Source organism: Bos indicus x Bos taurus, chromosome 19, assembly GCF_003369695.1.
Source record: "Bos indicus x Bos taurus breed Angus x Brahman F1 hybrid chromosome 19, Bos_hybrid_MaternalHap_v2.0, whole genome shotgun sequence".
Classification (NCBI taxonomy): Eukaryota; Metazoa; Chordata; class Mammalia; order Artiodactyla; family Bovidae; genus Bos; species Bos indicus x Bos taurus.
The window spans coordinates 62,332,161-62,619,653 of record NC_040094.1 but is presented as its reverse complement, the minus strand read 5'-3'; the positions used below and the strand labels follow the sequence as shown (position 1 = coordinate 62,619,653).

The window sequence follows — 287,493 nt, the reverse complement described above, 5'->3', positions numbered from 1 at the left end:
CATACTGGTGACACAGGTCTTCTTCGAAGTCGTTTGTCATATTGACTGATGAGCCCGAGGTCACGTGCTTCTGCTCATGTGTTCGCTGCCGCAAAAATTTGCACTGATGCCCGGGAGAAGCCACACAGAGTTCGCTATTGCTTCCAGGTGAACTCTGACCTGGGAAGCAGTCTGTCTGTTTATGGTGTGCTGTTTTTGTCCAGCCACAAGCTTGTTTTGTTGGTGCATAAAGTATCAACCGCTGGTGGAGAGCGGGAGGTGTGCATGAGAAAGCTTACTATTGTTATTGCTTTTTCAACATGCACAGCGGTGGGGGAAGTTGTTCCTAACAAGTACGAACGTTCTGTGACTTTCTCTGCCCCCATTTATGTGCGTGTTTATCAAGAGATTGATCAGAGAGACAGAGAGGAAGAGACGGAGGGAGAGGGGAAGACAGAGAGGAAAGCCAGGGCCAGAGCCACGGAAGGGGTTGTGAGTTCGGCTTCACCTCTGCTGTAAATCCTCTGCGGTGAGGCAGGGCCAGGTTGCTGTACCGTTTCAGGGTTAAAGTTAACAGCCTCTGTCAACAGAGAGGCTGACCTTTTGCAGGAGTCTAGAAGAGATGCTCTGATTGGACCAGCCTGGGCATCCACCCCTTTCTCACCCTGTGGCCAGGGACTGACCACGCCCAGAATGAGTCCCAGGCATTCATGGCTTTGCAGAGGGACCCAAGGACATGTCCTGGGTTTCCGGACCCACCCTGTTCAAGTACCCAGCACACGAAGTCAGGAGGTGATGCGAAGATTAGATGTATGTCAGAACCCCAGCTTGAGATGGAAACAAAGTGACAAGGGCTCGTTTCCTGAAGCTTAGTCCTGGTTCCTGAGAGCTCAGGGGGGGGTTGTCTTTTCTGCTCACTCTTGGCGCTGCTGACACACAGGTGCCAGGGACGGGGTAAACCGTCGCTGCTGTTTCTAAGAATTAGGAGAAACCATTTCCTGAGAGGAGGCAGTTAGCTGTCAGGCACGTCTTTCAGTTTTCACTTTATTGCCCAAGAGACTCAGCCCTGATAATACTCCAGGTCTCTGTAGAGCTCGATCTCCTAGTTCGTGTCATGAATCCTCACAAGAATCCTTCAGAAGGATGGGTGTTATTATCGTCATTCTGCAAACGTGTTCGTCGGAGGTCAGGGAGGTGAAATAGCTTGCTTAAGGTGACTTGGAAATGGAGGAGGAGATGGCAACCCGCCCCAGTGTTCTTGCCTGAGAAATCCCATGGGTGGGGCAGCCTGGGGGCTGCAGTCCATGGAGTCACAGAAGAGCCGGGTACGACTTAGGGGCTAAACAGCAAGGGGATCTGACTCAGGTCATCTCGTCCTCCAGTTGCTAGTTTAATTTCATCTTCATTAGACAAAGCCTGGTCCTTCTTGGAGGCTCACGTCGTTGTTCCTTCCCTAAGTCGTGTCCGACTCTTTGTGACCCCATGGACTGCCAGGCTTCCCTGTCCTTCCCTATCTGCTGGAGCCTGCTCAAACCCATGTCCCCTGAGTCAGTGGTGCCATCCAACCATCTCATCCTCCTGCCCTCAATCTTTCCCAGCATCAGGGTCTTTTCCAGTGAGTCAACTCTTTGTATCAGGTGGCCAAAGTTTTGGAGTTTCAGCTTCAGCAACAGTCCTTCCAGTGAATATTCAGAGTTGACTTCCCTTTGGATTAAGTCTCATACTCTCATAAATAGCTGAAGTTATTTCTTTCATTAGAATTTGGTGTTTGATCAAGGCTGGGAAAGTTTCGCTTATTCCGTAATGACCATCAGGCCCAGGCTGGGCGTGGCTTACAGAACACAGCAGAACTCTAATATAGCGGAATGAACAGTTATAGGGTAGGGTAAGTATTTTTATCCTGAGTCCTGTGTGGAACATGTACAGAGTATTTTTTGAAATAGGCCAGTTTAAAATAGAGGACTTAAAAATCTTCCTACCCTTTGACCAAGAATTCTGCCTTTGGATGTTTCTAATTTTTTAAAATTATTTTTTCATTTTAATTTTTTATGCAATTTTTAAAGACTATACTTCATTTAGTTATTTCACAATGTTGATCGTATCCCCCATGTTGAACAGTGCAGCCTTGAGCCCGTCTTACACCGATCGTTTGTGCCCTCTCCCCATCCCTGCATTGCCCCTCCCCCAATCCACTGGTAATTACTAGTCTGCTTTCTGTATCTGTGAATCCGCTTCTTTTCTGTTATATGTGCTGGTTTGTTGTTTTTATTATACTCCACATAAGGGATACCATACAGTACTTGTCTTTCTCGGCCTGACTTGTTTCACTTAGCACAACGCCCTTTAAGTCCATCCACGTAAGGGATACCATGCAGTACTTGTCTTTCTCGACCTGACTTGTTTCACTTAGCACAATGCCCTTTAAGTCCGTCCATGTTGCTGCAAATGGAAAAAAAATTGTTCTTTTTTGTAGCTGAGTAGTATTCTGTTGCCTGTGTATGTACGTGTGTGTGTGTATGCTAAGGCACTTCAGTTGTGTCTGACTCTTTGTGACCCTGTGGACTACATAGCCCGCCAGGCTCCTCTGTCCATGGGAGTCTCCAGGCAAGAATACCAGAGTGGGTTTCCATGCCCTCCTCCATGGGATCTTCCCAACCCAGGGCTCGAACCCTCATCTCTTACCTCTCCTGCATTGGCGGACAGGTTCTTGACCGCTAGCGCCCCCTGGGAAGCCCATGTGTAACCACATCTTCTCTATTTGCTCATCTGTTGATGGACACTTAGGTTTCTTCCGTATCGTGGCAACGGGCAACTGCATAATTTTTTTTTAAATGACTTTTCTTGGTAGTACTGATATTTTTGGAGGATAGACTCTTAGAAATGGAATTTCTGATTCCAGAGATGTGGGCGTTAATGAGTTAATATTTATGGGGTTACAATCGTATCAACAGTGTGTGGCAGGGTCTTTGATCTTGCCTTCTTGCTAACAGTGGATATTATCAATATTATGAAAATACTTGCTGTAACCATTTTTGTCCTTCTAGAGTTTAGACAGAGTTTAGCCTATTTTCGTGTGTGCTTGTGATTTGGGTTCCTTTCCTGCTGCCGGGTCTTGCCCTTCAGCTGGTCTCATTGTCTGCTAGTTTTCTGTGCCATGTTCACCCATTTCTTGTCAATTTGTAATAAACACAGCATTCTGGATATCGCTTCTTTCTCTTTGCTGGAGACATTTCTTTCCAGGCTGTTATCGGTTTGTTGGGTTCTGACTGTGCTGGCGTCTCTGACTCTGACGCCCTCCGTGTGCGGGTGTCCCGTGCTGGGGTCTGACTCTCTGGCGTCTCTGACTCTGGACGCCCTCCATCTGCGGGTGTCCCGTGCTGGGGTCTGACTCTCTGGCGTCTTTGACTCTGGACGCCCTCCGTGTGCGGGTGTCCCGTGCTGGGGTCTGACTCTCTGGCGTCTTTGACTCTGGACGCCCTCCGTGTGCGGGTGTCCCGTGCTGGGGTCTGACTCTCTGGCGTCTTTGACTCTGGACGCCCTCCGTGTGCGGGTGTCCCGTGCTGGGGTCTGACTCTCTGGCGTCTTTGACTCTGGACGCCCTCCGTGTGCGGGTGTCCCGTGCTGGGGTCTGACTCTCTGGCGTCTCTGACTCTGGACGCCCTCCATCTGCGGGTCTCCCATCCCGGTGCTGTCAGGTCAGTCAGAGTCTCTCATTTTGACCTTCTCAGTTTTATGTCTTCATTGTGAAGTCTTCCTTATCCTTAAAGCTACAAAAATATTTTGTCTATTTTTCTAATTCTTTTGTAGCTTGTGGTTTGTCTCTGATTATTTAATCCAGCTGGGATTCATTTTTTATATGTGGCAGAGATCTCACTCATTTCACAAAATGGAAAATCTCAACACAAGTGTTAAATACGGTGCTTTCCCCTTCACTTTGACAATGCTACATCCTACGTTATATGCCCACACATTCATGCTTTTGTTTCTGGGCTGAAACTAATTAATTTTAATACATGTATGTGTGTGTTCAGTCACGTCCGACTCTTCGAACCCATGGACTGTAGCCCGCCAGACTCCTCAGCCCATGGGACTGGGCAGGCAAGAATACTGGAGTGGGTTGCCATTTCCTTCTCCAGGGGATCTTCCCAACCCAGGGATCGAACCCACATCTCCTGCGTGCATCTCTTGCATTGGCAGGTGGGTTCTTTACCACTGAGCTGTTGGTGAAACCCTAATTTTTTAAATATATAACTGTCACCAAGTCAATATTGCTAATGAAGATGTGGGGTTCCCTGATATAAAAACACTTTTTTTTTTTTTTGCAAGAAACAGTCCCCTTCCAATTCTGATTATTCTTTCACCACTTGTACCTTTGGCGTTTATGGCTGGTCTCCTTTCTCCCATCGGCATGTTACTCGGTGTTCTTTCTGTAACATTTCACCATGTGAAAAGACTTGATTTCCCCAATAAATGGCAGCAAGTCTGGTAGCTTTTTTTGTTTTTTGGCCTCACTCCACAGCACGTGGGATCTTAGTTCCCCACCAGGGATGGAACCTGAGTCCCCTGCACTGGTAGCTCAAAGCCTTAACCACGGGACCACTTGGGAAGTCCTGGTGGCTTTTTATCTTGCATATTCCCCAGTAGTGTGTGGTTCTCTATGGAGCTCTGCTTTTAGCCACTTTCAGCAGACTTTGCTTCTGGATTATTCTTTTGACCTTGTCTTACTTGCTTCCAGGAGAAACCACAATACCCTGGACTCTGAGGAGTGAGGAGGAGTCATAGATGATCAGAACTGCATTCAGGTTCCTAGGTCTACCCCCACACTTGACTGGTTTGCGGCTTTGCCCTAGAATCTGCACCTTTGAAAAGCTAGGGCTTTGCTCTTCCTGGGCTTCCCTGGTAGCTCAGCTGGTAAAGAATCTGCCGGCAATGCAGGAGACCCCGGTTCAATTCCTGGGTCTGGAAGATCCGCTGGAGAAGGGATAGGCTACCCACTCCAGTATTCTGGCCTAGAGAATTCCATGGACTGTTTAGTCCATGGGGTTTCGAAGAGTCAGACACGACTGGGTGACTTTCACTGTCACTTCACTTTGCTCTTCCTAATGGCTAATCTCTCATTTGTAAATAAAACAATTGGGCAACCAGACCTGTGAGAAGAAAACATCTGGGGCAGTGAATGATCCTCCAGGACCGCTTTTCCTGGTTTCCCAACAAGAGATGGTACAGATATACTTCTGAGTCTTGTTATTCCAAAGGCCATGCTGACATTCACTTCAGTGGAACAAGCTGGGGTACCTTCCTAACAAGATTAAACAGCAAAGCCACAGAAGAAAGAAAGGAAAATCCAAAGCGCTGGATTGTAAGTGTCTCTGTGGAGTGTCGCATCCTTTCGGGATAAGGGGATTACTCGTTACACGCCCACACGCCTTTCCCTTCTGAAGATGTCTTTGAAGAACGATTCTGACGCTAGCATCAGTCAGTTGCTTGGAAGCTGACCCCGGGTGAACCGCTGCTTCTTGTTTCCACCGCCTCTTCTGGAAATCATTAAGAGATAGACGACAGAGACCAAAATTTGAGAAAGTGCCAGGGGTTTGTTTATTCTGATCTGGTTCCTTAGAGATGCAAATGCATGAATTATGAACATGATGGATGGAATCGTAATGTTTCAACCTGCCAGCCCTGCATCGGGGCCTACTTGAGTCTTGCTAAAATAAGTGCTCATGTTTGTCAAGAGAAGAGAAGAGACTTCTTAGAATTTTTACTTCAGACAACTCAAATCCAGACTCAACCAACTAGTTCCTTTATAAAGGAATCCATTTCTTAATGCCGTGTATATGCATATAAGCACCCATGTCTTGATGGCTCAGCGTAAAGAATCTGCCTGCAATGCAGGAGATACAGGAGATGAGGGTTTGACCCCTGGGGTCAGGAAGATCCCGAGGAGGAGGAAATGGCAACCCACTCCAGTATTCTTGCCTGGAAATATCCCATGGACAGAGGAGCCTGGTGGGCTACAGTCTGTGGGGTCGCAAAGAATTGGACACAGCTGAATAGCTAAATAATAACAACAACAAAGTGCTTTGAAGACGCCCTTATCTTCCAAGACCAGGCTAGGAAAGTCTTGCAAGGCTGTTGCCCATCCACTCAGAGTGAGCAATTTCGTGTTCAGCCTCTGACACTGGAACATTTCCAGTGGCCTGGGTCCAGCGGAGAGAGCTGAATCCTGCTTCTAGAGTTGTGTCTGTCTTAACCAAACCTTTCTAATAAATGAACTGTTCATCACGTCCAAGAGATACAGGGCTGGGACTTTATTTGTGTCTACAGAACTGATTGCATGAACTATTTTGTGTCTGCTTGCCAAGAAACATTTGTCGAGTAAATGTGCGTGTGATGGGAAGAATTCGGTCTGAGGCTCTTTTTCCTTACACCCTGACAGGGAGCTTATGAGAGAGTAGCTAGACCTTCCCCACCCTCAGCTTCTTCAGCAGCTGTCATGGTCTCCCTAAACAACTTCCAAGTTGTGCCTGAGCCCCAGACCAGTTCACAACATAAGTAGATTTAGAAATAAGAGGCCAATTCATGCATCAATTTATGAATTGAAAAATTAGACAGTGCATGTGGGCTAAGTTGCTCGGTTGTGTCTGACTCTTTGGGACCCTATGGGCTGCAGCCTGCCAGGCTCCTCTCTCTATGGACAATGGACAAGTATGCAATCCTTTCTCTGGACAATTGGGAGTTGTTTCTCTAAAGGGAAACTTCTCTTGTTTTTTATTTATTGTTTAAACTTTTTATTTTATATTGAATTCTAGCCAACTGGGCTTCCCTGGTGGCTCAGAAGGTAAAGAATCCACCTGCAATGTGGGAGACCTAGGTTCAGCCCCTGGGTTGGGACGATCCCCTGGAGAAGGAAATGACAACCCAGTCCAGTGTTCTTGGCTGAAGAATCCCATGGACAGAGGCTGCAGTCCGTGCAGTTGCAAAGGGTCAGGCAGGACTGAGCCCGACTAACACTTTGGCTTTCACGTAGCTGATTGACACCGCATGGATGGTCTCAGGTGCAAGGCAGAGCTACTCAGCCCTGCCGTACACGGGTCCTTTCTCCGCCAAACTCCCCTCCCACCCAGGCTGCCACATAACCCTGAGCAGAGTTAAGGGAAACTTCTTTAAGCCCGGGAACTCTGTAGCAGGAGGTGGAGGAGCAGGAAATCAAAGTCTAGCCGATGGCCGCATTGAAAGCCACGAGGCCCAGGGCCCGGACGCCCGCTCTGGGGGGTGACGTCCAGTGCCGATGAGGAGCAGACTCGGAGTAGGAAAAACATGGCCCATGGCAATTATCTTTGCCCATAAAGATTTGTGACTTATTTCCTCCTCTTAAATCAAGACCAGACCAGGCCCACATGCCAGTGAGTCCACAGGAGCAGAGACCTAGCAATCAGTAGGACGGTGGGAGTGAGGACAGGCCCATCCAGCCCGGGGACCGCCGCTGAGGTCTGAGCTCGGCTTTGCCTGTGACCTGTTGGCCCTCATTTCCTTTGGTCTGAGAGTCGAGGTCAGCAGGCAGGGGAGTGACGGGCGAGCAGAAAACCACTCACGAGAGATTTTGTTTTGGGTGAACGCTGTCCTGACTAAACAAACCTTTAACTGTGAAGACGTGGCGTTTGCAGCTTCAGTGGAGACAGGGAGACGTAAAGAGAGACTGGCCAGAGGGAAGGGTGGAGGTGATGTGATTTTGACAAGCTGCAAACAACGGCTGGCAGACTTTCCTGAAGGCCCTGGCTGTTCACTCTCCAGATGCTAAATTCTCCGTTTTAAGCAGACGCTCAGAGAAGTCAGACCTGAGAGTGGATCCAGGTTGGAGGGGGATGGATTAGAAGGCCGGTGGATTGCCATGAGGGCAGGGTTGGCTCTGAGTTGGAGATGCGTGTGACCAGGTCCCTTGGTGTGTGCTATTAGGGGCTCACTTGTGGAGGAGGTGGGGACGTGGGGCGGGAATGAGAGGGCTGAGCTTCGATGCAGCTGCGAGTCCAATGAGCTACCACCTGACACTGGTCAGAATGGCCATCATTAAAAAGTCCAGAAATAACAGTTGCTGGGCAGGGTGTCGAGAAAAGGGAACCCTTCTACACTGCTGGTGGGAATGTAAATCGGTGCAGTCACTACGGAGAACAGCATAAAGCTGAAGAGAGAGCTACCATATGACCCAGCAATCTCATTCCTCAGCAGGTATCTGGAGAAAACTATAATTTGAAAAGATACTCGCACCCCAGTGTTCATTGCAACACTATTTACAATAGCCAAGACACGGCAACAACCTAAATGTCCATCAGCAGAGGACTGGATAAAGAAGATGTGGTCCGTATATATTCCTCAGCCATAAGAAGCATGAAATAATGCCCCTTGCAGGAACATAGATGGACCTAGAAGTTGTCACGTAAGTGAAGTCAGTGCGATAAAGACAAACATCATACGGTACCACTTGTGTGTGGGATCTACAAAAAGGCTGCAAACGAACTCATCGATGAAACAGAAAAAGACTCACAAGCATAGAGAACAAACTTACGGTTACCAACAGGGAAAGCGCAGGGAGGGCCAGGATAAAACTGGAATCTGGGATTAGCTGGTGCACACTGCTGTATATAACATAGATGAACACCGAGGACCCACCGCACAGCACAGGGAACTCTGCTCAGGGTCCTGTAATAAACCATAGTGAAAAAGACTGCATACATATGCATGTGTGAGTGTATACAGTGAGTCACTTTGCTGTGCATCAGGTACTAACACAGCACAGTGACTCCACTCTACTCCAATACAATAAAAAGAGTTAAAAAACAAAGCAACTTGGTCCTCAACTAGACAAACTGATGGTCATATTTTGACTCCTGTGAATATGAAGAAGGACGTGTCTCCAATTTGTCTATTCGTGTTCAACTGTGATGCTGTTCTTACGAGAGGACCAGACGGGCAGCTCCAAGCAGAAAGACACGTCAGTGCCTGGGCCGTGAGGAAAAGGGAGAGAACCAAGCTGAGTGCTCCTCAGGGGCAGGGGAAGTTCAGCGCCAGCGGGGACCGGGCCCGGCTCAGTCAGGACCGCTTCACGGCAGACAGCTCAAATTATACCTCTTGGACGAAGCTCCTCATTAAGGACCTGCACCTCAGAGACGTTCTGGCCTCCCAAGGTGCGTCATTAAGGAAGCCAGCATGATGATAGTAATTTAAATGGAGCTGAAAGAGCGGTCTAACTTAGAACGGGTATTCACAGTTCAGCCGTTCTCAAGAAGAGGCTCCCCGGGATAAAGAACCTTCCTGAAGGAATTGTGGGCAAAGTCATCTTTTGAAGGCAAACCTTATCCAGCCCGGTGAGCGAGAAGCAGGGAACGCAGCCAGTGGCTCTCAGGGCCGATCGCTTCCTTCCAAATCATCTCATCACAGGATAATTTCCAGCAGCAACTTGTTCTGCCTTGGGACTCAGTTGAGTCCTGGATGGGGTGTTTCATCAAATGCTACCTTGTCCCCAGAGCCACGGCCAGGAGCCCCAGCATCCCTGGGAGGGCCAGCTGCTCAGTGACTCTCTTGAGGGATCAGGGCTGGGGGATGGAGACTTTCCCTGAGCTGTCTCAGCTGCGCTCCCCTGCTTCCCCTCACAGACGCTACCCAGCAGAGAGACGGCCTCTTGGGAGAGACGGAGGAGGCAAGTGTCACTTTCTTGCTGCCCTTTATGACGCCCAACAGAGGAAATGCACAGCACAGGTGTGGGAGTTTGGCTGACTTGTAGTAAAAAATAAACGTGGTTTCCTGTTTGCCACTTATTTTCATTCCTAAGTGGTGAGGAGCCACTGGTACTTCCTGCCAGGACTAGTATTTTATGCAGGCAGAGTCGGTGTCATTCGGGACCAAAAAATGTCAATGCCTGCAACCTTCTGAAAACTCTCACATCTCACTCATGAGTGTCATTCCTTAAAGCAATATTGAGGATTTGGGCTGAATCATTGTGTTACTTGGAGTGTTGAAATATTGGCACCTTGAAGCATTATAATTTTCTCATGTATCTGATTAACTTAAAGCAATTCTGGGTCCTGAGAATATTCAGTGGTCCATCCATCTACCCATCCATCCATACCCATCCATATATCCATCCACCCATCCATCCATCCATCTGTCCACCCACCCATCCATTCACCCACCCACCCATCCATCCACCCATCCATCCATTCACCCATCCATCCATCCATCCACCCATCCACCCACCCATCCATTCATCCATCCATTCATCTACCCACCCACCCACCCACCCATCCATTCATCTACCCACCCACCCACCCACCCATCCATCCACCCACCCACCCATCCATCCACCGTCTATCCATCCACCCACCCATTCATCCATCCATCAACCCACCCATCCATCCACCCACCCTTCCACCCCTCCACCCACCCCTCTATGTGTTGAGATATCAAGCAGTGGGCTTGTGTTGGTGCACTGAGGAGAGAAGCCTGTCTGCAGACAGTTACTCCCATGACACGGAGCTCTGAAAAGACCATTCCAAACACTGAAGTGGGTTCTGCACAGATCTAGCTTTTCCCGTTTCCAACCAAAACAAACCAACCAACCCAGAAAATCACCCTGGGAAACTCTCCCAGGCTGGATTCCCTGGGCTCCTGAGGCCCTGTTTCCTCACCTTCATCACTCCTGGAAGAAGGCTGCAGATTCCAGGATTGGAGCCCTGAGAACCAACTCGCGTGCTCCCTTTCTGGGCATTCCAGAAAAAAAATTAGAAAAAACCCCCAAAGACTACTGTCCACACAGCAGCCCGCAGCCGTGACTGCAATCGCTCAATTACATGGTTATTCACGAAGTACAGATTATAGGCTTCCTTAGCCAACGGCTCCGTGACTCGACCAGATAAAACTAAACAAGAGAAAAAACCCAACATGCAAGCGCTGGATGTTTTCTCAGCATATGGCAGCATTTAGTCCCAGTCAGCAAAAAATAGGAACAAAACAAAACTGTGAGCAAGTCTTGGTTTTGTTTTTTTTTTTTCCTGCTTTGTTTGGCTTCACAAGGATGTGGATAATGTGAGACCCAGGCCTGCTTATGAGGAGCAAGACTTGTTTGAAAATTCTTGATATAACAAAATCATAAAGAAATGGGATAGGCTATTTGTTGTTTTTGTTCTTCGGTTCACTTTTTAAATTGAAGTATAGTTAATTTGGGCTTCCCTGGTGACTCAGGTGGTAAAGAATCCGCCTGCAATGCGGGAGACGTGGGTTCGATTCCTGGGTTGGGAAGATCCTCTGGAGGAGGGAAAGGCTACCCACTCCAGTATTCTGGCCTGGAGAATCCCCATGGACAGAGGAGCTTGGTGGGCTACGGTCCACGGGGTCCCAAAAAGTTAGACACAACTGAGTGAGTGAGCGCAGCACAGCACAGCGTAGGTAATCTGCAGTGTTGTGTTAGTGACAGGTGTTAGCAAAACGATTCAGTTACAGACACGTATGTATGTGTATATACATACACATATTCTTATAATATATGTATATTCTTATTATATCCATATATATTCTCTTTCAGATTCTTTCCCACTATAGCTTATTGAGTTTAGTCCCCTGTGTTATAGGGTAGATCTTTGTCATTAGCTATTTTTGTAGGAAAAATAGAGCTCTGTGATAGCAGTTTGTTTCTAGATCTGTGTCCTGGAGCTTGGGGCTCAGTTTTGCAGAGATGGTGGTATGTGGTTCCCCAGGCCGGCCTTGTCTGCCAGACGGGGGCTCCGCCCTTTGGGCAGGAGAATTTCTCCACTTTGGGGAGAAAAGTGAGCGTCAGAGAGAAAGGTGGGGTTCTCCGGGGGGTGGGGAGGGGGTGTGTCACAGACTGAGGGCTGCAGTCAGCTTTTCCCTGAATTCATGGTGCACACACACAGTCACATACACGTACATGCACATACACGTGTGCGCGCACACACTCACACACGTGTGCACACGCACCCACACTCACATACACGTGTGCACACACACATGTGCACACACTCACACACGTGCGCACACACACACTCACATACACGTACGTGCACATACACGTGTGCGTGCGCACACACACACTCACACACGTGTGCACACACACCCACACTCACATACATGTGCGCGCACACACACACAGACACACGTGTGCACACACACACTCACATACACGTACATGCACATACACATGTGCGCACACACACACACGTGCGCACACACACACTCACATACACGTACATGCACATACACGTGTGCGTGCGCACACACACTCACACACGTGCGCACACACACCCACACTCACATACACGTGCACACACACACACTCACACACGTGTGCACACACACTCACACATACATGCACATACACACGTGCGCACACACACTCACACACGTGTGCACACACATGCACACTCGCACACGTGTGCACACACACCCACACTCACATACACGTGTGCACACACAAACACATTCACAAACACACGCACACACATGTGCACACACACAACACACATACACGCGCACACACGTACACACACTCACATACACATGTACACACACTCACACATGTGCACAGAGGTCTGGATGTGAGGCTTAGAATCAAGCCTTGGAAAAGGAGAGGAAAAAGCCATGGTAGCAACTGTCCTGCGCTGGATGCCTTCAGGCTCCCCGTCACCCCTCCTCACTGGAGAAGGGCTGCTGGCGCGTCTGCCTGGAGCTCAAGGAACTGGACACCGACGCTGAGCCGCCGATCCGGGGCAGGAGCTGAGAATGAGGGAGTGAAGCCTTCAGACACGACTGCGACGGGCCCAGAAACAGAAACCGAAGGAAAGGCTGACCCCCCGTCCCATCTTCCTCCCTGCAGCAGTGACCGCCAGTTTGGATCAGAGCGGGCCAGGGGTCGTGCCTCTGCGAGGGGACCCCGAGGCTGGCTCAGGGACGGCCAGGGGAGGGGAAGGCGGGGAGTGGGCGGTGTCCTGGGTCAGGGTGGGGCGGGGTCTCAAGGTCCCCTCGGCTTCTGTCCGGTGAGGAAGCCTATCTCCTGAAGAAGCCTGTCCCTACCCAAGGCTGCGGAGAGAGACACCAGGAAAGGAAGCGCCAAGGTTGGGACTGCCAGCACCGTGGGCCCTTCGTGTCTGCGTATCCCTCATCCTTGCATTCAACTCACTGTGGGAAAAGGCTCCAGAAAATTCCAAAAAGCGAAACTTGAATTTGCAACCTCCCTCCCCACTGGCAACCGTTCCCATAGTGTCAACAGTATATTAGGTGCTGTAATTAACCTGGAGATGATTGAAGTGTACAGGAGGGTATGTGAAGGTCACAAGCAGAGAGTTTTGAGTAAGGGGCTTGAGCATCCTATAATTTTAGCATCCGCAGGGGGTCCTGGAGCCGATCCTCCCCCTCCAGACACTGAGAGACAAGGGAGTAAAATGCCAGCAGGCCAGGGGGACCCTGCAGAGTCTGTGGTTCGTGACTGCCAGCAGGCCTGGCCTGGGACCTGCCAGGAAAAGCCTTGCAACTGCGGACGGCCAGGCCTAAAAAATCACACCGAGGTTGTTCACCAGGAGCTGGCCTCCTCAACATTGCACAGGCATCACGCCCAAGGCTGTCCTGTCCTGAGTGGCAAAGCTCTCCCTGAACAAGCTCGAAGCTGCTGGCAGTACCCAGAGCTCCCTCCTCTCTGCCCGTCCATCCCGGGCCCTGTCCCTGGGGACCCTGCACATAAAGAGCCCAGTGTCTCCCTTCCGGGTCCGCACCCCCTCTGAGGCCAGGAGGGGAGGCGCTCACATTGAGGCATCAGGTCTAGGAGGCAGCAGCGAAAACTGAAAGACGTTATCTACCAGCAGTGACAGATGACTCCATTAACATTTGTCGCGTATGCATGGGTTATTTTATCAAGAGAGTGCAGGAAAGAGCAGAGGACAAATAAACCACAGGGCAGGAGGGGGTAAGGACATGTGCTGCGGTTTCTAAACAAGTTTGTGAGATAAACGATGTTAATGTGGCTGTTGTCCTGGGGCAAGCCTGGGGGACGCGTCTGGGCTGTCAAGGCTGCCGGCCCAGTGCCTGCCTGATGCCATTATAATCTCTTTAAAGGTCAGTTTTCTCATCCTTAATGATGGTGGATTAATTTAGGGGAATAACAGTGTAGATTCAACTGTATATAATTGTATTATTTTGGCTGTGCTGGGTCCTCATTGCTGTGCGGGTTTTTCCTTAGCCGCAGCGAGTGGGAGCTCCTCTCTAGTTGGGGTGCTCGGGTTTCTCATGGCGGTGGCTTCTCCTGTCACAGAGCACACACTCTCTAGGCAAACAGGCTTCAGAAGCTGCAGTTCGAGCTTCAGAGCACAGGCTCAATCGTTGTGGCACAGGGGCTCAGTTGCCTCCGTTGCATGTGGGATCTACCCGGATCAGGGATCAAACCCCGTGTCATCTGCATTGGCAGGCAGATTCTTTACCACCGAGCCACGGGAGATGTGCTGCGCGCTGTGCTTAGTCGCTCAGTCGTGTCTGACTCTTTGAGACCCCATGGACTGCAGCCCCCTAGGCTCCTCTGTCCATGGGATTCTCCAGGCAAGAACACTGGAGTGAGTTGCCATGCCCTCCTCCAGGGGATCTTCCCTACCCAGGGATCTAACCCAGGTCTCCCACATTGCAGGCAGATTCTGAGCCACCAGGGAAGCCCAACTCATCAGGAGATAAATAATGCTAATTTTTTTAGGGAAGCCCCACAAAATCTTTGAATACAGTGTGCAGAACAAAGTAATTACTCAGGATATGCTGGTGGTTGTGGTTTTTATTATTTTCATCTGAGTCCTGCCTTGCTCAAGTTCTAGAGCAAAGCTTGGTCTGTGTAGATTTGCTTGGTGCATTAATGGGTTTTTGCAAAGATGGATGTAAAGCAGATTCATCATCAGCTGTGAATTTCACTGGTAGTTCTTCCTCTTCATGCCTGGGCACGTGGTCTGAGTGTGGGCAGTCTCCTCCCTGGGTCTCACGCTCTCCCTGCATTCCATTGTGATTGTCTGGAGCTGTATCTCTGCTCGAGTCTGGGAGGAAGTTTGCACCTTGCATAAAAGAAACCAGGTCGGGTGGCTGAGCTTAAGCCCTCCCCGGCATCCATACAGAGCCGGTCTTTCTGTATGGAATTCTCCACCTGGGAGTGGAAGCTGGTGTGAAGTGGTGGCTCATGGTTAGAATAAAAAGAGAGAAAGAAGCTTCTCCACACACTGCCAGGTCACACATGATACATGCAGGATGGTTTCTTCACCAGAAGTCACACTAGCCTGTGTGCAGGGAGGGCGTGCTGGGGCAGCATCAGACAGCTGTCGACCCCACGTCCTGGAAAGAGACCTGGACGCCTTCCTGACTTCCTCTGCTGGTTGATGGACGTGGTCATGGACTCCAGATTTCAAGGATATTTTTAAGAAGTGGAGATAAATGAAGTAGAATCCCTTAGTTGGAAATCGTGAAGGGGAATTTGGTTTAAGAAAGGACAGACAGCTTTATCTATAAGGGGCCAGAGAGTGAATATCTTCGGCTTTCTGAGCTGTACAGTCGCAGTTGTAACTGGTCAGCTCTGCTGCCACGGCCCCAAAGGCACAGTAAAAAGTGTGCTAACAAATGCATGTGTTTGCCTTTCCCGTAAAACTTGATATAAAAACCAGGAAGCTCAGGTTTGACCTGAGAGCCGTAGTGTGTGAATCCCTGGCTTAAGAGAGATGGGAAAGGCTAAAATATAAAATTCTGCCTATGTCATTGTGAATCACAGCAGTCAGAGGAAAAACAAGTAGACAATTGAATAATCAGCATAGTTGCAAAGGGAGCTGTCTGCCTGGGATTGAAGGGGGCGTGTGCCAGAGAGGAGGGGACCTTGTTGTGTGTGCCTGTCCTGTGGCTCAGAAATAAACTTGCTGATGTGAAAAAGTTAAGCTCTGGGAATCAGCAAAAAAGGCTAAAGATTACAAATAAAGAAGGAATAGATTTTGGTTTTAGTTTTGGGGGAAGTTGTTTAGTATAGCCAAAAGTTCAAAGGAAATGGTAGACCCCCCTGCCTGGGGACAGAGCTGTGATGCAAACAGGGGCCGTGACTTTGCTGACCACACTCACCTGGAAGGGGACCCAGAGTGGGGCCTTTGGCTCTGAGAGGCGCTGGGCAGTGGTGGCAAAAAACCACCCAGACAAAACTGCAGAGAAGGCAGGACTTGCCTGGTTGTCCAGTGGTTAAGACTCTGAGCTTCCACTGCAGGGCCATGGGTTGGATCCCTGGTCGGGGAACTAACATCTCACATGCCCTGTGGGGCAACCAGAAAATAAGTCTGGAAAACGGATCCAGGCCAGGAGAACAATAAAAACAAAAGACTGAAAAGCGATCTAAAAGCTTCCAGATGCAAACGCTAGTTGTTGATCAGTGCTGTGACTTGGGTAGTTGTTCTCTTTTTTATTGTTGCCATTCAGTCGCTGAGTCATCTCTGACTCTCTGTGACCCCATGGACTGTGGCCCCCCAGGCTCCTCTGTCCATGGGATTCTCCAGGCAAGAACACTGGAGCGGGTTGCCATGCCCTCCTCCAGGGGATCTGCCCGACCCAGGGATTGAGCTCGAGTCTCCTGCGTTGTGGGAGGATTCTTTACCACTGAGCCACCAGGGAAGCCCTTTCTTATTTATATTTTTGAGTAAATTTTATTATAAGCATACGTTACTTTTAAAATGAAAAATGAAAGCTATTTAACATGGAGGAGCAACCTTAGGATGTATACTTAGAAACTGTAAGAAGCCAGGTATTCACTCAGCCTAAGCAGGAATTTCTCACTCTAAGGGTCTGAGCTGCAAACTAGGGAGTGTCCCAGGGTAGCAGACACTCATCGCTTATCAGCAGTTTTCCTAATGGTAGAACTTGCCCCCAGCAAATATCCAGTACATGTCTTCCCAGCTTCCCTTGTGGTCACAGCATGGGCGAGCCACATCCTTGCCAAGGAGAGCTGCTGGGAAATCTGCTCAGTGGTGGCTGGGGGAGGTTCTCCTTCTGGCTGTGTGTGTGTGTGTGTGTGTGTGAGTGATGTGGGCAGAAACTTCAGCCTTTCAGGGTCAGACGTGCTCCTGTGAGGATGTGGTGTTGGTGCAGTGTCAACTCTTTGGTGACCACGAGGAGCTAACCCCAAGTTCACCATACAACACTCTGGTGCTGGTAGACCAGAAGGATGGAGAGAGTGGGGTCCTTGACTCATTGACCTGTACCTACCTCCCCCCATGTATCTTCAGAGATCTGAAACAAGTGGACTCGGGGAGGATTCGGTTCTCACTGGGCACTGCAGCTTCTAAGTGGCTCTTCCTTCCCAGACTGTTCACAGAGGCGTGTTGATGGAATGCCTTAAGCTGGGTTAGAGAATGAGCAATTCTCAAGTCCTGGGGAGCTGTTTTAACCCTCACAGCAAGAGGCCACATGCAGTTTTGCAATGTTTATTATCTCCTGTCATTAGAATTTGTTGCCTTAACTATTGGGGGGAATAGAGGTGTTTTCACGTGGCTGGACGGTTTCTCCTTTTCGTGGTTGTTGGTGTGCTTCCCCAAGCCCAGTTCTGCGGAAGACAAGGGTAAGTCCTGAAGACCCCCTTCGGTGGGGCAGGAGACGCCCAGTCTCTGCATGTGTGGGCTCGGGGGCAGGTCTCGGGGGAAAACCAGTCTTCGCATCTCCTGTCGGGCAGAGAACAGTGGCTAAACAGGAGCTCCCTGCTCATAGTTGCGGGGGAAGCACAGTTAGGAAGTTTGGAATGGTCAGCTCCACCGGGCTCTATTTAAAGTGGGTAACCGACAAGGACCTGCTGGACAGCGCAGGGAACTCTGCTCAGTCTCACGTGGCCGCCTGGGTGGGAGCGGAGTCTGGGGTACGTGCATGTGTATGGCCGAGTCCCTTTGCTGTCCACCAGGGACTATTACAGCATTGCTGAGCGGTCATGTCAAATAAAGTACCAAATACCAATACCGAATGAAACGTTTAAACTGAAACAACGGAAGAGAAGCAGCTTCCCGTGCTCCGGCCGGACCCTGCTTTTAGCATCCCTGTGTGCTAGTCTGCACCCGCTGACCCCGGACTCCCAGTCCACGCCCCAGCTCCTCCCCACTGGCGACCACAAGCCTGGTCTCTGTGTCTGTGAGGCTGTTCCTGTTTTGCAGATGAGTTTATTTGCACCAGATTTTAGATTCCACGTACGAATGGTATCGTATGGTATTTGTCTCTGTCTGGCTTAGTACGATAATCTCTAGGTCCATCCATTATTTGGTTCTTTTTATGGTTCAGTAACATTCCACTGTATATACGTACTTTAATTAAAAAAACAGACTAGAGCGTGGGGGCCCGGGGGCGCCTGCTCCGCACAGCAGGCTCCCGTCCCGGCTCCAGCTCTGACTGGCAGCCGCCTTGGGCCAATCCCTCAACGTCTAGCCCTTTGTTTCCTCATGGATAAAGCGAGGATGATGCTCACACGATGAGGTCATGAAGCCCAAGGCCTTGTGAGGGCTCCAGCACCATACCTGCCCCACACTAAGGAGTCCACACAAGGCTCCTACGGTCTTCAGGTCACGGGGATCCACCCTCCCAGGTGCCCTGTGCGTCGAGAGGCCGTCCCTACCTGGGGACATCACCGTCCTTCAGCAAGGCCTCGGGGAAGGGGGGGCACTGGGCTTAGCAGAAAGCACCTCCAGCTTGGAGGCCCTCCTCTGCCTCTGGCCCGTCAGTTTATGGTGCTGCCGTTATTACTGCTCCATTTTGCTCATGTTTATAGCATGTGGCTCAGTTTGCTCACCCTCCCTGAGGGTGGGGTTGGAATTCCGTGTCTGGATGCTCCAGCATGCCTGGCTCTGGGCACGTGGACCCTCCGGAGGGAATACTGGTCAGCGGCTGGGAAGAGGGGCAGCAGGAACATGTGAGAGGAGGCGCTGGGGCTGGTTCGTGGGAAGGTCGGCGTGCAGAGTTCTCTGTGTGGCTGCACATTGGAATCCTGAGTGGACAGGTGATTAACCATGTGGTTTGCATGAGTTCCAGGGACTTGAGATACTCAGTTTTAAAACCAGGACTGCAGGGTCCTGGGACAGGACTCTTAGTGTTAAAGATACAAAGTCCCAGGAAAACTGAGCAAGTCAGTCCTGGGGAAACTGGGATGAACTGGCCACTCTACCAGCAGGGCTTTACAGCCTGCTGCTGCCCGGGGACTCACCCCTGGAGCTTCTGATCTCTGCTCTGGGGGAGGGAAGATGGGGAGGAGCGTGATTGCCCGGGTGACTGTGATGTTCAGGGAGGTCTGGGAACTACCGATGGGTAGAAGTTTCTGACCCGGATTCCAGTGTACACGATGGAGCTGAGAGTGGGTTACAGGCGGCCGGCATACTGGCCTCAGCCCTAGGGGCACTGATGGAGTGAGCCCGGATGGGAAGTCCTGCTGAGTGATGACATATAAATATGGGGCATAGAGAACTCATCAAAAAGGGAAATTCTGAGGTCCCACCCAAGACACCCAGGATCCCTTTATGGCAATGACTGCAAGCCTGGGGCATCTGCATGCTCCTCAAACTTCCCAAGTGATTCATTCTTTGTTTTTGTCCCTAAGTCAAGTCTGACTCTTTGCAACCCCATGGACTATAGCCTGCCAGGCTCCTCTATCCATGGGATTATCCAGGCAAAAATAAAGGAGTGGGTTGCCATGTCCTTCTCCAGGGAGTCTTCCCGACCCAGGGACTGAACCCACGTCTCTGTGTGTCCTGGACTGGCAGGCGGATTCTTTACTTCTGAGCCACCAGGGACGTCCCCCAAGTGATTCGTGTGCATACGCAAACTTTCGAATGGTGAGACTGCAGCTCTAGGAAGTACCACACAGACGTAACAGTAAGAGTTCCAAGGACCTGCCTCCCGGAACAGTCCGACTTGAATTGACCTGGGTCCTGAAGGTGACAGGTGAGGAAGAAGGAACCATCATCCTTTATCACAAAAGATCCCCCTCTCCCCAGACCTCTTCCTCTTCTGGAAATGGCTGTGCTTCTGAACACAACTGTGGCCACCTGCCTTCAGCTCTTTCCCTGAATCTGTGCAGACCTGTGGGTAGACTGGATTTAGTCTCTTGTGACAGTTGGGACTATTCTCGATTCTTACTCTTCCTACCCTGTGGACTTGCGGTGAGCAAAAGTGGAATGAATATATTTCTCTGTAAGCTAGCGAGGGAGAAACAAAGATGCTTGCCGCCGTAAGCACTGAGCTTTAGGGTAATTTGTTTTGTGGCCGGAACTGACTAATGAATCCCTCCAAAGAAAGGAAGCCCTGGGCTTTTTCCCAGTTCTCACTAAAAGACGTTACAACCCTGTGCAGAAGAAAAGCTTGCTTACCGTGGTGGCGAGGGCCTGGAAAGGGCAGAAAACCTGTCCAAACTGATAGCGCTTGTGAGGGTTGATGTCTCCAAAGCGGCTGCGACGCTCCTTGCGGCCGGCCAGCCTCTTCTCCGCCTTCATGTCCATGAAGTTCTGGAAGGGGCCCTGCTGGGGCAGGTGGGCCGCATGCACCTGTGTGAGGAATCCCAGAAACAAAGGTTCCCGAGCACCACGGGATCACGGCGAGACCAGGCGGGGGGCTTTTTAGAAGGGGCAGCTCTCGTTCAGGCCTCTCATGCGTGAGTTGGGCTTCCGGGTACCTCTCTTCATTTTCTGTATCCCCGGGATGCAGATCGAAGGGGCAAGCCCCAACCCTCCCCCACACGAAACCTAACCCCCTATGTGTCGCTGGGTCAGTGGGTCAGTGGCTGGAGGGTCAGGGCGCGAGCTCTAGTGATGACCCCGTCCCTCTCTATGGGACCTTCACTCACCACCCACCTCTGTGGCAGATTATTATTATTTTAAAATTTTATTTGGGGTGTAGTTGATTTACGATGTCTTAGATTCAGGTGTACGGCAAAGTGATTCAGTTACACGTAAGTGTTAGTAGCTCGGTCGTGTCCGACTCTTTTCAACCCCACAGACTGTAGCCCACCAGGCTCCTCTGATTTTCCAGGCAAGAATACTGAAGTCGGTTGCCATTTTTTCCTCCAAGGGATCTTCCCGACCCAGGGGATCTTCCCGACCCAGGGATCGAACCCGGGTCTCCCGCATTGTAGGCAGATTCTTTACCATCTGAGCTACTGGGGAAGCCCTCAGTTATACATAAACATGCATCTTTTTATGTTTCAGAGTCTTTCCCCCCATAGTTTATCATAGACTCTTGGGCAGAGTTCCCTGTGCTGCGCAGAAGGTCCTTGGTCATCTATCCTGTGTAGTAGTGTGAACGCCCATCCCGGCTCCCAGTTTATCTCCCCCTGCCAGTGCTCTCCCTTTGGTAACCATAAGTTTGCTTTGGCGGGGGGAGGAACAGACCAGGCCTGACATGGAAGAAACCATTAGGACCATCAGGAGACTGCCCGGTTTTGAGGACTTTTCTTTTCTCTGTAGGGATCCGCGATGAGGGTCATGCTGGGTGCATTAGGACCTGCACTCGGGGTTCCCTTTCTCCCCTGCCCTGGCCTCACCAGGTGTCAGGGCTGGACAGGGACGTGGGGGAGGGAGACACCACCCGCTCCTGCCCCTCTGGTTTGCACGGGCCTCAGCACTCTCTCAGCTCACCCCTGGACGGGGCCTGTTCTCACTGTTCAGTCTGCAAAGGACGAAGGGGGAAAGGGACCCTCAGGAGACTCACGTCGTGTATCCAGAACCTGTTCGCTGTCGGAGGAGTCAGTTCCCAGCTTCGTCCCAGGGCTTTCACGGAGCTCAGACTCGAGACCAAAGGTGGATAAACAGGTCCCAGGGGGACCGGCAGCTTCCAGTCTGTTCCTGGGGGGTGAGGAGAGAAAGGGCACCGCGGAGGACCCTGGCACTGCACCCCTTCCTTCCGGCCGCGACCAGGGCTGATCTGTCCGTGTTTGACCCCAGCATAACCAGGAGGAGGCTTGTGCGGCTGAGAAAGAAGCAGACCCTCACCCCAGGGCCCAGAATGAAAGCATTGTTAGGAGATCCACGGAAGCCTGGTGACGATGTTCCGATTTGCTTTTCTGTAATGTGACCAGCTTTGTGGATGTGTCTCAGGCCATGTTCGCTTTTTGTGAGTTGAGGCCACACAGGTTGAGTTGATTCTTGCTCTGGGGGTTTAACTGAGTAGAGAAGGTTCTTAGGGGCTCTGACATGGTCATTTAATTTGGTTTATTAAAGGATAACTTAAGTAAGCCTCTCACTTTTCTGCCTTTGTGCAGGATTATTCTTTGACTTGAGTGTGGAGATCGGAGAACTTTCTCTGTTGATGGCCTGATAATAAACATTTAAGTCTTTGTGGGCCATCTCGTCTATCACAGCACCAGAGTAGCCACAGACAGTGTGCAAATATGCAGATGAGTGGGTGAGGCTGACTGTGTCCCAATAAAACTTTATTCATGGGCACTACATTTTGACTTTCAGGTCATTCTTCTTCGTCACCAAATAGTCCTCTTTTGATTTCTTCATCAACCAGTTAAAAACAGGAAAACACTTCCTAGTTTGCAAGCTTTAGGAAAATAGGTGGCAGGACAAATTTGCTGCCTTCTAATTCAGGAGACTAAGATCATGGCATCTGGTCCCATCATTCATCGCAAATAGATGGGGAAACAGTAGAGACAGTGAGAGACTATTTTCTTAGGCTCCAAAATCACTGCAGATGGTGACTGCAGCCACGAGATTAAAAGACGCTTACTCCTTGGAAGAAAAGCTATGACCAACCTATACAGCATATTAAAAAGCAGAGACATTACTTTGCTGACAAAGGTCCATATTGTCAAAGCTATGGTTTTTCCAGTAATCATGTATGGATGTGAGAGTTAGACCATAAAGAAAGTTGAGCACCAAAGAATTGATGCTTTTGAATGGTGGTGTTGGAGAAGACTCTTGAGAGTCCCTTGGACTGCAAAGAGATCCAACCAGTCCATCCTAAAGGAAATCGGTCCTGAATATTCAGTGGAATGACTGATGCTAAAGCTGAAGCTCCAATACTCTGGCCACCTGATGTGAAGAACTGACTCATTTGAAAAGACCCTGATGCTGGGAAAGATTGAAGGTGAGAAGAAAAGGGGATGACAGAAGATGAGATCGTTGGATGGCATCACTGACTCGATAGACATGAGTTTGAGCAAGCTTCGGGAGTTGGTGATGGACAGGGAGGCCTGGCCTGCTGCCGTCCCTGGGGTCACAAAGTCAGACATGACTGAGGGACTGAACTGAACTGAACTGTGTGAGTGCATTGAAGAAGGAAATGGCTACCCACTCCAGGATTCTTGCCTGGAAAGTCCCATGGACAGAGGAGCCTGGCAGGCTACAGTTCATGGGGTTGCAAAGAGTTAGACATGACTGAGTGACTGAGAACCTATCTGCAAGGCCCCCGCCTACATCAGTAGACAAAGAATCTGGAACAAGAAGGGAATGGACCCAGTTTTTTCTCCTTGGTCTCATCACAGGTGAACCCTTGAATTCAGCTCAAGGGCACCTGAACCCACTGTGGCTCCTTCAGAGGAGAGTGGTGATGATGGTGTGGAAACCCTAAAACACTCTTTGTTCTTTGGGGATGACTGAAAGGAGTGGGAATGGTTAGGGAAGATGAATGAATCTGGCGGGGGACATGCAGTCACTCTCACATATCTGAAGGCTGCCATGAAAAAGAGGGGTCAAGCTCGTCTGACCAGACCCTGTGGACAGAACTAGAACCAACAAAGGAAGCTGCAGGGAGGCAGGTTTGGGTGACGTTTGGTTTAAAAAAAGCAACAGCACTGCAGAGAATGCATTTATGGACCATGTTCTGCTCTCCAGCTTGTCTCCAGCCTCTTAGAGCAGTGTGGGCAGAGGGAGAATTTGAACGCCAATCTTGTTTACATATGGTCCCATCCTGGTGGCTCAGATAGTAAAGAATCTGCCTGCAGTGCAGGAGACCCGAGTTTGGTCCCTGGGTGGGGAAGATCCCCTGGAGAAGGGAATGGAAACCCACTCCAGTATTCTTGCCTGGAGGAGCCCATGGACAGAGGAGCCTGGAGGGCTATGGTCCATAGGGTCGCAAAGAATTGGGCACGACTGAAGTGACTTTGCAAGCTGAGCACAGTGAGCTCCGTTTTGCCCAAGAAGAACCAGGGCACCAGAATGTAGGATGAGGTGAACAAAGCCATGTGTGAGGGGTGGACCTTCACCCTCTCTGAGCCTTTGCTCTCTGCTCTCCTTTCTAGTTCAACCGTCTGCTCTTCAAGAAAACCGAGCCACGCTCTGCTTAGCCATCTAGTCTCGAGCACGTTGGCTGGATTGTGCAGTGCTGGCCTGAGTGTTGTGTTCCCCTGACCCTGACACTCGGGAGCAAGCGCTCCTTTGATCTGCAGTCTTCCAGATCTCAGATACCCCCGAGCAGAGGCGGTTGAACGCAAGGGCTGTGGTTCAGATTTCATGCTGCACGTGACTCCGGGGCTGGGGAGTGCCGGTTCCCCAAATGCAGCCGCTCCCCAAATGCAGCCGCTCCCGGCATTCTCTGCACTGAGGTTCCAAAAATCGCTGCTGAAACCGCACTTTTCCAAGCAAGGCTGTTTCTTCTGGAACATTTCTCCGTCTCCCCCTCCCCACCACTCTGCCCTGACATCTTACATGTCTGGTACCTCCTGCTGGGATCTCTTGCCTGGCGGAACCCCTGGCGGTTTAGAGGTGCCTCCCCAGGCCGTGAGAGACAACCTGGCTTTGGAGCTGGGCATTCCGCAGGCGGCAGGGCCGTGGGCTCGAGTCTCCCTTAAGCTGTGCCACGTCAGGCTTGCGACATGTGGGGAGGGCAGCCGGGCAGCTGTGAGGGACGGCCAGCCGCTGTAGGAGCATCTGTTGGAAAACTTGCTGTGTAATTTCCGGAGCCTTCCAGGGACAGAAGTGGGTAAAAAACCCCAAATGGAAGAAAGTCTTAATCACTTTCAAGTGGGAGGAAAGTAAGACACAGCCCGGCTCGCATGGTCTGAACTGCAGGCTCCCACAATGGCTTCCAAAGCTTCCACCAGCCCCTTGGGGACCAAGCCCTGACCTTCTTGGGGGTCACTGATTCGGTCCAGATGGGAGCATATGTAGATGAAAGTGGCGTTCAAATTCTCCCTCTGCCCACACCGCTCTGAGAGGCTGGACATGAGTTGGAGAATAGAATATGGTCCATAAGTGCATTCTCTGCATTAGTGTGTTACTTTAATGATATGCTCAGTTGATCAGTCGTGTCCAACTCTTTGTGATCCATGGACTGTAGCCCCCAGGCTCCTCTCTCCATGAGATTTTCCCAGCAGGAATACTGGGATAGGTTGCCATTTTCTCCTCCAGGGATCTTCCTGACCCAGGGACTGAACTCATGTTTCCCGCATCTCCTGTATTGGCAGGTGGATTCTTTACCACTGAGCCACCTGGGAAGCCTTTTTTAATGTTAAGGTATGAATTGTATATTTTATGTCATTAATCACGCATATATTGTCAGTCTATCAACAGAGCATCTAGGCACATACAATAATATTTAACATGTGTGAAAGTGAAATGATAGTCATTCAGTCATGTCCAACTCTTCATGACCTAATGGACTGCGGCCCACCAGGCTCCTCTGTCCATGGGATTTCCCAGGCAAGAATACTGGAGTGGGTTGCCCTTCCCTTCTCCAGAGGATCTTCCTGACTCAGGAATCGAACCCAGGTCTCCTGCACTGCAGGCAGATTCTTTAACATCTGAGCCGCCTGGGAAGCCCAACCTGTGTGGGCTCCTTCCCAGAGCACCACGTGTTTCCGATGGGGACCTGATACTGTTTCCACTCAGGTCCGTGCCACCCTCGTCTCTCATCTGAATGGTCTCTGCGTTTGTGTTGTGGACGGTCTCCTCTGGTTTTCATGCACTGGGGTGTTTCCAGCACCTGAAACAGTGTCTGGAGCAGAGTGGGTGCTCACCACACAGTGAACGACAGAATGAACCCACTTTTGAGCCCTACAGGCTCCCTAGAGTCCCTGTCACGCAGCTGACTGTGCACATGGGTGGTGCACGACCCCAAGGCTTTGATCTCGAAGCAGAGCTGGAGAGGAAGGTGAATGACAAGGTTGGAAGCCCGGGGAGGATGGACTCGGCTGCGTGCAGGGGTCTGGGACACTGTGGGCTCCTGTGCAGACCCTCAGAGGGCGTCTGAGCTGGGAGGCAGGAGGAGCCAGATGTCTGTCTCCTGTGCCTTTGAAGTTGACACTCATCCTGAATTCCGTTGGCAACGAAGAGTTTGCACTTGTTTTGCTTCGAAGTTGGAGTTGTTATCCTAAGATAAGTTGTCTCCTCTCTCCTACTTTTGCTGTATTTCTCGTCTTTCCCTTTCCCACAAATCTCCCTTTTCTTAATGTTTGTTTTTATTTATTTATTTGGTGGCTCCAGGTCATAGGTGTGGCATGTGGGATCTTAGTTCCCTGACCAGGGATTGAACCCAGGCCCCCTGCATGGGGAGCATGGAGCCTTAGCCACTGGGCCACAGGGAAGTCCCCTCACACAGCTTCTTAAGGACTAGTTTCAGTGCTGGGGAGCAGGACCAGACTTGGCAAAGCTTGCAAAAGCTTTCCAAGCTCAGTTTTATCTGGTTCACATCTTCACAGTTTTCACTGGCTTCCACGTGACTGAAACCAAGAAGACTTTCAGGGACTAGAAAGCGATTTGCAAGACGTGAGCCGGGTCTGCATCACTAAGAGCCCTTCCTGATTCTGTGTGACGGCAGGAACAGGAGGCAGTCAGGAGGACTTATGTAACCCTGGGTCTGGCAACTGGAATTTGTCACTGTGTTTGGGATTCAGTATAAGTGACAGCTCTGAGTTAATGATCAAAAACGATTGCGCCATCCAGTTAGTGAGGCTTGAAGATAACTTTTCACCTTAAAAACACCCCCCGCTTTTCTCTCCTGCACCCAGGAGGCACGCTGAGCAGAAGCATCACGTGAACACCTCTGCGGAGGGTGTGGCTTCTTTGCCTACAGCAGGAGATGGAAATGCGGAGATGACTTGCCTCCCTGTCTTCCTCTCTCTTCTGAGCTCCCGCTTCCGACCGCAGCCCCGCTCTGGCGTCTGCCGCTGGCACTAGGTGACACGTCTCCATTCTTCTGTTTTTAAAAGTCTGGCTGTGTCTGGTCTCCGTTGCGTCCTGGGGCATCTTCTCCGCGGTGGGTGGGCTTGGCGGCCCCGTGGCGAGTGGAACCTGAGTCCCCTGCCTTGCAAACTGCTTGCTTCTCTGCTGGGCCACCAGGGATGTGTCTGCCCCCCATTCTTGCAGAGATGCCTCGTTGGCAGCCGCCCTCTTCCTGCCTGAATGAGGTGTGCCTGGCTCGGTCCCTGCTTTGGGGGAAGAGCCCAGTTCCCAGACATGAAGGCAGCATGTTGGGGAAGGGCTCGTGTGTCCTTGGCCAGAAGCAGACTCTCTCCCTGAGGGCGAGGCACCTGCAATCTGTGGCTGCTGAGCCCCCTGCCCTGCCTGGCCATCGGTGTCCCTGGGAGTGGTCCCCTTTTTCCCAACCCTGGGTTTGACCTAAACGCAGAAGTGAGAGCCTTGGCGGTTGGACGCTAAGTCCTGAGCACTGTAGCTCTGCAGACTTGAACTTTGTAACCTGAATTCACCCGCCTCCATTCCCTGGGTCCCATCCCATCAGCTCCACCCTCGGCCCCGGGCCCCAGTTCCTGAAATGGAAAAGAGCCCGCAGGTTCCCCAGGACGGCTGGCCTTACCCCTGGCATCCTTCCGGGACTCTCTCTTGCCAGGAGAAGCTCTGTCCTCCGCAGCCTTGTCGTCGCTGGCATCCCTGGTCTTGTTGCCCGTGACCTGGGCCCCTTCTCCCTTCAGCAGCCTCTGACCGAGGGCCCGGGGCTGCTCTTCAGACAGGGCTTCCTTCTTCTTCCTCCTCTCACTGGGCGCTCTAAACACAAAACCCCCATCAGCGCTGATGCTCTGAGGGCATCAACTGCCCCTGAACATGGGGCCTGGCCTGTGGGCTTAAGTGGAAGGCACTGAACGGAGAGCCTAACTTCAGGAAAAAGGATGTAAACTGGAGAGAAAATGGATGGATGAAGTCCCTTATCTTTGCATATAGTAGAGGGCGGAGAAGGCGACGGCACCCACTCCAGTGCTCTTGCCTGGAAAATCCCATGGATGGAGGAGCCTGGAAGGCTGCGGTCCATGGGGTCGCTGAGGGTTGGACACGACTGAGTGACTTTACTTTCACTTTTCACTTTCATGCATTGAAGAAGGAAATGGCAACCCACTCCAGTGTTCTTGCCTGGAGAATCCCAGGGACGGGGAGGCCTGGTGGGCTGCCGTCTATGGGGTCGCACAGAGTCGGACACGACTGAAGGGACTTAGCAGCATAGTAGAGGGAGAGATGAGTAGACATGTCCAGTGCCCAAGTAGCAGGGCGATCGGAGAGCAGGTGCGTGCGTGCGTGTATGTGTGTGTGTGTACACACACATATCATTACACACTCATGTATATGAATGAAAGAAAATAGTTCTTATGAGCTAGTATTTCATTTTTATGGGGTAAGCTTAATATTTGCTGTTATTTAGTTATTCAGTCGTGTCTGACTCTTTGCGACCCCATGGACTGTACCCACCAGGCTCCTCTGTCCATGGGATTTCCCAGGCAAGGACACTGGAGTGCCATTTCCTTCTCTAGTGGATCTTTCTGATCCAGGGATCCAACCCATGTCTCTTGTATCTCCTGCACTGCAGGCAGACCAGTTGAAAAGAAGGTTATTTTGGGGGAATATCAAACACAATTCTCGGGTCACCCTCAAACCTCCAAGTCATCCCTCTTGGCAAGACCCACCAGGAGCTTCCTGACAGCCCTGCCCATTTCCTCCCCGCCCCTTCCCACCCCCAGTGCTGGGCATCCAGGCCCAGGTTTCTGTGCCTCGAGCTGTGTTTCTCACTCTGCCTGGAATGTCACACTTTCCCCCTCTCCTCATTTGTGGCCCCATCCTCTTAGGGCCTCCTCCTTGCCAGTCCTCCATGGAGTGGTCCATGACACCTCCCGCCTCCCTCCCATCCGTGTAGACCTGCCCTCCCTCTGGTCCCCAGCCCCTCTCAAGCATCTCCATTCTAGTGATGACCGCAAGTGCAATACACGGTCCATCCTCGTGCCTGTCTCCACTGTCACGTACTGTGTTCCACAAGGGCTTACACTCCACCTTGTTCCCCAGCGGACCCCCAGCATGAAGCACTGTATCTGGCAAGAGACAGACGCTAAGTTCATATGGGCGGATGGACGGATGGGTAGATGGGTGGGTCAATGGGTGGATGCCTGGGTGGGTGGACGGATGGAGGGATGGGTGGGTGAGTGGTGGATGGAGGAGTGGATGGATGGATAGATGGTTGGGTTAAGGGATGGATGGGTGGGTGAGTGGGTGAATGGGTGGGTGAACGGGTGGCTGGACAGATGGACGGATGGGTGGATGCCTGGGTGGATGGATGGATGGATGGATGGATGGGTAGAGGACAAAATATAGGGTAAAGGTTGAGGAGAATAAAAGACAGTAGATCAAAAATATGAACTATGTGAAGAGAGAGTTGGAGGCATGATTAATACACCTCAGATCCACAGTGACACCCAGAGTCGGTCAGGAGCAGAGAGTCAGGGTGCTGCTTGTACCAATGAAGGCTGCATCTGAGATTCATCAAGAGTGTCCACCTACACTAGAGGCTCAGAAAAGAGGACGTGATTTGCGTTTGCATTTTGTGGTTGGCTCATCTGAAGAAGCACTACGTGGCAAGATCTCTGGCGAGCTTAAGTTCTTCCCTGAAAGCCAGAGAAGTTGCATCTGAAACCCAGCGTCCTGGACGTGATAATTAGAAGAGAATGTTAAGGTGTAGACACCACCATGTCCCTCTGGGAGCCCTGGTTAACACCAGGCATCGAACTGTCCTCCCTGAGGTTGGACGGGCACCTGGCATTTTCTCCACACCTTAAAAAAGCACGTGGCTTTTCTTTGATGAGTTTGAACTTGGCTTCTGAAGCCTCTGTGCACTTGGGCTTCTCGGCTGCTCCTTTGCAAAGACGCAGCTTCAGCAGTTTGTGTGCTGCAGTTGTGAGTCGCGGGGCAGTTGTTTAGAAAGACGACATTCTTGCACTCAGGGGACATCTGCTCTGTGTCTGATCACCAGAAACCTCCACCTCTGCTAGCAAGTTGTATCATTTGAACCGATCAGCCGGAGGCGCGTTTTGGCACAAGAAGGAAATCAACACTCAATAAAGATACTATTATAGTGTCTCTGGTGCCCTATTCAAGGATCTTAGACTGTGTCCCTCTGTTACGGATTCTTATTTATGAAGTCAGAGCTGGGCGGTACCAGTTACCAGACCCGGGCAGAAATGCAAATGAGCACGGACCCTCAGGACTCCTTGTCAAGATGGATTGACCATCGAGTGACTGCTCAGGGGGCAGAGATGTCCCCTCATGAGAACATATTCTGGCATATAAAATTATCCTCATAAAATGTTGGCGAGAAGAGTAGTCTGAGGGCCCTCCGTCAAGTCACCCATGGGGGACGGGCTGCTCTGCATCTGTTTTCAATTAACTGTGTTTATTATCTTTGCATCTCACTCCCCAGCTCAGCATAATCAGTTAGGAACTATCTCCTGTGATCTTAGCTGAAAGCCTGTTTTTGTAAGTGGAGCTGGCTGTTTGCTTTCACACTCGAGGCGGTGACACGGCTCCCTTCGCTGTGAGCCTGGTGTGTGCTTTGTCGGCGCCGCAGGACGGGGCCTGGGGCTCTGTTTATCCAGCACTTGTTGCTGTTCCCTGTGGGGCTGCAGATGCTGTGTTGGGTGTTAGGGTGGAGTGGGGACAGAGCATCAGTGCGTGAATATCTAAAGAGAGAAGCTGTCCTTTGTGAAAAGTGCTGGAAGGGAAACTAACCAGGGAGAGAGACAGTCATTGTGAGGGCCACCTTCTGAATTGCTGGGGAACTGGAGGCAAAAGGAAAAGAGGGCATCACTGACTCAACGGACACGAACTTGGTCAAACTCCAAGAGATGGTGAGGGACAGGGAGGCCTGGCATGCTGCCGTCCACGGGCTCGCAAAGAGACACAACCGAGTGACTGAACAGCAACAACCTTCTGAATTGACTGGTCTACCTCTTTGGGCAAGGGAATTTGGATCTGAGGCCTGAATGATAAGAGTGAGACATTCAAGCCCTTCTCTGGCGGTCCCGTGGTTAGGACTCTGCATTTCCACTGCAGACGGCTCAGGTTCCATCCCTGGTTGGGGAGCTAAGATCCTGCGTGAGGCAGTGTGACCCCCCAGAACAAATTGGTTAAGAACAAGCCATTCAGAGGGAAACTAGGCTCTCAATTGTGTCTGACTTTTTGCAACCCCATGGACTGCAGCCCACCAGGCTCCTCTGTCCATGGGATTTCCCAGGCAAGAGTACTGGAGTGGGATGCTATTTCGTCCTCCAGGGGCTCTTCCCAACGCAGGGATTGAACCAGTGTCTCCTGTATTGCAGGCAGATTCTTTACCATCTGAGCCACAGGGAAGCCCAGTAGGGATGATCCAAGCTACTTATTTAATGTTATCCTTTCAGTTCCAGCAAGTGGAACCCATTTTTTTTTTTTTTTTGGAACCCATTTTTTAAAGCTACTCTTTAAAAATGACATTTTCTCTGTACATCAGGGATTGAAAAAGCCAAAAAAGTACAGAGGCTCCTCTTATAACATTTCTTCGGTAGGTCTCTGCCTTCCTATTAATTTTCAGCAGAGTCTGTTTGTTTTTCCACTAGCTTGCTGGCGTCCGAGAACAGGCTGTTCCGTACTCTGCTTTGCTTATCTCCCTTTCTGTTTGGTTCTAAAGGTGTCCGTGGTGCTCTTAGGGAGTGTGATGTTTGAATGATTGGTGAGCAGCCTGCACTGCAAAATGCATTCACTTGCGGTTATCACTGGTGACCCACTTGGAAGAAAAACTTGCCCCAGCGGATTTCTGGTGTGTGTGCCTAGAATCTTAGAGCCTTGCAGGGGAAAGCCTTCTACTTTTGGTAGAAAAAGCTTAATTTTGGGAGTCAGAGAGCTTCAGTCAAGTCCTTAGCTCTATGGTCATCTAGTTTAGGACTTGAGGACTATGATAAGCATTTTTTTTTAAGTGTAAGAGTAACATTTCATTCTCCAGGGGATCTTCCTGACCCATGGATCGAATTCACGTCTCCTGCATTGGCAGGCGGATTCTTTACCACTGAGCCACCTGGGAAGCCCCATAAGTGCTGTACAATATTGGGCAAATTACAGGCGTTCAGTTCAGTTCAGTTCAGTTGCTCAGTTGTGTCCGACTCTTTGCGACCCCATGAATCGCAGCACGCCAGGCCTCCCTGTCCATCACCAACTCCTGGAGTTTACCCAAACTCATGTCCATCAAGTTGGTGATGCCATCCAGCCATCTCATCCTCTGTCGTTCCCTTCTCCTCCTGCCCCCAATCCCTCCCAGCATCAGGGTCTTTTCCAATGAGTCAACTCATCACATGAGGTGGTCGCAGTATCGGAGTTTCAGCTTCAGCATCAGTCCTTCCAATGAACACCCAGGACTGATCTCCTTTAGGATGGACTGGTTGGATCTCCTGGCAGTCCAAGGGACTCTCAAGAGTCTTCTCCGACACCATGGACTATGCAGTAATTCACAATTTTAAGGGATATCCTCCATTTATAGTTTTGACAACTATTGGCTATGTTCCCCTTGTTGTACAGTATGTCCTTGTATCTCCTTTTATTGCTTTTTCTTGTAGCTTATTTTCTATCTAACAGCTTGTACCCTTCAGTCCCCACTCCCTCTCGCCTCTCCCCGCCTCTACCAGCTGGTCACCACCGGCTTGTTCTCTACATCTGCGAGCCTGCTTCTTTTTTGTTATATTTGCTAGTTTGTTGTACTTTTTAGAGTCCACGTATAAGTGATATCATACAGTATTTCTGAAAATATCGTTGAACTCTGTTTCTGTCTGGGAGACGTGAATAATGAGATATATGTAAACTGCAGAGTAGTTGTGAAGACAAAAGGAAGTGACACATGTGACGTTCTTAGCATGAGACAGTTCATACTGGTCACCACAAACCGTCTATCACATTTTTATTATCAAACTTACAAACGCAATGGTTGCCTATTGGACAGGAAGCAAACGTTCCTGGTTTGCAGCTCTTGAAAGGCTGTTGACGAGCATTGCAGTTGTGTGTGTGCTGGGGGCGAGGTGCGGGGGTCCTGGGTGGGTTTTCTCTGTTACAGTCGAGCAGAGGTTTGCAGACTGGACCTCCTGATTGTATACTTTAAATCAGTTTGAACAAAAACTGTAAACTGCACAAACAATGGGAACTTTCCTATGCAACGTGGATTACAAGCTTCTCTTGAAAAACCGTCTGGTGGCCCGGGCCCCGCTGCAGCTGGCGACCGGCGCTGTGATCCAGACGCTGGCGTCACGGTCCGTGTGTCCTGCCCGGTTCCCTGCCCGTCTTGGAGCTGTTCTTCTTGTTTAGCTGCTCAGTCGTGTCCGACTCTTCGCGACCCCATGGACTGCAGCCCACCAGGCTCCTCTGTCCATGGGATTCTCCAGGCAACAACACCACCATGGGTTGCCATTTCCTTCTCCAGGGGATCTTCCCGACCCAGGGAGAGAACCCTACCTCCCACATTATAGGCGGATTCTTAACTGCTGAGCCACCTGGGAAGCCCACCCATCTTGGAGAGCTTGGACTTTCATCTCATATGGACTGTGGACCAGCTGGTAGGACCTTGGACGAGTTTTCTAATTCTTTTAGTTTCGGTTTCCCCATCTGTAAAATGGAGATGCTAATAGTAAGTCTTACCCCTGAAGTTTCTTTTGAGGAGGAAATAATAAGTTTTCCCGCAGTGCTTGGCACTCGGGAAGCCCTTGGGGCCAGCTACGGTTATCCTCAACAGAACACTTCACAGATCAGTGGGCATCTGGTTGAAATCCATACTTGGATGGGTGAAGCAGACACTTAGACACTGGTAGAAACAGAATTATGGATATGACAGGCATATGTTATAGGGAGATCATATCTCTGAAAAATACCGATAAGATTTTCTCCTTCATCCACTTGTACTTGATCCCTTCCCCACGCTGTTTCAGGAAAAGCTTTTAGACTGGTTCTCGTCCAGCCTGTCCACTGTCCATCCTTCCCCATCGTGGAGCTGCCGGTTGGATTCTATCAGGGGAGCCCTTGCCTCTGGCGTCCTTTAGTTTAGGCGATGGGATGCTCAGTGGGGGATGAAAAGAGGGAGGAAAGTGATGGCAGTACTTGTCCCTTGGGCTGGCTCCTCCCTGGGAGGCTGTCTCAAGCCTCCTGAGATCTCAGCTGAAGGCTGCACGCGTGCGTGAAGTCGCTTCAGTCACACCTGACTCTTTGTAACCCTATGGGCCATAGCCCGCTAGGCTCCTCTGTCCATGGGGTTCTCCAGGCAAGGAGACTGGAGTGGGTTGCTGTGCCCTCTTCCAGGGGATCTTCCTGACCCGGGGATCAAACTCCCGTTTATTGCATCTGCTGTGTCCCCTGCATTGACAGGTGAGTTCTTTAGCACTGACCCACCTGGGAAGCTGAACTGAAGGTTACCTGCTCTCTTTCCACACTTTGTGTGTCTGGGTTTGGTAAGCCTGCCTTCGGGCTGTCGGGCCTCGAATCTCCAGGCAGTGATGTTTACACGGTTGCCAGCCTCAGCTATGTGTTGTTTCCTCCTGCTCCCTGTGTGGCTCCCATAACTTGGTAAAGCCGCTTTGATTTATCCTATATCCAGTAAGTCATCAGCTGATGTAGCTTCTACTGAACTGGAGACAGTTAGGGTTATTGAAGCAGAAAGCGGAGAGAGTGAAGTCATTTTAAAGTCCTCATCTTCCATTGGCAAGAAATCCACAGCAAGGTAGAAACCGGGCTTTATGAAGAGAGAAAGGGTTTTCTAAATGCCTAAGGGTTTCTTTTAACATATACAGAGCTGAATGAGATCAGGGAGGGTCAAGATGGAGGGGATATGCGTATACTTATGGCTGATTCACACTGTTGTACAGTAAAAACTAATGCAGGATTGTAAAGCAATTATATTCCAATGAAAAAATAAGTTTTAAAAAAGCCATAGTGCAGAGCAGCTGGAGGAAAGGGCTTTGGGGAAGTGCCCACCCCGCGGGGGCGTGTCTGGGAGGCAAGAGCTAGGATGCTAACCCCCGCTAGGTCCCCCAGCTGCCTCCTCCCCGACTCCACCTGGTTTAGCCAAACCGGGTGGGGTTATGGGGATTAAGACTCGGGAGAGTCTGCACAGGGTGGTCCACCCCGGGCCCCCTGTGTCTGCCAGGGTTGCAGGAGGTAGAAGGCTGGATGCTGGGACCCTTCTGGCCCTGCCGAGAGATCGTCGGGGTGCTGAGTGCTCGATCCTGGCCCAGCCCTGTGGTCAGGGGCCCGCCCTGCAGAGGGACCGGGTGATCTGAGGGCTGCGGGATCCTCGGGCTTCGGCGGAGGCCAGCAGGGTGCCACAGGGGCAGAGAGGGCAGCTGCACCTGAGCGAGCCCTGCCCAGGCGCTGAGCGAGCCGCCCGCGGCCGAGTACCCGGCCCGGCTGTGCACCCGCCCTGCCTCTGCTCCGCGTTGGGAAGGGGCGGGAGGGGTGACCCCTCGAGGGAGAAAAGCCTTCAAGCTGACTCTTCATTCCCCCGAGGGAAGCTGAGTTCATCTCAAGGTGAAATGCTTCAAACAAGAACAGAGTAAGTTCCCCTTCACGGGCAGTTTTGATTTTTCTTGGCCATCAGGAGGACCGGGAACTCCAGAGCAAGACACTGGTGGCGAACGACTTCGTTTTCTCCACTCCGCTGTGCTCTGGGTAAACTCCGAAGCCCTCTCCAAGCCTTTCTTACAAAAGGGATTCTTTACGAGGGACCCTTGGGGCTTCCCTGGTGGCTCAGAGGGTAAAGTGTCTGCCTGCAATGTGGGAGACCCAGGTTTGATCCCTGGGTCGGGAAGATCCCCGGATGAGGAAATGGCAACTCACCCCAGTGTTCTTGCCTGGAGAATCCCATGGGCAGAGGAGCCTTGTCTGCAGGGTTGCAAAGAGTCGGACACGACTGAGCGACTTCACTTTCACTTTTCACTTGTGGCCTTGGAGCCACGTTGAGTCAGATTAGTGGTGCTGAATGCATTTCACCTACTGCAACGACTTTTACTTAGTTGATTTTACTCTAATAACTTTAAACGAAATTGATATGGAAAGAAAAATGTCCACATCCCCTCTACTGTACTTCAAAGACATCCACTTTCAAAAAAAAAAAAAAACGATTTTCTTATTTTTTATGTTGTTAAAGGACACCACCCTTATGGCAGAAAGTGTAGAAGAACTAAAGAGTGTCTTGGTGAAGGTGAAAGAGGAGAGTGAAAAAGTTGGCTTAAAACTCAACATTCAGAAAACGAAGATCATGGCATCTGGTCCCATCACTTCATGGGAAATAGATGGGGAAACAGGGGAAACAGTGGCTGACTTTATTTTTTGGGGCTCCAAAATCACTGCAAATGGTGACTGCAGCCATGAAATTAAAAGACGCTTACTCCTTGGAAGAAAAATTATGACCAACCTAGGCAGTATATTAAAAGCAGAGACATTACTTTGCCAACAAAGGTTCTTCTAGTCAAGACTATGGTTTTTCCAGTGGTCATGTATGGATGTGAGAGTTGGACTGTGAAGAAGGCTGAGCGCTGAAGAATTGATGCTTTTGAACTGTGGTGTTGGAGAAGACTCTTGAGAGTCCCTTGGACTACAAGGAGATCCAACCAGTCCATCCTAAAGGAAATCAGTCCTGAATGTTCATTGAAAGGACTGATGCTGAAGCTGAAACTCCAATACTTTGGCCACCTGATGTGAAGAGCTGATTCATTTGAAAAGACCCTGATGCTGGGAAACACTGAGGGCAGGAGGAGAAGGGGACGACAGAGGATGAGATGGTTGGATGGGGTCACCGACTCTATGGACATGAGTTTGAGTAAACTCCGGGAGTTGGTGATGGACAGGGAGGCCTGGCGTGCTGCAGTCCATGGGGTTGCAAAGAGTCAGATGTGACTGAGCGACTGAACTGAACTGAAAGGACTGCTGCTGCATCTGTGAGCTTTTTAAAACACTTTGCTTAAGGACAGCTCTGCTACCAACACCCAGAGCGGGTCTCCAGGGACATAAAAGAAGAAAGGGACGGATAATTACCTGATGTCGTCATATGGCATCAAGCTTCTGCTGACCTGGTAGGCCTTCCAGTTACTGAAACGGGACATTCTTCGGATGGTGTTCACATTCAGCAGTATGGACGGAATTTCTCTCTTCACTTCCGGCTTCTTAGCCTTTGCCCTTACACCGAATCCCAGGATTCACGGGGATCGCGTTCCATCCTTTCTCTGGCATCCTAGCCCTTGATTCGGGGGGCTCTGGACTTCCTTGGAATGTTGACATTGTGATGTTGCCAATGGAGTTCCTAAGCCGTTTGGAACTGGAGTCCTGAAGAAGAGATTTTAGCTCTGCTGACCTCGGCACGGCTTTTCCCTCATTTGTGCACTCAAGCACGTGACGGTGGGGAAGTGTTTTACTTGGACTGAGGGATGAGCACGAAGAAAAATTCGTTCCCTGCTCTGGTGTGTGTAGCTGTGACTGGGACGCATTGGCTATTCTGAATGATGCCTTATTCCTGTGTTTTTGTTGACTTGGATCTGAAAAGAGACATGATCAGATCTGCTCAGGTCACACACAGCTCTTTGTGACCCCACGGACTATTGCCTGCCTGGCTCCTCTGTCCATAGGATCCTCCAGTCAAGAACACTGCAGTGGGTTGCCATTCCCTTCTCCAGGGGCTCCTCCCAGACCAGGGGTTGAACCTGAGTCGCCTGCATTGGCAGGTGGGTTCTTTCCCACTGAGCCACCTGGGAAGCCCATCCACTTGTAGTGGAGATGCCTGTTTCAATAGGACTGCCTAGCAGGTTCATCCAGACGTGATGCTGCCGTCGGGAACCCTGTTGTACATGGAGCGTACTGGTGTCTTGAGATGCCATCTGTTCGTCTCTCATATTCCCAGGGGTGTCCCTCTGCTGTTCATAGTTTGCAGGTTCTTCCAGAAGGGCCTTGGATGGAGGCAGCCTTGGAGCCACACAGGAATGGACTGACTTTTCCATGTGCTGGAAGCGTCTGTTCTTACTTGAGCCCCGGCGAGTCAAGTGTAGGAAGTGTTAGCATCAGTTGCCCGGTCCTGTCTGACTCTCTGCAACCCCCATGGACTGTAATCCGTTGGGCTCCTCTGTCCGTGAAATTCTCCAGGCAAGAATACAAGAGTGGGTTGCCGTTTCCTTCTTCAGGGGTCTTCCCGACCTAGCGATCAAACCTGGGTCTCCTGCGTTGCAGGCGGATTCTTTATCATCTGAATAAAAATCTAGATACAGAATCTATGGACAAATGAGTGAAATGAATAAGCTATTAAAAATAAGCCATTTCATTAAGACTTTATAGTTTTCCCCACTAAAAACCAGGCTTTTTTTCTGTTCCTGAGGCCTACTCTGTTGGCTTTACTAGTGACTGCTGCTGCTGCTGCTAAGTCGCTTCAGTCGTGTCCGACTCTGTGCGACCCCATAGACGGCCTCCCACCAAGCTCCCCTATCCCTGGGATTCCCCAGGCAAGAACACTGGAGTGGGTTGCCATTTCCTTCTCCAATGCATGAAAGTGAAAAGTGAAAGGGAAGTCACTCAGTTGTGTCCGACTCTTGGCGACCCCATGGACTGCAGCCCACCAGGCTCCTCCGTCCATGGGATTTTCCAGGCAAGAGCACTGGAGTGGGGTGCCATCGCCGTCTCCATTACTGGTGATATCAGATGGTAAACCATCCTGAATAAAATGGGAAAAATCAGGCCATGACAAAGCAACTTGACACTATTTCTTTTTTTAATTTAAGCTTTTTATTTTCTGCTGGGGTACAGTTGATGAACAGTGTTGTGGCAGTTTCTGGTGGACAGTGTAGGGACTCAGCCACGCATACACATGCATACTTTCTCCCCCAAACTCCCCTCCCGTCCAGGCTGAGCCTGGCATTATTTCTAATTTCTAGCATGATTTCCTCTTTGGCCCATACACACAAGATGTGGTACCATTTTTAATTTCTAAATATACAAGAGTACTTTGGCTAGTTTTTAAAATTGAATCCTTATTTTATCATATTATGGTCAGAGAACATAGTGTGTATGTTTTACCAGTTCTTTGGCACCTGTTGAGATATCCTTTAAGGCCTAGTGAGTGCTCAATTTTTAGAAATATTTCTCAAAGTCTTGATAAGAATCCAGAGTTGAAATAAATTTCTGAATGTGTGAATTTCATACAGTGTCTTAATCACACTGTTCCAATATCCAACATCATTGTTATTTTTTGATCACTTGATCAGTTTGTAGCAGACAGATGTTAAAATCACACTTCAAGAAATTTTATGTCATAATTCTATTGACTTTTAATCTTTCTGAAAAGACTGCTTTTGTGAGCCAATCAAATGTTGTAAACTGCACAGGGTTCAACCTATTTTGACGCTATGTTGCCGATGCTGGTTATCCGTGGAGTCAGAATCAGAGAGCCTTAGAGAGGGAAGAAAACCTCCCGTCAAGAACTGAAGCGTTTCAGAGAGGAGCAAAATCAGGATGTTTCTCTCTGATATGGGGAGGCTCAAGCAGTGAAACAATCCTTTTATGGAATAAACATTTATTGAGAACCAGGATTTTACTTGGACTGAGGGATGAGCAGGAAGCAAAATATATCCCCTGCTCCAGTCACAGTTTTGTGGATTGGGAAAAGCTGAGGTTACCTTCATCTTCTGTTTTAAAAAATATAAAAGCAGGAATGAGAGAGAGACTTAAAGTAAAACAGGAAATCTCTTCTTTTATTAAAAAATACTTATTTGTATAAAGGCTGAGCACCAAAGAATTGATGCTTTTATATTGTGCTGGAGAAGACTCTTGAGAGTCTCTTGGACTGCGAGGAGATCAAACCAGTCCATCCTAAAGAAAATCAGTCCTGAATATTCATTGGAGGGACTGATGCTGAAGCTGAAGCTCCAATACTCTGGCCACCTGATGTGAAGAGCTGACTCATTGGAAAAGACCCTGATGCTGGGAAAGACTGAAGGCAGGAGGAGAAGGGGGTGACAGAGGATGAGATGGTTGGATGGCATCACCAACTCGATGGACGTGAGTTTGAGCAAGCTCCAGGAGTTGGTGATGGCCAGGGAAGCCTGGTGTGCTGCAGTCCATGGGGTTTCAAAGGGTCGGACACAGCTTATCAACTGAGCAAATACCTTAGATGATCAATCATTTCATCCAATGTTATTACTCTTTAGTCATTAAAACAGGTTCCCAAGGTATTACTATTTGAAAAACCTGTTATCTCTAATTGAAATTACTGCACACACATGTGGAGAAAGAGTCCCTAACAAATGTCTTGAGGATGTGACACTCCACACACTTCACCAGGTGCTTAGATGATTCCATTCATTCATTTATTATTCAGCAAAATGTACCACATTCCAACCCTGCTCCAGGCGCTGCGCCTTACGGTCTGAAGTCAGGGACTTGCATCGTGTAATGGGACGCCTGAAAGGAACGGCTTTTCTTGAATTTCTTCTTTTAAAGTCTCTGTGTAGTTTCCACGGAAACCATGGAAACTTTAAATGCAAACATATGAAGACAGAAGCATGGCTTAGATGATTTTTCCAGTCACAGAAGACAAACTTTCCTTCGTTGTTTAAGTCTAATGTGGAAGCATCCGTGTGCTAGCTCCAAAACTAGGCCTCTGTAGACCTTGTGTGTGCGTGTGTGTGTGTGTGTGAGACTCAGTCGTGTCTGACTTTTTGAGACCCCGTGACTCTGGCCCGCCAGGCTCCTCTGTTCTTGGGATTTCTCAGGCAAGAAGACTGGAGTGGGCTGCCATTTCCTTCTGCAGGGGATCTTGCTGACCCAGGGGTTGAAGCTGGGTCTTCTGCATTTCCGGCAGATTCTTACCATCTGAGCCACCAGGGAAGCTACAACGCTAGTAGACTTGAACTAGAAATGAATTATGCACGATGTTCTTAACAGACTTTATTGGTAAATACGGAAGGAAGACACGGAGCCACGGGTGTGTTTATTTTAATGAGAAAAGGCTTTGTGGCAGTGGGGGGAGCAGTTTTGGTGGCACATTCTTTTTTTTTTTTAGTGATAATACCCAAATGATTCTTCTTATAAAAAGTGTATCATAAAATCTCCAGCACGGCCCTCAAAAGGAAACAGAGTTCAAATAAAATCATGGAGGTTTTCCTTGGATTTTCCTAAAAGCGGAAGCATGTCATTGATAACACTGAGACAACCTCACCCATGAACCAGAGAAGCCAACAATTTTGGGGGAAAATAGGAGCAGCCAGGACTCTGGTGGATATCCTGGTGCTGACAAGATTTGGAAGGATTGAAGGTGACCTGAGTAATCGGGACTTTTTTTCTGAGTGATCCTATCTCGAAGCGGGAAAGGGCATGTATGTTCAGTGGGTTAGTCATGACACACACACACACCCACACACACAGACACACACACCCCCTACCTGGACCACATCCATCTATATTTGATCACACACATTATCTACACATTACTATTTTGATTTTACATCATATATTATACTAATTGAATGCTGCTGAATTCCAGAGCCATTATTTTTTTCCACTATATATTGATGTTCCAGGAACCAATCAACTGAAAACTTTAAAAAATCATACTGTGTGAACTCGAGTAATTTCTTTAAGGTCTCTGGGCTTCATCTGACCATTTTTATTTTATTTTTTTTAAAATTCTACGCGGGGGCACTGGGCTCCGGCGCCGAGGGGCCTCCGCCCGCGACGTGCGGGGTGCTGGCTGTGGACGCCGGCGCAGCCAGGTGCTGGGGGCCCTCGTAGGCCGCCGGTGGGGCGGCGGGTCCCTGCACCGTGGCCGCGGGGCCGGTGCCGGCCGAGAGTGGCAGGGTGGGGTGCGCGGCCGGCCCGGGGTGCAGCGGCGGCCGGGATGGCGGTAGCGCATCTGACCATTTTTAAAAGTGGAATCCTAGCAATCTCACTGCCCGTCTTCAGAGGTTGCTGAAAAATCCAATGAAGTAATCGAGTAAAGATGCTCCGTAAGCTATACACAGAGATATACAATAATGGTGTTGTAAATGTACTTTATAAACATAAGAACCCAGTGTCTTAATTTTATGATTGTTGGAGGAAACTAAAGGAAATTACTGAAATGTGACTGTTGAGTTAAACACGATCAAAAAGAATGAAAAAAAATGTATTACTGCAATTCAAGAAGAAAATTAACAGTGACTTTGAAACAGTGCAGTGTTGTTGATTGCTTAGGTTGAATGCTGAGTACAGGGGATCCTCATTACTTTTGTGTGTTTGAAATTTCTCATCTCAACCGAAGTATGAAAAATAGTTGTTTGACTGTTAACACTTGGGTGGGATGGTGCTTAAGAACAAGGATTCCGCAGCTGGAACGCCAGAGTTCGCGTCCTGCTTCTGCTAGCTCAGGTGTGACCTTCAGCCTCTTACTTGACCCCTCTGCTCTGAGGTGGCCTCTATAAGATGAAAGTAATCATAGCACCGACGTCATAGGCTTGTTTGGAGGACTAGATAGGTTCGTATTTGATAAGCACTTAGTAGATTGTGTGTTTGGTAAAAGAAAAATCTTTGGGGCTCTGAATAGCTACTATTATTTACAAAGAACACCTGACTCAAAAAGGGCAAACAGCCTAGCGTCACAGAGTGAGTAAGTGGCTTTGCCTGGCTTGGATTCTAGGTCAGGCTGCTCTGAAAGCTTGGCTCTAAGTGCCAGGGCTCTCTCCCGTGGGGGGAGCTACTGCAATCCAGCCAAGTCCTGATAAGGCAAGTGATACCACGCTGACTCTGGTGTTAAAGGCTCTGGGGGGGGCTGGGGCGCCACGAGGTGGGTCTGTTTGCTGGAGGCCCATGTTTGACTCTGGTGTTAAAGGCTCTGGGGGGGCTGGGGTGCCACGAGGTGGGTCTGTTTGCTGGAGGCCCATGAGCGAGTACAAGCAGGGGTGCGGGGGGACACCCCCGGGGACCCCCAGGCCTTTCTGGAAGGGCCTGGAAGGAGATCGGAGTTCCCTGGGGGTGAAGGTGGGGCCAGAGAATCGCTGTGTGGACTGCACCTGGCCCTCTTACTCCAGTGTGTGCGTGCATCCTAAGTCACTCAGTCGTGTCCAACTCTGTGCGACCCGCCAGGCTCCTCTGTCCATGGGATTCTCCGGGAAGGATACTGGAGTGGGTTGCCGTTTCCTCCTCCAGAGGATCTTCCCGACCCAAGGATGGAACCCGTGTCTCTTGCATCTCCTGCATTGGCAGGTGGGTCCTTTACCACCGGCGCCCCTTGGGGAGCCCCTTACTCCAGGCAGACGGTGTGGAAGCTGCTATGGGTGTTCCAGGCGCCATTCTGGGAGTTTTACGCCCATCAGCACATTCTGAGAGTTGGTGTTAAGCTGGATTCTCTCGGACCACCCACACCAGCTCTGCAAGCTCGAATCCTCCTTATGTTGCACATTGGTCCTGTTTGACCCTCATCTGGGTGCCCAGGGAGGCAGGTCACTCTTGCAGGGTCACCAGGGGGAGCCTGAGAGCTCCCCCACCAGATGCGCTCTGGGAAAAGAAGTCCAGAGAAGGGCCCCGCGGGTCTCCGCCCTTCTCCCCACCGCAGAGAACGTGCTTGGAGACCCGGTGCAGAGTGCTGCCTGGGCTTTTCTTCTCGGGCGACTAATGCCCGGGTGAACCAGACATGCAGCCAGCGTCTGCTCGCCCGGGGACCCTGTGGTTCATGTCTTCCACCTTGGCCATTCATTCTCCCCTCAGCAGACTCCTGGGATGACTGTACTTTTCTCTTCGTGTTTATGCTGACTACATATTTGTGGGTCTTGCCTCCCAGGCGCCCTCTTTGAAGGCTGGGGATGGGCGTCTTCTCTCGTAACTGTTATTCAAGTGTCTGCTCACAAGACGTCGTGCCCGGAGCGGGTGCAGAAGTGCTTATTTACCAGAGTATTCTACTCTGGGAGCTGGTCTGACCAAACCTTCAATCACACCAGATCAAGGCAGTCAGGTCAGTGCCAGGCGCGGTAAGGAGCTCCTGCTGTGATCTGAGCTCGGAGCTGCCTCTTTAAGTGACTAAGATGTAGTCCGGGCCTCCAGAGCCTTTCAAGTCAAAGGAGACCCAGGAGCAGCCTCTCCCGCCTTGCCCCAGCCTTCCACCCTCCGGTGGGCACCATTAGTCCTGAAACGTGTCATCAGCAATTTCTTACCAATAATAAAGTACCAAATGAGGATGACTTATTTTTTAAAAAATAAGTTTGAGTGGATTGAGAGTTATTTTTATAACCGCCCCCATCTTTCTAGCGTTATTTGTGAGTGTGAAACGTCTCGTTTTCAGCGTTTGTTTTCCTTTCTGATGCATGTGCCGCTTCCCACCCCCCGCCCGCCCTCCAAGGGCCCATATAAGAGGCGGTGGCTTCATTTCAGCTGAAGTGCGAGAAAGCGGGTGGGGTGCATGTGTCAGCCAGCCTCCCGGCCCCTGCCCGGCACCTCTCTCACCGGCACCAGGAAGCCCCTCAATGCACATCACTCTCGGTGACAGAATCACAGGTCCGTCTTTTTTTTTTTTTTAAAGACGTTTTAAAAATCTTCATTTATTCATTTGTCTGTTTTTTGGCTGCGGCGGTCTTGGCTGCCGCCCGTGGGATCTTCACTGCAGTGCACATTCTCTGGCTGTGGCGTGGGGGGCTCAATAGTTGCGCTGCTCCGGCTTAGTTGCTCCGTGGGATCTTAGTTCCCTGACCAAGGATCGAACCCAAGTCCCCTGCATCGCAAGGCAGAGTCTTAACCGCTGGACCGGCAGGAGATCCCCCAGAGATCCATCTTGGATGGGGAGAGGGAAATGCATTTGATGAGGAAAGAAAGCGTGGACAGAGTGCTTCGGCCGGATAGATCTCAGCAGGATCTGAAAAGGTAGGCACAACTGGGACAGTGAACTGTGGGAGCAGGGTCACCCTGCAGTAAACAGATGGGGGCGGAGCTGCAAAGGGAGGGAGGTGCTCCACGTGTGCAGGGTCCTGAGTCGTCCAGTGTGGGAAGGAAGATGGCTGGCAGGTTCTCCACGAAGCTGGGAAGAGTCCTGATGGCTCTCGATAGAACGCAGGGGTGTTCAGACTTCATTCTGTGTACAGACGTGCAGAGCCATCCGAGCCATCCGAACAGGCAGGTTGCCTTGTCTGTTTCTAATAGTCTAGTTCTGGAAGGGTTCTTGAATGTGATTAAACATGTCCACTTTTTAGGGCTTTGAAAACATTATTTCTAAGCCAGTTGTTTCTCTGGAGCGAGTTAGTTTGGGTTAAAAAATGGCTCTGTCACTTACTGGCTATAGACATGGGTTCACTGTGCATCAGTTTCCTCATCTATAAAATGGGGATAATAAAAGTATTTATGTCGTGGATTTGTTACTAAGCATTACTTGAATTAAAACATCCATAATAAGGGATTTTGCTGGTGGTCCAGTGGTGAGGACTCTGCCTTTCCAGTGCCAGGCACCCTGGGTTTGATCCCTAGTAGGGGGACTAAGGGGCATCCCAGGTGCCTCACTGGTAAAGAATCCACCGGCCAGTGCAGGAAACGTGGGTTCAATCCCTGGGTGGGGAAGATTCTCTGGAGGAGGAAATGGCAACCCACTCCAATATTCTTGCCTGGAGAATCCCATGGACAGAGGAGCCTGGTGGGCTACAGTCCAGGCGGTCACAAAGAGTCGGGGACACGCACTTAGCATGCACGCAGTAGGTGTTCCATGCACGTCTCATTTCCTTCTCTTCCTTTGTTTGACTTACTCCTTTTCTTCTTATTGTTTTGCTGCATCTCGTCTGAGGTCCCACATGTGGGATCTTCTCTGTGGCCTGTGGGGTCTGGTTTCCCGACCAGGGATCAAACCTGGGCCCCTGCGTGGACGGCACAGAGTCTAAGCCACTGGACCGCCAGGGAAATCCCTCATCTCATTCTTAGGAGCATAACTGAAGGTCACGTGGATGCTCAGTGGCAGAGACAACGTTCAAATCTAAGCCTGACTTCAAGTCTCTTACTCTGCTCAGCAAACGCCACTGCTTAGGGTCCTGGGGAGGGCTTTTGGCAAACTCAAACTTGAATCCCTGGCTTCCTGTCTGTGAAGCCTAATGGAAGCTGACAAGGAATCTACTGGAGACGCGAGTCCCTGGACTGGCTGCCTCCCTGGGCCGTGCTGTCTGGGACACAGCTGGCCCTCAAGGCTGAGAAATCGCAGCCTCGGTCCTGGCCAGCCCAGGTTGGCTGGACCAGCGTGATCTGATCCTTCTGGGCGCTTCAGTTTCGATGCAAGGAGACGTGCAGCTTCCATCCCAGCTGCCTGGAAGTTCAGCTGGAGAGTCCATTATCCCGTGACCCGACTGCCAGAGAGATGCTCTGCTGTTCCTTTCCTTCTCAGAATTTCCTGGCGGCCGCCGTGCCCTCTAGTCCTGCCCCTCTCAGTCTAAACATGGGGCTTGGGAAGTGTGGGGGGCAGGATGGATACTGGGTCCATGATACAGACGTGGGGCTCGGACCCAGGTAGGGGTCCCTCCCTTGTCCGTCATCCCTGTTTAGGACGCAGAAGCAATAAGCAGGGCATTTTCTCATGATGCTTTTCTGATCTTTGGCAGCTTGAGTTGTTGCAAGACTGCAAGAGAGTCCGAGCGAGCAGATTTTTCCAGTTGCTTCTGGGGGCAGCCGAGTGAGTCCCGGGGTCACATGCCTGAGCATCCACTTCTTGGAATGAGGGCCAGCTGCTGGACAGCCGGCGGCTCTGGAGTGAGGGGTGCCCGCTGTGTGCGGGAAAGAGAAAACCCCACCGGCCTCGCTGGCTTTACATTCCTCTGCGTGCTGCCAAAGGGAGGCAGAAAGGGGAGCGGAAATTCCTTTTTCTTCAAAGGTTTTTCTCTCAGGGGAATCTTTGTCCCTGTAAATAAGTGAGGATGATCTTTTAAGCACTGAGTTATCAGAGGTTAGACATCCCACGGAGGATTAGACATCTGAAATCCTATCAATGTAGTCATGGCGACCACATGCTTTTCTAAATCTTTGCTGGAATGTAGTTCTGTAGCTGCGCCTGTGCCTTCTGAAGCCCAGACACTCATCACAGAGGAAGCAAATTAAGATGAATCATATCTAGTGTGTCAATAACAGTAAGTGGACTAAGTAGCATCGTTTCTAAAACACGACAGAATCACAAAGCTGAACCCGACCGTAGGCTGAGAAAGAGACACGGGAAAACAAAGTGACTCATAGGGGTTGAATGTAAAGAATGGGAAAGTCAGGGCAGGCAAAAAGTAAGTTAAAACACAGTATGAATCTTCGTCCTTGTATCAAAGTTAAAGTATTTGAAGAGCATTAAATGAAACAAAGAGGGTACTTCACTGTTTTAAATCACATTTAAGGGCTAACGAATAGGTCCTGAGGCCTCTGGCTCTGGGAAGATTGTTTTCCTTTTTGTTTTCTTTCTTTTTTTTTTAAATCCAGCACTTTGGCGTAAACAAATTAGAATTTGTTGAGAGTTTTGAAAAACCAGGGGATTTAAAGTTTAAAAAAAAAACTCCATTATTTCTAGTTTTTCTTGTAAAATTAGAACATCTGATCGAGGTGGGAATTGCCAAACTCTGTCCTGGGAGCCAAATCCAGTTCACCATCCTAAGAAATTCACACCAAAAGAGTCTTTGCCAAGACCCAGGAGACTGGAACTCCAAGACCCAGAACAGCCAACCTCCAGAAACGTGAAGACAAAGAAAACGAACAAACAAACCCTTGAAAACAGCAAGAGAGACGTAGTACCTTAACTACGGCTTCTTACTGGAAACGACGGAAGCCAGGAGGAAGTGGCATAATATTTTTCATGTGCTGAAATAAACGAGCTATAAATTCTGCATCCAGGGAAAACATCCTTCAGGAAGAAAAGAAAAAGCAAGTTTGTTGGATACGAGGTCAGTTTGGGAAATCAGCTGGATTCCCGTGTAATGTTATTGTTGTTTAATCACTCAGTCCTGTCAGACTCTTTATGACCCCACTGACTGCCAGGCTTCTCTGTCCCTGGGATTCTCCAGGCAAGAATACTGAAGTGGGTTGCCATTTCCTCCTCCAGGGGATCTTCCCAACCCAGGAATCGAACCTGCATCTTCTGCATTGCAGGAGAATTCTTTACCATTGAGCCACCTGGGAAGCCCTCCAATGTAGTACAAAAAGACAATTAGATAATAAACTTTTTTAAAATGGTGCTTTTTTGCTGACATCAAAAACATTAAACAGAATCTAGGGATATATCTAACCGAGATTTTAATAGTTTTACAAAGAAAGCAACAAAAAGGCAATTGTCTTAGTTTTCTGGATCTACAGTGAAAAATTTCCAGTCTGGGTTGCTTAAAACAAGCTACGCTTGTTAAGAAAGAAAAAAGAGTCCAGTCTCCTATGTGGGAGCTTTTTCAACCCCAGTTCCACAAAAGCATTAATCCTTACAGAAAAATGAATTGAGTAACTCTGTTCTGAGTCCTCCCAAGGGAAGTACAGAGCTAGGTGGTTTATAGAGGCAAAGCAGAGAAGTCAACGCCTTACAGGCAACAGATGCCTCAGGGCTTGACACCCTAAGGTGGGGATGGATCCCGGTGGACAAGGGCTGGAAGATCAGGGTCTCTTCTGGAAGTGTGGGGGATAGGGGTGCGGAACGAGAGATTGAATCTCCCTACCCCATCCCCGAGACCACGGAGGGTGAGATGGGGTGGGAGATGGGTGGCAGGTTCAAGAGGGAGGTTGTTGCTCAGTCGTGTCCACTCTTTGCGACCCCATGGACTGCTGCCTGCCAGGCTCCTCTGTCCTTCACTGTCTCCTGGAGTTTGCTCAAACTCATGTCTATTGAGTCAGTGATGCCATCCAACCATCTCATCCTCTGTCATCCCCTTCTCCTCTTGCCCTCAATCTTTCCCAGCATCAGGGTCCTTTCCAATGAGTGGGCTCTTCACATCAGGTGGTCAGAGTATTGGAGCTTCAGCATCATCTCTTCCAATGAATATTCTGGGTTGATTTCCTTTAGGATGGACTTTAAGGTCAGCAGTGGTCAGCACAATCAAGGAGCTGGCTGGAGGCCAAATCTGCCCTTTGCCATCTCCTCTGTGTGGTCTGTCAGCATGGCCCTAGAGCCCTGAGGGGTCTCAGTCATGGCGTCTGGCCTGGTGGTACCTGTGGTTGTACAAATAAGACCCACACTGTGGGGTCTTGGTGCAGCTGGGCTCACTGATGAAGTTGAGCAGGTGGACATTGGACAGGAGACCAGAAGGAGAGGGGGCGACCCAGTGAGATGTAAGACTTCTTCAGCAGGTTTGCAGGCCTGTGTGGCAGAGAGGGTCCCAAACCTTCATCACCTAAGAAAGAGAAAGAGTGTGTGTTATGTTCTTAGGGTCCTTAAGTTCCTCTGTCCACGGGCTTTCCAGGCGAGAATACTGGAGTGGGTTGCCGTTTCCTCCTCCGGGGGATCTTCCTGACACAGGGATCAAACCCATGTCTCTTGTGTCTCCTGCATTGCAGACAGATTCTTCACCACTGCACCTCCTGGGAAGCCTGGTTCTCCTTACCATTTTCACTTGCCCACGCAGTGCACACTCCTGGGGAGACTTAACTCTCAAGCCCAGTGCGTGATGGCCAGCAGAGGAAGGTGAGTGTAGAGGGTTTAGCTTGATGGGAAGCCTGTGTGAACGTAACCTGTGATGATGCTGTGACTCTGTTTTGGAATCAGCAGGACCTCGAGGGCTCTGGTTACTGAGAAGGAGCTATGTCTACACTCAAACTAGAAAACGAGATCACACCACGATGGTTTCTTACATCCATTTAGGAGGAAGGGAAGATGGCTGAGCTTTTCTGTTCTGCTCTTCAGACCTCCTGGTCTTCCTCTCGCGTTACGACGGGGAACTCAGGTTGCCTCTCGTGTTGGCCCAGGGAAGTCCAATCTTCCATTCGAGTTGCGAGGGAGAGCTGGGGATTGCTCTCGAGTCACTGCAGGGCAAATAGTAGACGATCGCGCCAGCCTGGGAGGCAGGAAGAGGAACAGCCGTAAAACCACGTAAACCTCGTGTTGACGTTCAGAATTGGTTGATTACGTCAATCCAGCTTTCAGAAACAGTTGGTCTAGAAGAAGATGGTTCAACCAGAAACAGCTAAAGGCATTGAGATCAGATTCATTCAACCAGCCCTTCTACTGCGGAGGCAATCTGAGAAATGTTGAGATTATATTTTTTCTTTCTTTTTGAGGTTTCTAAAACTTGACTTTATCCAGATGATACAGTTTTTGTTGTTGCTGTTTTTTAGAAGTGAGGAGGGTCCAAAAACTTACTGCATGCCCTTGTGTAAATTGCTAAACCTCACTTAAGCGTTGGCGTTGTTTCAGGTTTAAGCAGGGGAGGTAATTGCACCTTCTGCAAAGAGTGTGAGAGGATGTGCTGAGAAAATTCTAAGTAAGGTGCTGAGCATAGGACATAAGGTGCTGTGTGCCTAGAACACAGCAAAACCTGATCGATGATGAACAATTATGGAGGCTTCTCTTTAAGAAAACTTTGCCAATCAGCTGTGACGCTCTGATCCTTGACCCTTCACCATCTTGGAAACGTCCTATTGGCTTGATTTTATTTTCAAATCTTTTTGCTTCTCTTTAAGGGCATTTGAGTACAGAGTATGGTTAAGCAACTGAACCAGGATCGCTTCTGCACTGGAGCATGTTCTAATTAACTGTCTGACAGCACTGGTGTCTTGAGGGTGAAGCAGGAAGATGAACAATGAACTTGGGAATCCTGGCACGAGACCTGTGCAGGCTTTGCTGCTGGTGGCAGAAGTAGCTATGCTTCTCCAGGCGATGTGCTAGGCAGCACACCCTAAAGAGAGAGTTACAGAGTTGTCTTTGCTTTTGCCTAAAAGAAAGCAGTTCACTCTTTCCTCACTGGGAAAGCACCAGGCATATGGTATGACTATACAGCTCCGGGGAAAGTAAAGCTTGCTCAGTGCATCCCTGGAATAACTGAGAATCTGCCCTTGAACTTCAGAGATGGGGACTCCCGGGATGTCTGTGCAATGTCCTTGGAGAAGGTCTGTGGGTGGCTGATGGCGCAAGGACACCATGCTGTCCAGAGCCCTCAGCCCCTCCCGGAGGCTCAGCTCTCCCCCGGGACAGGAAAGTACAAGATACAAAGAGGTGTGAATGGACACTGGCCTTCTAAAGGCACCTGGGGTGGATCAGACCTCCATCTCACCCTTGCGTTACTCCTTTGTATGTGTGCGTGCTAAGTCGCTTCAGTCGTGTCCAACTCCTTGCAACCCCATAGGCTGTAGCCCACCAGGCTCCTCTGTCCATGGGATTCTCCAGGCAAGAGCACTGGAGCAGGTTGCCATGCCCTTCTGCAGGGGATCTTCCCGAACCCAGGGATCGTACCCAAGTCTCTTATGTCTCCTGCCTCGGCAGGCAGGTGCTTACCACTGGCGCCACCTGGGAAGCCCCTAGTCCTTTGGTTTTTGTCTTTTGGTCAATGTCATGCTGACCGTATGACCCACCTAAATAGCATATTCAAAAGCAGAGACATTACTTTGCCAACAAAGGTTCGTCTAGTCAAGGCTATGGTTTTTCCTGTGGTCATGTATGGATGTGAGAGTTGGACTGTGAAGAAGGCTGAGCACCGAAGAATTGATGCTTTTGAACTGTGGTGTTGGAGAAGACTCTTGAGAGTCCCTTGGACTGCAAGGAGATCCACCCAGTCCATTCTGAAGGAGATCAGCCCTGGGATTTCTTTGGAAGGAATGATACTAAAGCTGAAACTCCAGTACTTTGGCCACCTCATGCAAAGAGTGGACTCATTGGAAAAGACTCTGATGCTGGGAGGGATTGGGGGCAAGAGGAGAAGGGGACGACAGAGGATGAGATGGCTGGATGGCATCACCGACTCAATGGACATGAGTTTGCGTAAACCCTGGGAGCTGGTGATGGACAGGGAGGCCTGGTGTGCTGCGATTCATGGGGTCGCAAAGAGTCGGACACGACTGAGTGACTGATCTCATCTGATCTGATGCTGACCGTGGAGGCTGGCAGAGAAGGAAGGGATCTGGTTCTCTTGTAGGTCTTGCATCAGGAAATGGCTTCGTGCTGGAGACTGGACATGGAGCAGCAGCTGGGAAAGTAGCTGGCTGTTTTACATCCTGGGGTGGGAAGGGGAGAAGACGGAGGTCAGAGCTGCTTTCGGTGGAGAGCTAGCTCTCTGTGGGGTGTCGCTCAGAGTGGTTTGTGTGCACTGTCTGATTTAATCCTGCAGCAAGTTAGAGTCTGGGGCCAGGATGACGTCTACCTTGTGGGTCAGGAAACCAAAACTGAAAGAGATTAAATAGTCTGCTCTTGTTGACACAGCTAGCAGAGAGTGGAGCTGGGTCTTGGCTAAGACCCTCTGATCCTAGAAGCTGTATTCTTTAACCACGAAGCTAGGAACCTGTGACTTCTAACAGGACTCAGAGAACATTGAACACTGTCTGCTTCTCCCTCAGCAGCACCAGCGTCTTTGATGGGTGTCCTTGAGTCTAAGTTCCCAAAGGGGAGCATCCACATCTTATTAGAACTTGGTATTTCTGCACCTAGCTGTTGGTCCACAGTTGATAACCAATAAATGTTTGCCAGTTGAGCTGACTGAACGGGTGAGTCTTTATTTATTTGTTTATATAAATAACTGTAGCTGCGTGCGGGTTTTCTCTGGTTGCAACGAGCCAGGGCTACTCTCCGCTGCGGTGCATGGTCCTCTCACTGCAGTGGTCTCACCTGTTGTGAGTCTCAGGCTCTAGAGCACAAGCTGAGTACCTGTGGTGCACGGGCTCAGTTACTCAGAGGCGTGTGGATCTTCCCGGACCAGGGATCGAACCTGTGTCTGCTGCATGGGCAGGTAGATGCTTATCCACTACACCACCAGGGAAGTCCTGTGTGATGGTTTCTAAGGTACACTTACAGCTCAGGAGATGTGGCCACCTTACATTCTCGAAAACAAAAATCACTAGCCTGTTTCAAGATTGAAATCAAATTCAGTTCAGTTAAAACCCCTTCCCTTCCCTTCTCTATAGGTGGACAGGTGGCTCGGACAGTAAAGAATCTGGCCAGTGCCTGGTGTGTTTGGATGGTGATACATAACCACAGCTTAAAAACAGTTGTAAAAACAAGAACGCACCCTTTGCAAGGCTTGACCTAAATACATAAGGGAACGGCACTGCCTGCCACCAATGCCATCCTGAGGGAGCTGATCTGGTTACTGTGGGCCGTCAGGTTCAGGCAGCTATCCCGAATGTCTCTAGATGGAGAAGGCACTAGCCCTGTAAGCAATATGGCCGTGTGCGTGTGTGTGCGTTTGTGTGTGTGTGTGCGTTTGTGTGTGTGTGATTGTGAGTCTGGGCGGTTGGTTGGTTCTTTAAAGAATGTATCTGATCCACAGAAAAGGGGCTGACTCTCTCAGGCCCCTCGCCCTCCTAGGCTTGGCACGTGTAATTGTTAAAGGAAGAACTAAGGTGGTTATCCTCAGACCAATGTCCGCAGGAGCCACAACGTGAAGACAAGGCTCGTTGCTGGTCCCAAAGCTCAGGAAGGAGCCAGAGAGACTCGCCCAGCATGGCACGATGGAACCATCACCCTAGCCCAGCATGTTAATTCCTTCTAAGTCAATGCATTTTTCTGAGATGATCCAGGACCCTTCCACAGCACTGGAAAACTAACCCAAGCAGTTACGTTCAACAAAAATGGCATGTAGGCTCATTGCTGTAAGGTTTCTGTTCCCCAAAGACTTCAAACTAAGTCCATGTTTTTTTCTTAGCTCCTCTGGCTATGAAAGGCTACCAGGGGTGGTGGAGGAACTTCAACTTGGGGGCAGAGCCACCTGCTCTTCTGAACAAATAAAAGGGATGAAAAATATGTTCCTGGAGCAAGTTGAGATTTTTCTCATTGTAGAAAAAAGAGAATTACTGCCTCGGGGTTATTACGATTTTGGTTTGGAGACAGGTGAAGAACCAAGGGGTTTGTAGAACTATCCTGGTGATCAAACCTTCAAGGGACTGACGGGTTCGCTTCCAACGGGCTGGGAATAGGAAGTCTTCACTGACGCCAGCAGTGGGACAGCTGGTGGGGTCCAGGGGCCTTGGGCAGAGACATCTGGTGATTTGGTAGGGTGGGATGGGCCCATTGGAAGGAGGCTTGTTGACTGTTTCTATAAGACATCAGTTCAGTTCAGTTCAGTCACTCACTTCTGTCCAACTCTTTGTGACCCCATGGACTGCAGCACACCAGGCTTCCCTGTCCTTCACCATCTCCCTGAGTTTGCTCAAACTCATGCCATTGAGTTGGTGATGCCATCCAACCACTTCATTCTCTGTCGCCCCCTTCTCCTCCTGCCCTCAACCTCTCCCAGCATCAGGGTCTTTTCCGATGAGTTGGCTCTTTGCATCAGGTGGCCAAAGTACTGAAACTTTAGCTTCAGCATCAGTCCATCAGTGAATATCCAGGGCTGATTCAGAAGGAGGAGAGAAGGGCAATTAAGCTGCACTCTGCTCCATAATCTAAGGCTGGGGAAACTGCCATGGGGCCCGGTTTTCATCAGCCATCAGTGTGCCATTGGAGACGGCAGAAATCCCACTGTCTCTAAGAAGACTAATTGTGTGAACTTGGGAATTCTCCAGTGTAGCAAGGTGGACGAGGAGTGGAGGTCATCACCTGCACACCCAACCCTAGGCTCCAAAGAGATTATGATTTTATGCATCATTTCCAAAGGGAGATTCCAAGGAACATGATCATGGCGTTGTCAACAGAGAGTACTGTGGGAGAAAGTCTAGTCAAAGCTATGGTTTTTCCAGTAGTCATGTATGGATGTGAGAGTTGGATCATAAAGAAAGCTGAGCACTGAAAAACTGATGCCTTTGAACTATGAAACTGGAGAAGACTCTTGAGAGTCCCTTGAACTGCAAGGAGATCCCACCAGTCAATCCTAAAGGAGATCAACCTTGAATATTCATTGGAAGGACTGATGCTGAAGCTGAAACTCTAATACTTTGGCCACCAGATGCAAACAGCTGGAAAAGACCCTGATGCTGGGAAAAACTGAAGGCAAAGTAGAAAGAAGGGCAGAGGATGAGATGGTTGGACGGCATCACCAACTCAGTGGACATGAATTTGAGCAAACTCTGGGAGACAGTGGAGGACAGAGGAGCCTGGCAGGCTGCATAGTCCATGGGGTCACAAAGAGTCAGATGCAACAGCACTGACCAACAAGAGCCACAACAGAGAACAAAATGAGCACTATATCCACAAGGAAAAGATGATTGGGAGCTGAGGGCTGGGGGATAAAGAGGGATTTGTGGCAGAGATTTAGAGAAGTCAGCACCCCTGATTGAAGGTCAAGGGTCCAGGACTCTAATTCTGCATCCTTGGATGACCTCTGCAGGGTCTCTCAACACAACTGGTTGTTTCCCCGTACACAAAGCAGAAATTTGAAAAGTAAGGTCACCGCAGACTTACCAAAGATTACAAGGATTAAACAAGCCCATGCTGTTAAAATGTTTTGAGCTCTGCGGTCAAGTACATGGGCTAATGACAGGGTATGGTCTTGACCACCAGCAGGATTAACTGAGGGCCTTGCCCGCCAGGCACAGACAGAGTCTGTTCGGCTAGAACTGCGGGCAGCTGACGTCCTGGGGTCGGAGTGAGTCACGCCCTGGGTGCAGGATCAGGCAGGCAAGCCTGTTGGGCCCTCAGGCTCCAGTTACTTCTTCAAAAGACAGCCCCGAAGACTGGGAAAGAAAGAACAAGAAAGAACACCAGAACAGTGGGCAGATGGCCTCTCTGCTGCTGCAGGCAGAAACAGGACCCAACGGTCGGCCAACCTCCAACCAGCAGGGCCCCCTCCTCTCCTACTAGCCGAGGGGTGTCCTGTGCTCTGGTGGGTTAATGGGACTGCTTGAGTGGTTATCTGTTTTACTGTCATTGTCTAGTCCCAAAGTCTAGATGGGGAAACAATGGAGACAGTAAGAGACTTTATTTTGGGGGGCTCAAAAATCACTGCAAATGGTGAATGCAGCCATGAAATTAAGACACTTGCCCCTTGGAAGAAAAGCTATGACCAATCTAGACAGCATATTAAAAAGCAGACATTACTTTGCTGACAAAGGTCTGTCTAGTCAAAGCTACGGTTTTTCCAGTAGTCATGTATGGATGTGAGAGTTGGACTATAAAGAAAGTTGAGTGCTGAAGAATTGATGCTTTTGAACTATGGTGTTGGAGAAGACTCTTGAGAGTCCCTTGGACAGCAAGGAGATCTAACCAGTCCATCCTAAAGAAGATCAGTCCTGACTATTCATTGGAAGGACTGATGCTGAAGCTGAAACTCCCAATATTTTGGCCACCTGATGCAAAGAACTGACTCATTTGAAAAGACCCTGATGCTGGGGAAGATTGAAGGCAGGAGAACGGTGTGACAGACGATGAGATGTTTGGATGGCATCACCGACTCGATGGACCTGAGTTTGAGTAAACTCCGGGAGTTGGTGATGGACAGGGAAGCCTGGCATGCTGCAGTCCATGGGGTCGCAAAGAGTCGGACATGACTGAGTGACTGAACTAAACTCAGTCCCTAAGTCATGACCGACTCCAGGCAACTCTTTGCAGCCCCATGGACTAGCCCACCTGGAGAACCTATGAGATTCTCCAGGCAAAAATACTGGAGTGGGTTGCCATTCCCTTAGAATCTTGCTGACCCAGGGATCGAATCTGTGTTTCCTGCTTAGCAGGCAGATTCTTTACCACTGAGCCACCAGGGAAGCCTTGGTTATCTGCTTGGAACCTCCAAATCCTACTAAAGACATGGAACACCTAAGAAAGGATACATCCAAAAAGTAATTTTTTGTGTGCTGGTGGTGATGGCAAGCTTGTGTACAGGAGCAACTGTATGCTTCCTGTATGCTGAGGGCGGTCTTGTAGGCTGAGCTAACAAGCCTCCTCCTGCGGCAGGAGGCCAGGCTCTCTTGGGCGGAGCAGCAGCACCACCCCGAGTCTCTCGTGAGTACTGCAGCGCCCATTGAAGGAGCTCTTTGGAGATGGAGCTGGAGACGCTGATTGCCTGACGCCCTTGGAAGTCTCCGCACTCCTCGGAAACCCTGAATTCTAAATTACCATTTCGATCTCCATCTTCAGTGTGGGCCTCCTGGTTAATGACGTTCACTCATACGACTTGGATCGTGCAAAATATTAGTCTCTCAGTCGTGTCCGACTCTTTGCGACCCCATAGGACTGTAGCCCGCCAGGATCCTCTGTCCATGGGATTCGCCAGGCAGGAATACTGGAGTGGGTTGCCATGCCATCCTCCAGGGGATCTTCCCGACCCAGAGACGGAATCTGGGTCTCCTGCATGGCAGGCATCTTTACCATCTGAGCGACCAGAGAAGCCCCAATATAAAAAAAACAGATCGGATCCCTGAGTTTTTGACAGCAAAGAAGTGACTGAATCAAGCCAAACCCACACTAGAGGTGCCGACTCCCGGTGCTTCTGGCCAGCTGGCTTGCCCCCTGACTTGTCCCTGTCTGGTCTCTTGCCTTCTCTCCAGCTTCTGACTATGTTCATGTTATCATGAAGCAAACACATGTTTGCCTGCTCACCTTCTCTACCTAGAACTGTCTTAATAGGAGCCATATGATCCTGGGCAGGTAATCAGTAAGTTGTGATGTGCCCAAGCAGAGACAGCCAAAGGACGGGTGAAGGTGGTGCCCAGCAACGTTGGCTACTGGGATTCACGTTTAGGCTCAGTTAGCATCAGAGGGGCCATGCAGGCACCACGGTGCCTTCAGAAGAACTCACATGGCCCAGACTGAGCCTCAGCTCTCCTGACTTATTCACTCCGAGCTTTGAAACGGTCTTTGGGTTTTATTTGGGCTGTGCTGGGTCTGTTGCTGAGAGTGGGCTTCCTCTGGCTGCAGCGCTCAGGCTGCTCATTGCGGCAGCTTCTCTTGCTGCGAAGCCCGGGCTCCAGGCGTGCAGGCGTCCAGAGTCGTGAGGGCTTAGCTGCCTCTTGGCGGGTGGAACCTTCCCAACCAGGGGTTAGCCCGGTCCCCTGCGCTGGCAGGGTGATTCGTAACCACTGGGCCTCCAGGGAAGTCCTGCTCGTGCCACACTGACTGGGCTCCTGCCTCCCATCAGCGTCTGCTCCTTGTGTTGGGGATCTGCTGCAAACAGGAAATAAGAAACATCCCTGCCCCGTGGGTCTCCTGTTAGAGTGGAGGAGGCAGCAGGGAGCTTTACAAGGCAGGACACTGTTATATGAGAAGGTGGGGAGACCCTCAGGACAAACAGCCAGGTGGGGGGACAGAGGAGGTGGTGATTCTCTCTGGAGTGGGTGGGCAGGCCTCTAAAAAGACAGGATTTGGGCAAAGACCTGAGGAGATGAGATGACCAGCCATGAGATATTAGGGGGAGAGGTTTCGGGGTGCAGAGAGCAGAGTGTGTGCAGACCCTGAGGTGAGACCATATCTGAAGTGACGGGGAAGCGGCACAGGTGAGCTGAGTGATTGGGCGTGGGGAAACATGCGTAGCGTTGGAGGTCAAGGAGGTAATTAGGGGCTGATTGTATTGGACTTACAGACCATTGTAGGTGGGACTTTGGCTTTTACCTCTTTTACTGAGGGGCTTCCCAGTGGTAAAGAATCTGCCTGCAATGCAGGAGATTCAGGTTTGAGCCCTGGGTCAGGAAGATCCCCTGGAGGAGGGCATGGGAACCCACTCCAGTATTCTTGCCTGGAGAATCCCATGGACAGGGGAGCCTGGTGGGCCAGAGTTCATGGGGTCGCAAAGAGTCAGGCACGACTGGGTGCACACCTTTGGCTGAGATACTAGATCTAAAGAAAGTTTGATCAGGAAGAGATGCTGATAAGGATGGTGAAACATCTTTTGAAGACGGTGAAACTTTTGGTCACAGTTAAATCTAGAGAGCAGTTACTATGTCAGACACTGTTTCAAGTATCATATAGTAACTTGTTTAATTCTCACGCACCTCTTAGAGGAAGGTACTAGTGTTCATGTTAGTACTCGCGTTGTAGTTGAGGACGATGAAACACAGAGACATTAAGTGACTTGTCCACGGACACCCAGCCAGGAAGTGGCGGAGCTGGGGTGAATGGAGTCTGACTCCAGGGCCCTGGGAATCTCGGGGATGGACGCTGGGCACTTGAGGTCATTCTTAAAGGAAGCGGAGGGGAAGAGGAAAAAGAAGAGACGACTTCTGCCAGCACAGGGCGTCCGCTCAAAGCTGGACAGGGCATAACCACGCGCTTCAGGAATAGAACGTCCCCACTGGCCTGCGGGGGTGGGGGGCGGCGTGCGGAGCAAAGCCAGGCGTGACCGGGTTGTGTTAGGATGGAGGGGCTTCGGGGCTCGAGGTCGAGTGCTGCGGCCTTGACTCGATGGCATGTGGGAAGCGCAGATTGGTGTCACAGTAAGATTAGTGTGAAAGGGGCCGTCTCAATGGCTCAAAGGACAGCAGGGGTGGAGAGACTTGTTGTAGGGCTATTTTTACCAACTGCAAATTATATGGCCTAATTTAGCAGGAGGACTGCAGAAACACGGCCCCATTCACGCTGTGCCTCAGGCAGGCTCCATGTACTGATCTGCTTGGGAGAGAGAGGGAAATGCTGGGAAGGACGGGATTCACACAGGCCTCGGCTGGGTCACTGTCCTTTAAAACTGGTGGGCTGGGAGGCCCTGGGCACGTCCTCCAGACGCTTCTGATTCCGTCCATGATTGCCTGAGGATTGAGTGAAACGATGGAAACAAGACCGCCTGCAGGCTGCATTCATTCACCTCGATGTCACAGGAGAAAAGAGTGAACATTCCGTTTATCCTGTTCTATCATTTATCAGCCTGGGCGAACGCCCAGCATTTCACTGCTTATTTTATTTAATTTTTGTTGGCGTATAGTTGTTTTAGGGGCTTCCCAGGTGACTCAGTGATAAAGAATCTGCCTGCCAAGCAAGAGATGCAGATTGGATCCCTGGGTCGCGAAGATCCCCTGGAGAAAAGAAGTGGCAGCCCACTCCAGTATTTCTGCCTGGAGAATCCCATGGACAGAGGAGCCTGGTGGGCTACAGTCCGCGGGGTCGCAGAGTCGACACGACTGAGCGACTGAGCGTGTATAGCTGTGCCAGTCTCTGCTGTGCAGCAGAGGGATTCAGCCACATATACATATATCCCCTCTTTTTTGAATCTCCTTCCTGAAGACTCCATTTTAAAAAGATGTTCTTTGCTTGTAAGTGATCGCCTATGAAAGTCTGAGATTCACTTGCCCTGTAGAGGGCGATGTTTCTCTTTGCTTAAATTTTTTTTTTTTTTAATCTTTCAAGCACATCAATAAGGCAAAGTAGCTACAGTCAAAGAGGGCGGAAATTAAGAGTACCTTAGGGTTCCATGTTAACCACAAATGCCCCCTGAAACTGAGAAGTCCTTGATGAGACCCTGGAGTATGCTAGAAGCCCTTTCTTGAGCTTCCCTGGGACCTGAGGGTTGCACATTAAGTAAAGACAGAGACAGTGAAATCAGGGGGCTGGTGAGAAAAGAGGGAAGCCCGTAAGGAGCAGCAGGAGGATTTTATAACGAGCGTTGAGATCCTCACGAGGCCAAGCAACTACCACAGTCTCCACGTCAGGTAAAGAAGTGAGCTGGCCCACGCCTGCGGGAGAATTCTGCCACCCTTGCCCGCCTCACGCCTGATGCCAACAAACGGTGGCATTTCAAGTCTGGAGGAGAAGAACTCTGGGGGTCCTGGGCCTTAGAGCCCAGGAACTGAGATGGAACTTTCTATAATCCTTGGAGAGTCACCATTTTAGCGGAGAATGAAGTAGAAAATTTACTTGAGGGGATCTTGTTCCTGCTCAACTCTTAGTATCCTGTTTTTTCCTTTTTTTTTTTTTTTTCAGGATTCTAAAGAAAAAAGAAGCAGCGTGTCCCAGCACTTTGAACCCTGGTCTCCATCTCTCTGCCGCAGTCGCAGGTAGATGAACAAGAAGGTCAGCATGGCTGTCGTTGGTCAGACCAGCGTATCTACCCTTTCAGAATGCTTGCAGTTGCCCAAGGTCCTGGAGGCATGTGGTGAGCCAATTGGATTGGCAGGAACTTCTTCGGAAAAGTTTTCTTGTTGTTCAGTCTCTAAGTCGTGTCTGACTCCTTGAGACCCCGTGGACTGCAACGTGCCAGGCTTCCCTGTCCTTCACTATCTCTCGGAGCTTGCTCAAATTCATGTCCATCGAGTCGGTGATGCCATCCAACCATCTCGTCCTCTGTCGTCCCCTCCTCCTCCTGCCTTCAATCTTTCCCAGCATCAGGGTCTTTCCCAATGAGTCGCCTCTTTGCTGAAAAGTCTAGAAGTAGGTTAAATACAGAACATGACAGGCTTACTAGCTGGCAATGCCAAGCTGGCTTCTTCACAGGGAGTCCAAGGCAAGCTCCTTGGATTTCAACTGGACCTTTACACTCCCACGCCTCAGATCTCTGACTTTGAGGCATGCTAGTGCAATGGCGCCCACTCCAGTGCTCTCGCCTGGAGAATCCCATGGACAGCGGAGCCTGGTGGGCTGCAGTCCATGGGGTTGCTGGGAGTCGGACACGACTAAGCGACTTCACTTTCACTTTTCACTTTGATGCACTGGAGAAGGAAATGGCAACCCACTCCAGTGTTCTTGCCTGGAGAATCCCAGGGACGGGGGAGCTTGGTGGGCCGCCGTCCATGGGGTCGCACAGAGTCGGACACGACTAAAGCGACTTAGCAGCAGCAGCAGCAGCAGTAGCAATGATGACAGCGATCCCCGGATCCTTAGGTCAGCGTGGCAGAAGTGACCTCGCGCGTCTCCTTGACTGTAGACAGATTTTCCAGAGTGCGGTGTCTGGGGATGGGGAACGCTGTGCAGCATCCTTGTGTGAAACCAGGAGTGCAGTGTCCCTCGGGATTTTACTGAAATGAGCGCTTCCCTCTGGGAGATGATACTTTATATTTTTTAAAGATTGTTTTTAATTTACTTATTTATTTTTGGCCGCAAAGAGTCGGACGCGACTGAGCGACTGAACTGAACTGATTTTTGGTCGTGCTGGTCTCCGTTGCTGCATGCGTGCTTTCTCTAGTTGCGGCGGGCGGGGGCTGCGCTTGGCTGTGGGGCGCGGTTCTCTCACCGCAGTGCCTTCGCTCTTTGCGGGGCGCGGGCTCCAGAGCACGCCGGCTTCAGTCGTGGCGGCTCCTGGGCTCCAGGGCGCAGGCGCAGTAGTTGTGGCGCACGGGCTTCATGCTCCGCGGCCTGTGGGATCTTCCCGGACCGGGGGTCGAACCCGTGTCCTCTGCTTTGGCAGGCGGATTCTTAACCACTGGACCGCCAGGGAAGCCCCTGGAAGACGACGCTTTTGATTGAACTTCTTGGGAGAAAGAAGATGGGACCTCTGATCTCAACAGCACATGACAACTCCCCACAATACATCCCTTGATGGATTTCAGTGTGATGTGAGTGCTTCAAACACCCAGAAGGAGGAGAGGAGGTTTCTGGGGCATGGCGCTTAAATCTTCTTTTGCTTAAAGTAGCAAAATAAAGGGAGCCGAATCCTTGCAGAAGAATTGTCTGTGGAGGATGAAGATCAAGTGGAAAGGGAAATGTGGTCAGTTTATAATTTGCAACTCTTGAGGGCAAAGCTCACGTCGTTTCTCCAAGAAGATTTGCTTAACCGTCCACAAAGTTCAGCCAGATAAACCCATTTGCAAATTCCCAGACGATGATTATGGTATGTCATCCTCCCTTTCTCTCCTCCAAACCAGAATGCACAGTATCCCACAACAGCGACCGAGCAATTAAAAGGAGTTATGTTTAGTATGGAAAACATACAAAGAAGTTTCTTAGAAATTTAAAATTCTATAGAGGCGTCAAACAGGAGAATGTGATGAATTTCTCTTTTACTTGTTTGTGTAACAATTTTTTTTAAGGCAGATAGAGCCTTGGAAAGCCAAGTCCAACACAGGCATTCTCATTTAACAGAGAAGAAATAAAGACCCCATCCTTTTTTGGAAGAGTGATAGGCACAGCAAGAACACTACCAGGTTTAGTGGAGGCAAAATATTACAGTAGTCACGTTAGAACCCAGCTCTTCAGGGACGTCCCCCCGGCGGTTAAGACTCCCAAAGCAGGGGGTTTGGATTTGACCCCTGGTTCAGGCAACTAAGTTCACCCGTGCAGCGTGGCGGTGGCGGTGCTTTAGTCGCTAAGTCGTGTCCGACTCTTTCGAACCCATGGACTGTAGCCCACCAGGCTCCTCTGTCCATGGGATTTTCCAGGCAAGAATACTGGAGTGGATTGCCATTTCCTTCTCCAGGGGATCTTCCCAACCCAGGAATCGAACCCAAGTCTCCTGCATTGCAGGCAGATTCTTTACCAACTGAGCTATGAGGAAAGTTGTGGCCAAAGATAAATAGAATCCAGCCCTTCAGATGGGCTTCCCTGGTGGCTCAGTGGTGGAGAATCCGCCCGTCAATGCAGGAGTCTCAGGAGACCTGGGTTCCATCCCTGGGTCGGGAAGATCCCCAGGAGGAGGAAATGGCAACCCACTCCAGTATCCTTGCCTGGAGAATCCCACGGACCAAGAAGCCTGGCGGGCTACAGGCCATGGGGTCGCAAAGCTCTTCAGATACCAGTGGGTTGATTCACTTCCTCAGTGGTTTATGGGGAGGCTGCTTTTGTTGTTGTCCTAGCGACAACTGTGGTCTCGTTTCCTGGAGCTCAGATAGCTGTCATGGGCAACGCTTGTGCTGTGTCATTCGTTTCTTGGCAGCCTACGAACTGTAGCCCACCAGGCTCCTCCATCCACGGGCTTCTCCAGGCAAGAACACTGCAGTGGGTTGTCATTCCCTTCTCCGGGGGATCGTCCCCACCCAGGGGTCAAACCCGAATCTCCTGCATTGGCAGGCGGGTTCTTTCCTGTCTGAGCCACCAGGGAAGGAGGATAAAGATGGGGTCTCAGCGATTCAAGGACCTACTGAGTCAGCCTCTCCTTTCTGCTCTCAGCTCACAGAGTTGCTCACATTGTCACCCAGCAGCCACGTGTCAGGTCCATCCTGAGGCCCATCTCCTGGTTCTGGGAAACTACTATCAACGAGAACAAAACACTCACACACCAGCTTTTCTATGAGCAATGTGTTCTGTGTCGTGTTCCTTAGAACACGGACTCCTGCGTGCTCCTTGTTACACGGTCCTCTACATAAATATTCTTTGGTGCGTGAAGTTTGAAAATTTTGATGGAAAGCAAAATTTAATCTGCTGGAGTTTTTTTTTTTTTTTTTTTACTTCCAAGTGTCTCAATCCTTCATAAGCTCGTATGCACAGTGCCTCTCCTAGAAGGCAAATACAGCACAGTATTTCTCCAAATTGTTGGAATAAAGACACTTTTTTCTTTTTTTTCCCACCGAACATCTTAAAGAACTGGTGTTTCAGGGAACACACTTTGGGAAAGGCTGAGTTACTTCACTCTGTCCCTTAAGGTCCTGTTCTCTTGGCAGCTATGCATCCCTGGGGTGGGGGGCGGGGGGGAACCTAGCAATGAGGTGTCCATGTAGAATTTTGTTAAACAGCAAATAAACATAGTCCAAGAATTTACCTTGTGATAAATCAGGTGCAGAGATAAGCTTATTATGAATATGTCTTGATGGCATGCTTCTTTTAAAAATGTCTCTCTATATTTTTTGTTTCTTTTAAATCTCGCAGTTATTTAATTTAAATTTTTTTAAATTAACTTTATTGGAGTTGATCTACTATTTAAATATTGTGTTCAGGTCTACTGTACAGCGACGTGATTCGGCTGTATGTATTCTTTTCAGATTCGAGCCCGTGATTGCTCATGGATCACAGGATACTGAAACAGTTCCCGTGCCACACAGCAGGCCTTGCTGCTTGTACACTCCATAGGCGATACCTTGCGTCTGCCAATCCCAGATTCCCGTCCGCGCCTCCCCCCACGCCCCCTCCCCCGTGGCAGCTGCAAGCCTCTTTTCTGGGCGGTGAGTCTGTTTCTGTCTTGTAGGTAAGTCCATGTGCGACATATTTTAGGTTCCGCGTTTAACGGTGTCGTGTTGCGTTTGTCTTTCTCTGACTTGCTTCAGTTCTTAGATCATCTCTAGGTCCATCCATGTAGCTGCAAATTATGTCATTCCTTTTTTTAAGAAGTTATCTTTAATTGGAGGATAATTGCTTTACCATATGGTGTTGGTTTCTGCCATACGTCAGCACGAATCTCCCATAGGTATGCACTTGTCCCCTCCCTCTTGAGCCCCCTCCCCTCCCCCCATCGCCCCCCTCTAGCTTGTCACCGAGTGCGGGCTGAGCCCCCGCGCCGCACAGCACACGCCCCGGCTGGCTGTTTTGCACGTGGCGATGTGTCTATTTAATGCTGCTCTCAGTTCGCCCCTCGCTCTCCTGGCCCCGGTGCCTGCAAGGCTGCTCTCTACGTCTGCGTTCTCCTTGCTGCCCTGCATACAGGCTCATCAGTGCCATCTTTCTTGATTCCTCATATCTCATTACTTATGCGATATTTGTTTGTCTCTTTCTGACTGACTTCCCTCTGTATGTGTTTCCTTCCTTTTTATGGCGGAGTGATATTCCACTGTATGTAGGGACCACCTCTTCTTTATCCACTCCTCTGTCAATGGGCTCTAGGTGGCTTCCAGGTCCTGGCTACTGTGACTCGTGCTGCAGTGAGCATAGGGGTGCAGGTATCTTTTAGAGCTTTCTCCAGGTTGCCCAGGATTGGGATCGCAGGATCATATGCCAGCTCTGTTTTTAATTAAAAAACATCTATGTTGATGTGTTTCAGCGCTGCTGCTGCTGCTGCTAAGTCACTTCAGTCGTGTCCGACTCTGTGCGACCCCATAGACGGCAGCCCACCAGGCTCCCCCGTCCCTGGGACTCTCCAGGCATGAATACTGGAGTGGGTTGCCATTTCCTTCTCCAATGCATGAAAGTGAAAAGTGAAAGGGAAGTCGCTGAGTCGTGTCCGACTCTTAGCAACCCCATGGACTGCAGCCCACCAGGCTCCATGGGATCTCGCACTACGATCCTGTTGCCGTTTGAAATACTGACGTTTCCTCTCCTGCCTCCCTGGTGGCCACGCTGAGCAGAGGGCTCTGCCCTGTTAGTGTCCACGCTGGGCCAGGAGGTGGCGCTGGCCGCAAGCCTGTGTCCTCATCTCATAGCGACTTGGATGGAGAGAAGGAACTTGCGGTTGTGTTTGTGGGAGGTGGGGAAGGTTGAGGGGGAGCGACCGTTAGGGTTTGGGATGGACATGTACACACGGCTGTGTTTAAAATGGAAAACAACAAGGGCCCGCTGTCCAGCACAGGGAAGTCAGCCTGGACGGGAGGGGAGTCTGGGGGAGAAGGGACGTGTGTGTGTGTGGCTGAGTCCTGTCGCTGTCCACCTGAAACTACCACAACACTGTTGATCGGCTAAACCCCAACACAAAGGGAAAAGTTAAAAAAAAAGAAGAAAACCTATTTCCTCTTTCAGTAGAAACAAGGCGTTTCTGTTTTTCACATCGAGGTCAAAGATCCAAAGCAGAACTGGAAGAAGACCAAATATTGTCAAAGGCCATAATTCACATCCTGAAGATTCTTGCCATCCTTGGGTGTTTCTTTGGGAGGGCCTGGAGCGGGGGCGGGGCAGGGAACAGACAAAAGAAATCTCGGATGTACAGTCCGGGAGTTTTAGAGGCAGCCTCGCATGTTCTTTCAGAGAAAGGTGCAGGAACAAAGCACTCTTGTGTTGTAAATAACAAGCCGGGGTACAGCTGGGGAGAGGGGCGTTCTGTTCCTCTTCTAGAAACAGCTTCGCGATTCCAGTTCCATGACCTTTCTGGCAGCCCTGAAGGCATAGAAACTTCCTGACTTCTACAGTCGGACCATTTGACAGTTTTATTCTCATGGAATTTAGGAACTGGAAAGGATCTTTGAGAACATTTAGTCCAAGCTTTACCCAGCACATCAGTCGACTTCGTTAGCAGATGGTGGAAGCTCCATTTATCTCCAGGTCCTGCCAGGGTGGATTCACTCGCGTTTCCGTTCGCTCTGGGACTCACGGGTGCGGTCGTTGTTTCAGCGGGGCTGTTGTCACGACTGTTACTCCTAGCAGTGCTTACTGGGCACTTGTCCACTCATTCACAGTCCGCTTATTAAGTGAATATAGGTTTATTTAATTGGCACCTACCCACGGCTTCATGGCACAGTTAGTAAAGAACCCTCGTGCCAGGGCAGGAGAAGCAAGAGATGTGGATTCGATCCCTGGGTCAGGAAGACCCCCTTGAGAAGGGCATGGCAACCCACTCCAGCATCCTTGCCTGGAGAATCCCATGGACAGCGGAGCCTGGTGGGTCACAGTCCATGGGGTCACAGAGTAGGACATGACTGAAGTGACTTAGCACGCGCGCGCGCGCGCACACACACACACACACACACACAAGGGTTACTACAGGCGTGGAATAGTGCCCTGTGCTCTACAGTGGCTCCTTGGTGTGGGTGGCGGTTCTATTTAGTGGTGTCACTGGCCTCTATATACTACACACCAGCTGTACCACCCTTCCCCAAGTGGTGATAATAAGAAATCTTCCCAGGGGAACTCTGCGCCCCAAAGGACACAATCCTTCCAGCTGGGGACCACTTCATTGGGGCAGAAACAGGTCGCTGAGACCCAGACAACCTGAACGTGTGATGGTCTGTTCAGCTGATCATTTGCTTCTAAGCAACATCGTGGATTTCCCATCGTTTTCTTTGTTTGTCCCTTAACTGCCATGATACTGGAAAACACTACTGCACACCAACATAGGAACTTGTATTACTAAGAAAACAATAAAAGTAAAATAACAGTAAAAGTAAATATTGAATGAGAATTTTTTAAAATTTTTAACATTTTATTATCATTATTATTTTTTACTTTACAATATTGTATTGGTTTTGCCATACATCAACATGCATCTGCCATGGGTGTACACGTGTTTCCCATCCTGAACCCCCCTCCCACTTCCCTCCCCGTACCATCCCTCTGGGTCATCCCAGTGCACCAGCCCCAAGTTTCCTGTATCCTGCATTGAACCTGGACTGGCGATTCATTTCTTATTTGATATTATACATGTTTTAATGCCATTGAATGAGAAGTTTTAAAGTATGTGATACTGAGAATTGATCTTCGTGATTTGAGTGCCAACTGTTAAGGGAGAGAATCACATTCTAATAAACCCAAGAAACACTTAAATGACCACAGAGCTTTTCTGTATGAAATTCTGAGTCTTCAGATTATGTCCCTATTCAGGAAGAGGGTACTGCCTGAGGCGGGGGCATCTTTCGGGCAGAGGGAGAGTTTGGCTGTGCCAGCATTTGGTTAATGGAGCTTGGCTTGGAGGCGTCTTGCAACAGTGAGCCCTGGAAGTGAAAGGGGTGTGATGACACGGCTGGTTCGTGGCCCAGTGTCAGGGAGGTCCGGTTTCCTCTAGAGAGCGGCTCTCTTTGTTTCCTGTATGCCATCAGCTCAAAAACATGAGATACCAGACCCCCCAAACGCTAACATTTCCACCCTTTCCACAAGAGGGGATTCAGAGAATAAAATGAGAAGCTCGGAGAGTTTTTACTCCTCTTCTGCAATGGGTTGGAATAGTTGCTGTTGTTTTTAAGCCTTAATGAAAAGCCTGGTTCTGTAGTGCTTCCCAAGGTGTCTCCTGCTTGGAGCTGTCTCTCCACTTAAGATTTGGTTACATGTCCATGATGTATCCACGTCTGTGTACCTGGTCATTGCACTGTATGCTTTAAACCTGTGTGTGCTCAGTCTCTTAGTCGTGTCTGACTCTTTGAGAACCCATGGCCTGTAATCTGCCAGGCTCCTCTGTCTGTGGATTTCCCAGGCAAGAATACTGGAGTGGGTTGTTATTTCCTCCAGGGGATCATCCCGACCCAGGGATCGGCAGGTGGACTCCGAGCCATCAGGGAAGCCCTTCCTGCAGGGTTCTCTCCTTTACATTGAGGACTTTTCCCCTGAATGTGCAGAGCGGCCGGGAAGGCACAACAGGCCAACAGGAGAGGGCGCACTTGTAACTCTGCAATGATGAAAACCACGGTTTCCCCTGAGATAAAAGGGCTTTGTCCCTCCTTTACAAACCACTCTCTCTGCAGCTGCGCATAGCCCCAGATGTTCTCACTGGGAGTTTCGGGCACAGAAAGCCCTCTGAGACTCGAGCACACAGTGTTTCCAGGACCCCCACCTACTCTCTGTTTCTCCATATTGTTTACAGAATAATCGGATACTCTCACCACCTTGCAACCCGGAACCTTGTGTAGTCTCTTAAGGGTCGGGAAACAAAACAGAACAAAACACAGGCGAACTAGAAAGAAAATGATGGAAATAAGGCAGAGAGCTGGTAAAGCCAAGAGCAGAAAGAGAAGCCACCTGGGAAAAAGCTGGAAACAGGGTGGAGGAAGTGTTTACGCCCATGAAGAGAATTGGCCGAAAAGTTAAAGAAACAAAAACAAAACAAAAATGCCTGCAGACCCTGATTATTCATGGATTTTGTCTCCCTTATGCAAAGCGTTAGGTTTGATGGGCTTTAATTTTCCAAGCAAACAACTTATTTACGTCTTACAGATGTGAGCACAGAGGGGAGAGAAAATTCAGAATCCACGTTGCAGCATGTTGCCTGTTAGAACTACATGGACTTGCCAGTGTTTGACTGTTTTTGGATTCCCCTGTAGCTCAGCTGGCAAAGAATCCACCTTCTATGTGGGAGACCTGGGCTCAGTCCCTGGGTTGGGAAGATCCCCTGGAGAAGGAAACGGCTACCCACTCTGGTATTCTGGCCTCGAGAACTCCATGGACTGTACAGTCCGTGGGATCACAAAGAGTCGGACACGACTGAGCGACTTTCACTCACTTTAACTGTTTGTAACCTATAGAAATGGCAGCTCCATACGGTTCAAACTTACGTTCCTGCCAATGAGACAAGATTGGGGTCCCAGTTCTCCTGTTGGCTGTCTCTCTTTGTTGACAGTCAACTGACTCTCTTTTTATCCTTGACTGATAAGTTTAGGGTCTCTGGAAGATTTTTTCCTTCCAAATGAGTTTTCTTTTGGCAGCAGGTAGAGACCCAGCAGTCCACCTTGATGGTGAGTTCTGTAAGGGCCTATCTACTTGAGTTTTGCTTTTCTGTGTTTCAACAGAAAACCCCCTCTAACCTTGCTGACTTCTCAAGTACAAGGTAGCTTCTGAATCTCCGTGAGCAGTTCAACCCCTCTCTCTGCTGCTTTCCACCAGACTTCTCTGAGCTCTAATCTACACACGGGCTGCTCAGGTAAACACCAACGGTTTTAGTCGCTAAGTTGCGTCTGACGCTTTTGTGAGTCCATGAACTTTAGCCCACCTCTGTCCTTGGGATTTCCCAGACAAGAATCCTGGAGTGGGCTGCCATTCCTTCTCCAGGAGATCTTCCCAACCCAGGGATCAAACTCGTGTCTCCTGGGTTGGCAAGAGTATGGGCTTCTCATACACCTATTACAGGGCTGTTGTGTGTGGAATTTGGGGCTCACAGTCCGTGGTTCCCTCCTTTCTAGGGTTATTTTCCAGCTGCTGTTAAAGCTGTGAACTCTGGACTCTGTCTCCTGAATTCACTATGACTGCTACTTTCCGCTTAGGCCCAATTCCTGGAATTGGTAAGTATCGGCGATTTCCCTCAGGAGGAAAGCTGGACACATATGGAGCATCCCTGTCTTTTTAAGGGTCATATTCCATCCAGGTTTTGTATGCTCTGGTTGTTCTCCACTGCTTTTGAATATTTGCACTGAGCTTTAAGATTGTTATCATCAGGAGGGTTATTTGGACATAAAACTACTTTGTCATGTTGGATACATGTTGAATCCTCTTGGGTGGATTCAAGCTGTATATTGCACTCAGAAGAGTAAGTCAGAGGTTTAAAATCTGATGTGACATGGGGGACGGGGTTGGAGCAGGGGTGGAGTGGGAGTTTGGGATTAGCAGATGTGAGCTCTGATATGTGGGATGGATAAACCATGAGGGGAGGCCCAGAGCACTGAATTCAGCATCCTAGGGTGAGCCACAGTGGAAAAGAACATTAAAAATACATATACATATGTATAACTGAATCACTTTGCTGTACAGCAGAAATTAAGATTGTAAATCAACTATACTTCAGTAAAAAACTGCAAAAAATGACATTTGATGTGGTAAATTTCTTAGTGACTCAAATAAATAAGAGAAATTGCAGTATTTTGTGTTGGAATAAGTAAGCTTCAGGTTCCAGGGTTGATGCCAGTTTGAATATGAATGAGAGCTGGAAAGTATGTGGTGTGTGGAGCTCTGGTTCCTTTGGCAAAAGAGGGACAGCAAACTGTCCCTGGGGTGGGAGACTAAGTGTATTTGCCAGACACAAAGTTGACACTTGACAGGGCCTCCCAGTCCGTAAGCATTTCACTCTTGCAACGCCCATCCTGTTGGAATGATTTCCAGCCTGAGCTCATCAAGAAGCTTGGGTCGAGTTCTCAGACACTGAACTTGAGATTGAGACTTTTGATGCCACCCAGGTGGCTGGAAGTAGAGAGCAAATACTTCTCTATCTGTGCAGGGCCAGTGGGCAGGGCCAGCTTCTAGAAGCATTCTAACTTAGACGTATATGGATATTAAAAAAAAAAACAAACCCAAAGATGGCACTCTTTGAAAATTTAGTTTGGCAAATAAAGGGGAAAAAAATACAGAAAAGTTTTCATTATGTCGATCCCAAAATGTAAGGCAAGCTCGGAAAAGAACAGCATTTTGTTGATGACCTATGGTGACATCTTAATGATGGTTTGAGGGATTTTTCTTGTGAAATTGTTTTCGGGTTTGAAGAGTTGGCAACAGAATCTCATGTGCTTTCTGGGAAAGTTGGAGACATTTTACAGTGTTCTAAAGAAAGTTTCAAACAAAGCTTTTTTGGTTGACGTAAATAACAGGATGGAGTCAGAGGTACTTGTGTTTTTCTTTCTCCATTCTTTCTTTACTAGGTAAGAATAGCTCCTGGCTAAAGATAAAATAAAGTAAAATAAATAAAGTAAATAAGTAAGTAAAATAAAATAAGTACAAATAAAACAAATAAGTAAAATAAAGTAAAATAAAGCTGTCAGCCCTGAGACTTCTGTACCAATGCTGCATGGAGACGTAATCGACTTTCTAGTACCCAGCCTTAAGGTTAATTGTGTCTTCCCGTCGGAGGCCAGGAGTGCCCAGTCCAAGAACTCAGTTAAAATCCTGCTGTGTTTAGCAGCTGTAACATGTAGAAATATCTTTTGCTGTAACCCAAATGGTATTCGGATTTTGTATCCATGTCTTGAAAATATGATAGGTCCCTAATATAGAAACACAAAATTTAGCCCTTGCGTGGGTTAGAAAATTGGGAAGACCTCCCTTCCAGGTTTCCATCTTCCTAGCCCTAACGGTGCTCTTCACTGACGATTTCTGATGACAGCGCTTCATCTCCTAGGGCACGCTGCCTCATCAACCGTTTCTCAGGGGCCTGAGAGAAGAGTTTTAAAGACGAACATGCTGTTCCCTGCATATATATGAAATCTAGAAAATTGGTTCTGATGAACCTATTTGCAGAGCAGGAATAGGCTTCCCTGGTGGCTCAGACGGTAAAGCGTCTGCCTGCAATGCAGGAGACCTGGGTTCGATCCCAGGGTCGGGAAGATCCCCTGGAGAAGGAAACAGCAACCCACTCCAGTACTCTTTCCTGGAGAGTTCCATGGACGGAGGAGCCTGGTGGGCTACAGTCCATGGGGTCCAAAGAATTGTACACGACTGAGCGAGTTCACTTCCTCTCTTTCTTTAAAAGGGAGGAAGATGTGGAGAACCGACCTGCGTTCACAGAGGGTGAAGGAGAAGGTGGGAAGAACTGAGACAGCGCATTGATAACACTCACACGACCGCGTGTAAAACGGCTAGTGGGAAGCGAAGCGGCTGTACATCACAGCGAGCTCAGCTCGGGGCCCTGGGATGACCTAGAGCGGGAGGGAGGCTCAAGAGGGCCAGGACGTGTGTATCCGTAGAGCTGATTCCCCGAGTTGTACAGCAGGAATTATCACAACGTTGTAAGGCAATTATACTCCAGCTAAAAAAATTAAAAAGTAATATGTTGTTCGCAAGTTTGGGGAAGCCACCGTTTCGGTTTGTTTATTTTGATACTGATTTCTTTTTGGCTGTGCTGGGCCTCTGTCACTGTGCGGACTTTCCTCTGGCTGCAGCGATCCGGGACTGCTCTCTGGTCGAGGGGCTGAGCTTCTGGGTGCAGTGGGCTCTCTTGCGGGGCACAGGCTCTGGGGCGCTCAGGCTTCCGTGGTCGTGGTGCACGTGGGATCTTCCGGGACCAGGGGTTTCGACCAGCATCTCCTGCTTGGCAGGCGGAGCCACGAGGGAAGCCCCCCGCTGTCTCAGTTCACAGCCTTCAGGTACCCTTCTCTGCCCCAAGAACCCCTCCGGCTTTGCTTGGAGTATTAGCAGCAATTGGGAAAGAGAACATTAGTTTCATTATTATTCCTTTTCCAAATAAACCCATGTCCCATTCACCCAAATACCTACATTTGTTTGTTGCCAGGGAGCAAAGACTCATTTGCTCCTGGCTCAGAGGATGTGGGTTAAGAGAGATGGAAACAGGATATCTTATGAAGAAACCAAAATAGAAAAGCCAGCCATGTAGTCCAACTTGCTGTTTGATCCCAAAGGACAATATGAGAGGTGAAATGCAGTTGAGAAATAAAAGACAGAGTCCAGGGTCGGGAGGGGAAGGCAGAGCTTGGAGATGCTGTCAAGGCTGTGGGATCACTTTACAGATTGTGTAAGTTGCTTGCTGCTGCTGCTGCTGCTAAGTCGCTTCAGTCGTGTCTGACTCTGTGCATCCCCACAGATGGCAGCCCACCAGGCTTCTCTGTCCCTGGGATTCTCCAGGCAAGAACACTGGAGTGGGTTGCCATTGCCTTCTCCAATGCATGAAAGTGAAAAGTGAAAGTGAAGTTGCTCAGTCGTGTCCGACTCCTAGCGACCCCATGGACTGCAGCCCATCAGGCCCCTCCGTCCATGGGATTTTCCAGGCAAGAGTACTGGACTCTTGCAAATGGGCAGGAAGTTGTGAAGGGCGCTCACCCGGCCAAGGTGGGAAGGTCAGAGGAGGAAGACAAGGTCAGTTCGTGTCCATATGTTGTTGTTGTTCAGTCACTAAGTTGTGTCCAACGCTCTGCGACCCCATGGACTGCTGCACCAGCTCCCCTGTTCTGTACTATCTTCCTAGAGTTTGCTCAAACTCATGTCCATTGAGTTACTGTGTCCATATGTCCCCACAGGTTGATTACGAAGATAGGATTTTCTGGGGAATAGGATGAGGAATACTTTTCTCTTTTCCATGAAGATCACGTAATTTTCCGAGTTTCTCAGTTCAGTTCAGTCGCTCAGATGTGTCTGACTCTTTGCGACCCCATGGACTGCAGCACACCAGGCCTCCGTGTCCATCACCAACTCCCAGAACTTGCTCAAACTCATGTTCATCGAGTTGGTGGTGCAATCCAACCATCTCAGTCCCCTTCTTCTTCCACCTTTACTCTTTCCCAGCATCAGGGTCTTTTCCAAGGAGTCAGTTCTTTGCATCAGGTGGCCAAAGTACTGGAGTTTCAGCTTCAGCATCAGTCCTTCCAGTGAATATTCAGGACTGATTTCCTTTAGGATGGACTGGTTGGATCTCCTTGCAGTCCAAGGGACTCTCAAGAGTCTTCTCCAACACCACAGTTCAAAAGCATCAATTCTTTAGCTTTCAGCTTTCTTTATAGTCCAGCTCTCACATCCCTACATGACTACTGGAAAAACCATAGCTTTGACTAGACAGACCTTTGTTGGCAAAGTAATGTCTCTGCTTTTTAATATGCTATCTAAGTTGGTCATAACTTTTCTTCCAAGGAGCAAGCATCTTTTAATTTCATGGCTGCAATCACCATGTGCAGTGATTTTGGAGCCCAAGAAAATAAAGTCTGTCACTGTTTCCATTGTTTCCCCATCTATTTGTCATGAAGTGATGGGACCAGATGCCATGATCTTAGTTTTCTGAATATTGAGTTTTAAGCCAACTTTTTCATTCTCCTCTTTCACTTTCATCCAGAGGCTCTTTAGTTCTTCACTTTCTGCCACAAAGGTGGTGTCATCTGTGTATCTGAGATTATTGATATTTCTCCTGGCAATCTTGATTCCAGCTTGTGCTTCATCCAGCCCAGCATTTTGCATGATGTACTCTGCATATAAGTTAATTAAGCAGGGTGACAATATACAGCCTTGACATACTCCTTTCCTGAGTCTTTGGTTACTGTCCATTTCAAACAACTTTTACTTGGGTATCAGAGGAGTTCAGTTCTCCGTGTCTGAGACTTACAGGTTACTGCTCACACCGCAGCGAGAGGGGCCCTTTCAAAATACGTCCAGTGTGTTGGGATCGGGCTCAGCCTCCTCAGGGACTGTCCATCCGCTCGAGTCCACATCTAAGTGGACTTACAGCCCCCTTCCTTCCCTGACCTTGGCCCTCTTCTGCTTCCTCTTCAGCGCCTCCCCACCGGCAGTCCTTTGCCCCTTGCCCTTTCCAGGCGCGCTCCCAGGACACGTCCTTCCGGCGCTCCTGTTTCTCCCGCACGCGGTTCATTTCCTCACCTTCTTCACGCCTTGGCCCCGATCTCACTTGATGCGCCAACCACTCTGGTTGAAAGAGCGATTCACTTGCTCTGTGCCCTTATTCTCAGCACTCCCGTACTCTGCGCCATGTTTTCTCTTTATACTTATCACCATCTAAGCGTGTCCGTTACTCACTATACCTGTTTAACCGACTGCCTGAAACAGTTTAAAAATGGTGGCGATCCAGGCATGGAACCAACCCGAATGTCCACCCGCAGAGGAAAGGATAAAGCAGATGTGGCACATACATACAATGGAATAGTAGTTGTGCCTAAGAAAGGGCCGTCCGAGCTGGAGGGTGGTCTGGGGTGGAGACCCAAGGAAAGAGGGTGGACAGCAGAAAGCCACCCTGGCTGGGGCGAGCCTGGGGTCGGCCGAGGCTCCACCGGCAGGCTCAGCTCCCCTTGTGACTCCGTTTCTTGAGTTCCTGCTTTTACCTCCCTGTTTTCAGGGTCCGTCCATGCAGAGGGTGAGGACTGGGTTGTCCGCTCCATCAAGTGTCTCCAGGGAAATCTTCATCAGCGTTTGCTTGGGACCCAAAGATGAACAGGCCACATCCGGGACACCGTGGGGCTCTGTTTGACCTGCACAAGCCCAAGGAGTCAATGAATGAAGTTTGTTACTGAAAAAAATATTCTCAGTTGCCACGTTTGGAGGAACACTTAACTGGCAGAGGTAGGTAGGTGGTAAGAAATTCAGAGGCTGCCGATCCCAGGAATGTTGGTCACAGGCATTGTAGAACAAAGCCTGAGAGCAAATGATAAACACTTCTCCTTAAGGGCTGTGTTGTCCTAAATTAGAAGTAAATCCTGCTAAAGTCTTATGTTTGTCTTAAAGCAAAAGGACAGCTTTATTGTTTGCAAAGGTTTGTAAACGGGGGTGGGAAGGTGGGCAAGGGATTTATAAACAAACCACGGAACTCACAGTTGGGCGACCTGGAAAGGGTGGCCCTCTCGGCCTGGCCACAGGCCTCACAGCTTGACCTCGCGTCTCCAGTGATTGGCTGTCCTCAGAGCCTCTCTTTGGGGGCTTTCCAGGTGGGACCCTGAGAAGAATTAGAAGTCCTTAGAGCTGTCTGTTTGTGGCTTTCTCAGAACGCGAAGTATGGAACGAAACCCCAGATCTGTTCTGCCTGCCTGTCTCCAGTTTATTTTGGTGCCAAACCAGCTCCATTTTTTAAGCTCTTTCCACAAGGAATTCCTCTTATTTTATTTTTACAGATGCTCCAACAAGCCTCGGTCACCTGACCTGAAGGCATCAATAAGGACTTAACTGCATTACTCCCTTCAGTACCTCTTCATTCTCACAGTCCCCAACGGCAGAACACAAGAGGGCTTCCCCGGTGGCTCAGTGGTAAAGAATTTACTTGCTAATGTAGGAGACGCAGGAGACTTGGTTCCAATCCCTGGATCAGGAAGATCCCCTGGACAAGTGAATGGCAACCCACTCCAGTATTCTTGCCTGAAAAATCCTATGGACAGAAGAGCCTGGCGGGCTACAGTCCATGGGGTCACAAAGAATTGGACACGACTGAAGCGACTGCAGGACAACAGCGAAGAACAGGCGAGGTCGTATTTTATCGTTCTCCAAGCAGAACTTTCTTGAGTGAATTTTGAAGCAAAATGGATGATTATTTTGATCAACTGCCTCTTTTAAACAGCATGATATCAGTTTGGACCTGCAAACTTCCAAACGGCCAACCTGGCTGGACATGTGGGTGTACTTGCCGCCTCCACGAAGCAGGGACAAGCAAGATGCGAATGATTAAGAGGAGGGCCTGGCCTCTGACGTTTGAAGCCAGTGTTAATGAGAGATTTTTCAACAGCTGCAGGAAGTCAACAACTTAATGGGAAACATCACAAGTATTTGATCTGTCCAGAGTGACCACAGTACACTAAATTCCCACACCAAAAAACAGAGCAACAAAATGTTTTTCGAGTCCAGCATCGTGAATCAAAGCAGATGTGAGGCTCTGCCTTCCCAAGTGGCTCAGAGAGTGTAGCTTCAGTGCCAAGGAGAGGCTCCTCCTGGTTACACATCGATTCCGTGAAGTGTCAGAGGTCCAGCTGTTTACTTATTCTTGCAAGATGGAGGCAATGTTAAACCCGCGCCGATTTCTGAATCCAGTAAGACAGACAAAGGCCCCTGTGCTCTGCTGTAAGCCAGTGCTTCATCATACCCCAAAGCTCAAATGTAGCTGGATTAACATTTTAACAGAAAATTTGGATTGTGAGAGGCAGGAATTGTCTGTGCAGCAAAGTATCAGGTGATGTCATCTTAGAGATACACAGGAGAAAGAATAAGTTAATAAGAAAGAATGGGGACTTCCCTGGTGGCCCAGTGGTTAAGACCTCACCTTCCAATGAAGGGGTGTGGGTTTGATCCCTGGTCTGGGAGCTAAGAATCCCACACGCCTCACGGCCAAAACAAACCAGAACATAAACAACAGAAGCAATATTGTAATCAGGTCAATAAAGACTTTAAAACTGGTTCACATCAAATAAATAAAAAAGATAAAGAACGATTTAGCAAAGTTGGAATTTGCTATGTTATAATAATTGAAGCAACTATATTTTATGGGAGCTGATAGGTAACTTGTTAGGCAAAAACTACAAGTAAAACTTAAGAATGATCACGTCTGGTAGTAAAATTATTTCACTTATTTGTCCCCCATGCTTTGGTGATTTTTTTTTTTTAAATCCTAGGCTGCTTCAAAGATATTTGCATAAATTAAAAAATAGCCTTTAAATTCACGTTTTCTTTTAATTTGGGTTGAGTAGTATAAGATGTGTTTAATAAGATACTGTATAATAAAATTTGCACTCTCCTTCAATAGTATGGTCAGTTAGGGGAGAGTGATGGTGGAATGGTCCCCAGAAAGAACTATTAGCCTCTTCTTTGCTTTCACAACACACTAGACACCATGAATTATAGCCTCTGTTATATTTTATTTGAGTCACCTAATTTGTCTCTCTCTCCTACTCAGCTGAGTTTCTTGAGAGTAGAGAGTGTATCTTATCCATCTGTATAACCTCAGGATTTAGCATGTTAGTGACCCAATAAAAATTGAGGACTTCCCTGGTGGCCCAGTGGTTAAGAATCCACCTGCCAATGCAGGAGACAGGGGTTCGATCCCTGGTCCCAGGCCACAACTGAGAGTTCTCTTGCCACAACTGAAGATCCCAAGTGCCACGTCGGAGATGGAAGATCCCACGTGCCACAACTGAGACCCAGTGTAGCCTCATAAACAAATAAATGATGTATTTTTTAAAAGATTGAGACAGCAAATAACAGAGAAACCAAGCAGCAAAGAAACCCTTTTCCACTTCTGATGCAAGACTCTCCATGTCCTATTATATTTGAGAAGGAATGGGTGTGCTACTCTTCATAAAGGCTTTACTGAACACTAGGGTAAGCTACGGCAGCAGAGTGAGGCTCCATTATCCTTCTGAAGCAAAACCGTGAGTGTCTGGGAGGAGTTCTTCAAGTCATCACGGGATGGAGTGGTGAAAACTGGACTTCCTTGCACCAAAGTCTCAGGAACCAGGAAAAAGAGAAAACACACTTTATTTTCATTGATTTTTTTTTTTTAAAGACAATTTTTGGAAGAGCCCAAGTGGTTCGTTTTCCTTCCAGGATTTATCAAAGATAAATAGGTTCAGAGCCAAGCCTATTCTTTTGACTTGGAAAAGGCACAAAAGAAGTCATACTCAGACCTTAACGGCATGGCTACTGAGTTTCCCAGTGAGCAACTGTAAAGCAAATAGTACTGTGAAGATTTTATCAGTCTCGAATATTTATCCAAAGTTTGTGAAATTTCAAATTCCTCCCTTGACCTTGAATAACTTCGCTTTGGCACATTACCCAAACTATGGAAGATCCCTTGTAGAAGAAAATGCTCAATAGTTGACTCAAGAATGTACAGACACTGCAAGTTTTGACTGCACTTTTGTCCAGTTTTATGCTTTTTTTTATGAAGGAGGATCATCTGATTGCTCATTCTGCTTCTCTTGGAAGTGGTGTGATGGCTGCTCTGTGGTTTATGAGACAAGGCAGATGAATTTTTATGTGATGTCAAGTTCTCATATACCAGCATTCATGCAGTTTACAGGAAAAAAAAAAGTTTTTCTTAATAGAATGTCACCATGATGGAGTTGTTTTCATAGTGGACAACTTTTAACTTCCCCTTTGTTTTGTGGAATGTTCTAGACTGATAGGCACACCGCCCTCTTTCCCAGAGGCCTCCTGCAGCTGCAGCCTTGCCAGCGTCCATTCACTGTGAAATCTGGCCAGACTTGACTAACTCCTTTGAGATACGGCTGCAGCCCTTTTAATAGTGAAAAATCATTTCACTCCATTTTAAAACCATTTTCACAAATGTGTATCATTTTACATAAGCCTACATTTTTATCCATTTTTTCTCTCTTCTCACTATCCGTTTTCTCGGTATCAGTTAGTTTTCCTGTGTTTTTTTTTTAAATTTTTTGCCCATGTACTAATAGTCTTTATTATAGTTTATTTTTATTGTAAGCTGTCTCAGCTCCTTTAATCAAGATGAGGTGAAGTGAAGTGTTAGTCACTCAGTTGTCTGACTCTTTGCGACTCCATGGACTATAGATTTCCAAGTTCCTCAGTCCATGTGGAGAATTCTCCAGGCAAGAACACTGGAGTGGGGTGCCATTCCCTTCTCCAGGGGATCTTCCCAAACCAGGGATCGAATTTGAGTCTCCTATAGGCAATTCTTTACTGTCTGAGCCACCAGGGAAGTCCAATCAAGACGAGATGGTATGAGCAATGAATAATAATTGAGAATATTGTATTCTGTAATGTAATCCTTTTCTTTTACTTTGAAAAAAGTCTTTTTGGATGTGGAACATTTTAAAAGTCTCTGTTGAATTTGTTACAGTATCGATTCCATTTTTCCTGTTCTGGATTTTTGGCTTCATGGCGGGTGGAATCTCAGCTTCCTGACTAGGGCTCAAACCCACACCCGCTGCGCTTGGAGGCGAAGTCTTCACCATGGGACCGCCAGGGAAGTCCCTGATCGTTTTCTTTTAAAATCCTGTACGTTTAAGCCAAGAGGCACTTTCATTGTACGGGGTGACTAAAATCTAACACATAAGCCATGTGATGCTTTCTGCATCTGATTCCCACAAAAATCCCAAGAGAGGAAATACTTGAGAAGGAAGCTTGTCAGCAGCTCCTCGAAGGGGTTCAGAATGAGCATCCCCAACAGGTGCCATCTGGGCACGTGGGTCATCCTGAGCCAAAGGCAGCTGAGACCCTGCGGCCTCAAGAGAAACATCAGCCCCTCTGCTCGTTACCTAGGAAAATGGAAAAGGGGGTCTTTCCAGGAGGAGAACAATTGCCAGGGACCCCTTTTATCTGAGTGGTCCACCTCGAGTCACTCAACACCTGCTCTTCTGCTCGTTCTGTGAGTCCCCCTCCTCGCCTCAGAAGCCCAGGTCCCTGACCATTTCTTAGCTCAGGAGGGCATATATATTCATTCCTCATCTTACTCTTGTCTTTGAATCTCTTGGGTATGTAGGATTCCTGTATGTATGAAGCTACATTTGTTTTTCTCCTGTTATTACTCTGTCACGTGTCAATTTGATATAGACCAGCTGAGAGAATCTTTGAGGAGTAGATGAAACCTCTTTCTCGCCAACAACACCATTCTTCTCCTCCCAGAACTCATACCCTCCTTCTCTGAATTCTTTGCCAACATCTTTTTGCCCTGCTGGGATTTCTTAAAGGAACTAGGCTCTTCAATTTTCTGAAACACAGAACACCATTTCTCCATAACTTCCCATCTTTTGAATGGTAGATATGCAGCATAGAGTTCCAGAAATTTGCATTCACCTAGACATAATCATCTCTCTGTATTTGTTTTTAAGCATCTCTGCTATTCAAAATCCCTCATCAGAGAAAAGGAAGGAAATGGCCTTTTATGAAGGACTTTCCAACAAGCAGAAACTGGATGTGACATTGCTGAGACAGCTGGAACTAAATGCCCAGCAGCTGTGGTTTGCATTTTTGCAATAAGTCCAATAGCATCTCATACCGAATGGCATGGCCATGATCTCCCTATAAAAACTGGTCCAGGTGGCAGTTCTGAAAATAAAGGGCTCTGGGAAGTCTTTTGTTCTCTTCTTCCCAATCCCCCATCTTCCAATCCTCTAGGCAGTTAAAATAATCATCTTATAGTTTATTGGTGTTGGTCTTCTCCAAATTGGAAAGGGGTCTAGGTGAGGTGGTAAGCTTTTTTTTTTCCTAAGGTTGTGATAAAAGAAAAATATTGAAGAAATTTGTTTATCATACTCAGAAACTGAAGCGATCTTATAAAAGTATCCTTGTTTATTCAGCATTTATACAGAGAAATGGAATCAGGGTAACCTGTAGAGATACTAAGAGACACTAAGCCATGTGCCTCTGCCCACATTATCACTGCACTGATCCAGCACTCACACCTCCTCTCCACCCACAGAGAACCACATCAACGCTTACACTATGGTCTCTACAAATATGACATTGATGCTATAAAAATGAATGTCTTAGAAAACAACCACAGGCTCAAAGGGGAAGATGGGGGGTTTGGGGCTTCAAGGCTCTTCCTGTGGGAGGAACTTCTGCCTCACTGAGGGTCAAGTTCCTCCTTTAAATCATCCAGCTCCTGCTCCTTGGAGAGCTCCAGGAATATCTGAAAGTGGGGAGGAAATAGAGACAGGAGTGTCATACTGCTTCTCATGGTGCCAAGTGAGTGCCCAGGGTGTGCACACCTTCTGCCTTCATGTTCCAGGGATGGTACGAAACCGTGAAACAGACCCATCTGTGCCAGGGTGCACTGCGGAGGCCGTGCCCCTCCAGGTGCTCTGTCCAACTGAGCAGAGAAGGAGGTACGTTAGGGGTCCACGTAGTTTTACATCCAGATGGTCCTAGAAGTCAGCATATAATACAAACCTCCGGGAGTTTTGTGATGGACGGGGAAGCCTGGCATGCTGCAGTCCATGGGTCGCAAAGAGTTGGACACAACTGAGCGACTGAACTAGACTGAGAGTACAAATCAGTTTTTAAAAAATCTTAAATAAAAAAGATAATTATTGTTCATGGTTTAAGCACAGAACCTAGTTGAAAATATACCAGTCCATTCACTTGGGTTTGGGACGAAGGGCTGGTGTTATGTCTGTGAGCTGCACAGTTATTGAGAGGTGCATTTGAGGGATAAATGATGCTGAGAAGGCTTTCTGCCCCTCATGTGACTGAAAAGAGGGAAGAGGTGGAAGGAAGATGCCTCTGGAAAGGGTTGTATAAGAAGATTATAGAGAAAGATGCTTGTGACCTCTTGCCGGAAACCATGCCAGCATGCCCTCAATTGGACTGAAGACCCTTCTCATTGACCAAAGTAGATCGAGAAGGGTGGTAAGAGCCCTGATCGGTGCCCAGCAGGCGGGTGATGCGTCCCCAGCAGTACCAGGCTGGTGCCGGCCGCAGTGCCCATCAGGGGAGAGCTGGGAGGGACCGCAGTCCAGGGGGCCGGATGCTCGGCTCCCAGGATGGAAGGAGGCTGCGTCATGGACCATGGACGCTATGGATGGGAGTGGGACCAGTCTCCCAGAACCAGGAGAGTTAGACCCCTTCCTCAGGAAAACTGGCAAAGAAGCAAAGATAATCTCTGAGCCGTGACAAGGAAAAGAGAATACCGATGGATCCTGGATACTTCAGAGAAGCCGAGTAAATGGGCTTGGATAGAGAAGGTGTCCCGAACCTGGTGGTGGCAGGGGCCGAGTGGTTGGTTTTATGGTGTAATGGACACAGGAAGCCTGTCTTAGGGACCAGGCAACAGGTCAGCTTCTAAGGCAGCAAGATAACACACATCCAGATAAAACTTAATTCTAAATACATGTGCATCTGCGTTCCAAAAAGAAATACTAATATTCTCCTTAAATGCAGATATTACTGAGTTTGACTACTATCGTTTTATTAACACACACACAGACAAATACATAGAAATACCCCTCAAAGCAAAACTCACTCCCACTGGCCCCCAAACACACACGCAGGAATCTCCACCCCCTTGGTTTTCTGGTCCTACAATTCAGTCTGAGAGCTTAACTTTTAAATTGAACACAGTCCATCACGTCCCATTTTTTGCCATGCTGATGGATTAACTTATGATTTGGAACAACCCGCTCTCCGGGACCTTATTTCAAAGCTTATAGCTCTTACTCTTCTCTCATTTGAAGGAAGCTTGGGCTAAAAGTGGAGCATCTTCCACTGGTAGCTCCTAGACCATCAGAGACAAGAACCTGGGACCAGAGGAGAGGAGAGGCAGGCTGGTGCGTCTGTGGCCGGTGGAAGCCGGCTGAGCCATCGCTCCGGGCGGGTGGGCTGAGGGAATGAATGAGCGAATGAATGAGGGGGGATCCACAGCAGCAACAAGAGGCTGAGCACAAGGAGAACGGGGGAAGGAGAGCAGCCTGAGATGGAGATGAGCCGGTCCTGGTACAGATTTGCCAAATTCACTTTCCACCTACTTTTCTTTCTTTTTAAATTTTTTTTTAATTGGAGTATAGTTGATTTTGGACTTCCCTGGTGACTCAGAGGTGAAGCATCTGCCTGCCAATGCAGGAGATGTGGGTTTGATCTCTGGGTCAGGAAGATCCTCTGGAGGAGGAAGTGGCAACCGACTCCAGTGTTCTTGCCTGGACAATCCCATGGAGAGAGGGGCCTGGTGGGCCACAGACCATGAGATCACAAAAGAGTCAGATGAGACTTAGAGAATGAGCAACAACAGTTCAGTGGTTTATGCAGGATACTATCAGTTCAGTTCAGTTCAGTCGGTCAGTCGTGTCTGACTCTTTGCGACCCCATGAATCGCAGCACGCCAGGCCTCCCTGTCCATCACCAACTCCCGCAGTTCACTCAAACTCATGTCCATTGAGTCAGTGATGCCATCCAGCCATCTCATCCTCTGTCGTCTCCTTCTCCTCCTGCCTCCAATCCCTCGCAGCATCAGAGTCTTTTCCAATGAGTCAACTCTTCGCATGAGGTGGCCAAAGTACTGGAGTTTCAGCTTTAGCATCATTCCTTCCAAAGAAATCCCAGGGCTGATATCCTTCAGAATGGACTGGTTGGATCTCCTTGCAGTCCAAGGGACTCTCAAGAGTCTTCTCCAACACCACAGTTCAAAAGCATCAATTCTTCAGCACTCAGCTTTCTTCACAGTCCAACTCTCACACCCATACATAACCACTGGAAAAACCATAGCCTTGACTAGACGGACCTTTGTTGGCAAAGTAATGTCTCTATTTTTCAATATGCTATCTAGGTTGGTCATAACTTTCCTTCCAAGGAGCAAGCGTCTTTTAATTTCATGGCTGCAGTCACCATCTGCAGTGATTTTGGAGCCCAGAAAACAAAGTCAGCCACTGTTTCCACTGTTTCCGCATCCATTTCCCATGAAGTGATGGGACCAGATGCCATGATCTTTGTTTTCTGAATGTTGAGTTTTAAGCCAACTTTTCACTCTTCTCTTTCACTGTTATCAAGAGGCTTTTTAGTTCCTCTTCACTTTCTGCCATAAGGGTGGTGTCATCTGCATATCTGAGGGTATTGATATTTCTCCTAGTAATCTTGATTCCAGCTTGTGCTTCTTCCAGGCCAGCGTTTCTCATGATGTACTCTGCGTATAAGTTAAATAAGCAGGGTGACAATATACAGCCTTGACGTATCCCTTTTCCTATCTGGAACCAGTCTGTTGTTCCATGTCCAGTTCTAACGTTGCTTCCTGACCTGCATATAGGTTTCTCAAGAGGCAGGTCAGGTGGTCTGGTATTCCCATTTCTTTCAGAATTTTCCACAGTTGATTGTTATCCACAGAGTCAAAGGCTTTGGCATAGTCAATAAAGCAGAAATAGATGTTTTTCTGGAACTCTCTTGTTTTTTCCATGATCCAGCGGACGTTGGCAATTTGATCTCTGGTTCCTCTGCCTTTTCTAAAACCAGCTTGAACATCTGGAAGTTCACAGTTCACATACTGCTGAAGCCTGGCTTGGAGAATTTTGAGCATTACTTTACTAGTGTGTGAGATGAGTGCAATTGTGTGGTAGTTTGAGCATTCTTTGGCATTGCCTTTCTTTGGGATTAGAATGAAAACTGACCTTTTCCAGTCCTGTGGCCACTGCTGAGTTTTCCAAATTTGCTGGCATATGGAGTGCAGCATTTTCACAGCATCATCTTTCAGGATTTGAAATAGCTGAACTGGAATTCCATCACCTGCACTAGCTTTGTTCGTAGTGATGCTTTCTAAGGCCCACTTGACTTCACATTCCAGGATGTCTGGCTCTAGGTGAGTGCAGGATATTATGGTGAGGCTGTAATACACTTGAGCTTGTGCTTGAGATGGAGGGCAGGAACTCCACCTGGACTGGGCTTTGAGAGGCTTTAGCAGGTTAAAAGGAGAAGGCAATGGCACCCCACTCCAGTACTCTTGCCTGGAAAATCCCATGGACAGAGGAGCCTGGTGGGCTGCAGTCCATGGGATTGCTATCAGTTGGACACGACTGAGCGACTTCACTTTCACTTTTCACTTTCATGCATTGGAGAAGGAAATGGCAACCCACTCCAGTGTTCTTGCCTGGAGAATCCCAGGGACGGGGGAGCCTGGTGGGCTGCCGTCTATGGGGTCGCACAGAGTCGGACACGACTGAAGCGACTTAGCAGCAGCAGCAGGTTGAAAAACCAGCACCCTTGGACTTGTGTATAGGTGAATTCACTGTGAAAATATTCCAAGGACTCTACCTAAAATTGCCTGCAAAGGGCAGCATTGTTCTTCCAGAGGTCTGTACCGGCATCCACAGGGCAGGAGGATAAGCCACAGGTCACAGCTCTAGCGCATTCAACCTTGAGCAGAGAGGCAGAGAGACAGAGAATATGTCTGGGCAGTTTGGTGATTAGGTAGATTTGTTCCTTCATTTCATTGCAGCAGTCCCCTGATGCTTCATGTGTAATAATAATATTGCACCTTTGCATAGCTGATCAACCAATGCCACACAATTATATATTGTTGAGCCTATCCTGAAATCGGCAGGACTTGACTGCTCCCGAAGGTTCTTCACTACAGGAAGACAGAGTGTGTCTCAGCAGAATTTTACCAAGTACAGAGAATCTGGAACAGGCCTCAGTGTTCTGGGAAACATGCCAAGGATGGAACTTGAAAACATGAGTCAAGGCTTCGGAGCAGAGAGCCAGCAGCCTGCCCCGGACGTGACCCTGAAGTCCCGAACCTGGAGTGACCGGTCCATTTCCTGCGTGGGTCACGTTGGCCATGAAGAGAAACCACGTGGCTGCCACAACCTTGTCCTTCGGCCTGGAGCGGGCTGGCTGCCGCCCAGAGCTCTTGTCCCGTTGGTTACGAGCAGAACGATGCTCCGGTCGGTGCCGTTTCCTGGAGGCAAAGCTCAGAGGAGAGGTGCAAAGCGGTGCTGACAGGAGGCAAGTTGGCCAGTGCCTCACTGGGAGGAGAATCTGCCTGCGGCGGCTGGATGAGCTGAGTGGCAGTCTAGACAGAAGTGGACTGGAGTTCACCCAAACCCATGTCCATTGAGTTGGTGATGCCATCCAACCATCTCATCCTCTGTCGTCCCCTTCTCCTCCTGCCCTCAATCTTTCCCAGCATCAGGGTCTTTTCAAATGAGCTCTTCACATCAGGTGGCCAAAGTATTGGAGTTTCAGCTTCAACATCAGTCCTATCAATGAACACCCTGATCTGCTTTAGGATGGACTGGTTGGGTCTCCTTTCAGTCCAAAGGACTCTCAAGAGTCTTCTCCAACACCACAGTTCAAAAGCATCAATTCTTTGGCGCTCAGCCTTCTTCACAGTCCAACTCTCACATCCATACATGACTACAGGAAAAACCATAGCCTTGACGAGACGGACCTTTGTTGATAAAGGACCTTTGTTGTCCCTCTTCTTAGAGAAACACAAGTGTCCTCAGATTAGGGCCCCACCTGACAACCTCGCTTAACTTGAATTATCTCTTTACAGGCCCCACCTCCAAACACAGCCACCCTGGAGAATGGATCTATGAGTTTGTGGGGAACACGGTTCAGAACACGACCAGAAGCAGCAAGGAGAGCAGCAACAACGACTCAGCTGAGTAAGAATGTACCAGAAAACTGCATCAATTTCAAAGTGTTTATAGGATGGTCACTTGGATAGGTCACAGCATATGCAGACAGAAGAAAGTGGTACCTATAAAGTTCTAGCACTGTTCAGTAGACCCTCACATCATAAGAAACAGAAAACAAAAACATGCTTCAAAATTATCAGTTCAGTTCAGTTGCTCAGTCGTGGCTGGCTCTTTGCAACCCCATAGCCTAAAGCATGCCAGGCCTCCCCGTCCATCACCAACTCCCAGAGTTTGCTCAGACTCTCGTCCATCGAGTTGGTGATGCTATCCAGCCATCTCATCCTCTGTCGTCCCCTTCTCCTTCCACCTTGAATTTTCCCCACATCAGGGTCTTTTTAAATGAGTCAGTTCTTCACATCAGGTGGCCAAAATATTGGAGTTTCAGCTTCAGCATCGGTCCTTCCAATGAACATTCAGGACTGATTTCCTTTAGGATGGACTGGTTGGATCTCCTTGCTGTCCAAGGAACTCTCAAGAGTCTTCTCCAACACCACAGTTCAAAAGCATCAATTCTTCAGTGCTCAGCTTTCTTTATAGTCAAACTCTCACATCCATACATGACCACTGGAAAAACCATAGCCTTGACTAGACTGACCTTTGTTGACAAAGTAATGTCTCTGCTTTTTAATATGGGGTCTAGGCTGGTCCTAACTTTTCTCCCAACAAGTAAGTGTCTGTTTAATTTCATGGCTGCAGTCACCATCTGCAGTGATTTTGGAGCCCCCAAAATAATATTGCTTTATGCCATAAGGGTGGTGTCATCTGCATATCTGAGGTTATTGATATTTCTCCCGGCAATCTTGATTCCAGCTTGCGCTTCTTCCAGCCCAGCATTTCTCATGATGTACTCTGTATATAAGTTAAATAAGCAGGGTGACAATATACAGCCTTGACATATCCCTTTTCCTATTTGGAACCAGTCTGTTGTTCCATGTCCAGTTCTAACTGTTGCTTCCTGACCTGCATACAGATTTCTCAAGAGGCAGGTCAGGTGGTCTGGTGTTCTCATCTCTTTCAGAATTTTCCACAGTTTGTTGTGATTCAAAATTGCAAGATGTGTTTTTTTAAAACTTTCCTCGACTTGATCATTCAAATTCTCAGTACGACCATTTTAACAGGTTTCACATTTCCTGTATCATCACAACAGATAAAACATGACTGTACAATCTGAAATCTGAGAAGTGACAGGAAAGGGAGATGAGTAAATTAAGAACAGGTGAAGAAGAAAGGAAAAGAGCAAGCCTGTGCTGCAGTGAAATCGTTAGACTCCGCCTCCCCTACGGCAAACTGTCAGCGTCCGGTCTCACTTTGTACCTGTCGTTGGTTTAGTCATTGTTTCAGTTCAGTCCAGTTCAGTCGCTCAGTCGTGTCCGACTCTTTGTGACCCCATGAATCGCCGCACTCCAGGCCTCCCTGTCCATCACCAACTCCCGGAGTTCACTCAGACTCACGTCCATCGAGTCAGTGATGCCATCCAGCCATCTCATCCTCTGTCGTCCCCTTCTCCTCCTGCCCCCAATCCCTCCCAGCATCAGAGTCTTTTCCAATGAGTCAACTCTTTGCGTCAGGTGGCCAAAGTACTGGAGTTTCAGCTTTAGCATCAGTCCTTCCAAAGAACACCCAGGGCTGATCATTGTTTAGTTTTGTCCAGCTCCTGTGAGCCTATGCAGCCTGCCAGACTCCTCTGTCTATGGGATTTCCCAGGCAAGAATACTGGAGTGGGTTGCCATGCCCTTCTCCAGGGGATCTTCCCGACCCAGGGATCAAACCTGTGTCTCCTGCAGGCGAAATGTTTACCATTTAGCCACCTGCCTACTTAAAAAGGGAAAATAGTTAAGATTTTAAAGGTCAGAGATGTTTAAATTAATTTAAATTAATTTCTGTATCATTCTTAGAAACATAAAAATTCCCTAATCAGGTGCATTTTTTAAAAAATCTGCTGCCGTGTGAAACGCTGGGTTCAGTTGCTGTTTCGGAGGCTGCCTGGTCCGCTGAGCGTCAGTGCTCTGACCTTACTCCTTAGTCCCACTATCCATCATATTATTGAGAAAAGTGATGACGTGAGTTTCAAAAGCATTTTGAAATCATATCTGAGCCAAGGTATATTAACGCTATAAAATATGGTCTTAAAAATAGTGGATTTGGGCTTTAAGGCTCTTCCTGCAGGAGCTTCCACCTCACGGAGAGATCAACTTCCTCATCAGAATTGTCCCATTCCTGCTCCTTGCAGAGTTCCAGGAAAACCTGCAACAGAGGAAGAAATAAAGAGATGGGGTGACCACTGTTTCCTGTAGCCCCAAGTGAGTGAAGAGTGTGTGCACATATGGTATCTTTATATTCCGTGAAGAGTAAAGTGTTAGTCACTCAGTCATGTCTGACTCTCTGGGACCCCAAGGATTGTAGCCTGCCAGGCTCCTCTGTCCATGCGATTCTCCAGGCAAGGATACTGGAGTGGGTTGTCATTTCCTCCTCCAGGGGATCTTCCCAACCCAGGGGTTGAACCCGGGTTTCCCACGTTGCAGGTGGATGCTTTATCGTCTGAGCCACCTGGGATGCTGTGGGATGTGTAAAATGGACCCACCTGCTCCAGGCTGCACTGGGAGAGGCTGTACTCCTCCAGGTCGAAGTTCTGTTTAACTGCAAAAGGATGGACGTGTATTAGAACTGCAAATGTCTTTCATTTATAAATTTGCCAAGTCATGTACCAAGGGCACACAGGGGCAGATCTTAAATACACAGGGTGGGTAATAAACTTGGATTAAATATGGGAATGCATGTTCACCAGGTGGTCCTCTCTCTCATCATCTTAGAGCTCGGGCAGAAGGGCCACAGGACTGAAAACAGGACGCGAGGTTCTGGACTGCCCACGCGGGTTGCGCTAAAGGCTGGACCACTGCCTCCAGCCGCTCTGCATCTGCCCTCACTCTCCTCCACTCTGCTCTCTGCTCCAGAGCCCGACTCGGTGGGCTCCTCCTGGGGGGTTCCGCCAGTGGAAAGCCCAGGAGGAGGCACAGAGAGAGAGGAGACGGAGCTTTTATCCCTCCATGTCCTCCCTGACCCCAGGCATGTCCTTTGATTCAAGGTCACTTCTTCCCTCAAGATGGCAGATTCTACCCGACTCTACTCCCAGGGTCCAGTCACCACCTCCTCTCTTCGTCCCTTTGGACCTAAGAACGGGAACCGTGGTGTCAAGTCCAGCCTCAGGTGACTGCACTGTTCCCGGCACCTTGCCAAAGAGCCCCTTTATAAACAAAAGTTCCTGGAATTATCCTTTTTTAGTTTTTAAATGTATGGGTTTTTTTTTTTTTTGGCTGCTTGTGGGATCTCCTCTGACCAGGAATCCAACCTGGGCACCCCTCACTGGAAGCTTGGCGTCACCCACCGGACCACCGGGGAAGTCAGTCCTACTTTTGAGTTCACTACCTTTTCCCACGTGGAGAGAAGAACCACGAGTGGAAAGAAGACCCTGGAGAGTCGCGATTTCTCGTGGACACTTAGTTACTAGACAACAGTTAGTTACTAGACCAGCATGGCCCCGGCCTCTAGAAGACCTTGTTGTTGCTGTTTACTTACTCAGTCGTGTCTGACTCTTGTGACCCCCATGGACGGTAGCCCGACAGTCTCCCCCATCTGTGGGATTTCCCAGGCAAGGATACTGCAGTGGTTGCCATTTCCTTCTCCAGGGGTTCTTCCCGACCCAGGGATCAAACCTGCATCTCCTGCATTGGCAGGCGGGTTCTTTACCAATGAGCTGCCTGGGAAGCCCCTAGAAGACCTACTAGACGCCAACTATACCCCCAACCACACCATCAGCTGTGAAAGCCAAAAACGCAGGGAGCCCCATTTTATAGTGCTGCATTTTCACAAACCACGGGTGTGCGGCCGCCCCGCGCCTGTCGAGACCGTGGTGCTGCGTTCCCAGCGGCATTTCCTCACTTTGTCTTTCTGTGTCACATGTTGCTAATTCTCAAGATATTTCAAATGTACCATTCTGATTCTATTTTTCATGCTGATCCGTGATCTTCCATATTATTATAAAACAAAGATTACCACTCGTTTAAGACTCAGATGGAGGCTCTCATTTTTTAGCAATAACATATTCTAAATTATGGCAACTAATTACAGTTTTTAGAAACAATGTTATCACACACTTAATGAACTATGGCACAGTGTAAACAGCCTTTTTTTTTTTTGGAAGTGGACCATTTTTAAAGTCTTTATTGAATTTGTTACAATATTGTTTCTGTTTTATGTTTTGACTTTTTAGCCTCGAGGCATGCTGGATCTTAGCTTCCCTGACCAAGGATCGAACTTGCACCCCTTGCATTGGAAGGTGAGGTCTTAAACACTAGACTGCCAGGGAAGTCCCCTAAACATCACTTTTATATGCCCTGGGAAACCAAAACACTCATGAGACTTCCTTCATTGCAGCATTCAATATATAGTGATGTCTGGAACCCAACCCACAATACCTCCGAGGTCTGCCTGTATCCCCAGAAGTTGCCACATCACTGGCTGAGAACCTCTGGATTAAAACCTTACTATTTACTTATAGTATGTGAAGTGAAAGTCGCTCAGTCGTGTCCGACTCTTTGCGACCCCACGGACTGTATAGTCCCTGGAATTCTCCAGGCCAGAATACTGGAGTGGGGAGCCTTTCCCTTCTTCAGGGGATCTTCCAGACCCAGGGATTGAACCTGGCCTCCCGCATTGCAGGCAAATTCTTTACCAGCTGAGCCACAAGGGAAGCCCTTATCATATAATATAGTATGTCACATTTTAGGCCCATGTATTGATACTTCTTATGCTGGTTTTATGCAAGACTTGAATGTGATCGGTTTCCAGAGGCTCACTCGCAGCAGGCACTCTCACCTGTCTCTAAACTGAAGAAGGCATGTGATAAAGGGTGTACATCCTCAACAGGCAACTTGTAGACCACCAGGGAGGCGAACCTGGGGGCGAGGAGAGATAGCTGAGTTCAGGACCTGGAGGCACGGCCGCGAACGGGTGCCATGTCTGGGAAGGGGCAGCAGGCTCGTCCAGGGCTTGGCTGTGCACCTGGAGCTACCGCAACATTGTGAACTCAACTGCAATCCAATATATAAAATAAATAAACAGGCCCTTGAAAGTTAAAAGAAAAGAAAAAGGAAGAATATTAATTCCCTCACAAGAATCAGCTTCCAAACCAGGACTTGGTTCTCTTATTTCCCTCCTATGCTATCCCTTGGAATTGGATGTCTCAAGAGTTGACTCATTGGAAAAGACTCTGATGCTGGGAGGGATTGGGGGCAGGAAGAGAAGGGGACGACAGAGGATGAGATGGCTGGATGGCATCACTGACTCGATGGACGTGAGTCTGAGTGAACTCCAGGAGTTGGTGATGGACAGGGAGGCCTGGCGTGCTGTGATTCATGGGGTCGCAAAGAGTCGGACACGACTGAGCGACTGAACTGAACTGAACTACTCACTTAAGTCCTCATGATTCCCATATAGTTTTTTTTTTTTTTTAAGGAATGAGAAGATGAAGCTTTTATATCTCGCCATCACAGAAAAACAGAACAAAGACCAGGACGAATCAGAATGAGCCCGCATTGACCTCTCTTGCCGAGCAGCCTGGGGGAAGATCCTCAGGACCTCGGCGTGCAGAGCCTCCAGCCGGGCCAGGCTCTTCAGCTTCATCTCCAGCAGGTAGTCTCTGCCGAACTTGCTCTTCAGATGCTGGATGGAGCCGATACACCTGGAGGTGAGAGGAGGGTCAGCCGGCAGGGGAAGCGAGGGGAAACCCACCGCTGGGGACGCGGGGCCCTGGGACCAGGGCAGCCGGCCAGCCCACTCCACGCAGAGACCACCGTGTCGGGGAGATGCCCTCACTCAGAGCGCGCCCGGGGACCCACCCACCTCAGGCTCCCGGACACCATGACGGCCACGCGGTCGCACACGGCCTCCGCCTCGGCCATGGAGTGGGTGGTCAGCAGGGCGCCCCTCGCCGTGTTTCTAACGGAGGCCCGGATCAGCTGCCTGAAGTGAGGCCAAGGAAAATAAACATCAACCAGTGGGGATGCTCCAGACGGTGTGAAAATAACATAACGGCGTTTCCACGGGCACTGATGAAACAAAGAGCGAATTCAGATTCACTCCTCAAAGACAGGAGGTTCGCAGGGACAACGGGCATGGAAAGAACCAAGCAAACAGGGTGTCTCACTCAGAGCAGGGCTTCGGCTGAATGCAGGGAATGATAGTGGGTACAAGCTTGTCTACAGGGACGCTGCACTTCAATAATATTTATGAGAAGGCAGTAGGAGGAAAGAGGAGACCTTATGTAAAAGCATGATGATAATGACATATGCCCCAAAGCCCAGAATGACAGATTTTAGAAAATTCTTCAAGTGATTGGAGAATATATTGAGTATAATCTATAACAAATTTTTGAATCATTATATTGTACAACTGAAACTAATATAATATTATACATCAATTATACTTCAATAAAAGATTTTGTAAATAAGATAAAATGAATAATTTGCATGTCAAAAAAGAGAATACATGAATTTATTCTTCCCTCCATAAGAATTATGTATCGCGTGATGTTGCAAAAGATTTAAACTTAATAATAGATTGATCTGATTAAATATAAAAGTGAGTCTTGAATACTTCCTTGGAAGAGCTAAGATGAAAATGAAATTTTTAGAGTGAGGATTGAGTTACAATTACCTTTTTCTCCTTAATAAAAACTGGATGTGATATGACATTAGGATTTTTTTCTTCATACTGTTTTTTTCTGGTAATGTGGACATCTTTCCCTTTATAAACAACGGTTTAATTTTTTTTTCTTTTTTTATTGCGTCAAGGACATTTTTAGTGGGAAATTTCAGACTTCCAAATGACAACTGCAAAGCGGTTGCTTAGGTGCATTCATACAAGTGAGTCCAAGGGGGAGGAAATCTGTCAGCACAGGAAAAATCTCCACTGTCACCACTGGATCTAACACAACCAGCAGTGTTTTTGAGGGTCAGCCGTTACAGGTGACACACTCGCTCAGGGGTGCCCCTTCGCCCCTCACCACGTCTGCAGCTGCCCCTCGGGGTCCATCCCTGTGGTCGGCTCATCCAGGAGCAGCAGGCCCGGGCTCCCCAGGATGCTCAGCGCGAAGCTCAGCTGCAACAGAGAGGAGCCGCGTCGGCGCCGGCCTGGGCGCGCGGGGCGGGGGGCGGGGGGCCCTCCCTACCTTTCTCTTGGCCCCCTCGGGTAAGGCCTTGGCGGGGAGCGCCATCTGGTCCTGCAGCTTCAGCGCATCCGCCAGCCTGAGGGAAGCAGGGGGAGTCAAACCCACAGCACCCTGCTTAGGGAGGGGGATGCATGGGGGAGAACCAGCAAGTCAGAACAGATGCAGAGAGTTTAAATGAGGCTCAGAATGATCCTAAAAGTGAAACCACCTAGGGTGTTTTATGAACCCTTCTTGGCAGCCAGACTCATATCTGCAGTGCCTTCTTTCTGTACTGAGAACAGTGAGTATATGATCCTATATGATCCTGCAAAGATCCTGCAATCCCACACTAGGGCAGACATCCAAAAAAGACAAAAACTCTCAATCTGAAACCATACATGCGGCTCTATTCACAGTAGCCAGGACATGGAAACAGCGCAAATGCCCATCAGTGCTCAACTGGGTTAGGAAGGTGTGATGCACACAGCAATGGGAGATTACTCAGCCGTAAGAAAGAATGAAATATTGTCACTTTCAGCAATGCACATAGGTCGAGAGAAATTAGTGTGAAGTAAGTCAGACAAAGGCAAACAGTATATAATGTCACTTATATGTAGAATCTAAAAATATAATACAAATGATTCCATATACAAAACAGAAATAGGCTCACAGAGCTAGAGAAACAAACTTCCGGTTACCAAAGGGGAAAGGGGTGAGGGGCGGGATAAATCAGGACTTTGGGTTTAACAGATACAAACTACTATACGTAAAATAGCTATGCAACAAGGGTTCGCTGTATAACACAGGGGACTGTGTTCAGTATCTTGTAATAGCCCATGATGGAAAAGAATCTGAAAAAAAACATGGCTGAGTCACTTTGTTGTATACCTGAAACTAACACCGTATTGTAAGTCAACTATACATCAGTTAAGAAATAATAACGCGTGGCCTTTTTCTCTCCAGGCTTAAAGAGAGCAAAAACACTGAACTGGGGTCTAGACGATCAACAAGTATGGAGCTATCAGCCCGCCTCATCCTGTGTGAAGGTGTCTCAGCCCAGGTGGGGAGCAGGTGATGCCCCGCAACGCACCTGGTGATAGCAGCTGCGGCATCCGCCCTCTGCAGCCCTTTCACAGCGGCCGACACCTCGAGGTGCTCCCTCACCGTCAGGCCGGGCCACAGCGCGCTCTCCTGGGGGCAGTACCCCAGGAACCCCGGGGGCACCCCTCCGCTGCCCCCTGCGAGCAGCACCTGTAGAGACAAGGTCATTCTCACATTCCCTCCAAAACCATGTGTGTAGGCACTGAGCGTTATTTCAGTGGTGTCCTCCTGCTCACACAGGGCCAAGAGTCCAGAAGTGAGCGGGTGATCGCTGGCTCTGGGGAAATGATGGTTGAAAACAAAAAGGCAGACCCTCCACACTGTTGCAGGACAGGTTCTCTATCACAGTTTGGACTTCGTTACCAAGTCCATGAAAGAATTCAAGGTCGCTTATTTGGTTGTCCAATTGTTGTTTAGTCACTAATCGTGTCTGACTCTTTGTGACCCCACGGACTCTAGCCCTCCAGGCTCCTCTGTCCATGGAATTTCCCAGGCGAGAATACTGGAGTGAGTTGCCATATCCTCCCCCAGGGGATCTTCCCGATCCAGGGATCCAACGGAGTCTGTCTCCTGCATTTGCCGGCAGATTCTTTACCACTGAGCCACCTGGTAAGCCTGGCTGTCCAATGCTTGACTTCATTTACTGATCCAAACATCCATAGGAGCAGGTATTTATTGAAGACTCTGTTTTTCCAAAGTTAAAACTGTTACAATTACGGGGTATTTCACAAGTATATTGTGAAGATTAAATAAGCTAGTCTTTTCCAGCCCTCCTGCCAGGGGACACGTGGCCCGTACGGAGACGCTTGTGTTGTCCTGATGGAGAATCTAGGGGGTTGAGGCCAAGGATGCTGCTAAATATCCCACAATGCACGGGACAGCCCTTCATAATAAGAATGATCTGGTCCAAAATGACACTGGTGTCAGACTGTTGACCAACCACTGTGCCAAAATGGAATAAAGGCTTAAAACATGGATGGACCTAGAGATTGTCATACTGAGTGAAGTAAGACAGACAAGGAGGAATATCGTATGACATTATGTGTAGAAGCTAAAAAGAAATGACACAAATGAACTAATTTAAAAACAGAAACCTCAGATACGCAGATGACACCACCATTATGGCAGAAAGCGAAGAAGAACTAAAGAGCCTCTTGATGAAAGTGAAAGAGGAGAATGAAAAAATTGGTTTAAAGCTCAACATTCAGAAAACTAAGATCATGGCATCCAGTCCCATCACTTCATGGCAAATAGATGGGGAAACAATGGAAACAGTGACAGACTTTATTTTTGGGGGCTCCAAAATCACTGCAGATGGTGACTGCAGCCATGAAATTAAAAGACACTTGCTTCTTGGAAGGAACCTGTGACCAACCTAGACAGCATATTAAAAAGTAGAGACATTACTTTGCCAACAAAGGTCCATCTAGTCAAGCCTATGGTTTTTCCAGTGGTCATGTATGGCTGTGAGAGTTGGACTGTGAAGAAAGCTGAGCACTGAAGAATTGATGCTTTTGAACTGTGGTGTTGAAGACTCTTGAGAGTCTTTTGGACTGTTGGACTGCAAGGAGATCCAACCAGTCCATCCTAAAGGAAATCAGTCCTGAATATTCACTGGAAGGACTGATGCTGAAGCTGAAACTGCAATAACTTGGCCACCTGATGCAAAGAACTTACTCATTGGAAAAGACCCTGATGCTAAGAAAGACTGAAGGTGGGAGAAGGGGACGACAGAGGATGAGATGGTTGGATGGCATCACCGACCCGATGGAAATGAGTCTGAGTAAACTTGGGGAGTTGGTGATGGACAAGGAAGCCTGGCGTGCTGCAGTCCGTGGGGTCACAAAGAGTCGGACACAACTGAGTGACTGCACTGAACTGATAAATAGAAACAGACGCACAGATGCAGAAAAAAACTTACGGTCGCCAGGGGGATGGGCTGGGGGAAGGGATAGTTAGGGAGTTTGGGATGGACACACACACGTGCTATGCTTAGAGTGGATAACTGACAAGGACGTGCTGTACAGCACAGGGGACTCTTCAGTGTTACGTGGCAGCCTGGATGGGAGGGGAATCTGGGGGAGAAGGGATACATGTGTATGCGTGGCTGAGTCCCTTTGCTGTTCACCTGAAACTATTACAACATCGTTAATTGGCAATGTGAAATAAAAAGATATTTTCTAAGTTTAAAAAAAGAGAAGATAAAAAACAAGCATCCTGGCCCTCCAAACCCCAACATGTCCCCAGGGCCAAACCTGAGAAATCCTGAACTAAGGTAAATGGAAACTTCTCAGCACTAGTCTGGAACACAGGAATCAATAAATACATGCATTTATTATTTTTATGGGCCGGATACCGTGCCATATAATAATAACAACAGGTATGTGTACCAGTGCTTACATTTTCTGTGTTTTAAATTATTTTGGCCTCAGAAAAACCCGACCTGACTGGGGGGTCAGCTGGATGGTCCCGTTTCACACATGAGGAAACAAACAAGCCTCGTTTGTTGGAATCGTGCAGGAGGCCGTTCGAGGTGGAGCTGGGAGTGGGAACTGGGGCCTGCCCCGGGACAGCAGGCCCGAGACGTCAGGGCTGTGTCGTCTCTGCCCGGGACTGAGGAGGAGAGCCCTCACTAACCTGGCCTCCTAGAACTTTCAGTCTAGAGAGAGAAACAGGAAACACATCAGCAAGCACGCCATATGAGTGAATCGCAGCGCCTGCTGATCGCTTTCAGGGCAATAAAGGTGTTAGCCCCGAGTGTCACAGGGAAAGGCCTCTGGGGATGTGGATTTTAAAGTGATGAGAAGGAGATGAGCAGACACTCGAAGAGCCGAGGGCAGAGCGCTCCAGCCCCCGGGAGAGTCCACCCCAGGGTCTCACAGTGGGAAGACCACCAAAGGCTAGTGGCAGCCAAGGTCATCAACGGAGCCCAGACCCTCCAGGGCCTTTCGCGGCCCCGGTGAAGGTTCTGCACGCACTCCGGCTGCGGGTTATAAGCAGGGTGATGGCACGAGCACTTCCGCATTTTTCTAAGGACCACCCTGGCTGCCGAGGAGTGAGAGGGGAAGGGAGACCGAGGGCACCATCAGCTTCTCGTGGTGAGCATGCTCTCTGGCCTTCACCTTCTGACCAGTGTCAACAGCGTCTGCCCTCCAGACGTGCGATACTGTGGGTCTTCCTTGGTGGCCGGGGGGCTGAGACTCTGCCCCTAACGTGGGGGGCCCAGGTTCAATCCCTGAACCTGGGATTGCGCCCTATAACTTCAGGTTCAATCCCCGAATCCCTGTTTGATGCTGCAACTAAGAGCCATTGCAGATAAATAAATAAATATTATTAAAAAAAGAACAACAAGACAAAGTTGCAATCCTTCAATCCTCTGTCCATTACTTTACACAACTTGGCCCAGGCACAGCACCCCACTGTATTCATGTACTATTGTGGTTTTTTGCTTTGGAACATGGACAATTTTTCACTAATCTAAGAGTTCTATTTTCTGAATAAATCCTGGATCTTGGCAGTCTGATTCAGCAAATTCTCAGGATACATAAGTTTAAAAAAGAAAAAAAGAAAGACTTTTGACCGTGAACAAAGCTAATGTTTAGCTTTACTTTCCCAAATGTTTCCTGTGAGTGTGTCTACTTTTCACTCAGTACAAGGCATAGAATAGATAACACACAGGCTTCGGTGCCTAACTATTTTTGGAATTAAGGGGAGACATTTTTCATTAATCCTCTTCATTCAATGCATAAATAAGAATGATTAATAAGAAAGGACCAGATACGTATTTTTGAGATTGGCATCTGCAGTCACTGGGAACGCTTCTTCTGGCAGCACTGACGAGCGTATTTCCGCGTGTTTACTCACCTGCCCTGCGGTCGGTCTCGTGTCTCCAGTTATCATCTTGATGGTTGTGCTTTTACCAGCTCCGTTGTGTCCCAAGAGCCCTATGACTTCCCCTGAAAGAAACAGGTACACTCAGAATTATCCCTGCAAATTGTTACAATAAAAGTAACACAAATGCTCTTTCATGGCTCACCATGTGTCAAACCATAGTCATTATTTCACTTATTCTTCGCACACACACCTGAGTGCTGTCACTAGCTTCATTTTGCAGGCAAGGAAATGGAGATGCAAAGAGAATTGAGAATAAAATGACCAGGGTCATGCAGCCAATCTGAGGTTGAGCTGGAATCTGAAGCGCATTTTGCATTTAACCAACACGCTGCAGAACATGCTATTTGTGAGGATGGATGCACTGCGGTACCCCAGGGGGTTCCTTCCTGGGAACGAATCCCTGTTGTGAAATTAATTATATTACTTAAAAAATAAGCCCAGCCTTCTTAACAGAAGGACCGCCTCATTTTTGGTCATTGTTCTCATCGTTGCTTTTTTCTGTGTGTCTGTCTGAATGGAACAGAACTGTCTTCCTATGCAAGGAAACACCATTGTAATTATAGCTGAGATTTTCCACAGGCTGGCTCGGCCGTAGCCTGTGGAGGAGGGCTGGCTGCCCTCCGGGTTCATCTGCAGACAGTCCCGGATTCAGACCCTCCCAGGCCCTTCAGGAGACCTCACAGTCACGGGTCAAGACGGCTTTGCCAGCAGAACGACTGGTTCCCACCTTTTTTCACGCAGAAAGAGACGTTTCTTGTGGCTACTTTTTTCTTCCTCTTGGCAAAACAGTTTTTCTTTCTGCCTGCATATTCCTTCCGTAGACAGCTGGCCACAATGGCAGGTTTCTGGAAAGGCAAGGAAAGTCCAATGCAGCTTCATTCTCACCGTGAAACGAGCGCGTGTCCCCTCCTCCCCGGGTCCAGATCTCTCCTGCTAGATGCCATGAGTCAGACCAGCCCTCCCCCCTAGAAACTGCCATTTTCCAGCAAACTGCCCCAGTCTTGTACATCCCTTCAGGGAAAAGACATCTGTACTGCAGCACACGATTCCTGCTTGCTGTTCCTCCGAAAACTGGAATAGAGACATCCACCCAACCAGTAGGTCTGTGAAGAGGTGTGTTCATGTACACACACCCACAGGCACACAAACACACACATAGACACACAAGCAGACGCATCCGGGCACACAAAGACACACACACCTCAGAGGAACTCTCTGCCCTGAACTGCAGTGAACTGTACTCAGCTTAGAAAACTTTCAACGTCTCGCTTTGGTTTTGTGATGATTAGCTTTATTTGCCAAAACTACGACTCTGAAAAAGGCATGAAGCAGTCAGTGTGTGTGTGTTTCCTCGGTTCTCCCATCTTTGTGGGCACTGCATACTCACAGAAGTCAAACGATGGGCTCCATGTGTAAGGACTAAAGAACCTCACGTGTTTTCGGAAAAGACAGACTGCGCACTGGCCCCCCTGCCCGGACAGAGTCAAGTGCCCTATGTGTGATTTCACGGCTCTACCTCCTCCGCGTCCGGGGCGGCCACGGCGTCTGCTGTTCGCCTTCTTTCCGTCTGGACGTCTTCATCCTCCCCTTCGGGTTTCTCTGGGTTTGCAAAAACAGCACTGCTCCTTGGCGAAATTCTAAAAGCAAAACAGTGCAAATCTAAGAGGTTTCCAGCGGGAAACGTGCCCCCAAATGGTGAATTTTGTATGTACTGCGATCAATTATTTGGACAGATTGAGTAGCTGTGGGGCTCCCTTTGTGGCTCAGATGGTAGAGAATCCACAGCAGACTCTCAGTTTCCAGTCGACACTGTTGTCCTTTCAAACAGCCTTGCTCCCATCAGTGATGCTACTTTCGATTCAGCCTGGCTTTTTGCCTGAGCATAACGCTCCTTATCCGTCGTGACGTCTCTGGAAAAGGATTTGGAGGCAGGGCTGCCCGTGAAAGGAACCTAGGAACTGTAATTTTAGCACAGATACTTCAGAATTCTGAGGCTTTGTGGTAACACCAGACCAAAATGCTTATCATCGGAGGCATGACCTTCAGAACCCAGGACTCGGACTCACCAGTAACTGAGCACCGTCGCTTCTTGGGAATGTGTGTCAGAATTACCCTTTTCCGACTGCTACCAACCGAATCCTCTCCTCCATTGTCCCACACCTCTGGTTACGGCTGCTCCCAAACTTCCACTGGCAGCCGATGCCCTAAAACAGAGCTGTCTCCCTGCCCCTCTCCTGCTCTGCTCGCTTAAGCTGGACTTGAGCTTGATTCCTCTTCTGAGTAAGGCAAGGTTTTCAAAGCACATCTGTCTTCATCTTCCACCGTGTAACTTTCAAAACCCTCCCTAAGCTTCTCTACCCAAGACCCTCCAGTACCGAGCTTCCGTGTTTCATGGTCCTGCAATACAGGCCTCCAAGTTCGTTCCAGCGGCCTTCTCAAATCTGCAGAAGGAGGTGTTTTTTCCAACTTTCATCCTTTCGCTCAGCTACTCCTCCTTCCTGGATGCCTAGACTTATCCAACTGCTTACATAGATGTGCCCAGGCGTTGGTGATGGACAGGGAAGCCTGGCCTGCTGCAGTCCATGGGGTCACAAAGGTCGGACACGACTGAGTGGCTGAACAACAACTCTACACAGTCCCTTTAGAACAATTCTACACAACACTTTCTATGCAATTAATTAGACATATTAAAATGTCTTTAAACAATGAGTATTAAAATAAGACGTGAAATAGTATTTGAATTTTCTTAACCTGAACACAGGATCCTTTCTCATTGGTTTCTTCCTAAATTTCATTTCCAGACATCGTAAGATAAAGAGGAAAATGAAGAAATGAAGGTAAGGCTGGGGAGAGAAAGACAATCACCATGAGCATCAGTACAAGAGCAACTCCCATATTGGAACTGATTTAAGGAGCTTGACCATGTACAAGGTTTTTAAGGATCTGGTAACATTTTCACAAGATTGAAAAATAATATCATTAATATTTTATGAAGCTCTCCTAGTCTGTGTTACTGTACTTAAGAGAAATCATGACAGAAATAGTAAGCTGGGCTTCCCTGGTGACTCAGTGGGGAAGACTCTGCCGGCCAGCGCAGGGGACATGGGTTCGATCCCTGATTTGGGAAGATCCCACATGCCACAGGGAAGCTGAGCCCGGGAACCACAGCTCACTCAGTTCTGGAGCCCCGTGGTCCACCACGAGAGAAGCCGGGGCAGTGAGGAGCCCACACAGCACAGCTAGAGCGCGGCCCCAGCTCTGCAACAAGAGAGAGCCCATGCAGGCTTCTCTGTGTATTTTTAAGTAAATGAATAAAATTATTGTAAGAAAAGAAAATAATGAGTTGATACCAGCCCTACCCACAGCACTGAGAGTTCGGGCTTCCCACTCAGTGTCAGACGATGAGTATTAACTAGTGGCCAGATGCCGGAAGTCAGGAGTTAAAACTGTTCATTTAACACAGAGCATACAAAGCTGTCCCCTCAGGCAAGAACATTTAAATGAAAGCATCTTCTTACGATTAGCAATGTCAGAAATGCAACCTGCTGTTCTGAAGCCCCCAAGTAATCCACAGAGTCGGGAGAAATCTGTGAAACGAGGAGAAAGGGGTGTTTAGACGCACCTTGATCTGTGTGTGAATCTCTTCCCACAAAAAATGATGCCCATTAAACGACTCGCCTGCATTCTACGTGAGTTATCTTCTACATCGGGTAAGAGTCAGTTCCTAACTGCGCACCTTCCTTGCTTCCAAGGTCACTTGGCGACCTACCTGCCCACCTGAGTTTGGCTGTAGCTCAGATGCGTCTGTGCAGGAGTGAGCAGGATTTGCTCTGCTGGCAGAAACCTGGGTGGTGCTGTGGGACCCACTGAAGCCAAGGGCAAGACGTGCCTGGACCTACCCCCTGCCCGCTGCCTTTCTCGCCACACCTGTGCTATAGAACCATCGCGCTGCTCTGTCACACGCTCCCCCTGCTCTGGGGAACACCTGTGACCGTCCCTCAGCCAGAAGACAAAGCTCTTCGCCTGGGCTTTCACCTGCAAACGCTCAAAGGTGTGGTTTCCATCAGCACTATCTAAAAGGCCTCCCAGCACTTTTGTGAATGAGGGGCAAAGGATCTGTTTTGTTTCTCGAGCCGTCTTTCCCAAGACTTCTTTTCTGAGCATCTTTAATCTGATGTAGTAAATCTCTAACCAACACAGCCATCCACCATCTAAGATGATTGTTTTCATATTAGATGACCTGCCAGGATCCTGACGTCATCTTGCTAACATCCAAGGACTGGATCATATGCGAAATCGACTTCAGGCTCCCTGGTCTTTGCCCTGTCTGCCACCAATTTTATTCTGAGCATCCTTTCTCTATAATTTGGAGTTGGTGACGCTCCACCCACCACTCCTCTGTCCACAGACCCCCTCCTTATCTCCTCCCCTTCTTCATTCCCGAGCTTAGATGCCACGGTCCGTTGTCATGAACTCTCTTTATACAGAAACGCTGCCCCTGACCCTTTGCTTCATCAACTCATCTGGCAAAACCCTAACCCTGGTCAAACCTAATTCTCCACGTCTCCTGAGTTACACAAGAGAAGCAGACAAGATGACAGAAACTTAACTCTGCTGACTTCAGTTGGAAAGTAGGGTCGGGGGGGTCCTCTGGCACTGTCTCCGTTCTGCTGACCTGCCCTCTGAAACAATTTTTCACATCTTTTCTTCTACCTTCAAAGTCCCAAGACCTCCCTTCACTTCACTCAGATGATAATTTACCCTTTCTCCCTAAGAAAGGAGAATATTTCAGTTTCCATATGCTCTGGTCATGATCTTTTTTTTCCTGTGGCTTTTTTTTTTTTAAATTGGACCCGGCAAAGATCAGTATCATCTCTTTACAATGTTGTGTTGGTTTCTGTCAGCCAATGGAGTGAATCAGCTATACGAATATGCATACATCCCCTCCCTGTTGAACCACCCCCCTCCCCAGCCCACCCTCTAGGTCCTCACAGAGCACTGAGCCGACCTCCCTGTGCAGCTTCCCACTAGCTCGCTGTCCTATGCGCGCTGGTGTGTACTGTCAACGCCACTCTCTCGACTTGCCCCACTCTTCCCGTCCCACCACCGCCCCGCCTCTCCGTCTGCGTCTGGAAGACTCCCGCTTTAGTGACAGGAGCCCTCCCACCCCACACAGCTTGTGCTCTCTATGCCATCTTTTCCCAGATCTTCAAGGACTTGGCTTCCAAGCTACTCCATCTTTCTTTCATCTAAAATTTCTCTCACATCAGCACAGAATCTCCTTTCTTAAACCTAAATCTAATCTCACTCATCCACTCTTCCATCTCAGTGCTACTCTTTTTAGCAAAGCTCCTAGAACTATGTGTCTATGACCACCTCACTAGCTCTTCACTCTGCATTATATACTAAGCTCGCTCCTTCTAAGCTTTGTGTCCACCCTTCCACTGAAACCTGTCTTGTGAACATCACCAAGGACTCTAATCTGGTCCAGCCCAGCAGTTTCTTCTCAATTATCATCTTTCTAGACCGCTCATTAGACGAATCCCTCCATCCTTTTTGAAGTATGCTTTGTTGCCATCCGACACACATCCTTATTTACCCTACGTGTTCAGGGTGGGTTTGAGAGATGAGATTCTGGTGCACAAATTTCCTCCTTTTTTTCTCATCCCTCACAGGCTCCTTCTTAAACTGATTTGTGGAGTCCTCCTCTTCCCAATCTTTAAAGTTTGTAGTTCAAAGCCAAACGCTTCATTTTCTTTTCAATCTAACAACGCTTACTCTGTAGATTATACAAGCTAGTCCTGTGGCTTTAAACATCACTCACAAGCATGTGAATCTCAGGGGTTCAGCTTTTGTTTTGAACACATACACTGAGTTTCAGGCTCCTATGTCAAGTGACCACTTGCCATTTCCCACCGCACGTCTCTGAGGAACCTTAAACTTCGTGTGTCTGGAATGAATAGCAAAAGGGCATCTCTGCCACCTCCCAGTAGGCCCTTTGCCCCCAGGTGTGAGGGTGACCAAGAGAACTGCAAAACTCCACCACTGTGCCTTTGCCTCTGACCTTGATAAAGAATGGCGGGGCTTCCTCCTGAAGGAGACTGTGACCCTCGCCTGTGGGAAGTGAAGTGATCTTCTGAAGACAGGCATCGAATGCTGACCGGCTGAGGGCTCTACGTACGTTGTATCATATCCAAGGTTTTCTCCAACGGCAGCACATTTCATGAGCCCAGAACAGACGTGAAATTACTCACCTCAGAAAAAATGAGTTGAACACCAATCAGTGTGAAGGGTGGTATTAATATGGTGCAGAGAAACAGCCCTAGGAATCCGTATTCATTCAGATAATTAGCAACAATGGTGAAGAAGGTGACCTAAAATAAAAAGAGCATAGTTTGAGCAAAGTATAACATTCTGAAAGCAATATTAATTTACCACCATGCTTACTACAAAGATTGAAATATACATTCTCAGAACTATTAAAAATAGTTTAAAAATAAAGTAACATGCGCCACACGCGTACTTACAACTAAGAAGAAAAATGACCAAATGCCACTGTTCTTCCTCCCGTGGCGGAAAATGAATGAAATCACATACGTCAGGAGAACAAGAGATGAGACATAGCCAATTATACACAGGGTCTGAAAATAGAAATACTACAGTCACCTAAGGTAAATGCTATCTAAGTACATATTTATATTTAAACCCTACAGCAAGGAGATCAAACCAGTCAATCCTAAAGGAGATCAACCCTGAATATTCACTGGAAGGACTGTTGCTGAAGCTCTAATACTTGGGCCACCTGATGCGAAGAGCCGACTCATTGGAAAAGACCCTGATGCTGGGAAAGATTGAAGGCAGGAGAAGGGGACGACAGAGGATGAGATGGTTGGATGGTATCACTGACTCAATGGACATGAATCTAAGCAAACTCCTGGAGATAGTGATGGACAGGGAAGCCTGGCGTGCTGCAGTCCATGGGGTTGCAAAGAGCTGGACACGACTTAGGGACTGAACAACAAGTTAAACTCAGCTTTCCAGATCTAAGCTATAACAAACATAATGGGAGGTTCTTTGGTTGAAGATGGATAATGCAACTGCATTTATTAAAAGTAGTCTAGGAAAGCCATTTGATAACTTTTGCCACTTACCTGAACTGCCAGGCTTTGAATGATAAACACAAACTCGTCTGGGTTAAAAACATAATCCATTATTTGCATTAGAAGGAGGATCAAGAAGTACAGGGGAACGTCCACCAGCGCCTGCCCAAACCAGTAAGCGGAAGGGTAGAGGCCTGAAATCCGCAGCTGGGAGTGAACTTTTTTCTGATAAAGAAGCAAAAGAATCGTCAAAAGTTTTGAATAGTTTAGGCTGGAGAAATTGCAAATATGCAGCACAAAAGCATTCATTTCCCCTTTGTCTCTCTTATATATTATGCTAATTTAGCAAGTGACACTGTGACTTGCCCTGTTCCTATTTCAGGGGCATTGATAATGCTGTATGCCACCTTGTCTCCAGGAAGAAGGGATCTACACAGCATTGCCGTGGTGAGAAGATTCTTATTCTTTTCTTGTCAAAGCTACTGATGCCTCTGACACTTGCCTTGCAAGATGCACAGAGTTTCAAGAGAAGGAGGTGCACAATTTCCTGGAAGATTCTTAAGCTTTACACGGAATGTAAACAGCACACTTATAATTGGCATCTTGCTTTGCTTCTTACGGGAGAAATTGCTCAAGAGAAGGATAGTTTAAGAGCAGGGTAAGTGAAAATTAATTTGAGTCCACCAGCAGCACCTGCTGAACTTTCACAAGGCTCAGTGGTGCAGAGGGAACCCCAGCAGAGGACGCTAAGGACGTGGAGACACGAGGAGGGAACTTGTGTGGCAGGGAAGCACCATGGATGCACAGAAAGTCTACCGTGGGTTCCTGACATTCTTATAGAATCTTCACAAAAAGAAGCTTTAAAGGGACACTCTTTTCCAGCAATAAGCCAAAGTACTCTGGTGCCTTGCTTAGGGCTGTTACACCGGAGAACCTCGCCTCCGTCTGGAATGGGGATGGGATGGTGTCAGCAGGGAAGTAGAACCTGCCAGACAGAATCCGAGGTTCCCAGCCCGTTGATGGTACCTTCTGAGCTATCCTTCCTGAGGTCTCTCATTTAAGGCAAATAGCATATTCTGTATATTCGCCAAGCTTTTATTCAAATGGTTGACCCTCCATTGTTTCAAGCATTGTTTAAATTAGGTGCACGATGCGCATATACATGTGTGGTCATAAGACGGGGGCGGGGTCACAGGGTGTTAAGAACATAGCAATTGGGAGAGTAGCGCTGACCCATATACGCTACCGTGTGTAAGGCAGAGAGCTGGTGGGAGCTGCTGCGCAGCGCCCGGAGCTCAGCTTGGGGCTCTGGGGTGACCCGGGGGGAGGGGTGGGGGAGGGGGGAGGGGGGAGGGGTGGCATGGGAAGGGAGACGGGTGGGGGAGGGGGGAGGGGTGGGGGAGCGGGGAGGGGTGGCATGGGGAGGCAGAGAGCTGGCGGGAGCTTGCTGTACAGCGCGGGGAGCTCACTCGGGGCTCTGGGGTGACCCGGGGAGGGGTGGGGGAGGGGTGGCGTGGGGAGGGGAGGTTCAGGAAGGAGGGGATATGTGTGTACATGCGGCTGAATCACCTTGTAGACAGAAGCCAACACAACGTGGTAAAGCGATTATACTCCAATAAAAATATAGAAGAACATATAAGGACTTTTGCTTTTTACTATCATTACTACTTAGTATAGGAAACATTTTTTTCCCTCAGGGAGGAAAATTTGAGAAATTTGACTTAATCCCTTTTGTCGCATTTTTTCTTATTGCTCAGCTTTTATTAATTGTTATTTCATATGGGAGTATAGTCAGTTGACAACGTCGTGTTGTTTCAGGCACACGGCGGAGTGATTCAGTCGTCCGTCTGCCTGTATCTACTTCGTCTCACTCTCCGTGTGGGTGTTACAGGGTACGGAGCAGGACACGGGCTGCATAGCTGTTCTCACTTTATGGTCACCGATGCTGCCCATGGCGATGTACGGAGTGAAGCAGGCCGCCCCAGGGATCCAGAAGAAGGCCATGCCCAGGTACTCGTGCTCGTTAGACGTGTGCTCCTGAAATCATGCCGAACACGTGGGCGGTCAGGTATAGACTTCATTTATACTATTTCTAAACCAAATCATTTCAATGCGTGAAGCGGTCTAACTACCCAGAGCACGTCCCAAGGTCCTGTTTGTTTGAAACTTCGCTTCCTTAGTCGTGTGTTACAGCAGCTGGGACATTTGAACGTGCATCCTGATTGATTCACGAAGAAGCAAACTCCACTGCATCGCGTGAACTGGATACGCTCCCATGGTTAACAACGGGAGACGTAATCACACAACCTCTTCTCCCCAGCACTGCGCTGACTGCATTGAGGCTGACTTTTAATAGACAGAGGTCGTGGGCTGTCAACGGAGGAGCCACTGCGGTACGTTCAGAACCTGAGACCAAGTCAGTTCAGCTCAACATGCAGGAGGAATCATTTCTCTCATTCAACATAATGGAGGAAGCTCAAATGCCTTCAGAGTGCTGGCCGGTATGAATTGAGTAGGTAGGTGTCTGGGCTTGGAGAAAAATGGTCAGCCCACACGCCACATAAAAGCATTGAGTTAAAGCGATGCAAAGCCCTGTACAGGTTAAAGAGGGCTTTGGGTTTGGCTCGAAGCCTGGAGAGAAGTCACCTCTCATCGGTGACTGGTTGCCTCACTGCTTTGCTCATCTCTGAGGTCGGGACCCTGAGCCTTGAGAGCTGCTTACCCTCTCTCAGCCCCTCCTAAATGGAGAGCCCCTCTGAGCTCTTGCAGCAGGTCAGCACCGCCTGAACAGAGATGCACATGTGGAGATAAAGGGAAGAAATCGCACCCAGGTCTGCCTCAGCACCTCTGATCTCTGCCTGTGGTCACCCCTGCTGGCTTTCCAGATCTGGAATATCTTTAGTGTGTGTCAGTCGCTCAGTCGTGTCTGACTATTTGCGACCCCATGAACTCTAGCCCACCAGGCTCCTGTGTCCATGGGATTCTTCAGGCAAGAATACTGGAGTGGGTTGCCATGCCCTCCTCCAGGGGATCTTCCTGACCCAGGGATCAAACCCAGGTCTCCTGCATTGCATCAGGTTCTTTAACCTCTGAGTAACCAGGGGCCCTCTTTGGGAATGGAAAATTCACAATTAGTCTCAATGGCTGACCCCTCACTCAAAACTTGGTTCATAAACATCACATTCTGTCCATGTTAGAGGACGTGGACCTGCGGGCAGGGTGTGTAGAGCTTGGCCTAGAGGAGCCCACAGAGACTCCTGATGCCAGTTGGGTGGTTGGTCAGGCAGGGATATGAACGGTGGCCAGTGGGGGACCCTTCAGGACACTCTGATGGACGGTTAAAGTCACGAGTGGGGTCAGAAGTGAGCTCTGTGCTTTAGACTCAAGGCAGATGGGCTTGCAGAATTGGAGCAGACCAGGAGTGGGGGCGGGGGGGGGGGGAATCGACAGGGTTCACGCTAAGAGAAATTATCTACACAGGTACCCAAGGCCAGCTAGGCTGGTAGGTAGCAAACATTTTGTAGTAAAGTCATTTTTTTTTTAAGTTACCACATAATTTAATTCCGAAACTAAGACACTACAGTGATAAAACTGTTACTGAATATAACTCCTTTAAAGTTTTAAAATATTTATTTGAAGATTAATGCATTTTCTTTATTACTGGTAAATTCAAACTATTTAAATTTTAAATTACTGGCAAATTTAAACGATTTTAACATTAAAATGTATTCTAAGAAATGAAAGCAAATTATATTTTACTTATATTTATATATTACAAAATGTTCCTAAATAGCTGAATTTTATGAGGTAAACCCTAACTTATAGGTTCTAGACCCAGGAGACAAAGTTGTTCCGCTACCTGACTGATGGCACATTAAACAATAAAAACCCATAGAAAGCAGGATAGTGTGGCTGTCTCTCCCGCAGCCCGAGCTGACTTCTGTTCTGCAAGGCTGAGTAGGTCTTCATCTCCGGGAGGGCCGGGGGTCCAAGCTAAACCCTCCCCTAAACCACCACACAGGTCCCCTCGGTGGGGGCCACCAGGTAAGCAGAGGGGACCGGGGCAGCCACAGCTCGACGGCCGGGGGAGCCCTCAGCACCTCATCCTTGTCTTGGTCTGCGGGTCCTCCGTCTGCACTCCCAGCACCCGCCACATTTTACTCAGGAGGGGAAGGACGTGCTCCAGACCAAGGCCACTCTCCTCTCCACTCCAAGAGGTTAGACTGCTGAAGGGGAGGAAAGCGTGCCTCACACTGCCGACAGCCCACCCCGGCCCTCACCCACGAGACTACTGCTTACTGATGTCTTTGAACCGGACAAGAACTTGAGGTTTTGGACAGCACTGGAGTAATTTTTGACACAGAAAGTGACCAGTGAGCTACAGAGTATGCCCAAGGCATCATTTAAAGGAGGCAAAGGGAGACTCAGCACAGAGAAGGACGTAAGGGGTGATGTGAAGATACGGATCTGCACACCGTCACCCCCTGAGGAGGCTCTGACTCGAGACCGGGCACGGCCGGCCAATCCTATTTTATACAAGCGCGTCTTCTGGTTCTAATTCAGCCGGTCCCTGGTCTAGTCACAGCTGAACATTCTTTAACGGAAACTTGAAGGATTCCCAAGACAAACAGTACTAACCTCAATAATGATAGTAGGTGCAATTACCGAGCGCCTCTGGTTTTCCGTGTGCCCCACCACTTGTCTTTATAGCAACTCAGCCCCAGCTCCTCCTGCCAACATTGTCTTGTTTCCTTCTTAAGGGAGCTTTGTGATCGAGTGTTTTTTTCTTTATAATTTTTCCTGTTTGTTTTTATCTGTGGCTGTGCCGGGTCTCTGTTGCCGCACGGGCTCCTCTCCAGGTGCGGCACTCGGGCTTCTCACCGCGGCGGCTTCTCCTGCTGTGGAGCTCGGGCGCGTGGGCCCAGGGGTTGCAGCTCCCGGCTCTAGAGCACAGGCTCAGTAGTTGTGGCCCACAGATTTAGTGGCTCTGTGGCCTGTGGGATCTTCCCAGACCAGAGGTCGAACCCATGTCTCCTGCATTGGCAGGCAGATTCTTATCCACTGAGCCACCACGGAAGCCCCATGATAAACTTTTTATCTGCATTTTTTTGTGGATTGTTAAACCTAGACCTACAAAAGTTCGGTTGTTACAAGGTCACAAAGCCTGGCATTTAAGATGCTGGCTGTTTAACTAGGTCCCACTACTGAGGGCCACAGATGGCAACAGATCTAAGCCCAAAATTCATCATTTTTTTTCCAATTAATTGTATTTCTGTTGTTCGTTGGCCTTGTCATCCAATTAAAGTTACAATGCTTTGCAATGATTGCTAAATATTGCATGTGTATGTATACACATATGTGTGTACATATAAATATATATGCTAATTTAGTTGCATATAAAACATAAACATTCGAGAATAAGTTCATAAAAACTACCCTGTTATTTCAGCATTTCAAGTATTTTCCTGAAAACGTCTCATGACCCACGAAAAGTGAGATAATACTACACTTACCTCAAAATACGTGCTTCTGTCGGTCTGAATGTGTTCTGAAGAATTAAGCATTCCAAGTAGCCCATTGCTAATGATGTCCATGAGTACAGGAAAGCAATTCAGCCTTTTGGTGTTACATGCTATAGAAAATCTGGGATCCTAAAGCATAGCAAATATGCATTCTAAGTCCTCAGCAAGCAAATACAACATTTAATGAAAGTACATGGTAGAAAAGCTTTCAAATGACGGACAACACAGGAAGGCTAAAGCCTGAGTGTCGTGAAGCATGACTCATATTATTCAACTAATTCCCAGCATACGGCAAGGAGCTCAGCATTTTGACCTGTACCAGCTGCAACAGCATTAGCTGTGTGACTGTTTATGCCTAAACTAAAACAAAATACATCACGCGATTTTTAGCAGCGACACTTGTGGCTCAGCTGGTAAAGAATCTGCCTGCAATGCGGGAGACCTGGGTTCCATCCCTGGGTTGGGAGGATCCCGGAGAAGGAAAAGGCTACCCACTCCAGTATTCTGGCCTGGAGAATTTCATGTAGGTTCAAAACTGCTGGACACCACAGAGCAACTTTCACTTTACACACTCACTATAAAGCTCCATAACGCACCTTCACTTAAGCACAGCAGTAGGCTTTGTTTGTGATGCGTTCAGTTTACAAATAAAGAATGTGCAGAATGAATTAACCTCTAAAAATGAGAACTATCCCGTCTGCTTGCGTCAGTTGGTGTGCGTTGTTCAAACCGCACGTTCCTGCCCGTCTTTGACGTGACGGGCGTCGGAGCCCGGCATACCTCGTCGTTGCCTGTCACAGTGATGGCCCCGTTGTACGATGGCTCGCTGGGGCCATTTCTTGTTCCAAGGGCGTCCACTTCTAAATCGATGTTTTGGCGCCTCAGTGAATGTATGAAGTCATCAATGCGTGACCCTACCATGCGGGTAAGATCAAAAGAAGCAAAAATGAAGTAAAACACAAAAGGGAATATTTTTTAAAACAGTAAATGATGTCACGCAAAGCGTACCATAATAAGGACTCTAAGGATTTCCTTACAAAGGCAGAACCAGCGCCGTGGGACTAAAATCCATTCTGGTGTCAAGGAGACGTCAAACTTGCTTCACCTACAGCTGAAGCATTTACTTATCATTTCTGTTTGTGTGCAACTGCTACTTAAAATTAACATTCAAATCCTCGACCATATTAAACTTCCATCTAAGCAATATGGAAAGTATTTTTTTTTCTCCAAAGCTCACAACTGCGTAGTACTTAAAAAATGCTGTAGAAGACCTCAGAAACCAGTCAGTAACCCCTTTCCTAAATTCCTGTGTTGCCGTGTGCAGCATGCTTCAGAGTCTAAGTAAACTTGCAAAACACGTTTTTAAAAACAAACTCCCTACCTTGCATTTTTCCCTTTGGGATGCGTTTCCTGTTTGGCCTCACCTACAATTTTCTAAAACACACAGAACTCCTTCCCCCTCGTGGTTCATATGGTCTAGGGGAGTCTCTCAACACGAATCGACATTGAGCCGGTGCGTCCAGCCCCATGTTCACCTGTTCTGTTGACGACCAGTAAGCGGGTCAGTGGGGCTTGAGGTGGTTGACCCGGGGAGAGGAAGTACATGTTTGGAGACAACCCCCAAGAATAGCTTTTTTGCTGTAACCGATAGGACAGATGCTCCAAAAGCTGAGGACCAAAGGTGATGCCGAAAAGCAGTAATCTGCAAGGAGGAAAGGGAAAAGAAAACAACTCAGCTGTAGCAACTGTCGCGGGCTTTCCAGTCCAAGCAGGTAACAGTGCGCAAATAGAAATGAGTTACAGGCACTAGTCAAGCCGGTGACCGTGTTCCGCCCGCTCTTTTCTTTTTTCTGACGTGAGGTGGCTCGTGTGCGTCCGCTCCTGGTCTCCGTGCATCTCTAAACCACCTCCCCCTCCACCTCGGAACACGCCTTTCCAGTTGACGAAGTCAGCTGAGGACGACTCTGAAATCTCTCTCTAGTGCCCACTTCTTCGTCCTGTTCAGCCCTGCTTGCCATCTTTTTCTGGAACGCTGCCAGCTGGCACGTCACCAGCGCCCAGGCTTCCTCCGGCCTGAGCCTCCTCCCCTTCCTGCTCCCAGTTCCTGTAAATGACGTTTTCTCATTTGCTCGAGCTTGAGCCCCAGTCTCTTTCTACTCATTGCTCTCCCTTATGTCCCTTTTCCGAATGGCCGAAATTTTCTGCTTATCGTATCATTACTGTTTGCCTCCAAAACCCCTCTCCTACTTTGCAAATTTGGACCTGAATGAGCCTTTTCCTGACCTCTTTCAAACTGCCCTCAAGGTCTCTTTTCCTTGTCTCCAGTGCCTACCATTTCCAAATTTTTTTGCACGGTTGCGCAATTAAGTTTCTTGGCATTCTGTCCTACTTATACCAATTACTCATTCAAAAATAATAAAAGAACCTCATTAGTTCCTTACTTTGTATAAAGCCCACACTCCTTAGCTCTATTTAATGTATTATCAACATTATTCTCACTCTTTCGTACATCCCGTGCTGCAGGATGTCAGCTAACTCGAATTAATTCCAGTTCTTCCTCTCCTCACGTATCTCCATCCCCAAGCCACTTCCTCTGCCTGCTTTTTCATCCTCCTTTCCTTCCTTAGCTACATGCTCCATCTCCTTACACCAAATTCAAATTCTCCCTCATGTAAGGTTCTTTTTTTGGGAGGCCCCATTTGGACATCATTTCTCTTGTACCAGTGCTACAGCTGACGATATTGTCTAACTGTGCACTCCGCTTTTTTTTCTTAATTGGAGGATAATTGCGTTACAATGTTGTGTTGGTTTCTGCTGTACAACACCGTGAATCAGCCGTGAGTATACACAGTCCCCTCTCTCTTGAGCCTCCCTCTCCCCGCTCCCCATCCCACCCCGCTAGGTTGTCACAGAGCACCGGACTGAAGTCCCCGGGTCATGCAGCAGCTCCCACCAGCTCTCTATGTCACACGCTGTGGGGTGTATGTGTCGGTGCGGCTCTCAATTCATCTCGCCCTCTCCTTCCTCTGCTGTACCCACGACTCTGTTCTCTATGTCTGTGTTTCTATTTCTCCTCTGCACACAGATTCATCAGTACCATCCTTCTAGATTCCACACACACATATATATATATATATATATATATATATACACACATTAATATACGGTGTTTGTTTTTCTGACTTACTTCACTCTGCATAAGGGATCTAAGTTCATCCACCTCGCTAGCACAGACTCAGATTCATTCCTTTCTATGACTGAGTGATATTCCATTGTTTAGGGACCACGACTTCTTTACCCATTCATCTGCCCACGGACAGCTAGGTGGCTTCCATCTCCTGGCTGTTGTCGAGTTACGCTCCTTTAGTGTACTTCTAATCACCCTCCAAAGCCAAATCTCATGTCTGGTTTATTCGATAAGACATGTAGCAGAGAGTGTTATACAGGAGTACTCACAAATAGTTTTTAATGAATATGTGTCCTGGGCAGAGAGGACTCATGCAAGGAGGTGTTACTTAACAAAGGGCCTGGAACTCTACAGGTAAGTTCCAGGCAATGACTTGAATTCTGTGCTAAAATAAAAACAGGCACAGAGCCACTTTGGGGAAAGAGGCAAATCCTTAGAACCTAGGGCCTGAATTCCAAGCTTCTGAAAAACTGCTTGAACCCTCTGATCGTAGCAGATTCTGTCCAAATTAAAAGAAAAACCCCAAACTCTATCTGGTTTAATTACATATCCACCAAAGCAGTTAAAACTGATTTCTATGTGAGCTTACGGTTGCCAGAGGGGAAGGAGAGGGGAAGGATGCTTGGTTGTTGGGATGGACACGAACACACTGCTCTGTTTAAAATGGACAACCAACAAGATGTGCTGTACAGCACAGGGGCCTCTGCTCAGTGTTACCTGGCAGCCTGGATGGGAGGGGAGTCTGGGGGAGAGTGGACACGTGTACGCGTGGCTGAGTCCCTTTGCTGTCCACCTGAAACTGTCACAGTGTTGTTGACTGGCTGTATCCCCTGGACAGAGGAGCCTGGCTTCTGTCCACAGGGTCACAAAAGAACTGGACTTAGCAACGCAACAATAACACGCTCCAATAGAAAATGAAAAGTTAAAGAAACCCTGGTTTCTGTGTTAAAAAGACCACATGCAGTTGCTGGAACTTCTTGCATGGCAGTTCTTCTCTCCTGAGTTTGTTGACAGCACACTGCTCATATGAGCCTGAAACTCGCAGGTACTCACATGGCCAGCAGGGCTCTCTTTTCACTCTTTAACTTGAGGAAGCGGACTTTTGCTACTGCACAGAGCTGCTGCCTCCAGAGGGCCAGGCCGCCGACCGTGCTGCTTGCTTCACTGAAGGACGACACGACCTGTTCCGGCTCAGCAAGGCTGCCTGTGTCGTTCCTGCCACTCTGTAACTGCTCCGAAACTGCAGGGCCTACAAAGGATGAAACCAGTCATTTGTAAAGAGCCGTTTGCCGTGGTTCAGTCGCTCAGTCGTGTCCGACTCTCCGTGACCCCATGGGCTGCAGCACACCAGGCTCCCTGTCCTTCACTGTCCCCCGGAGTTTGCTCAAACTCACGTCCCTTGAGTCAGTGATGTCAACGTGCATTATTTAGATTTTCCTAGGATCATCTTTTCAGCAATTGTTGTCAGAGGAGAGAGTCTTGGGCAAAGATGCAACTAATCTAATTCAGGGCACCACTAGAGAAACTGCTAAGGAGACAGGAACACAGCAAAAAAATAAAAAGATATAAAGACACAATACAGAAAGAAGAAATAATGACATAATAAAAGGAATCTCGTATTTTCTGGAAAAAAAAAATTAGCTCTGTATCCAGAGCTTTAAAGGACTGAATTCATTCTAGAGAACATAATGATCAGAAATCCATATTTAGCCTGGAAAAATCTATTGCAAGAGACAAACTATCTTAGTATTTTTGACCAAGGAGAATATGAAAGAATATGAAGAACAGAAGGATATGAAATTGGTTGAGACAATATTTTTAACATAGCCATAGCTGAAAACTAGGTAAGTGAACATCGCTTATTCATGTCTGACTCTTTGTGACCCCTTGGACTGTAGCCCGCCAGGCTCCTCTGTCCATGGGAGCCTGGGAGTATTCTCCTGGCAGGAATACTGGAGTGGGTTGCCAGTCCCTTCTCCAGTGGATCTTCCCAACCCAGGGATCAAACCTGGGTCCCCTGCATTGCAGCTGGATTCTTTACCATCCGAGCCACAAGGGAAGCCTGAAAACTAGATAAAGTTACCTCTTTTGGAAGAGAAGCCTAGAGAAATTGATGCTTTGAATGTATGTTCCCTAAAAGTGAATTACACCAGGTTAATTCACTTACAAAGGTTATCAAGTATATAAAAAAGACTTCCCACCTGATCAACCAAAAAAGAAAAGAAGACAAGAGCATAGGCCAGACTAAACACAGCAGGATGAAGGTGAACCAGAGACAAAAGAAATAGCTTAGAGCAGCTAGAGAAGAAAGGCAGAGAACTTTCCAAGGAGTAACAATTAGACTGACAGCAGATCTTTCAACAGCAATCGTGAAATTCCGGAGTGGCCGCCACTTCCTTCTCCAGGGGGTCTTCCTGACCCAGGGATCGAACCCGGGCCTTCCGCACCGCAGGTGAATTCTTTACCACTGAGCCACCAGCGAAGCCTACTAGTGAAATAATATCCTCACATATGTCAAGAAAATAACTTTCAACTTACAATTCTAATTTTCTTTTACCCATAGCAGTTACATTCAAAAAACACTATATTGCATATTTATGTGAGCTGCATAAAGACCTGGTCTGTGTTCCACAGGCTTGGTAAAATGTCTGGGACGAAAGACAGAATTCAAGAGGTGAGACCAGCATTGAGAGAAGAGGGGAGAAAAGAAGAAGTAGACTTCTCATCTGCTCTAACTTTTTCCAAGACCACATCGAATCATCGACCTTGAAAATCGTGTAACTTCGTCATTCCAAGTGTGTTTTCAGGACAAAATGTAGCACAGATTGAGAAATTTCAAGGTAAAAAGTTATTTATTACCTGATTCATCAAAAGCTGATTTTCCTTCTAATTTCATGAACACTTCATTCAGTGTTGTCATGGAAACACCATAATTCTCAATGCCCTGGTTGGAACAGCTTTCAAGATCCCTGTAGAGGTCTAAAAATAGGCATAAAAATGTACTAAATTAATATCAGTTGTAACGAGATTGATAATAACTATAGTTTTCAAAGTAGAAAACACTTGTGATAGGACCAATACACTCATCAGAAACAAACCTGTGCTGTCGACAGTCCCTCACTTCTAAAATAAACGATGCAGTGTGTTAGTTTCCAGACCTGCTTGGGTATAAGAGTCTAGAAATTTCTGTTTTCATGCCTAGAATACTACACATGTGGGAGGCTTTGGGAAAAAACGTATTCTATTTTATTTAATGTGTTTTTTAAAAATGCAATTGTTAGGCTTCCCAGGTGGCTCAGTGGCAGGGAATCCACCTGCCAGTGCAGGAGACACAGGTCCCATCCTTGGGCCCAGAAGATCCCCTGGGGAAGGAAACTGCAACCCACTCCAGTATTCTTGCCTGGGAAATCCCACAGGCAGAGGAGCCTGCTGGGCCACACTCCATGGGGTTGCAGAAGAGCTGGACACAGCTTAACACGTATGCACACAAACCATACACATATCAAAGGCATTGTATGAGTTAATATGATCATTATTTCACTGATTCTAAAATGAATACATTTCATCAACTTTTAATGCATCTGAAATGAGCATGTGTCATAAATACTAGGGGGTCATGTTTTAAATGCCAGCATTGTTTCTTTCTGTTTCTTCCCTGGTGGCACGTTCTGAAACTGAGGGTGTCTGAAACTTGCTAAAGTACCAGAGATGCTACCTGTCAGATATCTTTCCAGGTGCCTGATTTATAGTTAATACTTTTATAATAAACGTAAATGAATTAAAGCTTCATAAAAACCCTATAAAGTTTGTACTAATATGAACCGCTTTTTACAAATGGTCAAACTGAGGTGGAGTACACTAATATAACCTGTTTGGGGTGACAGGGAGAGTACCCGCAGAGCTGGGCTTTGAATCTAGCCAGTCTGGCTCTGCCGGCCGAGCTTGCCTGGTGCTGTACGTCCTTATTAGCCACAGTTGTTGCGGGCTTATTAATTCAAGCATGCAGACTGGCCCAAGACCTTCCATTAACAGTTGGCAACTTCTTGGAACGCAATAAAGCAAACACATTTTTATGGGTTACACTTTTTAGTGCAATCCAGCTCAGAATGCTTGGGGAATGAAACACGTATTGGGAAATCGAAGCCTCTCCAGCCGTTCGTGTTTGCAGCAAAGCTCTTGATTTTCATATAGGCTGATCATGATCACTGTTGAATTGTGAAGATTATAACGTTATGTCGCGGTGCTTATAACACCATCTGCCTACAGTGCGTGCTCCCTCGGCTCCCATCCGATTCCCCGCCCGGGTGTGCCCAGACCTCTCCCTGCCTGGACCTCCTTCTCATGCATTCCCGACGCAAATTTCCCTAATGCTTCTCATTGTAGCTTGATGTCGCCCTGTATCTCTTGACCGCACATGTTGTAACTTGAAACATAATTCGCATTTTCCTGCCTCAGTGTACTCATAAGTGCTGTTGGAATATTAAACAATAAGTCATAAATAATTCACAGTGCTACGTACTTTGCAAGCAGCGAATGTCAGCCATCATTCTAAACACCACAGTGATCGTACACATCATTACAAACAATTCTGTGGTCTCTTGCATTCTGTTACCTGGAAATTTGTTTGTCCTTTCCAAAGGCAGAATATACTCCAGCTTTTCTTCACTTTGGGCTGTTAATTTGGCATCAGGGACGTGGTGTTTAACAATCGATGTTACACTGTCTGGATCACACGTCTCATTCAGATGCAAACTGATGTTTAAAAAGAGTAAGTTAAGGCTGTTTTTATCCAACGCCACCTATACAAAGAACCCTAGCCTGTGTTTGTTGCTTCATTAATATTTATGAGACAAAACAGTATAATCTAATAGAGGGAGCAAGCCTTAAAAATATCAGTGTAGCCCACGCTGTATAATCTACACAACCTGCAGAGGGAGAAGCAGTAAGGGGTGCTTAAGGACAGGTAAGGGGGCTCAAGGTTTGTTATTCGGGAGAAAGAGATATCCGGCTCCATCTTGACTGGGGTCAGGTGGGGGAATGGCGATTTTGTCTCCATCTGTTCAAAATCTCAACTTTTGAATTCTCTCTTTGCAGTAAAGTATGAGTTCTACAAGCCAGAGTGAAGGTGGTAGGAACAAAGAGTGTTACTCTCTACAGTCATTAAGAACACAGTTCCCATGTCCTGTGGGTCCATATTCCAGATTTAGGCCTCTGAGCATCTATTTTCTACTCTGTGATTGGAAATAATACTCAGGTCTCCAAGAATTTTGGAAGACATAACAAAACACAGTATGTATGGAATCATATAGGTCTTGGCAACATGTAAACCTCAAAATATATTAGCTAATTTTATCTTTTGGAGGGGGCAAAATTTATTCAAGTCAAAGTTGGTCCATCTTCTTGATGAGAACATATACAGTTCTTTACGAAATCATTATATTTAAGAAACCCTATTATTAGTCACATCCACTGACATTTACCGAGGCTGGGACTTGCCTGGTGGTCCACTGGCTAGGACTCTATGCTCCCTCCCAATGCAGGGGGCCCCAGTTCGATCCACGGTCAGGGAACTAGACCCCACGTGCAGCAACTAAGACCCGGAGCAGCCAAGTAAATAAGTAAATATTAAAATTTAAAGACAAAGTCAGAGACTTTATCTGACACTAAAAAGAAAAAGAAACTTACTGAGGTTGTAGAATGACAAGGACGTCGTAATGGACTTTGGTGAGACAAACCCCAAAATCAATTGGAGCTAAAAGTATTCTGAGTTTATAAGACCCTGTGTGACTCACTCTTCAGGATACCAAACAGGGAGAATGTGGTGGCTTCCCTAAAGGAGCTGGGGACGTGACAGAGATATGAGGCAGCGCGTAACAGGAGGAAGGGGGAGGGACGGTGAGCTAAACCAGCTGAGCAGCTGGTTCCTTGTCAGGTATTCATTTCAATATTTTTAGCCTTCACTGTAAAGTAAGTATTATTGTTTCACTTTTTTAACTGAGGATCAAAGAAGTTAATTAAGATGCCTCAGGAAACAATCAAAATAGTGCTTTCAGGGCTGCAATAAAGAGGATGCTTATTGTTCAAGAGAAGACATTCAGAGACCTTCAAGAGCAGATAAGATTTGAACACAGCTAAAATGCGTCAGCACACAGACGTCCCACCTTAGGCAGAGTCAGGGCACTACAGTGTGGGCCCCCTGAGGACAGCCTGTGTTGGTTCTAGTTGAGGCATTTATTCAATCAGCTCTTGCCCCCAGATTATGGTGGATCATGAATTAGATCAAGTTAAACACTTGAGAGTGAATGATGTGAGATCCACTTAACCCCTATATAGTGGGTAATCACTATCTAGTCAAAGCGATGGCTCTTCCAGTAGTCGTGCACTGATGTGAAATTTGGACCAGAAAGGAGGCTGAGCACTGAAGCACTGATGCTTTCGAATTGTGTCATTTGCGAAGACTCTTGAGAGTCCCTTGGACAGCAAGGAGATCCAACCAGTCCATCCTAAAGAAAACCAGTCCTGAATATTCATTGGAAAGACTGATGCTGAAGCTGAAGCTCCACTATTTTGGGCACCTGTTGTGAAGAGCCGACTCATTGGAAAAGACCCTGATGCTGGGAAAGATTGAAGGTGGGAGGAGAAGGGGACGACAGATGGATGGCATCACCGACTCAATGGACGTGAGCTAGAGCAAACTCCGGGGGATGGTGAAGGACAGGGAAGCCTGGCGTGCTGCAGTCCATGGGGTCACAGAGAGTCAGTCACGACTTAGGGACTGAGCAACAACAAAGCACTTGGAGCGAATAATGTGGGATCCATTTAGCCACTGGGGATGGAATGACTTGAATTAATTTTTAAGAAATATTACACTTTACTGGGAAGTATAGGGAGTAATTTACATCACATCTATAATCTTGGTCCAAATTGCAATGTGGGAGACTGGGTTTGATCCCTGGATTGGGAAGATCCCCTGGAGGAGGGCATGGCAACCCACTCCAGTATTCTTGTCTGGAGAATCCTTTGGACAGAGGAGCCTGGTGGGCTGTAGTCCATGGGGTCACAAAGAGTCGTACATGACTGAGCGACTAAGCACAGTATAAATGACGGGAGAGTGGGCAGATTATTAAAATTCTTTGACTTGTCAAAGAAGCATAATAATACCATCTTTCTAAAGTTATTTGGGGAATTAAGTATGATTATATGAATATTCCATATGTAAATATCTTTGGACGTACCTAAAATATAGTCCACGCTTAGTAAGTGATAGACATTACTTAATAGTGCTAAAAGGAGAAAGAAAAAAATGACAGGGAAGATGAAGTTAGGGAGAACAGAGAGGAAGCTATTGAAATTGCTGCTGCTGCTGCTAAGTCACTTCAGTCGTTTCTGACTCTGTGTGACCCCATAGACAGCAGCCCACCAGGCTCCCCCATCCCTGGGATTCCCCAGGGAAGAACACTGGAGTAGGTTGCCATTGCCTTCTCCAATGCATGAAAGTGAAAAATGAAAGTGAAGTCGCTCAGTCGTGTCTGACTCTTCGCAACCCTATGGACTGCAGCCTACCAGGCTCCTCCATCCATGGGATTTTCCAGGCAAGAGTACTGGGGTGGGGTGCCATTGCCTTCTCCGATTGAAATTGCTACAACTGGCAAAAATAAACATTAGAAACAGGATAAGAGAGAGGCTGGAGTGTCAATAAATTTCTCTTAGCAAACACTGGGTTGTGAACATATCTTCCAGACACTATTTAAATCTCACTGGTTGTTGTTATTTAGTCACTAAGTCATGCCCAACTCTTTGCGACCCCATGGACCATGGCCCACCAGGCTCCTCTGTCTGTGGGATTCTCCAGGCAAGAACGCTGGAGTGGGTTGCAATGCCCTCCTCCAGGGGATCTTCCTGACCCAGGGATCCAATCGCGTCTCCTGCATTGGAGGAGGGTTCTTTACCACTGAGCCACAAAGGAAACCCAAGACTTGGTTTAATCATTCGTATATTCTCAATGTCTGCAATCCCATAAGTCATTCATTCTAGCTAAGAAAGAGAGCAGTTGGTGTTGTTCTAACATAGCTCTCTCGAAATGGTCTTACTAATGGAGCAACCTATGTTAACATGCTAACAGTGATGTCATGCCCCTGACATTTCCAGCACATTCTAACACACAGCAAGGGCTGTACCTTAGATGGTAGCCGATGCCCCATTTCCTCTTCAGGAATAGAGAAGAGCCCGCACACTTCAGCCTTCCGTTGGACATAAACACCTTTCTATCTAAGTTGGAAGAATGAAATAAATTGTATTCAGAGGTTGTTTTTTCACTATTTATTTAAAAAAAAAAACGAATTCATGAACAAACAGTGTATTTTAGGAGCACCACTTGCTAACACAGGCACATCCTAATTCTGGCCGTAAGTAAGCCACGTTCTTTGACATCTGATAAATCAAGTGATATGTTAGTTTATTCTTGAATATATTTAGACAAATTGTCATGTACTAAAAGGATGTTTCAAGTCAACTGATATTCCGAATACACTGAATGTGTGCATGCATGCTCTGTTGTATCCAACTCTTTGGGACTCCATGGACTGTAGCCCGCCAGGATCCTGTGTCCATGGGGATTCTCCGGTCAAGAATACTGGAGAGGGTTGCCATTTCCTTCTCCAGGGGATCTTCCCGACCCAGGGATTGAATCCACCTCTCTCGCGTCTCTACAATGCAGGCAGATTCTTTACCGCCGAGCCACCTGGGAAGTCCCCTTCATACAGGATAAATCATAACACATCTTGGGGAGTATGCTTTGTATTTTATAGCAGGTGAGGTGCTTTGCAATAGGATCAGAATCCTTGCTGGGACAATGCCCTCGGAGATGAAGACAGAGGACCATCCACCCCCCTGGCTCGAGGGAGCCACACCCTCGGAGCTGGCCTGGAGCTTCGCTACACGCGTTCCATCTGGGTCCCTAAGTCATCACTGAGATACACGAAGGAAACCCAAGGCTCACCAGCCAGGACGTCAGCCTCATCCATGAACGGGGTGCTGAAGAGGACCACGTGGTCTGACTTCCTCTCTCGCAGGAGGTTCCACACCCGGTGTCTCGAAAGAGGGTCTGACCCCGCAGTTGGCTCATCCAACAGCAAAACCTGCACAGCAGGAAAGCCCCTGAAATCGCTTTCCCCGTTCGTGCGATATACAGTGAGTCAGGAGATTAGGAGGGACATGTACACCCTACAGTGTGAAACAGACAGCTAGCGGAAGCTGCTGCAGCGCAGGGAGCTCAGCTCCGTGATGACCCGGCGGGGGGCGGGGAGGGAGCGCCCAGAGGGAGGGGCCGCATGTATGCGCACGGCTGATGGACACAGTTGCACAGTGGAGACGAGACTAACACTGCGTTGGAAAGCAACTGTATCTCAGTAAAAAAGAATACCCAAAATCAATTAATAAAAAAGAAAAAGAACAAAAAATGAAGAGCAATATACCGCGAACTGGTGAACAAGACAGCTTTGAACTGTGCGGGTCTGCGTTTTCGCGGGTGGTTTTCACCGCACACCACAGCGCACAGTCCCAGGCTGGATGCGTTTGCAGAGGTGGGACCCTGTGTGCTGAGGGCTGACTGGAAGGTTCTACTAGGATTTCCCACTGTGGGGAGGGTTGCTCAGCAGCCCCCCACCTCCACCACCCCCGCCCCGAACCCTGCATTGTTCAAGACTCAACCGTACTTGTAACATTATTTAGGAGAAATATTTTAGCACCTAACTCTTCATTGGAACAGTTCTCTTCCATTTACCAATTACAAATTAAATGTGATTGCACACCACATTTTCACAACCCTCCACCTGATTTCACCAGTAATTTCAGGTCGACTTACCCGCGGATCTCCTAAAATGGCAGTCCCAAACGTCAGTTTCCTTTTTTGTCCACTGCTTAAATTTTGAGCAAGAACGTCTTGAATGTTTCCCATCTCCAGATCCTGTAAAACCCGTTGGACCTGACAAAGGACATTGAGTCCACACTTAGACGTTCCTCTTAAAGACACTAACTCCCACTCTGCCATTCATTGCAAAGGGCCTTGTGGACCTTTTGAGGATGAATTGTGTAGAAACAACACACACGCATGTAGGGTTTTCTAGGTAAGCAGTTCCATTCTCGCGGCTGTGACAGCTAGCTTAGGCATCTACCTGTTGCTCCACTTCATGTGGCTGAATCCCTTTTATCTTAGCAAAGAGCCTGAGGTTTTCTCTCACGGTGAGGAAACCAAATTGCACGTTAGCTTGTGGACAGACGCCAGTGAGCTTGCTGATGTGTTCTAGGTCAGCCGCTTCTGAAAGTGAGTGATTGTAGATGGTGACGGACCCTGGAAGGGAAACGGTCAGCCTCAGGATAAAGATCCAGGTCTCATGTGCGAGATTTTAAAACGGAAAGCAACGTGTGTCAATACTAAAGTCCTTTAAACGTTATAACAAGATTATTACAAGGCTTTTAAGTTTATTTGGAAGAAACAATAATGTGCTCAAATAAAAATAATGTGTTCAAATACAGGCAAGGCATAATATCTGGAATATTTGTTCTTAATAGCAACCGGGACAGTTTGCCAGTGAGGCACCGTTGCTAAATCACATCACTAGGTTACATATGAGGCTATTTCTTTACCCTTCAAAGCTTCTACTTTCTCATACTTTGTTTATCCATATTCCTTTTACCTAAAAGGAGTACTGTACACTCTTGATGAATTAAAACTTAATGTTCTCCATACATCCAAGCCCATTAGGAAACAGAAGAGCTACTTATCATGACCTATTTAAGCCACAAAGATTCTCCTAAATGAGTTCAACGGAAATCTGTCAAATAATAACTTGAAGGACCTTCTAAAGATCCTCTCTCAAGTGCCTGAGTGTGGCTAGTAGTTGATGAAACTGCTTGCTGGGGTTCGTGACTGAAACTAGGGAGCAGATGAAAAGCACACTGGGTTCACTTGCCCGTGCTCGTGTCCTGCCGTGCCTGTCTTCTCACCTGACGTTGGGGCCGACAGTCCGCTGAGTATATTTAACAGCGTGGTTTTCCCAGCTCCGCTGTGACCGAGGATGCCCGTGATCTGGCCTTCGTATACCTCCAATACCAGGCCTGGCATTATTCCAAGAAGATGACACTCAGAGCCTGCATGGTAACTTTACAGTCTCTGAAATTTTTATAAATTCTCACAGCATCTGTATATTTGGCTAGCAATACTCAAAATAAAACGCACCCCCAGATTCATTCCTTTAAAATGGCATCTTCTAGGACTTCCCTGGCAGTTCAGTGGTTAACTCTGCCTTCCAATGTGGGAGGTGTGGGTTCAATCCCAGGGCAGGGAGCTAGGTTCCCACACTGACTCCCAGTGGAAAAACCAAAAGGTAAAACAGAAGCAATATGTAACAAACTCAAAAAAGACTTTAAAAATGGTCCATATCAAAAAAATCTTAAAAAAATAAAACTGCACATTCTATGATACACATTGAATATATGCAGTGTTGTCATGATATATATTATTATCTGACTAACAATTTTTTTTCAATGAAATCAATCTTGTCATTAAAGATAGGCTGAGTATAATAAAGACAGCTTTAGGGTCAATACCATGAGTTGAAAATAAACAGTATCATGCTATCCTGTATCCTTCAAACCCATAAGATATCAGTGGTGCATCCGACTTCCTCAAATTATTACAAGATTTTGAAGTTTACTTGGAAGAAACCATAATGTGCTCAAATAAAGGCAAGTCATGGTATCTGGAATATCTGTTCTTAATCGTGGCTGAGACAGTGTAACAGGGAGGTGCGGTCGCTAAGTCACGTCGCTAGGTTACACATGAGGCTATTTCATTACCTTTCAAAGCTTCTACTTTTTCGTGCTTGCCTTTTCCATATGCCTTTTTAAGATTTCTTATTCTGAAAAGAGAGGAAGACGTTTTGAGCAAATGGTAGAGGCAGACAGAGAACTCGTGAGTCAAGCCGCCCAGGCTGTCAGGAAAGCTGGAGGTCCTTTTCCTTCACGCAGGTCCGCGGGCGGACAGAAGTCTCTTGGCTCCTCATCGGAGCCTGCCTCCGTCCTCGTCCCATGCTGAGCAGCTCACTCTCTGCAGGCAGCGTGAGTCTGTGAGTGCCGTGAGGATGATGAGAAGTGACTGGCCCAGAGGAAGCGGGCGATGAGACGGCGTGTAGAGGACCCGCACTCCGGTGGGGGACAGAAGCAAGCAGTGAGCCCGCAAAGAGACACGCTGGCTTTGGGGGTCAGACCTCCCTGGGCCAAGTCCCAGAGTCGTGTGCCACGCACACCATCCGTGGACTCAAAGCTCACTGAGTTCAGCAGTAAAATGGGAATGACATTAACTCTCTTGTGTGGTGGATTTGTAGAGTGAATAAGATCCTGTGTGCAGAGAAGAAAAATGCCTGGGAGACAAGACACTTCCCAAGAAGATGGGAGAAGAGGAAAAAGATAAGAAAACGGAGTACAGAGAAAAAAAAATTTCAAGCACAGTGAAGGTTCGTTCTAAGCCGGGTCCTGTGGATTTCATCTGCATGACCTTCTAGTGACACGTTGCAGGAGATGCAGCTTTGATCCCTGGGTTGGGAAGATCCCTTGGAGGAGGGCATGGCAACCCGCTCCTGTATTCCTACTTGGAGAATTCCATGGACAGAGGCCTGGAGGGCTACAGTCCACGGGGTCGCAAAGAGTCAGACACAACTGAGCGGCTAACACACACACACACACACACACACACACACACAGATATAACCTGTTGTTTGCAGCACAGGGCATAGCCATGGAGCAGGACCTATAGCCCAGGGTTGCCAATTCATAGCTCAAACTCCTGAACTATCTCATGATCAAATATGTGAGGTTGTCTGCCCCCAAGGCCTCTGTTCATTCTGGGGATGCTTTTCCTAGAGCATAGAGCTGCTCTGGCTAACTGTAACTCACAAATCATCAAAACCCTGCTCCCTGCCCACTGGGGAAGACAAAATGCCTCCTGAGCATTTAGGACTTTCTACGCCTCCTCTGATGGCCCCTGATTCTGGCCCAGACATCGGAAAGGATGTAAAAATTCCAGTTTGCAGGGAGGTCACGATTCTCGATGACACAGTCCTGGTACGCCAGGAGTGAGAGAATGCCACCCTTTGGTGTCTGTTCATACTGGACACTTGTTTTCAAAAGTTACTATTTAGAGACTGTACGTATCATAAATGTTCAGAGTTAAAATGGAGGTGGTGAACCAGAATGGTATTGTTTAGGTGTGAGACAAAGGCGACAAAGATGGGCAAATCTTGAGCAGAGATCCGGGGAGTTTCGGTGCTTCTGGTGGTTGGGACATGGAGCCGCCAGGATTGACTGCAGCACACACAGTATCTCAGAGGGAGACACACCTGCCAGAGCGCCCCCGGCTCGGGTTTCCTTCCATCTCCCCTTGTCTGTGTCTCTTGCTGCTTCCTTCTGGGCTTATTAATCAGGAAGCAAAAGACGAGAGATAAAGTGAATTGCAGAGAAAAGGGGGCTCAGAATAACAAAGATGAGGACTGTGTCTGTCGTAAAGGGAAAGGACAGAGAAAAACAACAAGGCAAAAGAAAAGAGAGGTGATGACGAAAATGGAAATACGAAGGCTATCACTTCGCTGATGGACGTCGTCCTGTTGTAAGATTTTAGTAAAAGCAAATGCGGACAAGATGAGAAGACAGTGCTGTTAAGAGCGAGGCTAGCCTTGGGAATTCCCAGGCGGTCCAGTGGTTAGGACTTGGAGCTTTCCCCGCCGAGTTCCCCTGCTCGGTGAGGAACTAAGATCGTGTAAGCTGCGTAGTGGTGTGGCCCCCCAAAAACGAGTGTAGGCTTTCACGAGTGTAGCATCCTGGCAGGGTGGGTACACAGAGGCACTGAGAGGCACTCTGTCCCCCCGACCTTGCCCGATAGAGCTCTGCTCTCGGACCTGCTCTCCATTTCAGCCTCACGTGATATTTTCATTACCTGATGGCTTCTTTCCCGTGGAATTCTGCAGACACTGGTTCAAAAGAGTCATCGGATGGAGAATCTGGATCGATGTCATTCTCGAGGGCCGCACGATCAGCCCTTCGGCGTTGGAACCAAGAAGAGGATTTAAGGAAAAACCAGGGAGGCTGCTGACGTCCATATTCAGCTACATGAACAGGCGGTAAAGAAGCACTGGGTCAGTCACCACCTTGAGCGCTAGAGCGGCCAGCAGACAGTGCAACCCGTCTGGGAGGGCTTAGGGGTTCCTCAGACCCAGCATCAGGAGCTAGCATTCTTTGGCCGGTTCTGAGACAAGCATAACAGTGTAGTTATCCTGGGTCTATTAGCCTTGATCTACAAATCATCCTTAATCTATAAGGGCCTTTTTCTTCAAGAAACCAGCTAAAATGTTATGGTCCATCAAGATCTTAGAAAGCGGTATTAAATGCAGAATACCGCTACGGCTTATTTTAGAAACTTTGGTGGAGGAGGGGGAATGCTTGATAATTTATATCTAATATGTTGTAGACAGTTATTTTAAAGAAATAGAAATGAAATTGTGTTGAATCACAATCATGTTACTACTTACTGGGCAAAATTTTGTCCAAATACAACGTCAATACCAAATAGAGAAGAGCATCAAAAACCAGCATGAAAATAGTAGCTATTATGAGGTACTGGTCGTTTGGAGAATCTGAATGGATGTTAGAATTCACGTCGTAGTCCAAATGGATAAGCTGGAAAAAAAAAAAAAGATACATGTGTGGAATTGAAAAAGGATACCCAGAGCATTAAAAGTTATTATTGTCTTATTTCTGCTAGACATTGGAATTGAAAAGATAAATGAAACATGATTCTGTCTTCATAGAGCACTAATCTGTTGGAAGATACAGGAAGGAAACCATCTAACCACAAAGCAATTCAGGGAGTGAGTGAAGGTGGTGCTCAGGATTTAGAAGGCCACACTCTGCAACAGGGAAGTCCTCCAGGCAGAGGTGAAAACCAGGAAGCTGATACTGGAGCTGGGCTGCCTGGGGGCTTCATCAGGCTGACTGTGGAGGAGAGGGGGTAGTTCTAGAGGGGGGACGCTATTTGAGACTGAAAGGGAGAGGGCTGAAGTACTTTTGCAGTCAGGCAGAAGACAGAAGAATAATTTCTTAGTAGAGGTGTTTGTGACCCCATGGACTGTAGCCCGCCAGGCTCCTCTGTCCATGGAATTTTCCTGGCAAGAATACTAGAGTGGGTTGCCATTTCCTACTCCAGGGGATCTTCCCTAACCAGGAATCAAACCCATGTCTCTTGTGTCTCCTGCAGTACAGACTGATTCTGTATCACTGTGCCACCTGGGAAGGTTTTTAGATCCCCCCTGGATAACTCACGCGACATACTAAAGGTTAAAATTCCCATTTGCTTTTGTGAAGGTGCAGATTGAAAAGACAGGAAAGGTTTTTCTTTCTCTCTCTCAGCATTACCCGTTTTCTTTTAGATCTGATTAATATAGACTGACACCCCATTGATGGTGTGGTCAGCTTTTACTTTTATAGGGCTGTCCCCCAAAGAACGTTTATTTCATTTAATGCTCAGGAAACATGACCCTTCATGTTATCAGCAGTATTTGAAAACCAGTAACTCCCTAGAGACATTGTTAAGATTCACTTATTTATGTATTTGTGGCTGTGCCGGGTCTTCATTGCTGTGGCAGGCTTTTTCTAGTCGAGGCAAGAGCAGGGTCTACTCCTCACCGCCACGCAGGGGCCTCTCACTGCAGTGGCTCCCACGTTGCTGAGCGCTGGCTCTGGAGCACAGGCTCAGCAGTTGCGGTTCCCGGGCTTAGTCGCTCTGTGGCATGTGGAAGCTTCCCAGACTAGGGATCGAACCCGTGTCCCCTGCATTGGCAGGCGGATTCTTAACCACTGGACCACCAGCAATATCCTAGAGCACATTTTTGTTTCTTGATTGGCCAGTTCTATACGAGACTGACCTCCTCTCAGAAAATGTAATTCTAGTTACAACATCATAGCTTGTGCTTAGTCCCTTCCCTGGTGGCTCAGACTGTAAAGAATCCACCTGCATTGCGGGAGACCTGGCTTTAATCCCTGGGTTGGGAAGATCCCCTGGAGAAGGGAACGGCTCCCCACTCCAGTATTCTGGCCTGGAGAATTCACGGACAGAGGAGCTGGACACGACTGAGCGATTAACACACACAGTGAGTGAAATAGTGAAATAGTCTCATGAACTCTTACCTGGGCCATTCCAGCAGTGAAAGCAAAGGGGCTAAGAAGACATAAGGTCCACTCCAAAGCCGCAGGAAGGCGTCTGTACAAAGCTGTGAATCCCAAGCTCCCCCAGAAGACAGTGAGGAGGAAGACCACCAGCCCCGTAAGGAAGGGTTTCTTCACCAACACGCTCATCAGGAAAGCTAACGTTATCTGAAAGGAGAGGAAGACTCCGGGTGGTCCACAATCCGCTGGGAATCACCAGAGGCATAATAGAAGAGAATTTCATCATGCAGAAGTATATTTCATCATTGCCCCCAACCTCTAGATACTGTCTCATGCAACGACTCAAATATTGCAAACAGAACAGAGGATATGTGAGCAGAATCAGTGAGAAATGACTGCTAGTTTTCTCTGAGCAAGAGTTCAGAGAGAGAGAGAGAATTCACCAACTCACCAAAGACAGGCCGTAGAGTAGAAAGAGGGTGAAGACCACCGTGAAGCCAGTCAGGATGACGACTGGGGCATATGTCACTATAATAGCCATCAGAGTGGCCGTGATAGAGATGAAGCCAGTGTACATCAAACCCCAGGACAGCCTGGCATAGAAAGAAAGCATCAGTTCAAAGTGCTACTATTCCATCCCTCGATTCATTCATTTTTCAGCAGCCGTCTTGTGAAGCTTGCCGTATACCAAGAGCAAAGGGAACACAACATCTTGTAAGTCAGAAAACTTCTCTGCCCCTGAGTTTCATCTTCTACTGGAGAAGGTAGCAATAAAACAAGTTAATGGGTAAAATAGGTGGCTAATTTCAAAATAAGACAAATAACCTGGAGATCAAACCAGTCCATCCTAAAGGTGATTCAACCCTAAATATTCATTGGAAGGACTGATGCTGAAGCTGAAGCTCCAATACTTTGGCCACCTGATGCAAAAAGCCAACTCAGCGGAAAAGACCCTGGTGCTGGGAAAGATTGAGGGCAGGAAGAGAAGGGGGCGACAGAGGATGAGATGGGTGGATGGCATCACTGATTCAAGGGACATGAGTTTGAGCAAACTCTGGGAGAGAGTGGAGGACAGAGGAGCCTGGTGTGTTGCAGTCCATGAGGTCACAGAGAGCCGGACATGACTGAGCGAATGAACAACAACAAAGCTGGATATTGTAACAAGAGTAAATGGGAGAGGTTTCCAGTGGAAGGCATTTACGATGATTGATTTGTCAGTCCTGGGCCTCCTCTTTCAGTAATTACATGAACATCATGGAACCAAAACCAAAACAAACCAGACGAGGAAGCAGGGATCAGCAAACGTTTCCTCTGAAGAGCCAGACAGTAACTATTTCAGGCTTTTCAGATCATAGTCCCTGCGGCTCCTACGGCACTGCCTTCCTAACACAACGGTTTGGCCATGGCTGTGTTCCACCAAAAATGTATTATTTGTAGATGCTGAAACTTGAATTCATATAGAGATTTGGTGCCATAAAATATTATTGTTTTCATGATTTTTTTTCAAACCTGGGTGAAAGCCATCCCTGGTTTCTGTGGCTGCCGTTCAGCGGCTAAGTTACGACGGACTCTCTGTGACCCCCTGGACGGCAGCGCACCAGGCTTCGCTCTGCTTCACCATCTCCGGGAGTTTGCTCAGATTCACATCCGCTGAGCCGGCGATGCCATCCGACCATCTCATCCTCTGCTGCCCTCTTCTCCTTTTGCCTCCAATCATCCCTCGTTTTGTAAAAACAAACGGACCAGTCAGTTTGCCAGCCCCTGACACAGATGAGTAGATATAGACTGAACGTAGACACATTTATACACACAGACATTGGACATAGATAGATACACGTATTTAGATGGAAATGAAGATAAGTTTTGTTTGTCTTTTTATTTTTTTTTTGCGATTGATTTCAAAGAATCAGGAAGAAAGCTTCTTTATAAGGGAAAGAATAAACTCTCCCCTTCTGTGAAGCTTGTTTAAGCTTTCTCTGCTACACTGTACCTATCTGACCCTGAAGGTAGTCACTTATCTTGTTTAAACTTCCTTATCCTCTGCTGAAAAAATGATGAGATAATTAAATGCAGTGCTGTATTTTATGCATTTAATGTGGCCACTGGTTTGTAATGGAACCTACAGGCCCATTCATCCATTCCTACGCAAGGCACTACTTTATGACAGCATCAGGTTTAAATATGATACTTTTCGGGTCTAGGGTGTCCGACCAGCTAACTTGTTCTGTGTTGCAGGATGGAGCGTAGCCATGGGGTTTACCAGAAGGCCGACTCTCGAAGTCCCATCATTGTCATCAGTGGCTTCATGAATTGTCTTTCTTGTGCAACACTGACTGATACGTAGTATATGAAGGCAGAAAAAGAAATAACACAGAAGAAAACGAAAAAATCAGTCAAAACTCCTGCTTGGGCAACAAAAGGTAGTATCTTCATATTTATACCAGTCACTGACATCAGGTTTTCCATCACCGAGTGATTCGTTGTGATCTAAAGAAAGACATCGGTGAGCACAGTGTTAGTGTTAAGCTAATTACAGCCTCATGCATTTGGTCTCAATTATAGAAGTTATGTGCATTCACTCCACGTTTACTCTATATGTATGTCCATCATGATTCATCCCCTTGTAAATCCTGGAATATACTAGATTTTGTCTCAATTCCTTAGAATATCCTTACTTAGTATCTTCAGTGAATAAAATTCTACACGCATGTGAAGTCACCTCTGAAGTGTCACTTTGGTTAGTAAGTCTTCTCTGATACCTCTCACCAGAGAATCCTCTGCCTGTGGCCTGCCTCGCCATCACTTCCGTTCCATGACAGAGCTGGGACTCTCACTACAACTATTTATTCCTATTTCTCTCCCCCATGATCCAAGATCCCTGGAGAAAAGTGCCTGCATTCTACTTCTTTCTTAATCCTCAGCGTTCGGCGTAAGGTTTAGTTAGAGTAATTACTCAGCCTGTTGTTCCATATCAAGTGACTAAATTAATTAAATGACAGATTGATTCAATCACCCTCTATGAAAACCAGATTTTCAAAGCAGTTAGTTTCTTTGAACTCAATACTCACTTCTATGATGGCAGCATTAATAGCAGCTTGAAAAGCTACAAAGCCTTTCTCCCAGAACAAAGAACCTTCACAAATGACACTTTCATCCATTATTTGACAATGAGCTTTAGGGGGAAAAAAAGAAAAAAAGAAAACACCTATTATGATGAGATAGGACAGTCTGGGATACAGGGAAAATCAGAATTTCAAAAGTTCCAAAATACACTCCTGGTCCACAATAATATAATGGATGGTAAGTGTTCTCAGGGGGGTTCACCCAAGAAGAATATACCAGACATGCTTTATCAATGTTCTTAGGACCCGCTCTCAACAACTTTTCATTAAATCTTATCATCCATTCTCTCCATTAGTTGAGACTGTTTTGTTGAGTTTTGTTCTTCTGTTGCTTGTGCCAATAAAGCACTACTTTTTTAAATGACTGGAAATCACTGAGCAAGAACCTTTTCTCGAGGTTTTATTTACAGGTAGCATAGGAATGATAGCAATATAATTTCTTAAAAAAATACACTTAAGATCATAGGCTTTATTTAATAAGAATGAATCTCACGTATGTTCAGAAATTAAGCTTTATGTTGTATATGTTTGTAGACAGTAGACATCTACCGTCACATAGGCCTCCTTGTGGCTAATGACAATATAGCAAAAAATAGATTTTTTTTTCCAATAGGAAGGTTACCTGAATGGTCTCTGTGCTCCTTCATCGTGGGGATTCTATGTCCCCACAAAAACTTCAAATGGTATGAGAAGGCGTCGTTAAAGATGACTCTCACCGCATCTGTAGAATAGTTTAGCTCCAGCTCGCCCATGCTCTGCTCATCAGGCCAGCCCGAGATGGTCCTCCCTGCCGAGTGAGAGGAGGGGACAGCGGCTGAGATCTCTGTGTGGTCCAGAGACAGGACTGTGGCTGCGGTTTGGGGCAGCCTCACTGCCCCAGCCCTGGCCCCTCCGCTCTGCAGGGGCCGCTGCTGCCCTCTGACAGGGTCCCTATTCTCTACTCGGGTCCGTCAGAGACCCTACCCCTACCCCTGCCATTCTGAGGTCGCAGCCTTGTCACCTAGTTTTGTTGGACACGCTGCCCTTGGTTTTGAGGCAGGAGATGGATGGGCCCCTGCTGGAGCAGTGGAGACAGCCACTCCAAAGCAGCAGGAGCGAGGAGAAGCAGAGTCCTGTCTGCGTATGAGATAAGAGACCGCAGATCCCTCATTCCTGAGCTCAGGGAGACCCTCCTGACTACACATGCATGGGTAGGCTCCTGGGAGGTCAAAAGGGAGTGACGTCAGCCTTCCCATAGGCCTCATCGCTAGACTCTGTCTTGGCCAACAGAGGCGGGCACGCGTGGGAGCGCCAGAGACAGACCGACCCCGACTCGGGCTTGTGCGGAGTCGTGTCCGACTCTGTGTGACCTCGTGGACCGAGGCCTCCAGCTCCTCTGTCTGTGCGATTCTCCAGGCAAGAAGACTGGGGTGGGTTGCCATGCCCTCCTCCAGGGAATCTTCCTGACCCAGGGATCTAGCCCGTGCCTCCTGGGCTTCCTGCATTGCAGGCAGATTCTTTAACCACTGAGCCATGGGGGAAGCCGAATACAGACTCAGAACCAGGCAAAGCAAGGTGATGGGCCAGAGGAAACCCCAAAGAAGTATTTGAAGAGATTAAAAAGCCACGCTGTCACCACCTCCCAATCTTCCCAGAGTCTTCTCACAAACATATGTCTGAATGGTCCTGGACTGTCTCATTTTGATAAGGAATACAATGAGGATCACCTTTTTAATATAAAATTTCTTCAATAGAAGACTAGTAAACAGTAAGAAAATCTCCTTAATACTAGAGAGGAATATAAATTAATGTTAATTAAATCTAGATACTTGAACGTTGAACACAGTTTATCAAAGAAATTGCAAATGAATTCGTGTATTTTGCAAATAAGGAAATTACCATGAACTGCCTAAAACATACCTTTTATGAAAGGGGCAGAAGCCAACTTGTTCATTATCTCCTGGGTGGTCTTGGATTCAGGAGCAAATGCAATAATGTAATCAGAATCATTAAAATTATCTACCCGTCCCAAGTTCACAGCGGGCAGTTGAGGGAAGTCATTAACTTGGTGTAAATTAGAGGAAAACAGATGAGCAAACAGTACTAGGAGACAGGAGAAGAGCCATTCCTGCAGAGCAGGGGGAGAAAAAGCAAGCAAGTCAGCAGTTGTTCTACGACGGCCTGATCAGAGACAAACGAGTTAAAAACTCAATTCTGTTGGGTTGCTTGGGCATTGTTTTTCCCTCTCTTCCAGTTTTTAAGTGTTTAAGTGTTTCGACTTTCTTTTGTCCTTTAATCTGTGTATTTTGAAATATGCACACCATCCCTTAAGACAGAGTTGTAGTGTCAATTCCAATTATAACTAATAATTTAAGTTTATTTACTTGAATGCAAGTGTTAAAGGCTGGATTGCTTCATGAATGGTCATGTTGACCCCTGAGTGAGAATGATAAAGAAATGTTCATTGGAATGAAATAGACAATCCGCCTCCATAATCAGGAATGAAGTGGTATATTTATTTTCTGCTGCCCAAATGCAAAAGAAGATAGCTCCAAAACATTGCTTCATGAAAAGAATTTTAAAAGCCTTTGTCATCATGATGGTGTTCTAGAATTGGAAATGTACTCCAAAACACTGCTTCCCGAAAAGACTTTTAAAAGCCTTTGTCATTGTGATAGCATTCTGGAATTGGAAATGTACCAGAATTGCAAATGCATTTGAAATCTGATAAGAACACAATTTATTGTTCAGTTATAGGGATCAAATCCAGGTCTTCTGCATTGCAAGTGGACTCTTTACTGTCTGAGCTACGAGCTGCTGCTGCTGCTGCTGCTAAATCGCTTCAGTTCTGTCCGACTGTTCGACCCCATAGACAGCAGCCCACCAGGCTCCCCCATCCCTGGGATTCTCCAGGCAAGAACACTGGAGTGGGTTGCCCTTGTGTTCTCCATGAGCTACAAGGGAAGCCCATAATTCTAACACATGGCCTTTAAAAAAGGTATATATCTTATTCACCAGATGATCATCCTTTAACTCTTATGTTGGTTTGTTTTTACACCTGTATCTGTTTAGATAAATAAATTCACAGATATAATCCTTATACTAAAAGAGATAAAAAGACGTAAAACATCTCTATAGCGTAGACTCCAGCTTTTATACGTACATAATCCTTCCTGCACACAGGGATCTTTGTGTACTTTAATCACTGCAAATTCACGCGCTCCGTGCATATTGGTTGGAAGAACACGTGCGCACTCGCAATGTTCAGAAAGTGAAGTGTTAATACATCCTCTCTTGAAATATGGGTATTTTACAAGTGACTTTAAATTAGATTTTTCCGAATTTATTAAAGTTCCTACATGAATAGCATGCGATCATCCTTATGAAGCTTACTATAAGCAAGAGTTCAAATGCCATTTTCCTTTCCTCTTTGTTTTTCTGCTCATGGTTTCTTTCGAATCGACATCATCTCTGTCCATAGTACAATGGTGCAAGTGCTACAGTTTGTTCTTGGAGGTTTTATTTTTTTTGTTTTAATTTTGTATTACTTTTTGGATTAAGTTCTAATTACTTTCTGGATTAAGTAAATTTCTTTCACTTTCCTGCTGAATTTTTGTACTTATTCCTTTATGAGATTCAAATGAATTCAGATGTAATTGGTACCTCAGTAGGATAAATATTCAGGCTTTATTTTTATGGGAGTTTATTTTCATAACTTTATTTTTCATGGAGTTTCTGAGTATAAATTCTTAACAAAATTCTTCCAATAAGATGTGTCATAATGACATATTTGAAAGGAATCTCACTTGAAATAATAGCAAAACTCCGAATTTGAAAAAAAAAAAATCCAGCCTGCTAATTAGAAATAGAATGTCTATGAAAGAGTAAAGAAAACAGATAGAGTGTTTGTACCCAAAAAAGTACTCTGTCCTCTTTTAAATATGAGATGACAGACTCTGAACCGTACCGACAAGGTCTCTCTTTTCATCCTCCATTTCTTAAGAAAATTCTTGCCAAGAAGCGCCCTCGTTTGCTGGCCCACGCTGAAGTGCCTCTTGCTCATCCTGACCTGTTCATTTTAAAAGGAGAAAGTAAAGGGAGAAAATGTGAGGGTTGGACATAGAAAACATTGAGCAACGCAGCCAGAGAGAAGCATCACAGCAGCTGCTCCCAGTTGCTCGAGAAGCAAAGGGAGCCAGGAGAGCTGAAGACCTCGCGGAGGGATGACGCCGCTCAGGGTGAGACGGAAGAAGACTCCCAACAAGTGTGCGCACGCGTGCTGCACGTTGACTCCTCATTAGACTGAGAAAATTAGAGAATGCAATAGAGCCAAGTGTTCAGTTCTTTAACAGGGATAAAGGAATGTTACTGCCAGCGGGAGAAGACCACACAGCCGTTCCAGCGACTCATCACCAGCTCATTGCTGCTTAGCAACATCCCGCTGTCAGTACTGCTCCTGGTGTGTATGCCAAGGAGATTCCCACACGTGTGCACGCGGGGACCTGTACCAGGATGCCCTTCATAATGTAGAGTATCGGGGTGCAATGTCATCAAGTTGGAATGGATACAGTTCATAGCATACCAGGTAGGATTCAGAGGCGGTAAATCAGTACCCACTGATCCATGAGGAGAGATTTTAAAACACAGTGCCAATTTAAAAACTGGAAAAGAAGGTTGAAAGTGATACCGCTACATCATTTATATTAATTAACGCATGCATGCTCAGTTGCTCCGTCCTATCTGACTCCTTTGCGCCCCCATGGACTATACCTCGCCAGGCTCCTCTGTCCTTGGGATTTGCCGGGAATACTGGAGTCAGTCGTCATTCCCTTCTCTAGGGGATCTTCCCGACCCAGAGACTGAACCTGCGTCTCCTACATTGGCAGGCGGGTTCTTTACCAATGAGCCACCTGGGAAGTCCGTATTAAGTAATACTGCGTGCAGTAGAGAACATCCAGGACAATGAAAAGGTGACCAATAGCCATCCAACATATATAACCAGCACCTACAACTCAACCCCCCCCAAAAACAAACAAGCCTATTAAAAGTGGGCAGAAGAGCTGAAGAGACATTTTTCCAATGAGGAGAGGCAGAGGCCCAAGAAAAGACGCTCAGTATCATATTGGTAATCATCGGGGAAAGGCAAGCCCAAACTGCAATGAGATATCACCTCACCATGGTCAGAATGCCATTATCAGAAACACCACAAATTACAAATGTTGGTGGGGGTGTGGAGAAAAGGGAACCCTTGAACACTGTGCATGGGAACGTACATGGCTGCGGCCAATGAGGAGAGCCATGCTAAGGTTTCTTGCAAAACTAAAAACAGCACTACCATATGGCTGAGCAGTGCCACTCCGGGCATATATCTGAAAATAACAAAAACACCGATTTGAAAAGATGCACGCACCCCAATGTTCGGGCTTCCGCTGTGGCTCAGCTGGTAAGGAATCTGCTTGTAATGTGGGAGTCCTGGGTTGGGAAGATCCCCTGGAGAAGGGAAAGGCTACCAGCTCCAGGATTCCTGCCTGGAGAATTCCACCCACTGCGTAGTCCATGGGGTCGCAGAGCCGGACACGACTGGGCGACTTTCACTGTCCCTTCCCGGGTGTTGACAGCAGCATTATTTACAGTCGCCAGGGTGTGGAAGCAGCCCAGTGTCCACCAACAGAGACTGGCTAAAGAGGACGGAATATTACTCAGTTATGAAAAATGAAGTTTTTCCATTTGCAACAACATGGATGGACTTGGAGAGCGTTATGCTAAGTGAGATAGGCGGACAGAGAGAGACACATGCTGTGTGACGTCACATGCGTGTGGGATCTAAAAAGTATTACAAACTAGTGAATAAAACAGAAAAGACAGACTCTCACATACAGAGAACAAACTAGTGGTTGCCAGTGGGGAGAAAGGGGAGGGAGACACGGGGGGCGGGTAGGGGAAAGGGTGTCATGGGAGTGTATGGTTCACGTGTGTGAAACTTTTGAAAACTGTAAAGTACCTGATGCAAAGAGCTGCTGCTGCTGCTGCGGCGGCGGCGCGTCAGTCGTGTCCGACTCTGTGCGACCCCGTAGACGGCAGCCCACCAGGCTCCTCTGTCCCTGGGATTCTCCAGGCAAGAACACTGGAGTGGGTTGCCATTTCCTTCTCCAATGCATGAAAGTGAAAAGTGAAAGTGAAGTCGCTCAGTCGTCTGACTCTTCGCGGCCCCATGGACTGTAGCCCACCAGGCTCCTCCGTCCATGGGATTTCCCAGGCAAGAGTACTGGAGTGGGGTGCCATTGCCTTCTCTGGATGCAAAGAGCTAACTCACTGGAAAAGACCCTGAAGCTGGGAAAAACTGAGGGCGGGAGGAGAAGGGGACAACGGATGATGAGATGGTTGGATGGCATCACCGACTCAATGGACATGAGTTTGAGCAAGCTCCGGGAGATGGTGAAGGACAGGGAGGCCTGGCGTGCTGCAGTCCATGGGATCACAAGAGTCAGACATGACTGAGTGGCTGAACAACAACAACCATTGAATTTAAAGAATCTTTCATTCACTTAGAAGAGGGGTGGGAGTGGAGGTAGCACATGAAACAGGAGTTTTAAACTCAGGAAAATAAATGATCAAAACAGCCAGGAGCTTTGTTTGAAACAATCATTCAATCATTCAGCTGAAACAATGAGCGAGTGGAAGTAGTTTGAATATAAGAGATTGGGAAGGAAATAATACTAACTACATTTAATGATGTTATTTTTATGTTCCAGGTAGCGCCAAGTGTTTTATTAAAATTAGTTCAACCCTTCCAATAAATCTTTGGTATATTATTCTCCCCATTCCACAGATGAGGAAACTGAGGCACAAACACAGGTCCACAGGCCAGGGATTTACCCCAGGTTGCCAAGTTCTGGAGACCTCGCTACGAAGCAATGCGCCTGGGGCACTGGAGGGTAAAGGCAGCAGCCTGTCGTAAGGTTGGCAGCCAACTGACTTCAAATCAGGGAGATAAGCTTGGGTCATCAGGGCACACCCAGCGTCACCACAAGGGTCCTTAGACGTGCAAAAGGGAGGCAGAAGAGGAGGTCAGAGTGAAGCGATGCGGTGAGTGTCCTCAGTCACTCTGTCGTGTCCGACTCTTTGCAAACCCATAGACTGTAGCCCACCAGGCTCCTCTGTCAATGGAATTTTCCAGGCTAGAATACTGCAGTGGATTGCCATTTCTTCCTCCAGGGGATCTTCCCCACCCAGGGATCGAACACACATCTCTTGCGTCTCCTGCATTGGCAGGCAGATTCTTTACCACTGCGCCAGCTGGGATATCCCTAAAGTGCTGTTTCAAGGACTCAATCTGTTGTTTGCTTCTGAGATGGAGAAAGAAGGGCGTGAGCCAGGGACACAGATGCATCTAGAAGCCAAGAAAGATAAGAAAACAGAATTCTCTCCTACATCCTCCACAAAGGAACACAGCCTTGCCAACACCTTGATTTTGGTCCAGTGACACCCAGGTCCCACTTCCTACCTCCCGAGCTGTGCAGTGATACATCTCTCTGTGTGTTAAGCCATTAAGTGTGTGGCCATTTGTTTATAGCAGCGATAAAAAAACTAACCCCAGGAGCAGAAGAGGAGTCTGAGAACATGGAGTCAGGGAGTAAGACGGAAGAGATCCTAAAGTCGGTCGGTCTAGAACGAGGGCCTCGGGACACACAGAGAAGGTGACTGGGGATTCCGTCTGGGCTGTACCTTGTTGGGGGAACACAAGAGGGCATGGATTCAAGTTTAGAACCTGTCCAGGAAGGAAGGAAGGATTTAGAAGCTATGTGGATGAGTTCCTGATTATAACGTCAGCATCAGAGCAGACTGTGACTGAAACCAAACCGAAATATATCCAGGGCTTCTCTGGTGCCCCGGGCGTACGAACCTGCTTTGCAATGCAAGGCACGCTGGTTCACACCCTGGTCTGGGAAGATCCCGCTTGTGCAGAGCCACTGAGCCTGTGGGTCTGAGCCTGTGTCTAGAGCCTGCAAGCTGCAAACACTGAAGCCCGAGGGCCCTGGAGCCCGTGATCGACGCCAGCAGACGCCAGCAGACAGCAGGGTGATGAGAAGCCCCCGGCTGCAGCTCGATAGAAGCCTGCACGGCAATAAGGACCCGGTGCACCAGGAAAAACAAAAAGGAAAAAATATACACGGATATGAAACATTCCTGGTTAGGAAACCAGCGGTGCCGTAGACTGGGGTGTCTGGAAGGGTTAACACTGGGGCCTCCTCTACTTTCCTGCTGTGGATGAATGTGTGTGCTGGAGAACATTTTAAAGAATGATGAACATGATCTAGTCGTGACTGGCGTTTTTAACTGTTAAGGCTGATTTTTTTTTTCCCCACGGCATGTCCTGGTCAGAAATAAAAATACTATTCACTGTAGTTACACAAAACATCTATTTAGCTTAAATTGCTCTGAGTAGGAGCCTGTGTGATCTAATAATAACTTGGCTATAAAAGCCAGTCATTTCCTATTCAGACAGAATTCCCAGTATTCAGAGAATAAACATGTTACACAACAAATTTCGCAAAAATTTAGAATGATAAACAAGGTCGATGAAAATATAACCTTCAGGTTTCTTGATGAAGCCATTTAAATCATTTAAATACTCAGAACCTTAGGTCTCTGGTTAAAAAAAAAACTAATACTCAGAAAATCATGTATCCCCCCAATGCATATAAAGCCTCTGGCAGCAAAATTGAAAATGAACAAAAAAGAATAAGTAATTCTTACAGTTTGAGAAATATAGCTCATCCTTGTAAAGAGGCAACATTAAGTCTCATTCCTTTCAGCTTATCCAATAGTCTCTTAGACAAAACATGCTATTTGTCCAAACATGCTTTAGTCATAGGGTAAAAATTTAAATAAATATTGGTTCTCCAAGTGGTTATTTACAATACAATATGAAATACTCAGATAATTTGAAAAATCAAAATGACTTGCTAACAACATCCTGCATCTCACAGTTTTCATCCAAGTGTTTGGCATTCCCTGTTTGAAGTCACACGTTATATTTTCATTTGCAAAACCACATTTTCAGAGGTTAACTTACTCTCAGGAAAGCTGGAGCAAGACTCCAGAAACAGTTCATCCACGGGTCTCCGCGGGTCCTGGAGAACAATTCACATTCCTTTTGGGTCACTACTACATCAACGCTTTTAATTTCATGTTTATTGTGAATAGTTCCGTGTAGAACGGTTTCTGAAAAGGACTATGGTCTTAATTCAGCCAGACTGCCAAAACTCTGCTGACATCACGTGGCGACTTCTTTACAGTTTCCTGTTTCTTTGTCTCCCCGCCAGCTCCTCAGCAGGGAGTTCGTGGCTGCAGATGGCTGGCTGGACCCAGCAAGCGTCAGTACTATCAAATCAAAGAGAAGCTAGTCTTTTCCAATTCGCTTTTCTACGCAAGGCCCTCATGGGAGAGCTGACTCCCAACACAGTCTTTTAAAGAAATATAAGTAAAGAAACAGTTCGGAACAGAGCAGAGACAAGTAAAAAAGAAAAAAAAAAAAATGACATGGAGAAGGGAACGGCACCCCACTCCAGTATTTTTGGGAGAATCCCATGGCCAGAGAAGCCTGGCAGGCTACTGTCCATGGGGTCGCAAAGAGCTGGGCACGGCTGAGCAGCTCACACACACACACACACACTGTGCTGAGCCCGGGGGATGCCTGTGAGAAGCACTCAGGTACCCATTCGAAAAAAAAAAAAAAAAAAAAGACAAATACAGAAACGGGCCAGAAAGCAACTCAAAAGTCTCCACTGAAATTTAGTTCTTAAAATCTGGATATAGAAGTATGGCGAAGAAGAATGTAATTTTTTTAAGGGAACAAAATGAACTGAATTTTCATCTTCATCTGAGTTGTGTTGCATGCAAGCTACCTGCGGCATCTTTCTTGCAGTGGGGAATACGAGAGTCCTTAGAGCAACGTCACCTAAAAGCACCTGCCCTCCCAAGAGCTACGAGCTTCTTGTTTCTGCAAAAGTGCCGGAAGGCAGACTTTCTCTGTAAAGCGGCTTTACTTTCTCTGTAAGCAGCCGGTGGTTTTTAGGACATCTTGTTTTTCATATTATTGAAGAAACATTTTTAACAGGTAAGAGCTGCCGTTCTATCTTTTTTTGAGCATTTCAGGTAAATCAAAGATGAGGCAATTCTAAAAAAAAGTGAGAAAGTTGCTCATGAAATTACATGAAATTGTAATTTCATGAAAGTATAATTCGTGGAGAAGAAAGGTGAGTAGGGGCCAGCGTGTCTCTGCTCACTGTGTGGGTCTGTTGCGTTCCCCTGTGCTGTAACTGCTTCCTGAAAACGCCCGTGAGGGTATATGCTGTGCGGGCAATTCTCAAACCAAGTAGGCTCATCCGTTTCCTACGGGCTGTGATAATCACATGAGATCTTCCTCATTCACCTCCCATTCTCTCATATTTATTCTCTTGCAAATTGTACGAGTCCAGAAATGGCTAGGCTAGCAAAATAGAGGCAGATTGAACTCACTAATGCCTACGACTGCCAAACAAAGACAGGCTCTGATTGTTGCTGTACGGCTGCTGTCTTCTGCAGAAGATACAAAATTATCAGACTTAATAACACCTGCCAGAGAATATAATGTGGACATTTTGTTTTCAGATGAACTTTGTATCTAGGAGAGAGATTATGTCTTCTGACCCCAGTTGGCTTCTGGACTGGGTTCTTTCAACACGCTGGCCTCTTCTTTGACCATGTGGTAATCTTTATAGTGTCGTAACACAGCAAGCACACCCTCATTAATCCTCTTTTTCAACATTTTCTTGGTCAAGTCATGTCTGCACTCTTCTAAATAAGCTTTGGTTTCCGCTTCCCAATTAAAAAACAACTGTCCTGTTGGGATTTCAGAAGTGGAATAGCACTAATTTTGTAGTGTAATGTCCTTATGAAGCAATCACATATGGTATTTATTATGTGCAAGGCACAGTGAAATATTGCCACACTGAATAAACATAAGAATCTCACGAGGTGGGCATTATCATGCACGTGCCTGCTCAGTTGTGTCTGACTCTTTTGAGACGCTTTGGATTGTAACCCACCAGGATCCTCTGTCCGTGGGATTCTCCAGGCAAGAACACTGAAGTGGTTGCCATGCTCTCCTCCAGGGGATCTTCCTGACCCAGGGATGGAACCCAGGGCTGTGTCTCCTGCACTGGAGGGCAGATTCTTCACCTCTGAGCCAACTGGATGTCAGGATCAGCCCAACAACGAACCGACCCGAGGGAGCGGTGGCACAGAAGAATTAAGGAAAAGAAGACTCAGAAATACAGTGGGGGTCGGAGGGCTGATGCCACTCGAAGGCAAAACCCAGATCCTGATCCACACGTGTCTTTTATTGTTAACTTCTACTTCCTTGTTCGTGCTCTAGAGATATCTGTTCTTTACAATCTCAGATCCGGGATAAAGACATACAATGCACAGTCCTCAATGCCAAACCTTTAGGCCTTTCAGGACTGTTTAGCTTTTTGGCTAGTGATGCCCTTTCTCAGCAACTCTCTCAAGGCTCTGGTTACGGGAACAGTCACTGATGGTTTTCCATCAGTCACATCAGTACTTCAACATCTTGTTTTCAAGATGTCTTTCCACAACGTACTTTTTACTGCTCCCAGCCCTTCGCCTGGGGCTGATGAGAAAGTCATTCTTATTTTTCAAAGAAGCCCCGTTAATTATAGCACAGGGCTATGCAGAGCTTATCCCCTTCACTGGAAAGTCCAATCACTCCTATTTCACAGATGAGTAAAGTGAGTCCCTGAGCTTAAATAACTTGCACAAAATCAAACAGCTGGCGACCAACAGAACCTGGGTTAAACCCCGCCTTCAGCCTGGGAGCTCAGATGACAAGTGCCGTGTCATGAGCCCAACGTATGTCTCTCTTCCCTCTGCGAGTCTCAGGGAGGTGCGTGCGTTTTATGGTTCTCCTTGACTTTGCCTCCTGTGTTTTGCAGCAGTATTCTCCAGGGCTGGACGTCAGATGCTGTCTTTTGCATGGAGCTAACGCCTCCTCCTGGACACTCTCCTGGCGATTTGTGCAGAGTACCTGGGGCCGTGGGACTTGTGTGCAGCCCTCAAAACCGCGCCAGGTCAAAGTGTAAGGACCTGATCTGCCAAGAGAGCACGCAGCAGCCCAGAGCCTGACAGAAAGAGGCGGGGACGCTGCTCTTTTCCAGAGTCTTCCCTGCTCTGGCCCTTCACCTTTCCTGACCTAGCTGCACTGCCTACATTTGGGTTTTGGTAGATACTCTCCCAAAATTTCCTTGTTTCTTAAAAATATAATATTTTGCTTGGTCCTGCTTTATGAACTTTTTTTTTTGTCTTGCCACACCCTTTGTATGACATATTACCATCTTCCAATCTTATTTGTGGTCCCATTTCTTGGGCGTCTTTTAGCCTCTCTCCATGATCTGCCCGGGCTTCCCAGGTGGCTCAGAGGTAAAGACCCTGCCTGCCAATTCAAGAAACACAAGAGACGCAGGTGAATCCCCTCGGTTGGGACAATTCCCTGGAGAAAGGAATGGCTACCCACTCCAGTATTCTTGCCTAGACAATCCCATGGACAGAGGAGCTTGGCGGGCTACCGTCCATGGAGTAGCAAGAGTCAGACACGACTTAGTGACTAAACAACATGATCTGCCTCTGGGATGTCTCATGGAGCAGAATAATTTTATTTTTCTTTCACCTCTTCTGCAAATCTTTTACTTTCCACAAGGAATGTATGTCGTAGGATCAGCAGTCCGCCTCACCCAGCTGTTTGATGGGACAGTGTCTAAATTAAGCTTGCCTGTGGTTTTCCACTTCCCCACTCCTACACAGATTGTTTTCCCTCTGTTCCTCTCCTTGCTCTTGTTTTCTCTTCATCTGGAAAGTTCTGAGTGAGAACCTCCCGGTATGTTGTTCTACTGGTGCTCACCTTTTAACGTTGGCCGATGTATCTAAGCCTACGCTCTTTGGGAGATGTTAACACTCAGCGTCTCCACCCGTCTTCCCTCCACGGCCTGAGCTGGACACCGTGCTCCCTTCCTGCCCCCGAGGACGTCCTTCAGCACATTTGACCTTGAAACCTTAGCCCTGCTTCTTACGGGCTGTGCAGTGCTGGCAAGTGATTTTCTCTGGAAACTTCACTTTTCTCACCTGTAAGTGTCAGAGAACACAACAGCATCCAATGGGGTCATACAGAATTTTTACATTTAGGGTTTGTTGGGCAGGGTAGTAAAGGAGGAATATGTGATCACTTATGTGTGGAATCTAAAAAATAAATGACTGAGTAAAACAAATCAGAAACAGACTCACAGATATAGAGAGCAAACTATCGGTCACCAGCGGGGTGAGGGGAGTAGGGAAGGAAGAGGGGTCAAGAGCACAAGCCACTGTGTGAATAAGTGAGCTGCGAGGACACACTACACAGCCCAGGGAAGGGCCACGCTTTGCAATAACTTTAAAGGAACTATAATCTGTAAAAAGTTTGAATCACTACATTATATACGTGACACTAATATTATACATCAGCTATAAGGAAGTAAAAGTCGCTCAGTTGTGTCCTACTCTTTGCGACCCCATGAACTATACAGTCCATGGAATTCTCCAGGCCAGAATACTGGAGTGGGTAGCCTTTCCCTTCTCCAGGGGATCTTCCCAACCCAGGGATCGAACCCAGGCCTCCTGCATTGCAGGCGGATTCGTTACCAGCTAAGCTACAAGGGAAGCCCAAGAACACTGGAGTGGGTAGCTTTTCCCTATTCCAGATCTTCCCGACCCAGGAATTGAAAGGGGTCTCCTGCATTGAAGGCAAATTTTTTTTACCAACTGAGCTATCAGAGAAGCCCCATGTATCAACTATACTTCCATTAAAAAAAAGTCAAAGAACTTGTATCTGTTTTTAAGCTCTAGGAAATTTTCAGCTAATACATGGGTCAAATATGGCCTGCCTTCTAGTCAATTTTTTTTACTGGAAGTTTACTAGGTTTTTGAGATATATTTTCCCTGTCTTACCTTTTGCCTAACTACCATCTTGAAATTGGAAGCAATCTGTTTCACACCACACATAAACAACCTTTCCACTACACAATTTTAAATTTATTTTATTTTTTGTTTATAAAATCTGTGTCTTTGTTATTCATTTTTATCGAAGTATAGTTGCTTTACAATGTTGTGAGAGTCTCCATGGTACAGCAAAGAGAGTTAGTTATACATATACATACAACTCCTCGTTTTTGGATTTCCTTCCCATTTAGGTCACCACAGAGCCCTGAGTACCGGTTCCCTGTGCTATTCAGCAGGCTCCCCTGTCCGTGGGATTCTCCAGGCAAGAACACTGGAGTGCGTTGCCGTGCCCTCCTCCAGGAGATCTTCCTGACCCAGGGATTGAATCCGCGTCTCTTGTGTCTCTTGCATTGGCAGGCGAGTTCTTTACCACTAGCACCAACTGGGAAGTTGTTTTAAAATTATATATACTGCTAATTGTTACATATGACATGAGCTTAAATAATATCAACAGAGAATGATCAAGCTGGAGGCTTCAAGGGCCCTCTGAATGGCAGAGGAGTTTCCACCTCATGGTTGTATTAACCTCTTCATCGACATTTCCCAGCTCCTGCTCCTTAGAAAGTTCTAAGAACACCTGAATGGGAGGCAAAGAAGAAGGAAAAACAATAAGCAAGCTGTTGATTGGCCTCAAAAGAAACAGGCAATATACACGGGACTTTTGCGTGAAATTTACAGGAAGGACGCCAGACCACACGGGACGACTCACCTTTCCCAAGGTGCACTGAGAGAGGCTGTATTCTTCCAGGTTAAAGTTACGTTTCACTGAAAGAAAAAATAGACTGGTAGTAGATGTTTACAATTTATTTATTACCAACCATCTAAGTCATCTAAAATAAAAGTGCCAGTAATGAGTATAAATGGAACACAGAACGGAATGAACAAATGTTTGGTGAAAGAATGAAGTGAGAAGTCATAGTATCGGTATAAACGCATATTAAACTCATCTTGACATTAGAATTTCCTCACATTACTTACTGATAATATGGTTTATTACTGGGTTGGCCACAAAGTTCTTTCATAACATCTTATGGAAAAACTCAAACAAACTTCATAGCCAACCTATTAGTAGGTGTATCTTGGGGAGACAGCTAAGTTCCTTGAGGGACTGAGGAACTCACCGATACATTCTTACACAGAGGAAGGTTGCAATTCCATCTCATTCCCTTTAAAAAGATCTCAAAGTCCTGCGTCACTGTGCTACAGCCAGTTCCTCTCCAGGCCCGTCTCTCTACTGGGCCTCCCCACCAGAAAATCTGCATGAGACCAGCCATCAGATGCACTCCACACACACTCACGGGTGCACGGTTCACCGTTTACACACACAGGATCCTCTATGCACGAGCCACCCCTGGGTGCATGGTTCACCGTTTACTCAGGATCCTCTATGCATGAGCCACCCCTGGGTGCCAGGGACGGAGCAGGAGAGATCAGGCAAAGCCTAAACCTCTGCCTTCATGCCGTCTGCGTTCTAAAGAAGCACTTACACGTGTAATTAAGTAAGTAACAGTAGCTCCTCTGGAGAAAAGATACATCTAGCAAATAAGAGATGTTTCCAGGATGGTTTTAAGGAAGGTCACAGTAATAAGGTGATAATTGAGCATAAACCTAAGAGAAGTGAGGAACAGCCTGGACATTTAAGAAGCAGAATTCGGGGAAGAAGGATCAGAGTGTGCAGCCCTGCGCAGGGGCAGGCGGCTATGTCTGGTGTGTTAGAAAGAGCAAGAAAGCAAGCCGGAGAGCTCTTCCGTCTCAGACACGAGGAGTCGGGCACTGTTCTAGGCTCTTCCAGATGAGGTTACTCAGTCCTCTTAGTAATCCTGCCAAGTGGCCACTGACACCACCTTTCACTTAGAGACGAGCCATCTAGACACACAGGGGTTACGTAGCTTTACGAACATCTACCTTGCAGCTTGTTCTAAAAATAGAACTACTCTGTGATCTAGAAATCCCACTCCTGGATATACAGCTAAAGAAAATGAAAACACCAATTCAAGAAGATTCATATACTCCAATGTTCAAAAATAGTGTTGTCTACAATAGCTAACATATGGAAGCCAACTAAGTGCCCATCTACAGACTAATGGATAAAGAAGGTGTGCTGTGTATATATATATCTCACATAAAGTAAAAACTACAAGGATGTACTGTATAGCACAGGGAATACAGCCAGCATTTTATACTAATTTTAAATGGAGTATAATCTACAAAAACTTTGAACCACTACTTTGTATGCCTAAAACAAATATAATAGTGTAAATCAGCTTACATCAATTGAAAAATGAACATAATTAAGGTAAGAACTAATTCTTCAAAGGTTTTATTTAAAAATGGCCACGCTTACCTGTCTCTAACTTGTGAAAGGCCTGAGAGAGGGGCTGAACGTCCTGCACAGGCAGCCTGTAAGCTGAGGACGAGGAGTACCTGGAGACAGAGACACGGTCACACTTCATCTTGAGTTTCAAGGGGGAAAAAGACCATCAAAATAAATGCTGATGTTAAAAGTTAGTAAACCTATTTTATTATTTTAAAAAATTTATTAACAGATAAAATGAATACAAATTAACATTTGGCTTCAATATGAAACAATAAGATAAATTTCAATAGATATTTCTTGCAGTGGCTTTGTTGGCTGGCAGTTGGAGATAATTCTCCTGGAAGTGATCCAGTCTAATCACATTTATGCTCTAATACTTTGGCCATCTGACGCAAAGAGCTGACTCATTGGAAAAAGACCCTGATGCTGGGAAAGACGGAGGGCAGGACAAGAGGGCGACAGAGGATGAGATGGTTGGATGGCATCACCGACTCGATGGACACGAATTTGAGCAAGCTCCAGGAAATACTGAAGGACAGGGGAGTCTGGCGTGCTGCAGCCCATGGGGTTTCAAAGAGTCAGACACCGTTTAGCAACTGAGCAACACAACGCTCAGTTTAGTTTATTCAAACCTATTTCTCGTGGAACATAGGCATTCTGAATGAATCCCTCTGATGAGTTTGAATAATTTAGAACTAATCCCAACATTTCATCCCTGTAACCAGAAAGCGAAGGCAAGAGACATGGTTGAGAGTGAGGGTCATAATAGTGAGGGATTGAGACGGCTTTACACTTAAAAAAAAAAAAAGCACAACGTGAGAGTTGTGAGTTGTTTGATTTGGGGCAGAATGAGGACTGTAGCCCGAGAGACAGCGCATGAGATCGCTGAGACACTGCTCCCAAGAGGCCGCGGGGCAAGGCCAGTATGGAGGTGATTCTGGTGGAGGGGGTATGTGTAATCGGGCACGTGTTTCTTTGCAGAGGATTCTGCTGGTCTCGTGACAGTTGCTGCTGACCACGAGGAGCCGTCGTCGCCATGAAGGAGGTTGGTGCTTTTCTAGATGTGGGGAGGTGCAAGAGTTGGGCTCGTAAAATGGGCTCCTGAGAACATCTAACCATCTGAGGCCCGGAGCTGTTTCCCAGGGGCACAGACGCCTCATGCCTGCCCTCCCCCCGGAACGCTCTCAGGGGTGTTGGAGGTCCGCAGCTGCAGCAGCAATCCTTGTAGAGGGAGGCAGCCCGATGGCTTGTGCCAACCTGCAGTTGACCCAGCTTGAAGGAGAGAAAGTGCCGGGGCTGATTTCTGCCCCGGTCCCCTTGTCCCACCTCTGCTGAGACCTCAGGCCCCACGCATGGCTCGTTCTAGACAGATTGTGAAGCCCCCGGCTGCCCGGAAGCCGCTCAGACCCTGGTCTCCACCCAGCTTGGCTCTCCTGCCTCTCCATCTACATCAAAGCCGTGGCTTGAGGGTCTGGGAATGGGACTGAGTCCGTGTCCCTGCACCCAGCTAGATAATTCTGTTACTTTGTACTGGGTGTTACACCTGCTTCTTACATGGCTTCTCCCCACAAGGAATTTCAAATTCAGCTCCTGCTCCAGCTCCCTGCCCTCCCCTTAAAAAACCACACCCCTCTGCCTCTATGCTCACAGACACACTCCCTTCCGTTCTTCATTGTGAGGCAGGAAAACCCCACTAAAGGCACACGCTTTGATGGTCCTGATTGCTGTTTCCGATGGGGCTGGTTCACTCTAAACACTTGCATCTTTAAAATGGTAAATATTTACGTCTTTTAAATATTTACAGGGAAGCCTGGGGAAGGTGTCCTGGGCTGGCTGTGCTTCTGTGCAGATTCAGGTCATCAGAACTTCCTCTCCGGTTTTTCCAAGTCCCGCTCCAGACCTGGGGACCAGCCTTGGGTGGCCGCGGAGGCCCAGGCCGGTATCCCCAGGCCTCCCTGGGGGGACACATCTTCCTGGGGACTCTCACAAATCTCCTATGATCGGGAAGACTTAAATCTGTTTCTGAGGTCCCTCCCTTGATGCTGAAGTCTAATCGCCCTGAAGTGCTTGCAGAGCAGAGAAGGAACTGCGGATGGAAAAAGCCAACCTGCTCCTCCACAACCAAGAGCGGCTTCACCTTTCCTGCAGGGCCGCCCGAGGGAACAGCCTCAGGACCTCCGTGTGGACCGACATCCCCTGGGAAGCCTCCTTCAGTTTCAGTTCCAGAATGTAATCCTTGCCGAGGCTGTTTTTCAGGTGTTGGATGGAGCCGATGCATCTGCGAACAAGAAGGAAGACACGCTGGGAAAATCTCACCCCTGGGATTTTGTCCTGTTATTCTTAAATTTCAGATGTAGGGAAAGGGGTCCCTGAGGGAGGGGGGAAGAGTGTCAGCTGGTTACAGTGGTTTTGCCCTTTTCATGTCGTTGCTGTGTTAGTTGCTAAGTTGTGTCCAGGTCTTCGTGAGCCCAGGGACTGTAGTCCGCCAGGCTCCTCTGTTCATGGGATTCTCCAGGCAAGAATACTGGAGCAGGTTGCCATTTCCTTCTCCAGGGGATGGTCCAGAACCAGGGATCCAACCTGCATCTCGGATTCTTTACCGCTGAGCCACTGGGCAAGCTTAGCCCTTTCACAGCAAGTCTCGTTTAGAATTCCAGGGCAGGCTTGGCCGGCACCCACCTCAGCCTCCCGGACACCATGATGGCCACGCGGTCGCACACGGCCTCCGCCTCGGCCATGGAGTGGGTGGTCAGCAGGGCGCCCCTCGCCGTGTTTCTAACGGCTCTCTGGACCGTCTGCCTGAATGAGCCCCAACAGTAACGCCGTATTTTAAAAGGGTGAGAAAAAAGAGAGACGGAAGGGAAATTTTATGGATAAAATACAATTCATCAATCATATTTAAATCCTAAATTTAAAAAAACAAACAGGAAAATGTGATTACTTAGAAGGTTTTGGTAAAAGTTTTTAGGTGTTTTTAGGTGTGTTAATGGCATTCTGGTTAAGTTAAAAGAAAGAAAATTTCATTTCTTTAGCAGAAGTTAATCGAAATGTTTATAAACGAAGGATATGCTGCCTAGTATTTGCTTCAAAATAATTGGAAAGCAGCAAAAGGAAGTAGGTAGAGGCAAAGACGAAGAAAGATTGGCCTTACGTGGAGAACATTTGGCTTACTAGAGTCATAGATGATTCTCTTTCCATTTGTATAAAATTTCCGTAACAAAGTTCTTTTAAAAAGTTGGGAAAATACTGGACAGACACAAATATGAAAGTGGGTTGGAGGATTTTATAACTCCAAATATAAAGTTCTTGATAGGAACATAAGAAGAATTTAAAAACTATTAAATGAAAATCTATATCAACAAATTTAACAGGTTAGGTAAAGGCAGCGGAGGACGGGGGTCGAAGCAAAGGAGGAAAATGTATTAGCAAGCTAACAGTTTCTAAGGAAAAAGTTACAGACATCTCAATAACTGGCAAAATTAATCTACATTCCAAATCGCAAGACCTAAAACACCAGCAAGATCCTGAGAGGTTCTCTAACTCCACTCGAACGCTGCTTGAAGCTGGTGCCCTATGAGGGGATGTGCTGCTCAGTTGCTAGGTCGTGTCCGACTCATTGCAACCACACGGACTGCAGCCCGCCAGGCTCCTCTGTCCATGGATTCTCCAGGCAAGAATACTGCAGTGGGTTATCATGCCCTCCTCCAGGGGATCTTCCCGACCCAGGGACTGAACCCCTGTCTCCTACATCAGCAGGCGGGTTCTTTACTGCTGAGCCACCAGGGAAGCCCCTGAGAGAATCTACTCGTTAAACACTGGTTTCCCTGGTACTGTGAGTTGTCTCCGCTCAGCTAGCGGGTCAGTGGATCTGCTTCTCCAAGGTCAGCTTAAAAACGCTCCTTTCACAGAAGGCCCCTCCTCCTGGCCCTGTGGGGGCTGCTCACCACAGCTGCTTCTGCTCCGCGGGGTCCAAGCCTGTGGACGGCTCATCCAGAAGCAGGATGGGCGGGTCTCCCAGGAGGCTCAGCACAAAACACAGCTGCAAGGCAGAGACACGGGCTGTTCCTGCCGCCGCCCGCCACCCACGGAGGAAGCCTGCGGGACACACGCACCTTTCTGGCGGCCCCTCCCGATAACTTCTGCACGGGAACGTCCAGCTGTTCGTGCAGCCTGAAGGCGTCCACCAGCCTGGTGGGAAACAGGGCCAGACGGCGAGATCAGGAGAGGACGTGGGGAGAAGGACGACCAGACGCAGGGGTGACGGCCCTGGGGTCCTCCTTGGACCATCGCTCTCCGAACTGACCGTTGACGCAACGCTGCAGAGCAATTCTCCCCCAATTAAAAAAAATTTAAAAATCTACTCTGAACATGAAAGATTTACATCTCATAAAAAATTGTAAAACTAACCTGAATTCTCATGAAATAGATGATTATTCATTCACTTAAAATTTTTTCAATTTATTCTGTTGAAGTGTAGCTGGTTTACAATGTTGCATTAATTTCTGCCGTACAGCGAAGTGAATCAGCTATGCCTGTCACATTCCTTTTCACGTTCTTTTCCCTCTGGTCTAAGCCAGGATACTGAACAGAGTTCCCCGTGCTGCACAGTAGGACTCTGTTACTTATCATTCTACGTGTGAGAGCTTGCACCGCCAAGCCCAGACTCTCTCGCCATCCCTCCACATCTCGGGCTCCCGGGGAAACACACGTCTGTCCTGTGCGTCTGCTCCTGTTTCTTCGGTAAGTTCGTCTGTGCCCCAGTTTAGATTACGTGTAAGTGGTGCCCTCTGTATCACTGGACACTGACAGCTATTCTACGCTGTTACCTTTTAAAGGTCCCCCGGCCGGGGTGCAGGGTTTGGCCCCTGGCCCCCATCCCCACTCAACCCCTGCTGCTCCCGGAAGATGGAGATGTCCCCCTACTCCCCACTCCTTGTCAGCGACAGCACAGAGGAGCCTCATGGGCGCACAGTACCGTGAGATGGCCATGTGGGCGTCCGCTCGCCGCAGCCCTTTCACAGCAGCAAACACCTCCAGATGCTCGCGCGTGGTCAGGCTGGGCCACAGCACGTTCTCCTGGGGACAGTAGCCCAGGAACCGGATGCTGATGTCCCCCTGCTGATCCGGATCCGAACCGTACCCCGTCAGCTCCACCTGAGAAAGTGTGCTGGTTTCAGAAACGTGCAAGCCCGTCTTCAGCCACGTGATTCCTCAAGAAACTGACTTGTGACTAACGAATGCCTCGAGTTTTTGAACATGGAAGAAATATTACAGCAGTTACCCCGTATATTTATTACAGAAAACTACTTAAAACTACTCACAGTACAGCCTCACAAGGACATCACCTCTACTATAGCACGTCAATTTGGGGAACGGAAACCTCATCTTCATTTGCGCTACCTCTCCAGCTGTTGGCGTCGTCATCCCAGATATCATTCTAACAGATGAACTTTTACCAGCGCCATTAGGTCCCAGCAACCCCAAAATTTCTCCTGAAAGAGAGGCACCCGCCATCAGTATTGAAGTAAAACAATAACATAGATCTGCTTCTTCAGCAACTTTCTGAGATACATGTCCATCTCCATTGCCATTCTGAAATTTATATATGTAATTTGTGTCGCCAAAACATGTGCTTTAGCCCCTGTAATTATATAAAACATTTTGGAAAAAAAGCTTAGAGACTGACATTTGCTGTCCATACTTGGGTCTTTTTTCAGATTACTCTTCCAGTGGGAAAAGGTGCCCATAATTTTTTATAGGGCGGACGGCTGGCCTGCTGAGGACCTAAGCAATTCCTAAACCCGGGAGTCAGGCGCCTTTCCTCCGTCGCAAACTCCACCACCTGTGCCTGAGTCATTATCATCTTTCATCGGAGATGGTACGATGATATGAAAGCCTCTTAACTTGTCCACTACCCAAATTCATGGACAAATAATAGCCAGGGTGAAACATTTTTCAAAGTATCAATTAAATGGTGACAAAAACCCACTAGAGGCATTCTGCTCAACTGGCCTGAAATCTAAACTCTGCTGTGGTTCACACTGGACCCCGTGGGCCCTGCTTGCCTCTGAGGGCATCCCTTCCGTTCACAGAGCATCTGCTGGCCTCTCTGAGCGCCTCACCCACTCCAAAGGCATGCCTGGGTCTGAACCCTCGCTGTTTCCTCCATCTGGGATGCTCTTATCTCTGCACGCTAACACTGCTGGTACCTTCTTATCGCCTAGTGCTGAGCTGTGCCAAGTTGCTTCAGTCGTGTCTGACTCTGTGTGACCCCACGGACTGCAGCCTGCCAGGCTCCTCTGTCCATGGGTTTTTCCAGGCAAGAATATTGGAGTGGGTTGCCATGCCCTCCTCCAGGAGAATCTTCCTGACCCAGGGACTGAATCCAAGTCTCTTATGTCTCCTGTATTGGCAGGTGGGTTCTTTACCACTACACCAACTTGAAGCCTGCTATCGCCTGGATTTTGGCTTAACTGTCTCTGCTCAAGAAAAGTCTTCCCTAACCCTAAGCTTCCCACTAAAGAATCCACCTGCAGTGCATGAGACCTGGGTTCAATCCACGTGTTGGGAGGATCCCCTGGAGAAGGGAATGGCAACCCTCTCCAGTATTCTTGCCTGGAGAATCCATGGACAGAGGAGCCTGGTGGGCCACAGTCCATGGGGTCACAAAGAGTCAGACACGACTGAGCAACTGAGGCTTTCAGACTCCAACCCTAAGTGAATGTGGCCCCGAGTCACTCAGGTCATTTCACAGATTTGAATGTTCCCCACAGAACCGGCCAGTGTGACATCTGAAACCTCTCTTGATAAGTCATTTCTGTTTACTGACCCCTCCGGGGATGTAAAAGCTATGAGGTCATGCATTTGTCTATTGTTTCATAATTATATTTCCTGATTCTTAAACAGCCCCTGGCACACTCAAAAAAACATATGTTGAATGAGTGAATGAATGCTTCAGCGAGTACAACGGTGTTGATAACCTCGATGTTCAGTGGGTATTTCTAAAAATAATGGCAAATTTAAGCAGTGACTGTTCCAGACCTTTTTTAACACAGAAGGAGACATTTCGCACTGCGGTCTTCTTCCTCCTTCTTGAAAAGCACCGTTTCTTCTGGCCTGCATACTCTTTGTGAAGACAGCTAGCAATTATGACTGGTTTCTGGAACACAGAACAGAGTGATTTTCCTCTTAAGCAGCAGTCACTTTTCATTTCTATGCTCTGCCTCCTGGAACCTCTCTTGCCCCCCGTCATGAACCAATCCATATTTGCGTTGAGGGCAATCCACATTGCTTGTCTCAGATGTAACATGCTGGTGGATGTTGACAATACTTCTTGCTAAAAGCAGATGAATGAATAAAGAATATATATGTATTACTCAGCCATAAAAAGAGTGAAATCAGGTCATTTGCAGCAACATGGATGAACCTAGAAATGATCACACTAAGTGAAGTTAAGTCAGAAAGATACAGACAGATATCATATGAGATCACTTACACATGCAATCTAAACTACAACACAAATAAACTTATCTATGAGACAAACAAAAAATAAATGGACTGAGTAAACAGCATCATTTCAGGCTGGCTTCTTGTCTTCCAGTAACAGAAATATCTAGACTCATGTGAACACCTCCCACATCAAAATCAAAGAGTAATCCTTAAAATCTTAGTCTCTACCCGACATTCTATAACAAATCTCACGTAAATTCTTTGACTCATGAGACTGGGGGTTTGAAATTGCAGCTCTATATATCTAAGGCCATTTTTCTCAAACAAACAAGATGAAACCAGTGTGATTTGCATTCTTCTTTGAGCATGAAGGACTTCGAAAGAAGTGCCTGCATGTTTAGGAACTGCTTAAATGCACGGTTTCCCAGGTGGTTCCGTGGTAAAGAACCCGCCTGCAGTGCAGGAGATGCAAGCGATGCATGCGATGCGGGTTCCGTCCCTGGTCGGGAAGAGCCCCTGGAGGAGGAAATGGCAGCCCGCTCCAGTGTTCTTGCCTGGAGAATCCCAGGGACAGAGGAGCCTGGCAGGCTGCAGTCCATGGGGTCGCAGTCAGACACCACTGAGCGCGCACACACACCCAACTCCAGACTTTCTAAACAAAACCCAGCACATCAACCTCGATTCCTGAGTTCCCGAGCATTCCATTAACACCCATTTTGACACTTGAATCCCTACCTCCTCTATTGATGTGTTCAGGGCGGTGGCTGTTCTTATTCTTTCTGCTTGAACATCTTCGTCTTCACCTATAGGTTCTTCTGCATTTGAACGAGCGTCTCTGCTTTGGGGGGAAATTCTACAGAAAAGATGAAACACACAGCATGTGGGTTTTTTTGCTAGGTGTCAAAGATATATCAAACATCAGCTTCTCTAACTATCCCTTCCACTCCCTGCCATAGACTTGAACACCCAGCTGTACTTAAAACAGGTAACCAGCAAGCTCCTACTGCAGGCACAAGGAGCTCCGCATCATGTGGCAGCCTGGACGGGCAAGGGGCCTGAGGGGGAGCGGATACAGGTACGTGCTGGGGGGAGTCGCTTTGCTGCTCACCTGAAACTATGGCATTGTGGTTGGCTACACCATAATGCAAAGTGAAAAGCTAAAAAAAACCCAGCTTCTCTGTGATTTCACCACGGTCCTTTCAGCACACTGGTGATGAGGCCGACTGTGAACGGTGAGTCTTCTTTTGCCAGGAACGCCCACCCCTGCAGCCGAGTCCCCTTCTTGTGCTGCTGCTGTTCTCCTGAGTGTCTCTGACCCTTTCAAACTTCTCAGCAAGTACTGCCGCTGCTTTAAGAATCAGGTCCCGTGTTCTTCTCCACTGACGCTGAGCCCGTGTGGTCCCCTGCGTTCTTCTCTGCTGACTCTGAGCCCGTGTTACTCACGCCCAGGATCTGCCTGGTACCCTTCCCTGTTTGGAGCTTCCCTGGTGGCTCAGGATCTGCCTGCAGTGCCGGAGACCTGGGTTCGATCCCTGGGTGAAGACTCCTGGAGGAGGAAATGGCAACCCGCCCACTCCAGGATTCCTGACTGTTGACCCTTACTAGAGTCTCCCCCTGCTAAAACACTTGAGTCGTGCTGCCGAACCAACTCCATCCTATCGCTCTGGTCAGGCACACGTGATCCTCTTGAGTGGGAAAGGGCGTGCCTGAGTTCTCACTAAAATGCTTTTCTTAGTATACATATTTTACTGAAGTACAGTTGGCTTACAATGGTTCAGGTGCACAGGAGGTGGTTCAGTTACACGTACATACGGATATTATTTTTCAGATTGTTTTCCCTTGTTACTTATTATAAGATATTGACCACAGGTCCCTGTGCTATACAGTAAACCTTTCTTGCTTATAGAATATCTATCTTTTTTAGTTAGAAATCTAGCATTCTATTCATACTAAGTCAAACAAGTATTTGAGTTCTCATTAAATTTTTGAGAGCTTGAAAGCTCCCTTCAGCTAATTAATGGCAGAACTCTGCCTGGTAGGGGTGATTTAGTCACTAAGTCGTGTCCGACTCTTGCCACCCCATTGACTGTAGCCCGCCAGGCTCCTCTGTCCTTTGGGATTCTCCAGGCAAGAATACTGGAGTGGGTTGCTGTTTCCTTCTCCAGGAATTCTTCCTGACCCAGGGATCGAACCCAGGTCTCCTGCGTTGCAGGAAGATTCTTTCACCAACTGAGCTACAAAGGAAGCCTCTGCCTGGGTATCCCATTTCCTGGCAGTTCAGCCAGAAATCTGCTGACCACGCTATTTATACTGTTAATACAAATCAGCATTAAGAGGTTGGGGTGCAGCCACTCCCTAGGAATATTAAAATGCAATATTAAGTATGAAATTAACTTTTATCCCAACCTGAAAACAGGATCCTTTTGCATTATTTTCTTTCCACATTTTGCTTCTAGGCATCGCAGGACAAACATGAAGAGCAAAGCCTGGAAGTAAGGCTAGGAGCAAAGAAACAGTTACACGGAGGGATGAGTTCACATCAGAAACATCTGAATCGTAGTTTGGGTCTTTTGTCTTCAGACAAAACAGTCATGAAGCATTCATACAGATCAGTTCTATAGTAACAATCCAACTTGGGGAACCCGCCTCCTGTCTTTCTTCCTGTTGTACAACCTACATCTGGTCTGGCAGCACGTGTGACCTGCTTCTCTTTTCAAAGTTACCCAGAACCTAGGGCTGCTCCTCACTCTGCCGGGCCGTAATCACTGACAGTAACACCGCAGCCCCTGGCTGTGGGTCTCTCTTCTTCCCTTGCCCCAAACATCTACTCTCAACAGAGCAACGGGAGCTGTATTTTTAGCATAGATCAGATCACAGCACTTCCCTGAAAACTCCGCTGGCTGCTGGCTCTCACAAGGAAGATAAAAGTCCTGGACATGACCCAGGATCACCGAGCCACCCACTCTGCTCACCCACACTCAGCTCGGTTCTCTCTGTGACCTTCACTCTCCCCTGTGGCTACCCTGCCCCAACCACCTGGCCACCTGCCTGACCCTGGATCAAGCCAGGGTCACTTTTCTCCCTGCTCTGGGAATATTCCTCCCCGTGATGTCCCCACAGCTTGCTTCCTTGCCTCCTGCAGGTTTTTATTTTTAAAGTCCATCCATCTCACACAGCATGTTATTTACTTAGTTTATTATCTGCCTTCTTCCACCAGAATTTAAGCCCCATGAGGGCAAGGACTACTATTTTTGATCTATGCCTAGAAAAGTACTGCCATATATGCAAAGACACTAATTTTCTTCAGCCCATATACACCAGTATAATCACTTTCCCTTCTCATTTTTTTTTTAACTTTTGCTTTGTTTATCTCTAATTGCACAGGATTTAAGTTGTATTGCATGGGTTTCTTTACAAATTCCCAAATTTGGAGGGGGCAGTAGATAGGATAAATAAGAAAATCTAATTTTATACTGCATCCTAGATTTACACAGTCTATTCATGCATATAAGAAGTAACTAGAACGTAGAATCATATCTGAATGTAATTGCTTTCTCTGCTGCTGCTGCTAAGTCGCTTTAGTCGTGTCTGACTCTGTGTGACCCCACAGACAGCTGCCCACCAGGCTCCTCTGTCCCTGGGATTCTCCAGGCAAGAACACTGGAGTGGGTTGCCATTTCCTTCTCCAATGCATGAAAGTGAAAAGTGAAAGTGAAGTCACTCAGTCGTTCCCAACTCTTAGTGACCCCATGGACTGCAGCCTACCAGGCTCCTCCGTCCATGGGATTTTCCAGGCAAGAGTACTGGAGTAAGACTATATTAAAAACACTTTCAAAGTGGCCCACTTCAGACAAGACCAAAGATTTACTACAGTAAATGATAACCCCCCAAAAAAGTAGGCAATGAGGTAGAAAAGCCGTCTTACTATTAGGCACACTAGAAAGTCAGCTGCACTCAGGTCGTAATTTGCCTCTTGATATTTTATCCAGTATCGATGGATTCTCTGCAAAGACCAAAAAAAAAAAAGGCTCACTGGAAATTCACCAGCGTTCTTATTTGCATTTAATTAACACGGAATTTTACATATGGAGATAATTAACACGGAACTTTACATATGGAGATAATTAACACGGAATTTTACATATGGAGATCTCCCTCATTAAGTTTGATTCCCCCTTTGTGCCCTGGCGACAAGCAACTCCCCACAGAGAACAGAGAGGACCCCTACCCAGCCCCGCCTGCCTCTCCAAGGAGGTGACCTAAGTCTGTCCATCTCTTCTATTTTTCCTTGCTATTTTGGTTTAATGTTTGCTGACCGTCCACTCAAGCATAACAGACAGAGGGGTCTACAGTGTGAATGATTCTAGGGCTCCACCTTCTTTGCCCTAAATGGCCCCAGGAGCCGGCCTTGGTCCCAGGGGCGACTGTTTCCACCACAATAATTAGTCCCATCCTGTGATTCTTTCTTCATCAGCGACATGTTCAGAAACCACTCATTCCTTCCCAACCGTGTGTGACACACGTGGGTTGGTATATTTCGCCTCACAGGGCGACTTACATCTCAGGAGAGAAACGCTTTTTGTGAAGGAATGAGTTTGCAGTAGGGAATTCCAGGCAGTGCCAGTGAAGGGAAAGGACATTTTGCAGCTGACTTCCCCGGTCCCTGGGAGCACATGGGGTCAGGGGAGCCCTCCGACTCCCTTTAAGCCACCACCTCCTGGAAGACGGTGTGCTCCTGGCCGAGCTTTCTGCGCGCCTCGCCGTCCAGCTCTTCTGCGGAAGTGCCCCTGCCTCCTCAGTGCCCTGTGCACCCTCTCCTGCATCCCAGCCTTGGCTTCCCCCGCCCGCCCCCGCCCACTGTTCAGGACCCAGCAGGGTCCTCGGGCTCCCCAGGGACCCAGCTGGGCTCGGACCTTCCCCTTGCCCCTCGCCGTCTCCTTGGCAACCTGGGGGCCCTGGCGCTGACTGGCTGGGGCGCTCTGTCTTTGTCTCCACTGAGTGTGAAAGGAAGACCAGTGCTGCCCTGCTTGCCGTGGCGCCTCGACTGCCGGGGCAGCGCACAGCACAGTTGTTACTGTCTGGTGTTCATGTGGCGCCTTAACTACTGGGACAGCGCACAGCAGAGTTGTTACTGTCTGGTATTCATGTGGTGCCTTAACTGCCGGGACAGCGCACAGCAGAGTTGTTACTGTCTGGTATTCAGTCGCTCAGTAGTGTCTGACTCTTTGCAACCCCATGGACTTCAGCACGCCAGGCCTCCCTGTCCATCACCAACTCCTGGAGTTTACTCAAACTCACGTCCATCGAGTCGGTGATGCCATCCAACCATCTCATCCTCTGTTGTCCCCTTCTCCTCCTGCCCCCAATCCTTCCCAGCATCGGGGTCTTTTCCAAAGACTGGAAATGACCACCTTCACATCAGGTGGCCGAAGTATTGGCGCTTCAGCATCAGTTTACTTCTATTTCTCGATGAGTAAGTGTTACTGTATGTGAGTATATACGCTCACACTGGATAATGAATACCATGGAATCAGGCAATGTGTTTCCATCTGGCATTCGTTTTAAATACATTTGACAATGTTTACATTTTGTAAAGTGCAGAAGCTTTTATTTTTATTTTTTGGCTGCCTGGTATGCTTTTTGGGATGTCAGTTCTCTGACCAGGGATTGAACCTGGGCCCTCCACTGCAAAAGTCCTGAGTCCTAACTACCAACCGCCAGGGAATTCCTGGCAAAGCTTTCAAAATGGCTTTATTGTGGTTAAATTCTCATGCCATAAAATTCATTCATTTTAAGTGTGCGATTCAAAGATTTTTAGTAAATTCGCAGAGCTGCAAGAGCATCACCGCAATTAACTTAGGAACATTTCCACCACCCTAAAGAGACACCCACTCCTTTCCCACCTCAGCTCCAGGAAAACACCAGCCTGCTGTCTGTTTTCGTAGATTTAGGCAAAACACTTTAATGGGCTGCACATTCAAAATTAACGGCACATTTGATAACATTTCTTACCTTTTGCAAAAAAGCTATAAATCCAATCAAGGTTGCTGAGGGAGCTAAAGCCATGCAAGGTATCAGGACAGGGACGCCTGAGCCAAATAGCACAATGATGCCAAATGCGATGACCGTGACCTACAAGGCAAGGGGAAGCATGTTAGCGCCACACTCAGTCCACTGATATTAGAGGAAGTACGTGAGATGCGGGTGTTCTGATCAAATACATGGGAGTTTCCCCTCGTTGCAGGCACACTCCTTTCAAAGGGAGAAGGGAAGGGAGGAGATTTTGTTATCAGAAAGTGTATGACCTTCCGCTCCCAACAGGAAATCCTTAGAGGGAAAATCTGGAGATGAAGGTGAGAGCTAAATTGTTCAAACAGACTCACTGAGACCTCAGTTTTATCCCGAGTCTGTCACTAATTTTTGTGTGACTTTAAATAGGTTACTTGACTAGCAGATACAAACTGTTATGTCCAGGACGGATAAACAAGGTCGTGCTATAGAGCACAGGGAGCTACAGTCAATATGCTGCAATCAACCTCAACGGGAAAGGAAGTACATGTGTCACAGTCACTTTGCTGAAGAGCAGAAATTAAACGCAACACTGCAGATGAACTGCACTTCAATAAAAAATTAAAAAAAAGAAATTATAAAGGATTAAAGCATCAAAGAAAAAAAATCCAAAAACAGAATACTTAATTTTCTCCCTCCATAAAATGAGGAGAATTATACTAGATAATCTTCATTATTTTTCAAATCTGACATCTCAATATTCCGTAAATATGTGGTTACTTTTCAGTGGTATAAAAAAAGAAACTGACAAATGCAAAGAAAGAGGAAAATAATCTGAAAGTACATAAACAAGTATGACACTGTAACACATGGTGTTTTTTTTATATTGTGAAGAAAGAAATTTTTAGTTTGCAAAATTTGCTTTGTTTTTGCAATACTGCTTTGTCTTATTTTAATCCTTAATAAATTTAAAATTAATTGGCAATAAAGGGGGAAAAAGATCTCCAATCATTTGTAGACAAAAGATCTCCAATCATTTGTAGATATATTTTGATTTGAAAAATGTAGTTTTTCAGTGTCAAAAGTTCAGTTCTGTGCTGTGGTTCTTTATTTGCTAAGGCTTACTCATTCACACGAGAGTGGGAACATCTTAATCATCATATTAATCCACAAACCTAAGAGAAAAGGCCTTGGTATCATCATGACTCTCCTTAGAAACAACAAAGCCCAATTTCCTTGTTTGTTGGTTTATTCACTTGCCGCTGAGGAATTCTGCAGGAGGAATTCACAGGAAGACGGTGCAGACTCCAGTCTGCTTCTACGAGGCGCTGGAGGAAGCCTGCCCTCACCTGCCCTGCATGCTTTACTATGTACAGAACTGGGCGAGAGCGGGGGAGACAAGGGGAGGGTCTCTGCTCTCTAAGTGGAGACACACGGATGCTCCGCTCTGGCAGAGTCTGACGTCTCGAGCTCTGGAAGCGCTGTCATCTGCTGTTGGGAGTTGACGCACTTTGAAATCTGCTGAGAAAATTCTTTCTCGTTTTTCCCGACTGAAAGCATCACTGCAGAGCCTTCATCCGTGAGGAAAGCCCCTCCCTGGCCCGCTCCCGCAACGAAAGCTGAGGGGGAGGCGTGGTTCTACCGGAGATGCTGAGTGAGTCCTCATCTGAGAGGCTGTCGGATCTGTGCAGACAGGGTGAGTGGGGAGTGCCTGGTAACCCAGCGGCTGCCTTCTCCCTCGACACGCTGCAGCGGGCATTTGTCTAGAAGTACATTTACTAAACGGAGAAGGCAATGGCACCCCATTCCAGTACTCTTGCCTGGAAAACCCCATGGATGGAGGAGCCTGGTGGGCTGCAATCCATGGAGTCGCTGAAAGTCGGACACAATTGAGTGACTTCACTTTCACTTTTCACTTTCCTGCATTGGAGAACGAGATGTCACCCCACTCCAGTGTTCTTGCCTGGAGAATCCCAGGGACGGGGGAGCCTGGTGGGCTGCCGTCTATGGGGTCGCACAGAGTCGGACACAACTGAAGTGACTTAGCAGCAGCAGCATTTACTAAATCTCAGCCTGGAGTGGTTTCTGCTCGAGAGCCAACAGAATGAGTGGGCAAAGACATAAAGAAAAAGGAAGCACGACTCCGGGCTGCTGATGACTTAGGACTGAAGACCAGTAAGCTCAAAGAGTGTCTCCGAGGTTGCTCACACCAGGATAGTTGGGTCCTCACTCACTCTGACAGGAGCAGGCCTATCAGAGGCCCTGTTGGCCAATAACCCTGACATCGCTTGAACATCAGCCCTGAAAGAGACTTTATTCACAGCCAAAACGACAAGAAAACACAAAGTGTGTGCACGAATTTTTTGTCCACCTTTTCTGGACGTATGCAAACCAAGAGTACCGGCTAAAAAGAAATCAACCGTCAGTCAGACGACATCTGCTCTGCTTACCCGGCTTCTGGGTTTACATCGTGCAGTATTATTAAGTCTGTTGGCTGGGGAAAAAAAAAAGAGTTCTCACGGCAAAGTACGAATGGAAAGACTTTGGTGCACCAAATTTTCATGACGATCTCAAAATCAGTCCTCCAAATAAAAGTATTTCTATAGTCACTACCAACTGAATACCGAGAAATACTGGGATGGCCAAAAAGATTCGCTTGGGTGTTTCCATAACATCTTAACTTTTTGGCCAACCCAATACTACCTAGAGATGCCAAATCAGAACGCTGTCCACTGAGAAAGGGTGAGTCAACAGCTAGCTGCTGACCAGGACAATTCGCTGCCAACTTCTTACAGAAATCAGTGGATGACATCATGCGCATTTTCTTAGCAGGTGGACTTTGGTTGGGTTCCTCTTGTGATTTCAAGACTCCTACTCCAAGAACTGAGAGCTGTGTATGCAAGACAGACATTCCACCAGCAGCTGAGGAATTCACTAAAAGGCGCCTGAAATGTTAAGATCAGGCAACCCCAGAGCTTTGATAAACATTCCACCCAAGTTTTCGGTGATCTTACGAGCTCGGTCGCTTAGTCGTGTCCAACTCTTCTGCGACCCCGGGGCTTCCCAGGTGGTGCTACTGGGAGTCCACCTGCCAATGCAGACGCGAGAGAGACAGTTTCCATCCCTGGAGAGGGAAGAAGGGAATGGCAACCCGCTCCAGTGCTCCTGCCTGGGGAATCCTGTGGACAGAGGAGACTGGCGGGCCACAGCAACGTCACCAAAAGTCGGACAGGACGGAGCGACTTAGCAGGCACAGCACACGAACCTTCTCTGTAAATTCAAGTCAAGGTCGTACACGAATTCTCCAGGAACATCACTGATTCTGTAACATGTTACACTCGCTCCCCTTTCTAGGGTGTGATTTTAAGGTCTTGATTGTCCCCACTGCTCAAGGCAAACGCGACTGTGTTTAATGTTACACTGAAAGTTTGAAAAAGAACTGTTTGTGTAAATACTTACTATATAGAAGCAAAATGACCAAAGGCCGCTATTTTTCCTCCTCTTACGAAAAATAAATGCTATCACGTACATCAGGGAGACAAGTGAAGCCGCATAACCAAGCGTCAGGACAACCTGAAACAATACAAAGACACACCAAAGTCAAGAAAATGAAACATTAACTGAGGGAGAGGTTACAAGCGTTGCTGAAGCTTCTCGTCACACATGCTCTCTGCGTGGTTTCTGTTTGGGTGTGTGACAGACCAAGAATGGAAACATCACTACTGTACGAAACTGCATCAGTGTGAAAGTTTACCATGAATTGCTGTGTAAGATACTCTCTGTGCCATTGTTACTTACCAAAGCAAATACAATTCGGCTTGTGAGATAAATGTGCTCTCTGTTTGCTAGGTAGAAAATCAAATACATGGCAAGGAGCATGAGACTGTAGAGGCTGACATCCACCAGCGCCTGCCCACACCAGTACGCAGAGGGGAAGAGGCCAGAGATCCACAGCTGGGACTTGGTTCTCTTCTGATGGAAAACCATAGCAGATACATGGATTCAGTTGGAATTCAAATACAAAAAAGCAAAAACAAAAAACAACACATCAGGTGATTTTCAAAGGTAAATATAATCTAATATTCTAATACATTTTTAAAAAGATTTAAGTGTCTTGAAGTGGACCATTCTTTGAAGACTTTATTGAATTTGTCACAATACTGCTTCTGTTTCATATTTTGTTTTTTTGGCTGTCAGACACACGGGATCTTAGCTTCCTGACCAGATATCGAACCTCCACCCCATGCATTGGAAGGCGAAGTCTTAACCACTTGGACCACTAGGGAAGTCCCTAAAATTTTTAAAAGTCTAATATTTTAATATTTTAATCTGCTTCCCTGATAGCTCAGTTGGTAAACAATCTGCCTGCAATGCAGGAGACCCCAGTTAAATTCCTGGGTTGGGAAGATTCGCTGGAGAAGGGATAGGCTACCCACTCCAGTATTCTTGGGCATTTCTTGTGCCTCAGCTGGTAAAGAATCCGCCTGCAATGCGGGAGACCTGGGTTCGATCCCTGGGTTGGGAAGATCCCTTGGAGAAGGGAAAGGCTTCCCACTCCGGTATTCTGGCCTAGAGAATTCCATGGACTGTATAGTCCATGGGGTCACAAAGAGTCAGACAGGACTGAGTGACTTTCACTTTCACTTTTTCAATATCTTAATTACGTGTACACCGCTTTTAGGAGGCCAATGACAAAAGAGCCAGGTGCATCACGGTGGACGTTTAAACATAAGAATTGTTTTATCTGGTAGGTTTGAAGAATAAATAGAACAGCAGCCTCCTAATGATCAAAGCCTGAATCAGTCTCCTTCAAAAGAAACGCTATTTTGTCATCCGAAGAACAGTAAATTCTCCATTATATAAATATGCTCCTGGATAATTACTGACTCAGATGGTAAGAGATGACTTGTTTAAATCTGATGAGACTTGCCCTCCATAATGCCCTCCATAATGGGCATGACCCAACACAAATACAACCAAAAAACTGTATTCTGCACAATGGCAAGTGGATTAAAGTCTTAACTGTGGTCCTCAATTTCAGTATCAATGGTTTCTTCCCTGTGGTTAGGAAATAATGTGGCTGAAAGTTTTATCATATTCCCCTTTGAAGGTTTAGATTAATCTGAGTGCCCGCCAGACTGTTGCCCTCTTCCTATCATTCTGAAGTAACAAGCACTTTGTGTTCTTAGAAGTAACTTTTCTGCTGCTGCTGCTGCTAAGTCGCTTCAGTCGTGTCCGACTGAAGTCTGTGCGACCCCATAGACGGCAGCCCACCAGGCTCCCGTCCCTGGGATTCTCCAGGCAAGAAGGCTGGAGCGAGTTGCCTTGTCCTTCTCCAGTGTGTGAAAGTGAAAAGTGAAAGTGAAGGCGCTCAGTCGCTTCCAACTCCTAGTGACCCCACGGACTGCAGCCTACCAGGCTCCTCCGTCTGTGGGATTTTCCAGGCAAGAGTACTGGAGTGGGGTGCCATTGCCTTCTCTGAACTTTTCTGACTTGATAGAAAGAATATCGAACTGTATTATCTGAGTTACACACATTACACTGTTCTCCTGTGAGAACACCCACAGCACTGAACACAGAATGGCTGAGGCCCCCGCGTTTTTCCTCCCTCCTCCCTCTTCTTACTTTGTAATCGCTGACACTGTTCATGGCGATGTAAGGAGACAGGCTGCATGTGACGAAAAACAAGAAGAACGAGCCTTGGGGGAGCCTCGTCCGGAGCAGCATGTGGCCCTGCAGACAGAGGACGCGCTTGGTGGGGCACACGACCAGAAGCACAGTGTCACACCAGAAAACCTTGATGTAACGCTGTAAGTTGATGCCACCTCAACAAAACAATTCATTAACCACATTCATATAGTAAAGTGCTTAAAACCAGTGAGCATTTGTAAAAAGCAAAGAAATACCCATCTTCACAAAAGCACGTGCTTCTGGAAGTACTGAAAAATCAAACACGCACATCTAGTTCATCGATCTCCACCCACAGAGGTGGGGAGGGGTAGAAGTTCCTGATCACTCAACGTGAAGCTTCAACTCCGAGGGAAAAAAAAGACAAGTGAAAAATGACTCAGAACCATTTCAGGGCGTGTATTGAAAAGAACTGAAAGCAGAGACCTGTCTGCACTGTTCATAGCAGTGCTGTTCACACGAGCCAAGGGACATAAGCAGCCACAAGTCCTCAGACAGATGAACGGGTATGCATGAGCAGAATCATTCACCCTTAGAGGAGGAAGTGCTGTCACACGCTGCAACACGCGTGAACTGAGGGGTGTCGGGAAATGGGAAGGAAGTCAGGCACGAGAGACGAGTGCTGGTAAGTGATCCACTGACAGGAGTCAGATTCCCAGAAAGAGCCACAGAACGGGGGTCAGGAGGGGCCACGGCCGGCGGGGAGCAGGGAGTCTTGTTTGGCGGAGATAAAGTGCTAATTCTGCAAGACAGAAGAGTTCCGGAGACCTGACTCACGACAGTGTGAATATACTGAACACTTCCGAAGTGTACCCTTAAAAACGCCTAGATGAAATGACAGCCAGTGGAATCTGCTGTGTGCCTCAGGGAGCTGAAACAGAGCTGACAGCCTCGGGGGTGCGGTGGGGTGGGAGCCGGGGTGTTTCAGGAGGGAGGGGTCTATGTATGCCGATGGCTGGTCCGTGTTGACACCAACACTATACCGTAAAGCAATTATCCTTCAATCAAAAATAAAGACATTTTAAGACATGACTAGATGGTAAGTTTTTGTGTTATGGGGCTTTTTTTAAACCACAATACAAAAACTAATAATTAAGGAACGATGAGAGAAGTAGATAATTCAGGCCTGAGCAACCGTCTTCCTCAGCAAACCTAGTGATGAAGAAGTGAAGATACTGGTAGCTGACTGGAAGCTTCTGAAGCACAGACTTGAAAGGAAACCTCACTGCACTAGGCCCACCGTCAAAGAGAGAAACTTGAACTCACCTCCCCCAAATCGGTGTCCGAGTCTGGCCTTAAGCTCGGGGCGGGCTTCCCAAGTGGCGCAGTGCTAAAGAACCTGCCTGCCAGTGCAGGAGATGTCAGAGATTTGGGTTTGATCCCTGGGTCCCTGGGTTTGATCCTCCTCCCTGGAGGAGGGCACAGCAGCCCACTCCAGTCTTCTAGCCTGGAGAATCCCATGGACAGAGGAGCCTGGTGGGCCACAGTCCATGGGGTCACAAAGAGTCAGACACGACTGAGCGACTTAGCACACACAGGTACAGAGCTGCCTCCAGGATTAATTACAGGAGGCCAGGGCAGTAGCCTGTCTCAAAATCATTCTCAAACTTTCCTTCAGGCTTTGGAAGCTACATCTACAAATTCTAATGTTTCAGCAGGGAGAATGCGTCACTGTCTTTCTGAGAATGGCTGAAAGGAGAAAGGTATGCCCCTCTGGGGATGTCTAAGAGAATAACCGTGGGGCCTCGGTCCATTTTGATCCTGACTAAACAAGCAATAAAGTGAGGAAAGTCAATGACCAAGAGGGGCTGCAGTGCCCCCAGTCTAGCCAGCGGCCCCTCTGTCCACAGGGTCCCTTCAGACCCCCTTGTCCGGCCACCGCCCCGCTCTCACAGCCAGCGGCAGCTTCAGCTCAGCTCAGTCTCCCCCGTCTACCCCACGTGTGCGCCCAGCACCACTAAGGCAGTGAAGGCCCCGACCGAGCTCAGCCCTCTGTCACAGATCGGGCTCATGCTTCTGATGGCTCTGTCTCCAATTGCGTTTCTTGCTCTCCCAACCTCCTGGTTTGGAATAGTCAGGGTCCGCTTCAGGAGATCCTCTAGGGTACCAGTGGGGGTCTAATCAGAAAGTCTTCACCACCTTCAGTACTTAAAACAGAGGGAAGTCAATCACGCAAAGATTACGCAGGTGGGGAGAGCGGAGGAGCCAAGGGTAAGGACGCCATTGTCCCTTCCGGGTTAGAAGGTGCAGGGAAGTGACGTGACCAAAGCCCACGGTGTGCGACCTTTCTGCCCTCCTGGCTCCGATCCCTGCTTCCTGCTGTCTAAATCCAGGCTAGAGCCGGCTGACAAAGACCCCTGAGAACGTGGCTCTGGGTATCAGACACCCTTGTGATGCAGAGCAATGATGGGTGAGCGAAGGGATGGATCTGAAGGGAAGGTGCCCCAAGAGCCAGCGGATTTTCCTTCATTTCAGTCAATCTGCTACCCGTGGAGTCAATGAAAGGTCCACCACCGAGTAATACTGGCTTTACAAGATTCTAAAGCTGGTTACCAGGGCTCCCAACTTCCAACCCGTTGTACGCTCGCACGCACACACACACACACACACACACACACACACACACACACACACACTCTCACTCTCTGTCTCCAAGACACTTCTGCAGTCAACCTTGTAGTTTTTCAGCAGATTCCTTAGGAGACTATGACAGAATACTGAAAAATATCCCCTCATGCAAATCCTTTAGTGATAACTTAGGAAAAATCATACATTGCTAAATATAGTCTGTTTGAAAAATTAAGACGAAGTGGTTTTTAGGACTGACAATCCAGAGGACCTGTAGCACTTACTCAACAGCCCAAGAAGGTAAACGAGCAAACCCAGCGCTTACCAAAGGGTATGAGCTTCTCTCGGTCCGAATGCGCTGTGTTTGATTAAACATCCGAAGCAGCGCGTTGCTGACGACGCTCATGAGGACAGGGAAGCAGTGCAGCTGCTTGGTGTTGCACACGACTGAGAAGCCATAGTCCTTCCCAGGAGACAAAGACAGACAACGTGACGACTACGCCGCTGAAGAGGAGAGAGCTTGGCGGCGCATCTGCTGGTGTGACCGCCTGAGTGAACTGCCTTTCTGAGCATCACCTTTCTCTTTTGTGGGGGGGCAGTGAACGGGCTGGGACACGGCTTAAATGAGATCATGTACATTAGGTTCTGGTGGAGCAGATAGCAGAGCTGGCAATATGCATTTTTATCTGCATTACTGATTTGAAATCATTCATTCTCATTTTGCTTACGAGGAAGTTTTATCGACCAGGATTTAACAGTGGCCCCGACAAGGGGACACTAAGCTTACAGAGAGCAAGCAAAGGAACCCTGATTTTCTGGGTAGGAGGTAAGCATGGGATTACACTGCCAATGAAGCGTTTTCACACTTTCTGAGACCACCTTTATGTTCTTCATGTTTATAAAGATGCTCACGCAGGCTTCTCAGGTGGCTCAGTGGATTCTTTAGAATCCGCCTGCCCATGCAGGAGACAGGTGCGATCTCTGGTCCGGGAAGATCCCACATTCCACGAACAACTAAGCCCACAGCTATAGCGCCTGTGCTCCAGAGCCCGGGATCCGCAGCTACTGAGCTCACGCGCCTAGAGCCGTGGGCCCAGCAAGAGAAGCCGAGTCTGGAGAGGAGCCCCACTCGCTGCACCCAGAGAAAAGCCTGTGCACAGCAGGGGAGGCCCAGCACAGCCAGAGACACACAGAATTCTAAAAGTGTTCCTGCATCGTCCAACGTTACCCATCGTTCACAGCAAACACCTGAGATCAGGAACAAATAAAGCCGCTGAGAAGCAGTGGAGTTCCCGAGAGTCGGCACAGAGATTACGCATTTTCCCAAGTGCCTGCTGTCGGGAGGTCTAGTGATTCATCTTCAATGACTTTTGCTTTATTTCCCTTGTAGCAAGAAAGAAACAGCCAGCTTCATGGAATCCGGCCCCAGCTTTCCACTGGGATGTAAACTCAGAGTTTTACTGAAGATTGGGATGTATTTTCAATAGTCTTATTCCTGTGAGAGGGTCTCTATTACTTGCACTCTGTTACCCAAATTGAAACATATTAAAATATTAAATAATAAACTGAGAGCACTTTCCTCCCAGAGGTTTCATGTGATTATTATAGTATTTAATGTATTTTCTCAATATATAAAAATATCACTTGGGTAGTTCATCATTAAATGGGATTTTTTAAATTCAAAATTATAGGGGTTGGTACTCAGAAGGTCTAATATTTTATTGAGTCTGAATAATGCAATGACATCTAGGTACCTTCAAATGTAATAAATCTTCTAATTCAAAATTTAAGATAAAAATGTGTTACAACAACTTATTTAAATGTCACAGTTTACTCAATGATAACCCCACGTGTTTCTGCGTTGTCACTGTATACTAGCCGGGTTGACTTTTCACAGTGTTTAAATCAGCTAAAATGTAGCACTTTAGCTTTTTTTCATAAAAGCAAACACAAGAGGCAAGCGGCAAGCATACCTTTCGTTTCCCAGAAACGATGATGGCCCCATTGTAAGAGGGATCTTCGGTGCCATTTCTGTTTTCAAAGTCATCCACCTCCAAAATTATATTTTGATGCTTCAGTGACTGTATAAAATCTTCAATGTTTGATTCTAGCATGAAATCCAGAACAGAAGGCCACAGAAAGCAAGAGTACGTGTGACCATTTTTAAAAATAAACCACACACACACAGTCAAGATTTGTAGAATGCCGAGTAAAGGCATGTCTCTGTGGGCAGCAAAGGAATAATAACACTGGCCCATGAAAGAGAAGCCATTCCACTATCTTCTGTTACCACTGAGCCACCGAAGAAGCCTGAAATAAGCAGTCAGGCAAAACCAATTGCCCATCATTTAGGGTAACAAGATCATGGGTTCTAATCGGTCTTAAAGAACGTTCCTAGATTTTGTTGGAGGGGCACAGTGTCTAACAATGCCATTGTCACGTTATCAGTCGGCGTGTATAGAGTTTCTGGTGTGGGTTAGGCTGCTGTAATGCAGAGACCTGAAAACCGAGTGCTTCTGTGAGTACAGAAACCCGTCTCCATCTCCCAGAAGAGCTGAGGACCCTCAGGCGGACAGACTGGCAGGTCGGATGAGCTACAGGCGACTCAGGCTCCTTCCGCTGTCCCAGCAGCTCCAAAGTCACAGACACGCATCGCCCCTCACCAAGTTCTTTTCCATAGTGAGGTTTAAACACACATTTTACTCTCTTATAATTTGCTTCCCCCTACCTGTGCTATTTAACAATAAAAATCACTTTTTTCTGGATTTAAATTTTGTTTTTCTGTTTACCTGTGTTATTGATGATCAATAAGCTGGTACGGGGGCCCTGGGGAAGTTGTCCCGGAGAGAGGAAATACAACTCAGGTTTAAACTCCAAATCAGCGGTTTCATTCAACATGGCATAGAATATGCTTTCCACAATCAAAGGGAACACTGCAACTCCAAACACGAACAGTCTATCGATACAGAAATATTACCATATGAACGCACTGCGACAGAACAGTGTTATTTATTCAGCCAGGCATTTCACAGGTATTTGTTGAGTGCCATCTATAATTGGTGCTAAAATTTTGAAAGTCACACCTTCACATGCCGTGCGTGGGCGCATGTTCAGTCCTAAGTCATGTCTGACTCTCTGTGACCCCATGGACTGTAGCCCGCCAGGCTCCTCTGTCCATGGGAGGCTCTAGGCAAGAATACTGGAGTGGGTGGCCATGCCCTCCTCCAGGGGATCTTCCCAACCCAGGGACTGAACCCGAGTCTGTTGCATTCGCAGGCGGGTTCTTAACTGCTGAGCCGCCAGGAAAGCCTGGCATTGCGATATAAACATAGGCTATCACACTATGAAAGTTAAACGGACATGTGGAGAAGGCTGCTCAAGCCCTAACGTCAGGTGTGCCCACTGTGGGTATAATCAAATGCGACTTTCACCCATCCCCTGGCAGGGATGCTGCTGGGGGTACCGTGTTCTAGGATTTTTGTTTGCTTGTCCGCTTTTCTAGATCCAAAATAACAACTTAGTTTTTGTTGTTTTTAAAATTCTTTTCCAGTACAGGTCATTACAGAGTAGAGCTCCCTGGGCTGTACGGCAGGTCCTCATCAGACACCCATGTTTCATGCAGTACTGCGTGCGTGTTCATCCCAAGCTCCAGTTTACCCGCCACCCCCAACACTTCTCCTTTGCTAACTGTGACAAGCTAGCAAACTCTGCTTCTGTTTTGTAAATAAGTTCATCTGTACCTTTTTAGGAGATTCCACATATAAACAACATGGCATATTTGTCTTTCACTTTCTTCCCTCACTACAATCCCTAGGCTCATCTGCTGCTGTAAACGACATTATTCAGTTTTTTATGGCTGAGTAGTATTTCATCATATTCTAGTTTCAGATTCGCCCCCGTTTAACCCTCTCTTGATATTCACTGTCTAAGAAGCCGCGTGCCCCGATACTCACAGGATAAGAAGCCCTTTCTTTCCTCGTCTTAACTGTAAGAAACGGAGCCGTGCCATCGCCCAGAACTGCAGCCTCCAGAGGCCGGCGATGCTCATGGCCTTCTGCGTCTCGGGGGCAGGAGGGCAAGGTGGATCCATCTCATGCAGCCGTCCCGTGTCCCTGCTCATTTCCACTTGTTCAAAATCTACACACACGCGCACACACACAGAATACACGCGCATTACTAATGGCATCTTGGGCACCACAGCTTTCTCTTTGTAACAATATTAAACGTGGTTTTAGAATGTTCGTGGTTACAAAGCAAAGAAGGTTGGAAGCAAATCAGGTGCGTGATGCCCACATTCAATAAACTCAGTGGGGAAAATACGGTGAATTCATACCAAACGTGGAACTCAGGAAAGATGATCACATTATGCCCAGTCTTTGAAAAGACAGAGAAGGTCCCATATGTGACAATATTCTGAGGGATTTCAAGAAATCTCTTCCACAGGAACACCCAATCATGGATGCCTAAATATCTACTTAAAATTTTATGTGGAAAAATTGTCAGATCTGAAACCACCAGATTGGTACCTGATTCCCAAATACATGCTGTACAAGCAGCATGATTTGGGACAAACCATTTAACTGCTGTTTGGCCTGATTTTCTCACGTGTAAAAGTGTGCCCATGGCATTTGTCACAAAGGTTATTTTGTTGTTAGTCGCTCAGTCGTGTCCGACTCTTTGCAACCCCAAGGACTGTAGCCCGTCAGGCGCCTCAGTCCATGGGATTTCCTGGGCAAGAATACCAGTGTGGGTTGCCATTTCCTTTTCCCAGGGATCTCCCCGACCAGGACTGAACCCACACATCCTGCACTGCAGGAGGATTCTTTACCCCTGAACCATCTGAAAAGCCCATAAAGGTTCTTATAGGAAGGTAACTGCAATATAGCCACACGTCCATCAAAGTGTCTGCCATAAAGGCTGCAGAATGACAGCTCTTTTTATCATCGTCCATTAAAATACATGTTGGGCTTCGCTGGTGGCTCAGTGGTAAGGAATCTGCCTGTCAATGTGAGAGACCCATTGATTGAACCCAGGGTTCAATCCCTGGGTTGGGAAGACCCCTTGGAGAAGGAAATGACAACCCATTCCAGTATTCTTGCCTGGGAAATCCCATGGACAGAGGAGCCTGGCGGGTTACATAAAGCCCATGGGGTCGCAAAGGGTCAGACATGACTTGGCGAATAAACCGTCACCACCACCAAAACACACCTTAGGAGATTATTGAATCCTTTTCCCCATTAAGGCTCAGTGAAATTCTGCACACGCACAAGGTAAGGGCAATCTTGACAAGAAACATCTGCTCAGACTTCATGACCCTGATGGAGAGCCTCTGACATCCTCAGAGAATCCAAGAAGCAGGGATTTCTGGGAGAGGAGACAGAAGCTAAAAGAGGAAGCAAATCGTTTCTGAAGGGAAGTCTGGGATGCGCCAAGGAGGGCCTGTGTTTAGTCCTGGTGACGACGTGAGGAAAAGGCTGACAGCCCTTCCCAAACAGCACAGTCAGATCCGGAATGTGTCTCGTTCTTGGTGAGAGCCACACACAAGATACTCTAGACACTAAGCTGACACACGACCATTTGGAAATTGGTCTCCCATGACGCATACGAATGGACGTACCTTGCTCAGCCATTGAGTTTCCCTCCAGTTTCGTAAAGACTTCATTCAGAGTTGATGTGGAAACCTCATAACTCAGCACACCCAGGCTGCAATCCTCATCGAGGTCACTGAAGAGGTCTAAGGCAACAGGAGGGGACAGAGACGTCTGAATACCACGTGGACAACTAAGCCTCGTGAATGGACACATCTGCACGATGGTGCCGAGCGCTGTGCAGAAGCCCCCTTCTTTGGAGGCAAAATTTCAGCAGGATGCACTCCCTCTGTGACATGAAGAGGGAGGCCCACCCCCGCCCTCGTGCACAAACCCTCTGCATCCGTCATCTTCCTACAGCTCAAAATGCGCCCACAAACTTCTTTGAGGAAAGATGAACGATCAGAGAGAGCACCACCTTCTCACCAATGCCCCAGAAATCAACTGTCACCCCTCAAATTACCATCACCCCTCAAATCACCGTCGCCCCACAAATCACCGTGCCCCCTCAAATCACCGTTGCCGCACAAATGACCATCACCCCTCAAATTACCATGGCCCCTCAAATCACCGTGCACTCCTGCCTCTATTCCTGACTTTCCTTCCGGGTGGTCTGCAGCTCCTCCCACCCAAGGCCGCCTCTTTGATTTGGGTCCTGAACCCCTTCCCCTCTGGGGCTCTCGGGGACCTCCCAACTACCTCCTCCTTTTATCTCCGGCATCATCAGCGTCTGCAAGTACTGGGCCATCCCAGATCACACGCCCAAATGCGTAAGGTCACCCGCTGAGCAGAGCCGCGCGCGCGCGCGCGTGTGTGTGTGTGTGTGCACGCGACAAGCAGCGGTGAAACAAAGGAAGACTCTGCCCCTCCCACACGAGTGCATTCATTACTCCAAAGATCTGTCTCTTCTGCTGTCTTCCATTAGTCACTCCTACTCACACATAACCTGCTGCTGCTGCTGCTAAGTCGCTTCAGTCGTGTCTGACTCTGTGCGACCCCACAGACGGCAGCCCACCAGGCTCCTCTGTCCCTGGGATTCTCCAGGCAAGAACACTGGAGTGGGTTGCCATTTCCTTCTCCAATGCATGAAAGTGAAAAGTGGAAGTGAAGTCGCTCAGTCGTGTAAGACTCTTAGCGACCCCATGGACTGCAGCCCACCAGGCTCCTCCGTCCATGGGATTTTCCAGGCAAGAGTACGGGAGTGGGGTGCCATTGCCTTCTCCGTTCTCCAATGCAATCCCTATCAAATTACCAATGGCATTTTTTCACAGAACTAGAACAAAAATTTCATAATTCATATGGAAACATGAAAGACCCAGAATGGACAAAGCAGTCTTGAGAAAGAAGGATGGAGCTGGAGGAATCAACCTTCCTGACTTCAGATTATACTACAAAGCTACAGTCATCAAGACAGTATGGTACTGGCACAAAAACAGAAATATAGACCAATGGAACAAGACAGAAAGCCCAGAAATAAACCCAGGCACCTAGGGGTACCTTATTCTTGACAAAGGAGGCAAGAATATACAACAGGGCAAAGATGGCCTCTTCAATAAATGGTGCCAGGAAAACTGGACAGCTACATTTAAGAGAATGAAATTAGAAGACTTCCTAACACATAACCTACACAAACCCAAATGCTACCCTTATATCCCTGCCACCTGCCCAGAAGCTGTTGTTTGCAAGCATCAGTGATTCCAATTTTCTTCTTAATTCAATGAATACATTTTCTTGGCAGGGGGAGTTGTTTGTTTTTATTCTTTTAACTTGGTCTCTCTCTTTTTAAAATTTAGTGACATTCAAAGCTGTTGACTATACCCTCCTTCTGGAAACATTTTCTCCCTTGAGTTAATAAGAACAAACTCTTATTTCTCCTTCAACTGCCCTGGGGTGCTCCAGATTTCCACCATGCTCTGACCCGTCCTCCACTCTCTCCCAAGGGTTCAGTCCTGTGTCACCTTCTCAGTAATCCAATCCCTTGCATTAAATCCATCTAATATGCAGATTCAATTGATTCAACCCAAATCACTGAATGAGTGATTCCCAGATTAAGCTCTCACTCTGCTCTCTGAATTCCTGTATCCCATAACCAACTATACACTTGGCCGTTGGACAGCTCCACTTGGAAGTTCTCATCTCAGCTTCAGCTCCTTAAGAAACCCAACCCCAAACAAAACCCAAATCCACCACATATGAAAGCTGTAACAACGGTGTGAACACTTGTTTCCAAGTTCGTCCCCTTGTCCTGGTACTAAATTACCTGGAAATTTATTTGTCCTTTCCGCAGGCAATGTATACACAAGCTTTTCTTTGCTTTCCGTTTTCAGTTTAGCATCAGGGATGTGGTGATTAATGAGGGATGTTATTTTTTCTGGATCACACGTTTCATTTCTGTACAAACTAATATGTAAAAGGAAAGACACTTCATTTGTGTTTTCTCTACCGCTGCCACAAAAGCAGGGCTCTTGTCGGATTTCTAGCCTTTGTGTATTAGTTTACTTGGCTTTAGGGAGCAAACAAATGAGGAAATAACAACAGTAACAACAATGTCATCAGTTTGGAAAATCTTGGGATCTATATATACAGAGACGTATCAGCTTAAAAGCAAAAGTACACAAAAGCAAATACTGCGATTAAAATGATATATCAAGTATGAGAGAAACACAGGCAGACAGGAACATTAGGCAGGAGATTTCTCAGGGAAAATAATTACCACACCAGACCGTGCAGATGTTAGAAACCTAGTGTCTAATAGGGAAGTCTGCCCTTCACACATGTTTTGTTTCATCATCAAGGTTTTTTCCAAAAAGTATTGGTTTGGCCTGGACACACTTGCTGGTTGGAGTGTGTCTTTGTCTCCACTCTGTCTCCAGATTTCCTCCCTGTTGACGGTAGCTTCTAGAAGGACTTGACTTCGTGTCCTGTGAAAGGACGGCATCTACCCGAGCACTGCATGGGTCAGCTGAGGAAATTCAGGGCAGGAAAAGGTCGAGGCCTGTCAGACCACCCACGGCCTCAGCCTGGACGGGGTCCATGAGGTTAGACCACCCATGGCCTCAGTGTAGACAGGGGTTCAGGAGGTCAGACCACTCACAGCCTCAGTCTGGACAGGGGTTCGGGAGGTCAGACCACTCACAGCCTCAGACTGGACTGGGATCCATGAGGTCAGACCACACACGGCCTCAGCCTGGATGGGGGTCCATGAGGTCAGACCACCCATGGCCTCAGTCTGGACAAGGGTTTGGGAAGTCAGACCAACATGGCCTCAGTTGGACGGGGATCCACGAAGTCAGACTACCCATGGCCTCAGCCTGGAGGGGGGTCCAGAAGGTTAGATCACATATGGCCTCGGCCTGGATGGGGGTCCACGAGGTCAGGCCACCCACGGCCTCAGCCTGGACGGGGGTCCAGGAGGTAAGACCACCCACAGTCTCAGCCTGGAAGGGGGTCCGGGAGGCAGTCATCAGTCTTCTAGGGCTTCTCCCTTTGAAATCTGCCCCGTCCTCAGCGCTGGTGAAAATGCAGGCGACAAGAATACAGAAGAGCACGCGGCAGACCCAGACCAACCCAGCTGAGCGAGCTGAAGCGTGAGATCCCAGTCTCTCTCGGGGCAGCCTACCTTGGAGACAGCCCATCACTGAAGATGCGTCTACAGAGCCAGGCCACCCCCAGTGCCTTTACCTTAGGTGATAGCCGAGACCCCATCTTCGCTTCAAAAAGACAGACGAGCCCGCGCACTTCAGCCTCCCTTTGGAGAGGATCACTTTCCTATCTGAGCAGAAAGAAGCGAGACAGGGAAGACGGGGTCATCACCTCCTCACTGTGTGGAAAAAATGGGGGGCGGTGCCAGGACTCAGATTTCCAAAGAAGAAGTGTCCTGTGGGGCCTAACTCCATCTCACGGGCTTTTAAAAACATGAAACGTGCACTGAAATGCATGCATTTAAAATGAGCTTCTGGCAGCCTGGAAGGGAGGCAGTTTGGAGGAGAAAGGATACACGTGTATGTAGGGCTGAGTCCCTTTGCTGTTTGCCTGAAACTATCGGAACACTGTTAATCGACTATACCCCAACACAAAATGATCTTAATGTTTAAAAAAATTTAAAACTATTATTGTGTATAAAATAAAGTTAAAAGTAAATAAAATGAGCTTCTGCATGGGAGAATGGATAAATACATGTTTTGAACTGTGGTGTTGGAGAAGACTCTTGAGAGTCCCTTGGACTGCAAGGAGATCCAACCAATCCATCCTAAAGGAAATCAGTCCTGAATGTTCATTGGAAAGACTGATGTTGAAGCTGAAACTCCAATACTTTGACCACCTGATGCAAAGAGCTGACTCATTAGGAAAGACCCTGATGCTGGGAACACTGAAGGCAGGAGGAGATGGGGATGACAGAGGATGAGATGGTTGGATGGCGTCACTGACTCAATGGAGATGAGTCTGAGCAAGCTCCAGGAGTTGGTGATGGACAGGGAGGCCTGGCGTGCTGCAGTCCATGGGGTTGCAAAGAGTCAGACACGACTGAGCGACTGAACTGAACTGATATGTTTGGCTGAATTTCTCTGCTATGCAACTGGAACTATTACAAAACTGCTCAACTATACTCCAATAGAAGAAAAAAAGTTAAAAAATTAAATTAATAAAAAAATGAGCTTCTGCATTCCAGTCTACTTCAGTGGCTTCTGATACTTCTTGAAAAAAAATAAACAAACCATAAATTCCATAAGCATATTTTCTACTCTGGATGATAAAAAATTTTCGACATTTTTCAACCAAATAGACATAAAAGAAGACTGGGATGCTGAAATTAACCAAGACCTGATCTGAAAAGCTGTCAACACGGTTTTTCATTAGCGCTCACAGCCCAGCATATGCAGAGCTGGTGAGGAATTCTACAGGGGGACTAGAGGGCAGTCATTCCCCGGACTCCTGTACAATACAGACACGCTGAGGGAACAAGGGCAGCAGTCTTGCCCTGGGAATCCATGTCTCCCAAATTCTTCACTGTCAGACTGAGATAAAAGTCACAGTTACCAGCCAGCATGTCCGCTTCATCCATCAAGTTGGTGCTCAAGAGGATCACGCGGTCTGCTTTGCGCTCCCTGAGGAAGTTCCATATTCGATGCCTTGAGAAAGGATCCAATCCCGCGGTTGGCTCATCTAATAGCAAAACCTACAGTGGATGAAGATATAGACACCATTTCTCTCGACCTTGTTAATTGTCTCCACGGTAGAACACGGGAAACAATAAAAATCGTGCCAAATAATGACTGCCCAAGGCTTGTATCCAATGTACTAACACTCTTTTCCCTTTCACGCATTGGAGAAGGAAATGGCAACCCACTCCACTGTTCTTGCCTGGAGAATCCCAGGGACGGGGGAGCCCGGTGGGCTGCCCTCTATGGGGTCGCACAGAGTCGGACACGACTGAAGCGACTTCGCAGCAGCAGCATGGTTACACGTAGTGTGCTCTCTCTGGATACATTATAATGAAAACTCGATCACTTTCAGGGGTGAAAGAAGAGCTTCACGCTTTGACATTGGTCTTAGTAGTACTTTTTTGGATACGCCTCCTCAGCCAAGGGAAGCAAAGGCAGAAGTAAATGAGTGGGACTGCATCAAGCTCAAAAGCTTTTGCAGGGACTTCCCTGGCAGTCCAGCGGTTAAGACTCCGCATTTCCAATGCAGGGGACACAGGTTTGATCCCTGGTTGGGAAGCAAGCTCTCACAGGCCATGTGGTGTGGCCAAAAAATTAAAAAATAAATAAGAATAAATTCTAAAATAAAATAGATAACTGAAATAACTATAAAAACAAAATAAAACGTTTTTGCAGGGGGAAGGAAACTAACAAAAAACCCAAAAGGCTGCCTACCACGTGGGAGAAGATACTCGCAAATGATTTGACCAATAAGGAATTAACATCCAAAATATACAAAGGACTCACATGATTCTATAAAAAAAAAAAAACTGATTACAAAATGGTCAAGGGATCTGAACAGACATTTTTCAAAGAAGACATATTTATAGCCAACAGACACATGAGCTACTCAACATCACTAACCATCAGGGAAATGAGTGAACATCAGAACCACAATGAGATATCACTCACACCTGTCTGAATGGCTATTATCCAAAAGACAGTGAATAACAAATATTGGTAAGGACGTGGGGAAAACAGGACACTTGTGCACTGTTGCTGGGAATGTCCATTGGTGCAGTCACTGTGGAGAACACTGTGGGGTTTCCTCAAAAGCTGAAATTAAAAATAGAACTACCGTACAATCCAGAAATTTTACTTCTGTATTTTTCCAGAAAAAAACACAAAAAACCCAAAACAGTAATTCAGAAAGACACATGTATCCTTATATTCACTGCAGTGTTTTTTATAGTAGCCAAGATATGGAAACCACCTAAATGTCCGTCGATAGGTGAACGGATAAAGAAGATGTGGCATATATACATGTGTATATATATATAGTGGAATATTACTCAGCCAAACACAGAATGAACGCTTGTATCTGTGACAAGAGGGACAGACCTAGAGGGTATTACACTAAGCAGAAGAAGTCAGAGAGAGAAGACAAATGCTGCATGATCTCATTTACATGCGGAATCTAAAAATTAAAGCAAACGAGCAAACAGAGCAAAACAGAAACAAACTCACAGGTGGAGAGAAGAAACACGTGGTTGCCAGAAGGGAGCGGGGTGGCAGGATGAGTGAGACAGGCGAGGAAGATTCAGAGGCAGCAACTTCCAGTTACAAAGTAAATGAGCCCTGTCAAACGTGCTGCATGGGCATAGAGTCAATACTCTTTCAGTTACTTTGCGCGATGGCAGACGGCTAGATTTATCGCGGTGGTCATTGTGTCATGCACAGGGATATTATATCACTGCGCCGGGCACCTGGACGTCACGTAGTGTTGTAGGTCAGTTATGTTTCAAGAAGGATGAGAGAAAGAAGAGGAAGAAGGAGGAGGGGGAGGAATCATCTGTGTATACAGTAAAATGTTTTTATTACACACACACACACACACACACACACACACACACACACACACGAGCTGGACCTTGTCCTGACGCTCACTCTGCAATCCTCCTCACGTATAATCTCACTTACTTGAGGATCTCCTAAAAGGGCAATCCCAATGGTCAGCTTTCTTTTTTGACCTTCACTTAAAAGTGTAGCAAGATTATCCTGAATGTTCTGTATGTCCAATTCCAGTAAAACTCTTTGTACCTAGACAAGAAATATACAAAACTTGAAATCCAAGATGATTCATATTATATGGAATCGGTAGCCATTCCCTTCTCCAGGGCTTCTTCCTAATCTGGGGATCAAACCCAGGTCTCCCACACTGCATGTGTATTCTTTACCAGCTGAGCCACCAGGGAAGCCCATATATATATATGTATATAAAATATATATTAAAGGACCTCACTGCCTGCACTTCACTTCTAAGCGAGCAGTAAACCACTGACTTAGCTTGGCAAATGTCCGGCAGTTCAGAGACTCTGAGCACACCCGTGTACCTCCTGCTCCACGTCCTTTGGCTGAATTCCTTTTATTTTTGCAAACAGCCTGAGGTTCTCCTTTACAGTGAGCGTGTCAAACTGAACATTGAATTGAGGACAAACACCAGTTATCTTCCGGATTTCCTCCAAGTCTTGCATTTCGGAGAGATTTTTATTATAGATGGTAACTGATCCTAAGAAGTTAAAAATAATTTAACATTGGTGAGATAATACATTTTATTAATGTCTGTAGATCTTATTTAGGAAAATATTGGCATATACTCAGAAGTATCTAAAATGATGATTTTATAATTTATTAACAACCATTAACTACTCTCAGCATAAACAGACGTTGAGAATAGTGTATACACAATATCTCCCCTGAAATATCACACAGAAATGAAGATCAGGATTTTCATGAAAATTTCGGAAATCGAAAATATATATAAAATCATGTAGTTCTGGTAAACAGCTTTAGATAAACGAACATCACTTCCTCTAAGGCGGTTAAATTACAACCTGAAAACAAAAAAGGCACACAAGGCCTCATTCTGCGCTCAGGCGGGCGCCTTTGGGAAGCATCGTCTGCCCACCTGCTGTTGGAACAGACGACCCACTAAGGATGCGCAGCAACGCCGATTTGCCAGCCCCACTGTGACCCAGGACTGCCGTGATCTGACCTTCATAGATGTCAAAGGACAAGCCTATTTTCAGAACAAAACATCAGCGTTATAAATAAGAGGGCAATAGATAGGGCTGTTTCTAAAAACAGAACAAGACACTTTATGTTAACTGTGTATTTGAAGCATTTCAACAGTTTAAAATACATAATATTCAGTATTTTCCTGGTTGCTAAAATAACATCTTTACTGTAGAATATTTGAGAATAAATACAATCACTCAAGACAAAAATCAACCATAATTCCCAATAGCCACATTATAATACATTTGCATCATGTGTATATTTGCACATATGAATATGTAAATATATTTATAAACTTTGTACTCTATTTTTTTCTAGGCTGCCTTTTCAAATATTTAATCATAAACCTTTTTCATGGCATTAATTATCTTTTAAAACACATTCACCAAAAATCTGTATTTCACCTTAACTCCATTTTTCTATTCTTTCGTTAAAAGTATTGTGTTTTCATGTCAATAGAAAAATCATTTAGCTAAAAATTCTTTGAGATATTATTTTTTCTTTATTTGCTTTACCACCATGTGAAATCCAAACTTCATTACAGAAAGGTGTTGAACAGAGCAAGATGAAATTCTTAAGAATCTTATAAAATATTGTGTCTAAATGATCAAGTTCTTTCAATTAAAGTTTAGTGACCTACTTTCTAATAATATTGAATTTAATGACTGGACTGAAATTTCAGTTCATCTATCTAGATGATAGACAAAACTTTATAAGGACAACTTACTCACCTATTAAATATACTAGTAAAAATAATTATAGGAGAAAATTCTTCCTGTTGTAATCAAATCCATTAAACCCTCACTTGCAATTTGACTAAAAGATTCTAAAGGTCATTGGAAGAATAAACTCAAATGATTAGGAAAATCGACAGAATAGTAAGAGATCAGTCTTGGCTGCAAGATATTAAAATATACTTGAGAACCATAATAATTAAAATATTAGTTTTACCAGTGGAGAAAATGTAATAAATAAAATAATATATTGTTGGTCTAGAATACACTGACCAATAGAATCAGAAAGAAACCTGAAATGGACCAAAGTCAACATAAGAAATTAAAATCAATGAAACAAGCTTTTGAATCTATCAAAAATATGAGTTAATTCATAAACAATATTGAGAAAACTAAAGAAGCACACTAACACATCTTACGCTTGTTGTTTTTAAAGGGGAAAGGTCAGTGTTTTCAAGGATAAAGGTGACGCTAATTACACAAACGATCTGAAAAAAGAAACGGAAGCCTCAGTCTCCTCAGATGTAAAGTGGAAGAGAAGTCGGGATCTCACGGGCTAAAAGAAAAACTCCAGGTGTGTCACTGAGCATTGTTCTCAGCATGCTAGGCGCTCAGTAAACCTTGAGTGTTTGTTCCTACTATTATTTCTGTTGTTAATAACTGCTTCTGGGAGTATGAATTTTTATAATCTTGGAAGGAAATGATTAGGTACTTGAACCAAGAATCTTAAAAATATGGACCCAATTGAATAATCCTGTTTCTAGACATTTTTATTCAGGAAGTTATTAGCAATCTTTACAAAGACTGAGCAAGGATGTTCACGAAAGTGTTTTTATGACAGTGTAGAAACTGAAAACAACTGAATTTCATACACGAGTGTGTGAGTTCAGTAAGTCATGGCATCCATAGAATGGAATGCTGTTTAACTCTATAGACTGTTGCTGTTCTTCAGTCGCTAAGCCGTGCCTGACTCTTTGCGACCCCATGAACTGCAGCACGCCAGGCCTCGCTGTCCTTCACTACAGACAAGTTATTTCAAGGGCATGTTTTCAAAGGCGTTCCCAGTGGCCGCGTGAACCAGCTGCCTCGGGGGGAAAAAGACAAGAGGGACAGCTACCATCTTTACTTCCCGAAGAGCAACTCCAATGGGTTGTTTCATATACTTTTACACCTATTGATGTTTGATGCTTTAACATTTTTTAAGGTTCTGCTACTTTTAAAAATAGAACAAATCCTTGCAGAAGTTGGAACTATTTAGACATATTGATGAGGGAAAAAGTGGTTCATACTGGGCTCTGAAAATTGAAATGAGATATTTAAAAGTACTTTAACGTGTCTTTGGCTATAATTTAAAAAAGAAACCACAGGTCTAGATGGTATCAGATAAAAATAAACTTCAACTGTCAGGAAGAAATACATGTCGGAGTCTTTCCATTTATCCATCTTAAATGCATACTATAAGGAGACATTTTTAAAAGATGCAGAAGGGAATGTGAATAATAACAACAGTTTTCATCAACTAGGAAAAAGCCCAACATGTTTACACAAGTACATTATATTTTCAAAGGGAAGACATACTCTCAAAGGAAAAAGTAAAATTGAGCTAAGGGATCTGCATTTGTTAGAAAATAAATGTAACATAAGCAAAGTGGACTGAGAACTCGCAACCTTGGGAGGGTTGACGGCTCTCCCTTTTTTAGCTGTTAAGGCTGCTGTCTCTTCTAAAAATATATTCCTCCTAAAAATAATTATCCATAACAGCAAGTTATCCTCTATGAAATGTCACCACTAACTTTGATGCCTGCTTAAACGTTCATCACAGAAAAATATATTTGTGAGAATACTCAGTTTCAAATATGTCAGTTCCCTAGAAATCATAAACTATGGTTATTGCTGGATACTGACTTGTGGCTCAGTGGTAAAGAATCTGCCTGCAATGCAGGAGACCCAGGTTCAATCCCGAGTCGGGAAGATGCCCTGGAGAAGGCAATGGCAACCCACTGCAGTAGTCCTGCCTGGGAAATTCCTTGGAGAGAGGAGCCTGGTGGCCTCCAGGTCGTGGGGTCACAAAGAGTCAGACACAGCTTAGCAGCTAAACGACAGCAACAACAAAGGTGTTCTTGGCCTTATGTTGGTCTTGCCAGTACGTGCGAGCTCGTGTATTCCTTGACTAGTAAAAACGTATCCGTCTTAAGTCTAGACATTCTTTCCTTACAGTGCAAATACAATGAAATATCGCTAACAGCAAAGTCATTTTTCTTTGCATGCCTCCATTTTCGTAGATAAGTGGATCCATGAGACATCTGGCAGGGTTTTACATCCAGTTCTTAATCATGGTGAATTTCCAGGTAGTGGAGGTAGGCTGTTGGTACTTTTTTCTGTTTTGCTTACGTATAATCTGTAATTTTTTACACTGAACTTTTTCCATTTTTTTAAGAAGTCAATGAAACAATGAAAGTTTTTCTTTACCTTTCAATACTTCCACTTTTCCAGTTTTTTCTTTATATACTTTTTTAACATTTCTGATTCTGAAATGAAAAAATAATCGGTGCTTAGGTAGCCAATAGAAAAGTAAAACTTGTACAGATCATGAATAACTTGAATTATAGGGAGGCAGCCAGCTTCATGTGAAAAGAGAGGACATAACAATCTACTCAGAAAGACCAAGACTTATTTCAGACTAAACGCTTCCCCTGAGGGGGAAAATTAAAGAGCCGCTTTAGAAAGTTACAATTAGGGTGAGAGAGGAGCCTGGTGGGCTACAGTCCACGGGACCGCAAAGAGTCAGATGCGACTTAGCGACTGAGCGTGCACTGGTGATCCAGTGGCTAAGACTCCAGGTTCCCAGTGCAGGGAGCCTGGGTTTGATCCCTGGTCAGCAAACCAGATCCCACAGCCACAGCTAAAGCTTCACATGCCACAACAATAGATCCCACGTATATCAAAGAAGGTCAGAAAGATCCTGCATGCCACAACCAAGACCCAGTGCAGCCACATAAATGTGTGTGTGTGTGTGTGTGTGTGTGTGTGTGTGCTCAGTCATGTCCCATCTTTGCAGGTCCATGTACGTAGCCCACCAGGCTCCTCTGCCCATGTAATTCTCCAGGGAAGAATACTGGGTGGTTTGCCATTTCCTCCTCCACAGGACCTTCCTGACCCAGAGATCAAACCCGTGTCCCTTTTATCGCCTGCATTGGCAGGCAGATTCTTTAGCACTGTGTCACCTGGGATCGCTTCATCAAATACACACACACACACACACACACCTCTAGATCAGTGATCACCAAGTCTGAACACACACTAAAATTTCAAAGGAAACAGATACAGGGCAAAGCAAGAATCAAGCTCAGACAGATGAGCAATGTCAGGACCACATAAGACCACATACAATGCATCTTCGAGTTCAAAGGGAAACTTCACCCTCCCTTCTGTCCCTGAATGAGAATAAAGGTAAGGACATTTATCAACCAGGAACGCTGGTGGTGGGCAGGTTGGAGCAGAGAGTCTGGAGATTTAAAAAAAAGGCGTCAAAGCTGCTAAATCCAAGAGGATACTTTATTTCTGCCTTTCTGGGTATAGTGGGACCCCATGGGCGTGGGACCTCAGTATTTTATTTTAATACATAAACTTCCACTTGAGAAAGGCTGGTTGATTTCGGATTTCAAGATGACAAACCAGTGTTTGGAGCAGACATGCTGATTCCAAATTTCTTACTTCTTACTTCTTCCATTAGACACTAGAAGCCAGTCAAAAGTACAGAGGAAAAGATTCAGAGACCCTAAGACCAGCAAAAACTCAGAGGCCGGGGCGGACAGACAGAATCTGGGGGAGCCTAGACAGAGGGTGAAGCGGCGACATTGCACGGTGCTGAGCAAATGGGACTTTCCCTATCGCACGAGACACTGTAGGTGATGACAGAGGAGGAGTTCAAAGTGACATTTACGAATCTGTTCTTCAGTATTTTGCTTCAGGTTCACCCCGCTGCCACTGGTTAATATTCCATTTATTTTAGCCACTATGGAAAAGAGTATGGAAAGTGAAAGTGGAGTCACTCAGCTTGTCGGACTCTGTGACCGCAGGGACTGCAGCCCACCAGGCACCTCTGTCCATAGGATTCTCCAGGCAGAGTACTGGAGTGGGTGCCATTTCCTTCTCCAGGGGATCTCCCCGACCCAGGGACTGAATGAACCCAGGTCTCCCGCATTGCAGGCAGACTCTTTACCGTCTGAGCCACCAGGGAAGCCCTAAACAGTATGCAATATTCCTCAATAAACTAAAAATAGAGTTGCCTTATGATCCAGTAATCCCATTCCTGGGCATATATCCAGAGAAAACTCTAATCCAAAAGGATGCACGCACCCCAGCGTTCACAGCAGCACTGTTAACAGCAGGCGAGCCACGGAAACAGCCTCGTGTCCACTGACGGACGAGCGGATGGAGAGGCTGCGGTGCATGCACACACGGAGTGTCACTCGCCCATAAGAGAGGATGAACAACTGCCGTGGCAGCAACAGGCATGCAGCTCGAGACGATCAAGTGCAGTCAGGCAGGAAGAGAAAGACAGACAGCATGCGGCATCACTCACGTGTGGAATCTCAAATAGGACGCAGATGAGCAAACCCGCGAAACAGGAACAGACTCACAAACAGAAACAGACGTGGCTACCAAGGAGGAGGGGTGGGGAGGACCAGGAGTTTGGGGTTAGCAGAAGCAAACTATTACAAACAGGAGGATAAGCGGCAGGGCCCTGCTATGCAGAGCAGGGAACTCCATTCAGCATCCTGTGATACGCCACCGTGGAACAGAATACGTAGCCGAGCCACCTGACTGTGCGGCAGAAATCCACAGGACACTATAAGCCAGCTATACTTAAATAAACTTTGTCAATAAGCACATTGCCTCGTGCCCACGTTATCAGTACGTGTGTGACTACCTGATGGCTTCTCTCCCGTGGAGTTCTGGGGCTACGGGCTCACAGTATTCATCGGCGGCAGGTTCAGGGTCCACGTCTTTCCAGGTGACGTGACTACCAGTCCTCCGGTGTTGGAAGCAAGGTGACGAGTTCAGGAAAAACAATGGCGAATAATGGGACTCGTTTCCATCTAGTTAAGAAGTGGTAAAACATGTGTTCAGTACCATGCAAACAGTGAGCACATAAGCCTTCCTTAGAACAGTGCATAATTTCTTGGACTTTTAAGCATCACAAATATTGCTTTCTAACTCCCTATTATCGAGAAGAAGTCTTGAGAGTGAAGGAAACAATGAAAATTAAAAAGAAATGACATATTGTTATGAAAGGTAAACAATATAACCCTTGATAAGGTATAAATTAAAGACTTGAATAAATTGCTTTCTAAAATGTGTTTAGAATAATGATTAAATCCCATATTGAGTGGGAAAAGCCTTAACATGGCACATAAAAATAATTTTCAATATGTTTGTGAACTTAAGAAATCGTGTGACTCAACAGTATGATTGAGCAAAATACTGAAATCTATATGGTACATCAATAAAAAGTACATGGAGAAATTAATTTGTTTAGGATGAACCTATGGTCATTCCCTAGATTTAAAAAAATGGAACAGCATTTGTTACTAAGAGTCTTCAGATGTTAACCAGAAGTGATAAAGAGACAGACATACATACAAATAAATACACAGGAATATATAGAACAAATTTAAATCCAGTCAAAGTGGAAGAAAAATACAAAATAACATATATATATAGGATCATGCAAGGGAAAAAAGCACCCTGATTCTGGTATGTGCGTAGGAATTCTAGACTTATGTGAAATTTTAAGTTGTTTTCAAGATAAAGAAAATCTAACGGGGTAATAAAGTGAAGTAACTCAGTTGTGTCTGACTTTTTGTGATCCCATGGACTGTAGCCTGCCAGGTTCCTCCATCCATGGGATTTTCCAGGCAAGCATACTGGAGTGGGGTGCCATACCCTCCTCCAGGGGATCACTTCTGGAAATACGAGCGATATATGACAAAGGTTAGGAGGCACTTTCACTATGCAATGTCCCTAAGCTAACCAAAACCATCTTAAGAACTAATTTATTCCCACCTGTCCTGATACAAATCCTCAATATCATTCTTTGAAAACACTTTCAGTGATCTTTAAAAAATGCAACATTATTTAAAATATAAGCATAATATTTAAAATATAAAATATAATTATTATAACATAATTATAATACAATTACATTATAATTACAATTAAAGTATAATTATAATAGTTAAATATATTTAATTGAAATATAATTAGATGATCATCATTGTATGTTTATAATGTGTATCACTATATCACATTCAGAAGAATAATTATTTTTAGGTAGCAATTCCTTTAGACCATTAAAGCTATGAAGCAGAGAAAAAGAAATCATTCAGTCTTTTATGGGAAATACTTGTCATTCCTTATTTCTTAAAATATATAACTTTAAGAAAAACATCTTCAATGTTATCAGTACCAGCAGAGGTCAGGAAAAAACCGTAATTACTTACAGGGTAGGATTTTGTCAAAGTATAACGCCAACGCCAAGTATAAAAGGGCATCGAAAGTCAATATGGAAAAAGTAGCTATCATTATATATGAGTCTCCAGAAGCGTCAGGAAAAATGACACCATTCATAGTATAATCCAGGTGGATAATCTAAGATTCAAACAAAAGTAATAATAAATACTTAAAAATAATTCAGTGTAGCAGCAAGAACTACCACTTCATTAAGCAGTTTTTCTAAGAAGCCCTCATAATGAAGTGCTTAGGGGAACTTTCTATTTTACAGCAATCAAAGCAATATCAGAAAGGAACACTGATTTTTAAAAATATAATGTTTTAATAATAGGAATTTAAGTTGTAATTGTTTTTCAAGACAGTCTTTTCTAGGTTCTTAGAAATGATGACAAGGTTAGAATTAACTCTGATCTCACCTGGTTTATTCCAGCACTGAAGGCAAAGGGGCTACAGATACTGAAAATCCACTTCAAAGGTGAAGGAAGTTGTTGGTAAAACGCACTGAGTCCCACACCCCCCCAGAAGAGGGTGAGGAGAAACACAACCAAACTGGTGAGGATGGTTTTCTTTAGCAGCACGGTCATCAGGAATGCCAAAGCGATCTGAAAGAGAGCCGAGACTCTACACAGACTGACGGTCAGTGGTCCCACCTCAAAAAAGGACCTTTGTACCATAACATAAATATTTATCACTGACACAGTGATGAGCAACAGTAAGGGATAATTGTGCTCAATCCTTCTCTCAACTTCCTTGTAAGGAGAATCTTTATTTGCCTACTTAAATGCTGGGCTTGAAAGGCTGCAGGAGGAGCTGTTGTTGCTGTATAGTCGCCAAGTCCTCTTCCAACTCTTTGAGACCCCATGGACTTTGGCTGACCAGGTTCCTCTGTCCATGGGATTCTCCAGGCAAGAACACTGGAGTGGGTTACCATGCCCTCCTCCAAGGGATCTTTCCGACCCAGGGATGAAACCTATGTCTCCTGCACTGGCAGGCGGGTTCTTAACCATTTATCTACTTGGAAAGCCTGCAGGAAGAGCTGAGAAAAGGATAAAACTGCAGCCTTGGAAAGAGGGAAAGAAATTAAATTAATATGTTACCAAAGAGTGTCTACTGTGTTTTGCAGAAAACCCCCTGGAAGGTGGGAGAAGTCAGAGGAGCCTGTTCAGAGAAGGAAGAGAGGGTGACATGGGCAGTCAGACCAGGGTGGGTGTTACAAGATGAGATGAGATGTGAAAAGCTGCCATCTGACAGGGAACCTTTGGGGAAAAAAAAGATGGGTCCAGCCCTTAAGAACATTCTTATCAATCTATAAAGATCTTAGGTATTTTTTAGTCAAAACAATTTTCTTTCTTTCTGATGCATCCTTTCATTAATTCAGACCTTTATGCAAAAAAAAGAGTTTCAATTTTATTTAGGTCTCATCATTTTCTCATACTCATAAAGACTTCTCAAGCAAACACATACACACACACACACACACACACACACACACACACACACACACACAATGTGAAGGAAGGGGCTACAGGAGCCTGCTCAGACATTATTTCTGTTACATGTAACCAAGACCGGAAGCAGAGACCGTGGTAGCAAACGTACGAACTTACCAAGGATAAGCCATACAAGAAAAAGAGAGTAAATATGACCGTGAAGCCCGTCAGGATGATAATTTCAGTAGATGTTATGATCACTGTGATGATTATGGAAGTGACAAAGATGAAGGCAGCATAGATTAAACCCCAGGAGAGCCTAAAAAAGACAAACAATATTTCAGTTGTTTTAACTTCATTATGAAATATTTAAAACATACAAAAATACTTAAAGAATAACACAATGGCTACCTTTGTACCTGCCACCTATTAACAGATCCTTGCTCCTTGGAAGAAAAGCTATGACAAACCTAGACAGACTATTAAAGAACAGGGGCATCACTTTTCCAACAAAGGTCTGTATAGCCAAAGCTATGGTTTTTCCAGCAGTCACATATGGATGTGAGAGTGGAACCATAAAGAAGACTGAGTGCTGAAGAATTGATGCTTTTGAACTGTGGAGTTCGCAAAGACTCTTGAGAGTCCCTTGGACAGCAAGGAGTTCCAACCAGTCCATGCTAAAAAAAATCAGTCCTGAATATTTATTGGAAGGACTGAGGCCGAAGCTGAAGCTCCAATACTTTGGCCACCTGATGCAAAGAGAGGACTCACTGGAAGCCACCCTGATGCTGGGAAAGATTGCGGGCAGGAGGAGAGGGGTGACAGAGGATGAGAAAATTGCATGGCATCACTGACATCGGCATCAATGGACATGAGTTTGAGCAAATTCCCGGAGAGAGTGAAGGACAGAGAAGCCTGGTGTGCTGCGGTCCGTAGAATGGAAAAGAGTCAGACGCAACTTAGTGACTGAATAACAACAAACTAAAATACTGCCATGGCCGTGCTGGTGCATGCTACACACTGACTCGGTGTTCACACTGCACGACTGACATGAACATGCGTCAGGAGCGCCACCTTGCCTGTGTTCTTCTGCAACTTGCCTTTATGCACAACATGTAGCTGTCATACGCTGCTGCGTAATATTTCACTGTGTGAATACAACTCAGTGTTCTCCTCTCCATGTCCACCTAGGTTGTTTCCAGACCTTCTTTCTAATGCAACGTTGCTAAGAATATTTTTGCATTTGCCTTTTTTTAGGGAAAGTGCACACAATTTTTCTTTCAGGTCAAATTGCTGAATTCCAAGAGATAAGCATTTTGTGTTTTCATCTTTGTTATTTATTACCAAAGTGTCCTCGTTATAAAATTGGAAGGAAGCAACAGCTGCTGATCCATCAGTGACTGTGGATGTACCAGAGGCCAACCGATGATGTGGTCACTCCTGAGGACTGCAGCCAGCAAGAGCCCTGCCTTCCCTCCCGTAGAAAGTTGGAATCTCATAACTACACTGAGCCCAGTGCATGCTTGCTGCTCCTGTTCAGCATTTCTTTCTGAAAACAGATGCAGATTATGGTGGGCTTCCCAGGTGGTTCTGGGGTAAAGAATCCCCCGGGAATGCAGGAGACACGGGTTCGATCCCTGGGTCTGGAAGATCGCCTGGAGAAGGGAATGGCAACACATTCCAGTCTTCTTGCCTGGAGAATCCCATGGTCAGAGGAGCCTGGAGGGTTGTAAGTCTATGGGGGTCACAAAGGGTTGGACACGACTGAACATAGATTATGGCAACACCCTTACGTGTTCACACTGTTTTGCTCTAGATGTGCTGGTGTTCACATTTTTATGAAGTGGGTATTAGAAATAGCAGTCAGTCTTAGATCTAGGAAACCTGGAGAGTGTTTTAGCCCAAGCTTCTCATTTTACAGATGAGTAAACAGCAGTTCTTCTTCCTGGTAAAGGGTCCTACTCAAGGTCGCCACAGTAAATCAGTAACAGAACTGAGAGAGCAGCTGTAGGCTTTCTGTCAGTTCAGAGCTCTTCCTTGTACACAAAACTGCCTAATAAGAAACAGCTGGAGAAAACAGTGAAATTATTAAAATCAGGAATTTGCATGAATATGTCCCAACAGATCATGTTTCAGTTCAGTTCAGTCACTCAGTCATGTCTGACTCTTTGTGACCCCATGGGCTGCAGCACGCCAGGCCTCCCTGTCCATCACCAACTCCCGGAGTTCACTCAAACTCATGTCCATTGAGTCAGTGATGCCATCCAGCCATCTCATCCTCTATCGTTCCCTTCTCCTCCAGCCTTAAATCTTTCCCAGCATCAGGGTCTTTTCAAATGGGGTCAGTTATTCGCATCAGGTGGTCAAAGTGTTTGGAGTTTCAGCTTCAGCATCAGTCCTTCCAAAGAACACCCAGGACTGATCTCCTTTAGGATGGACTGGTTGGATCTCCCTGAAGTCCAAAGGACTCTCAAGAGTCTTCTCCAACACCACAGTTCAAAAGCATCAATCTTCAGCGCTCAGCTTTCTTCACAGTCCAACTCTCACATCCATACATGACCACTGGAAAAACCACAGCCTTGACTAGATGGACCTTTGGTGACAAAGTAATGTCTCTGCTTTTCAATATGCTGTCTAGGTTGGTCGTAACTTTCCTTCCAAGGGGTAAGCGTCTTTTAATTTCATGGCTGCAATCACCATCTGAAGTGATTTTGGAGCCCCAAAAAACAAAGTCTGACACTGCTTCCACTGTTTCCCCATCTATTTCCCATGAAGTGATGGGACCAGATGCCATGATCTTTGTTTTCTGAATGTTGAGCTTTAAGCCAACCTTTTCACTCTCCTCTTTCACTTTAATCAAGAGGCTCTTTAGTTCCTCTTCACTTTCTGCCATAAGGGTGGTGTCATCTGCATATCTGAGGTTATTGATATTTCTCCTGGCAATCTTGATTCCAGCTTGTGCTTCTTCCAGCCCAGCGTTTCTCATCACGTACTCTGTATATAAGTTAATACGCAGGGTGACATTATACAGCCTTGGCATACTCCTTTTCCTATTTGGAACCAGTTTGTTGTTCCATGTCCAGCTCTAACTGTTGTTTCCTGACCTGCATATAGGCTTCTCAAGAGGCAGGTCAGGTGGTCTGGTATTCCCATCTCTTGAAGAATTTTCCACAGTTTATTGTGATCCACACAGTCAAAGGCTTTGGCATAGTCAAGAAAGCAGAAATAGATGTTTTTCTGGAACTCTCTTGCTTTTTTGATGATCCAGAGGATGCTGGCAATTTGATCTCTGGTTTCTCTGCCTTTTCTAAAACCACCTTGAACATCTGGAAGTTCACAGCTTACGTATTGCTGAAGCCTGGCTTGGAGAATTTTGAGCATTCCTTTACTACCATGTGAGATGAGTGCAATTGTGCGGTAGTTTGAGCATTCTTTGGCATTGCCTTTCTTTGGGATTGGAATGAAAACTGATCTTTTCCAGTCCTGTGGCCACTGCTGAGTTTTCCAAATTTGCTGACATATTAAGTGCAGCACTTTCACAGCATCATCTTTTAGGATTTGAAATAGCTCAACTGGAATTCCATCACTTCCACTAGCTTTGTTTGTAGTGATGCTTCCTAAGGCCCACTTGACTTCACATTCCAGGATGTCTGGCTCTAGGTGAGTGTGAGTGATCACACCATCATGATTATCTGGGTCATGAAGATCTTTTTTGTACAGTTCTTCTGTGTATTCCTGCCACCTCTTCTTAATATCTTTTGCTTCTGTTAGGCCCATACTATTTCTGTCCTTTATCGAGCCCATCTTTGCATGAAATGTTCCCTTGGTATCTCTAATTTTCTTGAAGAGATCTACAGTCTTTCCCATTCTATTGTTTTTCTCTATTTCTTTGTGTTGATCGCTGAAGAAGGCTTTCTTATCTCTCCTTGCTATTCTTTGAAACTCTGCATTTAAATAGGTATATCTTTCCTTTTCTCCTTTGCTTTTCACTTCTCTTCTTTTCACAGCTATTTGTAAGGCCTCCCCAGACAGCCATTTTGCTTTTTTGCATTTCTTTTTCTTGGGAATGGTCTTGATTCCTGTCTCCTGTACAGTGTCACGAACCCCTGTCCATAGTTCATCAGGCACTCTGTGTATCAGAGCATGTTTAATTACTGCTTATTTGACTTGTTTTTAAACTTTTATGTCACTACAAGGATCTGGACTGTGCTAGACAATCAGCATTTTTGGAGAGGCATGCCACATTCTACAGAATTCACTTCCTGAGTACAGAAGGGAACTGCTCTAGGTAGGAACTGAAAAGCCATAGGGTGTGAGGACTATGGATTAAGGAAGTTAAACCTTTCTAGAAAAGGACTCTATAGCAGGGACTTGTAGGTGGAGTTGGGGGGGATGTTAATATATCTATGAAAAACTTCATGATAAAACAAAGCAATTTCAGACATCACTAGAGTAAGTATTGACTGCATTTCACATTTTTTGCCTTAGTTAAAAAAAAAGTGGGAATGTTGTAAAACTTATTACCACTAGACATTGTGTTCTTAATAAGAACATTTCAGATTTTTCTTTTCCTTGTTAGTTTTAAGAACACATATCCATTTTGCTAAATTTTAGGTTACATGCATACTAAGAAGCATTTACCCTGAGAATGAAGCCACATCTAAACAACCAGCACCTTCCTGGCTTTAACCTAGAGTTGGCTTGTGCCTCCCTGTCCTAAAACGGCTGCAGGGACACTGCCATTTGTACATAGTTCCCCTCTCTCTTTCCTCCTGACAAACACCATTTACTCCTTTCTATTTCCCAAGGTTTCACTGAACAAACATTACTTTCCTTTTTTAAATTTCAAGACCCACTTTCCCCTTTTGCTATTTCATAATTCAGTTATATTAAAACTAAAACTCTGTTAATAAAATATACTTTATAGGAAACTTTAAATTTCCTAGATGTTAATTTTATTTCAGCAAGTAAGTTTCTTGTAAAGAGCTGTTCAATAAGTAGTCCTTCATCCATTCCAGATAAGTACTATACCCATAAATAGCATTTTGTTGTTATGGGGAGTATACAGAGAAATATTTCCCAGGACTCAACACTGAAAAATGCTAAATTTCTTTTAGGGTAAAGCAAACAGATTATTTTTCTTTTTTTTTTCTTTTCCTAGACAGTATGAGTTTTGTAACTGATGGTATCACAGAATTCTCTAAAAGCCTTGGCCTCTTAGAGGTTTAGAGATTATATTCACTCCTTAAGTTGTGTCTAGCTCTTCATGACCCCATGCAGCACTCTAGGCTTCCGTGTCCTTCACCATCTCCCAGAGGTTGCTCAAACTCATGTCTCATCAGGTGGCCAAAGTATTGGAGCTTCAGTTTCAGCACCAGTCCTTCCAATGACTATTCAGGACTGATTTCCTTTAGGATAGACTGGTTGGATCTCCTTGATGTCCAAGGGACTTTCAAGAGTCTTCTCCAACACCAGCTGAAAAGTATCAATTATTGGGTGCTCAGCCTTCTTTACGGTCCAACTCTCACATCTGTATATGAATACTGAAGAATCCATAGCTTTGACTATATGGACCTTTGTCAGCAAAGGGATGTCTCTGCTTTTTAACGCGCAGATTGTATGATTTGAGTATTTATCTGTTAATCTTACTCATTATTTTGCTAAACCTTTATTTCTACTCAATTATTATTTGCTATCATAAAATATACAAACATAGAGACATACATACATATATGATAGTCATGTTTAAATATAAACTTTAAAATCACATTAAATCATTTGTGAAATGGGGCGAGATATATCAATGTAAGAAGCAAGTGCTCTTATCAAGTGCTTCTAACTGCCAGCCTCTGTACTGGGCACCCTTCCAGGCAATCTCAACTCCAATATACGGCATTTAGTTGCTCAAAAAAAAAAAATATCCTTGGTACTCAGTCTCTGAACAGAAACTAGCCATTACAAGCCTGTACTTTCTTCAACAGGAGGAAGTGGGGAGAAACTAAGTGATAGCCCTGGGTGGGCCAGGCGGGAGGGCACTGGAAAAGACGCTCAGCATCACTCGTTATTACAGGAAGGCAAATCAAAACGATAACGAGGTATCACCTGCCACTGGTCAGAATAGCCACCGTCAAAGCACTCACACACAATCAATGTTGGAGAGGGTGTGGAGAAAAGGGCCCCTCCTACCCTTCTCTCAGGAATGTCAGTCGGTGCCGCCACCACGGAGGGCAGTGTGGAGATTCCTTTTAAACAACTACAAACGGAACTGCCACACGGCCCCGGGTGCACCTCCGGAGAAAACGGAAGATGATACACGCACCCCTGCGTTCACTGCAGCGCGACCCACAGGACCCAGGAAACGGAAGCGACCTACAGCCACATGACCCAGGAAACGGAAGCGACCTAAAGCCACATGACCCAGGAAACGGAAGCGACCTAAGTGTCCATCCTCAGAGGAGCGGATGAGGAACGTGTGGCACACATACCTGACGAATACTCAGTTACACAAGAAGAAGGAAAACATGCCAGGACGGACCTGGAGATCATTGTGTGACCTGGAGTGAAGTAAGCCAGAGAGGGAAAGACAAAGATCGTGTGATATCGCTTATATGTGGACTCTAAAAATAAATGGTACAAAGGAACTTATTTACAAAACAGCAAGAGTCGAAGACTCAGGAAACAAACCTACGGTTACCAGAGGGGAAGGCAGATGGGGGGCGGGGGGGGAGAGATAAATTGAGAGACTGGGATTGACATATACACACTATATATAAAATAGACCGCTAATAAGGACCTTATGTATAGCACAGGAAACTCTACCCAAGACTCTGTAATGACCTATATTGGAAAAGAATCTAAAAAAGAGTGGATATGTGGACATATATAGTCTGATGCACCGTGTGGTCCCGCAGAGACTAACACAATACTGTAAATCAACTACACTCCAATAAAAATTAAAAAAAAAATTAGACCACCTGGTCTGGTACACATCTTCCTTTTGCCACTGGGTAATTCATTTGCTGTGATCTTAACGGTACCTCTATCATTCTGTTGGCTTAATATATGCTGGCACAAAAAAACGGCCCAGAAAAGTATAATCACTATCTTGCCTAGCAAAATTTAATAAGAACTAAATAAAAACGTCCCAACAACAACAAAGTAGGCAGTGCATCGAGTTTAAGTTCCGGTGTTCTCAAACAGTAATACTCTTCCACTGCTGCGGAATTTCTCTGTTTATTCACTGGCAGTACTTGAATTAGTCACTCACCAGAAGGCTGAATCTTGCAGACCCATCAAGTTCATCAAATCCTTATACTTTTTTCTCTCTCTTGCAACATTGAGTGATAGGAAGTATATAAGTGGGGAGAAGTAAAGCAAGCAGTAAAAGATGAACATCTCATTTTGAAGGTTCTCCTTAAAGATAAAGGGGAGCGTCTTCATATTTACAGCAGTAACTGACATCAACTCCTCCATCACATAGTGATTTGTTGTCACCTAAAGAAGAATGCAAATGAGCACAATCATTAAAGTACAGACACTGCTGAGATCTGAATAAGCTATGGAGCTTGGGCTCCTGTACATTTCCTGTTTTAAATACTGTTCTGTGGTTATGCAAGATGTTACTCTGAGGAGAAACTAGATGAAGAACAGGTGGGTGCCTCCCTGTATATTGTGTTTCTAAAACTACTTCAAAATTTAAAGTAAAAAAAAAAATGTACTCCTTCACCTAAATGTCAGTTTTACCATTTGGATACCCAGTTCATTATATAAACACATGAAGACCTGAGTAGACACCATCTTTTATCAAACCTTGATGCCTCTGGAATTAGCTCACTTCAATTATTAGGACTTTTCTTACTTGTATAATAGCAGCATTAATGGCAGCTTGTAAAGGCACGAATCCTCCTTTCCAGTATTTCTCCAGTGCACAGGAAAAGTCAATATGTGTACGCTTGCAGTAAGCTATAATCACACACAAAGGAAGCAGAACCAACATTATGGAAGGAAAAGTCATTAGTATCTGTACTCTAGCAATGAGCTACAAATGGGAACCCAGTCCGGTGTTCTCGCCTGAAGAATCCCATGGACGGAGGAGCCTGGTGGGCTACAGTCCGTGGGGTCGCAAAAGTCGGGCATGACTGAGCGAAATGAGGAGGGGGAGCAACGAGCTATCGGCTCAAAAAAATAAATAAAAGGAAAAAGCACGACCAACAGCACGGGAGTAGGGTGATTGGAAAATAAGACACGAGGATCCAAGAGGAGCTCTCTAGAGGGGCCTTCACCAGGCAGGGCTTTTCTTATTTAGTTTAATTGGAAGCTAATTACAATATTGTAGTGGTTTTTTGCCATACCTTATATGAATCCGCCATGGGTGTACATGTGTTCCCCCTCCTGAGTGGGAATGCAAACTAGTACAGCCACTATGGAGAACAGTGTGGAGATTCCTTAAAAAACTGGAAATAGAACTGCCATATGACCCAGCAATCCCACTGCTGGGCATACACACCAAGGAAATCAGAACTGAAAGAGACGCTATACCTCAATGTTCAACAGGCAGGACTGCTAACCACAGGAAAAAGGAGCAAATGAAAGTTCTAAATAAGGCGACTTTACTCATGGAAACCGTGGCATGCACAGGATGTCTCAGAAAATGAAAAGAAGACGGAAGCAAACGCTCTGCTTGGCCCACCCTGGGCACCTCGTCGTCTCAAGACGCCAAAGGCACTGCAGCACCAGAGCTGGCTTCGTGCCCAAACGCTCTCCCTGCAGGAGGGCCCGGGGCTCACGCCTTCCTGTCCTTCTGGCCTCTCTACAAAGGTAAACTCGGCACACAGGCCTTTCCTGGCCTCCAGAGCGAGGACATCACTCTGGTCTAGGGAACACATGGAGTTTAAATCAGAATTCCTCTGTTTATTCACTGCTTCTAACAGTCACCCCCCAGAAGGCTGACCCTTGCAGGCCCATCCTGTCCGTCAAATCCTACACTTTGCTCTCTCTTTTGTAACATTGAGTGATAGGAAACATGTAAGTGGGGAGAAGTAAAGCAAGCAGTGACAAACGAATGTCTCATTGTGGTGCAGAACTAGTACATTTCTGCCGGGAGCCGGCGAGAGACATTCCGCTCGTGACAAAGGTCATGAGGAAGGAGGCTCGGCATACGCAAAGGCGGGATCGAGCCTCAGGAGTCCGCCCGGATATTCTCGAGCATCTACCCCCCAAAAAACCAGAGTCTGCCTACTTTATTGCTTTGTGCTCTCACCTCTGACTTTACTGGGGGCTGTACCCCACCACCATCTCACTCTCTCTGTCAAAGAGTTAACTTACAGCTCCAATTAATAAAGTTCCTGGGCAATTAGGAGTGTTTAAATCCAAATCCCTCAGATGGCTCTCTAACTCGCCTGACAAGTTTACTGGGACTCCTACAGCTATGCATATGATTGTTTACAGTCTCCCAGCCTCGAGAGGCATGGGAAACTTAAGATATTCAAATAGTTTAGAGCCTCTCAGAGAGTTAGAAACTGTCAGAATAAACTAGTAAAGGATTTCATTGATGAGCCAATGATTGTTGCCAAGTTTTCACATCCCCTGAATTGTATCCTTGAATGTGTATTAATTAATATAGTTGGTATGTAGAAAAAATAAGTAGTGGCCTTGGTGTTAGTAACTTTAGACCCTTAAGGTAATAAATTCTTTCCTTTGTTGTAAACCCATTACACATCCACCCTATAGAAATGCAATTTTATATTTGGAAGATGGCGCCGAACCTTAAAATAATTACTCTTAGAGAAAATAAGTCTTTGTTGATAAGTCCTTGTCAAGAGTCATAAAATGTTAGTAGGCCTTCTGGCCAGAAGATGATGTAAATCACCTAAACCATTTGTATACGATAAATTTGCAGTAAAGAAACCCTGGTTTTTGATAAGAATCAAAAACTGCTGACTTTGCATCCCCTATAATCCTCTATGTGTAACTTAGGGTATATAAGCCCCTGTTGAAAATAAAGCTACAGGCCTTGCTCACCAACGCTCGGTCTCCCCATGTCATTCTTCCCTTTAAATTCTGGCTGAAGTCTCCATCTGGAGCGCGGAACCCACCATGCTTACTAATTATGCCTGGGCTTCTAAGACCCACTCGAGAAGGTGTCTAGGGTGGGGCACCTTCCGCTATTCGAGAGGGCGCCTGCGGCCTACGTAAGTGGTGCAAACTTCTTGTCTTGAAGTTTTATTGGTCTCCCCCGTAAACCAAGCTACTCAGCCTCTTTTCTCCACTGAATTTTCCTACTGAGCTATCCTCATTCTATTACTCTTTATATCTTTGATAAATATGTAAACAGTCGCTGACTCAGTCTCCCCTTCGAATACCCTGGATCAGCCGGGGCTGGTCCTCGGCACATTTCACTCATTCTCCCTGAGGGGCTAGCGCTCCCTCAGGCCTGGAAACCTAACCGCGTCTGCCCTGCTCAAAGCGCTTTGATGCCTCTCCACCGCCTCAGCCCTCGAGCAGTGCCAGCCTCCTTCTCCCACCACGTCCCCTTTTGTGCGCTCTGCCCACTTACACAGGACGGCTCCTCGGCCATGTCGAATACCACATGCTCTTTCCCACCCCAGCACCCCCATCCACAACTCCCTTTACTCTCTGGAAGGTGAAGTCCTTGGCTTCCCACACACGCCACCCCGTCCGGGGTTCACTGAACCATCACTTCTCCAGGCAGAGCTTCTCTCATCACAGGACTTCTCCAGAGCCCCTGGTCTAACTGCCCCGAGCACCTCTCCTTGCGCTGGTCATTAACTGCTCACCGGCGGCCTGTCCTGCTAACCCTGGACACTCACCTGAGGCTGGGACCTCAGTCTCAATCACCTCTGCGTGCTTTCCAACATGCCCTTGGGAATTCACTGCTTATCCGCTGGATGACTCACTGGGTTTTTGAGAGCCGTCCTCAAGGGGGAAGAGACAACTGAGCTTGGAACAAGGTCAGCAGGGTCTGTCGTCTCTTGAACCTGGTGCTAGCGCGGGTACCTCTGCCGCCCATCCCACCCTACTCCTTGTGTTAAAAACATGAAAAATACAACAGTCACACTTTATATGGAAAGTCACCTGTGAAAAAATCCTCCTTCAAAATGGGAACGTAATATCTCTGATAAAATTTTAACTTATAAGAGAAAGGGTCATTAAAGATGACTCCCACGCTGTATGAGAAAGTGTCTAGCATTATTTCATCCATGGATTTCTCATCTGGTGCCCCAATGATTCTTCTTCCTGTGAATTATATGGTTAAAAAAAAAAAAAAACAAAACAGACACAGAGGATTGTTAGAGTTTCACCAAAACAGAATGTGATATTCAACTTTGCCATCACCTATTTTACATTGGAATCAACTAAAATCATTCTACCTTTAAATTAAATTTATCCCAAAAGGCAAAACAAAAAAAAAAAAAGGAATTTTTTATTGTCATTTTAGATTCTAAAATCAGGAGATATGCATGAGAATTAACAGTTTTCCATTAATAATGACAGGCATTAGGGCAAATTTTAGGTATATAAAATGATTATGCCAAGAAATAAGTATGTATTAGAGAATCGGGGTACAAAAACAGAGGTAACTGTAGCAGTTATTACGTGGTCAAAGGACTCCAGATTTTAGCTTTACTAAGCAAACGAACTTCATATAGTTTTTGCCTTATACAGTGACCAAGAACACAAAGTGACTTTAACAGCAAGCAATTTTACCTGTTCAAATCCAGAATTTAAGAGTAGATAACCAGACTGCACCCGGCCTGCCCATGAGTGAAAAGAACATTTTGGTTCTATCAGTTACACAGAGGCCTCATTTAGAACGAAAGCCCTTGGGACGTCCCTGGCAGTCCAGTGGTGAGGGCTCCATGCTTCCACTCAGGGGCATGGGCTTGATCCCTGGCTGGGAACTAAGATCCCACAAGCTGCATGGTACAGCCAAACAGCAAAAATCTAGAATGAAGGACTTTAAAGATGTTTACAAATAATACCATATGCAGACAGAATATCCTTAGATTATTCACCCTTAATTTTCCCAGTTCTGAAATTAATGTTATAATAACCATATCTAATTTCTCTTATTTATATGTTTTTTCCTAAATTATAAATATTAATCATTATATTTCCATGTTAAAAACACCCACACTCACCAATAACATATTTCTCCTAGGCAGTATTCTGCAAATCTGAAATTATAAAGCTATTCCTTTATTTAAATTCCAATAGAAATGTAGGCCTCCCCGAAGTAGATCCTCATCAAACCAGAAGGGTTTAAAAGGCTGATAGTTCAGGCTAAGTGAGAGAAAGAACTGCCAAAGTTCTGCTATCTTGCTATCTAGATAATTAGCATCATAGTTAACTGTAGCTTCAAATTAAAAATGCATACATTTTATCAAAAACATAATGTTTTTGTGGTACATATATACAATGGAATGTGGATCAGCCATAAAAAGAATGAATGCCGTTTGCAGCAATGTGGATGCGGAGATGCTCCTACTAAGTGAGTCAGAAAGAGAAAGACACACACCATGTGATATTGCTTATATGTGGAATATAAAAAAGGATACAAATGAACCTTCTGTGAAGTAGAAACTGACTCACAGACAGAGACAGCAGACCTGCGGCTGCTAAGGAGGAAGGGGATGGAGCAGAGACGGACTCGGAGTTTGGGACTAACAGACACAACCTTTTATATATAGGACGGACACACAACAAGGTCCTACCATACCGCTATATTCAAAATCCTGTGATAAACCATGATGGAAAAGAACAGAAGAAAGGGATGATTATGTGTGTACAACAGAGTCACTGTGCTGTACAGCAGAGATTGGCACATTGTAAATCAACTATACTTCCACTAAAAAATAAAATAATCACATCAGTAATACTTTTTGGCCATTAGCACACCTACCTTCCATAACAGGAGCAAGTGCCGTCTTATTCATTATCTGCTGGGTCAAGTTGGAGACTGGTGTGTACACAACATCCGTAAAAGACCTATTATATTTATCTACCCTTCCCAGGTTCTGGGGAGGCATTCCAGGAAAACGGACATTTTCATTTAAACGTGAAAATATGCACATATAAAGTGCTAAAAGTATCGGGAACCCCCATTCCTATATTAAAAAAGAGAGAAAACAAATTTAGATTGTAATCCCTTAAGGAGCTCAGTCAACAGACCAGAACAATTAAAGACAAATTGGCTTCTCGTTGCCGTCACTCTTCAGAGCAACGGGACGCAACCAAAGATCTACACCACAGCATCTGACCACAGGTTGTTCTCTAACTCTGGAACTGAACTCCTGCGTTAAATGATGAACTACTGCGGAAGCCATTCCAGAGCCCACGAGGATGGCGAACAGGCCTACAGTCCTTATATGCACAGGCAGGTGGTCTCAGAGTCTATAAGACACAGGGCCCCCCAGAAGGAGTTCAGGAGGGCAAAGAGCAACAGTCTGTCAGCTGTCGTATTCAGGGGCATCCCTGTGGCTCAGCGGTAAAGAATCCGCCTGCCAGGCCAAGGAGATACGGGTCTGATCCCTGGGTTGGGAAGATCCCCTGGAGAAGCAAACGGCAACCCACTCCAGTACTCTTGCCTGGGAAACCGCACGGACAGAGGAGCCTGGTGGGCTACAGTCCCGTGGGGGTCGCAAAGAGCCAGACTTGACTTAGCAACTAAACCATTACCACTCCCGCCGTATCCATGAGAAGGGGCGGAGTGGTAGAGACTGTCTAGTGGCTCTTCGGCATTCATCATCTCCTGTTTAGCACGATGCTAGACGGCCTTCCCCGCCTCTGCAAAGTCAGTGGGACCAAACGCTTAAGTTCTGGCAGGCACTGGAACGTGGGCCCAGGCCTGGTTAATGGAGCCCCGCGCAGGCTTCCTTCTTCTGTCTGTCTCAGTCCTTCCCGTCCTGAGGGTCTCTCCAAAGTCTCGCGCGATCAGTGGCGGAGTCGCTCGATGAAGGAGGCTGGCGCCCTGCGTATCTGTGTGGAGAATATCCCTCCGCCGGCCCAGTCCGCGTCCCTATCCCTGCCAACCTTACTTAGACTGCAAAGGGTGACGAACAAACCTTTGCTGCATTGAGCTATTGAGATGCGGGGCTTTAATGCACACTGACAATCAGTGGGTCACTTGGTCATAATTCTTGGAAATAATCTCTGTGTAGAAAATTTATGGCCTTGAAAATAAATGCCCCCAATTAAAATTCCTCTATTTTTGCAGGTGCTGTGGTTAGTATTTCTTGACTCTAAATTTATTACCCATGATGGAAGCTTTAATAGTTGCTATGTGCTCAGTCGCTCAGTCGTGTCTGACTCTTTGCGACCTCATGGACTGTAGCCCACCAGGCTCCTCTGTCCATGGAATTTCCCAGGCAAGAATACTGGAGTGGGCTGTCACTTCCTTCTCCAGGGGATCTTCCCGACCCAGGGATCAAACCCAGGTCTCCTGCATCGGCAGGCAGATTCTTTATTACTGAGCTACCTAGGAAGCTCAATAATTGCTTATAATCTAATTACCACATAATTAGATTTTAGTTACTTTCCTTTTTAAAAAAAATATGAGGAAAACTTTGTCTTTGCAGTTCTGGGTTGTTTTTCAGAGACTACTGTGAGTCTCTCAATTCCAATAACCGGAGAGAAATTCAAAGTCAATAAATGTGGTTTTCACAGATAGAGAGAACAAGCGGTGGTTTCCAGTCGGGAGGGGGAAGGGTAGGGGCAATAATGGCGTGAGAGAAAAAAAGGGTTATTATAGGAGCCAACTTGTTGGAAAAGACTCTGGTGCTGGGAATGATCGAGGGCAAAAGGAGAAGGGGCGACAGAGGATGAGACGGTTGGACAGCGTCACCAACTCGACGGACAAGAGTCTGAGAAAACTCCGGGAAGTGGTGAGGGACAGGGAAGCCACGCTACAGTCCAGGGGTCGCACAGAGGCAGACACGACTTAGCAACTGAACAACAACAAATAGGATTATATGAGACTGTGTGTGTGTGAGCCTTTCGACAATTGTAAAGCACTAGAGAATTGAAAGAATCTTTCATTCAATAAAATACATCCTTACAGCTCCTCAAAAAACAAAATAAATGCAGTCTGCTACTTAAAATACAAGAGAACCATGAGGCAATGAAATAAAAGGACACTGCTAACTGTGAAAAGGATCAAACGGTCAAACATACCAGCAAGGTCTCTCTTTTCATCCTCCATTTCTTCAGTAGATTCTTGCACAGAAGTGCTTGAGTTTGCTGGTATACACTTTTCTGTTTCATATGCATTTAGCCTGTTCATTAAATAAAGAGAAAGTAGATATGGTGGAGGATAAGCTAGAAAAATAAATGTAATAAGAAAAAAGCCTTGGTCACATTTTGAGGGAAAATATTTCCTACCTTTAGGAACTGCAAAAAAGGGATTTAAAATATTAGTTCAATAATCATGATTATAAAATTTTACATCAAATATATGCTGTTTGGGAGATGAGTACTGGTAAGGAAGTACAGCGGACCATTTACACAATTTTACAATAACATTGAGTATTACAATGGAAAACACAATTAAATTCTGAACCTGTAAGATACTTCCCATTTTGACATTCTATAAAAGAAATTCAATTATATGAATAGAACAGTTGAATAGTATCTCATCTGAATTATAGTTTTTTTAAATTTTATTTTATTTTTAAACTTTACATAATTGTATTAGTTTTGCCAAATATCAAAATGAATCCGCCACAGGTATACATGTGTTCCCCATTGAATTATAATTTTTGTTCTTTACTTTTAAAAAGAAATTCCATAGCTAATTAACAAAAACTCTGATAACGTAAATTCATCTAAATAATTAATTAAGTCCATTAGAAGCAATCCCAAGGAAGTACTTTCTTTTGATATTTACCTTCCTGATTGAATCGAGCAACTTTCATCCAAAGAGTTATGCCATGGAACAATTATCCAGACTCAAATGACTTGAAGCTTGATTCTGATAAACAGGAAGCATAAAACAATTTACCTCAATTTTCAGAATTCAAAAGTCCTTGAATAACTGACGAAAAAACAACTATAAAGTAAGTGGAAAAAAGAAAGAGAAAAAAGAAACAGAGAGAAAGAGGAAAGAAATAACACAAAGTAATTTTGCCCAAATGTTTGCAAATAAAACGCCTTTCGGTTTTCATATTGAAATACTCAGATGAGTCTCCCTTAGCTGGTACAGAAGCAAATTCTAGTGTTTTCCTATGTTCTATTATTTTATCTACACAATGAAAGTTGGCTGGGAAAAAACAAACGTTTTGTTTTTAGGTCTTCAGTACAGAACACACAAGTATTTGGAAACATCTGGAAAATAGATTGATTTTCGCAGCGTCCGCCCGAATATTTGTCACAACACAACAAAACGGAGCTCTACTTACTGTCAGGATAATGAGAGAAAAAATGCCCTGGAAACAGGGTCAAAGCACAGTTCTTTTTGCCTGAGGCAACAATTTAAATGTCTTTATGGCCACTTCTTCCTATGTTCCTTCAATGAAGGCGTACTCCCAGCAGCTCTTGCCCAAGCTGGTTTCTGAGAAGGGGCGGGGCCAGACCAAGCTGCCCGTGATGAGCTTGTTTTGTTTTCTGCCTTTTCTTCCCCAAGCCAATCATCCTGCAGGGAAATGACTGTCTGTGGTTGGTTAGGAATTAAAGCCCCGTGTTTGTTCGCTTGGCCTTTCGACTCCAGGGATCAGGGGAGACAGTAAACAAGGAAAACAAAATTAGCTCTGCTACTGTGATGAGACCAAGATGGGATAAAAGGCAATGAATGAGCAACTAACCACACAAAATGGTTAAACTTGTATGAGAAATCTTTAGCCGTTTTATTTTTTTTTCTTTTCACTAAATACCTAAACACAGTTGCCATTGACATATCTGACTGCCACGCACTACAGAACACGTGGGAGCTGAGTTGTTTTGTTTTTTCTTTTTCCCTACAAAACAATTGGATTGCTAAGCAATCCATAGTCTGCCTTGGAGATACATCTAAGTTGGACTAGGGAAGAATTATGAACGAATTCCTTTCTCCTGCATCATGGATACAGGATTTCATAAGGCATCTGAGCAAAACAAAAGTAAGTGGATTGCTAAAGATAGGAAAAAAATTAGGAAAAGATTCAGGTCAATTTTTATACGTGACGGCTAGGGGAAAAACTGAAACATATTCAATTCCCGTTATATCGTCTGTCTTTGTAAAGAGTGACAAACTTTTCTTGACCCGCCAAAGTAAACCACAAAACAAGAGAGCAAAGTCTGTGAATTGGGAAATCTCAAATATTTGACATAGCTCCCAAGGCACAGATGTTCATATTCATGAATCTGAGATGTGTTCTGGAGAAAAGAGGTATAATTTTAAAACAAACATTTAAAGTCATGATATTTTGTATAGACATTTCTCTCCTTGGTAATTAGCTCTGGTTTTGAAAATAGTCAACAGTGAAATAGTATGTGTCTTTTACACTAAAAACTGGCAAAAACATAGAAATGCAGATGTTCTAAATGTCTCAGGGAAAGGGGATGGGGTAGAAGTTTGTAAACACTGTTAAAAGATTTGTATCAATGAAAGATCAATGACCCACACACACAAAAAATCTAAGTTTCCTTTAAATCGCCTGAAATATATTTTGGATTTTTATTAATTTTGTTGTTTTAGATCCTATAGACTCCCTGGTGGGTCAGCTGGTAAAGAATCCACATGCAATGCGGGAGACCTGGGTTCGATCCCAGAGCTGGGAAGATTCCTTGGAGATGGGAACAGCTACCCACTGGAGAACTCCACGGACTGTATAGGCCATGGGGTCACAAGAGTTGGACACGCCTGAGTGACTTTCACTTCACTTCTTACAGTTACGTTAAGATTCACAACTACAGTATCAATAATTAGTTACATGTATTTTACTGGTTTCACTTCTTATCGTTGCTTCTTGAGTGTTCTTTCTATTCCTCTTTCTTGACATCCTTATTCTGATTTATTTTTATTTGGCGTGGGGGTGCTATTTTCCTTACTAAAACTTGAGTCAGTCACCATCAATATGGCCTACTGTGATGAGGAAAGGCCCGACTTCCAGCCAGAAACACATCAAAATAGAGAGTAAAACATGGAAGTTCAGAGGTAAAACCAAACTTTAAAAGAGAAGAAGAAAAAACAGAAGAAAATAAGGGAGAATCATCGGAAGAAACAGAAAGAAATGGAGGCACATCATTACAGGCCAAAAATGAGAAAACTTAGAGTCAACACTGTGAATGCTACCTCAGAAATACAAGAGTCCAAAGAGGTGCGTCCGTACCCCGTGACCTTGACTCTGTCCGCAACAGGTTATAAAGCTGGACCGCGTGCCTCTGCATGAATCGAGAAGCTTCACAGGACTGTGCAGTGCTCAGTAGGCATTTTATAACAGGGAACATACAGGGAATAAATAAGCAAAGGTATGATATTTTTGTGGAATTGAAGACGTGAGTCCTCAGATTAGAATATCAGCGTATCCTATGCAGAACTAAAAACAAACAAAACTTCAACAACTATTTTGCTGTGAGTTTTCAAAACATGTGCTGTGCTTCGCTAAGTCGCTTCAGTCATGTCCAACTCTCTTCGACTCCATGGACTGTAGCCCGTCAGGATCCTCTGTCCATGGGATTCTCCAGGCAAGAATGCTGGAGTGGGTTGCCATGCTCTCCTGCAGGGGATCTTCCTGATCCATGAAATTAAAAGACGCTTGCTCCTTGGAAGGAAAGCTATGACAAACCTAGAGAGCATATTCAAAAGCAGAGACATCACTTTGCCAACAAAGGTCTGTACAGTCAAAGCTATGGTTTTTCCAACAGTCATGTACAGATGTAAGAGTTGAACCATAAAAAAGGCTGAGTGCTAAAGAACTGATGCATTCAAACTGTGATGCTGGAGGAGACTCTTGAGAGTCTCTTGGACAGCAAGGAGATCAAACCAGTCCATCCTAAAAGAAATCCACCCTGAATATTCATTGGAAGGACTGATGCTGAAGCTGAAGCTCCAATACTTTGGCCACCTGATGCGAAGAGCTGACTCATTGGAAAAGACTCTGATGCTGGGAAAGATTGAAGGCAGGAGGAGAAGGGGACGACAGAGGATGGGATGGCTGGATGGCATCACCAGCTCTATGGACATGAGTTTGAGCACTCTCAGGGAGATAGTGAAGGACAGGGAAGTCTGGCAGGCTGCAGTCCATGGGGTCGCAATGAGTCAGGCGTCACTTAGCGACTCAGCAATAACAACAAAGCATTCATTTACTGTAAACAATTCTGTGAAAGAGGAAGCAGAGCTTTCGGTCCACTACTCATTTCTTCAGATCTGCCGAATCTTAGCAATTTAGAATCTGAGAGTATTCTTAGAGATTTAGGAAACTTAGAGATTTCTATGACTTTGTAGAGTTATAATTGCTAGTTGGGACCACAGATGAACTTGACATGGGAATGGATAAGAACAGGATTTCACGTGTGTATCATGCCACTGTTTTCCCCTGAGGTTGTCTCGGGGACCCTAAGTTATTTGGGTTACTGTCCTCCACTGGGAATCTCCATTTCACCTAACAAGCAGCCCTTGTGGGTGGGCGGGCATTTGAATGTGCTTGAATAAAGGGGGCGGGGGCGGCAATGTGGTGGGGCCAGGAGCACAGGTGTGGATCTTGGCCTTATACGGAGGAATGTTTTTCCATCACACGAACGGGAATGATATTCACGCTAATGGGAAGAAAGTCAGTGTGCTGTGCTGGGTTTAGTCGCTCAGTCGTGTCTGACTCTTTGCAACCCTATGGACTGTAGCCTGCCAGGCTCCTCTGTCCATGGAATTTTCCAGGCAAGATACTGGAGTGGGGTGCCATGCCCTCCTCCATGGGATCTTCCCAACCCAGGGCTTGAACCCAGGTCCCCTGCATTGGAGGCAGGTCTTAACCATCTGAGCCACCAGGGAAGCCCAAGGAAGCCTGGTTGGATGCTGAGGTTGTGAAAGTATGTGAAGACATCCTCTTGTAATTGCTTTCATTTCACAGTCAAGAGGAATGCAATGTCTTCTCCTGAGAGTTTAAGAAAAGAATGAGGTGTTTGAGTCTGAGAAGCAATGTATTTGACGAAGTCATTGAGTTGGTTATCCAATTCAGTGAAAGAGTGATTATGTCAGGGATGCAGTGGAGTTGGCAAGCAGACTATGACTCCACGTGAAGGCATGTTCATCCACTTAAAGCGAGGCTTTTGGGGGACTTCCCTGGTGGCCCAGTGGTTAAGAATCTGCCTTGCAATGCAGGGGACGCCAGTTCGATCCCTGGTGGGCGACTAAGATCTCACATGCCATAGAGCTACGGAGTTCGTGCCCTCCGGAGCCCATGAGCCACTGCAGAGAACCCACTCACTGCAACCACCGAGTCCGGGCACCGCACCTAGAGAAGTCACACGCAGCATCGAAAGATCCTGCCTGCTGCGACGAGATGCAACGTGGCCAAATGAATGAATAAATAAGTACAAAAACTAGAGTCCTTTTATTCCTTTTGTTCACGTATGTTTTCTCCCGGTGCTGATCTCCGTCGTACAGGTTTAACCAAAACTGGGGTGTTGCCTGGCAACTGTGATAGAGAGTGAGAAGCCAGGCACTGAAGGTCTATATGAGGAAGGGTCTCCTCACGGGGGACCCCTACATGGAGACGGTTGGTGCCGCTTCTTTCTTACCAGTGTGGTTTGGTCTGCTGGCTCCCAGATTAAGCTTTCAGGTTCATGGCAGAGAGTGTTCTCCGTGTGTTCAGAAAGAGGGTGAGCTTTGGGTGTCTTGGTTGTCCAAGATTATAAACGAACCTGAATGAAGCAAAACAAAATACGTGGTCATGACTCACTTTCTAAATAAAGAAGCTTTCGAGTAAACTAGAGCTTAGCATCTTGGCGGCATGTTAGCGCTAGCCATGGAATTTCTGGAATTTTAGCTGCAGCAGTCGCTTTAGCCATCCGTCTACTTCTCCTTTTTTGCCTTTTCTCATACACACTTCCACATTTTGCTTAACTGCTTTATGAAGAACATATACAGACACCTACCTGTGGCCGGAATCTATAGGATCAAGTGTCAGGATTGTAACAGCATTGCCCGAGGACGGAATTTCAGCACGAGGAGTTTGTAGACGTGTCTGTTAAGTTTCCCCAGCTGTCTGCACGTCGGCACTCACTCGGACCTCTGGGGGGATCTGGCTGGGCTTGGCAGCACTCCAGGCTTCTGTTATCCTCGGTTTGGAGTCACATGGGCCCAGCCCGTGAGCCTGACGAGACGAGATAAGCTGGCCCCGCAGAAGGGGAAACTGATGTGAGCTCAGCCAGCACTTCTGAATGTGACTCACGCAGAGTTCACAACAGCACTTTTTAAGAATGTCCCTGCTTCTGGAGTTTGTGTTCCTCTCTGTAGAGAGCTTTGCTGACTATTCTACTAAGGCTCAATCTTTCTCTAGTCGAATTCTCCTCTTCTGGCCGATAACTTTTCCCATATCACACAGAGGTCTAGATCACTCGGCACAACAGTCGGTTGTCGTGGACCCTCTTGGAAGCCGATTTGGTCACTGTTACTTTTCTCCTTTTTTTTGTAGCTTCATTATGTGCTATGTGGTCATCGCAGTGGTGGTGTTAACTGATGAGACGCTTTTTTCCACTCCGTGTGATCCTCAGGCTGGCTCTGAGGAGGGAGAAACACAGTGTCATGCCCCTGGGAGAAGGAACATTCTTTTCCTAGGACCTCGATTCAGTGCCAGGTGGGACGTCCCCGTAGCTTGCTCATGCCTCCAGGAATCCCCCCCCGAGGAGGGAGAACAGAACAGGGCTTTTCAAATTCCACTCCCTTTCCACCGATCGCACCGTTCATCCATCGGAGATGGCGATCTATGTATGCCATCTTTTTTGGTTTCCTTTTTTCATTTTATCTATAGCAAATAGAATAAAGGTTTGGCTCAGTGGTAAAGAACCTGCCTGCCAATGCAAAAGACTTGAGTTCAATCCCTGGGTCAGGAAGATCCCCTGGAGAAGGGCCATTCCAGCCCACGCCAGTATTCTTGCCTGGGAAATCCATGGACAGAGGAGCCTGGCGGGCTGCAGACCATGGGGTCGCAGGGGTCAGACAGGCCTGAGCGACTAGACAACAATAACAACAACAGACACAGCAAAGTGAGCTTTGGAAATGGGCACTTGAGTTGTCCTGATCGCCAGCAGTTTCTAATCCCTTCCTTTATCGGGAGACTGCTGCTGTAGAGGGGCTGACTTCGATGCAGAGTCGGGCACCTGTCTGCAGAGTACCCGAGACACTCCAGGCAGCCTCAAGCTGAAAGCCCAGGCACGGACAAAACTTCTGACCCAGGCATTCCAGCAGCAGACTCCAGGGAGCAGGAAGACGGTCACCAAAGACCACGCACAACCGCCTTAGTTGCAGCGTTATTTCCAAAGGGAGGTTTACAAAGAACCTAAATATCTTTCAATCCATTTTCAACTAAACCTTGTGGGTACATCCAAACACTGAAATAACACACAGGCGTCTCAAGCAATGACATACAAATACAATCAAACGAGAAGGTGTGATGTTCACAGTATGTTGTTAAATAAGACAATTTCAAAACAAGTGACTTCCTATTATCCTACATGTATAGGATAGAAAAATGTATTAACTAAGCAAGAGAATTTCCATAGCTTAGACTGCTTTACAGTGTACGATTTTTTATAGCAATCATGTATTATGTCAGAATTATTTTAAATTATATTTTAGAAAACAGGATTAAATGTGCCATCGGAACCGTTTTTAAGTGCACAATTCCATGACATTAATCACATTCCCAATGTTGTGCAGCCGTCATCACTATCTGGTTCCAAAACTTTTTCATTATCCAAAACAGGAAATCTGAAACTGTTAACTCCCCATTCACCCTGAACCTTTATTCTTCTTTCCACTTCTGTGAATTTGCCTATTCTAGGTATTTCCTATAGATGTTCCTATTCCTATAATACCTGTGTCTACTCTATTTCAAGCAAATCTTATGCATATATTTTACAACAATTTTTAAAAACCAGATGGAGTGAGAATTTCTGGGCAGTAAATGTCCATTCATTTTACCTGCAGCCATCCATTTTGTATCTTCACTGGGGTAGAGTTGCTTCACGACGTGGTGTCCGGTACTGTGTTACGTAAGTGAGCTATGTGAATACACGCACCCCCTCCCTCGTGGGGCTCCCTCCCACCCTCACCCCCAGACCTATGAGCTCTGCCACGTGTAAAGCGGCCAGCGGGAGCCTGCACAGCACAGGGAGCTCAGCTCAGCGCTCCATGGCGACCGTGAGCACTTTCAGTCCCATCTAGAGCCATCCTGCTACATCATCAGAGGCACTGGCTTCTGTATTCAACCCATCAGCATCTGCTCTGCTTCAAACGCTGCGTGTTACGAGCATCTGGGTGTTGGCAATGCCCGTGAGCTCTGCCTCTGGCCAGCCTGCCATCTCACTGCTTCCTCTCTTTTCAGAGAGGCCTCTGTGTCGGCTGGCTCTCCTGCTGCTTTGGGAACAAGCCACATTTTGCACAGACCTTGTTGTCTGCCTAACCTTATTGTCTGCCTGACCTCCCATGCCTCCTAGCTGTTCCACTGGCCCCTTTTAGGCTGACTACCCCCCAGCTTTATTGAGATGTAACCGACATACAGGATTGTGTACGTTTTTAAGATATACAAAGTGCTGATCTGATACACTCCTATATCAAAAAATGACGATGTGTGTTAACTAACGCAACGTCCTGCAATTGCCATGACGTCACATAATTACCATTTCTTTTCTGTGGTGAGACTGTTTAGGATTTACCCTCTTAGCAACTGCCAAGAATGTAATATTGTTAATGAAGGTCATCCTGATGCATATTAGATCCCCAGGAGTATTCATTTATAACTTGAAGTTTACATCCTTTGACCAGTGTCTCCACATTTCTCCCACCCTCCACCCCGGAGACCACCGCTCTACGGCTTCTGTGAGCTTGGCTTCCCTAGACTCCACATTTAGGTGAGATCACACAGCTCTGTCTTTCTCTAGGTTCACTAGGACGATGCTCTCAGGTTCCTTCTATGCTGTCACCAGTGGCAGGATATCCCGCTTTCCTGTGGTTGAGTAGAGTTCCTTGTGTGTGTGTGTTTGTGTGTGTGTGTGTGTGTGTGTGTGTGTGTGACCTTCTTTATCTGCAAAAGGGCGCTTAGGCGGTTTCCTCGTCATTGCTCTTGTGAATGACGCTGCGGTGAACGGGGAAGGGCAGACACCTCTTCAATATCCTGTTTTCAGTTCCCTTGGATCTGCAACCTCTGGTGGGCTTGCTGGATCATACAATTGTTCTGGTTTTGACTTTTCAAGGCCACTCCATCCTGTTTTTCATAGCATCTGCCCCAGCTGAGGTCCCCACCACAGCCCACAGGTGCTCCCGTCTCTCTACATCCTCGCCGATACTTGTTAGCTCATGTTTCTGATGACACAGGTTGGCTTTTTCAGTTGGGATTTCTGGATCCCGTGGATAGGATAAATTCTTGTCCTGCCACTTGACGACAGTTCGGACTTTTTTTCTAGCCAGTGTCTGGACCAGCTTCCCAGGTGGCGGGCGTCCCCTGCCCCAGCCTGAGTGGCCTTTCACAGGAGCCGGCTTCATGCAGAACTGTCCTAAGTCCTTGATTCTCACCCACGATAAACCACCGCATCTCAGGTAGGCGCACACATTCCATTCACACTCTTGGTGGTTGATATCCGGGTTCAGTATGATGCTGGGTCCCTGCGACACAGGCTGAAGCTTATTGAACTTAAGGTATTGAAGTGGTTTTGTCTTATTTCACCTGAAATTCCATGCATCTGCAATGGGAGGAAGGGCCGTGTGGAAGGACACACACTCTATGTAGGAGCTGAACTCCGATGGGATTTATCGAACACGAGGAACACAGTGCTTCACAGCTGCCTCAGGGGAAACTGCCCTCCGGAGGCACGAGGCCAGGGCGCTTCTTTTTTTTTTTTTACAAAAGATCTATTTATTCATTTCTTTGGCTGCTCCGGCTCTTAGTTGTGGCACTCAGAATCTTTGATCTTTGTGGCGGCGTGCAAACTCTTAGTTCCCTGATCAGGGATGGGACCTGAGCCCCCTGCAGTTGGGAGCACGGAGTCTCAGCCACGGGACCGCCAGGGAAGGCCCCAGGGTCGTTCTTAACGGAGGGCTGACCGTCATTTGTACGGTGGATCCGAGGCCTCGCATTTAGCCTGTGTGCTCTTGGTTGTAAAGACAGTCCAAGTAGAAGCAAAGCCAACCTCAAGCTTCAGCTCTCTGGAATGAGAACTGGGAAACAGAGGAAGCCAAGGACCACGGAGAGAGGCGAGGAGGCAGGAGGAACAGAGGAGGCCGTGGCATAAGGTGAGACTTGAAGTAAACAAGGACTTTAAGCAGAAGGAGGCTGGGCGCAGACACACTGAGCTGGGCACCTGGAGGAGGAGGTCAGCCTGTCATGGCGCACAGCAAGGCTTGGGGGCGCCACTGAGGCCGCACATGCTCCAGGTCAGGGAACGCAGGGCATCTGCCTGCAGAAGACCTTCAGGCCGGCTCTTAGAGGCCTGCTGCTGTTCTGGGCTACGCCTGGGATTACAACAAGCCCCTCCTTACCTGAGTCAGCAAGTGTGAGTCCAGTTCTTGCCACCGGAGAAACCTAGGAACCCAGGAAATGCTACCAGGCGTAGAGATTTGTGAAATACGAAATCCCCAAAGATGTGGGGATTTTGCAATCAGTTAAGACATCGTGCTGAAAACACGGAGAAGTTCTTCCTACTATTTCCAAACTGTGCTTTCCTGGTGGTCGTACCATGCCCTCTCTGTGGCCATGGGCACCAGCCAGAAAGCCACCATTTTAAGGGCAGAAGGAATGAAGCTGAGCAGAGTTGCATGGTCTCCATTTATAGCAGCACGAAATTTACAAAGTGAAAGTCCAGGGCGCCCTGCTCAAAGCAGCTAAAGAAATCTGCTAGAGGAGGTGACTTTCTCTGACAGCTGACGGTGTTGGCTGGCAAATAGTTGCGTCTGAGGACATCGCACAGCTTGCTGCATCTCTTTTGACCATTTTCCGTCTGACTGGAGTGAGAACGTTTGTGGACAGTGGCGGGTGCTGCTTTTCACCGAGCTCCTCTTTTAAGGAACCAGACACTGTGCCACCAACAGGCGTGGGTGACACTGCAGCTCGGCCCCCGCCTCCTGCTGCTGGTGACCCTTCAGCTCTGCCATCCCCACCTCCATCTCCCTGGTCAGTGGCTCGTCCTGCCCGTTCACTGATGGCAGCCTGTGTGCCAGCTGTCATACGGTACCACTGCACTTTTCAACGTTCTGTGCTGTATGATTAAAAGCGCTTTACTTTTGTTCTTAATGTATTATTTGTGTGAAAAGTATTATAAACCTGCTACAGTACAGGACTGTACAGATGACTGTGTTAGTTGGGTACCTAGGCTGCCTGTGTTGGACTTTTGAACAAACTGGATGTACGAACATGCTCTTGGAATGGAACTCATTCGCATCCAGGGGACTAACTGTAATGTATATGAAATAACATCTGGCTTGAAATACATGTCAAATTTTTACGCACACTTCGAGCACTCTCCCAGGTCAGGAGGAAGCTGCTGCTCTTCACTGCACTCCTCGTTTGACCAATGGTGATGATCCATCACAGCCACGAAACAAATCCCCCCAATAGCAGTGGAAAGAGCCGTTTGTCAGAGTCTAGGCAAGGGGACAAATCTTATCTCTAGGTCAGTGCCAAGCTGGAGACAAAGGAGCTGACCACAGAGCAGATAAGAGAGGTCAGCAGGTGAGCAAAGTCAGAGTCAAGAAGGAGCCTGAGATGAAAAGTTCCTGTTGCTTCCTTGGCTTGCAAGCTGAGGACGGACACTGACTTTTTCTACGGGTCAGAGAACAGACAGCAAGGTCTCACAGAGCAGAGAGCTAAGAGTTGATATCTGAGCTCCGTACTCTTAAGACTATATCAAATGAGACTTCAACGCAGCTCATCCCAGCTTTATTTATAAATGTGCATGGAACCAGACTGTCAGGGAACAGGAAAAAGGCTGACATGGTAGAACACCAGAGGAATGCCATCAAGTTTCTACAGAACGCAGAAGGGTTATAACGACATGGGAGACATCCCGGAAATGTAAGTGAGAAATATAAAGAATTACTAGGCTCACTGATGCCAACTTCAAAAAAGTACTCCTGAAAAGCATGTTGAACATAGGTCAGCCAAAATATTTACTGTGGTTTTATTACAGATTCCTGTAATCTTCACTCACATAATTTCTATACACCCTGAAACCAGCATTTATTCATTTTATAATCAGATTATATGATTAAGTCTAAAAGTTATGCTGTGTCCTTTCATCTATCAGCTTTTTAGAACTTCTGACAGTCCATGTCACATTAAGTTGGTACTTAAGTAAATCACTGGAGAAGGAAATGGCAACCCACTCCAGTACTCTTGCCTGGAAAATCCCATGGATGGAGGAGCCTGGTAGGCTACAGTCCATGGGGTCGCAAAGAGTCGGACACAACCGAGCAACTTCACTCACTTAAGTAAATACTGCTTTAAAAAGATTAAAGCTTAAAGTCTAGGGTTAAAAAGCCTACAAGATTTTATTTGTAACACGTGCTGAGCAGTCAGCCTTATTGAACAACACAGCACATGTTAATATCATGTGATTTATGAATTAAACACAAAACAGGCCTGATCAGTGTAGGGTCTGATTACATTAACTTTGTCTGCTGCGTTTCCCTAACTTTGCCTCTTCTCTCCATTCTAAAATTTAAAAAGCCATTTAAAACCCAATCACGGGATTTCCCTGGAGATCCAGTGGTTAAGACTTCTCCTTCCGATAGAGGGGGTGTGGGTTCCATCCCTGGTCCGGGAGCAGATACCCCACGTGACACAGGGGCAAGAAACCCAAACGTAAAACAGAAGCAGTACTGTAACAAATTCAATAAGATCTTTAAAAATGGTCCACATCAAATAAAAAAATATAAAAACCTTAACCGTTATTGAATGTCTGAACTACTGAATGCTGTGTTAACTTCAAGAACAAGAGCTTCTTCTACAGTTATGGGAACTGAGGATGCAGTGAGAGCTAACATCCGGCACGAGGAGGTTCAGGGTCTTAAGACTCTTCCTGCGGCAGAAGTTTCCATCTGACTGTCGTATCCACGTCATCATCCAAATTCCCCAGCTCCTGCTCTTTGGAGAGTTCTAAGAATACCTAAGTCAGAGAAAATAAAGAAGGCAACGACCATGTCAGGGTGTTTCTGAAAGGTGGGAGTGCCCTGAGACTCACACAAAGATGCCCTAGGTTGATGCTCGAGGGTTGAAAACCTCACCTGCTCCAAGGTGGCCTGGGAAAGGCTGTATTCTTCCAGGTCGAAGGCCTGTTTCACTGCGAGTAAAGGGGCTGACGTTAGGGTCTGCACATTTGTCATCAGAAGTATTTTCAAAGCCAGCAACATTAACAGCAACTTCGAATTCAGGAGATACTTTAGGATATGGGCCAAGTAAACTGCATTTTCTTGAAGGATAAATTAAAGAGTGCTGATACGGCTAGTCAAAAGAGCACTGCATCCCCGTGTAAACGACCTGTAAGCCTCCCTCTCGTTACCGAGAACCGTGTGGCTCTTTCAGCGTGCGGCCTTCTGAGGCTCTGTGCCTGTGTGCTTTGGCCTCCAAATCAACTGCTGAGCATCGCTTTGTTGTTGTGTAGTGCTTACGTCGTGTAGTGCTTACGTCGTGTAGTGCTTACGTCGTGTCCGGCTCTTTGCGACGCCGTGGACCGCAGCGCGCCAGGCTCCCCGCCCTTCACTGTCTCCCGCAGTGAGTCAGGGATGCACCCAACCGCCTCAGCCTCTGCTCCTTCGGTCTGTAATGCACCGAACCGCCTCAGCCTCTGCTCCTGGTCTGTATTTACAGATCCACGGAGTGCACTCCCTGCTGGTCCCCGTTCAGTCAACGCCATGCTTCTCACATGTCAAGGTACCAGAAACACCCAGCGTGAGCTGTGCTCAGCGCCTCTGAAACCAGTTCAGAACCGCCTCTCCGACCCTGACTCGCCAGTCTCATCCCTGCGTGTTTTCAGTCGTCCCAGCACTGACATAAGCACACGGATCAGTGGAGTAGAAGGTATCCACAGTTAGATTGAATCCGTGGCTCCAAGCTTCTGCTCTTGTGCCTCTGACTTTGACAAACCTGGAGCTGCCAGAAGCTCGCCTTGGTGTTCTTTGGGATGCCACAACGATAATTATGCTCCAATGGTATGCTAGGGAACCAGGACAGAGTGTTCTGACTTATTTCCTCGTGAGCAGAGGGGGAATCGGGTGGCGTGAAGCCAAGTCTAGGGTCGTCCATGCATTCCCTTTAAGATTTTTAAGACTATTCCAGGGGAAATTTTCCAAGGCTTGACTGATGCTATACATTTTGTCCTTGAAGTTATGTGATATCCATTCCATATGAAAAAATTTACAGTACATTAAGTTTCAACAGTCTAAACTCACCTGCCTCTAATTTGGAAAAGGTCTGAGACAGAGGGTGGACATCCTCTATGGCTAATTTATATGCCATCACAAACGAATATCTGGGAGGAGGAAAGAGGGAGAGTTACTATCCTTCAACATTACAATACTGGGAAGGTCTTGACAGCTAAAATAACCAAAGAATTTTTTAAACGTTTCCTTTAAATAAAAGGCGAATAGTTTAATTTGATACAACATGAATCTGAGCCAAAAAATTATCTTTCGTCATAAAAATCTGATTAGGACAAAAATCTGCTTGCCCCTAACTTACTGTTCAAGATAAATTCTGAAAAATCACTCTGATACACTTTCACACTTGGCCTGTGGTGTCTTTCTTTCGTATTCTATTTCTTACTCTCAAAAGCCAATCTTTCTATGCTCCCTGGAACCTTTTAATCAAATTTTCTTCTTTTCAATCTTTTGTACAAGAATTAAAACTTGTAGAGCTCTCTCCCTTTAAAAAATTCTTCCCTGACCTCTAGCCTTCCCAAATATGTCCATCCGGGACCTCATGTTGCACAATTCAGTGAACATTCTTTGGTCCTTCTCCTTTAGACTTCTCAAAAGAATCAAATTCACACACACTTAATAACTTTCTCCTTTTTATTTATTACGTCCTTGGGGGTTTTTAAGTTAATTTTCACTGGAGACAGTTCTTTACACTGTTGTTAGTCTTTGCTGTGCAGCAGAATGAATCAGCCTCATATGGATACAGATCCTATCCCCTCTGGTTTGCATTTCTTTCCCATTAGATCACCACAGAGCACTGAGTAGGGTTCCCCGTGATCTTCAGTAGGTTCTCATTAATTGTCTATTTTATGCATACTATCAGTCATCTCCCTGATTCACCCCACAGCCCCTTCCCCCTTGAAGAGAAAAGTAAATATCGTACATTAACGCATGTACGTGGAATCTAGAAAAATGGTACAGATGAGCCTATTTGCAGAGCAGACACAGAGACACAGATATATAGAGAACAAATGTACAGATGAACCTATTTGCAGAGCAGACACAGAGACACACATGTAGAGAACAAATGTACAGACACCTATATGCAGAGCAGAAACAGGGACACAGGTAGAGAACAAATGTGCAGACATCTCTTTACACATCATGGATATGAGCTTTCTCTCCATCTTCTGTGCACAGAGCTCACTCTTGAGTGTTTACACATGATGTTTTCTCAAAAGAGTGACTCTTATCCCCATTCTTCCACCGGCCAAACCTGCTCAGCCTTAAAGTCCACCCTTAACCCTCATTCATTTGCATCTTCCTTTGCTAATACTCTTTCCTCAAAAGGACTCAAGCACCGTAAGAACCTCGTCTATCTATCTAGTCCATACACAGTGTCCAGCCTCCAGCACGATATGTGCTCATAAGTAATAGTTTTTAAAAAGAGTAGTAGTATGTAAGAAAACTGTACACCTTTCAATGAAATTCTGGCTCAGTCTGCTATTCACATGGGTTTGCTTATCTTTATTTGTAACTCACAGCTGACCTCATGCAACTTTAAAGGAACCATTCCATTCTCCAGGGGGATCTTCCCATCCTGGGGATCTTCCCATCCCAGGGACTGAAACTGGATTTCCTACATGGCGGGCAGATTCTTTACCATCTGAGCCACCAGGGAAGCCCAAAGGAACTATAGGGAGGATCAAATTATTTATAGTCAATTAATTTAAGATAGAGTCAGGGAAGTTCCCTGTGGTCCAGGGTTTAGGAATCCACCCTGCAATGCAGGGGGGCTCAGGTTTGATCCCTGATTGGGGAACGAAGATCCCACATGCCTAGGAGCAACTAAGCCCACGAGCCAAAGCTAGAGTCCTCCGGCCACAACAAAGAGTCCACGCGAGTCGGGGAAGAGCCCGTGGGCTGTGACTAAGAGCTGACGGGGCCAAAGAGGTTAGTGGGAGAGATAAATCCAAACCCCAGTTGGAGCAGGAAACTGCAACCCACTCCAGCATTCCTGCCTGCAGAATCCCCAGGGACATCTTAAACACCCCCCCTCCCCCCGCCCCCGCCATTAAGGCAAAGTCAGCCTTTCTGAGGCATGTGAGTCTGTTCGAGCTCTTGGTGTGATTTCGTATTTGGTAAAATGTTATAGACTGATACAGAATTTTCATTGTCTGTTTAAAAAAACCATTAAATTGATGATCAAGCTTGTACTTTCCCCCTAATCTCTGTCATTCCACAGTTTACACACACACACGGACACGCATACTGTCCACCCATTAATACGAAACACTCACTGAGAATAACTTTCAGGTGTTGTCTGTCTCCTGTGTGTCCTTGTTGCTGTTTAGCTGCTCAGTCATGTCTGACTCTTTGCGACCCCATGGACCGTAGCCCGCTGGACTCCTCTGTCCATGGGATTCCCCAGGCAAGAATACTGGAGAGGGTTGCCATTTCCTCCTCCAGGGGATCTTCCCGACCCGGGGATCAAAGCCCACATCGCAGGCAGACTCTTTACGGCTGGGCGGCGAGGGAGGCCCCTCCCTCCTTCCTAGTGGCCCCTCCACAGCCTGTTTGTAACCGACAGGCAGCCGGGGCTCCCTCTTCCCATCCTCTGGACGAGCCGAGGCCGTGGGTGCTGGAGGCCTCACACCTGGGGCGGCCCTCACCTCTGCTGCCGAGCAGCCTGGGGGAAGAGCTTGAGAATCTCCATGTGCAGAGGCTCCACCAGGGTGAGCGCCTTTACCTTCACCTCCAGTAAATAGTCTTTGCCGAACTTGCTTTTCAGATGCTGAACGGAACCGATACACCTGGTCCAGGGAAGGGAAAGAAGAGTTGAAAGACAAGAGAGGCCTCCTGGGCTCTCTGCCCCTGCGGATGCGGGGGAGGGGTCCGCGCGCCAGCCAGGCACCCACCTCAGCCTCCCGGACACCATGATGGCCACGCGGTCGCACACGGCCTCCGCCTCGGCCATGGAGTGGGTGGTCAGCAGGGCGCCCCTCGCCGAGCTTTTAACAATGGCCTGGATTGCCTGCCTAGAGACAGAGTAAGGGACTGTTTGCACTTCGAAGGTTATCTGGGAAAATTGATGAACAGGAATGACCAAGGAAGTCTTAACAGAGAATGCTTAGATTATGTTGCAAGAAAAAAAAAAAATCTTTGGAGAGAAAGAAGAAAAATTGTCGTGTGTTAGGTAATTATATCACCAAGTCAACAGGCTCTTAGAATGAAAAGCAGATGTTTTAAAAGTGTGCCTGACTTGGTGTTTGCTTGAAGAGCAGGAGAACACCACACTGCAGGGTTTTCAACGACTGAAAAATAAATCAGGAAGAAAGAGGCAGCGGGAGGACCAACAAGAGAAAGAAGTCTATGGAGCGCCTTCAAGAGCCCATTTGATTCTTAAAATGTCAATTTTTGTCTTCCTTGAGGAAATCTGAGTGAGTGAGTGGTAGTTGCTTAGTCGGGTCCGACTCTTTGTGACCCCATGGACTGTAGCCCACCAGGCCCCTCTGTCCGCGGGATTCCCCAGGCAGGAACACTGAAGTGGGTTGCCCTTCCCTTCTCCAGGGGATCCTCCAGACCCAGGGATAGAACCCGGGTCTCCTGAATTGCAGGAAGATTCTTTACCATCTGAGCCATCAATATGTTGAATTTCAGTGAATCAAACAATAGAGGGTCTGAGCCTCAAAGGTTAGTGGAGAAAACGTGAAAACTCAATGAGCCATCGCTCCAGACTTAGACGGTTGACACCGACACTTCATATGACGCCCCTCACCACATCTGCAGCTGCCCCTCGGGGTCCATCCCTGTGGTCGGCTCGTCTAGGAGCAGCAGAGCCGGGCTCCCCAGGACGCTCAGCGCGAAGCTCAGCTGCAACAGAGAGGAGCCGCGTCGGCGCCGGCCTGGGTGCGCGCGGGGGCGGGGGGCGGCCTGGTCCTACCTTTCTCTTGGCCCCCTCGGGTAAGGCCTTGGCGGGGAGCGCCATCTGGTCCTGTAGCTTCAGCGCGTCCGCCAGCCTGCGGGAAGCACTCTGATTACGTCCGTGCCCAAAACATCTAGGGCACCCCAGCACTTTCAGTCGGAGAGACGTGCACGAAGCCTCATTCACAGGGCCCCAAACAATACATGTCATGACTTGGTTCTCATTCAGATTTTCAATCATTTGCATGCAAGTTAGAGGCACGGTTCATCATCTCCTTTTCACATTTCCTGAGTAAGTTCTGTGTCCCCCCTTCCTCCAGCTACAAACCACATGCGGGAGGCTTCGCACCACACCTTGAAACGCTGAGAGCAGCCTCCTCTTTGGTCAGGCCTTTCACGGCCGAGTACAAGTCCAGGTGTTCTCGGACCGTGAGGTCGGGCCACAGCACGTCCTCCTGTGGACAGTACCCCAGATGCCTGAAGCCGCCGCCTGCCTGTCGCGTCGGAGGTGTTCCGCTGTCCCTGAAAACCACCTGCATCGAACAGCAAAGGTCAGCGTCACCTGCCTGCCGCTTCGACCCTCCTCCCATTGCTGAAGGAGGGAGAAACGACCATTCAGCCACAGCCCTTCTTCAGCATGCAAGAGGGGTTTTATAAATTCATCTGTTTATTCTTTTTTTTTTTTTTTTTTTAATCATTTGATGCTGGAGAGAGTGTGGAGAAAAGTGAACCTTCTTACACTGCTGGTGGGAATGCAAGCTGGTGCAGCCACTACGGAAGACAGTATGGAGGCTCCTCGGAAAACATAAAGGACAATTACCATGTGGTCCAGCAATCGCAGTCCTGGGCGTATACCCAGATGAAATTATCATAAAAAAAAATACCTGCAGCCCTATGTTCAGAGCAGCGCTAGTCACAACAGCCAAGACATGGAGACAACCTCCGTGTCCATCAACAGAGGAGCAGACAGAGAGGATGGGGCACGCACGTACGATGGATGTGCAGCCTCGAAAAGGAACGAAAGAACGCCGTGCGCAGCAGCGTGGATGCAACTGCAGATTATTTCACTAAGTCAAGTCAGTCACAGAGAGAAAAACAAATATCACACAGTAGCACATATGTGTGAAATCTCAAATACGGCACAAATAAACTTATCTAGAGACTCACAGACATAGAGGGCAGACTGTGATCGTCAAGGAGGACGTGGGGAGGGAGAGGGTGAACTGGGAGTCTGGGGTTGGTATAAGCAAACTATATGCATATATATAAGTATATTCACAGGATGGCTAAACGAGGTCCTGCTGGAGCACAGGGAACTATATACAACGTGATAAACCATAATGGAAAAGAGTGGCAAAAAAAAGAGTGTATATATGTGTATAACTGAGTCACACTGCTGGAGAGGGAAGTCCGGTGTACTGCAGTCCCCGGGGTCGCAAAGGGACAGACATGACCAGGCGACTGAACTGCACTGCTGTATGGCAGATATCGGCACAGCACTAAATCAGCTATACTTCAGTAAAACATAAACCATTTGACTGACTGATGAGAACAACAGAAGAGGCCACTGACACTGAACAGGACATTCCCCCGGCCGTGAGCTGGGCTGCCCCCCACGCCACGTACCACTCCCGCGGTCGGCTTTGTGTCTCCAGTTATCATCTTAATACAAGTGCTCTTCCCAGCTCCATTGTGCCCCAGCAGTCCCAGTACTTCACCTGGAAAAAGGCTCACCATCACTTTCTGTTCTTAAAAAATCGGCTAACCCAAAATCACTTAGCTCAGGAATGTTTGAAATAAAATAGCATTTTCAGACAGCACCTCTGTCATTTCTATGTGAATGAAAAGACTGCGGATTTACATGAGAAGAGTTTGGACATCTGGATCTAAGATAAGTTGGTTTTCTTGACATTTGATCTGGGACAGGATTTTGAAATAAAAACGTCTCTCTGCCAGCAAGTCAAATATTTTTATAATTACATGTTAACTGAGATATATGAACAGACTGAAAGAATGAAAAGCATTCCCTTCCTAGTGCTAAAACTAGAGAATAAGGAACATCCTAATAAACAATACATTATCCAAACCTTTGTTAATACAGAAGGAAACATTCCGAACGGCTGTTTTCGTCTTTCTTGCTGAAAAGCACCTTTTCTTTTCCTGTTTATATTCCTTGTGTAAACAGCTTGCCATTATTACTGGCTTCTAGAAAACATGGGAGAGCATGATTTTCCTCTTAAATATTTCATATTTTGCGCATTCATGTTTCAACTTTCATTTCCTAGGCTACGAATTTAACCAGATTTTTTGTGCCAATAGTAATTCAGCCTCTTGTTTCAAATAAAACCCTCAAATGTACATTTACGACTGAGGACTTCTTTATCAACTTCTTATGAAACTAATTCCTAAGCAAATGTATTTCCTTTGTGTTACGCTAACCTTGCCTTTGGCATTAATTGCCCTTCTTGTTAATTTTAATGCAGTATGAATTCACCTACTCTTTTTCATACGCTATTTAGAATTATTGACATGACAATTTCAATATATAGCAAAATGGAATTGAAACTCTTCAAGGTGTGGGATTTTGTTAAAAACTGATAAAGAATATCAGAATTCTTGAACTGCTCTGATGAATGAAGATTAAAATCCACCAAAAAAATGGAAGAAGAGAAAATTAAGAGCGAAGACTGGATAAATTCTTCAAAAGGTAACGACCTGAATATGAGCTACAAATGGAAGGACTGAGGATGCAATCGCAAGTTTTCACACTAAAAGCCAGCACTTTGTCCACTCTACAAGACAAGCTGACTATTTCAGTACTTCACCAGCGGCCCAGTTGCTTGTTTTCACCTCATCCAAGCTGGACGCAGTGAGTGCATTCGCCGTTTTCACCCTTTCCGTTTGAACGTCTTCATCCTCTTCTTCCGGTTCTTCTGGGTTTGGACGATATTCCCCTCTTCTTGGAGAGATTCTACAGAGAAAATAAAAACATTAAAATGAAATTCTAACTGTACAACCACTACCAGGAGAATATGGCTTCAATGATTTAATTCTTTTTCTCTGTTTTACAGGAATGTAAATGATTACATAATGACGAACAGGATTCTCCTTGACAGTAATAACTCCCTCAAGTAGCCAAGTCCCATGAAATACTCTTTGACTATTTATTCTCTTTAAAACTTTTTATCCCATCCATCGACCAGCTCTTTAAATCCTCTCAAATACAGACTTAGTCTTTTTAGTCTGTTACCATCTAGGTCATCATCCCGTTGCATCATAAACGATCACCATAACTGGCCTCTCTCGCCTTTTCAGAACATTTCACAATGAGCTCATTTTTCATTCCTGCGTCTTCTACTCAGAGACCTGTTCTTCCCATAAGCGGGAGAAAAAACAACGCTTGAAGCTTAACCACTGCGTGAGCAGCTCACAAGACAAACACCCAACTTGCCCAAAATCACAAGACCCGTGTCGAAACTGTATTACTGCACTCAAAGTAATTCTCATTTTTTTTGTTTTTGTTTTATTTTTTCAGAATAATATTTCCCAGTGGGCCTAGCCAAGAGTTTGGATAGTAAATCCATACTAATAAAATGATGTTAAAAGAACTGCTATACACATTACATGTTTAAATTATATTCAGATGTTAATGTTCTCCCAACCTGAAAAATGGATCTTTCCTCATTGTTTCTTTTCCATACTTCATTTCCAGGCACCGTATAATAAAAAGAAAAACGATGATCTGAAGGTACGGCTAAAGGCAATGAAAAATGATTAGAATATTAGTATCATCTTGGGATTCAAGCTCCACGGGCGGAATATGCCTTCTGCCATAGGAGATTTGATCCTTTTCTTACAAATTTGATAAAAGTCTTATAAAATGCTTCTCACATGGAGAAGTTTCTCAAACCAACCTTATATATGCTGCCTACAAGGGACTCACTTCAGAGCTAAAGACAGATACAGAAGTAAAGGGATGGAAAAAGGTATTCCCTGCAACGCAAAGACAGCTCACGTGCAAACGCAGCCACGCTCACATCAGACAAAACAGACTTTAAACAAAGACGGTGATATGAGACAAAGAAGGACATTCAGGACTTAGGGATCGATCGAACAAGAAGAGACGCAACTGTAAATACATAGGCATCCAAAGTAGAAGCGCCTAAATAAAGTAAATGTTAGCAGACACACAAGGAGAAGCGGACGGTAACGCAACGGGAGTGATAAGTGATGCGCGCGTGCTCACTCATGTCTGACTCTTTGCCCCCCCGTGGACTGTAGCCTGCCAGGCTCCTCCGTCCGTGGGATTTCCCAGGCAAGAATACTGGGGTGAGAGGATTGCTATTTCCTCCTCCAGGGGACCTTCCCGACCCAGGGATCGAATCCACGGCTCTTACATCTCTTGCACTGCAGGTGGATTCTTTACTACCGTGCCACCTGGGAATCCCCAGGAGCAGGAGACTTTAATGTCTCACTTATATCAATGGACAGATCATCCGGGCAGAAAACAAAGAAACCAGCATTGGCCTTAAGTCATGTATTAGATCAATTGGACTTTATATATACATACAAATTTCATCCCAAAGCAGCAGAATATATTCCTGTCAAGCGCACATGGAACATTCCTGGAACGGAGCACACGCTAGGCCAAAAACCAGGCCCTGAGAAACTGAAGAAAACTGAAATCACAACAAGCATCCTTTTCAACCATGACTCTCTGAGACTAGAAATCAACTATAAGGGGAAAAGTTGCAAAAAACACAACGATGTGGAGGTTAGATAACTGTGCAACTTTGGCATTTATTCACGGCCAGCAGAAAACCGCCATGTGTGATGCGTCTCCGTGTACATGGGTGAAACAAGAGGAACAAACATTCAGTATACAAACACCCATGTGCAATGCATACATTTTACACGTTTATGAATTTCTAAACATTTAGAAAATGTTCTCGCTCGTTAAACTCCTTTTCTGCCAAGAAGAGAAAACAAGAAGCCTGTGGTCCACTCTTTCCCCCTTACTCCTCATTTACTATGATGCACGGAAATAATATTTACGTTTCGCTTCAGTATCTTTTCCCAGTAGAAAATTCCACTTACTTTGCTCTCTTTATTCTTCATTATTCAAATCATCTTCTGTTTTAATCCGTATTGAAATGATTTTTAGGCACACACCACCTTTGGTATTTCTTATAAACCCCCTCGAATTGTCTTTGGATACATATATCAGCAATGTATAGTAATAGCAGTAATAACAGCAATCTAGACTTTAGAATTTCTGGTATATACCATACTGTTCTTGCCTTAAAAATCCCATGGACAGAGGAGCCTGGTGAGCTACAGTCCACCGGGTCCGAAAGAGTCAGACATGACCGAATGACTAAGCATACACTCTATACAGAAAAATACCTTTAGGTTCTACTACCATTCCATTTGATTATAGAACACAGCGGTGGTGATGGTAGTGGTCGTCACTCAGTCGTGTCCGACTCTTTGCACCCCCACGGACTGTAGCCCGCCAGGCTCCTCTGTCTGTCCATGGGATTTCCCAGGCAAGAATACCGGAGTGGGCTGTCTGCTGCATTGGCAGGCAGATTCTTTACCAGTGAGCCACCCGGGGAAGCCCGTAGAAACAGTAAGAGCAGGTATTTGGGCGAGCATTTCAATTTGCCATTCTTTGAATAAGAGCAAGTGCATCATGTGGCTATAAATCCTATGTAGTATATATTCAGATAGAAATATTTTCTTACTATGAAGATTGGTAGAATCATTTTACCAGCTGCACTCTTCTCAGAGTCCTGACTCTCGGACCTTCTGTGATACATAGAGGACAACTGTTGAAGAAAAGCAAGGGCTGTATGAAATTTCTCTGCATCACGAATATAACGTTCTTATGCTAAATACACCTGTATCACATGACTTGCTGTTTCACAGGACATGAGGGAATGCTCTGTGAATTGGGACAAGACTTGTTCTATGACACTAAAATCTGTCGGGAGGTGACACCCTTCCTTGGTTATAATCTCCAATACTTTCTGTATTCGGACTCTGTGCAGAGCGTGAGTGCAAATGTGCTAAGTCACTTCACTTGTCTCCGACTCTGTGTGACCCCCATAGACTGTAGCCCGCCAGGCTCCTCTGTCCATGGGATTTTCCAGGCAAGAATACCGGAGTGGATTGCCATGCCCTCCTGCAGGGGACCTTCCTGACCCAGGGATCAAACCCGCATCTCTTATGTCTCCTGCATTGGCAGGCAAGGCCTTTACCTCTAGCACAACCTGGGAAGCCCCAGTTCTGTGCAGTGGGGATTCACAGTTTCTTTTTAGTGGAAGTGACTGAACACACAAATGTGAAGTGGTTGGGATCTGCTGTCACGTCCCCAGAATTCTCAGCGGAACTTGGATCCTCCCAGAAGTTCCTAACAGTATCTTGCTTCCCTTCCTTCACCAACCACTCACCCCCAAAGCAATCTACTGACTTTTAGTGGTACAAAGAGCATAAGATATCACATCTTCCCTGCAGTCCTCTGTTACAGGGAAAGGTGGAGCTAAGCACAAAAATAATTTCAGATATTTATCAAAATTGAAATGGGAAACTTCCACTTCATGGTGAGAAGAGAGAGTTCTGTAACAGTGGGAAAAACATAATCAGTTACAATCCCCTCTTGGAATTCATAAACCACAGTTGGGTTTCCTGTTGCATTTCTTAATGGATTTACCTGCTTCCTTCCGGGTGTGAATAATGGGTTCTGGGTATTTGAAACTTTTAGCTTCATACAATTTTCATGTCTTCTTTTCAGAATTTACCAACAATTGAATAATTTCTAAAATTTTATTAAATGTACCTGCTCCCCTATCAGAAAAGATTTAATTAATGAGCTACATGGTCAAGGTAAAAATAAAGTAAGTAAAACTGCTTACCTCTATCATTTGGACAAGAAAAAAAACTGAAGTGCACGAAGGTATTAAAATTATACATATAATTATAATATTTTCAGAATGAGTTAGTCCCAGGAGGATGAGCATAAATAGTGAGATCTAAAGGGAAAAAATCCACAGACATAATTTGCTCAGTCATATTTAATGTAAGATGTTTTCTATAAGTGATCTTATAGATACTCCTATTTTCAATTTTCACCTTACGTACAACATCGAGAAGACCGCCTCTTTAAGAAGCATCAAAGTGTCATTACAACTGAGACACATGATTACAGTTAAAGTCTGACATAAACATCTAAAAGCTGCTGCACTATCCGGTATGGACATGCGACAACCATTTAAAAAAGGGACTATAACATTATTTTGCTTTATGAACATCAATCCTTATATGCTTTCAGCACTAGCACACAATTAACTTCTTGTCGAATGGTATATGTAGTACCATAGTTTTAGGAATAACAAGAGAATAAAGAAGGGAATAGAAACTTCTCTTAGCATCTACTATTTACCAAGTACTCTGATGAGCAATTTACCAGCACTGTGATAGCGAATGCTCTTAGAGAGACTCAGTCCTAACCCTGTAAAGTGCTACTGCTTTATATATACATTCTCTGAGTTCAGAGAACTAAACCTCAAAAACCTGAAGTAACTTCGCCCAATATCTTACAGCTATTTAGTGCCAACTTAGAATCCAAACCTGGGCTGTCTGACTCCAGAGCCTAAATTCTTACCCTCCATACTTTTATAAGAAGAGATTGGGGGCTTCCCTGGAGGTGTTAAGACTCTGCTCCCACTGCAGGGGGTCCAGGTTCAATCCCTGGCCCAGGAACTAGATTCCACAAATTGCAACGTAAGATTCTGCATGCTGCAAGAAGACTGAAGATACCATATGCCACTGTGGAAAATTCTTCAAGAGATGGGAATCCCAGACCACCTGACCTGCCTCTTGAGAAACCTGTATGCAGGTCAGGAAGCAATAGTTAGAACTGGACATGGAACAACAGACTGATTCCAAATAGGAAAAGGAGTACGTCAAGGCTGTATATTCACCCTGCTTATTTAACTTATATGCAGAGTACATCATGAGAAACGCTGGGCTGGAAGAAGCACAAGCTGGAATCAAGATTGCTGGGAGAAATATCAAGAACCTCAAATATGCAGATGACACCACCCTTGTGGCAGACAGTGAAGAAGAACTAAAGAGCCTCTTGATGAAAGTGAAAGAGGAGAGTGAAAAAGTCGGCTTAAAGCTCAACATTCAGAAAACGAAGATCATGGCATCTGGTCCCATCACTTCATGGCAAATAGATGGGGAAACAGTGGAAACAGTGGCTGACTTTATTTTTGGGGGCTTCAAAATCACTGCAGATGGTGATTGCAGCCATGAAATTAAAAGACGCTTAGTCCTTGGAAGGAAAGTCATGACCAACCTAGACAGCATATTGAAAAGCAGAGACATTACTTTGCCAACAAAGGTCCGTCTAGTGAAGGCTATGGTTTTTCCAGTGGTCATGTATGGATGTGAGAGTTGGACTATAAAGAAAGCTGAGTGCCGAAGAATTGATGCTTTTGAACTGTGGTGTTGGAGAAGACTCTTGAGAGTCCCTTGGACTGCAAGGAGATCCAACCAATCCATCCTAAAGAAGATCAGTCCTGGGTGTTCATTGGAAGGACTGATGCTGAAGCTGAAACTCCAATACTTTGGCCACCTGATGCAAAGAGCTGACTCATTGCAAAAGACCATGACGCTGGGAAAGATTGAGGGCAGGATGAGAAGGGGATGACAGAGGATGAGATGGCTGGATGGCATCACCAGCTTGATGGACATGGGTTTGAGAAAACTCCAGGAGTTGGTGATGGACAGGGAGGCCTGGCGTGCTGTGATTCATGGGGTCGCAAGAGTTGGACACGACTGAACTGAACTGAACTGAAGACTTGACATGGCCAAATAAATAAATATTTTTTAAAAATTAGAGATACCAAGGGAACATTTCATGCAAAGATGGGTACAATAAAGGATAGAAATGCTGTGGACCTAACAGAAGCAGAAGATATTAAGAAGAGGTGGCAAGAATACACAGAACTATACAAAAAAGGTCTTAATGACCTGGATAACCACAGTGGTGTGATCACTCAGCTAGAGCCAGACATGCTGGAGTACGAAGTCAAGTGGGCCTTAGGAACCAGTCCCACGAAAAAAGCTAGTGGATGTGATGGAATTCCAGCTAAGCTATTTCAAATCCTAAAAGAAGCTGCTGCTAAGTGCTGCACTCAATATTCCAGCAAATTTGGGAAACTCAGCAGTGGCCACAGGACTAGAAAAGGTCAGTTTTCATTCCAATCCCAAAGAAGGGCAATGCCAAAGAATTCAAACTATCTCACAACTGCACTCATTTCACATGATAAGCAAGGTAATGCTCAAAATACTTCAAGCTAGGCTTCAACAGTACATGAACTGAGAGCTTCCAGATGTACAAGCTGAATTTAGAAAAGGTAGGGACCAGAGATCAAATTGCCAACATCTGTTGGATCATAGAAAAAGGAAGAGAATTTCAGAAAAACATCTATTTCTGTTACACTGACTACACTAAATCGTTAGACTGTGTGGATCACAGCAAACTATGGAAAATTTTTAGAGAGATGGGAATACCAGATCACCTCACTTGCCTCCTGACAAGCCTGTATTCAGGCCAAGAAGCAACAGTTAGAACTGGATATGGAACAATGAACTGGTTCCAAATGTAAAGGAGTACATCAAGGCTATAAGTTGTCACCCTGCTTATTTAACTTCTATGCAGAGTACATCATGCGAAATGCTGGGCTGGATGAAGCACAAGCTGGAATCAAAATTGCCAGGAGAAATATCAATAACCTCAGATATGCAGATGACACCACTCTAATGTCAGAATGTTAAGAGTAACTAAAGAACCTCTTCTTTTTAAAATTTATTTAATAGGAGGATAATTACTTTATGATCTTGTGATAGTTCCTGCCATACATCAACAGGAATCGGCCAAAGGTATACATGTGTCCCCCTCATCCTGAATCCCGATTCCCCCTCCCTCCCCACACTATCCCTCTGGGTTGTCCCAGAGCACTGGTGTGGGGGCCCTGCTTCATGCATCAAACTTGCACTGGTTGCAAAGGTGAAAGAGGACAGTGAAAAAGCTGGCTTAAAACTCAACATTTAAAAAACTAAGACCACGGCACCTGGTCCCATCACTTCATGGCAAATAGATGGGGAAAAAATTCAAACAGTGACAGACTTCATTTTCTTGAGCTCCAAAACCACCGTGGATGGTGACTGTGGCCATGAAATTAAAGGGTGCCTGCTCCTTAGAAGAAAATTATGACACACCTAGACAGCATATTAAAAAGCAGAGACATCACTGTGTCAACAAAGGTACGTATAGTCAAAGTTATGGTTTTTCTAGTAGTCATATACAGATGTGACGGTGGGACCATAAAGAAGGCTGAGCGCCAAAGAATTGATGCTTTCAAATTGTGGAGTTGGCGAAGAGTCTTGAGAGTCCCTTGGACTGCAAGGAGATCCAACCAGTCCATTCTGAAGGAGATCAACCCTGAATATGCACTGGAAGGACTGACACTGAAGCTGAAGCTCCAATACTTTGGCTGCCTGATGCAAAGAGATGACTCATTGGAAAAGACCCTGATTCTGGGAAAGACTGAGGTCAGGAGGAGAAGGGGGCGACAGAGGATGAGATGGTCGGATGGCATCATTGACTCAATGGACGTGAGTTTGAAGAAACTCCAGGACCTAGTGAAGGGCAGGCAAGACTGGTGTGTTACAGTCCATGGAGTCACAAAGTGTCAGACACAACTGAGCAGTTGAACAACAACAAAAGTTTAAAAAAAATTAAGGAGATATTGCATGAGTCAGCTGTCCACGCATCCAGTCAATGAGTCAACCTATAATGTGTCAGATACCAAGATTTTAAGTATATGAAACTGATTATAGAATTAAAAAAAAACTCTTTAAAGTGTTCTCTCTATAAGCACAAGAAATATTTTCTCATAGAAAAAGCAATATAAATGGAAATAATCTGAGGGTTCATCAGCGTATTTTAGGACCTTAATCAGAACTTCCCGAAAGGTTCCCTGGCCACACCGTCACGGTTATGAGAAGCGGTGCTTTAGTGAGATGTGTGTCGGTGCATCTTCTGTCTCGTGGAGACCTGCAGCCAAGCTCTCTAATCTAAGAGTGCAGGAAAAGAACTTACCCTTCACCACCCTACTTCCTCCTCTCCATCCCTTTCTTTTACCTTTTTTTTTTAAAGAATCATTTATTTGGCTGCATCGGGTCTTGGTCGGGGCTGAGGGACTCTAGCTGAGCTGCACAGGCTGAGCTGCTCTGTGGCTTGTGGGATGTTAGTTCCTGGACCAGGGATGAACTCACGTCCTCTGCATTGCAAGGCAAATTCTTAATCACTGGAAAGCCCCCTTTCTTTTTATCTTACTGTACAAATTAGCTCATCCATCACTTCTAACCCATTAGAAAAATTAAAATAATCCTCCCATTAACTGTTCCTTCCAACAAGCAGCAATAGGTACAATCTGTCCACGGCACTTCCCAGGCAAGTACACTGAAGGGTGGGTAGCCATGCCCTTCTCCAGGGGATCTTCCTGACCCGGGGACTGAACCCACATCTCCTGCACTGCAAGCGGATCTTTACCATCTGAGTCACCAGGGAAGTCCTAGGATTCCATGCTTAAAGGTCAACCAAATATGAACTCTTGATTAAAAAAAAAAACAAACAAACATACAAGGCGACAGCCCATTAAGAGTGAGTCGAGAAGGGGAAAAAATACAGATTAAAACTATCTGAAGACTTTAGCTACTAGAATTATCAAACAACAAATACAAATATGTCAATTAAATGTAGACATAAATCACATGTGAAATTTTAAAAAAACACAAACTAGTAACCAAAGGCTGTGAGGAACAGTTCAGGAAATTTGAAACAGAAGCTGAGTTCTGAAAAGCAAAACTGAGGTTTTAAAAATTAGCCAAAGATTAAAGATAATTTAGACACAGTCGAATGGTTTTTGGTCATAAAGCCACTGTTAGAATAAACAGGATCACCACATAAAGTTTCCAGACTTAAACATACCCAATAAAATAGTCTCAAAACATATACAGCAACATTAATTCGAGGGTAAAACCGACAAATCTACCTTTCCATTGGAATGCATGAGGAAAAAAATTAGATCAAGAGCAATTCCAACAGTTAAGGACGTATTACCGTGCTATGACATTTAACCACCAATATCACAGCCACCAATAAAACCGGCTCAGGATCACAGGTATACAGGGACGAGACTTACCAATAAAACCGGCTCAGGATCACAGGTATACAGGGATGAGACTTACCAATAAAACCGGCTCAGGATCACAGGTATGCAGGGATGAGACTTACCAATAAAACCGGCTCAGGATCACAGGTATACAGGGATGAGACTTAGAAGCTTAGAAGCAACTCAATCACCTTTAGGATGTCTACTGTTGCAATGAATTCTCGAACTGGTTGCGTTTGGACATTTCTGCCCACAGTAAGCCCAGTCTTTGGATACCACCCACAGTGACCACCAGCGTAGGTCTCACGGCCTTAGAGAAGCAAGACCTTGGTCTCCTGACCCAATCCCTCCACCTCGTCCCCAAAACAGACAGGAGGAAGGCGAGTCCACGAGAAAGAGAGAAAGGATAGAACGTCTTTCCTTTTCTCACCAAGGTCCTCAAACTAAGGGCATGCCTGAAATGCAGCTGGAGAAGGAAAGTTTCATTGTTTGTAAGGTTAAAAGTTGCGTTTTGGACTCGACTGGCCTTTTTTAGTACTTAAAGCAAATCTTAAGGAAGGAAACAAGACTGTGTTAATATCCACAACGGTCAGAAAGGAGTGCTGACCTGCTCAAGATGCCAGCAAGGCCTGGGGGAGGAGGCAGAGCAGAATATGCCTGACGTGGCTAATAATTTTATTTCTTAATAAAACTTTCCTCTGTTTACTTGTTTGCTTATGTTATTAGTCAATTTGGCCACCTAGCACAATTTTTTTTTTTATTATTAATAAAGGAAGGAGGAAACCTCCCTGAGTTGAGAGGCTCAGGCTCAGGTCTAATCCTTTAAAGTTTCTCCCACTCTATCAAATGAGGGAATTGACCCCAGTGATCTAGCCTTTCAGCTAGGACACGTCAGGATTTCTATAGCTGTTTCATCTCTTTCCAAAGAAACAGAAGTGCCAAAGAGACTTTTGAGAACAGAAAAAAAGGGAAAAAAAGAAGAAAATGAACTGAAACCTTAAACCATGAGCAGGGCCAAAGTGCGAAAGAAGTAGTTCCACTTCCTCCTAAGTATTTATGCCTAACTCTCCAGTTTTAGAAAAGGAACTTCAGGAAAACTTCATATAAATACGTATGTGTGTGCATTTTCAGATACTTACGAGAAAAAAGCTGAGGGACCAAAAGCCGTTATTTTTCCTTCCGCTGGGAAAGAGGAATGAAATCACGTACGTGAGGAGTATGAGACACGCCGCACAGCCGGCCACGCAAACCACCTGACCACACAAGATTAACAGCAAGGTTAGAGACGGGGTCACGGACAGGGTGAGGGGCAGGCAGAGGATCGGATCCCAGATCCCAAAGCTGTCAAAGGCAATTTTCTTGCACATGCCTTTTGTTAAGGACAAAGTGTTAACGAAAACGAATTTTTTTGTTTTGATTCTATTATTATATTTGGGGAGTTTGGGGGAAAATGACCACTTACCAGAGCAAACATGAATTGTAGTACAATTGTGGATTCCAAAAATATGTAGTACATTAAATGTATCGAAACAAGAATTCCGAAATAAAATGGGATGTCCACCAGGGCCTGTCCACACCAGTATGCTGAAGGACAGAGGCCTGAGATCCGTAACTGAGATTGGGCTTTTTGCTAGTGAAGAAACAGAAGGGATACGGGTGAGGCCGAGATCGTGGGTAGAAGAGGTATTTTGTTTCTGTGAAAATGTTAATTTTTAGTAAAATTTTAGAAGTAGTATGCTGCAGCAGCTACTTTTTTTGGTGAAAAGTCCATGTTCTTTTATATAGCAAATCTGCCTTCAGGAATTTGCTAGCCTGGGTTTAGAAGGCAGGCCACAGGACAACTAAGACACTCACACTATCCCAGAGAAAATAGCATGTCTCCCAGCTGGGGCTAGCAGTAAAGAATCCACCTGCCAATGCCAGAGATACAGGTTTGGGCCCTGGGTGGGGAAGATCCCCTGGAGGAGGAAAGGACAGTCCACTCCACTGTGCTTGCCTGGGAAACCCCAAGGACCGAGGACCACGGCAGACCACAGTCCATGGGGTCGCAAATAGGCACGACTGAGCACAGATGGCACGTGGCCAGAAAGAGCATTTTCCAAAATCCCTGCCATCCTGCTGGGGCGAGAGGATGGGGTCACCACTGGCCCTGCAGGAAGCGTCTGACCTGTGCCCCCTTTACAAGAATGGAGTCAAAAATTAGGAAATGTGGCATATCTTATATTTCACACTAAACAATTCCCTTTAGAATTGTAGATTAACTACACAAGTCAAAAGTAGTGCATTTTCACCTCTGAAGTTGATGTGAAGCGATTCCCTTGTTAAAAATATGTATGTATTTGGCTGTGCTGGGTCTTGGTTGCAGCATGCGAGCTCTTAGCTCCAACATGTGGGATCCAGTTCCCTGATCAGGGATTGAACCTGGGCCCCCTATATTGGGAGTGCAGAGTCTTAGCCACTGGGCCACCAGCAAAGTCCCTAGGGTGAGTCCCTTTAAAACCAAGGTTACTTTACTGTGGTCAGTCATGAACTTTCTCACCTCTTTGACATCACGATGAACCATTTAATAAAATGCATACTTAGATTGGAGTAATACAATTCATGTGTAAACATTTTCTCGTCTAAGACAATAAAATTCCAGCTTACTGAAGTCAGAGAGAATCGTCTCTCCTCCTCTGCCCACCCTCCATGCGCCCCCTCCCCTCACCCAGCTTCTTACTTTGTAATCACTGACGCTGCTCATTCCAATGTAAGGAGAAAGGCAGTTTACGACGAGCAACAAAAGAAAATCCAAAAGGCCCATTCCCCATCTTGGGTTATCCTGCAAGTTCCAAACACATTCGTAAGCTACTGCGCTTGTTACCGATCACACAATCAAACACAAGGATCAAATACATTTAGGGAAAAGGTGAAAATGTCCAAATGGAAGGATATACCTGATTTAAGAAGCAAACAAAGAGCAAACATGTTTGTTACCCTTAAAGGCAGGTTCCATTCCCAGGAACTGCACGATTTGAAAAGAAATTTAAAATCTGAATTTTATACGCCTGTGTTAAGAAGACAGACAACAGTTTCTTTTGCATATTTGGATCTGGTGCGTGAAGACTAAGTCATTTCAGTCATGTCTGGCTCTTATACGACCCCATGGGCTGTAGCCCTCCAGGCTCATCTGTCCATGGGATTCTCCAGGCGAGAATACTGGAGTGGGTTGTCATTTCCTCCTCCAGGGGATCTTCCCGAGGCAGGAATCGAACCTGTGTCTCTTATGTCTCCTGCACTGGCAGGAAGGTTCTTTACCACCAGCTCCAGATCTACCATAATCAAACACTTCTGTTAGGAAACATTTGGAGGCTGAGAAGTGGTTATTAAAATCATGTGTGATCAAAAGTTGCACTGCACTCCACAAGATACAAAAGACAAAACAACCAAGACCCCAAAGGACACTGTAATATATAAAGCGACAGAGAGAACACTGAAATTGTAAAAAGAATCGTAATTTCAGGGTTGGACCACACATTCCACACTTGCTTTAATCAGCAACTATGAAATGCTCAGTAAATTCCCCAGGGAAATCTGACATAAGATTAAGAATTTGGGTTGGAGGCTTCTCTGGGTGTTCTAGGTTTTCCAAGAAAATCTGTTCATTCATTAATTTCAGAAACTATGTACTGGGTACCTAAGAAGTATAAAAAGCTATTCCAGACTATGAACCAAAGAAAGCCCAAATTACTAATATGACTCTTTAACAGTTCTCTGTCATTTTAGACGTCTCCATGTCCTTTAGGATCTTGGCCCTTTCAGGTTCTATGTCTTAGGGAGCTGGCTGTAATTTCTAACCAGACACAATTTTAGACTGCAAGAGTGGGGCCTGTGATAGAGCATGATAGCGTATTAAGTGTGGCAAATGAATGGAGAAACAGAGCCACTTAAAGGGTCGAAAACAATAGGGAACATTCGACTTACTAGAATTCTATTATACATTTACATTTTCCCATAAACATTTTAAAAATGGTAATGAAGCTAAACATTCAGTTCACTTCAGTTGCTCAGTCGTGTCCGACTCTGCAACCCCATGAATCGCAGCATGCCAGGCCTCCCTGTCCATCACCAACTCCCGGAGTTCACTCAAACTCACGTCCATCGAGTTGGTGATGCCATCCAGCCTTCTCATCCTCTGCCATCCCCTTCTCCTCCTGCCCCCAACCCCTCACAGCATCAGAGTCTTTTCCAATGAGTCAGCTCTTCCATGAGGTGGCCAAAGTACTGGAGTTTCAGCTTCAGCATCAGTCCTTCCAATGAACACCCAGGACTGATCTCCTTTAGGATGGACTGGTTGGATCTCCTTGCAGTCCAAGGGACTCTCAAGAGTCTTCTCCAACACCACAGTTCAAAAGCATCAATTCTTCAGTGCTCAGCCTTCTTCACAGTCCAACTCTCACACCCATACATGACCACAGGAAAAACCATGGCCTTGACTAGACGGACCTTTGTTGGCAAAGTAATGTCTCTGCTAAATATTAAGTGAGCTGAAAAACTCTTTATCTTTCAGAATAATGGCAAGCATGTATCGAATGCTTACTCTCCCCTTGCAAAATGTAACTCCCTCCTAAGATGGATTTTTTTTTTCCTGTGCCGTGTACGCTGTATCTCCAGCATCTAGAAGCAGCCGGTCCTGGCAGACACTCAAGAAACACTTGCAGAAGGAATGAAGACGGTACATGCCAGGCTCTGTGGCAGATGCCTAATAAATTCACCTGACCCTCACAGCTTCACAGGAGGTGTGAGGATGTCCCGCTCTTAGAGGAGAGGCCCAGGAAGCAGGAGGGCTCGCAGGGAGCAGGCTGCATGCTCAGGTACAGGCTCTGGCGCCCCTGCCCCTTCCTCAGCTGAGGAAGCCCTAGGCAGCTGAACTGCCTCTCACAGAAGTTACCCCTCTACTTACGGGTGGAAACGTGCTTCTCTCCGTCTTAATAAGCTCTGTGACATTAAAGATTCCAAGCAGGGCATTGCTAACAATCCCAATGAGAACAGGAAAACAGTTCATCCTCTTGGTATTGCATGCAACTGAAAATCTGTAATCCTTTAAAAAAAAAAAAAAGGAACGCAAATATACGCTCTAAATTCTTAGAGTAAATCTCCTTATTGCAGAGTCTGTAAACTGTCGGGGTGGAATTAGGATAGGGAGACAATTAGCTTTTCCTTGACACTTCTCCCTACTGGAATTGGTACAAGACTGCCTTATTTTTGTAATTCAAGTGACTTATTCTATACGTGAAATAAATGGACATTCACGAACATGGAAAGATGTCAAAGATCTAGATTCTATGTGACAAGGAAAGTCGTAGGACTTGTCTAATACGATTTCAATTTAGAAAATATGTTTCTGAACATGAGATCATTCTAGATATAGTGAGTTGTGTTTTTATAAAGGAAAGAGTGTAGAAGATAATTACTAAATGCATTAATATGAATATAATACAGAAAAACGAATGGAATTGTGAAGAGCATTTTACCTTCTATGCGACATACTCCAGTAACGTTTGAATTAATCTATTAAACAGTATTGCTTTTTTCTGCCTTATGGAGGTATAGTGAACGTCGCTCACTTGTGTCCGACTCTTTGTGACCCCAGGGACTATACGGTCCATGGAATTCTCCAGGCCTGAGAGAGGGTGGCCATTCCCTTCTCCAGGGGATCTTCCCAACTCAGGAATCGAACCCAGGTCTCCCGCATGGCAGGCAGATTCTTTACCAGCTGAGCTATCAAGGAAGCCTTATTGAGGTATAATTGGCAAATAAAACTGAAGTTATTTAAAACACTTGAAGTGTGCATCGCAGTGAGAATTCCCTGGTGGTCTAGTGGTTAAAACTTGGTGCTCTCCTCGCTGTGGCCCGGGTTCAATCCCTAGTCGGGGAACTAAGATGCCTTAAGCCACGCAGTTCTGCCGATAAATAAATAATGTGTACATCATGGCAACTTGATACCCATATAACTGTGAAAGGATTCCTCCCATCAAGTTAACTAACACATCCATACCGCACATGTATATGTGTGTGTGTGTGTGTGTGTGTGTGTATTTCTTTTTGTTGGGAGGGCAAGAATACTGGAGTGGGTTGCCATTCCCTTCTCCAGGAGATCTTCCCGACCCAGGGATTGAATTCGGGTCTCCCGCATTGTAGGCAGACGCTTTACCGTCTGAGCCACCAGGAAAGTATCTCATACTTGTATAAAACATTTAAATTCTTCCCTTAGCAAATTTTAATCACACCATACACTGTTACCAGCTACAGTCACAAACTCACATTAAAGCTCAGATCTTATTTATCCTATAGCTAAAAGCCTCTGCCCTTTTACCAACGCCGTCCTACTCCCCCACCTGCCCCTAGCCGCCACTTTCTACTCTCTGTTCTATGAGCTTGACGGTCTTTTTTTTTTTTTAAGATTCCACTTCTAGGTCGTACCATATGCAGCATTTGTCTTTTTCTGTTTGGTTTATTTCACCTACCATAACGCCCTCCAGGCTCATCCATAGTGTCCTCAAAAGACACTTTGCTTTTATAATGAATAAAGTAATTTTAAACAACTTTATTAATAATAATAATAAAATTTATTAATTAAAAATGATCCTATTAAGAAGTAAAGAAGGTGGAAACTGTGCCCTGTAGAGGATTAAAATTTCATACCTTCTTCTAAAAGCAGCAAAGCCGTGTTCAAGTTGTATTGATTATAGAATAATTGAGCTGTTTTCTATGATTTACAAGTATTTGGATGTGGCAAAAAGCCATGCATGATAAAAGTCCATGGAGGCAAAAAAAAAAAAAAAAAAGATTCAGATATATTCTTTCCCTTGGAATTATAATTTGAATTGTTGAATGTGTATGTCTTTTAGACAAAGGTACTTAGTGGTAAACAGAAGCAGATCTTTTTTCCTTCCCACTTAAAATCTATTTAAAAATAAAATTTGGTTTGACAATCTTTTTAAAAAAGTCCATGGAGGCAAACGTACCCTGTGGCCACCAGACACGATGATGGCTCCGTTGTAGGAAGGGTCGTCTGAGCCGTTTCTATTTCTAGCATCATCTACCTCCAGAACTAGATTCTGATGCTTCAGGGACTGCACAGCATCTTCAATACTGGATCCTGAAGAAGCCCGCGAAGAAGGCAGCACGAGAGCAGGAAGGTCAGTGTCAAGGCTTTAGGATAACGGTTTCGTCTTCTGTGAAGGAATGGTGCGCCTGCCCCGGTAGAGCCCCCGTCACGCTCCCAGCTCAGGAAGCGCTCTCTGATGCTGGGACCTAAGACTCCAGCCCACGCTCTCGACCCTCTCCAGAAAGTGTTCACTTCTCTTGCAATTCTTAGTTATTTCCTGAGAAATCTGTGATTCTCACGGAAATAAAACTTTTTATTAGTGAATGTTACAGACTTTCCAGAACTCTGCAATGTCTGTAATTACAAAATACACACAAAATCCCCCCTCAGGACCCAGACGTGGGGACCAGGGTACCCCAGCACGATGCTTACAGCCCTGGTGACCGAGTCACGAGACCGGCACAGAATCAAGCAAGCTTGATATTCTCCATTCTTCCATTATTTCTCTTGATTCGAAAACAAGTCCTTCAGTTTCCTCAACGTGAAGATGAGGCAGGCTAGACAGGCCCTGCTTCCGCCCCTCATGTTGTTGTCAAGACAGGTTTGTCTGCCTCTCAACTTTGCCCTCCTCAAAGTTCTTTGATAGTGAAAACTGAAGACTACAGCCTTCTTGGTGGTCCAGTGGTTTGGACTCCACGCTCTCACTGCTGAAGGTGTGGGTTCAATCCCTAGCCAGGGAACTAAGACCCCACAAGCTGCATGGCATAGCCAAAAAAAAGCTCACTGAGGCTACACTGAAGGCCTGTCGCTCACCTGTATTGTTGATGATCAACAGGTTGGTCAGAGGAGGTTGAGGGAGCTGTTCCAGAGAACGGAAGTACATTCCGGGTGAAAACTCCCAGCGATGATCATGAAAATACACTGAATACACGATCTTCTCGCAGACAGTGGGGATTAAGGCAATTCCGAACACCACTAACCTAAGTCAGAGAAAATGAAACCGTGAGTCTAAAACACGTTCCCTCTGATTAAGTCACAGACACGCTCTTTAAAGGCCAACCTATGGAAATCCAACACGCAGACATGCCATGTAGTTACACAAAATGAAACCCAGAGTGGGATTAATCTGAAAGTGGGCCCACATTTTAGCGTGATTGTATCACGTTGCCAGGCGTCCGAGGGGGACGGAGGACCAGAGGAGGAGGTGAGGTCCGGAGGGTTCCTCCGCGGGCGTGCTGGCTGACCAGGACGCGTGGAAGAGTCTGCGGGACCTCAGACAGCCTACCTAGGGGGTGCTTTTAAAATATCTCTTTACTCTTGTTGCTTCATTCTTCTTTCATTTTTATTTTTTATATTATAAAAGTATGACAACACATTTACAGGAGATTTGGAAAATACAACGTGACATATAGCTCCACTATACATTACAGTTACTTTTTAACTAGATAAATTAAGATTTTTAGCTGGGGTTTCAGCATTAAAAGTCTCAAAAATGAACAGAATAGACAGCAAAGTAGGCTATATTAACAGTAGACCTGAAAACCACTATGGACCAATTCAACATAATAAAGATTTATCCGATATAGAAAAGTGTGATGGACTCAGAGGGCCTGTCTCGAGAGTTCTGGACGGCAAGGAGCCGTGCTTCACGCTGTGGCTCCAAGTGCACCACGAGCACGATTTCAAGTGACGCTTGACCTTCTGTCCGCTGTTATTTGACATGTATCTTAACTTTGATGAACCTACATGCAGCACTGAATACGCCAGCTTCAGATCCTAGAACTCACTCCAACAACCGTAAGTAAAACACTTCCAAGCCGTCTTTCTGTTTCACTAGCAAGTATGTGCGTCCACTCTTTTCAGTAATCTCCTCCCTATCAGACCTCAGACTCTGTCAGCCTCACGGCTTCTAGAGAAAGAACAACGAAGTCCACCAGAGAGGATTCCCCTCCGGTCTTATCAACGACAAAGAAGACAGATCCAAGGACGCGCCCGAGGTCCCATTCCACCCCTCTGGTATCACAGGCGATGCCTCTGCTCGCATCGCAGGCCGGGCCTCAGTGCTCCTCGGGACCTGCTCCACCCCACTCCTGGGACCTCCCACACTGAGTTCATCTTTCCTTCATCCTCCGTGACGTCCCTGCTACTGGCTCATTCCCATCATCACTAAAGCATGTTCTCTCTGTCTTCATAAAGAAATAATGAAATTTCCTTCTGACTGCAGTCTCCCTTCAGCTACTGATCATAGAAAGAACAGTAGAAATTCCCTCTGTGGTCAAGCACCTCACAAGCGTTATCTACTTTCAGGCTTTCTCTTCGTAAAACCTGAAGGACTTCCCTTTTGCCAAATAAAACAGAGGCTTTCAGTTCTGAGCCATCATCCTCCACCACTTGTCTGCTAATCCTTTCCCGTTCTCTAGTCTTGGCTCAAAGGTGAGCATTTCAATGAGACCAACACTGACCCACCTGTCGAGAATGAACCCTAGCTCCCTCCCCAGCTTCTTGGTCTACTCTACTTTGTATAAGCTACTATATAATGTATTTAGTTTTTATATTTATCATTTTTTACCTTTTCCCCCAATCAGAAGGTAAACACTAACAGAAGGGTACAGATCTCAATCAAGGTATGTAGAACAGTTTACAGGCTTCAGTAAAGGTTTGTGGTGTACTGAAAAAACAGCATGGTTATTGGGTAGTTACTTGATTGGTGCTTTTCTCCCTGACAAGATCGTCCGTCTCAAGGCCTTTTCAGTGGTGTTTAATTACTGCAGACACTCAAAACAAACCTATTACATGAATGAAGAAATCAGTAGACGTATTTTCTTGACATTGGGACCTTTTATGCATATATGGGTAGAAGGCAACGGCACCCCACTCCAGTACTTTTGCCTGGAAAATCCCATGGATAAAGGAGCCTGGTGGGCTGTAGTCCATGGGGTCGCTAAGAGTCGGGCACGACTGAGCGACTTCAATTTCACTTTTCACTTTTCACTTTCATGCATTGGAGAAGGAAATGGCAACCCACTCCAGTGATCTTGCCTGGAGAATCCCAGGGACGGGGGAGCCTGGTGGGCTGTCGTCTTTGGGGTCGCACAGAGTTGGACAAGACTGAAGCGACTTAGCAGCAGCAGCAGCATGCATATATGGACTAAAGACTTGAAGAGTCTGATAAGGACTTCTCTGGTGGTCCAGTGATTAAGAACCAACCTTCCAATGCAGAGGACACGGGTTCAATCCCGGGTCGGGGAACTAAGATCCCACGTGCCTTGGAGCAACTAAGCCTGAGCACTGCAGCTGGAGAGACGCCAGCACGCCCCAGGGAGAGACCGCGCCCTGCAGCCAGGACTGCACGCAGATGAGAATAAGTGAGTAAATATTTTTAAAATAACAAAACAAAAAAATTTCTTAAAAAGTGCGATACTCACAAGGACAGGAAAATCTTCCTCTCATTCCTCAGCTTTAAGAAGCGGAGTCTCGCCACCGCACAGACTTGGCGTCTCCACAGAGCTGCAGAGCTGGCGGCCTGTTTCACTTCCGGAAGGGAACCAAGAGCCTGCTGGGCTTCAGACTCCGCTCCAGGGTCTCGGGTCACGTCGATTTCCGCCAGGCCCCCGACACCGGGATCTGTAACCATGTGATAGACTATTACAAGAGGTTACTTTACTTACATTTTCTCTTTAGAAACTTTGAGAAATGATGTTAGACAATTTGAAGCAACACTTCTAACACATCGACTGCTGATAGCTACAACTTTTACATTCAAATCTTTCCTTCAAACAAATGTAATGGATGCAGTTTCGGGGAGGGAGGGAGTCAGTTTGAGGGCATGGGTTAGGCGTCTAGAGTGCATGACTTCATTCGTATCTGTAGAGAAAGCTCTTCACTGAGGGATCTGTGCAGAGCGTGTCTTACGCAAAAACACCATGATAAATGTCTACAGCCGAATTTCCTGAAAATTCTTCTCCTTCCTTCGTCTCCTCCAGAGGATCAGTTTATCACCGACGGTTGACATTCAGTAACTTTTTCAAGACACCGTGGTGTTAAGTAAGAGAAAGTCCATGAAGATCCCCTGTTTGAGTCCCACCCACACCACACGTGAGCCGTATGACTGCGGCTAATCACTCAAATGTGTAAATCTCACTTTCTCACCTACGTCATAATATAAATAAAATAACTTATGGGGATTAAGAACAACAGAATCCTGGGTTTCCCCGGTGGGCCAGTGATTAAGACTCTGCCTTGGAATGCAGAGAACACGGGTTTGATCCCCAATCTGAGAAGATCCCACAGGCTTTGGGGCAATCAAGCCTGTGTGCCCCAAAGCCCATGCTTTGCAACAAGAGAAGCTGCCCCAAGAAGAAGCCCGTGCCCCACAGCTGGAGAGCAGGCCCCTCTCGCCACAACTAGACAAAGCCCACACACAGCAAAAAAGACCCCGTGCAGCCATAGATAAATAAATACTTTTAAATAGTAAAAATAAAATCAGGTTTAAAAAAACCCAACAGAATCCAGCAGTTGAGCATTATGTCTGGCACATAGTAGGCTTCTAAATTCTTCAAATTAGTATTACTATAAAGTAAGAGAAGATAACATCTTATTTAATTATCTGCCATGAATATGTTAAATAGAATGAGTTGGTTAGCTAGGCAAGAGAACATTCTTACAGGGAATGGCAAGAAAGAGACAAACCTGGATTTAGGACGTTAGCAGAGAGCTACTGAGGGATAGTGGTGGGCACTGCAGAGGGAAGAGGTTAGACCCGACGGGGGGCACACAGTGTCCCAAGGAGACTGGTCTGGCCCCAAGCCTGATGACGTTACCATAAAACATTTATGATACCTTAAAAGGTGGATGGCCCCCTTTATGCCTAATTCACCTTCTAGTTAGAATTCCACAGAAAAATCTATAAATATAAATTAACACATGGTCATTTTCTTTTTCCTTAATTTCCTGCTAGACACACATTTTTATACCTGGCCCATTAATTGCTGATCTGCCTTTTAGGTTCAAGAATACTTCATTTAGAGTTGTCATGGAAACACCAAAATTCATTATGCCCTGGTCAGAAGAGTTTTCAAGGTCTCTGCAAAGATCTAAAAAGCAAAGTAACAAAACAATGCAATTATTATTGGTAAAGAGTACACTAAAATACTAATTGCTAACAATTACTCAGGATAGATAAATCTGAAAATATTTTCACATTATAGATGCCAGCAATTCAAGAAAACATTCCCATAAGGTGTTCTCTTGTCCTTCAAATCATTTTTGTTATTTTACATCTCTATTATAGTTTCATAAACTTTAAAATCTCCTGCATTTCTATGGCCATGTGTGTGTTTATATCTGTATGTCTATTTAAAAACTCAAAAAACTTCAAAATAAAAATTCAGGCGGCATGGAATAAACTGAATTTTCTTCTTTGTACTTTCCAAATTTTTTTATAATCAGTATCTTACATTCATAATTAAAATTATAATTACCAAGAAACTATAGACCTGCTTGTAAATGTTTTAAAAATGTTTATTGAGCCTGTATCTCAAACAGAAATGAAAGGTTTCTGCTGATTCAGGAAAGATATATGTCAAAGCTTCGTTTAATGTTGATGAAGAGAGCAAACCTGAGTTTCTCAGTGGACTACATTCAGGGAAACTTAGTTGCTCTCTCATCAAAACCATGTCCAAGTAACACACTTCATTACATTGGAAATGGGAGGGAGAGTACTTATGGATACTTTCATGTAGAAGCTTCAGAGCAGGACTTGGAGAGCCGCAGAAAATGCAGTCAGCATCATCGTGGGCCAGGGGCTGTACTCTATGTGGTCACACAGTCTGTTACCTGGAAACTTGTCTGTTCTCTCCAGGGGCAAAGTATACACAAGTTTTTCTTCACTTTCTGCTGTTAACGTGGCATCTGAGATGTGCTGTGTGATGAGGGATGTGATTCTCTCCGTATTACACCTTTCATTCCTGTGTAAACTAAATTTTCAAAAGAGGCATGAGTCCTTCAAGTTCTTCTCCAATATGACTGCTCACTAAAAGACAGTTTTTGGTTAAACAGTCTGTATATATTACAGGCATACCCTGCTAACATCAGTAACCGGTTCTGACATTCTAGGAAGTGGATTTGGAATACAATTTTAGACTTTTAGGACAAACCATTTTATTAAAAATGATCGACTGCTTTTAGGCGGACACAACTGCAGATTTTTCCTATATAAATATTGCCAAAAATGTTGTATTGAAAGATACAGACATTTTTAGAAATTTTCATGCTTAAAACCAAGGTGTAACCAATAAGAAAATGTTAACAAGATATTTCGTAGTGTCTATTGTAAATCAATCCTCTCCCCAAATGAAGCTGACTTTTCTTACAGTTCTAAAGATTACATGGAATTACAATATGGTCACCCCTCATGTGGATACAGTCTTATCAACAACAATCACACCCAGAATACGTTACCTTAAGTGATATCCAATACCCCATTTCCGCTTCAGGAACAGAGACGACCCTGCGCATCTGAGTTTCCCGTTAGACAGAAACACTTTCCTATCTGAGTAGAAAGAGAGAAAGAGTAAATTTTGTAAACTGCTTGTATAGAACATTCTTTCTGGAGACCAAAACTGGCTGGATTTTTCAGGATGAATGCAACCTTGGTACCTAGAGTTCCTAGATGCTGCTACTTGACACCAGTCTCTACCCTGGGACTGACAGTGCTGACCTGGGCACACAGAGGCTTGAGATGGGCTGATGCATTGGGTCTTGCACTTTCAAGGCTCAGTCAACACCATGAGAACCTACTTGGACCATGCCTCCTAGAAGATGTAATACACCTACAGAGGGAGCAGGACCATGCCTCCTAGAAGACGTAATACACCTTCAGGGGGAGCAGGACCATGCCTCCTAGAAGACGTAATACACCTTCAGGGGGAGCAGGACCATGCCTCCTAGAAGATGTAATACACCTTCAGGGGGAGCAGGACCATGCCTCCTAGAAGATGTAATACACCTTCAGGGGGAGCAGGACCATGCCTCCTAGAAGATGTAATACACCTACAGGGGGAGCAGGACCATGCCTCCTAGAAGATGTAATACACCTTCAGGGGGCTGAGTTACCTAAGTCACCCTCGCAAAGGAAATCCACCCTAAATATTCATTAAAAGGACTGATACTGAAGATGAAACTCCAAAACTTTGGCCACCTGATGCAAAGAGCCGACCCATTGGAAAAGACTCTGATGCTGGGAAAGATTGAGGGCAGAAGGAGAAGGGGACGACAGAGGATGAGATGGTTGGATGGCATCACTGACTCAATGGACATGAATATGAGCAAACTCCAGGAGATAGCGGAGGATGGAAGCCGGGCATGCTGCAGGCCATGGGGTCGCAAACAGTTGGGCACGACTAAGCGGCAACAGCGAAAGCCAATGGCCATTCAACCACCAGCTGAACTGCCAACTCTGCAACACACAGGCCAAGTGAATGCCTATTGATTTAGGGCACCGAGCTTCGAGATGGCTTGTGACAGCAGTTTTGAGGCAGGAGACAATTGACACAAGAGATAAAGTGCATCCAACCTTGATTTCATGTGGGAAACTTCGGATACTCTTACAAGGCACATCAACAGCAAAAATTTCTCTCCCTTCCCTGAGACCCTTTCTGACCTCATTTTCCCCAGATTCCTTCTCTACATGATCTCTGGCCTCACTGAAACCGTCCTCCCCACCTGCCAAGATTTCCGAGGCAAAATGTTTGCTGTCTCTCTAATTCTCCAAACTTCACACCTGACACCTCATTCAGTAAAGAAAGGATCTCCCTAGAAGGGCAAAAAGGACTGCAAATTTAAAATAGAGTTTTTCCCAGCTAAACATTCCTTTCTACTCAACAAAAAATATATATTTTTGTATGTGCATGTGCTAAGTCACTTCAGTGGGAAGCCACATATTTTTGTATACACACACACACACACACACACGCATACACAATACAGCTTCCCAGGTGGTGCGAGTAGTAAAGAACCTGCCCGCCAGTACAGGAGATGTGGATTTGATCCCTGGGTCAGGGAAATCCCCTGGAGGAGGGCGTGGCAACCCACTCCAGTGTTCTTGCCTGGAGAATCCCATGGAGAGAGGAGCCTGGCGGGCTACAGTTCATGGGGCTGCAAAGAGTCGGACACGACTGAACCGACTTAGCATGCACACACACACATAAAAAGTAACACTGGCATTTCAAATTTTTAAAAATATGCACTTGTGATTAATATAAACAGCCCAGAAAGTTACAGACAGGAGGATACATAAAGCGTGAGTCTGAGAACTCACGGGGGTCAGAATGCCTGGACGCCAAGTGCCACTTTCAGATGCCCTTTCTCAGATGCACGGCAAATGAGACTCTCTTCTTTCCAACAGACGTTAGAGAGAATCTCTCTCGTATTCAGCCCTTGAATACCGAGTCAGTATAAAGAACCCAAGACTCACCAGCCAGGATGTCAGCCTCGTCCATGAACTGCGTACTAAAAAGGATCGTGTGGTTAGTTTTCCGCTCCTTCAGGAAGTTCCACACGAGGTGCCTTGAGAAAGGATCCAGTCCAGCAGTTGGCTCGTCCAGGAGCAAAACCTGCAGTGGAGAGCACGCGAAAGCACCTTCTGTTTAGAGAGAGGCTCTTCCGAAAACAACACAGAACCCAGTATGACATCTGCGTTCAAACAGAGTCCTTCATCGGATCCCTAACAGGCTCGCGTGGCCCTTTATTATAAATTTACTCTCACGTTTGGCAACTAAAGTGCAGTCTGGACTTTAACAATCATTTTACATCCTTCAATCCAGATTCAACTCAAAGATATTTTTATCTCTTACCTGAGGATCTCCTAAAATGGCAATCCCAAATGTGAGTTTTCTCTTCTGTCCACCACTTAACTCTTTAGCGATGACATCTTGAATATTGTGCATGTCTAATTCCATCATAATGCCTTTTACCTATCAAAAAAACTACATTAATAGAAAACATTTTACCTGAAGCAGTCTTAATTTGCTAATAGTTAGAAGGAATTTATTCTAGAACTCCATTGATTACGTTTTATTTATGAAAGAGTAAAGTAATAGTTGAACAAAAATATGATCAGGAGCAAACTAAGTAAATTATTTCCAAAGTCATCAATTCTAATATGTTCATCTACCTCTTGTTCCACTTCTTTCGGTGGAATCCCTTTTATTTTAGCAAATAGCCTGAGGTTTTCTCTCACAGTAAGAAAATCGAAGTAGATATTAAATTGTGGACAAAATCCAGTGTAATTTCTAATTTCTTCCATGTTTATTATTTCAGAGAGTTGGGTGTTGTAAATAGTGGCAGATCCTATGGATAAAAAAATGTAAGTCTTTAACACCAGGATATTAACTCTATGCAGAGTGATAATATAGGATATTCACTGAAGAAACTCCCATTTTATAGCTATGTAATTAATACATTGAAAAGATGCAGATTATTCTTGACATAAATACCACTGTCCAAAGCAATGCAAAATATACACGGAATGACAAATAATAGTGAAAAAGAGATACAAGCATTTTAGTTTATGTAAACACGAAATAAATATTTCCCATTTTAAATGGCTCAACTTTGCAAAAAGCCTCTTTCTGAGAAACGTTTTTCTTTCACATAACCAGACTGAGGAAGCTGTTCAGCAGCCACCTTGGTTTGTAAAATTCTCTTCTCACCTTCAGTGCAAGCAGACCAGCCGCCAAGGATGCTCAGCAGTGAGGATTTGCCAGCTCCGCTGTGGCCAAGAATCGCCGTGAGCTGGCCTTCATAGACGTCAAGACATATGCCTGTTTCCGGATAAAATCTGAAAGTTAGACTTTGGATAATACTCCAATGAAGTGGGCCTTTAAAAAAAACAACACTGAAAGAGTAAAGTGTACCTCCGCACTTCATTCCACTGTATTTTAATATGACTTTTTACAATTATATATCTACTTGTGTCTATTTATGAAGACAAAGCCTCACTTCCTCTGAAGAAATTAGATCAAGACTGGAAATATAAATCCCCACTTTCCTCCCTACCACAAATACTTTGAATGTCAAAGGATATATACAATTAATATTAGAGAACATAGCCACAGATATGAGGATAAAAACAGAGGAAGCAGAGTATGTATTAATACTTCCTGGACAAAGGCAAGTCTCCATTTCTACTAAGAAGCAGTCTCACTGAGGGTCCCAGAGCCAGGTACAGACACAAAGCAGCGGCGTATGCTGTCTACTCTATCTTAGCAGGCAAGGGGGTCGGTAAGGACAGGGTGCTCAAGCTTCCCTGGCACCAGTCAGCTTCTGACCCATATCCCAAGTGTGGGCGTGGTCTCAGAGAGGGCTGCTGGGATCCAGCACGCGTCACAGGCATCCTCATACATGCATGCTTATGACTTGACAGTGTTTTAACATTTGAGTAATTATCTAACTCCATTGGGAAGCAGCAAAGAGTTCTATGAGCATCCCAGAATTGTTGAGACTCACTGAAAATGTAAATTGTGGGGTTAAATTGTGAGAGAATCAAAAATAAAGCAAAGCACAGCCCAAAACAGATGATGAAAAGCCCTATGAAAATATTAACACCAACAAATCTGGTGATGCTCCAAGCTAGCGTCAAAGATTACACACTTGCATATTTAGTACAATCCCATTTCTTAAACTGTCTCATCCATACACAGAAAAATATGTATTAGTGATTATGCCTCATAGTAGAAATTTAAAAAAAACATTCCTTTTATCTATATTCATTCTCTAATTTTCCATTATGACTATTTGTATTTTCAAGAAGTGAAAAACATTTAAAATTAGAAACATCAAAACAAGGAGTTGTTCTCTTTACCTTGCAATGCTTCTACTTTTTCAGGTTTTCCTTTATATTCTTTTCTAAGATTTCTGATTCTGAAAGAAGATTGAAGACTATGAGGTGATTACAGTTTCTGATGACGCAGATGACGCCACTGGCCAACACTACCGATCATGATTGACCGTAACCTTCCCCACAGGAGGGATTTATTGTCGGAGTTCTCAGGAGCACGGGGTGACACCGGTTGAGCGAGGGGGTGGAGGTGGGACCCGCTTCCCACAAACTGGTGAGAGGATCCATCTTAACGGGAAGAGGAGGGCAAAAGCCCCTGCCGGGCCCAAAGGAGATTTCCACGGGCATTTCATGCCTTCCAGCTGCGTTAGCAAATGAAGGGGAGCTACTGTTGGAAGAAAGCCAGGAAGAAGCCAAGGAGGGGGAGCAGTGGAGAGAGGCTTCCTCTCTCTTGATTATTCAATGGTTCTTCTCTTCCTCGGGCAAATTTATCAAAATAATAGTGGCTTCTGCCCTGTGTTTCATTTGTTTTCCCCACCTTCATTCCCAGCATAAGACACAGAGCCTGGGACTCCACCACGCTTCTGAAGCCATTCTCAATGAAGTTACCCATGAGGTCCTAAGTAGCGCATTCAGCGGTCACTTTTCAGCCCTTGTTTCATAAACCTCATCACTGACTTGACAATTGCAAACCCTTGTCTTCTTGTCCTTAGCTCTGTTCACTTCTGGTTTCCACCTCGATCTCAATATTCCTTCTGGGCATACCTTATGGACTCCTTAAATTGGACTCTATACCGACCAGCTATTTTTCTTATTCTCAGATCGTTGCCATACAGTATCAGCCCCTCTTCCTGCTTCCTCTCTTACCAAAAATTCTCATTCTCAAGTCTGTGTCTTTAGATCTTTCTTCAAAGCTTCAGATTTATGAACTCAGCCTTCTATTATATATCTGTACATGGATACCAAACCCGCATGGATAATAAATTGACATGTACACACTTCCTTTTATGTAACAGACATATTGCTTAATTATCTCACTGACTCAAGAAGAAGCCACTGTACTATGGAATTACATCACACATTTCTTGGGAAGAAATGAGGCTTGGAGAGCTCAGAGTTTACCAGAAAGTCATGGAGCCACTAATTAAGAAGAAGTCTTTCAGGATGAAAGCAAAAATATCTGAAAGAAAGGAACTTCCAAAAACACATCATCGACTAATGCAGATTCATGTTGATGTATGGCAAAACCCATCACAATATGATAAACTAATTATACTCTAATTAAAAAAATTTTAAAAAGAATGAAAGCACATCATCCCGAACGGATAAAGAAGCGGTGGTACATACATACAATGGAATATCACTCAGCTGTAAGGAATGCATTTGAGGCAGCTCTAACGAGGTACACGAATCTAGAGCCTATTATACAAAGTGAAGTAAGTTAGAAAGAGGAAGACAAATATTGCATGTTAACGCATATATGTGGAATCTAGAAGGATGGCACTGATGAGCCCATCTTCAGGACAGCAACAGAGACACAGATGCAGAGAACAGACTTGTGGCCCCACTGGGGGAAGGAAGGGGTGGGGCAGATGGAGAGAGTGGCTCTGACCACACACAGGATCCTATGTAGAACAGATGGATAGCCAGCGGGGATTTGCTGCATGACTTGGAGCTCAACCTGCTGGTCTGTGACACCCCAGAAGGGTGGGATGGGGTGCAAGGTGGGAGGGAGGTTCAGGAGTGGGGGACGTGTGTGCCTGTGGCTGATTCACACTGATGTATGGCAGAGACCAACACACCATTGTAAAGCAGTTATCCTGCAATTACAAATAAATAAATCTTTAAAAACCACATCATCCACAACAGTGGACCTGTGGTCGTCCTTGTGGCAAGTTAATTTATCACACTTTTACCTAAATGTGTACAAAGTCACATAAACTGTTAAGTCACCTTATGGCTTCTTTTCCGTGGAACTCTGGAGACACTGGCTCGAAAGAATCATCGCAGGAGAGCTCAGAATTCATTTCATTCCCAAAGACTTCATGGTGAGTGTTTTTGTGTTGGGACCAAAAGGAAGACTTCAGGAAAAACAGTGGTGAATGCCGCTGGCCACTTTCATCTGAGCCATAAAGACATGATTCCATGTTGAGTCAAGCAAACGGCATCACTGAAGAACTACACCTGTCATAGTGTAGCTTGATGGCAATTTCTTCTACACATTAATGACTTCTATTCATTTTTTCCAGTTTTATTGAGAAATAATTGACATACATAATTATATAAGTTTAGGGAGTACAGCATAATGGTTTGATTCACAAACAGTGTGAAATGATGGCCACAATAGGTTCAGCTAACATCCTTCATCTCATAGAGATAGGATGAAAGAAGGAAAAAAAAAATTTCTCCTTGTGATGAGAACTCAGGATTTAGGCTCTTCACAGCTTTTCTACATATCACACAGCATGTTCCCTACAGTCATCATGCTGTGCGTGGATACTACTTATTTATAACTGGAATTTTGTACTTCTTGACTGCCTTCCTCCAGTTTTCCCTGCATATAGCTCCATTTTGCTATTTTTGTTGTTTAGTCACTAAGTCGTGTCTAAATCTTTATGACCCCAATGGACTGCAGCCCACCAGGCTCCTCTTTCCATGGGACTTCCCAGGTAAGAACACTGGAGTGAGATGACATTTCTGGCTCCAGGGGATCGTCCTGACCCAGGGATCGAACCTGCATCTCCTGCGTGGGCAGGCGGATTCTTTACCACTGAGCCACCAGCAAAGTTCATACTTCCATATACCCCTGTATATGAATGGTAGAATCAATTAAAATATTTGACATTTAAATGAACTTATATTCTAATAAAGAAACGGGAATATAGGGCAACAGTTAAAAGCAAGGGCAGCTCTGGATCTAAAGCATCAGAAAAAATAAAATGAGATGGAACTTTAATGATATATCCACGGAACATGAATTTACTGGTGACAAGAAGAGGAAATTCAATAGGCTTTTCCAGAGACCATAGGAGAACCAAAGCAGCACAGAGCGTCTGCGTGTCATGCCCTGTCGCAAGCCAGCACTGTGAGCAGACACAGGGGCCACGCCAGGACAGGGACTGATGCGGGGGAGACGCACACGGAGCTGCGTGCAGGAAAGAAAGACGCTGGGGACGTGGAGGAAACATAAGGGAAAAGCAGAGCTGGAAAACGGGTCTTTGCAGAGACAGACAGAAAGGAGGGAGCGATGAGCCTTCAGAAGCTCAATGTGGGCAAGAGGAGAGGCTCAAGGATGAACCTTCGCCGAGAACAGCTAGAGGTGAGCCGGCCAGAAAGGGGAGCTGGGCTGTGCAAAAGCAACGGGAAAAGCGGGGAAACGAAAACTGGGAAATACATGCATCTTCACGTGAATTCATTTCATTCGGAGAAGAAAGGCATAGTAATTATGAACGCTTGGAGGACTTAATAAGAAAGAACAGAAATGCTACCTATTAAAATAGGAATTAAATTCTAGATGGAAGTATTGGAGAAAAAATTTTTTCATACAGTTAAACTGTTTGGGCCACCAAGGGGTTCCCCTGGAGGCTCAGACAGTAAAGAATCGGCCTGCAGTGCAGGAGACCTGGGTTCGATCCCTGCGTCGGGAAGATCCCCCGGAGGAGGAAATGGTAACCCACTCCAATACTCTTGCCTGAAGAATCCCATGGACAGAGGAGCCTGGTGGGCTACAGTCCACAGGGTCACAAAACTGTCAGACGCGACTGAGCACACACACCAAGGGAATACAGGTATATTACTTCCTACTTATGTGTGTAGACCACACTTGCGTTTTATAATAATTATTTAAAAGTTGGTTGTAGAGTTTATTATTTTATTTGTAGAACATTATATAAAGCATTCCCGTTAGACTGATTTTTTTTCACAAAAGGGAGAAGAAGTTATCCATTAACTTTGCACTGTAAATGTTAGTATTTTGAGATGCAGAAGAACAAGTTTACTAGAGGTAAATAGCAGGAGTGATGTGATGAGCTATCCTATCTTACGGCTGTGAACTCAAGTGCTAAGAAGCAGTGTTCTCTAATGGTTGATTTAGGTGTCTCCTTTCCTCTCCTGTTAACACACACACACACACACACACACACTCCTTACTTCTTACTTTTATAAAAGATATAAACCAACAGAAATGCAAGTGGTTTTTCATTAAAATGTCTCAACAAAATAGTTCCATTCAGATCATTAAACAGTGAGATGAAAATGAGGAAATTCTACTGTTTTGCATGTTTTTCCTTTCCTCTGCAATCAGAAATGCTTTTAAAATGACAGGTCAACAACCTTTCAAGACACAGAATTATTTTAAATTCAACTCTAATCACATCACACTATTACTTACCAGGCAAAATGTGCTCAAAATATAATGTTAATGTCAAATAGAGCAGAGTGTCAAATGCCAGAAGGAAGAAGATCACTATCATTGTGTATGACTCCCCAGAGGGATCAGGGAATACAACACCACTCACGTGATACTCTTGATGCGAAATCTGAGACCACAAAGAATAAAATACAGTCAAAGTTAGACACACTGATAAAACTGAAGGTCTTTTAATGATGCTGCATAGGCAACTACAATTTTAATTTTAATATTCTTTTTCCTTAAAAAATGCTTCGTGAAGTTCTGAGTAGCAATGTTGCTTTTGACAAATAAAATTATTGTCACCAAGTGGGAAATGCTCTAAGAGAAGGTAGGACAATTGAAGAACCGAAACTTAATTGATTCATTAATCAGAAATCTTCAGGAAGGGGATTTAGAGAAGTGGGAAAGCAAACAAAAATAATTTATTCTGGGAAGAGAAACCCAGAGATGGCAGGGAAGTGAGAGGCCATTTGAAGGAAGTATGAAAATCCCAAGTGTTCATATGTTGCAGATGTGTTAAAACACTAGGTAAGTACTGAAGACTTGAAGAGGTTGATTTTAAGGGTAGTAAAGATAAAACAGATCACAAATACCATAGCTAAGCTTCACAGTGCATTGTTCTAGCCTCATACGTAAATAACAGCACAATTCCCTGTGAGCTCGATTCCAACATCCTGACTTTGCAGACGAGCAATGAAAAACTGCAGAAGCCTGGTGACCCGGCCGAGGTGACTCAGCAGGAAGTGACAGAACTGAGCCTAATTCCTGGTGCCTGGCCCTGAGCCCAGCTCAGATCCTGAGCAATTATTTTTCTCATTTAAATTTCCCAAGAGTTGACAAATGATCTGTTTGATAACTCTGATAAGATCTTTTTTAAAGATTTTTTTTGGATGTGGGCCATTTTCAAATTCTTTATTGAACTCATTACAATATTCCTTAAGTTTTATGCTTTCTTTTTGCTTTTCTTTTTTTGGCCGAGAGGCCTGTGGGATCCGAGCTCCCCGACCAGGGATGGAACCTGCATCCCCTGCGTTGGAAGGTGAAGTCTTAACCACTGGGTCGCCAGGGAAGTCCCGATAATATTTTTTATTTAACTTTTCAATAGCATAATTTCTTAAGATTCAGGGTGATTGATCATTAAGCTTGAGGAAGTACCAAACTGTCTCAATAATGCTGAAACTCTAATAAATAGTCACTAGGTGGCTGTGTTCTTACCTGAGCCACCCCAGCAGTGAAGGCAAAAGGGCTAAACAGACATAAAGCCCATCCCAGTGACGACGGGAGCTGTCTGTACAACGCAGTGAAGCCCAGACAGCCCCAAAACACAGTGAAGAGAGAGCCAACCACGCCAGTCAGGATGGGCCTCTTTATCAGCACGCAGAGGAGGAAAGCCAGTGCTATCTGAAGGAAGAAAGAAAAGTTCCAGAAGGTATATTATTTCCCTCTGAGAATCATGAATAGCAATATTCACTCGTTCATCACGTGAACAAAAACTTTCTCAAAAACATACAGAAACCAGAGTACAAAATGAGAAGCTCTAGGCTACCAATACTTTGAAGAAATATGGCTGCTGCTGCTAAGTCGCTTCAGTCGTGTCCGATTCTGTGCAACCCCACAGATGGCAGCCCACCAGGTTCCCCCATCCCTGGGATTCTCCAGGCAAGAACACTGGAGTGGGTTGCCATTTCCTTCTCCAATGCATGAGAGTGAAAAGTGAAAGTGAAGTCGATCAGTTGTGTCTGACTCCTAGCAGATCCCATGGACTGCAGCCCACCAGGCTCCTCTGTCCCTGGGATTCTCCTGGCAAGAACACTGGAGTGGGGTGCCATTTACTGGCTCACATATCTGAGACTTGAAGTAGGATGAGAAATGCATATTTTGCCAACTCACCAAAGACAGGCCATACAGGGTGAAAAGCGAGACCAGCACCACGAAGCCAGTAAGGATAACCATTTGGAATAATTTTATGACCAGAGTCATGAAAATGGACACAACAAAGACGAAGCCAGCATACATCAATGCCCAGGAGAGCCTACGGTAGAAGCAGAGAATTAATTCAGAATGTCGCATGTCCGCAAACACGTGAGAGGCGGTATATGAGAGTTCAGGGTGCACACTCCGGGAACGAACAGACTGGAGTCAAGTTTATTATTGACGTGTGGCTCTGTGCACTCTAGTGGTGTGATCAGGGGCAAGCCTCTTTTCTCACTCCGTCTGTAAAATGGGATTAATTGTGTTAACTATCTCATATGGTTGTTTTGAGGATTCAATGAAATAATGCCCATGAAGACTTTTGCCTAGCAATTATTAAAATTATCTTAACAAACACAAAATGAATGTTAAAATTAACATTGTCACTGTCGTTCAGTCACTAGGTTGTGTCTGACTCTTTGCAACCCCGTGGACTGCAGCACGCCAGGCTCCTCTGTCCTCCACCATCTCCCCGAGTTTGCTCAGCCTCATGTCCTTTGAGTCAGCGCTTCTATCCAACCATCTCATCCTCTGTCACCCTCTTCTCCATTTGCCTTCAATCTTTCCCAGCATCAGGGTCCTTTCCAATGAGTTCCCCCAGGTATTAATGTGGGATACACAGTTAACTCACCAAAATGCTGACTGTTGAAGACCCATGGCTGTCATCAGCTTCTTAAATTTTTTTCGTTCCTTTGTAATGTTTAATGATGCAACATACACAAAAGGGGAGAAATAAACAATACAAATAAAAATGAACCATTCGTTTATACTTTCTCCCTTAGAAATGAAAGGGGGTGTCCTCATATTTATTCCAACAACTGATATCAACTCTTCCATCACAGAATGATTCGTTGTGACCTAAATTGGGATGTTAACAAACAAATGCATTAGGTTAACTATAGAAGAAATAGACTAGAAAACCACATTTATGGTTTTTTTTCATTTTCATACAGAAGAATTTATATATTTCTAGCAGCTTAAACAACAGATTGGTTCCAAATAGGAAAAGGAGTACATCAAGGCTGTATATTGTCACCCTGCTTATTTAACTTATATGCAGAGTACATCATGAGAAACGCTGGGCTGGAAAAAGCACAAGCTGGAATCAAGATTGCCGGGAGAAATATCAATAACCTCAGATATGCAGATGACACCACCCTTATGGCAGAAAGTGAAGAGGAACTAAAAAGCCTCTTGATGAAAGTGAAAGAGGAGAGTGAAAATGTTGGCTTAAAACTCAACATTCAGAAAACGAAGATCATGGCATCTGGTTCCATCACTTCATGGGAAATAGATGGGGAAACAGTGGTAACAGTGTCAGACTTTATTTTTTGGGGCTCCAAAATCACTGCAGATGGTGACTGCAGCCATGAAATTAAAAGACGCTTACTCTTTGGAAGAAAAGTTATGACCAACCTAGATAGCATATTGAAAAGCAGAGACATTACTTTGCCAACAAAGGTCCATCTAGTCAAGGCTACGGTTTTTCCAGTGGTCATGTATAGATGTGAGAGTTGGACTGTGAAGAAGGCTGAGCGCCAAAGAATTGATGCTTTTGAACTGTGGTGTTGGAGAAGACTCCTGAGAGTCCCTTTGACTGCAAGGAGATCCAACCAGTCCATTCTGAAGGAGATCAGCCCTGGGATTTCTTTGGAAGGAATGATGCTAAAGCTGAAACTCCAGTACTTTGGCCACCTCATGCGAAGAGTTGACTCATTGGAGAAGACTCTGATGCTGGGAGGGATTGGGGGCAGGAGGAGAAGGGGACGACAGAGGATGAGATGGCTGGATGGCATCACTGACTCGATGGACGTGAGTCTGGGTGAACTCCGGGAGTTGGTGATGGACAGGGAGGTCTGGCGTGCAGCAATTCATGGGGTCGCAAAGAGTCGGACACGACTGAGTGACTGAACTGAACTGAGCAGCTTAAAATAGTGAGATAGAGGTGGAGGGAGGAAGTTGAGGCTGGATACATAAATGACTCTCACAGTTCAGGCAAGAGATGACCATGACCTGAATAAACGCTGGTGGCAGAATTGAAGAGAGGTAAGTAGAGCTGAGCTTACAGTTAACAGGGCTGGATGAGAGAGAAGATGTAATGTTGACGCAGAGGATGTGATCTCTGATAACTCCTCAGTTAAGTGACTGGCTTTGGCATTCCCTGGAGATAGAGAAAGGGCTTCCCAGGTGACTCGGTGGGTAAAGAATCCACCTGCCAACGCAGGTTCAATCCCTGGGTCAGGAAGATGGCAACCCATTCTGGCCTGGAGAATCCCCATGGACAGAGGAGCCTGGTGGGCTACGGTCCACGGGGTCTCAAAGAGTTGGACATGACTGAGCACGCATGCGTGAGATGGAGAAAATGTTTTAAAGACTGGGTCACGTTTAGAGAAAAACACCCACATTCAGTTTGGAACATACAAATCTGAATTGTTTATAGGGCGTCAAAGTAAGTAGTCAGCTACTCAGGACTACAGTGGAGCAGACCTTGTCCATCAGCTGTGTTTGTAAATAGTTTCACATGTAGTCACGCACATTGGTTAAGAGTGCTTCCACATTAAAAATGGAAAGTTGAGTATTTGCAACAGAAACTGTTTGGCCCCCAGACCACAGAATACTTGCTCTCTGGTCCTTTAAAGGACAAGTTTACTGGCCAACAGTTAAAGCAGGGTTCCTACAGTTATCAGCATGTAAACTGTAAATAAGTGTACGGTAAAGGATGAGACCGTGTAGAGAAAGTATGGAGAAAAATGCCTTGACTAGAACCTGTAGAACCACAGATTGAAAGAGGTGGGAGTGTAACGATGGATAAGATTGCAGGAAGACGGAGAAGAATTGCTAGAAAAATGAAGGAAAACCAGGTGAATGCTGTGATGTTTAGTTAAAAGACCAAGTAAGACAAGGAAGGAAAATGTCACGTGTTAATGACATGAACGTTGTTACTGACCTCAGAAAAATCATTTTGGTGGCATGGTGGGAATAGAAATTTTATTGAGCTGAGTTGAGCTCAAAGGAAGCCAATGCTTTCAAGAAGTAAAGATGTTAAGGGGAAAGACAGTGTTTGTTTGAGGAGGAACTGTGAATGGGAGAAGGTCTTGATAAGAAGGAAAGAAATTGATCATTGTAAGTACTGAAGAGAAGAATGCTGTTGAAAAGGGGAAGCTGAAGAAAGAGGTCGTGGACGGGAACGCCCATTGCGCAAGGCTCCTGATGCAGTGCGCAAGGATCGTGTTTCCAGCCCTGGCGCTGAGGAAGGACCGGGCGGAGGGAGGGGCGGCGGAGGGCGCGGGCGCCGGGCGGCGGTTCCGCACCGTTCGTGCTGGGAAGCGGGAGGCTGTGCGCTCCCTCTGCTTCCCTCTGCTCGGGGAAGAAAACGGAGCAGCCTCTCCTGAGAGGGCAGGATGGAGGAGGGGGCAGGCACGAAACGCGGGGCAGAAGTACAGAAGATTTCAAACAGGTCTAGGAGGCTGGGCACTTACTTCTATAATTGCAGCATTAATTGCAGTTTGAAAAGCCACAAACCCGTTTTTCCAGTATATTGACAAGAGACAGAAAGCTTCATCACGTAGAGCCCAACAGTGGTCTTTAAAGAAGAAAAACATGCACATCATTACGCAATGGGAATCAATGAACGGAATGAAAACATTAACCCCGGTTCTAAAGTGAACTATCTGAGTGTCCGCTCAAAGTCCATGACGACCAAATGCAGAGCATTTTTAAAGCAAAGCAGCAACAAAGGAGCACCGCCATCACATGGCTGACAAAGTAGTGAGACTCCTCCTGTAAGGAAAACATCCTGAAGTTCAGAAATGAAAAGCACAGTGCTTCTTTTCTTGAGTTTATTAACGTTTCCATCAGGCATTTCCCATAGAGGACTGGACAACGCAGCAAAGAACATTTCCGTCAGTTCTCAGGCACTTACCTGAGTACTCGAAGTGCTCTCTTAAAATCGGGACCCTGTGTCCCCAGCTGAACTTCAGCCGGTATGAGAAAGTGTCATTGAACACAATTCCCACCATCTCAGAGTCGTTTCTTGGGCGTACTCTGTCCATGGCGTCTTCATTAGGGATCCCAAGGATTGTTCTTCCTGCCAGGTGTGAAAAATATGACTGATTAGATGAACTTTATTACTAGAGGACACAAGACCAGTAGCAGTCGCTTAGGTTTCCCATACAATTATTGATGCCATGGGTGCGTGTGTGCTCAGCCTCTTCAGTCGCCTCCAACTCTTTGTGACTCCATGGACTGCAGCCTGCCAGGCTTCTCTGTCCATGGGGTTCTCCAGGCAAGGATACCGGAGAGGGTGGCCACGCCCTCCTCCAGGGCATCTTCCCAACCCAGGTCTCCTGCATTTCCTTCTGAGCCACTGGGGTAGCCCACTGGTGCCATATATTATGGTATCACCAAGTAGGTACCTCTAAGTTAAGGGCTGAAAGTCTTTCCTGTTGTTTAAGGCTCAATGTAAATACGTGAGAAGATGTGAATGATATGCCACTGATTCTGAACCCCAGAGGCTTGGGCTGCATGGGACCCCTCATATGTGCGTTTTTCCCAGAAGGAAACGCTGCATTACTGCACTCCCCAGGCACTGCTGGAACGTGAGGTTGCAGAACCCTGAGTGGAGGGAGCTCAGATGCTGAGGAAACACAGATACAGGGGCCAACCAGGAATTACTCGGGTCTTCAACTTCCTGAAGAGTAGGTTCCTCTAGCCCCGCAGAGGTTCAGGGGTCAACCGCATTCTTTTTAAAAAAGCAGTTGTGTGTGTGTGCACAGTTGTATCTGACTCTTTGAGACCCCACAGACCGTAACCCACCAGGCTCCTTCATCTACTGTATTTTCCAAGCAAGAGCTGTCCTGGCTTGCTCTGGGGTTTAGGGATGTCTGGGAGCATCAGCATCTGGGCCCATTTCTTTATCTAAGGATTCGCTTCCCTAACGTTGTGGCTCGGAGGCTGGTGCCTTCACAGTGCTGTTGCTCAGACTGCCCTCCAGGACTTGAATCTGGAGCAGAACCAAAACAGCGCCTGGTCCTCAGTTATGTAGAGTGGGGCCTGGGTCAGGGTAAATCAGATTACTGTGTCCACTGAGGGGAAAAAGCAGGGTCTCTTTCACCTTAGCATCTTTAAATCTGAGAGTGCTAGCTGAGGGCAAAGAGCCTAGAGTTAAGGGTGCCTGGACACAACTTCTCTGCCGCTTGTTAAAATCTTAGCTGAGCAACTTGGAATCTTGCTTCCTCTATATGCAAAGTAGTTCCCAATAATTTAGCATAGTCATAATCCCCATTGAAGTGAAGAAAAGCTGAATTTGTGCACCTGTGTGCATGCATGCCTACATATGTGACCGTGTGTGTATGTGTGTACATATTATCCTAGAAAGATACACACAAATTTTTAGAGGAGGAAATGGTGGCTTGAATGAAGGCAAAAGCTTTCATTGTTTGCTTCAGACAAGTTTGTACTGATTAACTGGCTGTTACTTTGGCAATTAAAATAATTTTAAAATTAAAAGTACTTTAAATAACCAGTAGAAATGCTTCAGAATTTGGTAGGGTTTTTCTCTGCCAAGATTATAAGCAGATTTCTATCATATGAAGATAGTACGCCAGAAGTAATAAACAGCACACAAAGAATCAGAGTGCAAAATCAGAGGTAAAGTTAGAACCCACCCAGGCTCTCTGGAGTCAAGGACACTGTCTTAAGAATTAAGCTCATACAACATTTATAATGAATGAGTTCACCATATTAAAAAACAGAGATGTTACTTTGCCAACAAAGGTCTATATAGTCAAAGCTATGGTTTTTCCAGTAGTCATGTACAGATGTGAGAGCTGGACCATAAAGAAGGCTGAGCGCCAAAGGATTGATGCTTTTGAACTGTGGTATTGGAGAAGACTCTTGCGAGTCCTTTGGATAACAAGTAAATCAAACTGGTCAATCCAAAAGGAAGTCAACCCTGAATATTCACGGGAAGGACTGATGCTGAAGCTGAAGCTCCAATACTTTGGCCACCTGATGCAGAGAGCTGACTCATTGGAAAAGACCCTGGTGCTGGGAAAGATTGAAGGCGGGAGGAGAAGGGGGCAACAGAGGATGAGATGGTTGGAAGGCATCACTGGACATAAGTTTGAGCGAGCTCTGGGAGATGGTGAAGGGCATGAAAGCCTGGTGTGCTGCAGTCCATAAGGTTGCAGAGTCAGACGTGACAGTGTCTGAAGAAGAACAAAATCTATGTTCCTTTGAGACCTACCCTTACTTGGAGCTTCACGCCAAGCCCTCCACCCCATGTGAAAGGAGGATCCTGCCCCAGTTGAAAACCACTGACTCACAGGCTGGGTAAATAAACTCAACTTGCAAAACAGACTTAAAATTTAATGCAAATAGGTTGCATGATAATGAAGCCTGGGCCACGGAACAACACACCTTTCATAAAGGCAGCTGCAGCCACCTTATCCATGATGCTCTGGGTCACGTTAGTGACGGGGGTATAGGCCACCAGCACCAGGTCGGAGTCATTAAACTCGTCCACGCGTCCCAGGACCTGAGGCGGCTGTTCCAGGAAATGAGTAGCTCTGAAGAGTTCCGCAAAGAGGCAGAGAGCGAGCCCCAGGAACAGCACCATGGCCCACTCCTGCAGCGCACAAGAGAAAGGGGCTGAGTCATCACGGGCGCTCAGACAGGGAGGGACAGGTGAGCACGCTTTAGACGGAGGCATCACCGAGCTCGGCTTCACTTCACTCGCCCACGTTCTGCCTTTCTCAGCTACCAGCCGTCTGTTAAGCAGACCACCATTTCACTTGACGACAGCCTGACCCAGGGAGCTCAGCCCGGGGCCCTGTGACACCCGAGGGGCGGGAGGAGGGAGGCAGGCGGGAGGGGACGCGTGTGTACCCAAGGCCGATTCATGTCAATGTGCGGCAGAAATGCACACGACACTGTGGGGCAACTATCCTTCAAATGAAAACAAATTAAAAATAAAACAAGCTACGAGGATATATTGTACAACACAGGGAATATAGTGAATATTTTATAACAAGTGGAGTGTTACAGTTGTGAATCGCTACACTGGACCTCTGTAATAACTTATGTAATATTGTACAGCAACTATACACCAATTAAAAAAAAACCTTTTAATCTCCAAAAAAGCTTTGAGGTATGTAGCAAATATGGGATGGATTTATCTCCAAAGATAGCTTTGAGATAATACCAAGTATGTCCATTAATCTTAACCTAGAATCATAGCCCCCTCATATACTCCCGATTATTCACCCTCATATGAATAAAATATAAGTACACAGCATCCCATAAGAGATACTTTTGTCAAAGGGTTTAACCTGAAGTTAAAAATCTATTTTTTAAGGTAAATACTGTTTATGAGAAATGCAGATGGCTGTAAATCAGCCATGTCCGACTCTTTGCAACCCCGTGGACTGTAGCCCACCAGGCTCCTCTGTCCGTGGGCATTCTCCAGGCAAGAATACTGGAGTGGGCTGCCATTCCCTTCTCTAGGGGATCTCCCCCACCCAGGGATTGAACCCGGGTCTCCTGCATAACAGGCGAATTCTTTACCACTGAGCCACCAGGGAAGCCCTTACTGTAAATTCACTATACTTGAATAAACGTTTTTTAATTAAAAAAGTTAAAAAATAAAAAAAGGAATGGAAATGGTAAAGAAATGAGTTAAATGACAGCATGAAGAAGCGCCAGGCAAACGCACAACACGGGTATTTCACAGGAGGACAGTGTTGGGCTCCCTGGTTTGAGCAAACCAACATTAAGAGACATTCCGGGGAGTTCTCCAGGGTTCAGCGGCTGAGGCTCCGTGCGTCTCCTCAGGGGCCAGGTGCTATGTCCCACTTTGATTCCAGAGGCCGCACAGTCAAAAAAATGTTTTATGAGATATTTTAGAGGAAATTTTAGGAAACTGAATATCGACATGGAATTAGATGACTATATGCAATTACCGCAAACTTTCTGAAGCGCACTTGCGGTTATGAAGGAGCCTGTCCTTAATTTTCGTGGATGCTAGCGGAAGCCTCATTGGTCATGTCATATGTGTTAAGAGAGGAGCTGAGGGAGATGAAGAGATGAAGCCACAATGGCAGATGCTAACAGGTGTCAAACCCAGGCTGTAGATGAACCGGACGGGAAGTGAGTTCACTGGGCCAGTCATCCTACGTTTGAGATTTTAAACATTTTTGTAAGCTTTTTAAAAATTGACTTGGATGATCACTGTAAGGGTTACCCTTTATCAACACAGCAACTAAAATATTAGAACTGAATGCTTCAAGAGCTAAGGATGACCCGTGTGCTTCAATAAAAAATAAAACATTTAGATAAAAAAATTTAAAAATAGAAAAAAAAAGAACTGCTGTTTTTCAGCAGAATATAGTTTCTGTGTGGTCAAGGCAGCTCCAGGTGTATTTCGTGAGAACATACAGCAAAGATCCTCATCTCGACGGCCTTGACCTTGTACTAGAGACTGAACAGAGGGCCAAGACGCTGACAGCCAGGGACCTGGCTCCCTGAAACTACTCCACGTTTGCAAAAGCATAATCTTCAAAAGAAATCCCCCAGAGTTCCCAAATTTTTGCTCGAAAACAATTTCCCCAGTCCTATGAATTGACAAGGGCCTCCCTGGTGGCTCAGTGGTAAAGAATCTGCCTGCCAGTGCAGGAGAGGCAGGAGACCCATTTAGATCCCTGGGTCAGGAAGATCCCCTGGAGGAGGGCATGGCAGCCCATCCCAGTCTTCTTGCCTGGAGAATCCCATGGACAGAGGAGCCTGGTGGGCTACAGTCCACCGGGTTGCAGAGTCGGACAGAACTTCATAATGAAACAAAAACAATTCACAGAATCTTGTCAAAACATCCCCAGTAGAGTGCTATGGTTCACCTGTTTAAAATCTACTTCATTTTGCTTCCCCCCCTCCCCCAACCTTTTTTTCTTACACTAAAGTTGGCCTGGGGTAAATCAGGATAACTCCACAAGATTCAAGTGGATTATTTACTTGGTGAATGGCTAGTTATGTTCAATAAAAAGTTATCTACTTTGCTTTTTAGGAGCAAACATATGCGCCTGCGCCTTTTGCCATAAATATTATCCTATTGTGCAACATTTGCAAAACATTACCTCGGGAACTCCAAATCAACTAGCCCACAGAATTTATGAACATAAAAAGGCAATAAAAATGGCATAATATGAAATGACAGATTTTCATTCACTAAATATGGAAAGATATATATTTCTTTGTGAACCATACCAACGCGCTCTCTTTTTTCATTCTCCATTTTCTAAGGAAATTCTTGTGCAGGAGGGCCCAAGTTTGTTGACACACGCTCCTCTCTTTTTTAATCATTTCGTCCTGTTCATCAACAGAGAAGACAAAATCAATATTACACAGCAATAGGCTGTGTAAGAAAAAGGGCAAAAAAAAAAACCCAAAACAGTTAAAGCAAAGCTCCTGAACACACAGTCCCAGGTGCCCTGGCTGAAGGCCTCGTTTGGCATTACTGTTAACACACATGCAGTTTTTTAAAGAGTATAAAGTGGTAACGAATGTAAAATGTCCTGCCAGCTGACCTTTCTCTGAAGGCTCGATGGTTATGAACGAGGTAAGGGCTGTGGTGTGGGAGCTCTTTTCCTTTTTGTCTCAAAAGCAAATTTTCCTGCCACATCCTGACTTTGCAACAATCTAAAGCAAATAACTAACACAACATTGTAAATCAAGTGTACTCCAATAAAAATAAATTAAATCAGAGAATAGATGTTAGCAATGTAAGACCCTGATGCTGGGAAAGATTGAAGGCAGGAGGAGAAGGGGGCGACAGAGGATGAGAAGATGGTTGGACGGCATCACTGACTCAGTGGATATGAGTTTGAGTAAACTCCGGGAGAGTGAAGGACAGGGAAGCCTGGTGTGCTGCAGTCCATGGGGTCACAAAGAGTCGGACATGATTTAGTGACTGAACAACAACAAAGTTTAGAATCCAAAACACACTTGCCCTTGACTTAGTACTTTTTAAAAATGCATAACAGGAATAAAACCTCCTCCAGTTTTCTGTCCACTGGAGATCTGCACTTTGAAAGGCACGCTTTTGGAGGCTGATGTGATGACATCTAGTGGTAAAGACAGAGGATGAGATGGTTGGACGGCATCACCGTCTTGATGGACATGAGTCTGAGTAAACTCCGGGAGTTGGAGATGGACAGGGAGGCCTGGTGTGCTGCGATTCATGGGGTCGCAAAGAGTCAGACACGACTGAGCGACTGAACTGAACTGAACTGACTGAGTGGTAAAGAATCTGCCTGCAAACGCAGAAGACATAGAGGCATGGGTTCAATCCCCAGGTGGGGAATAATCCCTTAGAGGAGAAAAGGGCAACCCACTCCAGTGTCCTTGCCTGGAGCATCCCATGGCAGAGGAGCCTGGTGGGCTGCAGTCCGTGGGGTCGCACAGAGTCAGACACGACTGAGCCCACACACACAGGAAACCAAGGGGAATCACTGTACAGTCCTTCTCAGGAACCCAGAGCACATTTCTACTCTTGAAACTCACGGGTCCCCCTTTAGGACTTAAGTCTGTCAGACACACAGCCCGAAACCAAAAGCCTCGGCTAGTGAGTGCAACTCGCTGCTGATGTGTGTAGACCACCACACGGGACAGAGGGATCTCCTGTGTTTTCAGTTTAAAATGCCAGAGGTGAGCATTTGGTAGCACAGCTCTGGTGACTTCAATGCACTCGAATAAATGCTGATGCTACATACAAACTGCAGTATTTATAGAAGTTGCTGGATTTCCTTTCCTTGATAAAAGGAAAAGGTAAAGCTACCAAATGCCAAAATAATCTCTAAATTCTAACTCGAGAAAGTTTCTAAGGGAAAACATTCATCTTCATGAAAAGAAAATAGAAAAAACCACGAGGAGAAGCAGCCTGTCCTGCTGCATGCACAGTCCCGAGAAACAAAACTCTGCAGGTTCTCAAATGGCCAACCAGACAAGGCAAACCCGACACAGAAAAAGAATACTCTTTACACACGTTTCCGGATCTACCTTCCACTTCACTATCACACTACAAGACCATTTTACCGAGTTGAGAAAATGAAACTCCTCATCAGGTCCACCACAGAAAACAGAATGACTTAGAAATATCACAACTATATAATACTTTTAACCATGTCAATCCAGACACTTGCCACTGATTCTGCCCTTTGTACCTCATTACCTTACGTGGAACAAAAGGTAAAAACAAATTCAGCTTACTGTCAGGAAAGTAAGAGTGAAGAACTAAGACGCACCTTTGATGCCCTGGTTTCTTTCTGTCCAGGAGAGTTTAAAGAATCCTTCAAGAGCTTTCCTTAAAGCTGTGTTCATTCAGTCTGGCTTCTGCAAACAGGCCATGGTCTGTATGGAAAGCGCCTGCCAGATACATTCTCTACTTGGGAAGCTGCTTTCCTCCTGAGTCTTTCCTCCCGTCCAACTGTGCCACAGGGAGGCTGCAGCCACGGACCGTGCCCAAGGCTGTCACGTGTGCTTGCTTATTGCTCTATCTTTCTGGCATAGGCAAAACAGCAATCAGATTCCAAAAGGGATTTTTAAAAACCCGGGCCTGAGTAAGTCTCTATTAACTCTGAATGATTAAAACTTAGAGAGCCAACACAGAAGAGAACAGATTTAAAAGAAGGGAAGTTGAACGGAGGCTGTGAGAATGATCTCAGAAATGAGAGTAACTTATACAGGAAAAACGTGAGCAAAGACTTTCCTGCACGGCAGCTAAGTGGTGTTTGCTGCGGGCCGGTTCCTATGGGCCAGGAAGTATGCACGAGTATGCAAGCGTGCTCGGTCGTGTCTGACTCTTTTCGACTCCACAGACTGTGGAGCCCATCAGGCTCCTCTGTCCATGGGATTCTCCAGGCAAGAAGAGTGGAGTGGGTTGCCATTTCCTCCTTCAGGGGATCTTCCTGACCCAGGGACTGACCCCTTATCTCCTATGTCTCCTGCACGGGCAGGTGGATTCTTTACCACTGCATCCCCTGGGAAGCTGCTAGAAAGTACGCTAAGGGTTTGCAATGAATTATTTAATTTACACTGAAAGCAAACCTGTGTGTTGGGTAGGATATTTTCACACATGTCACAGATTAGAAACAGGAGACTCAAAGGTGACATTATTTGCAGATGTTCAAATAAAAGCTAGTAAATTCAAATAATTTAGAGTAGATGGGCAGAATGGTTATTTTTTTAAGCTACAAAAATATTGGACATTCTCAGAATTGTAAATAAACCCCTGTTTATCAACCCTGAAAATCTCCTTCCACAATTTTAACTGTAATTAGCACATTTCTTGGGGATGTGTACACAAAGACCACTCACAAAAGCGAAGGACAGAGAGAGGGTGGGGCGCTCAGACTGTTGGAGCTGTTACCGTTCTTCATTAAGATTATGGAAATAAGGACTTCCCTGGTGGTGCTGTGGCTAAGACTCCACACTCCCTGTGCAGGAGGCCTGGTCAGGGAACTAGATCCTGCATGCCCCAACTAACATCTGGCACAGTCAAAGGACATTTAAAAAAAAAAAAAAGAGTATGGAAATAAACATTTTATTTGACTTTCATTGCACCCCTCCCTGTTGTCAGTCACACTTCTCTCCTTTTTTCCCCACTCGTTCTTTGCTGGAAGTACAAGTCCATGAACTAGAAAACACCAAATATTTAACCTGGTTCCAATCCCAGACATGAATGACAATATTTATTTTAATGGATGGGAAAAACAACTGAAGTCGTGTCATAATAGACACACGCTTTCTTGGTAACCTACACTGAAAGGGTAATGCATCCATCTCCATAATTTTAAGGTCTGTGGTCTCCAATATGGTGCAGTGAAGTGCTTACAGGGTTAGGTGTTTTGAGACCTGCATTTCTGTCATGCACAGGTGCTTGCCTTGGACAGGTGACGTTTATAAGAGGCTCCGACGTTTTCTGTGTCCAGCTTCTCTGCCTTGGTAACAGTGCAGCTCTACTACGGGGTCACAATTCCGAAATCTGCCAAACTGGGGTTTATGGGTAACCGTGCTATGTGATATCAACCCAGCCCTCATCACCCCACTTCTCATAGATCCATTTTTTATATTTCTTTTTAAAATTGAAATATAGTTGATTCACAATATCATGCTAGTTCCAGGCACACAACAATGGGATTTGATTATCTCTATTTTCTAAGATTCTTTTACCTTATAGGTTATTACAAGATATTGAATACAGTTCCTATGCTATACAGTAGGTGGTTGCTGTTATTTATTTTATATACAGTGGTGTGCATCTGTTTATCCCACACTCCTGATTTATCCCGCCCCCATTCTCTCTCCCATTGGATAAACACAGGTTTGTTCTCTATGTCTGTGCATCTGTTTAGTGAGTTTTGTATATGGATTCATGGGAATCATTTTTCAGATTCCACATGTAAGGGACATCATGTAATATTTGTCTTTCCCTGACTTACTTCACCAAGTACAATTATCTCCAGGTTCATCCATGTTACTGCAAATGGCAATATTTCATTCTTTTTTTATGGCTGAGTAATATCCTCCCCCGCACACACATATATACACACACACATATTTCACATCTTCCTCAGCCCTTTGTCTGCTGATGGCCGTTCGGGTTTTTCCCAGCCCTTGATGACTACAGAGCTGTAATGAGCGCTGTAGATAGAGCTGTAATGAACGTGGGGTGCGTGTGTCCTCTGAGATTACAGTTTTCTGCAAATACGCCCCTGGGCTTCCCAGGTGCCGCGAGTGGTGGTCAAGGAGGGAGAGGGAAGAGAGGCAGGTGGGGTCCCTGCGTGGGGAAGGGCCGCTGGAACAGGTAACCCACTCCTGCATTCCTGCCTCGGAAACCCCGCGGACAGAGGGACCCAGCAGTCCACAGCGTCTGGAAGAGCTGGACACGACTGCGCGCACGCGCACAGGGCGAGCGTGTTTGGCCCCTCCATGCTGGCCCCCCAGCAGCACCAGGTGACAGGCCCACGCAGGAGGCTGCCTCTCCTGGCCTCTTTCTAATCTCCCCTGTCCTCCTCTCTCTGGCCCTGAGCGCTGGTCTGCACCTTTGCTCTGGGGTCCACCCAAGGTCCCCTGGAAAGCGCCCCGCCCTGCCCCAAACTCAAGCCGGAGACCCGAACTCATCAGGTCACTTCATGGCTGCTGCTGCTGCTAAGTCGCTTCAGTCGTGTCCAACTCTGTGCGACCCCATAGACGGCAGCCCACCAGGCTCCGCCGTCCCTGGGATTCTCCAGGCAAGAACACTGGAGTGGGTTGCCATTTCCTTCTCCAATGCATGAAAGTGAAAAGCGAAAGTGATGGCGCTCAGTCGTGTCCAACTCCTAGCGACCCCATGGCTAAAGCCTCGCTAACCGCCCGCTGAGCCTTCAGGGCCTGGAACATTCGAGAACCAGCAGGTGCGGGGCAGGGACACGCGGGCGGATGCCCCGGGGCTGCGGCGCTGGCACACCGACCTTAGTTTGTAAAAAAAACCTACAGTTTCTAACAAGCGCAGTAAAGTGAGAGCCGCATGGCCACGGAGTCATTGCTTATTCACGACGTCCCGAGTTCCGGCTTGGAACCAAACGGGCCGAACCCGAACCCGGGAGCAGGAAGGAGGCAGCCCATTCCCCCACTCCTAGGGATGGGACGTGGAAGATTCGCGAAGCGGGGCTCAACCAGCCGTCATCTCCTCCTGATGAACCACATACCCACCCTGCTACCAAGAGCTGATGTTTGCATTTATAACTGAATTGTAGGAGAATTTACTTCTTTATCATATTAAATGTGACCTCTCCTAATATGATGAAACTCTGTTTTGAGGTCACTTTTATGTCTTTCAATAAAATGCATATACTTTACCCTAAAATTATTCCCTGTCTTTTGCAAGACTTATTGGTACATAGTGTAAACTTCCCATTACTAACATGATAGGATCTTTAAGAAAAAAAAAAACAAAACACATTTTCTAATTAGTTACTGCTTCCCTGGTAGCTCAGACATAAAGAATCCACCTGCACTGCAGGAGACATGGGTTCCATCCCTGGATCAGGAAGAGCCCCTGGAGAAGGAAATGGCAACCCACCTAGCATTCTTGCCTGGAGAATCCCATGGCCAGAGGCGTCTGGCCAGGCTACAGTCCATAGGGTCACAAAAGAGTTGGGCAGGACCCAGTGACTAAACAAATTAATTGCTGCTTGTCTAGAAAGTGAAAGTGAAGTCGCTCAGTTGTGTCCGACTCTTTTCGAGCAGTGAACTGTAGCCCACCAAGCTCCTCCGTCCATGGGATTCTCCAGGCAAGAAAACTAGAGTGGGTTGCCATTGGATCAGGGTTAATTTTGCATGTTACTTTGAATTTTGCTGAGCTCTTTTATCATTGGAGATTTTTTTTGAATTTTCTAAACAATATGTTCATCTGTGTTGACGCAGTTTTACGATTTCTGTTTTCTAATGTTTTACGACTTTTGTTTTCTAATAATCCTTACAATTCTCTGAAGTTGAATTCCTGGGATAAAGTGGACTCGTTCATGATGTAGGTCTCATCCTCTCTTTTTTTTTTTTTTTTTATAATCTCCTATTTCCTTTCATGGCTCTGTATTACATCTTTTATCCTTGATATTCCCTTCCTCATTTTTCCCTTACCTCAAATTGCCTCTTTTTTTTTCCTGTTTGGTCATTAATTTTAAAAGCATACAGCTAAGCTGTGCTCTAGTTTCTGACCTATAGAAACTGTGAACTGGTTAATCTTTATTGTTTTAAGATGCTACATGTTGGGGTGATTTCTTATGCAAAAGTACATCACAGGACCCTGGGTGGTCCAGTGGCTAAATGTCTACACGCCCAACGCTGGGGGTGCAGGTTGGATCCCTGGTAGGGCGACTAGCGCCCTCCTGCTGCAGCTGAAGATCCTGGATCCCCAGCGCTGCAGCTAAGGCCTGGCACGGCCAGATAATTTTGTTAAACAATCAAAGAAAATATTCCAATAAACTGACACTTCTGACTCATATTGATTCTTTCTCCCATCTGAAAATTATCATGGACATCCCTAAGTCCTCCTTTATATGGGAAAAAAACCTGAGTTTTCTCAAGTATGTATCACTAGTTTTACTATTTGAAGCAGTAAAAATCAGGCTGTGATCATATCTTTATTACCAACGACTCCCCCAGAACTCATTTCCTGGAGGTTTTGTTTTACGGTCTCTGCCCATCTGCCTCCTAGTTATCAATAAAATTCACTTTTGTTTAAGAGACAATGATAGAGGATTTTCAGCAGGGCTTCCCTGGTGACTCAGACATAAAGAATCTGCCAGCAATGCGGGAGACTCCAGTTCGATCCCTGGGTCGGAAAGATCCCCTGGAGAAGGAAATGGCAACCCACTCCAGTATTCTTGCCTGGAGAATCCCATGGACAGAGGAGCCCAGGGGTCGCAGAGTTGGACACGACTGGAGTGTCTAACATAGAGGACCTTGCCCAGAGGACCTGGAAGGCTTGATTTTCCGGCTCCTTAGAGAAAAGCTAAGGAGGGGAATCAACGCTGACGATGTAACTGGGCCGCACGCGAGTGGGGTCCTTCCCGCCCTGGCTGTGCGCCCCTTCCCTCTGAGGAATGCCTGGGGCGCCTTCTGGCTCCCTTGCGTTTCTTGTCCTTTGTTCCGACGCTCTGAACCCTGGGTCGCCTCTTTCCCACGTGAACTAGCGTAAAGACGACGCTTTCACTCTGCGGGATGCAGCCTCCAGCTTCCAGGCTGACTCGCTGGCTCCAGCTTGGGCTCTTCCTGGGCCCCCGCGTGCGTTAGTGGTAGCGGCTCAGTCGTGTCCCTGCACGCGTGCGTGCGAATTCCCTTCAGTCGAGTCCCGCTCTGTGACCCCGTGGGCTGGAGCCCGCCGGTCCCCTCTGTCCATGGATTCTCCAGGCGAGAACACTGGAGGGGATGTTCCTACGCGGGGATGGAACCCGGGTGTCCTGCGTCGCAGGCAGGCTCTCCGCCGGGAGGACGCGGCCCGCGGCACGGCGCGCTGGGGCCACCTGGTGGCCGAAAGCGCTCCCGTCTCGCCGGCGGCTCTCACCCGGCGCCCAGGTGGCTGGAAACTGCGCGCCTCAGGCTCTCCTGGGGGCTTCCCTGGTGACTCAGCGGTAAAGAACCCACCTGCCAATGCAGGAGACCCGGGTTCCATCCCTGGGTCAGGAAGGTGCCCTCCAGTTTCTTGCCTGGGAAGGCCCATGGACAGAGGAGTCTGGCGGGCTACAGCCCAGGGCTCACAGAGTCGGACACGACTGTGCCACTCAACGACAGCAAAAGCCCAAAAGGTCAAAGCACGAACATAAAACAGTCCCCGGGACAGGTGCCAGCCTACTCTCTGAGGTGAGACCGGGCTTTACGCTTCTCACCCTTGAGAAGCTCCGATCCTTACCGGAGCTGCCTCACCTGCGTGATCCGTCTCTGCCTCTGGTTATCGAGAGGTGGACTTCAGTGACCTCTAATGGCTTTATTTAGCAAATGCTATGACCCTGGCGAGGTCCGTGTGGAGACATAGGGGAAATAATTAATTATTGTATTGATATTCTTTGTCAGTCTGCATTTAAGCAAGAGTGGCAGCAAGACTTCTAATCATGTAGCTTTGTGTATGCTGTTTTTATGCTGCATAAAATTAATCTGATTAATTAGATTTGCAAGAGCTGCTTAGGTCCTTGAGAAACATTGGTTCATTAAGTTTAAAATCTTTATCTAAGTGTTGAATCAATTTATTTAAATATTCTAAGGAAAATGATATATATTAAATATTTGGAAATAATTTAATCTGTTAAATGTAATAAAATGTAAGCAACAATGATTGCTTTATATTTTTACAAAATAGATTTGAGATAAAAAAGATCTACAAGAATGTCTAGTTTAAGTTTAAAATATGAATGTGAACTAAAACACAGGTAACTGTCAATACCGGGCTAGATGAGGCACAGGCTGGAATCAAGATTGCTGGAGAACTATCATCAACTTCAGATACGCAGGTGAAGGTGAAGGTGAATGTGAAGTCACTCAGTCGTGTCCGACTCTTTGCGACCCCATGGACTGTAGCCTACCAGGCTCCTCCGTCCATGGGATTTTCCAGGCAAGAGTACTGGAGTGGGGTGCCATTGCCTTCTCCAGGGGATCGTCCCAACCCGGGGATCGAACCCGGGTCTCCCACATTGTAGGTAGACGCTCTTACCGTCTGAGCCACCAGGGAAGCCCTTATAATTAGTTTTATTATAAAGGATTCAAACGAGGATCAACCAAATGAAGACACATGGAAGATGAGGTAAGGTCTGGGAGGAAACGCAGAGCTTCCGCACCCTTTCTTTGTGGAATCGAGGCTCATTGCTGCTGCAGGTGATACGGCTCAGAAGGTAGAAAATGAAGAACTAAAGAGCATCTTGGTGAGGGAGAAACAGGAGAGTAAAAAAGTTGGCTTAAAACTCAACATTAAAAAAAAAAAATCATGGCATCTGGTCCCATCACTTCATGGCAAATAGATGGGGATAAAGGGGCAACAGTGAGAGATTTTATTTTTTGGCTCCAAAGTCACTTCGGATGGTGACTCCAGCCATGAAATTAAAAGACGCATGCTACTTGGAAGAAAAGCTATGACCAACCTAAACAGCATATTAAAAAGCAGAGACATCACTTTGTCAACTAAGGTCCATATAGTCAAAGCTATGGTTTTTCCAGTAGTCATGTACAGATAGTTAGACCATAAAGAAGGCTGAGTGTCAAAGAATTGATTCTTTTCCAACTGTGGTGGTGGAGAAGACTCTTGAGCATCCCTTGGACGGCAAGGAAATCAACCCTGAATATTCTTTAGAAGGACTGATGCGAAAACTGAAGCTCCAATACTTTGGCCATCTGATGTGAAGAGCTGACTCACTGGAAAAGACCCTGATGCTGAGAAAGACTGAGGGCAGGAGAAGCAGATGACAGAGGATGAGATGGTTGGATGGCATCACCAACTCAATGGACATGAGTTTGAGCAAGCTTGGGGAGAGAGTAAAGGACAAGGAAGCCTGGCGTGCTGCAGTCCATGAGGCTGCAAAGAGTGGGACATGACAGTGACTGAGTAATAACAACCATCAGTGTTCCTTCTTGAACATTCTTGAAAACACTGAACAGATACTAAAAATAAATTACTAACAATTTCAGGGCCAGGTTTTTCCTTCATTTTTAATATACACTAAGTAACAAAGTATCCATTTCGTACAAAATGAAAAGTTGTGCTAAATTTTCAGTTCTTAAAGCTTATTACTAATACTATAATATTTACTTTTCTTAAATAGGTGCATTGAGAATTAATTACATGTAACACATTATGAATAAAAAAGAAGTAAACTTTTACCTTATAAGAATAGCTGATATAAAAATTATTCACCTGAGAATAGATTTTTTCATTTTATGTAACATGTTCTTTTGGGAAAGAAAATGAAAAATCATTTAGCAATATTACAAATACATTAGAGAGGAGCATTTCTATTTTTAAAAGATGAACATCTATTAATGCTTTACATAAAAATACAGCATAATGTTTTGTCAGATTCTTAGTACAACCAGAAGAAAATGTGTAGCCAATAGAACAATAAAAGCAGGACACCACTAACCCTCAGTAGAACTGTGCCCCAACAAAACATTGTTCAGCCAGCAAAGCACCATCATATTGTATCAGAGTTAGGACCCAAGTATCTGGGGGCTTCTCTGGGGGCTCAGGGGTAAAGAACAGGCCTACCACTGCCGGAGATGCAGGTTCCATCCCTGGATCAGGAAGATCCCTGGAGAAGGAAATGGCAACCTACTCCAGTGTTCTTGCCTGGAAAATGCCATGCACAGAGGAGCCTGGTGGGCTGCATTCATGGGGTTGCAGAGTCGGACACGACTGAGAGCTAAATAACCCAAGTTTTTCTAATGTCCTCCTATTGGACTGTAAGATCTTACAAGGCCAAAGTGGAGAGTTAACAGTTTTATCCAAAGACCCACCGCTTGAAACGTGATCACTAAAATGGCGGTGGAATTATATTACTCTAAAAACATTTTAATGATAAAAATACTGGTTTTAGATAGTTTGGGGTGATTTAAAGGAAAGAAGGCATTTAGGGGAACCTGCAGCCTTTTACTGAGAACAAACCCGCTGGAAAGATAAAGCGGCTCAGGGAGGGACAGAGTGGAGTCTGCGCATCGCTGTGCTCCTCCCGCCTCCTTCCCGGGGCTGCAGACGGACCTTTGCCTTGTTGGTCACTGACCAGCGCCACTCCGTGAAGTCCAGCCTTTACTGTTAAAATTTGACTGTGGACAGAAAACATAAGCCAGGGGGCGTGGCTTTTTTCCTAGCTTCTTCCTAATGTATGTATTTATATTTATTTGCATTGATACAAAAAAAAAAAGCTTTGAGGTTATAGTTTAAGACATTTGAACTGTATAGTCAGTAAAGATAAACTCTGACTTGCTGTGTCCCTTTCTTCCTACTCCACTCACCCCGGTTTTCCTAAGTAGTAGTTAAACCGTACTTCTGACTAGGAAAAATGCTCCTACTGTGAAAAAATGGGAACAGAACATTCCTATGAATAATTCATGACCAAGATGTATCCACTCAAAGTATGTAAATACTTAAAAAAAATTTTTTTTAAATGCTTACAAGAGCACAATAACAGTACAATAATGAACCAGACAGATGCGAATTGTGACCGGTGAGCACAACTGCAAAACTGTATCCCCAAAGAGAAGCCCCGGGTGTTACGTTAACATTAGGCACTAAAAGATATCTCTTTAAATTTACAGCAACCAATTTGCCATGACTTGCTTAGAAAGTACAGTGCGTTGCTTATTAATTCATCTATAAAGGGAAAGGTCTTCCCTCAAATGTTTCTGGACTTGTATTCATCATGCAGTGCTACAGTTTAAAAGTGACAGCTTTTACTAAAGATTCTAAGAGTGAGATTCTCAGGTGAAGAACCAAAGGTTAGTAGCGGGAGGTGAGTGCCATGGTAACAGGAAGTTAGACCCTAGTGCCAACTGAATCTTACGAGGAGAAATAACTTTGACGTGGGTTGCAGATGCCAGCAGAGGCTCTGAGACAGCTCGTTTAGTTAGAAGGAAGACCTGAGACACCAGGCAAGGTCCCTGTACTGTTAGGAATGTGACGGCAACAGCAGAGGATATCGCCAGTCGTGCACTTGTCCTGAGTCTGAAGAAGGTGCACCACTGTATCCTCAGCTGCACAGCCTGACTCACAGCCATCTTACCGCATGGCACAGCGAGAAGTTCAGGTTCACCACGTGAGTTAGCAGCCTCATCAAAGGGTTCGCATTTTCAGAGAAACTCGGCACCAAACCCTTCTGTTGTGACTG

The 287,493-nt window shown here is 46.3% G+C and overlaps 4 protein-coding genes and 2 long non-coding RNA genes across 19 annotated transcripts in view; 1 reads left to right on the top strand and 5 right to left on the bottom strand.

Annotated features, from left to right (window-relative positions):
- Nucleotides 1–10,934, bottom strand: part of LOC113878240 — a 20,714-nt gene extending 9,780 nt beyond the window's left edge. The window contains exons 1-2 of the long non-coding RNA XR_003506950.1: nt 10,659–10,934; nt 8,540–8,673 (exon numbers count right to left, since the gene is read on the bottom strand). This is a non-coding gene — a long non-coding RNA (uncharacterized LOC113878240). The remainder of the gene's footprint in view (nt 1–8,539; nt 8,674–10,658) is intronic.
- A 9,008-nt stretch (nt 10,935–19,942) lies between these two features.
- Nucleotides 19,943–37,541, bottom strand: LOC113878215. Its single transcript, XM_027519154.1, has 5 exons — nt 37,242–37,541; nt 27,751–27,938; nt 21,703–21,836; nt 20,367–20,540; nt 19,943–20,079 (listed from the first exon to the last, which is right to left on the bottom strand). The coding sequence occupies exons 1-5, from the start codon at nt 37,307–37,309 to the stop codon at nt 19,960–19,962; spliced, it is 684 nt and encodes a 227-aa protein (XP_027374955.1). The 5' UTR covers nt 37,310–37,541; the 3' UTR covers nt 19,943–19,959.
- A 32,516-nt stretch (nt 37,542–70,057) lies between these two features.
- LOC113878455 lies at nt 70,058–74,121 on the top strand. Its single transcript, XR_003506988.1, has 3 exons — nt 70,058–70,540; nt 70,800–70,898; nt 73,073–74,121. It is a non-coding gene; the product is annotated as an uncharacterized LOC113878455 (long non-coding RNA).
- A 16,098-nt stretch (nt 74,122–90,219) lies between these two features.
- LOC113878212 (ATP-binding cassette sub-family A member 9-like) lies at nt 90,220–144,972 on the bottom strand. Of its 6 annotated transcripts, none has more exons than XM_027519147.1 (39): nt 144,528–144,972; nt 139,419–139,520; nt 137,372–137,579; nt 136,095–136,259; nt 135,419–135,522; nt 134,611–134,837; nt 132,802–132,943; nt 132,372–132,557; nt 130,718–130,865; nt 130,126–130,294; nt 127,995–128,056; nt 127,143–127,253; nt 126,311–126,486; nt 126,001–126,120; nt 125,137–125,275; nt 124,316–124,406; nt 120,751–120,890; nt 118,998–119,117; nt 117,192–117,387; nt 114,487–114,653; nt 113,732–113,865; nt 112,943–113,080; nt 109,359–109,466; nt 107,481–107,654; nt 106,857–106,970; nt 106,584–106,703; nt 103,848–103,916; nt 103,081–103,172; nt 101,846–101,966; nt 101,057–101,174; nt 100,300–100,391; nt 96,425–96,585; nt 95,356–95,431; nt 95,191–95,285; nt 94,029–94,148; nt 93,727–93,867; nt 93,003–93,082; nt 90,712–90,767; nt 90,220–90,374 (listed from the first exon to the last, which is right to left on the bottom strand). In XM_027519147.1, the coding sequence occupies exons 1-39, from the start codon at nt 144,564–144,566 to the stop codon at nt 90,279–90,281; spliced, it is 4,917 nt and encodes a 1,638-aa protein (XP_027374948.1). In that variant the 5' UTR covers nt 144,567–144,972; the 3' UTR covers nt 90,220–90,278. The 6 variants fall into 6 exon arrangements, with proteins under 6 accessions (XP_027374948.1, XP_027374949.1, XP_027374950.1 ...); XM_027519148.1 differs by lacking the exon at nt 144,528–144,972 and adding an exon at nt 141,453–141,488; XM_027519149.1 differs by lacking the exon at nt 144,528–144,972 and adding an exon at nt 140,222–140,247.
- Nucleotides 144,973–149,558: 4,586 nt separating this feature from the next.
- Nucleotides 149,559–217,351, bottom strand: LOC113878210 (ATP-binding cassette sub-family A member 6-like). 7 transcript variants are annotated; one of them, XM_027519142.1, is made up of 41 exons: nt 217,142–217,351; nt 216,785–216,907; nt 211,962–212,045; nt 211,250–211,350; nt 208,980–209,184; nt 207,152–207,313; nt 203,916–204,019; nt 203,325–203,551; nt 196,235–196,376; nt 195,044–195,229; nt 194,618–194,765; nt 193,045–193,213; nt 190,581–190,639; nt 187,268–187,378; nt 186,693–186,868; nt 186,280–186,399; nt 184,196–184,334; nt 182,840–182,930; nt 181,419–181,558; nt 179,188–179,304; nt 177,524–177,707; nt 176,360–176,526; nt 175,544–175,677; nt 173,896–174,033; nt 170,940–171,047; nt 169,113–169,286; nt 168,774–168,887; nt 165,318–165,437; nt 163,231–163,308; nt 161,712–161,803; nt 160,041–160,158; nt 158,898–159,015; nt 157,257–157,348; nt 156,832–157,010; nt 155,969–156,044; nt 155,801–155,895; nt 154,536–154,655; nt 153,994–154,134; nt 151,884–151,963; nt 150,249–150,304; nt 149,559–150,116 (listed from the first exon to the last, which is right to left on the bottom strand). In XM_027519142.1, the coding sequence occupies exons 4-41, from the start codon at nt 211,343–211,345 to the stop codon at nt 150,015–150,017; spliced, it is 4,878 nt and encodes a 1,625-aa protein (XP_027374943.1). In that variant the 5' UTR covers nt 211,346–211,350; nt 211,962–212,045; nt 216,785–216,907; nt 217,142–217,351; the 3' UTR covers nt 149,559–150,014. The 7 variants fall into 7 exon arrangements, 5 of the variants coding, with proteins under 5 accessions (XP_027374943.1, XP_027374942.1, XP_027374944.1 ...); XM_027519141.1 differs by lacking the exons at nt 216,785–216,907; nt 217,142–217,351 and adding an exon at nt 212,473–213,736; XR_003506939.1 differs by lacking the exons at nt 216,785–216,907; nt 217,142–217,351 and adding an exon at nt 212,473–213,739 and having other exon boundaries at nt 149,562–150,116; nt 154,536–154,651.
- A 5,764-nt stretch (nt 217,352–223,115) lies between these two features.
- Nucleotides 223,116–277,620, bottom strand: ABCA10 (ATP binding cassette subfamily A member 10). Of its 3 annotated transcripts, none has more exons than XM_027519139.1 (39): nt 277,393–277,620; nt 275,357–275,458; nt 272,519–272,726; nt 270,021–270,185; nt 269,578–269,681; nt 266,730–266,956; nt 266,018–266,159; nt 265,343–265,528; nt 264,107–264,254; nt 261,670–261,838; nt 259,741–259,799; nt 258,590–258,700; nt 258,052–258,227; nt 257,732–257,851; nt 257,353–257,491; nt 255,339–255,429; nt 254,715–254,854; nt 253,853–253,972; nt 252,305–252,503; nt 249,693–249,859; nt 248,797–248,930; nt 246,732–246,869; nt 244,509–244,610; nt 243,252–243,419; nt 242,929–243,042; nt 236,456–236,572; nt 235,286–235,369; nt 233,201–233,292; nt 232,389–232,509; nt 231,626–231,740; nt 231,165–231,256; nt 229,893–230,071; nt 229,558–229,633; nt 229,393–229,487; nt 228,533–228,652; nt 228,287–228,427; nt 225,648–225,727; nt 224,484–224,539; nt 223,116–224,365 (listed from the first exon to the last, which is right to left on the bottom strand). In XM_027519139.1, exons 2-39 carry the CDS (start codon nt 275,450–275,452, stop codon nt 224,267–224,269), a joined length of 4,890 nt encoding a protein of 1,629 aa, XP_027374940.1. In that variant the 5' UTR covers nt 275,453–275,458; nt 277,393–277,620; the 3' UTR covers nt 223,116–224,266. The 3 variants fall into 3 exon arrangements, with proteins under 3 accessions (XP_027374940.1, XP_027374939.1, XP_027374941.1); XM_027519138.1 differs by having other exon boundaries at nt 231,626–231,743; nt 277,393–277,617; XM_027519140.1 differs by lacking the exon at nt 236,456–236,572 and having other exon boundaries at nt 231,626–231,743; nt 277,393–277,617.
- Between the last annotated feature and the right edge of the window lie 9,873 nt (nt 277,621–287,493).

Bases quoted from the DNA above. Each gene is read 5' to 3' on its own strand.
- LOC113878215 (XM_027519154.1), bottom strand. From the start codon at position 37,309: ATGTCCCGTTTCAGTAACTGGAAGGCCTACCAGGTCAGCAGAAGCTTG. The intron at 27,939-37,241 runs GTAATTATCCGT...TTTTGTGTTTAG, and splicing joins ATGCCATATGACGACATCAG to AGCGCCCAGTGAGAGGAGGA. The intron at 20,541-21,702 runs GTGAGTCTCCTG...TTCCTCACACAG, and splicing joins ACAGGTTCTGGATACACGAC to GTGCATGCGGCCCACCTGCC.
- LOC113878212 (XM_027519147.1), bottom strand. From the start codon at position 144,566: ATGAACTGTTTCTGGAGTCTTGCTCCAGCTTTCCTGAGA. The intron at 130,866-132,371 runs GTAAGAGTTCAT...TTTTTTTTCCAG, and splicing joins TCACTGCTGGAATGGCCCAG to CTTATCCATTTGGACTACGA. The intron at 103,173-103,847 runs GTAAGAAGATGC...TTCTCTCCCCAG, and splicing joins CATTTCTGACATTGCTAATC to CCTTACCTTCATTTCTTCAT.
- LOC113878210 (XM_027519142.1), bottom strand. From the start codon at position 211,345: ATGCATATGAAACAGAAAAGTGTATACCAGCAAACTCAAGCACTTCTG. The intron at 181,559-182,839 runs GTAAAGGCACTG...TTTACATATTAG, and splicing joins GGTCTCGGCTATCACCTAAG to TTTGTACAGAAATGAAACGT. The intron at 176,527-177,523 runs GTGAGTATCGGG...CTGTATCGATAG, and splicing joins AAGAAAGGGCTTCTTATCCT to ACTGTTCGTGTTTGGAGTTG.
- ABCA10 (XM_027519138.1), bottom strand. From the start codon at position 275,452: ATGATTAAAAAAGAGAGGAGCGTGTGTCAACAAACTTGGGCCCTCCTG. The intron at 228,653-229,392 runs GTGAGGGGCGTC...CTCTGTCTCTAG, and splicing joins GAGGGGCAGCTGCAGATGTG to GCAGGCAATCCAGGCCATTG. The intron at 228,428-228,532 runs GTGGGTGCCTGG...TCCCTGGACCAG, and splicing joins ATGGTGTCCGGGAGGCTGAG to GTGTATCGGTTCCGTTCAGC.